Source organism: Chroicocephalus ridibundus, chromosome 19, assembly GCF_963924245.1.
Source record: "Chroicocephalus ridibundus chromosome 19, bChrRid1.1, whole genome shotgun sequence".
In the NCBI taxonomy this organism is placed as follows: Eukaryota; Metazoa; Chordata; class Aves; order Charadriiformes; family Laridae; genus Chroicocephalus; species Chroicocephalus ridibundus.
The window spans coordinates 5109201-5376250 of NC_086302.1; the positions used below are offsets into that span (position 1 = coordinate 5109201).

Genomic DNA, 267050 nt, shown 5'->3' on the forward strand with positions numbered 1-267050 from the left:
CGAGTGCCCCGGCCGCCGTTTTGGGCAACGTCTCTGCGGGTAAATCCTCATCCAGTGACTTCTGCAGTAGCTCCTGCAGGACATTACCAGTCCCCAGCCCACCCGGGCCCCCCAAAGCTGTGCTGTGGGGTGCAGCAAGCCCCGTCCCCGCACCACAGACACAGCTGTGCTGGCACCCTCACATCCACGTTCAAGCTCTGGATGGATAAGGTTGGTCCAGCCACTGGCCAGAGCCTCCCGCGACGCCAGCCAGAGTTTAGTTTTGTGGGTGATCTGGCCCACGACCCCCCCCCCGCCATACCCCATACAGCCTGTGCCACCCCCGGCTGCTCACGCACAACGGGGACAGCAGCAAAGTCCTGCTGGAGGGTCCTGGGCCTGTTTGGAGCAGGAATTTTGGGGAGAAACCCCCCACATCACGCCCAGCCACAAGGTCAGAGGGAAAACACAGAGCAGAAGCCTCATCCTTCGCTGCCTGCCTTCGGGAGCACCCCCTGCCCCGGCAGCGCAGGGCTTTACATAAGGCTCGCTCTTTCTCCCCTCCTGCCAGCAATAACGTTACGTAAATAGCACCGAACACTTGTTGGTTTTACGAGATTATTTTGTTACAGACCTTCTGGGAAAAAACAAAATTAATGATGTGGTGCGTTAATACCTAAGCCCAGCTTCTGCTTTTTCCTCTGTTAATTCCTTCGGGCTAGTCCCAGTGAGGTGCCAGGGAGGGTGGCAAGGGGTGCAGGCACCCGTGGGAAGGGCAGAAAATCCCCGGAGCTGAAATTCTGCCGAGAGGCTGGTGCGAGAGTGATGGAGGGGGGGACGGGGACGGCATGAGGGTGACGGAGAGGGGACAGGGACTGTGTGAGAGTGATGGAGAGGGGACGGGGACGGCGTGAGGGCGATGGAGGGGGTGAAAAAGGGCCGGGGTGAGGGCTATGGGGGGGACAGGGCTGTCTCCCTGCAGGTCCCAGGCCAGGTCCCAGGGGACGGGGAGGCCACCGAGGATGCTCAGAGCCTCTCCGGGCCGGCGTCGCCAGAGGGCACTGCAGGAGCCGCCTTGAGCAGGCGGCTCCGACATCCCGGCGGGACACCGGGCGCAGGGAATCCGGCTCCCCCCCCAGTGCCCCCCGGCACTGCGGTCCCCCAGTCACGCCTGGCCTCCCCCCGCAGCTTTCCCCCTTCCCCGCAGCTTTCCCCCTTCCCCTCAGCATCCCCCTTCCCCCCAGCATCCCCCCCCCTCCCAGCTCCCCCCTCCCCAGCCTTTCCCTGCGCAGAGGCTGTATTAGCACTTAAAAGACATTTCCCCCCAGCCCACCGCCTCCCCCTTAACCCTTTCCTCCTGGGACCCCCCCAGTCTCCACTCCATGCCTCCTCCCCCTCCAGCCTTTACTCCTTTAAGAGGCCGTTACGGCCCCAATTAGCCACAGAGGGTGGAAATTGGCCCCTGATTTGCCCTTTTTGGGCAGCCGAGGCCAACCTGGGCTCCCCCGAGGCTTTTGAGGGGTCGCGGCTGGAGGTCACCACACTGGGCTGGGGAACACACCTGGGCATGTTTTCGGCTCTTTTTGATCCCACGTGTATTTTTATCTCGCACCCCCCCCCCCCCCCCCCCCCCCCCCCCCACCCCCCCCCGCCCCGGCCCCCCATCCCGTGGCAATCAGCCCCCAGGACGGGGCACCCTTGTGCTTCAACCCTCATTTCAGCTGTGCTGAGAAATGCTGATAAACCCCTCTTTTCAGTTCAGTCACCCCATGTCTGCCCAGACACCCCCCCCCCACACACACTGACAGTCTGCAGCCCAAGGGAGGGGGTCAGCGTGGGATTTGCAGCCCCCCCATTCCCTGGATGAAGAGTGGTGGAGGTGCTGGATACTGCCCAGGGCCAGTCGGGGGACGAAAGCGGGCACCCCTGTCCCCACCACCCCCGTCTCCCCCTTCCTCAGCGCCCCCAGCCTGGCACAGCCCTGTCCCCATGTCCCCATCCAGGGTCTTGCCCTTGGCTCTGCTGGGCTTCCAGGTCTCGGGAGCCTGTTCCCGCTGTGCCGGCTGCCCTGCGCTCGCCTTACTGTGCTAAGCGCGTCTTGGTCCAGTTCTCTCTTCCCCGCTAAGCTCTTTAAGTCACTGATCTGGTTAAACCTTAGCAATCGGTTTTGTTTTTGCTCTGCAAGTTAATGTGCCTAATTCCTGCCCGGCTTACTCCTGACGCCCAGCCTGCGGAGTCCCCGTGCCCATGCGGGGACGGGCACCGTCACATCGCACGTCTCCCCCTGCTCTTGTCCCGGGTGATTTTGGCCGTGGCAGCCCCACGTAGAGTGAGGTCCTGGGCAAACACCCTGTCTCAGCCCCAGGGGGTCCAGTGGCAGCGTGTGGCACGGGCAGGACAGTGCCCAGCGTCCCCAGCTCAGCGCAGGCAGGAGCCGCCTTGGTACCCAGCGATGGCGATGCTGCAGAGCTGGGTGGCTCCGTAACGGGGTGCAAAGCCACACCATGGGGTTTATCCCAACCTGGTGTGTTCCCCGGGAGGAGGCTGCTGTGCCCCCTCTCTTGGGGTCCTGCCCCACGCACCCCACTCCCCGGCAGAGCTGGGACGAGCTCGGCTGTGGTGCCCCCCAGCTCCTTGGCACAGCGTCCCCGCGGTGTCCCCTCCACAGGCCTTCTGCTCTTGGGTTGGAGAAGAGCAGCAGAAAAGCGGCTTGTTCACCCTCATCCCCCTCCCCACAACCTTTCCAAAATTTTTTGGGTGGTGAGAAAGTTTTTCTCCAGACTCTTGGACCCTTTTTAAGGGAATCATTGAAGGTAAATGGAGTAATTAACCCTGCTACGTGCGAGCTCGGGGCTGTGGTTTCTCGCGGCCTTTCTCCTCCCAGGGAGGCTGGGCTGGAGGAGGCTGATGGGCAAACAGCCGGGACCGTCCACGCTGTGATTTTCCAGGGTTCAAATATCTCTGCATCTCTCACCTCCCACCCGGGCTTGGCCGAAGCGCTCTCATGAGCCTCCCCGTCGCAGGGCAGCCTCTCTATTTTCAGCCCCAGCTGCCCTAATCGGATCATACGCCTCCGCCTGCGCCACAGCCGGCTCCTTCCCAAAGCCCACAGGTGCTTTTTTGTCACCGGCTTTGGGGCAGGATCCGGCGTCTTCTCCATGGGCTGTGTCTGCAATGGAGAGGAGTTATCCCCCTGCTGGTCCCGAGCATCCAGGACCCTTCCCTACAGCACTGGGGTTTTCCTAACACCCACGGCAGCCAAATCCACGGAAAACCCTGGGAAGGGTGATGGAGAGAGAGGACCGCACCCCAAAATAGCTACGTAATGTGTACAGCGAAGGGCAAGGTGCGCGCGAGTGGTTTTGTCTTGCTCACTCTCCCGTCTCACGCACGGCAGGAATGGGGGAGGTGAGAACAGATCCCTGCTGCAAACCTTAATATATATATATAAAATTTAATATATATATTAATTTTACATATATATATATATATTAAAACCAACATCCCACCCCGAGGTAGGAAAGTACAGGGCAGAGACACTAAGGGAGACATCTTCCCTGCCGGCACGTTTTGTTCATCTGTCCCTGCTAATCCTCAGCAATCCGACGTGACGGGAGACCTGTAACCTGATCGCGGTTCATTAAAGGATTTAAAGAGATTAATTGCCAAAAGCACCAGTTATTGCTTGCAGGCACCTCCCTCCCCCCCCCCCCCGCCCCCCGCCTGCTGCCTCCCCCCAGGAGAACCCGGAGGTCCCTGGGCTGTGCGCACTGGGGTGTCCACGAAGGTGTGCTAAAATATTGCCGTTCCATAACCCCCAAAATCTCAGAATAATGAGTTTGAGGTTTTGGGGTTCCCCTGGCAGAGGTGGGGGAGCAGAGGCAGCTCCGGGTTGTCACCCGTGAGATGGTGGCACATCCCGGTTCCCACGTGTGGCTCTTGCCCCCCCCGTGCTGGCGCGTGTCTGTGAAACGGGTGGCCCCTGCCCTCGGCATCCCCCAGCCGGGGCTTGCACGCTGCCCTGACCCCGGGAAGTGGGGATTTAAGGCAAACCCCCCCCAGTTTTTTCCAACCCTCTGTTGTTTGAAGGTGGTTTCGTTCAACCACCTGAAGCTCATTTGGGCCAGAGCTAAAAATGGGGTGGTTTGGGGGCTCGAGCGACCCCAGCGCAGGGGCACAGGGTGCTGGTCCTGCTGCCCGCTCCTGAGAAGGACCCGGATCCTGGAGTCCCGTGATTGTGCGATGCGGAGCTGAGAGGCTTGGCCATGGCCTGAGCATGGAAGGGGAGGGAAGGGAGGAAGGGAGGAAGGGAGGAAGAAGAAGGAAGGAAAGGAGAAGGAGGAAGGAGGGAAGGAGGAAAGGGAAGGGGAAGGGAGGAAGGAGGAAGGGAGGAAGGGAGGAAGGAGGGAAGGGAGGAAGGAAGGGAGGAAGGAAGGAAGGAAGGGAGGGAGGGAGGAAGGAAGGAAGGAGGAAGGAGGGAAGGGAGGGAGGAAGGAAAGGAGGAAGGAAGGAAAGGAGGAAGGAGGGAAGGGAGGAAGGAAGGAAAGGAGGAAGGAAGGAAAGGAGGAAGGAGGGAAGGGAGGGAGGAAGGAAGGGAGGGAGGGAGGGAGGAAGGAAGGAAAGGAGGAAGGAAGGAAAGGAGGAAGGAGGGAAGGGAGGGAGGAAGGAAGGAAAGGAGGAAGGAGGGAAGGGAGGAAGGAAGAAAAGGAGGAAGGAGGGAAGGGAGGAAGGGAGGAAGGAAGGGAGGGAGGGAGGGAGGGAGGAAGGGAGGGAGGGAGGAAAGAGGGAAGGGAGGAAGGGAGGAAGGAAGGAAGGAAGGGAGGGAGGGAGGAAGGAAGGAAAGGAGGAAGGAGGGAAGGGAGGAAGGGAGGAAGGAAGGAAGGAAGGGAGGGAGGGAGGGAGGAAGGAAGGGAGGGAGGGAGGAAGGAAGGAAAGGAGGAAGGAAGGAAAGGAGGAAGGAGGGAAGGGAGGAAGGAAGGAAAGGAGGGAGGGAGGGAGGGCAGGAGGAGGGAGGGAAGGGAGGAAGGAGGGAAGGGAGGAAGAAAAGAAGGGAGGAAGGAAGGGAAAAGAAAAGCAACCCACATCCCTTCTTTCTCTTCCCTCTCCCTGCAGGGAAGGGTGGACCCGCAGCACCAGGGAGCTCATCCCTGTGCCGTGGGATGGCTGACACCAGGAGCCCCAGCCTCTTCGGATGGAAATACCCCCTGGGCAGGGTGCTGCGCCCACCGCCCCGCGCGGGACCCCCGGACACCACGAGGCATCGAGACCCAGCGACGTCCCCGGGGTGCGTCAGCCCAAGCCCTGCCTGCCGGCCCGGGCACTGCTGACGCGCGGCCAGGCTGACGCTGGGGACTATATCGGTCGGTGACAGGCAGGAAAGGAATCCCTGGAGGGAAGCCAAGCGCAGGCTCCTCTCGGCTTTCCCCATCACCTCGCCTCTTATGGAGAGGAGCAGGAGGGAAGAGGGGCCGGGAGCAGCTCCCGTTATGGAGAAGCCCTGGGGAAGCCCTGGCTCGCACGGGCGCCCGGCGGGGCCCCAGCAGCCTCCATCCACCCCGGCAGGACATGATGGGGGGACAAAGTGCTTGGGACATGCCGTAATCCATGGGGACAGCCCTGAGACACAGCTCGAAGCTGCCCGGCCACAATGGGACAGGGGAGGTGGGTTTCCCCTGGGAGATGCGCTGATTACCCCCAGGTTTTAGGCAGCGGCCAGGCACGCCGGGAGCTCCCCGTGGACGGGCGGAGGGACTTGTTGCGATAAAGCACGTTTAAAAGGATTTAAAAACCAGCAGAACCGCAGGCAGCGCTGACACCTTTCCATTATAGCCGATGCCTCCCGGAGAGGAGGAGGAGGAAGAGCTCCGACCAGGCGTTGGTGACTTGGCTGGAAGCAGCTGGGCCATTAACCTGGCCTCACCCCGGGGTTTTCCGTGCTCCTAATACCCAATTAGTGCTGACCCTTGATGCTCGGGGGTCAGCCGCCCTCTGCCAAGGCGTCAGCAGAAGGACACGGTGGGCAGTCACGGGGTGCTCGGTGCCGCCGGGTGCCCTGGTGGGTCGGGGCCGGTGCCAGTGCATCAGCTTTTACCTTTCGCATGGGCTTGTTCCCCGATTCCCACGTCGTTTCCAAGAAAAACTGGGCGGATGGGGAATGTGCCGCTCCCAGTGCCCGAGCCCGGGAAATAGCTGCGGTGAGGGAGCAGCATCTGGCCCGTGTCACTGCCCCGGCGGTGTCAGGGCAGGGGGGATTTTTGGTCCTCAGCTGCTGCCTGAGCACCGCAGGATGGTCTCGCTTTATAAACGATAGAAAATGATGCTTTAAGGTACCGCAGCCACAGGGAAAAGCCTGAAGCACCCTGGAGGGACAAAACGGTGGATGGGAACCAGCCAAGTGCAGCGTTGCCACCACGGGGGCGAGGGGCCAGGGGTGGTTTGGGGTGGGCTGTGTGGCACAGCCACATCGTGGCCGGTGGCACCAGCGAGGAAGAGTGTCCGGCGTCCGACTTGCAATGTCCCACTGTGACAGCTCGGTGCTGCCACCGCACAACCTTGCTCAGCTTCATACATGAGGGGTTTTGGGGTAGATTTGGGGTCCTTGGGGACAACAGGAGCTTTGAGCATCTTCGGCACAGGTGGCAGGGCAGAGCCTTGGTGGAACCAGGCACCGGTACAGCCAGTTCCACCCTGGAAAACTGGTGCCCAGCAGGGTTTTCCAGTGCCAGCCGAGAGCGATGCCCCTTTGCTGGGATGCAAATTAAAAGCCTCTTTGTGCAAACCCGCAGAGCATAAAGAGGTTTGCAACCTGGGCAGCTCAGCACGGCGACAGGTCAGGGCACAGCTGAATGCGCCCCCCCTCCCTTCCCGCCCCCGGACTGAGTCCGGCTCCCCGGGAACCTCCCCCCGGAGCCAGGGAAGCCAACGCTCCTGCTCGTTCCCACGTGTTATTGCGCTGTGCAAATATTTGCTTTGGAAAGTGCTGCCTTGCCACGAGCCCCGCAGCCAAGGCCGGCCCTGGCTGCTCGCACCAGGCACCAAGGACGGATCCTGCCCAGATGGAAAACCGGGCTCTATATTGAAGGGAAGCCACCATCCCGGAGCTGGAATCGTGCTCTGGAGATGCTCTGCAGGGACTCGGGACCTTTCTAGGAGTGTGATGGGGAGATGCTGTCGCAGCCTGTGGAGCTCGTGGGCTCCGGCAATGGACCCTCCTCCTCCAGCCCCTCCTCGGCCACCTCCAGCCCCTTCTTGGCCACCTCCAGCCCCTCCTCAGCCACCTTCAGCCCCTCCTCGGCCACCTTCAGCCCCTCCTCAGCCACCTCCAGTCCCTCCTCAGCCACGTCCAGCCCCTCCTTGGCCACCTCCAGCCCCTCCTTGGCTACCTCCACCCTGTCCTCGGCCACCTTCAGCCCCGTCTTGGCCACCTCCACCCTCTCCTCAGCCACTTCCAGTCCCTCCTTGGCCACCTCCAGCCCCTCCTCGGCTACATCCAGCCCTTCCTTGGCCACCTCCACAGCTGGGAAATCACCCAGGGAAGGGGGCAGCGGGGCCGGAGGGGAGGTCAGCACCCCGGGGTGCAGGGAGCGTGGGAGAGGCATGCAGGATGCTCAGGGTATTGGGTGTCCGCTCTGGGCTTGGAGCTCCCCAGAATCCTTGGAGATGGGCTGGGGATACACCTGCAGAGGGAAGAGCCCTGGGAAGGGCTGGGAAGCTGCTTGAAAGTCTCGGAGGGAAATCCCAGTCCTTTCGTTGCTCTTCTTCAACCCCTTCTTTGCTCCTAGAGATGCACTTTTGGCTGACAGGCAGCAGGAGAGGGGTTTGTGGTGGGAACTGGACACGGCTCGGGGGGCTTCAGGGCAGGAATTTGGGGCAGGGGCCCCGGCGGCGGCGGCATTCCTGGCTCTGCCCGCGCTCCCCAGCCCTGGCCTCCGCGCCGCCGGGAGCCAGACCAGCCCTCGGCGTCTGGGACACTGGCCTTTGTTTCGGAGAATAAAGTTAGCGCTGTTACTCAGCCTGTCGCTATTCCAGCAATTCCTGCCTCCACTTTTGCTCGGCAGCGGGGAAACATTCCTGCCCGGGGGGCTGCCAAGAGAAATACCCACCGGAGGGACACGCGGGGACGGGGACGGGCGGCACCATGGTGGTAGGGGATGGCTGTGGGACCGTGGCTCCCCTGGGATGAGCCGCGGAGTGGTGCCTCTTTTGCATCCCATGAAAGCCCATTCCCAGCACGGGATACCAATAACTCATCCTATTGATGTGACGGGTGGCTCGCGGTCCCTTGGGTGACCAGACAGCAACTGGAGGACACAGGGAAAAGGTCTGTCACCTCTGGTGAGTCCCAGAGGTGAAGCGCTATCGCTGAGTGCCGCCAGTTTCCATGGAAAATTTTGCTGATGCCAGCCACATGGAGACACGTTTTTTTTTTTTCCTGCCTACTCTCTGCCCTTTACCTTGTGATAGGCAAAACCAACAGCCCCGTCCCCAGGGTCCCTCTGTGCCCAGGAACCGGCTCATTCCTGGACCCTGGAACGTCCTCGTGCTGCTCCCCGGCTATCGCCCTGAGTGGAAAAAGGCGGCTGTGCCCGACAACCCCTCTCTGAGGGGGAAAACAACCTCCTCCGGCAAAAAATGTGGCCTCCACCAGCTCCTGTGTGCTGGCTACTGACCGGCGAGCCTGTGGCTGCAGGCAGCGGCTGCAGGCAGGGGATGTGGGCAGGGGACGCAGGCAGGGACTGTGGGCAGGGGATGGGGGCAGGGGATGGGGGCAGGGGACGCAGGCAGGGACTGTGGGCAGGGGATGGGGGCAGGGGACGCAGGCAGGGACTGTGGGCAGGGAATGTGGGCAGGGGATGGGGGCAGGGGACACGGGCAGGGGATGGAGGCAGGGGATGCAGGCAGGGACTGTGGGCAGGGGATAGAGGCAGGGGATGCAGGCAGGGACTTCAAGTAGGGGATGCGGGCAGGGGATAGGGGCAGGGGATGTGGGCAGGGACTGTGGGCAGGGGCTGGAGGCAGGGGATGGGGGCAGGGGATGGAGGCAGGGGATACGGGCAGGGGATGGAGGCAGGGACTGCAGGCAGGGGATGGAGGCAGGGGATGCGGGTAGTGGATGCGGGAAGGGGATGGAGGCAGGGACTGCAGGCAGGGAATGGAGGCAGGGGATGCGGGCAGGGGATGCAGGCAGGGGATGGGGGCAGGGGATACAGGCAGAGGATGCAGGCAGGGGCTCAGCTGGGCTGCAGATGACGCTGCGGCTGAGCTGTGGAGGTTGTGGTGAAATCGTAGCCCAGCTTTGCTGGGAAAGAGGATGCGGGAGCTCCGGGAGGCTGCCACCCGCCAGGGCTCGGCCGCAGGCGGATTTGCCATGGCTGAACACATCCAGCCTGTCTGCGGCAATTCCTCTTTCGCTTCTCGCTGGTGCTGGTGGGAGGACAGACGAACGGAGACTTGAAACTCACCAGCGGTGGGTGGCACCAGCACCTTCTTCCCGCACCCAGCCACGTGCATAGTCCTAAAAATCACTGAAAACCCCTTGTGGGCACCAAAACCTGACAGCTTTAATCCGGCCGACCAAGGACGAAGCAGAAAGCCCGGGGCAGCACACCCGCGGCTGGGGCTCCGCGCTACAATGCCCAACCTGGGAACAAAGGGAGGACCGGAGGCCGGGAACGTCCCTTGCCAGCCCCGGGGACATTAAACAAACCCCAAGAGACCATTCTCCCTTTGTCAGCCCCGCAGGTCACCCGAGGTTTGATCTACAGCCCAGCGCCGCAAATGGAAAAATTCCCGGCGTGGGTTTTGGATCAGGTCCCTGCCGTTTTCTTCTGGCCGGGGAGTCGTCGGCAAAGCTGCCGGGAGGCCGCTCGCTGCGGTTTGAACCCCAAAAATCCCTGCCTGTCCTTTCAAAGCCCCTCTGAATTGGATCGTAGGGTTGTATTTTCCCCACTCCCCCTCTTCCTAAAAGCTTTTAAGTCCTTCCTGCGTCTGAGAGTCAAAGTTTGAAGCCTGGCAGGTGAACCACAGACCTGCTCATCAGCTCAGAGCCTGGAAACATCCAAATTTAAGCCTGAGCTGCAGCGTGGGCTCCCGGGGTCACAATCTTCCGAGCCCCCATCACCAGCTCTGCTTTCAGCGCAGGATTTTGGCCCAAATTCACCCTCGCTGCCAAAATTTTGGCCAAGGCGAAGCTGTATTTCCACTGGAGAAGAGCTGCTGAGGGCTTTGGGGAGAAAACCTCCCAGCCTGCGGTGCCCGTGGGTCCGTCCCAGCTCGGGACCCATCTGGGCGAGAAAAAGCCACATTATTTTCCTCCTACCACCCCGGGTTGTTAAAGCGGATGGTAATAAGGCCAAAAAACAATTAAAAAGGTAAAAGGCTCACTTGGCTTCACGTGGCTATGAGGTTGGCCCATCCTGAGTGCGGCAGAGCAAAATATTCACCCTCACCGTAGCTTTAGACATCTGTCAATTTAGCCTTATTTATGTCGATTTAGCATTGTGACCCAAAGCTATTTTAATGCTGCTATCTCATTCTCCAAGGTTCTTACGATAACCCCGAAATTATGTCCATAAATAATGCTCGATGGCTGTAATCTCCCGTACCGCGGAGAAAGCGGCCGGGACACAAAGGTTGCCATAATCTTGAAATACCTGAAGAACAGGGCACGGCGAGGGGAATTTACCGTCTCGCTCTGCTCCGGCTGGGGCTGCCCGAGCCACAGAGTCACCGGGGAGAAATTCAAACAGTCCCACCTATAGAGTTGCCACCAAATAACCCGGCCCCGCTGCGGCTTTCCGGGTTTTGGGATTTTTTTGGCTGCTGTGTTGGCTGTGCAGATGATGCTGCTTCGCTGGGCTTGGGCTCAGAGAGGTGGGAAGGGGATTTTCTGGGCTCACCTCATCCCATCGGTCTCCGTGGGACAGAGCTGATGGTGGCGGCAGGGTCACCGGCGCTGGGGACATGCATGGCAGGACCTTTCCAACATCCACAACCCGGCGTGAGCCTCGCAACAGGTAGAGCCAGCACGGGGCCGTGCCATGCTGATGCGGCATCCCATGATGGACGCCTGGGGTGAGCGGACGGTGGGGACCCACATCTCCTCCTCGTCCCCCGCACCACGTGTGGCCAGTGGGCTTGCGCGGTCCCAGAGCCGCACGCAGCCAACATAGAATCATAGAATTGTCAGGGTTGGAAGGGACCTTAAAGATCATCTAGTTCCAACCCCCTGCGATGGGCAGAGACACCTCCCACTAGATCAGGTTGCTCAGAGCCCCATCCAGCCTGGCCTTGAACCCCTCCAGGGACGGGGCTTCCACCACCTCTCTGGGCAACCTGTTCCAGTGTCTCACCACCTTCACGATGAAGAACTTCCTAACGCCCCGTCTGAATCGACCCAGCTCTAGTTTTAATCCATTCCCTCTAGTCCTACCACTACCCGACATCCTAAAAAGTCCCTCCCCAGCTTTCCTGTAGCCCCCCTTAAGATCCTGGTAGGCCACTATAAGGTCTCCTCGGAGCCTTCTTTTCTCCAGACTGAACAACCCCAACTCTCTCAGTCTGTCCCCATAGGAGAGGTGCTCCAGCCCTCGGATCATCCTCATGGCCCTTCTCTGGCCACGCTCCAGCACGTCCATATCTCTCTCGTAGTAGGGGCTCCAGAACTGGACGCAGGACTCCGGGTGGGGTCTCACGAGAGTGGAGTAGAGGGGGAGAATCACCTCCCTCGCCCTGCTGGCCACGCTTCTCCCGATGCAGCCCAGGCTACGATTGGCTTTCTGGGCTGCAAGTGCGCGCTGACGGCTCACGTTGAGCCTCTCGTCCACCAGCCCCCCCAAGTCCTTTTCCTCAGGGCTGCTCTCAAGCCAGTCGCTGCCCAGCCCATATCGGCGCTTGGAATTGCCCCGACCCAGATGGAGGACCCTGCACTTGGTCTTGTTGAACTTCATGAGGTCGGCATGGGCCCACCTCTCCAGCCTGTCCAGGTCCCTCGGGATGGCATCCCTTCCCTCCGGCGTGTCAGCCGCCCCGCACTGCTTTGGTGTCGTCGGCAAACTTGCGGAGGGTGCGCTCTATGCCACTGTCCACGTCGCTGACGAAGATATTAAAAAAGACCAGTTAAACATGCGTGCCCCAGCACACGTGTGTGCGCCGGAGGGGGCTCGGTGAAGCTGGAAAACTCATCCCCCTTCCTGGGAGGGGAAAGGCTGGATTAGACCCCCCCCAGCCCGGGGCCAAGGGAGCGGGCTGGAGCGCAGCACAGGGCGCAGGGACAGCCATGTCCTTATCTCGGCTCTCCTTATCACAGCTGGGTACGCGTGCTGGCCGCCGCGCCGGGGACGGGCACACGCTGACTGCGCACAGCTCCGGCCCCAGCGGCCGGAGAGGAGGAGTCGGGCAGATGGGTATCACAAAGCACCGAGAGCCTCAGCAACTCCTTTTTTCCAGCCCGTGTCTCCTGCGAAGGGACAATTATAAGGTTTTCCCTGGGTGTGACACACGGCGTGGGGACTCCCCGAGCCGCCCCGGCCGGTTTGGGAGGGTGATGTTCCCCCCCACACCCCCAGCTGCCACTGGCACCCTGCTCCAGGCTTGCTGTCCTGCTCGCAGGGGTGGCCCTGCTCCTGCCCTGGCTGTGACAGCAGGCTGGTGGCAGACGTGTCCCCCGGCCCCTCTGGTATGGCTGAAATGACAGTTCCCACGGGGACGATGCAAGCCCTGGGCATGGGAGGGCAGGGGGCAGCATGGATGGAGCCATGGGTGGGTGCTGGGGGTGCTCAGCCCTGAGGCTGCGCCAGGCTCTGCTGGGCTCCGTGTCCCTTCCCGATGCCCAACACCTCGCGCTGGCACTTTGGCTCTGCCATACGGCACCTCCCGGCACCCCTTTACGCCACGAAGCGTGGCCGGCTGAAGGGGCTCCGACATTTCAGACACCCCCCAGAGCCATGGCTCAGGGCAGCCCTGCATCTTCCCGCCTGCTAAATACCTTCTCCGTCAATATTTCAGCTTGAAATAATTATCCGGCGCTCACACCGCTGCTCCTGCCTAAACGGACCTCCTCATCCTTCCCGATGGATCCGCCCGGGTGCAGAAACCCCAGGAGATCACCGCCACGCTGGTGTCCCCTGTCACCTCCTCCCGCAGCCAAGTCCTCCCTGGAAACGGCCCCGGCTGGAACGCCGGCCTAGCCCAGCCGTGCACGGCTTATCGAGCTGGCCCGGCTCCCAGCCGCCCGGCCAAGATCAGGCAGGGTCAGGCTCTGCTCCGCGCTGGAAGGGGTCTCCCCCTCCCAGCACACCCCGTCCCCGGCTCCCCCCCAGCCCGGCCGCTCTCTCTGCGCTGGCAGGGCTGCGTTGCAACATCTCTTTTCACCCCGTTAATCTGCTGAGCCGTGCCAGAACGGCTGTCGGGCAGCTCTAATTCATACCCACCCACCAGCCGGGCCTGGCCGCGGGCTGCAAAGGGGCAGGCGAGCCGCCGGCATGGGCGAAGGCGGTGGGTTTTCAGGCCACCCGAGCTCCTCAGGTGCCTCAGCATCCTCCTCTTCCTCTGCCTTCAGCGATGGAGCCAGCCCGGCAGCCGGCGCAGGGAGCATCCCTGCCTGGGGAGGTTTGCGTGTCCCGCAGGGCATGGCAGGAGCTGGGACAGACCACAGCGTGGGGCTGGGCTGTGGGGCAGAGCGACGGGGGCTCGGTGGTGCCCCCAGCCCAGCCCAGGGCGAGGGAAGCCGTGGGTCTGGGCGAGAGGCAGCCCCCCGGGAGCCCCCTCCTTGCAAAGGGCTGATTTAGCGAGGCGGGTCTGGCCGGTGGCACTGGCCACCGTGTGTCCTCCCAGGGCAGGGAGGACATGTCCAGCGCCACCACCATGTCTGGTGACAAACCACGGGCTGGCAGAGCTCACGGCTGGCCGGGCTCTTCCCCTTGCCGTGAGACAGGCAGCAGGAGGAGGCTCGGGATGCTGGAAGAAGCTGGCACGGTTTCCCGCGTAGGCAGATGTGCCACATCTGGAACTCGCTGGTGAAACTGGGCTTGGATCCGAGTCCTGTTACAGGCTCAGACTCCGGGGCAGCCGACGCTGGAGCACAGCTCTGCTCGCCGAGGGATGTCCCAGCACAGGGTGCAGGAGCCGGGGCGCAAAGGGACAGGCTTGGCAGCGACCACGCTCTTTTCAGGGGACGAAAAGCTCTTTTCCCTCTGCGGGGAGGAAGAGGCTCCTGTCGATACCTCCACCGAGGAGAAAACCTTGTGCAGACAATTAAGCTTTACCCCAAAGCAGCCCGGAGGCAAACGCAGGCAGCTGCCGGCCTGCAGTTAGAACAGAGAGAAGAAAAAAAACCCAACCCAACACCTTTGATCCCGCAGCCCTCGGTGGCACGAACTGGTAGCCGGGGGAAGCCCTGCGGCCACCTCGGCAGCTTGCTGAGCTCCCCAGCCCCCCGTGGGGCCGGTTCGGGGTGGCCAAGGTTGGGGGGTGAGGGGGAACGGTGGGCACCCCCGAGAAGATAGGAGGAAAGGGAACGAGGCGGCAGCCGCCGATGGGGCTAATGAGAGGGTGGATTTCCTCAATTATAGGATAACGCCAGTAATCCCAGCTTTCGAAGGTTTAGGTGAGTGACAACTGCTGTGGGATGAGCCTCCCTTCTTCCCTCCCTCCCACCCACGTGATGGCCAAGGAGCCCGGCACCTTCGCTGGGCCGTGAACCGGGGAGCGCAGCAGCTGCCCGCCGGCCGGCAAGCACAAGCCTCCAGCACCCAAACACCCGCCGGCACCCTCGTCCGTCAAAGGGTCTCCCCTTGGCATCGGCTAAAAACCACCGACTGCTCCCCCCAGCCCATCGTGGTGGCTCCTGGCCACTGGCACGCTCAAGCCGGGATCGTCTGCCGTCGCCTCTCCTGGAGGCAGGAGCCAGCAATTCCCGGCTGCCGGTGGGTCTTGCACTTACCTGGAGCTGCGAGGAGCCGCCAGAGGACGGCTGTGCCGGTGGGGAAGAGCAGTGAGCCCCGGGGGCCGGGTGCACCCGGTTTCTCTCAGCATCACTGCCCTGCAAGGGAGGAATTTCCTTTATTCCGGCCCAAAAGACGCCATCCCTATCGCTGGGGCAGCAGGATGGCGGTGAGGGGAGCGCTGGCGGAGCCAGGCCGGACCCACTGCTCTGCTCTCAGGGAATCTGGTTTCTTCTGCAGGGCAGGTTCCACGCAAGTGGGGAAAACCCCGATTTAAAACCTTGTTTTCCCCCACTGCCAGCCCCCCTGGTCCCCCGCAAAAGCCCTGATCATCTCTTTTATTCTCCCCATCCCAAGGAGCGAAGAAAGAGGTGCTCGCAGATGAGAAACTGGAGGGATGGCTGAGAGATGGGGCTCGGTTTTGGCACCGGCTAAACCCAGTTCATCCAGCCTGGAGCCGGTTGGAAGATGAAGCTTGTCCCTTTGGTCCCTCCTGGCTCCCCTGCGCAGCCCAAGGTGGCCTCGGGGCGGAGGGGTTGAGGTCGGACGTAACGCAGCCTGCCTGGATCAAACAAATCATCGCTGAAATAACCACCGGGTAATTATTGCTATTAGCAACGCCGGCCGTCTCCAATTCCCTGGGCATTAATGGGAGGCGGAGGGTACCCGGCCCCTCCCGGGGTTAGGTCAGCCGTGACGTGGGACGGTGGTGAGGATGCGCTTACTCACGGCGCTCTGCACCCTCCGTCACGGGCAGCACCCACCGAGCACGAGCCGGAATAGCAGCATCCAGCCCCAAATGAGCAGGTTGGGTTCAAAGGCCGCCTGCTTTGGGAGGGCATGTTCCAACCCCCCCCCGAGTTGCTTGGGGGTAGGAGCAACCCTGAAGGACACGCGTGTTCCGCAGTCCCTCGCAGGTGACGGTCACCGTAGGGAAGGGCTGCAGGGCCACGTCCCTCCTGCCTTCCCACCATCCACGATTAGGGAGGGAGTTTTTTAGCCTCCCTGGGATGGCAACGCTGCTCGCCATCTCAATAAAACACCCCCGACGCAGACGATCATCCTTTCAGGGGCCGATTCCTCCCCAACCCCATTGCGGCGGCGAGAAAACCCCTCTGGGAAGGGGGGGATGACCCCCATCTGCTCAGCCTTCGCCGTCATCGGAGAATGCAGGGACCATCCAGGGCTGCAGGGGAGGAGGAGCAGGGGAAGAAACTGGCTCAACTCGTTACACTGGTGATATTTGAAAAGGGTGGTTAGTAAGTGGCACGTTAACATTATGTCCAGCCTTTAAGGAATGCATCCAGGATTCATTAGGGGAGCAGTAGTTAGGTGAGTCACGCTGCGGACATGCGGATTTAACCGGGATTTCAAGCCCAAGCGACCTGTAATTGTGTATTAGTAGAAGGATGCTTAAAGTAATCAGCTGTTCCAGCCACGCCGGCCGGTGGCTACTGGTGGGGGGGGAAGGGAGGAGGGCTGGAGGGGTGTCGTGCATCCAGCGCTTCCTTGGATTACAAGGAGAAAATATAGGCCACACAAACACCCCGGGGAACGGGCTGCTTGGTGGCTTTTCCTTTGAAGACAGGGTGACACTGCTCTTGCTGCAACTGGGGTTTGATAGCGGCGAGATAAGCCGGGTAAATATGCCGTGGTGGCAGGAGAGGGCAACGATCAACCACCCCGGTGCCATCGGCTGAGCCCCGGCCGGCCCGGCGCGGAGCCACCCCAAGGAGAGACGTCTCCATTCGTCACCAAAGAGAAACCTCCTGGCCAGGGAGGAGAGGTGGGAACGGCTACGACGCTCTGGAACAACGATGTGAGCTCTTAGGAGTCAAAAATGCATGTTCTCGCTTGCACGGGGAGAGAGAGATAACACCTTACGCATCGCCCTGCGCCTCCCCTGGCACCGCTCCAGCTTAACGCCTGGCTCCGAAACCGCAGTCCCACCTATAAATCCTCTTCTCTCCTGGAAATGCCATTATTCCCCCTTGGCATCGCCGGGGAGATGTGCAAGGGGTTGGGGTAGGGGGGTACAAGGACACCCCGACCCATCTCACGGCTCGAGGCTGCGGATCGACCTTTTTTTTTTTTTTCCCCCCCTCCTTTCCTAAGAAAACGTGACTTGGCGACGGCCGTCAGTCATTCCCCTTCGTAACTTGGGATGCCAGCAGCTGATTTCGATCAAATTTGTCAGAGCCATCAAGTTTCTACAAGCTGAGACGGGTGGTGGGGCACAGGGATCCACCCAGCCGAGGGAGCAGCAGCCCGGCGCTGGGCACACGTGCGGCTGGCTCCGGCTCCGGCTCGTTCTTCCAAAGCCGGAGCTGCTAGAAGAGAAGGAGCAGGGAAGAGCCGGCACCCGGTGAAACGGTGTTAGCTTTCGCAGCAGCACACGGGGTTTTTCGGGGGGAAGCTGGGCTGTTGTCCTCGGTGGAGGAGGCGAGAGGCTCCGCACGAGCCGATCTCTTCTTGCCGTGGCGCGGGAGAGACGGGAACACCTGAGCTTCCCATTCGGGGCTGGATGAAGAAGCCGGAGGTGGGGGATGTTGGTTGACCAAGGGGATTCACGAAGCCTCCTCGCCCAAAGGTCTTGCAGCAAACCGCGGTCGGAGGCGACCAGCGCAAACGCCCCGGGCGCAGAACCAAAAAAAAGAAGGGGAAAAAATAAAAAAAAAAAAAAAAAAAGCCTTTTAAAAGCTCCTCCACCCCCATGCCAGCTGAAATCCGATTTGTAATACAAAAGCCTGAAGGAGAACCTCCGGCAGCTAGGGCCGGGAGATAAGACAGGAGGGTCCAATGACAGCGCACAAGTCGCACGCCACATTTCTCACTATCAGCCCCCCCCGCCCCCGAAGGCTCAGCTCCTCCCGGGGCTCAGGACCGCGGCAAAGGGGCCCGAGTCTGTGCCATCCTCCGGCAGCTCAGCTCCGTCCCCAACCCCGCTGCTGGGAGCAAACCGCCCTCCCCCGGTCCGTACGTATCAATGAAGCATTTGTCTCGTGCTTGGCACCGGGCGTCGGAGCACCAGGGTCCGTGCGCCGGATCGCCTGAGCACAGCTATAAATGGAAAGAGGAGCCGCACAGACAGACTGTTCTCTCTTTCTGCGCCATCTCAAACAGCAGATTTAACACCCGCGTTGCCCGAGCGGCTACCCAGGAGGAGGACGGGCGGGTAGAAGCGCCAGCACGCTCTACGAGAGGCTGATTAGAGAGATTGAGAGACAACTTGAACGCCACGCTGGGTCTAGCTACCCGCCTGCGTACACCCGGTGCCACCCTCGGCGCTGAGCCAGCAGATTAAGGACAGCCGAAAGCAGCAAGATGCTTCTTGCATTCTGGAGATTCGAGACAAATTCCTCCCCGTTTCAGTGATTTTTTTGGAGCTCGGCCAGGTGTCCTTCCAGGAGAAAAGCTGCCGCGGGCAGAGCTGCAGATGTAAAACCCGCATTGCAAACCCTGGGAAGGACCTAGCTGCCACGAGGCTGGGTATTTTTGGACGCGTCTCAAGGCACGGATCCCCCACCAGCCCTTTGCAGAGGTGCCGAGGGGCACGTGCCGTACTGCACCGCTCATGCGCAGACCGCCCCGGGGGCTTCTCCGCTCCAGATAACCAGCAGAACCCAGACCAGTCTGCCCCGGGCACACCACCAGTGATCTAAGTACAGGGAGTTGCCAGGGCAAAGCCACAGGCACCCCAAAAACACATCTTTCCGCGGAGCAAAGCTCTAGAGCCAAGGCTGAGAGATGCACTCGGGCACCCAGCGCCCACCGAGGCGCCCATCACCGGAGTCCAAATCTCCCCCCACCAGATATTCGGGCGCATCCTGACTTGTCCATCAGCCTGCGTTCAAAGGGAAAAAAAAATAATGACAGGCTACGGGCTGTGAGAAAAATATATGGGTGGGGTTTTTTTTTTTTTTTTATTCGACAATTAACAAAAGAGGGATCCAAATCTCAGTTGTAAACATTGGCAGCTCCTTTCTGATCACAACTAGTACTTTCCACCAGCATCCCTTTGTACAGTCTGATCCGCTCCAACAATGACAAGCCGACTCTGTCAGGGCTTTTGCCGCTCTGCTTCCAGGGTCACAAATCCAGAGGCAGCTTATTCACCAGAGCATCAACAGCCACCGGCCGGACCCACCGCTGGCACGGAGGAGACGGCTGACAAACTAAGCAGATATTTTAGAACCACTCCCATAGACAAGACGCTCGGGGAAAGGCAGGAGCCGGGTGCTGGGCTGCGTCCCACGGCCCCGCCAACAGGTTTAGAGAGAAACGGGCTCGGCAAGAGCAGAGTCCTACTCGCGCGGGTGATAGGGACAGCCTTATGCGGTGCCAGCCCAGCAAGAACCACCCACACCTGCTGTCAGAGGGAAATTTGGCTCCGGACTGTAACAATTCAGAGATGCGGAGCCAGCAAGTTTGTCCCAAAGAGGGACCGGCGCGTCACGGGCTCGATGGCTGCAGTGGAACCAGAACTGCCTGCAGCTTGACAAGGGGAAACGAAACTTCATCTTAGGCTGGAGGGCAGCCAGGGCTGGAGGAGCCTGCACCCAGCTACCGACAGCCAGCTTCTAGCCACAGCGTGGGAAATCCGGCCTAAACACCAGCACATTCAAGCTTTTTTTTGGGGGGAGGTAAACCTTTCAGAGCCTCTTGCCCTCCCCTTTGCAAGAGGAACCACTCTGCGGGTGGGTCAGCGACACAAAATAAGCAAGTCTTAGTTACGCAAGCAACCTTTGGCTGTTCAGGACCATCAGCAGACAAGAACGAAGTCGTGGAAAGCCAGCAGCGAGAGTCCCCCCGTACCGTCCCCCAAGACAAGGGACCTCAGGTCACCGCTGCCACTGGCGGGCCACCCTCCCCCACCAGCAACTTGAGGAGGCACCAGGAAAAGGGAAGGTGCCCAACACTAAAGAACAGTGTTATTAATAGAAACCTCCCTGGGCCGCCGGAATGACCTGCCAACAGCTACACGCTTCCCAGGCTCCCACAGCTGCTTCGGTTTGAGGGACGGAGCAGCTCGACGTACGAGGAGCATCAGGCCAGGTCCAGAACCAGCATCCCAGCTCGCTCCTCTCCACGCAACCAGTTGGTTCAGAGACTGGTTCTTGGTGGGAGCAGGGTCAGCCACCTCAACAGCACGCTACTCGGATGGACAAGCAAATAATAATAAATAATAAAAAAAATCCAACAAATTTGAATACACTGTATTTATTTGTAACAGATTCTAAAGAATCTAGTGAGTCTATGTCAAGCCCATCGCATGACAAGTGATACAGGTGTAGGAAAAAACAACATTTAAAACAAAATCAAGTGCCATTCAAGCTACTGGAATCTTCCAATTGCCCCCCCCTCACAGGAGGCAGCACAGTATCACTGCAAGGTCTAGAAAAAAAAAATATAATTCAGATTCAACCCATTCGCAAGAGTCCCACCACACACACTCCGTAAATCAAAAGTGCAATCTCAACGGAAGTTGCCCTGTCGAGCTGTTGGCCGTAGGGAATCTTTTTGACATCTTAAACGGGAAGGAGGGAATCTCAGTTTAGTGCGTCTATGTGTCTGTGGGCAGAGGGGAAGCAGCCCGTAAAAAAAAAAAAAGCACGCTACATGTCATCTACGTTCATCTGAAGTTTAAAACGCGAGAAAAAAACCACAAGCGAACAAATATCCTCCTTTGAAGCCGTGAAGGCGGCATGCTTAGGATCTCAAAAGCAGCCCTTACACCAATTTTTTACCTTGCACTGGGGAAAAAAAAAAAGTCTCAAACTCGCACCACAGGGATCAGGCTCTGGGCAGCAGGGAGTTACCGGGCTGGGGCAGAGTCTACACACCAGCCCTGGCCCTGAAGGCAAAGCTGTTCTACAGGAAGGCAGTTAAACCTGTAATAACTACATCGTTAGTGACATTTCTTCAGCTCTGACTGGATAGGAAGCGAAGCTGGACCAGTTTCAAATTGGTTAGTTCATGTTAAGTGCAAGAGCCCCCAGACTGCTTCCCCCTCCCCACCCCACATCGCCCCTACCCCAAAAAAGGTAGCAATCTGGCTATACACGTTCCAAGGTTCTAGTCTTTATTAAGAGTGTTCAGTCTGCCCAGCTATTACAGTTTCGTCACAAAAAAAAAAAAACAAACCCCACAAAAAAAAGTTAGTAAAGAGACTCAAGTATGTCAGCCTCGGAGGAAGCACCATGAAGCCACGGTGTTCCCAGAGCAGCATCTCTAGGGAGCGCCTGCTTGCTCGCCCACCTCTCCATCCGTGCATAGTTAAGTCTGAGATGATGTTTCATGAGAACGGGCACGGCAATCCAGGCACCTCAGTGAAAGACTGTTTGTGCTCTAGACACCCGACAACTTCAAAGCCAAACATTTGACTAAGAGAGCGTCAAACTCCCAAGACACAAAAGGGTTTGTTCGGAGAAGACATACTTTTTCCCCCCGCGTCTCCTCCCTCCTAAGGCCAACTGACTTCTGCACAACCTTCTGCCCCCTCCCCAAGCTCCATTTCTAGCTAGAGAATGAATTTCAAATGCTATCAGTGGCTCGCGTGTGGAATCACGTAACTGGAAATAAGCTGCTTTTGAAGATAGGACCTGCCTGAGGGCAGAGGGAAGATCTCCAGCCCGAGTCTGGAAGAGGTCTGCCTAGCTCCTAGAAGGACACGGGCTCCAGCCCCCATCACAGCAACAGCTGGGGATAACTGACTAGTTAACTAGTTGGTTTGTGCTTCAAAGGACAAGCCTCATCGTCCCAGATAAACCCAGCCGGCCTCTGGCTTTATGCATTAAAACCACACTTGCATGCCAAAAAAAAAAACCACCAAAAACCAACAACCACCCAAACAAAATAAGCAGCATTTCAAATTCCCCTAGAAAATACATGATTAGGTACGGTAGCCTGGGGCAGGCTCCTGGACAGATCGTCTGCCTCGTGGTTTACGTACACGATTACATTTTGGCACTGCAGACTCGGGAGCTTGAGTAAATTCATACGTAGGTCCCTGCTGCCTTTTCTCCACAAAGCTCCGCACAGCATTTTCCACCATGCACTCCCCACCCCCCCCACCCCCACTGCTGTCCCCAGTTTTAGGCATTTACACAAAAAAAAAAAAGTCATTCCAAGCCCACCCCTGTTTATGCAACTCCGCTTTGACAGCTATTTGCTACAGCTGGTCCTTCACAGGCAGCAAGCCATGCCAAAAAACCTCAGCGACATGTAACCTGCGATCCCATTCTTGCTTCAGCGAGGCTACTAGAAATGATCTTAACGACCCTCCCACCCCCAACAGAAACATGTTCTTCGTGGGACATCCCCACTCAAGCTCTTGGGATGTCAGCCCCTGCGAAAAAATAATAAGGTTTACAGTACAGTTGTGTTTATATTGTTACAGGCACTTAAACAGGATTCTTTGGTCCTTCAAAGGAATTAGCCACTCGGGCTTCTATCTTCAGAAACCACAAGTCTGCACACCCATAACACCTCCCGCACTAAGAAAAAAAAAAAAAAAGACAACCAAAACCAATTCAGATCCGTTTCAGGGCAGTGCAGCTCTACCTTAGCGTAATTCTACAGTCTCCCCTCACACAACCCCCACCCTCCCCCATTGCCTCCAGAATTCAATAAGCGATCGAGTCTTCCTGTAAACGTCCAACGTCAGCTACTTTCCGTAACACTGCACTTCCCATCACAGTGTACGGCAGACAGGCCTCGTTCCGACAACCCCAGGAACGAGACACTCAAGAAAAAGTCCAGGAAGTTTCCTTTTGTCGCAGTTCTAAGAAGGTTTGTTTGTTTTTGTTGTTTTGTGGTTTGTTTTTTGTTTGTTGGTTTTTTTTTTTTTTGCCCCCTCCCCACGGCAAGGAAATACCTTGGAGGACAGACAGACCCTGAAGTTCGTCCTGGCTCAGTTACAGGGAAGCCACGTTGGGTAGGACTGATTGCAAGGCAGGAAGGGCTGCACGTGGGTGACATAGTAGTTGAAGTTTATTTCACTGACGTAGGGAGCTGGCTGGTAGTAGCAGGTAACGTTTGTGACCGTGGGGATGATGTTCTGCTCAGCCAGGACTCTCACGGCCAGCATGGCAATGAGGTTCAGGGTCTGCCTCCTTTCGTGTCCCATAAGGCAGACTGTGCTCTCATTGACCACCCTGTGGAGGGTCATCAAATAGTCATATCTTTTGCTCTCCATGCCAACAAAGTGGCTCTGGAGGTAGCACTCCAGCTTCCTCTGCTGCTCACCGATGTCAGAGAAGTCTATGAAAAACCTGGAGCACATGTACCTCTGTAGTGCCTTCATATCCACTTCCGATTTGGGCTTAAAACCCCTCACCAAGAGGTTGCAGTATTTCAGAAGCCCCCCACCTCTGATCTCCTCCGGGTTCCTCGTGGCGATGACCCTGTTCCGCAGATGGTCCATTGCCTCCTCAAAGTCCCCGTACATGCTCTCCCCAGTGACCGTGGGGTGGAAGTTCTCAGCCATGGGGTTCTCTGAACACTCCCCAAACAGCAGAAGCGAATCCAGGATGATTTGGAAGGAGTCCACGCTGAACTCGAACTGCCGTCTGAGAGAGTCCACGAATTTGAGTTCCACGTTCTTCCCGCTGTTGTTGGAGAGCGATATGAGGCTCCAGCGGTCAGTTTCGTTGCACACCTTCACAAGCTTCTGCACATATGCTTCCTTCAGAGTCATGGGGGTGATCTTGTCTTTGTTGACACCTTCCGGGAGGAAGTCAAGAAGGCAGTCCATGACCACATCTTTAACAAGCTGGAAGACATCTTCGCTCTTCAGATCCACACCGAAGATGAGATCTAGGTCTTTGTAACCCAAACCACTGTCTTGATGCAGAACGTGACTAGCTGCCGAGCCGTTCAACCTTACATTATGGACTGTGATTCCTTTCTTCTCCAGGCGACTACGGACAACCTGAGATATAGAGAGAGTTGGTGAGAAGCAAGACAGCATTCTTGCAGCAGTCTACAGTAGCAGGATTCACTCCCTGTGCTTATATGGGTCACTCCAGTGCAAGACAGTGAAATAAAAAGCTAATCCATTAGAAATAGGTCACTTTGGAAAGAATCCAGAGCCTTGCCAGCAGATGGGGGTGGCTCTCCTTTCTTTATTCCCTTGCGTTAGAGGGCTCTTACTGCACTTGAAAAGCTGTTTCTGCTTCCAGTACAGCTGTTTGCCCTTCCCTTCCTTCCCCCCAGCAAAGCTGCGGGGTTATCCAAACCCGTTCTTTGGGGAGGTCTCTGCCCCCTTTGTCCCCCCATGGTTGCAACCAGCCTTCCCAGCCATCAAGCCAAGACCAGGCGATCCAAAAAGGACTCCAAATACGAGGCGGCAGCACAGTCTGCAGCAGTCCCTGTTGATTTAATCAGGGTGGCTCACTCCTTTCAGCCATCCCCTTTGCCTGTCAAGGCTCATTAAAGGCAAATCAAGATGCCAGAACTGCTCAAAAGCCCCAGCCAGGCGTATGCAAGTTCATGTCCTAACTAGTAAGTGTATCCTAACAATTTCCAGTGTGTCAGAGCTTCATGCTGAACTTGGCATGCTATCAAGCACAAGAGGCAGCTTTCATCTTACGGGTGTTACTCCGGTGATTTTAATGCTGCCTGCTCAGTCCTGGCTACACCCACCAGCACCTCCAAAGCTTTGTTCATTTAGAGCGAAACTGAATCACTTGCCCGATTACTTAATACAGGAGGCTGAAATAACCCCCAAGACCATAAAATAAACTAGCTGGACACCAGCTTATAATTTGAGTTTAACTGAGCTCAGAGATCCCAGGAAGATTAAGTTCACATCTTCCAGCAGAAGCTCTTCCCGTCCCTCACACTGCTTTCATGTCTCTCTCTCCAGCAATTACCCACTGTCCTGCGAGTCCCACCTAGCCAGTCTGCTCACCCGGGGCTCGAGGCAAGGCTAGAGCTTGAAAGAGCCAAAGCTTGGGATACAAATAGACAAGTCGTACCACTAGAAGCCCGTCTGACCGGGCTACTCGGCCTTGCGAGGTTGTCCTCGTTTGAGAGGCCCCACAAAAATTCAAAACCTTATCAGAGGGGCTGAAACCCCCACTCGGTTGACACGGCCCTGAGCAGACAGTTCTGCGTGGGGACACCAGAGCACCGTAGCTCTGGTGAGTCCCAGCAGCTGTAAAACTGTCCCCCTGCACGATTTTTCTTTAGAAGAAACAATACATAAAGGTGAAGGACTGCAGTATACAACCCACAGCACATCACGGCCCACTTGGGGACAACGCTCAGACACCACGCCAGCCAGCTTCTGCTGCCCCAAGGTGCCTCGCAAACGGAAGGTATCTCGGTACAAACCGATGAATGTTTTTAAACTTGTTAAATCAGAAGTTCAGGAGGTTGTTAAATCTCACAAAGCAGCCTCTCTGCTGGTGTTTCCCCTATTACTCCCTGACAAGACGTTAGAAATGTGCCCGGGCTCCTTGCCAACCCAATGGTGACAGTCACATGTCAGGCAACAGTTAAGCAGCGAGCTATTCACCATCGGAAGCCCCAAGTCCCCACCAGAACATCCAATCCAGCCAGGAAAGCAGTTGTTTTCAAAGGCAGATAGTGTGAAAACTGCATTTACTCCTAAGAGAGGCACGGGGTTATTCCCCTGTATAGAATAAATATCAGGCAGTCGATCCAAGGGAGTTCCTGGCGCGCAGTTGTTGCCAACTGCCACTGGAGTCACTCACCCGAGGCACGGCTCCAGCGCTACTTGTGGAGTTGAGTTTTGTGCTATTAGGGTCAGACGGAGACAAGATATAGGTCACAAAAGCGTTAGAGGCAGAGCTAGGACCAGTGCTTGGAGAAAAATCTCATTCCGGATTAATTTTCTAGCCCCGATGAATGTCTGCTTAACCCCTTCCTGGGCACTACTCGGGACCTGCAGCGTTTCAGACCCATTAAGCTTTAGGCTTACTGGAGCTTCCTGCGTTTCCAGGTCCGCCCATGTGAGATGTAGTGAGAAAAGTGTGGGGGGGGGGAAATAATCTAACTGCTCAAAGTGAGTCTTGTCCCAAATCATCCAAAAAAGCTTCAACGCGCAGAGAGCCTTGCCGCTTCCCCGAGGACAGGAGGCTTCAGCCTACCAGTCTCAACCTGAAGCACATCAGCCCAGCTGCAGGCAGTGGGTTCAGGAATGCGTTTTCCCCAGAGGGTTGGATATTTAAAGGGTTAGGCAGCTGCTGACCTGCTTCCCAAAACAGCACCTCACGTTACGTGTGGTTCAGATAATTGACTCTGACAGCCAGGCACGAGCAAACCCTGCCTGCGTCCTGACCTGCCGCTTCCCACCTCCCACAACAACAAGAGCATGTGCAATAAATAACTGCCTTTTAGGTTACTTGTTTCAGATTAGTCAGCCCTAAATACAGGGTCTGCCAGCGCGGTTGGTCAGAATTACAGCCCTCAGTTATTTAGTGTTTGAAGTTGCTAGTGGCAACATCCTTTTCAGCAGCTCCGGCACCAAATTGCTTCAGTTTTGTGGAACTAAACAGTAATAAGTGGTGGAACATTTGATGCTGCACCGCGCCGGGCTTTTAACAGCGCCGAGCTCCGCTGGCCTTGCACAACCCAAGGGCAGTGCCCTGACAGTAGCTCTCGTCTGTCATTTGGTTTAAAGCTCCAGCAGCCAAGATTTAGCACTTCTGCCCCCAGCAGATGCAGCAGGAACTCAAGGAATTTGAAATCAGCTGAGGCTTGCTTTCTTTCATACAGCCAAGTGTCTTTCAAATGTCACCTTTCCTTTTTCCAGGCTTAAGCAGAAATATTTCTCAAGCAGCTGAGGCTTCAAAATCCCTGCGATTAGTTTATTGTGAAAGCCAGTCTGGTTTTAGCTTTGTGAATAGCCTTTTTAATTAGAAGCTAACATGCCTGATTTTTACATTTGATGAGTCATTACTGAGGAATGAAGTTGCCTCCCCAACATGAATATGCATCAGCTTATTTGAACTACATTGTTAGTTTAATATTAAACACAGTTATTACTTTATAGTTAAACTAACAGGAACTCTCAAGCAAGATGAAGAGTTAGGCAGGCTCTGGAGGATACGGTCAGTGTGACAAGAATCAAAGGACACTGACATTCGATCCGGCATTTAAATTAACAACGGCCTCTTACAAACGTCCACCAGCACGAAGCCATTTGGTGGCAGCAGCTCCAAAAAGCCACTTTCCCTCACCCACCCGCATTCTGTAGGGCGCCAAACGCGCACAGGAGGAGGTGGGGGGGGACACACACAGGACGGGATGAAGCAAAGCAGGATCCATGGGATCATGCATCAATTTTCAACCCGTGTCATTTTTCCAAAGAAGGCTCTTTCCAAGAGGGTTCTCCCAGCTTTATACGTTCCTGCTACCTTTTAAACACCCCCACCCCGGGGGAGAATCCCCGGCCCCCCTCGGGCGACCCAGGCCGGCCGCTCTGTCCTCAGCCCGGCATGGGGGGAGGCGGAGGGTGCCCGGGGAGAGTTGGCCCGGGGCCCGGCGGGCCGGTTACCGCCGCCTCAGCACTTTTATTTTCTCCCTGACCCTCACGGGAACGGGGCAGAGTCCAACGGGGCGGCGGAGCGCGGCCCGTACCCCCCCGCCTCCACCACCCCAGCCACCCCCCAGGGCCTCAACCGCGGCCTACCCGCCCCCGGCCTCACCTGGACGATGGTGCGAGGCCGCACCGAGAGCGTGGGGAAGTTCCCGCGGCCGTGGATGGGCACGGCCTCCCCCAGGATCTGGTCCAGCCGCTGCAGCTGCTCCCACGACAGGACGCTGAAGCGGCCTCCGCCTTGCTCCGAGGCGCCCGCAGCGGGCCCCCCCGCCGCCGCCGCCGCCAGCATCGCCGAAACGCCACCGGAAGAGAAGCCCGAGTCACCCGGAAACAGCCCGGAAACCAGCCGGAAGTGCCCCGGGATTTGAGGGAAAAAAATTTAAAAAAAAAAAAAAAAGCCGTTTGCGAGAGGAGGGCTACGGCGGGGCGGAGGCGGGGAGGCGCGGTCGGGGCCCGAGGGGACGCTGCGACGAACCGGGCCGGGCCGGGCCGCGCTGCTCCCCGCCCGCCACCGGCTCCGCTGAGCGCTGCGTTCGCCCGCGCCCCGCGCCGCTTTATATAGGGCCCCGCGGCCGCGCCCCCATTGGCCCGGCCCCGCCGCCAATCCCTGCCCGAGCCCGCCACCCGTCCCGCGATCTCATAGGCTCAGGGTGAAGGTTGGGGCTGGGCTAGGCACCAATCAGAGGAGAGGGTAGGGAAAGAGGCGGGGTGAAGGGTGGAGGGGGCGGGACAAGAGCGGTGGAGCCCCGCCCCTCTGGCGCGGCACGCTGCGTGCCGGGAATCCCGGCGGTGATTGGTTGGGACGGAGCGCGGGTTAAAGGGACGCCCCATTGATAGCCCGTGGATGCCCCATTGATGCCCTGTGCCCTGGTGCCCCATTGGTGCCCAACATCCCTGTACCCCACTGACGCCCCATGGCCTGATGCTCCGTTGATACTCAATGACCTGATACCTCACTGATCCCCATGATCTGGTACCCCATGGATGCCTCATGGCCTCATGACCCACTGATGCCCCACGGCCTGGTACCCCATTGATACCCCATGGCCTGCTGCCCCACTGATAGTCACTGATCTGATACCCCACTGATCCCCACAGTCTGGTACCCCATGGATGCTCCATGGCCTGATGCCCCATGAATACCCCATTGCCTGGTACCCTATTGATACTCCATCTCCATGGCCTGAAGCCCCACTGATGCCCCATGGCTGCAATACCCCATTGATACACCATGGTCTGGCGCCCCACAGCCCAATGTTCCCCAGCCTGATACCCCCCACCCCCGGGCCCTCTCTCCCTGTCCAGTAGTGTCCCCAGGGACCCGCCACACGCACCAGCTGCGGGAACCTCTGGCACCCAGGAGACCCAGGGTGACACCCCGAGGTGATGGACCCCACCAGGAGGCTGATGCCGGGGGCTCCCAGCCCTGGGATTTCAACCCCAGCCCCTAAATCCACCACGTGGCCCCGCTGCCGGCCGAGCCACCGCCTCCTCCCCAGGCCAGCCGTGTTCCCAGCCGCCGGCTGCCCATTTCCTTTCATCCCAACAATTCCCATCACTTTAAAGAGCTCATTTCTCTGCGGCATTTAACCCTGCAGACATTTCCAGGAGACGCCTCCCTGCCGAGCCGGTGCCCGATGCCTCGCAGTCCTGCGGATGGACAGGCACGACTCCAGGCTCCGCATCTGCAGCCGTCCCTCCCATTTCCCCCGTTCCTGCTGGGAGCTGGGATCCATCCTCAAAAGCCACGAGCCCTGTCGGGGAACAAGTCAGCGCTGATTTATTTTTATACCCTCACAGGGTTTTTTTTTTTCGCAAAAACACCCCTGAAAAACACCAAACCCCCATTCTGGGGCATTTTGCCTTGGGGAGGCTGTTGCAGAGCTCTTCCAACTGCAAAGTCCATCTCTGAAGCCAAGGTTTGATGGTTGCAGATTGTCCTCTCCCATGTCCCAGGGCTCTGGCACCGGAAGCTGGAGCTGGCTGCGGAAAGAGTAACATAGTGATGGGAGGATTTGGGTTTTTTGGGGAAATGGGGTGTTTAGGAGCATTGACAGCTGGGCTGGAGGGAGAGGAGGCAAAGGGGAGCCCTGGTCCCCTCTGAAATCCTCCCACCCCGTGATGTACCAACAACCTGACGCGTCCCATGGGGCGATGGAGTCCCCTCTGCCGGGGTCCCCATGTGGGGATGTTCCTCGTGTTGTGGGTTTTGTTCTCCAGACTAATTGCACGGCTCCATCAGGCATCTCCGCCGGGATTAAACGCTGTTCCTGGTTACGCCACATGGGGCTCCGAACTGGGGCGCAGGAGGGGGGGAGCCCTGCCAGAAAGTCATTTTCCACGGAACTTGATAAAAAATCAGGTATCCACCTCCCATTGCAAAATCCCTTTGATCCTGTTGGCCAAAGAACCGCATCAGGAAGAGTTTCCCAAGAGGCCGAGAGAGGCCAAATGGCTTTAGGGATCGGGATCCGCCCTGTTCACCCATCCTGGGGGTCTGGCTGGGGAATATCAGGCATGGGAGGAAGAGCTGGCCGGGTGCTGAGCACCCTCTGGGCAGGGCGGTTTGGGGGTCCCCACCATCTGTGACACCCCTGGGGGGTGGGACAGAAAGGGGCCGTGGAGCTGATGGGATGAAGGAGGTGCTGCAGATCCTTGGGGGGGTGAGCCAGTGGCCTGGTGATGAGTCGGGAGATCCACGTTGGCGCTGCCCGGGCTGAGAGGGCCAGGCGTGCCGACGGCTCCGGAGAAAACACCAGCTCATTAAAAAGAGCTGACGTGCTCCGGCCGGACTGGCTGAGCCGCTCGTTAACATCCATCACCAAACGATTATCCCAAAGAGCCGCCGGCAGCGAACCCGGGACCAGGAATGGCACTGAGGCCGTTTCCTTCCAGCTCAGCAAGGGCCAGCCCGGGCTTTATTCGTTTGTTTTGTTAGCAATTAAGGAATAATCATCGTCTTGGGGTGAAACGCGGGCGGATCCTGCCTCCCGGGTGATGGCACGAGAGTTGCAAAGCCCCTTTGGGGGTGCGAGGGTGGGTCAGGGGCTGGGCAGGGGGATGGGGGCTCGGGGATGCCGTGGCCCCACTCACCCCATGGATCTGGGATTGGCAGCATCCCAGTTCTTCTCAGGGACACCGGCTTTGCCCTGCCGGGAAATCACCCAGGGAGGAGCCGGGACGTGTCCCTGCGTGTTTGGGGAGGAACAGGGCACCCCGCTGCCAGGGGGGATGGAGAGATGGAGAGGGGCAGGGGCTGCAGGGAGGGCGGCCGGGGGATGGAGGTAGAGATCTCCCCATCCAAGCGGCGTCCCCCAGGGCTTTGGGGACCTTGTCCAGCCCCGAGCACCCATCGTGGGCTGCTCAGTGGGGGAGTTGGGGGGAAAAGGGCTGGAGGAGCCAGGGTGTGGGGCTGGGACGGGCTGAGGGAGGGGGGTGAGGGGTGAAAGCCCAACCTAGAGGTGAAGAGAGATCCTGGGGACTCCCTGACCCGCGTGGGACCGGCTCCGTCCCACCCACATTAAGCAGGGTGTGTGCCAACTCCCTGAGCAAGCAGGAGGGACCAAGCCCTTCTCCCGGAGCCACCAACGTCACCCAGCGTCGCCCCGGGGGAGCAGCAACGCTCCCTTGTCAGGGTGGGGGCATTCCTCCTGCCCCGCTCCCACGACAGCCGCCCCCGGCATTGCCACCCTGCACAGGCCAGCCGTGTCCCATGCTGTCCCCGTGCACATACTGGCTGTCCCCGTGCCCACGGCCAGCTGTCCCTGTGCACGCACCCGCTGTCCCGTGCAGGCACCGGCCATCTCTGTGCACGTCTGGCGTGCCCCATGCACACGCACCAGCCGTCCCCACGCAGGCACGAGCTATCCCCATGCAGACACGAGCTGTCCCCACGCAGACACGAGCTGTCCCCATGCAGACACGAGCTGTCCCCATGCATTTTCCTGCCATCCCCATGCACTTTCCTGCCATCGCCATGCACACTTGCTGCCATCTCCATGCAAACGCCCACCGTCCCATGCACACGCGCTGCTGTCCCCCGCCACGTGCCACTGTCCCCATGCACATGCTGCCTCCCCGCACTCGCTGTGGGTTCAGGAGGTGGGGACCTTCTCATCGGCCGTGTCCGAAGCCTCCCTTGGCAAACACCACTCCCGGACACCTCCCCGTCACTCACAACCCCGTCCAGCCCCGCTCGCTCCTGCACAGTCCGTCCCAGAAGTGCCACCGCTGCTTGCTGCCCCCAGACCCTCACTACTGGGACACCCACGTCCCCAGGGGCTGTGTCACCAGCTGCCTCCGTGGTCCCGAGTGGCCACGGCAAGGCCAAATTTGGCACTGTAGGCCAGCGCAGCTGTGTGTTGAGCACCCACGTTCACCGCCTGGCATGAAGGGTGTCGCAGCTCTGCTCTTAGCCTGGGGTCCCCGTGTCACCGGACAGGACCCCCAGACCCTGCCACATTCCCAGCTGCCTCCTGGAATTAATGATAAGTGACGACACTGGGACACCCTCGCCCTGGAGAGGGCCACCTTGAAGGCCCTGAGATGAAAGGGACCGCAGGGTGTTATTACAGCAGGTGACACAGAGTTGGGGAATGGCACCCGTCACCTCCCCTGGCTGCTGGAAAATGCTGCCTGGGGAGCGCGGGGGGGACACGGCATCGCCAGGGCATGGGGAGGGGGACACGGCACCAACATGCCCCAGCGAGGGGCTGGGACCCAGCTGCCTCCTCGAAGCTGCCTGTGGTGTCAGCGGCCGGGAAGGTTCCCATCCTGGTGTCCCCCCGCAGCACGAACAGCAACCTGTACGTCCCAGCCTTGGTGGCTTCCCTGTGACACTACGTGCTGTGACTTTTAAAGCCGTGGCAAGGGACAACCCAGCTTAATGCCACTGATTCGAGCCAGGTAGAGAACGCAGCCGGCCCCTTCGCTGTGTGTTTTTGGGCCCCGGGTGATGTCCGGGTACGGCTGCAGGTGGTGGCAGCTCCAGACCACGCAGAGGGAAACTGAGGCACGGGGGAGCCCAGCCACCCCGGCCGGCGCAGATCCCTGCAGCTGCAGAGGCAGCAGCTCTAATCCCCGTGGATGGGGGTTATGGAAAAGGCCATAAACGCCTCGGCACACGTGTGTGCAGGGACAAGGTTGCCCCGCTCAGGATCCCTCCGTTCTCCCTGTCCTTGGCACCACTGCCACGCTTTGGGAAGGAGCGGGGGGCACTGGGGCTTGGGGAGGGGGTGTGGGGCACAGGGGGGATGCACACGGGAAAAGGGCGTCACCGCCAGGACCACGGGGTTGGGGACACGCACCGGGGCCCATCCACCCCCCGGCCTCGGCGCTGCGTGTGCTTTGGCAGTTGCTCAGCGGTGACAGCCCATCCCTGGAGGGATCATTAGGCCTTCCTCATTAACAAAAGTTACTCACCCTTTAAGACAGAAACAAGAATATCCTGGAAATGCCTTGGTTTGGTGAGTTCTCGCCTGAAAGGTATGACTGAAATCAAGAGGGCGGCCGCACGTGACGCCCTCTGGCACGTGGGACGGGTGAGATGCTCGGCCACCTTCCTGCTGTCCCCTCCGTGCCCGGGATGGGTGGCCACCACCCGGCCTCTGGGCTGCGGCCAGCACCTCTCCGTGCTCCCACCCTTTGGGATGGGACGGCAAAACCTCAGCTCTCCCCCAGCGAGGATGGAGCCAAGGGCCCGGCTTTGCCCATTCCTGCCAACCCCTCCTGCTTTCGGGGTCCCGCCATCAGCTCTGCCGCCCCGCGGATGAGGCACCCCGAACCCTGCACGGGGTCCAAGGATGGCACCCCCCCAAACCAGCACTGCCACGGACCCCACGGCATCGCCTGCCCCACGTCCCCACCTGCCTCGTCCCGCCCAGGGACCCCTCGGCAAAGCCGGGGGGAAGCCCTGGCGTGCGTCGGCCGGGCCGTGTCCCAGCCCAGGGCCACGGGGGATCCTGGGCTTTAGGTATTTTAAGCACATGAGCAACGCCAGCGATGATGCGCTCGCTGGATGGCGAGGGGGTGACTCACGGCCTCCTTGAATCAGAGCTTTAATTTGCAGCCATGAAACACGCTCCCATTGCAATTGCCCAAAAGCGAGGAGCTCCGGCCGCCCCGGGGCACCCGTGGCCCTGGGGGGGGTTCCTTGAGGGGGGATGGACGACAAGGTGCCAGCGCTGCTGGGGCTGGGAAGGTCTTTCCCGGGGGGGGGGGGTTTGGGTCTTTCCTGGGGGATTTTCGGGTCGGGATGGAGCCCCTCGCCCAGGCACCGCCTTGAGCCTTTTCCCTCTCTCCGCTCGTGGGATGCTGATGGGAAGGAACCGGCTGCTCTTTGAGAGCTCGGCTTCAGCCCTGGCTCCTGGGGAAAGCCAGGAAAAAAGTCGCAGGGGTCAAATGTCCCCAGGCCCCCTTCCCTGGGGACGGAGCCAGCCCAAAACCCCACCGCAATGGAAGCAGGGACCTGGGACAGGCGGGTGCTCCCAGCAGTGGGACGTTGGCCCTTTCCTCCCCGTGGGGACCGCACCGGGCTCGGGGCTGGCAGAGCTGCCCTGGGATGCCCCACCGGCACCTCGGGGCCGTGACGGGGACATCCACGTCCCTCAAAAGGATCTGCCTTTTGCCTTCTTCCCCCTGCAAAGTGAGAAAACCAGCCCTTCCCCTCCCAACACCCCCTCACACCAGCATCCCGCAGCCCCGGGGAGGGACGCGGGAGCCCAAGGGACAAGATCTCACAGCCACCTCCGCCATCTGGGACGGCCGGGACGCTGTGACAGGGGCGGAAGGCCTGAACAGCTCAAAAAACCCACTAAAAATTAACATTAATTTATTATTAATGATAAAAACCAAGATTCTCTTTACACGTGGTTTGGTTTTTTTGGTTTGTTTTTTTTTGTTTGTTTTTTGTTTTTTTTTCCTTTTTATACAAGAGAAATTTTCATTGCTTTTTTTTTTTTTTTTTCCCTCCCCCCTCCTGGAGGCGAGAGCAGGGCGGGCAGGCAGGCGCAGGCAGCGACGTGGGCTCTCCCTGGCCCCCCCGGCGTGAGCGACGGAGCCGCGCGGACGCCGGTCCCCCCGGGGGTCCCGGTTGGGCCGCGGAGGGACGGGTGCCCGCCAAGGCAGCGGGGCAGAGAGGACGCGTGGCAAGGCACGGCGTGGGGAAGGCGTGGGGCAGGGGGGGAAGCAGTCCCCAGGGTTGGGGGGGGGTGGGGGCGACGAGCACCCCGCGGCACGGGGGAGGCAGCACCCACGGCGAAGGGTGGCACGCGGTGAGAGCCGGGTGGCACGTGAGGGACAGAGTGACAGGCTGGGGCACGACGTAGGACACCCTGAGCCTGGGGAGGGCTGGAAGTCACCGGAACACCCCAGCGCTCCCTCCCAGCCGAGCCTTGGGGAAAGACCGGTCCTGCCAAGCTCAGGAACACCCCCGCCACCCCCAGCCGTCCCCCCTGGGGGGTGACTGTCCCCTTCCTGCCAACCTCCCGGCCCCAACACGTCCCCACGCCGGGTGAGCCACCCCCGGGCTCTTCCCCGGCTCCTCTTGGTTGCAGGGAGAGAAAAATAACGTCCCCCCGCCACGTCGCAAATGGACCCCCCGGCGTGCCCCATCCCCGTGCCCCGGCAGCCCGGACGCCGTCTTTGGTTAAGGAGCAGCCGGTGCCGCGGCCGCGCTGCCAGACAGGCACGGGACGAGGGGCCGAGGCTGGCACAGGGTCCCCGTGGCGACGGGGGACAGGTAGCGGGTTCCAGGAGGGACAGAGAGGCCCGGGCTTGTGGGGCCGCTCAAAGCGAGGGGGGACCCAGCTCCCCCCTTGCATGGCTATAGGATATTTATTTAACAAGACCTGGCGTGAAATGCAGGGCCGGGGGAGAGGTTCCCGGGTGGCCACCAGCCCCGCCGGGGAAGTGGCCGAGGCAGGGAGAAGTGGCATGAGCCCGAGGTCCCTGGGTGGGTGCAGGGTGAGGTGGTGGGTGCCCCCAACCCCGAAGCAGAGTCTGGCTCCCATCTGCCCATCCCTCCGCTCCGGAGCAAGCCGAGGAGAGGCGAAGCTGTGCCGTGGGGCAGCCCCTGCGGACCCCCAACCCCGGCCAGGGCCCACCCCGTGCTGGCCGCAGCCGCCCCGAGGAGCCGCTCACGGGTCCTGAGTGGGTGGGCAACCTCCGGGAAAGCCCCGCCGGGGCTCCAGGGCACCTGCAAATCCCGGTCCCGGGCGGTAAATCGTCTGTCACCCCCAGGCCACGGCAGCCATGGAGCCCGGTGCATCCCGGGGGCTCCTTCCCCGCTCCTCGGGACCAGCCCAGGGTTTGCCGGGCAGAGCTGTCCTGACAATCCCAGTCCATCCAGGACGTTCTCCCCTTCCTGAACCCGGTGTGTAGTGACAGAAGAAACCGAAAAAAAAAGGAGAGCAAAGGAAGAAGATCAAACGAAGAGAGAGAAACTGTACGAAGCATCGTGCGAGGCTTCGCCTGTCAGCTGCTACTGCCCCTTGGGGATGAAGGGTTCCCCCTCCTCCGGCTCCGGCCGAGGCCCCGGGTCGCTCAGGCACCGCAGCATCCGCTGGTTGCTGGGGCTGTCGCTGGTCCCCGGGGTGAAGACATCGTCGGTACCCGGGGAGGAAGGCTCCTTCACCCGCATCACCAGCCCCTCCTCGTCCTCCTCGGGCGAGGGCGGCAGGCCGCCGCAGCCCTTGGGCTCCTCGTTCATCAGGTCCACGGACTCCGGGGACTGGGGGGAGGCCGGGTCGATGGTGATGATGGGCAGGTTCTCCGAGTCCGCCTTGGGTTCGTAGGCCAGCGGGTCTGGGGAGGCAGAGAGGGGTCAGGCAGGGCCCGTCTCATGAGATCATGAACAACCGGGTCAGGATAACCTGGGGAAGGGAAAGGCCTCAAGGACCCCCAGCTAACGTCCCCCCCCCTCCAAGATGTTTGGGGCTGGGATGCCCGGGCTGCCTCAGTGATTTCCAAGCCTGCTGTTTAATTGCTTTTCCTGATTTCCGCATCCCATCTGGAGCCGATCCAGCCAGCCCAGCCCAGCCCAGCGCCGTTTCCAAGGGGCGAAGCTGCCCTCTGCCGATTAACCGCCGGCTCCGCAAGCGCCAGCACCAGCGTCACACCCCGTCACACGCTGTCCCGCTGTCCCCAAGGCCGGAAAGGACACATAGGACGGAAGGAACGAAAAACGGCAAAGCAAACGCGTGATGGAGGAGACAGGAGTCCAGGGACGCGTCTTGGGGCTTGAGCACTCCTGGTTGTCACCCCTGCAGAGGGCGGGGAGAGGGATCTCCAGAAATGTGGGTGCGTGGACGGAGCGAGCTGAGCTCCGGAGAGATCTACCGACCCGCCAAGCTGACTTCCTGGTGGGAATTGTGCTGGGAAGCGAGCAGGGGGCTTCTGCTCAGGTAGAAGCCCCAACCCCCGGGGCTTGGCTGCATCGCAGGCAGGGGAGCGGGACGGGGACGATCGGGGCTGGAGAACGGCGGAGGAGCTGATGGGGTGCGGGATGACACAACCACCGAGTGTTTCAGCAGCCAAACACCGGCGATGCCCAGCGAGGTGCCGGCAGCGGCGCTCCCCCGGCAGCTCGGTCCCACCTACCTGAGCCGATGCGAGCCCGGGACATGGTGGGTGAATCCAGCTTGTGAGCCGGCACCGTCAGGTAGTTGTTCATCTGGAATCGGAACACAGGGACCATTTCCGTCGGAGTGGCCAGGATAAATGGGGAAGGGGAGGCAGGGAATTGACCCCAGGCCGCGGGGATGCGTGAGAAGCAGCAGCGGGATGCAGAGGACGTGTGTGTGCATCCTCCCAGCTGTGCTGCCAGGACTTGCTCAGTCTGGAGCAATCACAAGGCCCCCCAAGGCCGTCCCCTGCTGCCATCTGAACCTCAGCCCCCTCCCCATCTAGGACACTGATGCCCTTCCCAGGCTGGGAAGCCCCCCTCGGCCCCCCGTCCTTCCCAGTCCGTGGAAGCATCCCTGCTCCACCGTCTCCTTGATACCTTTTGTTCCAGCTGCCGGGCCTTCTGCCTCCGCAGGAGCATCTGGTTCCAGGCTTCCTCGTAGGGGTCGGCCACAAGCGTGTGCCGGTTGTAGGATCGCAACTGGGAAAAGGCCCCAAGAAAAGGAGAGGGGTTAAACCCCCCACACACACACAGAAAGGCAAAGGAAGGTCACAGCACCATTTCCCTCGGAGATGGCTGAAACAGCCACCAGCTGGTGGCTTGTCCCTTGTGTCCCTTGTGATGCCCGATCTGGACCCACCTTAGCCCAGTGAGGGTTTAAACGCTGGGCTCAGCCACCAGCCAAGCTCAGCACTAGCCCAGCACAATCCCAGGAGGAAAAAGACCAGGAACACGAGGGGCAGGAGGGCAGGGACACCAGGGGTGAATGGCACAGCTGGCCTCGAGGGCTTCTGGTAGGAAGGGGTCCTGGCCACCCCCAGGAAACACAGCGGGGACACACGGTGCCAGGGGACACCTTACCCTCTGCCTGGTTTTCTGCAGGTTGTTGCGAAGGATTTTCCGGATCTCCTCCTCCTTGTCCTTGGACAGGGCGGGAAGGATGCGCTCCACGGGGAGGGTCTTGGGGTTGATGTTCCTGCGTGGACAGACAGGATTCAGGCAGGGCCGAACGGCTGCTTGCCCTGCGGCCACTAGCAGGGAGCGTGCTCAGCCTACGCCAGGGGCCCATTGGAGGCAGAGGGTGGCCAGGGCTGGGGAACTCACTGGATGGAGACGGTGGAGACAGCGGAGGGGATCTTGCCTATGCCCCCGCTCTCCACCAGCTCGATTGCCTGCTTCATCTCCATCTTGTGATAGAAAGCGATGAGCTGGGGCTCCTTGGACCGCTCCCCCGCGATCAGGCACTTCTTCACGTACTTCTTGTTGAAGCGATTCAGCCTTCCCGAGGATGTGGGGAAAGGAGGAGCAGCGATAGATCAGACCCCCCCCCCGCCCCGGCACCCAGTCCCCGCTCCCCACCCCTGGCCCAGGCCAGCAGAAGATGGTTCCATTCCCACCAGTGCAGGTCAGGCCAGGCTTCCCTGACTCCCTCCCGAGCCAGGCAGCCTCCCAAACACCCAGCAGCTGCTGGACCACAACGGATGGTCCTGAGCTCCTGCAGGGACCGGCCACCGGCAGCTCCCACGCTGCTGTGGGTGACGTGGCCAAGGGGTGCAGCCCTGCAGCCCCACTCCCACCAACCCAGGGCCATAATTCATCAAGGGGAGTGGGTGTGTGGATGTTACAGCCTGGGGAAAAATCCAGCACAGGGCTGGAAAACCTACCAGGTGGCGATTCAAACCCTTCCCCACCTCCCCCACGGCTCCGCCGCGTCCCCAGACCTCCACACTCACTTGTCCTTCCAGTGGTGATGCCCGTAGTGACCACAGATGTCCTCGATCCCTGTCAGAAGGTGATCTAAGAACTGGAAGAGAAGGTCCAAGGTGTAGGCAGCTCGCAGGGCTGTCACCCACCCTCTCCCCACCCCGACACCCACGCTGACACAGGGGTGAGGGCACTCAGGGGGTGCAAAATCAGGGCTGTGGGTCCAGGATGGGCCTCAGGAGGGCAGCACGGTCCTACGCAAGCGGGCTGCTGCTCTACCAGGCACAGGGGAGGTCTGGGTCGGAGCGGGCACTGGACGACACAGATGGAGGAGAGCCCTCGCTCTGTCCCCCCTTACCTTGGGCACCGATTTAGGGGCAGCTCCCGCTCTGTAAACCCGCCTGGTTACAGCGGTGGAGGTGGCAGAAGCAGAGAGAGAAGAGGGCTAAGGCGGCGAAGAGAAGCGCGCGGGAAGGGCTGGCCGGGCGGAGCGGGTTACCTGCGTGTGGATCTCTTCGTTGATGGAGCGTTTTGTCTCTTGCTTCTTCTTCACGGCCAGCAGGTCCACCAAAGGCCGGATGGTCATGCCCTAGGGAACGGGGAAGGTGGGTTAGAGCTGTCGCCAAGGCATACCGGCTGGCTTCAGCACAGCTGAACCACGGGGTGGTGGTTCCGGTGTCACTTGGCAGCCTCAAGAGCTTCTGGAGAAGGGGGACAGTGACAGGGTCAGGGATGTAGGCTGGGGACGTGCTGCCCACCCTCCACAAACACACGCGGCTCACCGAATAACCCCCTTTCCTTCTGAAATTGCACCGTGACCACCAACCTGCACGAAGACTGTGAAGAAGATGACTGTGATGATGGCTGTGAGGAACATGTCCCTCATGCCGAAATGCTTATAGTCCAGGAGGTAGCAGAGGGAGAAGGCGATGGCTCCCCGCAGGCCCCCATAGGCGATGATGAACTGGTCTTTGGGCGTCAGCTTCACAATTCGGAACTTGTTGATGAACCAGGTGAGGACCAGGACGCCTGGGGGAGCGGGCCGGGGTCTCGTGTGAGCGGATGGTGAAGGACGCCCTCCCGCCCCAAAGAGATCCCCCCGGGAGCCCAGCTTGCAGCCCAGCGCAGCATCACCCCCTCGAGGCCATGGGTGCAGGTGGGTACTGTCCTGCTGGCTCATCCCAACACTCGTCACAGGCTTCAACCCCATGTCGAGCACAAACTCGGCCTCAACCCCACCTCCTCACAAAGCCAACCACCAGCAAGGCTGACGCCCACAGTGGACCAGTGCCACCCAGTCACCTCCATCTCCCCAGCAAGGCAAACTTGGGCCTCGTGGCCGTGAGAGTCACCCATCACCCAGGACGGTCCCCAAGGCCTTTGCCACCACACTAACACCTCACCTAAAACTCTCGCGATGAGGCAGAAGAGCAGCGTGCTGATGACGAAGGTCCAGTTCCAGTAGTGGTGGCCAGCCACGGTGGAGACGCCCAGGAAGATGAAGATGAGGGTCTCGCTCACGCTGCTCCACATCTTAAGGAAATACTTGATGGTGGTGTGGGATTTGTGGGAGATGTTGGCTTCCACATAGGGTCGCATGACCACGCCGGAGGCGATGAGCCTAGGGGTAAGGTTGGGGCACTCAGCAGCCATGGGGACGTGGGGACAGCCCCAACCACTGGCCCTGCAGCAGTGTTTTGTGCTCTTCTACCAAACCCCAGAGCAGGACAGGGCTTGAGAGACATAAGCAATTATTCAAGGCCTCCAGAGAAGGCAATACGAGGTTTCTTCTTCCTCCTGGCAGGGCAGGAGTGAGCATTGGAGCCAGGCGGCACAAAACCACGTCATCTTGCCCAGGTGAACGGGCAATGGGCTGCCAGCACCCCAGGATCTGTGCGACAACTCGAAAGAGTCGCTTCCCTGCACAGCCCAGCCCAAACACACCTCTGGCCCTCACTGGGCATGTACTGGCCACGCTGGGCCAGCCAGAGAGATGTGGTTACACCAGAGGAAATCCTCCAAACGGTACTGGGAACAGGAAGGCTTCTTCTCCCACCCGTGCCCAACTCACGCCATGATGCCGGAGAGGTGGAAGAGCTCAGCAGAGAGATACGCCATGTAGCTGTAGAGGAAGACGAAGAGGGGCTCGATGACTCGGATGTGGGAGGTGAAGCGGGACGTGAAGGCAGCGATCACCCCATAAATGACGCCCACGAAGACACCGCCCAGCGACACCACGAAGAAGCTGAGGAAGCCGAGGATGATATCGATAATGGTCACCTGCTCGAAGTTGGCAAACTCTTCAAAGAGGTGGTAGAGGACCTGGGAGGGAGAAGGGAGAGGGAGGTTCAAACTGTCCTGCTGGCAAGAGACAGCACCTCGGGGAGACCTGCTCAGGGACCTTCCTTGGAGAGGAGCAGCAAAGGGAGCCAGGCAGGTACCCAGCACGAGACAAAGTGTGCCAGTGCTTGGTGACCCTGAGCTGGGTCCTGCGTTTGACCAAGCCTCGTGTCAAAAAAAGCTGCTGATGCGAGACACAGACCCATAGGGACCAGGTCCCTGTCCTCCATGGCTCCCAGGGACATGGTGTCATCAGACATGTGCCTGGGACAGCTCTGCTCTCCAACACAAACCCAACCGCTGTCCCAGGAGGGCCTTCGGTCAAGGGTTGAACCAGCCAGAGACTGTTCCTGCATCCCAACAAGCAGGACAGATCCAGGCTGGGGGACAACCGACAGCCACGTGGAGAGAAAAGCCACCACCTGCCCTGCTCAGCCCAGGGACCAGCCCAGACCTCCCTGTAGCTAAACGGGCAACCTCGCGGGAGGAGCTCACCCCCGGCTCCAGCGCCTTCGCCCACCCCCAGACGCATTTACTGGAGCGATTTTCAAGCAGAAGCTGACGCAGGTGTTGTCAGGGTGGGAAACGGGCTTCGGAGCATCCTGCAGGGATGGCAGCGCTCAGGAGCAGTGAGAGGGCGAGGTGCCAGCTGCAGGGACACGGGCAGGGACAGACAAGACAGCAGAAGGCGAAAGCATTCCCCAGGGACGGGAGCGGGGACACAGACCCTGGAGGGAGCCCCTCAGGTCGAAAGCTGGGGGAAGAAGTGCCTGGGAAAAGCCCTGTGATGGGACAGCGCGTTCCTCGTCACCGGGAACGTCGTCACCACTGTGCCGAGCAGCCAGCTCCAAAGGGGACAGCTGGGATACGGGAGAAGAGCCAGGAAAAAGCAGTGGGTTAGAAGCAAATTTAGAGGTCGGCTCTGCAGAGGAGGACGCCGCGCTAACGGCCAAGCCAGCACCTGGACGCAGATGTCCGCAGCGGGGGTGGTCTGGCCCCTGAACCTCCCAAAGGTCCCTGCAAAGCTGCTCACAAAGACTGGGGCTGAGGGGTGACCCAGGTGGGATGCCAGCTTGGATGCAGCCCCCACGGCTCCCCCCTTGCCATGGCTGACCGTGTCCTGCCCTCGGTGCTGCGGCTGGGGGACAGACAGCAAGGAAGGCCAGAGGAGGAAGGAGAAGCAGCTACATGACCCAGCGCCAGCTCCCGCTCGCCTTCCCTGGCAGGATGGGCACGGGCAGGGCAGCAGGCAGCAATTTCACCCCGCAGAGCAGATTCCCAGGAGACCAAGGCACGGTCCTGCTCTCCACCGAGAGGCGGTGGCCGGCTGGGCACGTGCTCTCGGTCTCCCCAAACCGCCAAGTAAAACGTTTCACCTTAATCCGCCTCTGCGGTGTTTTACGCTGCTATATTTAGCTTTGCACCTGCAAAAGGTCAGGAGCAAGCGGGGCTGCGGCAGCTCAGCCGGCAGGAGGGACCCAGTCTACGGTTCTGATTGATTTGATCGATACTGCGTCCAGTAGGAGTACTGGATCCAGTACCTTGTCCAGTTTTGGGCCCCTCACCATAAAAAAAAGATACCGAGGGGCTGGAGTGGGTCCAGAGAAGGGCAACGGAGCTGGTGAGGGGTCTGGAGCACAAGTCTGGTGAGGAGCGGCTGAGGGAGCTGGGGGCTGAGGGGAGACCTTCTTGCTCTCTATAGCTCCCTGAAAGGAGGGGGCAGCCAGGGCGGGTCGGGCTCTTCTCCCAGGGGACAGGACATGGGACAAGAGGAAACAGCCTCAAGTTGCACCAGGGGAGGTTTGGGATGGGTATTGGGAAAAATTTTTACACTGAAAGGGTTGTCAAGCGTTGGAACAGGCTGCCCAGGGAAGTGGTTGAGGCACCATCCCCGGAGGGATTTAAAAGCCGGGTGAACATAGTGCTTAGAGATACGGTTTAGTCGTTGGTTTTGGTCAGTTAGGTTGATGGTTGGACTCGATGATCTGAAAGGTCCCTTTCAACCTGGGCAATTCTATGATTCTGTGATTCTGTGATAGCTGCCAGTCCTGGTGCCACCACCCAGAGACATTCCACCAAAGCGAACCCCTCGGCCGATCCCCCTCATCCACTTACGACCGTGACGGCGTCGTTCAGCAGGGACTCCCCGAAGACCAAGATGTGGAGCAGCTCGTTGATGTGGATCTCCTCAAAGACGGCCAGCACGGCCACCGGGTCCACGGCCGAGATGATGCTGCCGAAGAGCAGGTTGGCCAGGAGGCCGATGTGGTTCAGGCCGGGGCCGCCGAGCTGGCACACGGCGTACATCAGGCCACCCAAGAAGAAGGCATTCCAGAGCGTCCCCACCACGGCGAAGATGAGGATGGTGCCCAGGTTCTCGGTGAATTGGCGCAAGGGGAGGAAATAGCCGGCATCCAAGATGATGGGTGGGAGGAGGAAGAGGAAGAAGATGTTCGACTTGAGGATGGGGGGCTTTTCACCCACCCCTTTGATGAGTCCCCCAACCAAAAGGCCCACCACGATGAGCAGGCAGCTCTCGGGAACAATGTTGGATACCGAAGGGATCACGTGGAAGCCTGGAGAGGAGGGGGAGAGAGCAAGACACAGGTTGGCTACATGACTGGAGGATGCTCTCTGCAGGAGGAGACCCCAGCGGGAGCCCAGAACCAGTTCCCAGCCCTCCCTGCACTCTTGGGGATCATTTGCTCTTGGCGTGCCTCAGTTTCCCCTTCTAACCCCCTTCTTCCCCGCGCTCCCAAGCTGTAAAGTGGAAAGTGCAGCTTCCCCAGGCCCATGTACCCTGGCATTGCTTGACCTCAGGCCAGAAAATACCAGCGAGTCCCAGTTCAACAGGCGGCAGTCGCCCTCTGGGCACCCCGGGGTGTCTCGGGGGACCCCCAGGCCCCGGTGACAGCTGCCTGCGGCACAGGCAGTTCTCCCAACACAAGCTGTCACTGGCTCCGGCTCTTCCCATCACAGCTACGCATTCCGGGCGCACGTAGGCACTGGCGTTTCCCTCCCGTCAGACGGCAGCCTGCCCACCCGGGCGCCGGCACCCCCAGCCTGACAGGCGCTGGCAGGAGGTGGCAGCGCGGTGGCCGTCCCCGGGGTGTCCCCGAGGCAGGGGACAGGGAGCGGAGCTGGCGCTGAGCGGCTTTGAGGATGAAATTGGGGTGGCTCCTTCTTCCCCCTCCTGCAGCTTCAGGAGCGAGACGGGAGGTTTTATACGGCCGGTTTAACAGGCTGCCCCACGGAAGGGGTTGAGGCACCAGCCCTGGAGGGCTTTAAAAGACTTTGTGTGCTGAGAGAGACGGTTTAGTGCTGGTTTTTGTCAGAGTTCGGCTGACGGTTGGACTCGATGATCTGAAAGGTCCCTTCCAACCTCTAGGCGATTCTGTAATTCGATGGTCGCCGCAACCCCTGCATTCCCGACCGGCAGGGCTGCTCCCGGGCACGGAGCAGGGACAGGACATACCCTTACAGTGCATTCCTTGGGGTTCAAGGTAAGAGGGACCTCATTTTCCCCTTTTTCCGTCACAGCACGGCCCCAAACGCAGGTCTCTGAGCCAGCCAGGACCCGCTGGGATGGTCCCCATCCACCAAACACAGCCGCGGCAACGCGGGCATCTGCCTGCGGGGCCGGGCAAGCGGCACGATGCCAACCAAAGCAACGCTTCAGCCAACGCGCCCAGACCCACAGAAGGATTTTGGGTTCCCTGGATCCTCTCCCAGGCTTTATAATTATTATTTTGAAGTGCGGCACATTTGTTCCCTGGCAAGGGAAGCGGTTTAAAATAAGGAACCCTGCTTTGGCATCCCGTGTTCCTCCGTTCCTTCCGGCCGGGCGGCTGTGCCATCTGCACATCGTTTCACAACAGATTAAAAAAAAAACAACAACCCACCCCTCCCTAACGAGCCACCATCCCGCTGATGATTGGAGCCGCTCGGCGCCGCGGTGAGCCCCCCCGAACCCCCCCGTTGAGCCTGCAGGGACCACATCTGCGGCACCGTGCCGGCTCATCCCTCCTCCACCTGCGCAGCCGAGCGGGGAAGGCGCCGCACGAATCCGGCTCCGATGGGAAAAGTGGCCGCTTCCACAATCCCTCCCTAAGGATGGGGAATGAGTCAGCCACTGGCCACCGGCCACGGCCACACGCAGCCCCCCAAGGGCAGGATTAGACCTCAAATTGCTACCTGAGCTGCAAGCGCTGCCTCCGGTGTGGGTGTGATGAATCCTCTGGCAGCACTGCAGAGGCCGGAGGATTCATCATACCCAAGGCTCCACGCGGATCTGTCCGCGCCATTTCGGCAGCACCCAGGTGGCTCCGGTGGGTCTCGGGTGCCGGAGCAATGGGGGAAGGAGTCTGGTTTCGCCGTCGGTTTTACCGCAGCAGCACCGATCCCTGAGCAAACCGCCCCATGGCCCTCGGGTTCGGGCACAAGGGGAAGCCGGGAGGAGCCGGGAAGCATCCGAGCTTTCTCCCAGTGCTCTCCCAATGTCCGGCCACCTGCACTCAGGGACCTCCCGGGCTGGATGTGGTTCCTGATTTACCTCCATGGGATTTTTCTTCTGTCTCCAACCTCCCTACAGCCCACACGAGCGCCCCAAGGCAGCCCTGGCAGGGAGCTCCCCATCGGAGTGGAGGCGATAATCCTTTTCCCTAGCACAGCTCATGGAAACACTGGGAATAATCAGCCCTTCCAGCACACGGGGCAATGGCCCATCTCAGCACGCGCCAGCCCTGGCCGGAATAAGGTTTAAAGCCACACGAGCAGCGAGAAGCCCACAGCAAATCAGTTTTCGTTTGCTAAGGACGTTCAGTCATGAATAAAACACAAACACCGACAATTAAGCATCTCGCACTTCTTCCCCACAGGCCCCAGGATCCCATTAAACCGGAACATTTGCGTGCTGATGTGAATTCAGTGTTTTCGACCCTTTTTGTAGGGCCCTAAAAATACACTCACAGGGGCTGCGTGATAATTACGCCTTTGATTTCGCTGAATCTCAGCCATTTTTTTCGCTCCCCGCTTTCTCCGCTCAGTATTTTTAGAGCGTTCGAAAGCACACGGGTACCAATCTGTTGCTGGGATCCTGCTGGGATCCTGCTCCCAGCGCCGGGCCGGTATCCCGCTTCGGGGCGGGGGTGATTAATGGGAAGAAACGCGATGCCAGGCAGGGGCGAACCGGCCCCATCCCAGTTCTGCGCCTCCATTTCTCTCCTGGGGGAGGCTGAGCGATGAGGCCGGCCGGCCACGGGCACATCCAGGGGCAGCAGGAAAGGGAATAAATCTTGATAATAGCCTTAATAATAATAATAAAGCTTAATAATAATAATAAGCCTTAATAATCCCCAGGGTTCCCATTCCTGGCTGCTTTAGTAAAAGGTTATTTGCATAGCAGGTAGCCGTGCTGCTCGCTTGCTCGGGTACCTACTGTTGCCACCCGCTTGTCCCCAAATGTGGTGGCCCTGCCGTGAACTGGGACCCCGCGAGCGAGCCGCGATCCCCAAATCACCAGCCCAAGGCACCCGCAGTCGCCCAAGTTTCTTCCTTTGGAAAACAAACCTCCATGGGTGCGGTTCCCCTACCACCGGCATCGAACACCACCCAAACTATTAAAAACAAGAACAGCGGAGTGAACACCAACCCCGCGAGCCTGAGCAAACAAGGAAAAGGAAATCCAGAAGTTCATCGTTCCTATTAAAATGGTTCCTTGCCCACATGGCGCTTGCGTGTGCCCAGGAAAGCGAACGCGGGCACCGCTCTCGCTGGCGGCCAAGTCCTCCTCGGGTTAGGGCAGAGCGGAGCTGGGGACGGGTTTTCCAGTTTTTAATCGCCATCTAAGCCCTTGAAGGACAGGAGGAAATCACCGTCCTTCAAATTGAAGAGATTTGGGGCAAGGAGAGCTGTTGCACGGCGAGGCCCGTGCTGCAAAACTTGGCTCTGCGGCTCCCGACCACCAGTTGTCTTCATCTCAGCGTCAGCAGATTCGCAGGGGGCCGTTTCTACCCGAGTGCAGGCGATGGAGGGCAACACCGGGAATTTTCCTTCCCTAACTTCAGCGGTGGCAAGAACCACCGGAGTCTGTTGGACTGCGCGGCAAGGCAGATTATTTTTCCCCACAATGCATAAAGCCGGCTTGTATTTTGGAGGCCGTGGAAGCCGAAGGAAGAGGGCGGCAAGCCACTTTCCGTCTCCAGACTTTGCAAGGGTCGGTTCTCGCCCCAGTAAACACCAGGGCTCCCATTTCAGCTGCTAAAGCTTCATCCTCATCCTACCAAGGGGGACCTGGGCTGCTTTTCCCAAGGCGCTGGCTGCTGGCGGATGCAGTGCCGTGTCGATATTTACTCCCGACCAAACAGCTTGGGGAGAGACTCCGACCTCCCGTGTGTTTTTTTTTTTTTTCCTTCCCGGGCTGTATCTGGGTTACCGCAGCCCGGGCTGGATGCTGCTGCGCCTTGGCGTTACGTAAAGCTCCATCCAGCAGCGTCTGCTCCTTCGTTGCTTAATGACTCAAAACCCGCTGTATCTGCTCTGCCTCCGTCCTCAGCCTGGCCAGGAAGAGCCTGAAGGGCTATGGAGGGAAGGGATACGGAGGGAAGGGTGCTGGGCACCCAACCCAGCCCCAGCATCCCCACATTTGGGGAGAGCTGGTGTCAAAACGAGCCAGATCCCGCATGAGTCTTTGCCCGAGGCGATGCTTCTCGCACTGCAGGTAGAGTAGAGGCCACCTCCGTGCCCTGAGCTGCTCACGGCAATTTGGGAACCCTCTCTCAAGGCCAGAAGGGGATGATTTGCAGCTCACGGGGCGGCTGCGGCGCTAAGAACCTACTGCAAAAGGGAGCGGGGAGGATCCCCCCCTTCGCTCAGCCCAGCCTCACCCCACAGCAGAAAGCCCCCGGGACCATGGGCGCCGTGTCCTACAGCATCTATAAGGTCCCCTCCCTCCCCACCTGATGGCATTTCCCTCTCCCACCCACGCAGGGTGGCTCCATATGGCACGGGACCCAAGGTCAGGCTTCCTCAGAGCTCGGGCAGCGCTCCCCTCCTTTTAAAGCCCTCTCTCGAAGCACTGCGGAAAGAACATTTTAGTAACCTTTTAATCAAACGCTTCACAAGAACGCTTTAAAGGAGGCAAAGCCTTCACGCACTTCCCTGCTCCGAGTCTCCCACCCCGGCGACATTGCTGGAGCTGGATCGTGATGGCCCTAGGGAATACTGGCGTTTAGAGGTGATAAATAAGAAATAAAATAGTATATATAGGTATATAAAATTATATATCTATATATAATGCTGATACTGGAAGCAGCCTGCGCCACGAGACAGTGTGCCAGGGCCGGGGGACCGGCATTTATGGGGTCCCCCCCAGTTCCCAGAGCCACCGCGCGCCCGTCCCCAGTGCCCGCAGCTGGGATTGCCATCGGCCACCACATCCCCCTCCAGCTGCAGGGCGAGTTTGGCTGGGGTTAACGGCCCCTCCTTCCACCGCAGGAGAAGAAACCTGAAGGAGGAGGGAAGAAAATCCACGGGGTCGGCGTTTGGGTCGGAGCAGGGTAAGGAGAGGGAGGAAGGAGGGCCGGGAGCGGGCGGCGTGGCGGGGAGGGCTTGGCACGTTGATGGTTAAGCGGGATGCTCCTGCGGCTTCACCCCGGCTTCCCAAGCGCCCACGCACTTGGGAGCATTGCGGGAAAGCCGGCTTGCTTCCAGGAAGATGCCTGTTAGCTAAGAGGAGGCAGAAGAAAGGGGAACGGTTACAAAAAAACCCCGTCTTCCCAGGCTTCAGAAGTTGAGGAGTGCGGCTGCAGGCTCCAGCAGGCAGGAGGCAGCCCCGGGAGGGGAATTACACAATTATTAACCAGGGATTACACAGCTTTTCCACCCCCTGGATGATTTTTTTTTGCCGAAAGGAGGTAGATGAAGGGTTAGCCTGAGCGAGGGGGTGGTGAAGCCCCGCTGGGCGATGCTCGTAGCAGCCCCAGGGGGACCCATGGGTGCTTGTTTGGGCTGCGGGATGGGACCGAGCGGCAGCATGGCTTGGGTACGGAGGGTGCTGCGGTGCTGGAAAAGCCCCGGGAGAAGGCACGGAGGCCGGGAAGGAGGGAGCGAGGGGGAGCAGGCATGCTCAGAAGGGCTGCCCTTCTGAAGGACACTGCAGAGAGCACCGGCTGGAGGGGACACACGTGGCTCAGCAGCACCAGGGTCCCTCTAAGGCCACTTTAACCCTTCAGGACACCAGGCTGGCAGGGTCCGGGTGGGCCACACAGAGATGCAGCAGCCCCGTGTCTTCACCAAACCCATCGACCCGGCGGCGAGGGATGCGGGAACACCTTCCCATGCTCCTGTGGGACATGGGGACCACGGAGAGCCCTGACACGCGGACACTTTGCCGGACGAGCCACAAAGTCACTGATGTGTCACCAGCCATGGGGACTAGCCATCTGCAAAGCCATTGCCCAGCACCATCCCCTTCTTTTTTCCTCTGCTTAGAAGAAACGCTGGGGCAGGGAGGAGGGCTGGGGCTGCGCTCCAGGGTCTGCAAAGCACCGAGACCACCTTGACCTGGCTTTCACGCTCTGTATTTTCGGGTGGTAAAGGGGCAAGGATGTGGGGCTAAGCCCCAGGCAGGGTGGAACCGAATGTTTTGCAACCGGCTCCCAGGGGAAAACCCATCTCAGGCTCTCAGCTTCTCTCCATTTATCCCTTTTCCTCCCCCAAAAAAGGCGCTGGATTCCTCTCTTCCCCCACCCGACCATCGGCCACTGCTGCAGTTGCCCAAAGATCAGCCAGGCTTTGCTGATTGCTGGTGGCCTCCGGCACAAGCCTCGTGGGATGACTCGTAGCCGCTGAGAGCGTGTCTCAGCCCCGCTGGGCACCCTCCCTGGTAAAATGGAGCCGGATCCATCACTCTCCCTGCAAAGAGAGGGAGCGAGGAGCCTGGGGAAGGGCACGGAGAGAGAGCCACGTGTGCCCGGCACCGGCACGGGTACCAGACGTAATGGGGAAGTCTCCAGGGAAGGGGCTGAAAATTGAACTTGCTGGAAAGGAATTAAATAGGTGGTGATTTACACCTAAAAATAGAGCGAAGCCACGGCTCGTGTCACCCCGCAAGGGGAGGTGGTAAAACCATGATCCTGAAATTACAGCCGTTGCGTCTCGCAAGCTCTGACGGCACCATCTGCCCTGAAGCTCCAGCCCCACCGAGCATCATCCCGGCTCGCTCCGGCACCCGCTCCGACGGGATGGCACCCGCGCGGGGCTCTGCCGCAGGTGGCTGGGAAACAAACCGCCCCTTGATTTTGCCAAATCCTTTTCCGCCTCACCACGGAGCAGGGGTTTAATGCAGGGCCAGGTCTCCCCGGTGCTCTCCTGCAGCTCTCTTTGGGCTGGTTTCAGCAATTTGGGTTGCGTGGGGCAACCTTTAAGGGAAGCATCCAGCGGCCTCAATGTCCAAAACGGAAAAGCTTGAATTTTTCCACCCCAAAATGACATTTCCTGGTTAGAAGTTGACTTTTTTTTTTTGTTTTAAAGATAAAGCTACAGAAAGAGCTCCTACACAAAACAGTTTCCTCCAGATCCAACCTAATGTTTCATTCAAGCCTCATTATTTTCTTGTCGCTAATTACGAAGAAAAGCCAAGAAGCAGGATGGTAATTAATTTATACTGCTTTTTGTGACTCGGGGAGTTAATGCCGATCCCACGCAGGGGCCACACAGCCGGCACCCACCCGGACAGGGAACAGGGAGAGAAGGGAAAAGCAAGGCACGTCGCCCTAATTTTGGGGATCACTCTTCCGCAGCCCAGCCAGGCGCGGGCAGGGGGCTGCGAGCAGCCTGTGATGCTCCGTGCTCGGGTTCAAATCCACGAGCATTCAGCACGGCGTTAGAGCTTGCCGAGATTTTCAGTCTGCAAGAAGTGGGGATCACTTTAAGCTTTTTAAGCGGGGCGCATCCGCGCGGGATGCGGGATCCGCACGGGATCCTCGCAGGCTCCGTCCACCCCAACAAAAGGTGCCCAGCACAGCCCGGCCATGAGCGTGACCAATTCCCAGACCTCAGTTCCCAGCTGGATCGCACACAACGTCCCTACGAGTCGCGTCACTGCAGTAAATAGCTGTTCAGACCCGTTGCCATTTGCCCAAGGTTTTATTTTCTCTTGGCGTGACGTTAACATCCCCCTTACCTACCGACCTCGCTCAAACGGCCGGCTCCCACCTCGCGGCCGCTGAATTGCCCCTTGTTTTCCCTTCTTTTCCTCCCAGACTGCAAACAAACTGGGGGCAAACGGAAATTTTCCGGCGATAGGAGAGCGAGAGCCGCCTGGTACAGCCTCCGGCTCGCTCCATCTCCTGTATTCAGCCCTAACGCCCACGGCAAGGCAAGCGTGCATGAGAAGGTGACCCTGCCTGGACCCTGCCTGCTTTGCGGAAGATAAGAACAGCCTTGATAGCATCAGGCCAGCCCACGAATGAGTCAAAACCTGAAAGCCAGAGAACAAAAAGCAGACGTTGTCAGGTACCAGGAGCCTTGCCGCAGCTTAGTGAGCCAGCCGCGGCGACCGATAATTCAGGCTGGCCTGGCCCTTCCCGACCGTGCAAGGACCGATGCAAAGCGGCGTGGTCAAACCCTTAAGGTACAGCCACGTTAGCAAAAGCAGAGGATGCCGCCAGCGCAGCATCACCGCCCCGGGGGGGAAGAGCCCTTCATCCCAGGCAAAGGGCAGACGGATTCTCCGCGCCTTCGTCGCCAGGAGGGGCTGCAGGGGGGGGGTCTGCAGCAGGGCTGAGGGTTTCCCAGTTGCACCATGCTCCCTCCGCAGCGGTTTGCAGCCAGTTCCTGCTGCTGAGGCCTGAATAAATCCTCCGACGGGAGAGGAGACGAGTCTACACACCCTGCACCCCCGAGGCTGCTGGAGAGAGCAGGCACTTGCCTTGCCCACATCTCCCGGTCCCCTGGGCACCTTCGGGGAGCCGATCCCACGCCCCAGAATAGGGTAAACAGAGAAAAAAGCTGCAGCCAGAGCCTTCCTCCTGGGGAGGATGCTGAGAGCTGCCCCGGGCACGTCGGGGATGGATGCCAGGGCATCAGCAGGAGCGATGCTGGCCTGGCACTCTGCGAGGGGCAGGGGGAGGACAGCTCGGAGCTGGTCGGGGATCCGAGGCTGTGCCGTTTCATGCCTGGAGCCTTTCAGAGAGCAGTTATTTAAAGCCATTTCATGCATTTTAGCTGCTAGGACAAGCAACGGCGGTGGGGACTGGCGATAACGGGAACGGGTCCGGCGTGCTCTCAAACCAGCCGTTACGGCAGGGCCCGGCGGGGAGGGTGGGCAGGCGGCTACCGCTCCTCCCCACCCCGCACCGGCCCCTGGCACCACACGGCTGGGGAGCACAGAGGGCGAGGAGCTGAGCTACGCCACCCACGAGCCCCCCTGCAGCAGCACCATGTAGGAAAGTGCCTCTAATCCCCACCATCGTGCCTTGCCTTCCCCCGGGAGCGCCTGCTCAGCCCCCTCCAGGGGTGCTCGCTCCGCCGAGGGATGGACCAGGCACCGCCTGGCTCCGAAGGGCTGCAGGGGTGCCAGACTTCACCCCCTGCCCATGCAGCCCCCTCCCAGCCCTGGGCAACGTCAGCAGAGAAATACCCAAGGATGCTGACGGCACCCCCGGGGAAACCACAGCGTTGTCCCTTTAGTGCAGGGCTGGATGTGGAGACCCAGAAGCATCCCAAAAAGACGAGCAGCCCGGGGAACGCAACCAGCGGCGTCACTGCAGCAGCGGGAGTCACGAGCCGCATGCAGATGAGCCCAGCTCCCTACCTGCCCCAACAACCCCCCCTCCAGAAGCACAACGCTCCCCTTGGCAAGGGAAATCTTGTTTTCTCTGCCCAGAGCCCTGCTGGAAGGTCACCGGGGAGGAGGAGGAGGAGGAGGAGGAGGAGGAGGAGGAGGAGGAGGATGCTGCGCTGCAGCCAAGGGAAAGGCGGGTGTCGCGGGACCTCGATGGCAACGCTGCAGTGCTGCAAAGCGGGAGGAGGACGCAACGCTCCCCGGCGCGCAGGAGAGCTGTGAATCATCTGCAGGCACCCTGGATATCAGCCTGCCAGGATGGGCGGACCCCCCCCTTGCAGAATGCCGCTGTGTACGCTTATAAACAAGCTGTTTACGCCGACCAAGAGAACTTCAACGATAACAAGGAGAGATCCTTGGGGCCCAACGCAGGCTCAGCCCCGACTCGCCCCCCCCGGCACAAAGCCAGGGATGGGGGACTGATGATTTGCGGTTTGCCCGCTCGGCGCTTCCCCGCTCCGAAGGGGCTGTGTCCCTCTGTCCCTCTCTTTTCCCAAGCCTGGGGCAGCGCAGGGAAGCTGACCATGCCGAGACCTTTGCATGGTCCAACGCCCGGCGTTCCCTGCAGCTCTGCGAACCAGACGGCGAATGTTTGGGCCCGCGACTTCGCACAGAAGCGCCAAACAGCCGGCAGCAATTCCTCCCAATTAAACCTCGCCGCCCTGACCCAGAAGGTCTGGTCAGGCAGGCGAGCCAGCGACAGCCTGGGCTCTCCCTAATCCTCCCCCCTCCTCCAACTCTAAAAGATACACTAATTAATTAAGATCAACCCAAACTAAACAGTTGGCTCCGCGGCGCTGCGTGGAGCAGCCTGCAGCAAGCCCTAATTGTGGCGCTGGTGGACGGCAGCGGGAAAGGGATCCATCCTGCTCCCACGCACCCTCTCTGCCCCGCTTCTCCCTCTGCTTTCCCTCCGCTCGGCCCGAGGTTTGGGTGAGACTTGGCTGAGGAACCAGCCTGCCCAGGGTCCCAGCCCTGCCAGCACCTCCCGGCAGAGCTGGCCCTGTCCTGGGGCACCCGCTTCCAAGAGCCGGATTCGGGGGAGATCCGCGTCCAGGAAAATCTCCCCAAACCAGGCAGGGAAGTGCCAGGCTGCCCTCGAAGGCAGGGCAGGGCAGGGAGGAGCGATCGCTGCCTCCCTGACTCACCCACCGCTGATTCAGCTGCCAACTCCCAGGCAAGCCCTAAAAAGCCCTTTTTTTTCTTCCCCCCCCCACCTCACGTACTCCACACCGGGATGCCCGCACGGCCCCACGCATACCGGGAAGCGGCAGCAGAGCCGGCAGCCCACCGGCAGGCTCCTGCCAGCTCGCAGGGAGCATCCCTGCAGGGAGACGTCCCCAAGGGCTCACGTTGCGGGAGGTGATGAGCACGACAGCGGCCTTTTGGGACCAACATCCCCCTCCGACCAGCCTGGGACAGTCCCCAGCCTGCCACTCGCCCAACGGCACCGTGGCTGGGAGGGGTGGCTGACACAGCAGAAGGCTGTGTACAGAGAGACCTGGCCAGGCTGGAGAGTTGGGAGGAGAGAAACCTCCTGAAATTCAACAAGGGCAAGTGTAGGGTGCTGTGCCTGGGCAGGAATAACCCCCCGCAGCAGGACAGGTTGGGGGTGACCTCCTGGAGAGCAGCTCTGTGGAAAGAGACCCGGGAGTCCTGGTGGACAACGGGATGACCATGAGCCAGCAATGGGCCCTGGTGGCCAAGGCGGCCAATGGCATCCTGGGGGGCATCAAGAAGAGCGTGGCCAGCAGGTGGAGGGAGGTCATCCTCCCCCTCTGCTCTGCCCTGGGGAGGCCACACCTGGAGCGCTGGGGCCAGTTCTGAGCTCCCTGGGTCAAGGAGGACAGGGACCTGCTGGAAAGGGGACAGCAGAGGGCTGCCAAGATCATTAGGGATCAGAATATCTCTCTTATGAAGGAAGGCTGGGGGATTTGAGTCTTTTTAGTCTGGAGAAGATAAGACCGAGGGGGGATCTCATCAATGCTGATAAATACTTAAAGGGTGGGTGTCAGGAGGATGGGGCCAGGCTCTTCTCAGTGGTGCCCGGGGACAGGACAAGGGGTAACGGGCACAAACTGGAACATGGGAAGTTCCACCTCAACACGAGGAGGAACTTCTTTGCTGTGAGGGTGGCAGAGCCCTGGCACAGGCTGCCCAGAGAGGTGGGGGAGTCTCCGTCTCTGGAGACATTCCCAAGCCGCCTGGAGGCGTTCCTGTGCCACCTGCTGTGGGTGACCCTGCTCTGGCCGGGGGTTGGACGGGATGATCTCCAGAGGGCCCTTCCAACCCCTGCCAGTCCAGGATTCTGGGATTCTGTGAAAGAGCCCTTGGGAACGCAGTGGGGAGGACAGGGAGGCCACCATCACCCTCCTGGGAGGAGAAAGTGCCCGGGCACTGCCATAACGCACCGTGATGGCAATCCACAGACAGAGGCGTTTAGTGGAAACACTTGAATATTCTTTTTTTTGAGAGCAGGGAGAACCGATGCAGCAAAGGCACGTACCCTCATTTTATCTCCGAAGCACTCAGAAGAAATTAACAGATCAATTGGGAGTCTTTTATAGAGCTGGTATTAATTTCCTCCCAGCTGTAAAAAGGAAATGAGAGACAAAAGACATTAAATGGACTTGCCCAAGTCCCCAAGTGAATGGCGTGAGAGCTGGTGTGAGAACCCGGCAGCTCCCAATTTCCAGTCCTATGTTTAGATAATGCTTCTCCTTCAAATCAGAAGAAAAGCCAAGGACACTCTGCAAGAAAAGCAGATATTAAGAAAGACCTAATTGCTATTAAAGACTGAGAAACCCACGGCGCCCTGGCCTGTCACCCAACAGCTACAGCATTTTAAACAGGGAGGAAAACCCGGAGCCAGCTGGAGACGCTGCTGGAGCAAGCGGTGATGGCTTGGGAGGCTTCAAGGCTCCCATCGCGTCTTGAAGAAGCTTCTTCCCGTTCCAGCTGTGCCCAGCGTGAGCAGAGCCGCTCTCCTCCCCCTCTCCCCAGCTCCAGACGAGGTGCTGCAAAACCCAACGTTCTCCCCCAAGAGAAGCTTTGAGAAGCCGGTGGAGGGCTTGGCGCTACGTGCCAAGCTGGCTATTAAAAATCTCCGTTGACTTCAGGGTGCTCCGATAACCCCAATCCCCACTGACTCGGTGACTACATTCCTCTAACGGGCACGTTCCAAGGCCGCTCCCAAACCGCAGGCTGAGATTAGCAAACCTGTTTGAAGCCTTCAGGCTCCTCCACACGGGGTTTTTTCTAAGGCGGGACCCTACGAATCTTTACCAGCCTGTGGCACCCATCCAGCAGGAGCTGGGCAGGCAGGGACGGAGGCGCACGGGGACAAACTACCAGGCAAATCGCTTCTGCTCTTGCTCCCAAGACTCATTTTGAGTCTTCTCCACCATCTCTGGACGGGTGCATGGCGCAGCCAAGTCAGAATGGCTGGGCTCTGCCTGGCACACGTGGCTTACCCCGGAAAACTGAGTTTTCTACAGGGCAACGGCATCCTTGTTTGGGTTTAAACCCTTCGAAAGCAGAACAGCGACGGCAGCTGGATTTGAGCGTTTTGAGGAGGCCTAATAGAAGAAGGTCTAGAAGAACTGTTTATGCTCCGGGGAAAGGGGCCAGGAGCTAAACATAACCGCTCAGCGGCCACGCTCTTCCCAGATGGCTTCAGCTGTCGCAAGAGGCGCTGGATGCCACGAATAGCTGGGCTAGGAGAGGTCAGCGCAGCACGGCGGCCTCAAGCTGGGGGATTTCTGCAATAAAACCATCTGAATTAGTTTTTGCAGGGTGCAGAGCCAAACTTCACGCTGTTTAGTGCGGCTATTGAATTGCTCCGGAGCAGAAGGTACTCAAGGAGACGTGAAGAGACGGTACCCGGTCACCTAAAATAAGGCTACGGTCGTTCTCCCAGCTCCTCATCCTCAACCACATGGCGCAGCGTTTAATCCACGGTTCCTGCTGGCCCTCGAAGCCTTGGGAAGAGTTAAAGCCGAGCCAGCCCGAGGTGACCACGGACAAACTCCCCAGGCAGAGCAATGCCAATCGCCCTTCCCAGGAAGGGCAGATTTCCTACCGGGAACACGGGCAGGAAAGACAAACAAAAGCTTTTCAGGAAATAACCTGTTGGTCTCCACTCCGACGGGAGGGAGGAGGTAACTGCAATTATCACTGATTACTACCGGCCTTTGCAAACCCAGACAAAGCAACACCGCTCGCAGCACACGCCAGTGGCGAGATGGGAGCCAAGGCGAGCGCACCCAGACACCTTCACCTCTTCCCTGGCCTTCGGCACGCGGAGATATTAGAATCATAGAATGGTTTGGGTTGGAAGGGACCTTAAAGCCCACCCAGTGCCACCCCCTGCCCTGGGCAGGGACACCTCCCACCAGCCCAGGTTGCTCCAAGCCCCGGCCAACCTGGCCTTGAACCCCTCCAGGGATGGGGCAGCCACAGCTGCTCTGGGCAACCTGGGCCAGGGGCTCACCACCCTCACAGCCAAGAATTTCTTCCCAATATCTCATCTAAATCTCCCCTCTTCCAGCTTAAAACTGTTCCCCCTCGTCCCATGGCTCCCCTCCCTGCTCCAGAGTCCCTCCCCAGCTTTCCTGGAGCCCCTTTAGGGACTGGAAGGGGCTGGAAGGTCTCCCCGGAGCCTTCTCTTCTCCAGGCTGACCCCCCCCAGCTCTCTCAGCCTGTCCTCCCAGCAGAGGGGCTCCAGCCCTCCCAGCATCTCTGGGGCCTCCTCTGGCCCCGCTCCAACAGCTCCGAGTCCTTCTTGTGCTGAGGGCTCCAGCGCTGGAGGCAGGACTCCAGGTGGGGTCTCCCCAGAGCGGAGCAGAGGGGCAGAATCCCCCCCCTCGCCCTGCTGCCCACGCTGCTTTCGATGCAGCCCAGGATCCCACCTGCTGAGCCCACGCTGGTGAGATCCGGGGGCTGGAGAACCGTCACACGCCATTTCAGCCTTCCAGCATCCCTCCCGCACCGAGCTGGGACGCAGGCGATGCTATTTCACACCCAGCCAAGCTAACAGCAGCGCTCCCGGGAGCAGATGCTCTCCCCTCTACGCGGCATTCACAGCCAGGAGAGGAGCCCCTGCGTTGCAAAAACGCACCCTCCAGGGACCGGGGCCGCCGTGGGAAAAGCACTCCCAAGGGAAACTGAGGCACTAGCAGGGCTGGATACACCAGCTCTTCGTTTTAAAGGCCTGCGCGTGCTTTTAAGTCTGCGCCTGCGGCATTTGCGCCGTTAAAACCCTCAGCAGCAGGGTGGGAAGCTGCCGTCTCACCAAACACATCATTTAAGCTTTAGCGCGTCGTGACTGTGATGTGCAGAATAATTCCAGGCACTGAAAAAAACCCCGCGGTAAATCGGCAAAAGGCAGTCTGCTTCTGCATATGTGCGTCCTGCAGGCTCGATAAAGAGAATTATTTCCCTACCAGCACCCTCTATTAAGCAGAATTGAAGAGTGGTCCCTCGAGGTTGATTGTATTGCGACTTTCTGGAGACAAAGACCATTGATGCTCTGATGTTTATGAGTCACTTCTGGGCAACCCAAGGAAACGCATTTGTTCCCTTCCGATTACAAAAAGTACTTTGCATCCTCTAACTTTCCGCTCAGGCTTCTCAAAACAGCACCTCGACTTCAAACAAGTCCTTACCCCATCCCTGTCAAATCCGGCACGCAGGTGGGTCAAGCTCTCCTGGGAAGGAGACCCACCCAAGCCGTGGGGTGACGTCCCCCCAAAAGGTGACACGCCACCAGAGGTGACAGACCACCAAATTTATTCTCCACTCCAAGCAATGATCAATCTTGGCTCTCGCCTCTTCTGACCAACACGCAGCAACGTGTGCGCGCCTGCCCGTCTGCAGAGCTTCGAATTCCGTTTCTTCCTTCCCAAGCCGAAATACACGCCTTCTTCCGCCCGAGGAAAGAGCAGAAGAACAAAACACGACGAGATAGCCATCTCTCAATTAACACACAACTGGAAGATGTTGGGAAATTAGAGAGATAAGCGAGATACCAAACACCATACAGAACAGATGGCGATCGCACAGCTTGCCTAAGGCGGTGTGTCGGCCGGCACCGTGAAGCGAGAGGACCAAGCATCGATTCTTGGTCCGAGCCAAACCATCACCACAACTTCCCTGCTCCTCTGACGTTCCCTTTGAAGCTGCCGGCCCGCATTTCAAAACACCGAGGCTGTTAGCAAACCTACGCCAGCAGCCTTGTGCCCCGACGGGCGAGAAGAATCCGCCGACGACCCCGGGCAGCCCAGCGAAGCCAGCGCAGGGGAGAGGCGGAACCCAGCTCCGTCGCCGCTCGGCAAGGCTGTGTTTTCACAGAGTATTCCGGCTGGATTTCAGTTTTTATTTGAACAAATTAAGCCTCGGGGACTCAAAAGAGAGGGGGGAAAAAAAAAGCAAAGAAATGTTTACGAGGCAGCTGCAGTAATTCATCCTCATTATTGCTTACTTTTAAAGTTTCCTCTCTCAGTACCCAACGATGCTCTAGCAAAGGACCGACTCCTGCCTGACCCTGGGACAGTCTCTACAGCCTCCACCAGCTCCACAGTCTACAGCCAAACCCCAGGACTTGCAGGAGGGAAACGGGAAAGGATTACATTAAGGAAATACTCTTTTGCAAGCCCAATGAGCCTCTGGTCTACACAAGTGCCATTGAGATGTCTGTCTCTCCCGCAGAAGAGGGGCTCCAGTCCCGCGGTGCCCCAGGTTTATACTCTCGTAACCCAGAGAACGACGCTCTCCCCTTCCCTCCACCACCGCCCGGTTTCCCCTTCTCCTGCGTGTAACTCTCCAACCCCAAAGGACTCTATTTAGCCATGCTAATCGCAGGCAAAAGACTCGTTCTCCACCCTGCTAATTCCCAAGCACCTCTGGGTATCGTGGCTAAGCCGCGGTTGGGTGCCTGGGCACGTGAACCAAACCGGCCAAATATCGCCATGTTCTGCTTCTACCCCATAAACCACCCCAGGAGGGGTTGTTGGAGGTCTCAGGGGAGGGACAACTTCCCAACGTCTCCCTGCAAGCCGGGCCAGCACCCACTTAGGGCTATGGGTGTTGCAGGAGGCGGTGAGTCAACGCTCACATCCCCGATCCCCCCTGCAGACTGTGCGGGAACCAGCCCTGCCCCCCCGGCAGGAGGCGTCCAAGCCTTCGTTAATAAATGGGATGAAAGACCACCTTCGGCTCCTTAAGGTCCAGAAAGCAGAGCGGTGAACGGGGCATCGCTGCGGGCGACAGGGTCCCTGCAGGGGGGCAAAGCCGTGGCTGCAAACCCAGCGTAATTCTGCTTTAATGGACGTTAGGGCTGGGATTACAGACAGGTTCAGCTTTTCCCACTCCATCACCATCCCGTATTTCACAGCGGGAACCTTTCACTCTTCCAGCCCTAATTAATCTAATGGTTTTTCTCAGAGCCGAGGAGGGAACAGTTTGGATGGGTTTGGGTTTTTTCGCTCAAACACCAGCAACGGGTAGATCAGGGAGGGAAAATAATGCGGTGGCTGTTCTTTCCGAGATGGCAAAGCAGAGAGAAAGGGAAACCACCGCTTGCGTTTGCATCATTCCCCGCCAAGGAAGCAGGAATGCAACAGGTCTGCATTAGAAGAGGCTGTTTAAATTCATTATCGTGACAATTTACACTTTTGTGGCACCAGCTGCGGGAGTATTTCAAAATTCTTTCCTGGCAGTTATCTGTCAAGCCCCCATTCCCCTGCAAGAACGGCCACCAGCTCACCGATACAAACGGGGAAACGTCGGGGGTGCCCTCAGACCACACGCCACTTCGGTATCTGCAGCCCACACATGGAATAAGCCGGTGGCAAGCGGGGCAGGTTGGAAGACAAACATCTCCCTCCGGCTCAGCGAGGGAATCCACATCAACCAGTCCCACGGATCCAGAAGAACCAGCCCACAAAACCTCCGGCAGCCCTTCCCACCAGCCAAGCATTGCCCACGGCTGTCCCCAGAAGAATCCTGCCTGGCACAGCCCCACCCGGCGCCCGGCAGAAGGGGAACAGAGATAATCTCCTGCACGGTCATCCCGTACGTCAGACCCACGGATTTCCAATGCGATGACGAAGGCTGGGGTGACGCACGTTTTCCAACGCTTCTTTGCTATCCCCTTTCCCCTCTGCCTTGCAGGTGGCACCGGTGTCCCCAGGCCGGTGGCTTTGCTCTGGGGTGTTTCTGTGGCGTCTGGTTTCAAGATCCAGTTCCTGCATCCCATGCCACCACCGCAACAGGTTTCTTACCCCCCTTATCACGCCTCGCCCAAACAAATCATGGAATGGTTTGGGTTGGAAGGGACCTTAAAGACCATCCAGTGCCACCCCCTGCCCTGGGCAGGGACACCTCCCACCAGCCCAGGTTGCTCCAAGCCCCGTCCAACCTGGCCTTGAACCCCTCCAGGGATGGGGCAGCCACAGCTTCTCTGGGCAACCTGGGCCAGGGCTCACCGCCCTCACAGCAAACAATTTCTTCCTCAGCTCTCATCTAAATCTCCCCTTTTCCAGTTTGAAGCCATTACCCCTCGTCCTGTCACTACCTGCCCTTGTAAAAAGTCCCTCTCCAGCTCTCAGTCCTCAAGTCCCTGACTCCCAGGTCTCCATCGGACCTCCGGGGTGGCCCCTCCAAAAGCCCCAGTTTCAGGGGAGGGATGCGAGCTGCTAAAAGCACCCAAGTGTTTTAGCACCCAAATCTCGCTGCCAGCCAGCAGAAGTGTTTCCGCTGGTAGTTTTGAAACCCGTCCCTGCTCCTTCAAGCGCAGGAGCCACCCCGCTGTGCCCACAGCCTCTGCCGGGCTCCACCACCCCACTCGCATCCGTCACGATTTGCTCTTCTTTTCCCGGCTCCTATCACCAGCTCGCAGGCACCGGGAACTTCCTTCATCTTGCTCCTCCCCAGACACCAGCAGCGATGGGGATGGTCGGCACTGGCCAAAGGCAACTGCTTGCTGCAGGAGCGGCAACTGACGCCGGGATGCCCCGTGCCCGGTAAACCGGGCCGCCACGTGTCACCAAACAACCCCCCAAAGCAGCAGCGTGTCCCCACGTTAACGCCTGGCTGCCCACGGCTTCGGGTTGCCCTTTCTGCTCGCTTGGCACAGACCCCGTCCCCGGCTCGCTTCACGCCAGCCCGATGATCACACCGCGGTGATTCTGCTGCAAGCGCGGGGTTGGCGCTGGCTGCCATCAGACGGTCTGGAGGGAGGGGGAACCCCCCCCCCCCCCCCCCCCCCCCCCCAGACAACAGCCCCGACCCGGAGACACGAGAAAGCTGAGCATCCGGCGAATTTGGGGAGAAGAGACGGAGCAATGACTCGGTGATTTCTACAGGCTCCAACCCCGACCGGAGTCCCACCATCAGGCAGCGAGCGAGCGTCTAGCGCGCACCGGCGAGCAAAAGCAAGGCGGAGAGCCTTGTGGGGACCCTCCGCAGCCGTCTCCAGAATCCGGAGTCCCTCCAGACTCTGGAAATCAAGTCCCTACTACGGATTTGAGCTGCGAGGTGGAATGGCCAGGATGCTCCGAAGAGGCTGGGCAGCTCTTAGATGCCGAAGAGTCGTTTGGTGCCGACAGACGGCCCCGCAGACAGACAGCAGTGCATGTCTCCATCGGAGCTGGCTCCTCACGCAGGATGGAAACATGACCCCCGTGCTTTTCTGCTTTAGAAGGCAGGGCCTGAGACACGCTTTGGAGACTCAAGTAATCCCGACTCTTCTCCAAGGTGGGCAGGAGCTGGTGGTTTGCAATAAAGCTCTGGCCACCAGGCCCCAGCCCGTGGCGGCACAGCCAGCGAAGGCACTGCTAGCCACAATCTGGTATTTACATTCCTGACTCACTCCTTCCCTTTCCCCTGAAATGGAAAAATATTTACAGTCGCACTCGAATTCCCCTGAATGTCTCCTGGAGCCCTGGGAGCTGAAAGGTCAGTCCTGAGCCAGGAAACCAGGTTCTTGTGCCGCAAGACCCCCCCCCAGCCCTCCCCTGCCACTCCTTGGGCACGGCGCGACGGAAACCTTTACAATATCCTCGCAAAACCTTGGAGTCGGGCACAGAGGGCTTCCGACTTGGATGTTTTACAAAGGTCTGACCTTCCGCTGCAATGCAACAGGTTGAGTCCAAGCCTGGCTGCGACCCTCGGCAGCGAAGGCTTCTCCAGTTTTACTGGCAAAGCCAAGCCGTGGTCTGCAAGGTGGGTGGTGGGGCTTTGGAAAGGCACGGCTGTAGCTGTCCCTCACCCCCCTCTCCTCCTCCACAGTCCTAAAATACCGCGTGAGTATTAAGTAAAGCAGCCAGCACTGGCCTTCCGCTTCTCTACTGGGATTAGCAAAGCAGAAACAGCCCACGCCGGCAGGACACGCTGGGGTGACATGTCCCTCTGTCCCACAAAGCCACCGGTGAGTCCTCCAGGAACCGACCTCCTTTGCGTCACTTTACGCAAACTGCATGAAGAGGGGAAGGGCTCAGCTCACACCTTTGACTCCTCAAACAAAGCGGCAGTTAGGGCTGCCGGAGAGGGGATAAGTCACCTGGAAGGGACAACGCCGGGACTCGTTTAAGCCCAAACAGCTGTCTGAAGCGTCAAGTGCGATGAGGAGAAACAGAGCAAGAGGACAAGGGCCAAGTTGCATCTCCTGGCCCAAGGAAGAGCCTTGTAAGCACTTCTGAGCTCCTCTCCGTGGTCACCCTGTGCTACGCCAGCGGAGGACGCCCAGAAACCATTTGTAGGGTTGAAAGACTCTCAATTTTGCAGCGAGACGTGGCTCCATCACCAGCCCTAACCCAGCCAAGGGGCAGGCTGAGCCGGAGGAGAAGGTCCCAAGCCCAACCGCACCAATTCCCCCTCTTGGAGAAAAGAGGGGAAACCTCGGGGTTTTCGCGGGGTTACACCAACGCAACAATACACGTGCACTAACGGGACGGGGGGGAGAGAGGAAGCGCTGCAAATTCCTGCTCTGCTCATCCTCCTCCTTCCCCTCTCCGTGCAAACTGGACGTTCCAAACCCTGTCGGATTTAGGGAGCCTGGAGATGTGTGTGCCTCCTCCTGCCACCAGAGACTGACTGCACGGGCGTGCAGCAGCGCCCGGTTGTGTAAGAGCTACCCCTGGGTGAAGAAAAAAATAAAAATCCTATTTTGCTGCTCCTGCATAACCTCTTCTGACCCAGGGTGGCATCGACGGGGGCCGGGACTTCAGACACTGAGCAGGGAGAGATTTTTGCAGGTCGTTGAGCCTGAATATTCACCTGTACCAGCCACTTGGGAACTACGTGCCAAGACAACGAACAAGCGACGTTACCCTCTTCAAAACCCCGGGGAGGTGGCCAAGGAAAAGGATGCCCCAGGGCCAAGCCCCTCTTAGAGGCGTAGGTATGATTTTGGCATAATCAGCATCCCCGGAGCTCTGCAGGATCACCTGCCACCTCCGAAGGACCCTTGCCAAACTTGCCCGGCGGCTCCTCCTAAAATATACCCCCTTACACACGCAGTCTTGCATAATACTTTTAAGACGTAAGAACCGCCGGGGCTCAGCTCACCGCCAGAAATAACTTTTCCTGCAGCACAAGCGAGCCCTTCACTTCAGGCAAGGGCGGAAGAAGCAGCTTCACGCAGTGCCTCAGCGCGGCGCCCGCCACGGAGGGTGCCCATGGGGAGGTGGGGGGGGAACATCGGGCAGCCATGCCCCCCGCGTCCCCCACCACGTACGTCCCCGGGGAGCGGCTTTTCGCTGGCCCCATTCTGGTGGTTTCCAGCGGTGGTTTCTCAAAGCAAGCTCGGAGCAGGGCCGCAGGCCGGCGTGCCGTTGGCCCCTCCTTTCTCCACCAGCTTCCGCACAGATATTTCTGATTTCATCGCGCCGGGAGGCAGGAGGACTGAAAATGCAGTGCAATAGCCCCGAACAGCTAGCAGAGGTCGCTTAACATGCGCCGGGTGAGCCCTGAGAAAGGAGATTTCACGGCTGCGTCTCCTATGGAGAGGCACCTTTGTCGCTAAACGTGCCTTAAATCATTTTTGGGCAAAGCCGGGAAGGGATAAACGCCACGGATCCCGCCTGGTTCCCCTCCGCCCCGACCGCTTGTCTCCCAGACAGGCAGGAAGCCTCCGGGTCTGAAGTGTTTGCACTCCTGCGCCTACATGTAAATAAAACAGCCAGGAGGGACTGTGAAAATGGGGCTTTACCTGCCTACGCGCGCTCACGGCAGGCTGGGAAGGGGATGAGGTATTTTGAGAAGCTGGGCAGGGAGGATCTGAGCTCCTGGGGGGTCTCTCGGATCCCTCCGGACCAGTACAGGGCACGGTTTCCAACAGGCACCAGCTTAAAAAAATAGCTCCCAACGCAAGATTTCAATCGGCAAGCTGGAGCGCTCCAGAAGGAGCGCTGCCGTTAGCGTTATTAAATCGCTGATGGTAATTGAGGCGCAAAATGAAGGAAAGGCAGGGCTCCTCTCCCTCCCGTCACCTGCTCCGAGGCAGGAAGAGGCAAACAGTTCACCTGCCCTCTTGGCTTCGTCGCCACCGACGGGACCGGGGCCAGCTCGACCTCTGCGCTGCCAGAGGCCGGGTCCCGCGCGCCAGTGCCAGCGAGCGCGGAGCAAGTTACATCACGTCACACGCTTTTTGGGGTAATTCGGTTGGTATCGATCCAGCTGCAGAAGTTTGGAAAACACTTTGTCAACAACCCCCGCCCTGGCAGAGGGATGCTTTCCCAGAGCGGGTCATGGTAGCGGGTGACTTTTCCCAACCCTCTGGCCCCCGATGCTCGTTATCTTTAACGCAGGAATCATCCGGACGCTTTGCAGTGGAGGCAGCTGCCCACCCTGCTTTGCTGCGGAGGGGGAGGAAGGGGAGGCTGAAGCACTGGGAGATTTTTAAGTGACTTCTCCAAGGTTACAAAAGGCATCTGTGGTTGAGAAAAGGAAGCAAAGAGACAAATTGGATGCTTCCTCCCCGCTGCTGTCAGCGACAAAGGGAGGAAGGGAAACCTGGTCCAAGCAGGGAATGGTCAGGGGTTGGGGAGCATCTTCGGCCCCGCTCCCGGACAGCCAGACGAGCAAGAAGGGACTGGGGTGCCGCTGCCCTGGCTGCCAGGCCTCCGGCAGAGACCCAAGGTCGTGGGAGAGAGGTGCTCACCCCTGCCCTGGGGTGCGTGGGGGGGTTTGCATAGGCTGTGCAGGGCAATTCGCCCTGGGATGCTGGGGGTCCCACCCTGGGATGCTCTGTGAGGTCTGTCCTTGGGATGCTCAGGGGGTCCATCCTACGGATGCTCCAGGGGTCCATCCTTGGGATGCTCCAGGGGGGGTCTCTTCTTGGGATGCTTGGGAGTGCCCGTCCCATTCAGCCGGGGGGTCCCACCCCGGGATGCTCAGGGGGTCCCTGCTTGGGATGCCCAGGGCGCCTGCCCCATGAAGCCGGGGGTCCCTCCCCGGGGGTGCTGGGGGCAGGGGGGGGGGGATGTCCCTCCTTGCCTGCCTTCCCCGGGACCCCCGCCGCGCCGCCGCCGACCTACCCAGCTTCATGAGACAGGCCAGCAGGATCCAGAGGGAGATCTCGAAGGGGATGCGGACGTGCTCGTAGTCGATGCCCAGGACCGGGAAGGCTTTGCGGGGCTTGGCGTGCCCCTCGCCCGAGCCGTTGGCCGGCTGCTTGTTCAGCGGTTGGATCTCCTGGGCGGAGGCGGGGGGCGCGGGGGTGAAACCCCCCATCTCCGGCAGCGGGGCCGGTTCTCCCTGGGGGGGCTCGGAGGCCAGCATGGCCTGCAAGCCCTGGCCGGGCAGCAGCGGCCCCAGCAGCAGCAGGGCCCAGGGCAGGGCGCGCAGGGCCGCGGCGCCCATGGCGGCGGAGGAGAGGGGAGCGGGGGTTGGGGGGGCGGCGGGGGGCTCGGGCGGGCGGCGGGGGCCCGCCGGCGGCGTGGGGCAGGAGCCGCCCCGCCGACAGCCGGAGCGCTGCTGGGGCGGCCGCGGCGCCGGGGCTCATCCCACCCAGCGGCCGGGGCGGCCCCGGGGAGGAGGCAGGGGCGGAGGCAGCGCCGGCGGCGGCGGCGGCGGCGGGAGGAGGGCGGTGGGGACGGGGGGGGGGGCGGGAGAATGGGGAGGGAGGGGGGAGCTGGGGGTGCGGGGATGGGGGGGCAGGGAGGATGGAGGGGGCTGGGGAGCTGGGGGGGGTCTGGGGGGCGGAGAGGATGGGGGGAGCTGGGGGGGGTCTGGGGGTGCGGGGAGTAGGGGGATCTGGTGGTGCGGGGAAGGGGGGGCTGGGAGGATGGGGGGAGCTGGGGGGGGTCTGGGGGTGCGGGGAGTAGGGGGGATCTGGGGGTGCGGGGAAGGGGGGGCTGGACAGGATGGGGGGAGCTGGGGGGGTCTGGGGGTGCGGGGAAGGGGGGAGCTGGGGAGGATGGGGGGAGCTGGGGGGAGTCTGGGGGTGCGGGAAGGGGGCGGCCAGGGAGGTTGGGGGGGGCTGGGGAGGATGGGGGGGGCTGGGGGGGGTCTGGGGTGCGGGGAGTAGGGGGGATCTGGTGGTGCGGGGAAGGGGGGGCTGGACACGATCTGGGGGGGGATCTGGGGGTGCGGGAAGGGGGGCAGAGAGGATGGGGGGTCTGGGGAGCTGGGGGGAGTCTGGCAGTGCGGGGAAGGGGGGAGGTGCTGAGGATGGGGGGAGCTGGGGGGGAGTCTGGGGGTGCGGGAAGGGGGCGGCCAGGGAGGATGGGGGGGTCTGGGGAGCCGGGGGGGGCTGGAGAGGATGGGGAGAGCTGGGGAGGATGGGAGGAGCTGGGAGGGGATCTGTGGGTGCGGGGGGGGCGGAGAGGATGGGGGGGTGTTGCATGAAAAGGGGCCAAGCAGTTTTCTGGCCAAAAAGAAGCCAGAGCTGGGGGGCGGTCTGGGGGTGCGGGGAAGGGGCGGGTTGGAGAGAATGGGGGGAGCTGGGGGGACTCTGGGGAGCGGGGGGGGGTCTGGGGGTGCGGGGTGGGGGGAGGCCGGGGAGGATGAGGAGGGCTGGGGAGGATGGGGGGGGTCTGGGGAGCTGGGGGGGGCTGGGGATGCGGGGAGGATGGGGTACTTGGGGTGGGCTGGGGGTGCAGGAAGTGGGGGGGCAAAGGGGGGAGAACAGGAGTGGGGGGTGCTAGTGGAAAACGGGGTGCCCTGCAGAGCTGCGGGCTGCTGGTGGTGGGGGGGGAAACTGGGGGTGCTAGTGCAAGAGGGGTGCAAGGCAGAGGGGGTGTGGGGAGGGGAGGTGCAATGGGGGGAGCACGGGAGCAGGGGGGTGCTAGTGGAAGATGGGGTGCCCTGCAAAGCCGGGTGCTGCTGCAGAGGGGGGCGGGCAGGAAGAGGGGAGCGTGGGAGCTGGGGGTGCACATGCAAAAGGGGGTGCAGGGCAAAAGGGGTGCGGGGGGGGGGGTGCGATGCAAGGAGGGGCGCAAAGAGGGGAGGAAGGAACAAGGCCAGGCAGGTGCTATGGCAAAGGGGGTGCCAGTGTAAAGTGGGGTGTGGCGCAAAGGGGGGAGCAGAGATATGGGAGGGTGCTAAGGCAAGGTGGGATCCGGCTGAAGAGGGGGTGTGAGCCTCAGAGGGGGGTGCAGTGAAAGGCGGGGTGCAAGGAGTCAAGGGGGGGCAATGCAAAGGGGAGGTGCGTAGAGGCAGGGCTGCAAGGTTGGACACAGAGGCACGGGGGGGGCAAGTGCAAGGAGGGGTGCACAGAGGTGGGGGGGGGTGCAAGGAGTCAAAGGAGCCCTAATTCAAGGGCAGGAGGGCACAAAAGAAAAGGAGGGAAATGGGTTTTGGAGACTGTCCTGGAGGGTGCCTGCTGCTGGGGGGGGGGGGGTGCAGTGGGGTGACGCAACACTACACCATGCCCAGCAGCGTGGGGGTGGCAGGAAGACTGCGGGTGCACGGCCCAGGCACCCTGCAGGGGGACAACGGGGGCTCAGGGGGCCAGCAGAGCACCCTGGGCCCGGTGGGGAGAGCAGAGAAGCCACCTGCCTCCTCCGTGTTGGCTGCTTGCGGGGTGGGGGGGACACAGCCACGGCCGGCTCGGCCTCAGCACGGAGGCACTGCTCCGGGGAGAGCTCTGGGGCGGTGGGATTTCCCGAGCGGGGAAGGCTGCTATTCTGGCCCACCATGGCGCTGTAACCCCATCTGTGCTCGCTGGTACAGCCGTGCCCTTCGCCCCGGTCACCAGCATAGTCTGAGTCACCGGGAAATCTGATAAGGCTCTAATAAAACCACTGGAGTTGTGTAGGGGGGGTTGCTCGTCACCCTGCGACTGGGCTCAGCTGCCCTGATTTCTTGGCTCTGCTACCGACTTTCCCGAGCGTCACGTGCGTGTGTGACTGCAGCCATCAAAACCGGTGGGAGTTTTGAACCGATTTATTAGCTAAACTTGAGGGGCAAATGGGTGTTTTCGTAAAGACGCAGTCCCTAATCCTTGGGGGCACTCAGTGTGGGGAAGGCATGGGCCCTTGCCATGATGCATGGCCGCTAAAACTCGAGCTTTGAAGGTTAACGCTTGCTGGTTGGCGCCGGTTACGTTCTTGTTTTAAGACGGCATCAACTCCCAAAGCGCCGGCCATCGGATGCGCTCGGGGAAGGCTGCCCTTCACCTTCCCGGCAGACAGGAGGGGAGCACTGCAGCCTTGCTGCAGCTGCTTGGTGGAAATCATCAACAACAAACGTGACCCATCAATTAAAGTGAATCATCAGCCGGAGCAGGAACCAGCGAGGTGTGTCAATTCCTCTCTTCCGCTTGGTTATGTTCTGGATAGTCAAATTAACCTGTTTTAGCAATTAAGCAAGAACTCGTGAGCGTTTCACGTTTTGAAAGGGCTTCGTCGTATCTGGGTGAGAAGCCTGGTTCTAGACGACAGCAGTTCGGACGCGTTTCGGTTGAAGCAGGAGCGTGCGCTGGCAGCACCGCAGACAACGAGGGACTTGTTCAGGAGAAAACACTGGGGCTCGTTTTCTTTCAGAAACGCTTCCTAGAAGCTAAAACCAGTACAACGCTCCCGTGAAATAACTGGGTCAGATTTTTCCACCTCCTCCTGCCTGGATCGATCGGCAGCCGTGGTGGGTAGCTCTGGACCGTCTGGTACCTGGCTAGCGTACGTTTGCCAATGGGGGACGCAGCAGCAAATTAACTTCTTGCTTCTTTGGTAACGAACGTTCCCAACCTGCTTGGCTGAATGATCCTGGCTGGCCAAGGGCCTTTTGGCCTGTTGAATTCCGTGAAGGATTTTGGTCGCTGCAAATTCTTGACAAAGTGGAAAGATATTCCTGCTTCACGGAACCCTGGAGACAATCCAATTAACTCTGTGTTCCCGAGTGAATCCATCAGCACTGCAGCGCTCTGACAGTGGCCAGTATCCCCATCAGGGCCTTGGGCCTTGAGCTGCCTTGGGGCTTTTTTCGGTTATTTGTGTCCCCTGTGGTAGGAGGGTAGTCCGGCCTCCTCCAGCTTTTCATGGCCCAGCTGAGGCGTTGGCGGTGATTCTTAGAACTTGCACCATCCTCGCACCGGGAGGGAGCGTAATTAGGATTAAGCTTCTTAGTCTGCAAAGGGAGAGCAATACAACCGCATGAACAGGCAGAGGGAGCTTTAAAAATGTCCCATCAAGCAAATTACAGAAGTTATAATACACCAGAGCTTATCCCGCTCTATCTTGGAGAGCAAAATCAGATGCTGTGTATATACCTAAGTTCATAATTGTCTTCCTTGGCTACTGGAAATGCTTCACACCTCCTGCCTTTGAGCTGCCACGCACCTGGGCACCTTCTCGCACCCAGGCACCGGCGTTTCCCCCACTCCTCCGGGCCACGCGAGTGCACGGAGCTCCATAACACGCTAATACAGTACCCAGCGAACGCCCAGAGTTGTGTTCACATGTAAATCATGCAGAACTCAGCCCTCACATTGAGAGAATCTTCCGCGAAGCTTTGCTATTCTATAGTAGCTTTGATCACAGGGGCTAAATATTTTTCAACGGATGTTAATTGTCAAAAGGTAAACACCATTTACCTCGCACGGGGAGGCGAACCCAGGTAAACGCCAAAAGGGAAGCGTTTTCTGAAGTCGTGCAAGGAATTGGCAGCAGATTTGCTCAAAGAAACCAGGAGTGCAGACCTTGTACATCCTGGCTGCAGCCCATGCTGGCTACAAGAATGTTTCTATCCATTTATAGTCCATTTTTATATTAGACACATCTCTTTCTTTCTCATCCTCTGCATTTATGTGCTAAAGATGAACTCAGGTCCGCTATGTCTCTCTCTGTTTACAACTTGCCTCTGTTCCTCCATCCCCGCTTGCAAAAATTGCCTGAGCAAAGAGGGTGCCGGTCAGGCTTTCTCTCCCACTCAAAGGATTTTTTTTTCTCTGATCTGCCCCAATAAACAGCACAGGGAAGTGGAAAGTAAAGGATGCATGACTCTAAATTTTATTGCAACAGCTCTAGCCTAACCATTTCAACCTGCAAACAAAACCCAGTCCAGCTCCAGCGCTCGCTGGCCAGGTGTCTGCAGGACAAACCGTGTTGCTTCTCTCTCACAGACTAAGGTCTACGACTACGAGCCTATGTGTTGTGGCTTCCTAACTATGGCCCAGGGTGTAAAATTTAAATTTCTCCTTCGTTTTCTAAGGTTTTACACTGAATTTTCTTTTTTTTTGTGCACACCACGTAGATTGAAGACAGAATAAGAGACAGGTATTTACTGAAACCATTAAAAAACGCCTTCTGTATGACTTAGATTGTTTTCCCTCAACTATTGTAAGAAGAGCAAGTCCAGCTCTCAGGCAGCTTTATTCCTTGCTCCCTGTACCTTTCTATGGCCTGAAAACCCCGCAGCTCTGTTGTCGCGAGGATACCCTCCAAGGAGGTGTTTATACTGCAGGAGGTTGGGCGCTGGCAGGAGAACGCCTTGTTTACATTCCCCAAGATGCCTCCAGTTCCCTTTGAGACTGCAGCGGGAAACTTCAGCTCGGACAGTCAGGACCAGCAAGTAGCCCCGCTCCTCCTCGGCTTCAGCCGCTGTTATGTCTCTCCGTCACCAGTGTGGAAAAAAAATCAAGCTCCTGTGCCCCAATTTTCTCTCCGTCAGCAAGTAAAACTTCCATGTCAAGGGCATCTGAAGCCTGCCTGATTTCTGCGTGGAGCTTTAGATCCCCATGAGGATGGCATCTGAGAAAAGAAGATAAAACCCTGTTGTAAGGATGATAGTGATGGATCCTGATTATTATTTGTTTAATTAAAAGAGTCTGGACAGATGCAGAGGCAACAATTAACAATTATCTTCTGCCAAGAACTTTGACAACAGCTGAATAAGTTAATGGGTTATGAGATGAAGACAAATCATTAGAGCTAATGGTTGGTCTGTCATTTATGGGTCTGGAGGTGTACAGGAGAGTCCTCACACTTCCATGTAACGTCTGATTTAAAGGGCTTTTTCCTCCTTCTGTTCACACAGAATAGGCAAGTAGCAATTTTCTTCTGTTGTGCAGCTGGGATTATCTAGGAGCCATGGAATTAAGTTCTAAATGAAAATTTAAACTATTCATTACACTTTATTAATAGACTTCGGCGTGTTTAATTGTGGAGATAAATTAGAGATGAATTCATAACTTTTGATTTATTTTACACACACATACCCCTTTTTGGGAGGGTGCGTTCAGATAATTAGGCCTAGTGGAGATGCCAGCCTTGCCTTCGCCCCAAGGTCTTTTGGCAGTGTCCCCAGGGCCAGCGGCGGCTGGAAGGACAAGGCAAAGGGAAGGTTTTTGCAAACACTGCCACCTCCTGGCTCTTTCCACAGAGTTATTCCCCCCCCCCCCCCCCCAAAAAAAAAAAACCACAAAACAACCCAACCCTTAACTTTGTGCTGCCTGGGGGAGCCTTGCACTTCACTTCTACGAATTGCTGGTGGAAAGATCAACCACTGGCGGGCAGGGATGAGTTTTTGCGCCGGGAGCCAGTCACAACCTGCTGCCTGTGGGGAGGTCACGCCATGAGCTGCCTGCGGAGGCACCGGCCTGGTGGCCTCCTCTGCGGCAGGGTGAGCTGTGCAGGATGGCTGCCGGCCGCAGGGCCAGGAGAAAGGAGCCAGGAAGCCCAAGGCCCCCACCGAGCCCGTGTTTGAGGGCCGGTGTGTGAGGCAGCTGAGGCCTAGGCCCCACTACGGCCTGCGCACTGAGGGGATCAGGGCCCAGCGAGGGCTGGCTTTAAGCAGCCCCCGAGTTGGGGTAAGGGGTAAGGAAGAAGGGGAGCGGCAGAAAGGCCTGGCGGGAGGGGCAGAGGGATATGGCCGGGCCCTGAGGCGCCATCGCCGCGGGCCGAGGCCCCCAAGGCATTCAGCCATCGCTCCCTCCGCCGACTACACCTCCCAACATTCCCTTCGCGGCGCCGCGCTCCCGCCTCCCCCTCCGCGCCGATTGGCCGAAACTCCCCCACGAAGGGCTCCTCCCTCTCCCGTTGACTCGGTGAGCTGTCAATCACGGGGTGGTGGCGGCCGGCAGGGGGAAGTATTCTGGAAAGCGACTTACGCCGTTTGCGCGGGGCCGGGGTGGCGGCGGGTGCGAAGGGGGTGGTGGCGCAGTTGGCGTGGCGCATGCGCAGAGGCTGCGCGGGGCGAGCGGCGGCGGGGGGTGCTGCTGAGCCCCGGACAGCTGGAGGGGGTAAACAGGGGAGGGGGCGGGGGGGCACGGCCGGGGCCTAGGCCGGGCCGCGCCTGAGGGCCCTGCCCGCGGCCCGGGGACGGTGCTTGCCGCCTGCGAAGGCCTTTTGGTTCTTCAGCGCCCCCCCCCTCTCCTCGGTACCGTTCTTCTTGGTCCGCTCTCCCTCCCCACCTCGCATGGATGGAGCCTCGCAACTTCCAGCGCCCGCTGCGTCCGCACCCGGGAGGCCTGACAGGTAACGGGCCCGTCCGGACCCGCCGCCTCCGCAGCCCCTCCTCCCTGTCAGCTATCCCCCCCGTACCCCTTCCCTGTCAGCTATCCCCCCCGTACCCCTTCCCTGTTAGCTGTCACCCCCCCCGCCCCCCTTCCCTGTCAGCTATCCCTCCTCATACCCCTTCCTTCTCAGCTCTCCCCGCCATACCCCTTCCCTATCAGCTGTCCCCCTCCTGTACCCCTTCCTTCTTAGCTGTTTCCCCCCCATACCCCTTCCTTCTCAGCTGTCTCCCCCCCATACCCCTTCCCTGTCAGCTGTTCCCCCCCATACCCCTTCCTTCTCAGCTATCCCCCCCCCAGCCCTTCCCTGTCAGCTGTCCTCCTCCCCACCCTGCCCCTTACCTCCCTTTCTTGTCAGTTTTTCTCCCCACACCCCTTGCTCTCCCCCTCGTTCCTGTCAGGTCTCCCCCTGCCAGGTTTCCCCTTCTTTCCTGTTACCCCCACCCCAGGCCCTGCCATGTGCTTCCCCCCCATCTCCCTGCTGGGCTCCCCCCCTGCTTTGCCAAGAGCCTGACCTCATCCCTCTGAAGAATCCCTCCTTTATCCATCCCCCCTGTCCCAGTCCCTCATTCCCATTTTCCCCAACCCTTCTCCTTGCCCTCCCTCTCTTACCAAGCACCTCTTTCTGCCCAGCCCTGTCCATACCTGTATTCCCTGGCTGGTACCTGCCCCCCTGCCAGGTTCAGCCCCTGCCTTTTGACTTCTCTTTCCCCCACCTGCAGCTGGCACTGCCTTCTCCTCGCTTTCTTCTCCCCTTTCCTAAAGGCTGACTCTTCCCTGCTCACCTTTCCCTCACTAAAGCCTTCACATGAAACTCTCCACTGTGCTGGTGGGTGTCCTGCAGCCCCTTTCCTTAGAGAGATCAGCCTTTCCTTCTCTGTCAGCGTCTGCTGGTTGAACTCCTTCCTGGAGCTGCTGGGCCATGTGCGTCTTGGCATCGGGTTGTCACTTGTGCTGGGCTGAGGTCTAGCGTCTTCCTTTTTTTCCTGTGGATGGCTGCGTCAGCTGGAGGATGAAAGGTAGAGGTAGGATGCCAGCTTAGAGGGCTGCTGCCTGAGCTCTAACCGCATGTGGGCCAGCGTCTCTGGGCATATCAAAGTTTCCCTCACGCTCTTGTGCTGGGTCTGTCAGGTCTCAGATTCTACCTCTTCTCCTGTCCACCTCTGTTGTGAGCAACTACTTCTTCTGTTGTTGGCTGGTTCCGTGTTCTGAGCCATCTGTCCTGCTCCTGGCAACTCCTTCAGCCCTTCTTTATATGAGGTGTCTGCTGCTAACCAGGTCATTTCCTCTTGTTTCTCTAGGTTTGTTAAAAAAAAAAATATAAATCTACCTATCTATATGTATATATTTTAATTTGATCTGTGACCTCTTGGAAAGTCAAGGTAAAGAGGATAGGGAAAATAAGTTGTGAGGCTAGACAAGTCTGCTGAGTTGGGTCCTGGGTGGTGTTTGAATGGGTGAAGTAATTTATAGATGCTTAAGGGAAGGGCCATAGGAATCTTCCTTTGGGATGCGTCGCGTATCCGCAAGGTTTGTAGTGTGCAGAGTGCTGCTTTTCTTCAATGACCTTGAGTTTGGAGACTGAGAAACTTGGGAACATCCAAACAGTTAGGACGTGGATTGCTTATTTAAGATTGCGGATTTAAGAATGGGTCTGGCTGCTTTGTGGAGTTTCTTAGGGTTGACGGAGCTTTTTCTGAAGGGTGGTGGTCCCCGGATTTGAACTTTGAAGCCCATATCTGCAGGGCACTTCTCTGCGTCAGTGCGTTGCTGCGTGTGTCGGTGAAGTAGGGGTGTGTGTATAGGAGATTCTGTGCGGGGAAAACACGTTCAAGCAAAAGAGCAACCCCCCAAATCATAGCTGCGTTGGGACCCTTCAATATTAAAGTGACTGAATTGTTTGCATTATCGATGTCGAGCCTTTCTTTCCAGACTTAGAGCAAGTGTTTCAGGAAAATTAGAATAGCCAGCTGGGGAAAGCCAGAGAATTTTGTTACTCCCCATACCCCAAAGCACCCTTTGAAAGCATACTTTTCCAGGAGCTTACGGGGGTCTTAAGTTACTGTCAGTGTAAATACAGCCTCGCAGATTTTGAGCCCACAGCCTGCAGAAATCTGTGGCTTGTTAATTTTTGACTGCAGATTTAAAGGCCAAGTGTTGCGAAAGTTCTTTTTCTGCCTCTGGAGCTTTTATGTTGCAGGAGCAGAAGAGTCCACGAGTGAACCGCAGCAAACTGCAGGTGGGATGGTCCTCTTTATGCTTCAGGGGGTAGTTTGAGAAGAGTCCGTCACTGTGGATGAGGCGATGTCTTTAACTGCGTCCCAGGTTTTTAGTCCTGTCTGGGGTATTCCATGCAGGTTTGGAACAGCGATGGACAAGGGAAGGTTGTCCTTGCGCAGAATTGAGCGCAGAGACGCTTTTGAAGGTTGAGGGAGAAACGTGCTCCAGTAACATCTAATAAGTGACCAAAAAAGGTCACGATGATCTCTTAGGTGTGGGCAAAGTGAAGCTGCTTGTGGGGGTCATCGCTGGTAGCAATAGTGCAGATTTACCTGAAATTGTTCCTTGTTGCTGGGACTTAAGTTGGTTGTAGAGGTTTAATTAAAAGCCAGAGAACTGCATGAAGGGTTTAGGAAACAATGTAGCTAAAAGCGAACAGAACATGGTTTTGCAGAAACAAAAAACCAGAGGTTTTGCTGAAAGGGAAACATCCTATACCAATTTACATGCCTTGAGTGGTAACAAATGGACAGACCCTTTGAAGGGGATCCATAATGGGAAGTCTTTACGTGTCTAAAAAATTGGAAGCACCATTTATTCTTCTCTGATTGTATATATTTTCCAGGAGACCTACAAATCTTAGGGGGTTTTATGCTTTATGTCAGGGTCAATTTCTGACGTAATTGGAGACCGTTGATCTACACGTACAATGGTGTGGTCGATATAATCTTCTGTTTCATAGTAGGCACTCTACACATTTTAACTCGAGAACTAGGTAACTATCACGTTCATGGCGAATGTGAGTCTGGGATTACGACCATTGCGGCTAATGGACAAAGTCTGAACTGGAATGAGAATTTAGAACTTCTTCATGAGTTTTCTGTGATTCCACGATAATTTAAGGTTGCCAAAGCCCTTTCAGTGCCTGTTGAGCAACAAAAAATGACATCGTGAAAGCAAGAAAGAGTCTTCTTGGCCAAGCATGCATGCGTATTCTGGGAGACCTTTAAGCGTTTTACAGTATTCAGTCGCCAAACCAAGCCCTGTCTAGGCAAGAGAGACACCTTAGGCTCATGCATTCCTGTTTGACCGTTTTTTTCCAAGCTTGTCCTTTTTTTTTTTTTTTTTTTTTAATGATCAAATGCTCAAAAGTATGCATCAGCATCTCAGGTATACTAGACACTGAACAATTTGCTAGTATAGCCTTGGGTGCTGGTATTAGTATGTTTAAAGTCAGTTTTGCATTGGATGTTTTGTTTTAAACTCTGGCTTATTCCATTTTGTCAACCAAAGGGCTGATTTAATGGATGATTTTCTTGACCTGTGTCTTTTAAGAAATAAAGGTAAGATGTGTTGATCTCTTTTGAGACCCTGATGAACGATGCTCTGTTGAGAACACCTCTGAGTTACTGCAGCTGACAGTGACCTGTCCGGAGTGTTGGGAAGCTCCACAACACACCTGTAATCCTAAAAACACTCGCAGAGATAGTAAGCTCCTGTGTATTGCAGCACTCCCTTGGCCAGTGTGTGTTTCAGAGTTCCAGAAAGGTGTAAAATGCCGTGGCGGAGGAGACTTCATTGGAGAGCAAGAGAATTTGAGTTTCTCTTAAGGATTGGTAGGTTTTGGGGAGGGGCTGGATGTTCGTTCCCTCTGAGCATCCTATTTGTACAGTCAAAGAGTGGATTTATAGTGTATTAGTGGTTTTGAAGTAACTTATTTAGCAGTAAACTGGCTTCTTGGTGTGGGTTATTTATGCCTGTAGAGTATGAGAGATCTGTCTTTCCATGAACGTGTATTTCTCCATGTGTGTCCTTCAGGTCATTTGGTGCCGTTTCTTGCTAGATAGGAGCTGCATAAAAAGGAGCTGTTTAGAAAATAGCTGTGACTAGAGGTAAGGAAATCTGACAAAAATACTTCCAGGGATCTTAAGAGAGCAGTGGGGCATTTGTCAGTCAGGGTGTGACTGCCTGCTTGGCTCTGGCATGGCATTAGGCCTCTCTGGGGTCCTAAGATGAAAAGAAAACTAAACTGCTTTTAAAGAGGAAGACGAACAGTCCCTGCCTGGCAGGGAAGAGGAAGGGTTAGCCAGATGCCGCTTGGAGAGGGGGGATTGCGGAGAGAGTCTGGGAACGTTGTAGGGAAGCAGTAAGAGGAGTGGAAAGCTGCAGACAAGGCCGAGGCATTGAGATCTGCTGGAATATTGTCCCTCGTCTCTCTTTATGATGTACTTTGGGTTAATGGATTATTCACTTCTCTGGAAAAAGTGTTTAACTGTCGTCAGTCACTGGTCACAGGTTCCTGCAGAAAAGTGCAGTGCGAGGTCGGGTGGCTGGTGTGTTTCATAGGGCTAGACGGAGGAGGAGGAGGAGGAAGGGAGCCTCGGGATATAACCTTAGAGGTGAGAAGATCTTGGGTTTTGTACAGTGAGTACCAGCGTCCCTCGCCTGCGGGGTGAGCTGCCGAGGCGTTGCAGAGCGGTGGAAGGGCTCTCTGCCCTGTTGCAGCTACGGATGGAGAAAACACTTGTGTATCCCAGAGGGTTTGGTTAAAGGAGGCCAGTCTGTGGGGATCCAGCCTAGGAGAAGGGCAGGTGGAGGCTTGTTAGCTGGAAAGGGTGTCTGGAGAAACTGGAAGAGAGAGATCACAGATACCATTCATCCCTGCACGTTTAGTCTATCCAAACTTGAAGCTGCTTTTTGAGTCAGCAGCCCTCTTCTCTCTCTTGCAGAGCTTAGCAGAAAAGCGTGTCTGAAAACCACCTCCTTATGGCACAATGTCTTCCGCAACGTAGCTTATTAGCCCAGCTGGCACGTTTATGTCGAGCTGGCCTTGGGCACCAGGGGCGATGGGTCTGTCCTGGTTTCCCGTGTTTACCTCTGAGCTGCAGAGTCAGCAGGATCCACCTGCCCTTGTGCCGAGGCGCTTTGCTGCAGGTTCCTGCTTCCTCTCCATCCCATGCCTGTGAGCTGCTCGTAAGGGCAGTTGTTGTTGTCTGCTTAGAGACGCCATCTCCATAAACAGGCAAAACAATACCTACGCTAAGCTCATGTGGAAAGCCAGAGGTTAGGTATCAAAATCCGATAGCTAAATCATCCTACTACGAGAATTAGTGTGAAATATTGATGATGGAATGCAGTCACAGTGCTGCCTCTTGCTATTAAGCCTGAGAGTGAAGCAACTATTACTTAACACGTGAGTAAATGAGGTTTAAAGATGCTTAAAACATGAGGTGTCTTCCTGGGCATGCGTGCTAGCTTTCCCCATGCTAGTTCTGGAGTAAAAGGAATGTGGATTAAAAAATATATACATGATGGACAAATATGTACACGCTAGCTCAGTTTCAGGCTGGCCAGTGGGTTCTAGGGAAGCCCCAATTTATGCACTAGAACAGATGGTGGGGTCCAAAAAATCTCAGCTGATTGCTCCAACGTTGGGGGGTGAGTTGAACTTCTTCCGTCACGCTGAACTTGAGGCGTGTGGCAGTTGGCTTACCGGTCACATCAGCTGCAGAAACTGGGCTTGGACGGTGGTGATTTGGGCTGGTATGGGTACATCTGGGCTGTGAACTGGTCCCGGGGAAAGTACGGCCTCGTTAGTCCTCGCTGGGCACGGACTGGGAGCAGGTTTGCCGTGCAAAGTCCTCCCATCGTCCTGACTCGCGTTCAAGGCCTGCGCTCTCGCTGTGGGAGTTTTATCAATTTTTTTCTCATCATAAATACAAAATAAGACTGAAATACAAACCGGGAGGGCTGCTTGTCTTCTGCTGTCTGCAGTAGGGACGTTCATCTTCAGAGACCTACAAACTACTGGGCCTTTTCTCTCTGTGTTGTAGCGTAGACATGCCATGACTACCCTAAAAATCCTGCTTTTCTGCTGCAAGAAAATCCAATTTTCGGTCTGTCTGTATGGCTTTGCTACCTATCTGTAGGTCTAATGACGTTGCTGTGCTCACCGCGGAGCTGCGTAGAGGAGCCAGCTGCGTTAGGAAAGCAATCCAAACTTCCACTTTGTCCAGGCTCTGCTTTCTGTGAGGAAACATAAATTCTTGGTACTTCCTACCCATGGGGACGCTAACAATTTTTTGAAAGCAGGTTGAAGCCGAAGCCCAGGGCTTTGGGGATCCTGAGGTGCAGGAGCCTCGTGGTTTTGCCCATGCAGTGGAAGCTCCTGTGCGACCCCGAAGTCGCTGAAGGTGGAAATCCTCGCTTTGCAGCAGCCTGAGAGATGAACCGGCAGAGAATCAGGCAGGGTTTGTCAGAGCTTCTGCCCTGACCTCAACGGCGTTATTTGTTGCTGCGTTTCTGCAAAATGTTCTTGTTTCAATGAATCAGCATTTCCTCATTCAAAAGGGGACTCGCTTGAAAATTTTGGCTTGTTCTGCTTGTGAATGCTTTGAAAAGAGAATTTAAAACTGTTGGGTTATGTAGGACAAAATAGATGTTTAATGTTTTATTTTATTTTATTTATTTTTTAAGAGAACTGTAGAAAATATCAAAATGGGACAGCGCAGGGCCTGCGGTATGTAAATGTAGTGAATTACATCAGTTCTCACAGACTGGCTGGTCCTTTGCTAGGCAGCCTGTCTGGAGCAGGGTTGTGACAATCACTCTGCAATTTGAATGTTTTCTAGTAGATGTAGCTGATTTTATGGGGTTTAAATTATTTAGGTTGGTGCATTAAGTACGTAACTCCATTAAGAGTAGGAGGGGAAACTCTAATTTCTCCTGGAAATACAGCTTTAAATGATTGCCCGTTTTCTCTTGCTAATGTAATTGGGTGTTCAGATGATAGTGTAACCTGTTGTGATTTCTAAGGAAATGCTTTTTTGGGTTTTGTTTTTGGGTTGGTTTCTTTTTTTGGCTGATGATCAAATGTAGTAAATGAGAGAGAAGAGGTGGCCAAGAATATCGATGCCTTGTTTATTCACAATATAATAAGTCTTTGTTGGTTGTGGAGTTTGGGGAAAGTGGCCTTGGACATGAGTGGACACGGAATGGTGAAAGGCAAGCTGTGACACAGGATGCCACCCTGGACTTGCAGGGTCTCTGTTGGCATAGAAACGTGGCTTTTCTAGGCCGATGTAGTCCTGCTCGTTGTGATTTCTCCCTAAAATGAGGATGGCCTCTTAAGTCAGGCGTTCTTCAGTCTTACATTGTTCCTTCCCATCCTCGAATTTCTTCAAGGAGCCTTTATACAAAACTTTTCAGTTCTTAGCCACTGCTATTTTTAGAAAAAAAAAATAATGACATAATATTGTACATAAATGACCTAATATGTTTGTGTGCCTGCCTTTGTTCCCTCCCTCTCCTGTCCTGCAGGTAATTAAATGCCCTTGGTGTGGATCTTTGCTCTGTTGGCATGCTTGGATGCACAGCAGCTCTTCCAATAGCTTCTTTTCGTCTGCCCCATTGCAAGAAGATGGCAAAAGCAAACATTACCAGAGACATCATCCACAGACAGATCAAGGTATGTGTTAGCCAAGCGGTCACTTGTGTTGGGTGGAGAGATGGAGGATCAGTGTTCATGCTGGATTGGGAAATACTCATGTTGTTGCCTTTACTTCTGAAAAGGTCTCTGCTCTTTAGGTATTGATAAGCTGTATAAGTAGCTTAAGAGAAGAAACACATAGGACCTGTTGCTGTCCTTAATGAAGAGCTGGGATGAAGTATGGCATAACAGGAATACAGTCCTTCTCCATAGCAGGAGCGCACCGTGATAGTTTGACATCAGCTGGTCTGTTCCCTTTGAGTACGATGTTGAAGAGAGAAATCAGGCTGGTTGTGTTTGGGCACCATAAAGGACCCTTAGCTAGCTTCCCTCGTGAGTTTTCTGTCTGCTGCTTTATGTGTTCTTATCGTATGATCTTGCCATCAAAGGTGTTTTTTGACTGTAGTGAAGCTAATGATCTCTGTCTCAGTCTCTTTCTGTCTCCTTTTCTTTAAAGAGTGGTGTGTTGCTTCCTTTGTGTAGGGAAAAACTTCCTCGGTGGTCGGATCAGTCATCTGATGGCTGCATTTGTGAAATATCTCTTAACGTGAAAGGACAGACATAGCAGACACAATAGGCAATTATTACTTGGACTCGGAGGCCTTAAATCATTTGCAGCTTTGCTGGTGATCAGCATTCACGAAAGTGGTCTGTTAGTGGCCAGAATAAGGAATGAAGAGCTTGAACGCTCGCTTCACTTTGCAGTTGGGTAGCAAACTTTGTATTATAAGCTTGTAATTTAATCCATGTGCAAAGATTTATTTTACTGCTCTAACAAGGAAGGGATGGTTCTGTGGTTAGAGCGTTAGCCTGGGACTTTTTCACACTGTCTGCTCTGTTAGACTTTCGTGTGTGACCTTGGGAAGGTTGCTAAGGCTGACAGTTCCTTGTAGGAAAAGCAATATCCTACTGCACAGACCTCACAAAGCCACTGAGGTTGCAATTGCAAGGCAATTATAACTGCAGCACCTTCCACTGGACCGAGCAGTGTTTTGGGAGTGCTATCCATAAAAAATATGTCAAGGGGTCTGAAGTTTGTAATGGAAGTTAGTACAAAAAAGCCTGGTTTTGTTTTGGTTTTGCTCCAGTCCCTTATATCCCAGAATCATAGAATGTGTTGGGTTGGAAGGGACCTCTAAAGGCCATCTAGTCCAACCCCCCTGCAGTGAGCAGGGACATCTTTAACTAGATCAGATTGCTCAGAGCCTCATAAAGCCTGGCCTTGAATGGATATGTGTCTCCATTTTGTTTTCAAATAGCTTTTGTTGTGTGGAGTTCCTTACTTAACGTTGGTCTGCAGAGCTGTGATGTAGTACTAGTTCTTTGTGTCTGCTCTGTGGCTGCTAACACGTCCCTAGTACCATCAGTGCCATTTTTGACATCAGGGGTTCTCATCTATAAATGGTGATAACGAAGGCTTACGTTGTCTTTGCCTGACAATAGCATGGCATGGGACAGGAGCGGGGCTGGATCAGGTCCTAGGAAGGAATCTCCTTGGACATTAGATGTTCCATCCAGAATATGACTTGCAGTCCCTTTTCCTCATGCCTGCCTCTGCAGTTGGCCTTCTTTCACTGAAGCCATCTGCTAACGCATCTGTGAACCCTGTGAGATCACAGGGGAAACAACTGTCCTGCTTTTCTTCACCTTCATTTGTACCGCTGCGGTTCTGTGGCAGCTGTTCCCTTCCCTGTAGAACAGGCTGTGCTGTGGTACTGCAGCTACATGCCCCTACTCCATTTCTGATCAAATAAGCCATCTCTAAAGGATGCTGCTGCCCAGTTACGTTCCCCAGTGCTTTGCCCCGTGGTGGTGGTCCTTCAGGACAGATCCTGTGTAACGGCAGACTTCTCCTGAGCAGCTGTGGTCTAGGACTGCCGGCCTCAGGAGTGAGTTGCTTCTGAAATCCTCACCAAGGGATAACGACAGGCATTCCCAAGCTTTTCCTGTATCTCCTGTTTCTGGCCCAAAGTAGGCAACTTATTCTGTCTTAGTGTGGGCCTCTCAAACCTTCTCTTGGCTACCCAGCTGGAGCCTGACAGATTAACATCACTTAAAACCAATTCAGGGGCAAGGATTACAAACTGCCTGCCTGGGGAAGATGCAAATAACGTCTCCCTGCTATGGGACAGGTACCTGGTGCTATGGACACCCCGATACCTGGCAAGGTCCCTGCTTGATTTGTGAAGTTCTGAAATCTTCTCTTGGAAGGGCAAAAGGAGTGTTTTGTCTGCTGTAGTCAGTGTGGCGCTTGTTTGCTTTGTGCAGGAGAGGGGTGCGCTGGGCTTCGAACGACACTATCACGTCACCGATCCATTCATTCGACGCCTGGGCCTAGAAGCAGAATTGCAGGTAAGTGAGCGGTGTTTTAACGAGCAAACCGAGCTGCTGCGTGTACAACTTAGTGCAGAAAGGACAGCGTGCGGGAGTGTGTGGCGTTCTCTCTCTTGTATGGGATAGACAGCGATTACTTAGTCCCCTAAACTGCATTAGAGCCAGGAATAGCTCAGTGAGATCCTGCGGGAGCTTTCTGCATTACCTAATGCACCTACGAGACAGACCTTAACGGGTGTGTATCAGCTAATCCTAACAGCAGCGCCTGAAAAAGGCAACTGTCAACTGTTCAAGATATTCATCTCGGATGCTGAAGAGTGTAATGTTGCCTAAAAAATAGGTTGTTGTATTGCAGTCTGACACAGCTTTAAAAGATCGTAAGATTGTCTTGGTTTGGGGGAGGAAAGGATTCTTTTGTCCCCCTTTTCAGTCGCATCTCCCCTATCAAACGCTACTCAGTGCTCTCCTGGTACAGTTGTTAGTTAATTTGGATGAAGATGGATGATACAGTCACCCAGCAGCAAGGTGCTTCTAAAAGAGTTATCAAAAGTGCATTTTCCCTGCGTTCCCGGAGAACCTGTACATGTAATTTGTCAGCCTAGCCAAGGGCTTTTGAAGCAAAGTCACCTTTCCGTGTGTACAGCAGGATTTCATCTGTAGCCTCTGAGACTAAACTGCCATTTTATTCAACACTACATTTTTCTTTATTTGTTTCATTTTGCCTTTTCTACCCCAGCTGCTAGAGCATGTCTCTCTCTTTTCTGGAGGTGCTTATCTGCCATGTGGGTGGTTGTGGTTTTTTATTTATTTTTTTTATTTTTCACAGGGTTGGAATGAAAAAACCTGCTTGTATTGGAACACGTTGTTATGTGTGGGGAGCTTGCTGTGTCCTTGTCTTAGAACAGCTCTGTTTGATAAGTCTGAAGTTTGTATAATACTGTTTTCTCTTTTTTTTTCTTTTTTTTTTTTTTTTCTTTTCCTCAGGGTCACTCTGGGTGTGTCAACTGTCTCGAATGGAATGAAAAAGGAGAGTAAGTACGTGGCTTGATTTGGGGGATCAACAAACGGATAACCCCAGGTTCTGCCAAGAGTAGGACGTAGGTCATCTTATCCTAAGCAGCTGCTTCTCATTCCCGGCAAAAGGGAGCTCAGGCTCAAAGTTTTGAACTGTAGAGGAGCTCACGCTTCAAAAGAAGCTTCATTTTGTTAAATATATCTGGATGGTATGAGGAATGCCCCTTTGGTAGAGTTCAGAAGGGAAATGGTCAGACTAAGAAGTAGAGATTGAAGGCTGCTTCTCCTCTCTTAAGTGGTATTATGGATTATAATGGATCTTCAGGATTTGCCCAGCTGGTAGTGACATTTCCCCACCCCCTGCACCATGCTGTTAAAAGCGTCTGCTGGGGGACAAATATATAAGGGAGGAAGGTAGAGCATTTACCCTTCCCTGCAATTTTAGGGGGAAACTAAACAGAAGAGCATTTCTGTTATCCAAATGGAATAAAGAATATCTGCATGAGAAATTACTGGATGGAAGGAAGAGCGTGTATTTCTTGACAGGCCTCTTAAAAGATCCAAAGTCTGCTGTCTGATACTCCTCAGAATTATTTACCAGTGAAAATTTCACGTACTTGAAAGAGATCTGGCTACAAGGAAATAAGTTTAAAACAGCTGATGGTTGCAGATGTCAAATTCTTTTGCTTCGAATGAAGATGGGTGTACAAGGCAAACACCGCCTTGCAATACCGCTGCCACACCCTACGCTTAAAAAGCAGTTTGTGAATCACTAAATGGGGCCTGGCTCGGGACTGCTCGGGCACATCCAAAGTCCAGGAATGAATGCCTTGGCTTGGATTCGGGGATGATGTGGAGCAGTTAATGCAGCCGGGCTAAAAAGGCAAATGGAGGCCCTGCATTTTGTTGTTGACCGAATGCTCCTATTGTTTTCCCCGGTGCCATCTGAATCTGCGGTGAGCTGGTCCGATGGGCTAAACCAATGAAAAACACTGGCTTTATTTTCTCTGGAGTTGATGTTTGGCTGCTTTAGCTCCCTGAACTGGCTGAATGGATTGGCGCGTGGGGAGCAACAAGAACACATGGCTGAGAAAAGAGAGAGGAAGTAGGCTTTTTAGAGCTGAATTAACTTAATGGCTGTCTGTGGTCAAACCACTCTAAGAAATTGGTCACAGCTTAGAACAGAAGAATACATGCTGCATATTTCTCTTCTCTTTCTTTTAGCTTGTTGGCCTCTGGCTCTGATGACCAGCATACCATTGTCTGGGATCCTCTGCACCACAAGAAACTCCTTTCGATGCACACAGGACATACTGCAAACATCTTCTCTGTCAAGGTATGGGATTGGAAGGGATAAACGGCTGACAAAATCAGCAACCGAAGCTGGGAAACATTTTCCTACAAGTGGTTTCCCTCCTGAAATAATTTAATATTTCTAATGTTGAGGAAAAAAATGGCATTAAATCTAATACCTGTTCCCAGGCTTATCTCATTCCCTCTGTAAAGTCAAAGGAAGTGGTTGTGGCACACTGGGATGTGTGACGAAGAGACCGTTTTGTGTGCTGCTGTAGTTGGTGACTCTTGAGTGTGCACGTTGGCATGTGTGCGATGTAGGTAATAACGTGGATCATCCTGCGTTCCTAAAGCCAACTGCTCTGTGACCCATCACGACAGCTCGGCGATGTCTGTGTGACCAGCCTCGGCGCTTCTCAAATTTGAATCAAATCTCTCTCCCGCAGTTCTTGCCGCATTCAGGGGATCGGATCCTCATCACGGGAGCTGCAGATTCCAAGGTGCATGTCCATGACTTGACTGTCAAGGAGACCATCCACATGTTTGGAGATCACACCAACAGAGTTAAGCGGATTGCCACAGCTCCCATGTGGCCTAACACCTTCTGGAGTGCAGCAGAAGACGGGCTAATCAGGTACAGAACTCTAGTTGTTCTGCCCCAAAATTAATTGGATTAGCATCTACTCTGGTGTGTACTATGCACGGATCTGAAGAGAGACTGCCTCCCTACTAAAGAGCTTAAGCTAATCTTTCCCTTTCCTGAAACTGGAAGGATTCGTCTTGAAAAGACTCCTCTGATGCACTTTACTCAGCTCCTCTGTTTTCCCCCCACTGAAAAGGGAGGGCAAGAAAGAAACAGCCGTGTCAAATGGGAGGGAGATACAACACCAAGCGACATTTCCCTCCAGAGTCATTGAGACTCTTAAACGAGTAATGTTACTCTGAGGGTCTGGTACACTTTTCATACGAGCTACTGTTTGTGAGATATGACTGGGAGTTTAATTTGGAACTTGATTAAATCTGTGCGCGTTATAGAGCTGCTTTTAATGGTTATCCTGATATTGAGGCCTAGCGTATATTGAACTGAGATGCTTCCAGTAACTCGTGGCACAAATGACTGTTAATGTTTATGGTGCAAATGACTGTTAACATCTCTTCATAGGTGACAGATAATTAAGTGTAGGTCACTACTGAGCAGTATAAACATGCTGCTTTGAGTGGACTTCGGTTTGGTCCCCATGGAAAGCTAACCTCTCTCCGCTTGCTGCTTCTGTTAGCTGGTGATGTGGGTTGCCCGACTCTTTCTTCCCTTTGCAGACAGTACGATCTGCGAGAGAACAGCAAACGTTCCGAAGTCCTCATAGACCTGACAGAGTACTGCGGGCAGCTGGTGGAGGCCAAATGCCTGACGGTCAACCCCCAAGATAACAACTACTTAGCAGTAGGGGCAAGCGGACCCTTTGTGCGGCTCTACGACATACGCATGATCCACAACCACAGGTAATGGCAGCTGCTTTTTCTGGGTCTTCTGAGCCCTCATGAAGTTCAACCAGGCCAAGTGCAAGGTCCTGCACCAGGGTCATGGCAATCCCAGGCACAAATACAGGTTGGGTGCAGAATGGCTTGAGAGCAGCCCGGAGGAGAAGGACTTGGGGGTGCTGGTAGACGAGAAGCTCAACATGAGCAGGGAATGCGCACTTGCAGCCCAGAAAGCCAACCACATCCTGGGCTGCATCAAAAGCAGTGTGGCCATCAGGTTGAGGGAGGTGATTCTGCCCCTCTGCTCCGTTCTGGGGAGACCCCACCTGGAGTCCTGCGTCCAGCTCTGGAGTCCTCAACACAAAAAGGACATGGACCTGCTGGAGCGGGTCCAGAGGAGGCCATAAAGATGATCAAAGGGCTGGAGCCCCTCTGCTGTGAGGACAGGCTGAGAGAGTTGGGGTTGTTCAGTTTGGACAAGAGAAGGCTTCAAGGAGACCTTAGAGCCCCTTCCAGTCCCTAAAGGGGCCTACAGGAAGGATGGGGAGGGACTGTTTATCAGGGAGTCTAATGATAGGACACAGGGTAATGGCCTCAAACTGAAAGAGGGGAGATTTAGATTGGATATCAGGAAGAAATTCTGTACGGTAAGGGTGGTGAGGCACTGGAACAGGTTTCCCAGGGAAGTTGTCAATGCCCCATCCCTGGAGGGGTTCAAGGCCGGGCCAGATGAGGCTTGGAGCAACCTGGGCTGGTGGGAGGTGTCCCTGCCCAGGGCAGGCGGTGGCACTGGATGGGCTTTAAGGTCCCTTCCAACCCAAACCGTTCTGTGATTCCATGAGAAATCTCTTCAAGGCTCTGGTGGGAAGGGGGCTTGCAATGATCCGGCACTCGCCCGTCTCACCGTGCAGTTTTACTCAGTCTTTTATATCACCCAGAGTCTTTTCGAACTGCGTGAGTACAATGGGGTGGTGCGAGGCAGGCTTGTGACTGCACAGTTGTATAGGTACGAGGCCTTCCCCTTGTGTGCAAACAAGAAGTGTCGGCATAGATCAGGCTTCCAGAAGTTGAATGCTGTGGTTATAAGACTGTTCTTCTTTCTCATTAGAAAAAGCATGAAGCAGAGTCCTTCAGCTGGAGTACACACGTTCTGCGACCGGCAGAAACCCCTCCCGGACGGTGCGGCACAGTACTACGTGGCAGGTATTGGGACCTGTGCTGGGGGTGACTGATGGGACTTTAAGTTAATGCCCGAAGAAGCAGAGTTCTACCAGTCACACAAGAAACTACTGCTTGGAAGAGTTCTTCCCTGATACAGGGATGTTCCATGGAATTGCAAATTGCAGATTATTAACTTCAATGCTGTGAATTCTTGCTTGTGTTACCTGCCCACTTTCCCTGGTTTGGCGGTGTTGTGTGGTCGTGAGCCGGCCTTACTTTTTCTTGTCTAGCGTAAATGTCTTTTTGTCACTTTTATTGGAAAGCCAAGGATTGGATAACCTGGGTGCTATAGGCTCCTGGAACTGGTCCCAGCCAGGCTGCTGTTAAAAATCTTTTTGGCACAGAAGTGTTTTATCCTCATCCTGCAGATGAAGAATCAGCGATGCAGTATCTGGGCAACCTAGATGACATTCTTCTTCACTGCTTGTTGTTTACTATCTTATTTTTCCCCCAAATGTTTGGGTTTTTTTAAAGTATCTTAGACCACCACGTTCAGCAGACCGGTTTTGACAGTCTTGCTTCTGATGAGTCCCGCTAGAGGATTTCTCAGGTCCCCTGAATTGGTCATGCAACACATCTGCTGTCTGAAGCAAAAGAACCTGCGCGTGAGCTGAATACTTAGGAGCCTTGGTTTGGTTGTGCTAAGGGCTTTATTAAGGCAATCTGATTAGAGGGTTGAAGATGGTGGTGTTTGTTTGCAGATGGCCACAAATCGCAGAAGCCAAATGCGCAGTGAATCCCTAAAACTGCGATTTGCTGGGTTCTGCAGACTTCATTGTTAGCAAGCTGGTCATAATCCGGTCTTCTCTTCATACGGAGATGGCCCTGCGGAACTGATACCTAGAACTTGTGAAAAGGCAGCTACGCGCATCTGGGTGTTTCGATGGCTGATGGAAGGATTCAATAAACAGCAGTAGGAAATGGAAAATCCCTTAGGTGCATGCGCTTCGTGGCATTGCTTTCCTAACGACCCCTTGTGAAAGGGAGCACCTGGGGTAGGACAAAGACAACTGGTTACGCTAATACATATGAAACTTTTCTCTCCACAGGGCACCTCCCGGTGAAGCTTCCAGACTACAACAATCGGCTGAGAGTTCTGGTGGCCACGTACGTCACCTTCAGTCCTGATGGCACTGAGCTCTTAGTCAACATGGGAGGGGAGCAGGTAAGACGACAGCTAAAGTTTGGCAGAAAGCTTCACATTGGGTTGTGTTTGTTGGGTCACTCTGCGTTATTGGGCGTTCTTGAAAACGGGTATAGCAACTTCTCCGTGGGTAATATGGTTGATTTTAAACTGCTTTCTGATTCGTTCAGACTAAATGCTTGGTATTAGGGATTTATTTGTTATGCTACCACTGATCAAACTTGAACCACGTTCTATTCTGGTTTTCCAATTCACGTTTTGCTCTCTGGAAGAGGAAAAAAAACCGAGAGTTCTGGAACTGACCTTTGCTGACCTAGAAAAGATTTCCTAACTCATTCTTGAAACATCAAACTGCTTCTGTAATAGAATCTAGTGAATAAGGAACTTAGAGAAGCAAAGGCCTTCACCTGAAACATTGATTGCTTTAATTTTAAGTGCTGGGTGATATTCACGGATCTTTTGTAAAGCCTATCAGTGAAATGAGAAAATCCTCCTGACAGCATTAATCAGCATGGATTAAGCAGGAACTTTGCTTGTGGGCAGGTTACTCTGTGGTTGTCCTCTACAGATCTTTCTCACACTTGTGCTCGTTCCCTTTAAGAGAAGGTGCTGGGTTAGGTGAATTGTCGGTCTGATCGGGGCTGTCAGTCCCTATACCAGTACTGATTTAAATTAGGGCTTCACAGGGCTGCTTTCGAAGTTTCTCAGGAAATCCTGGCTTCAGCTTAGAGAGACTTTTGCCTTGGTATAGCGTACCACCTCTTCTCTGCCAATTATGTTTGATTTGTTTACCATCACTGTGTTAATGAAGTAGTTAAAACATCTTGGAGTTGAAGCTTTCTGAACAGGTCAGTTTGAACAGGTCAGTTTGTGGTCAGGTCATCTTTTAAGTTCTGTAGGCGTGCAGAGGGCTTCCTTACCTCATTTCTCAGCGTTACTCTTTCTGAACCCAGTACTGGTATGGAACGTGCCACTGGTGCTGCCGTCATCCTGTGTGTACATGTCTATAACCAAGATTCCTGGTTAGAAAATTGGCAACAGCAAAACACAAATGTGATACCGTGTACCTGTCTAGCCCTGTTTTATTTCTGTTCTATTTCACTGACACTTTTTTTGTCTCATTCTCTGTCTTCATTCCTCAGGTCTATTTGTTTGATCTAACATACAAACAGCGACCATACACTTTTCTTCTCCCAAAGAAGTGCCATACTTCAGGGGGTAAGTATGATGCTGTCATGAAAGTGAGTGGGAGGCAGAGTGGGATCACGTACGACACAACTATTTTTCAGGGTGCAGCCCAATCTGGGCAGGAGCAAGGGAAATGAAGCAGGGCATGGTTGTTGCTGGGCTGTTTCTGCAGTGCGCTTCAGACCCTGAGTTCTAAAACTCTTGTACAGAGTGACAAAATGTGTGTCTCGAGGGGAGAAGGGAGCTGTTGAGAGGTGTCTGCCTGTCTGAGCTAAGGAGAATGTGTAAAGCTGTGCACGAAGGATAAATTAGGCTTCATAGAGAGGTTGAGGTCCTGGTATCCTGCCTTCAACTAAGGGGGAAAACTTTTTGAACAGGCATGGAAATGGTATATGGTTTTTACTTTTTTTTTTTTTTAAACTTATTAGTAAAATGTAGAATACATCTATTATCCCCGTATACACCCATTAGGAAGGAGACAGAATAATCTCTTCCCTAGTCTAAGAATCTGGCCTGGCACTAATATCCCTTCTGGTGATGAGATAGTTGAATCAAAAAGGCATTTATTTGATGAGTAAGTAAATCCAAAAGCCTTTTTATTCCTGGCCCTGTTTCTTACGGGGCCTGTTCGTACACAGATACTGCAGGCGGTATGATGGCTGCAGCATTATTCCCCGGGCAGAGGCTGGCTCTTATCAGGGAGTGTTCCCTGCTCGGCCCGGTCTCTGGTCTCCGAGTGTTCTGGCAGAGTTTGATCTGTGTACTCAGCGTGCCTTAGGCCTTAATCTAACACTCATATCCTGGTAGCAAATCTATGCCCTGCCTGCCTTTCTCTTCTGTCTCGAAGGTATGTGGGTGATCTGTGCTGCGGTATCTGGTGAGGGCAGGCTTTGAATGGCAGGACGGCATTTGAACAGGCTCACGGCGGTGCGGTTGCAGCAAACGCTCCACCCTGTTGGGCACAGAAAGTTCAGGCAAAGGCTGCGGAAAGGCGGTAGCGGTGCAAAGGTTGAACTTCGTGTGCGTGCACGTCTCTGCACACTGACATCCCCGAGCGGTTCGGTGGACTGGTTGGGCAGTGTCCCCGGTTTCCCAAGCTGGGAAGTGGCCGCAGGAACACTTCCAGCTGCAACATAAATGCAGTTTGCAAAGCTTGAAGCTGAATATTTTCTATAGAAACGGCAGATGATGCGCCTGCGTGACCTTCCCAGGATTGTAAGCGCTCTTTGAGCAGTAGGGTAAGAAAAGAAAGAAAGGAAAAAAAGCATCCGGAATTCCTTTGCTGGACTCCTCCAGTGGTTCCCCTCCTCACCCTTGTTCTTTCAAATGTTCAACAACTTCGCTCTTTATCTGAGATACTTATTCTTTATCTGAGTGAATCTAAAATACAAAGTTATTAATGTTACTAAATGCTTCTGCAGTTTTAAATGTCAGGCGTCCGGTGATCAGTCAGATACTCGGATTATGGCCTAGACTCGGTCTGAAGGCAGTTCAAGCGCCCTCTCTTTTTGTGTGTATACTTGGTTCTGTGTGTATCTGGTTTTCTGTTCTAGAATTGTATTGCAAAGGGTACTGCAGAGACTTCATAGTAAGTGTAAGAAGGCAAATCAAATCCAGGTGGCTGGAGAAGGGGGGGTGCATGGAATCACGGAAGTTTTATTTCTGCTCTGAATGGGTCTGTGGCGTTGGCTTGGCTCTGCTGTAAAATAAAACCCTGAAGCTTCAGATATTGGTTTGTGTAATCTACATTGGTACTTAGCATGGCTGTATTTTTTTTTTTTTCTTTTTTTTCTGACCTTCAGAAGTGCAGAATGGAAAAACCTCTACCAATGGAGTGTCGAATGGCATCCATCTCCACAGCAATGGCTTCCGCTTGTCTGAAGGAAGAGCACATGTGAGGTAAGGGGACCAGTCTACCTACATGAAAGCCCTACGGCTTTGTTCATGTCCTCTTCCTCTTGCTAGGGTTAGATGCTGCTAAACAAGGTGTGAAGTGCGAAGCCATTTGGTGTATTGACTTCATTGTCAAGCAGCCTCTGGCCTAGGAGCTGTGTTCGCTTCTGATAAGCGGGCTATGAGCAGGAGTCAGATCAGGCAAGAGCGTCCTGGGAGAAATGCTGTCCGTGAGGATTTTTGCCCTCTTATGATGAATTACTGCAGGCAAAACTAAAAAAATGACTTTTCAGGTTGGGAAGCAACGTGTTCTGAGTTGTCCTGACTGGTTGTTACTTCCTGGCCCGCAGGAACTGTGTCTTGGTAAATGGGAGAGGCTGTCAGGTCGAAAGAGCCTTGCTTCCCTTTGTCATTTTTTTGGGCACCTGCCTGCTGCAAACTGAACTGAAGCGACCAAAATTGCATTACGACAGTGACTGGAGCCATTGCTCCTGCAGTCTGCACGTGAGCTAGGAACGGATGGAGAGCCCTCTTCCGTGGTTCCTGCTGCTTGCTTTCTTTAGGAGCAAAATGCAGTTGGGGCGAAGCAGAAGCAGGCTCGAAGCACATCTTGCTGACTGTTTTTCTTCCAGCTGATGACACATGGTTAAAAGTCAAGGCACAGTTGCTTAATACCATATATGGGTAGTCTAGGTTCCACCAAAGTCACTTTGTTGAATGTTTTCAGCTTGTTTCCTCTAGATGGCCCCTCCACCACAGCAGCGGAGACGTGGCTGGAATTTTGGGTTGCCTGAGCATGGGCCTTGGGCAGCCCTCTGAACTCCCCGACGCGTGGTTTCCTTCTGAATTTGCATTTGGTTATACATTGCTAAAGGAGGACTGGAAATGTTTTTTTTTTTTATGCAGTCAAAGCAAAGATGTGTTTGTGAAGTCTGAGGCATTAGATGCTTAAAATACACGCTGGTCAATTTTAGGTGGGTGTCTGTATATAAAGAAAAAATGGAAACAAACAAATGATAGTCAAAAAGAAACCTTCCTCCTAAATTCAGGTTCTTCAGGTACATGGTCTCTTCTGCCTTTTTTTTTTTTTTTTGGAACTTTTGGTTTGCTGTGACTTGCTAAGATAGGACAAAACACTGCAGACGTTTAACTGGAGTTAACAGAGCATGTGAGACTTAACTTGTGCTCCTTTCTTCTTTCCCTTCAGTCCCCAAGTGGAGTTACCTCCATATCTGGAGAGAATCAAGCAGCAAGCCAACGAGGCCTTTGCTTGCCAGCTGTGGACTCAAGCCATCCAGCTATACAGCAAAGCAGTCCAGAAAGCCCCCAACAATGCCATGCTGTATGGAAACAGAGCTGCTGCCTACATGAAGCGCAAGTGGTAAGGAAGCAGAGAGTATCAAAGAGTTTAGTGTCACAGGTGCCTGACCTCTGAGAACCACGTTGTCCTTGTTGTCCACTGCGAAGCACCTGGGCTCCCTCTGCGTGGAGCAGGGTTGGGGTTATTGGATCAAGCAGTAAAGTGCGTCACCTCTGGCACAGAACACGGGGAAATTAACAGCCACAGGTCCTGCACAGGCAAGCACAGCTGGTAGTAGCTCATCTTTTTGACTACTGGCATGCTGAGTAATGTTCTGTTCCTTTCCTGTCTAAAAAGAAACTAAAAATCCACTTCTGAGTAACAGCATTATGAGTGTCTCCAAGGCTGTTTGTGTTTCGTTGGATAGTTCTGATCTGCATTAGAGTACGGCTCTAAATTTGCTGTCAACAGATGAGGTAATGGTTACTATGCTTTATAACTTCCTATCTCATGGTATGAGGCTGTTGCAGGACTGCCCGGAGTTGCTTTGGTTGCTGCTTTAGCCAAGCAACTAGTCCTGCAGATAGTCAGACGCGTGACCTGGCGGTTCCCGTGCTGCCCCAGCTACCCCACACTCTCCCGGACTGGAAACAAACCTCTCCGAGGGATCCGGGGAGGTGGCGGCTGGTGCCTCGGCATCTGCGGGAGGTTCTGTCTTGGTTGTTGCAAAATATGCTGTTAGCCTCTGCAGTAGGTAACGTCTTCTCTGACCAATAGCCAGGGCTGCAGCTGCAAGATACAGCTCAGTTATTTTGGTATCCGTCCCCTTGAGCAGAGTGCGACTGAGTAGCATGACTTGCCATTAACATATTTAAAATAGCTGTGGTCCTTCATCTACATTTGCTTTTGTGAGGATATCCTTCTCCTCTCCCTGCTGGAATCCACAGGATGAATTCTCCCATCTTCTTGCCAAGATAAAGAGCAGCCAGCAGTTGTTGTGACTGTTGGTAACTGGCCTACTGGCTGTTTTGCAATAGGAGAGATTTGGGAACTGCCTCAAAAAGACCTCAGTGTTCAGAGGGAGAAGAACAATAGTTTGCGATTAAGGAATGGAAGGCAGAAGCTGAGGGCTGATCTCATGAATGGCATTTTTCTTATAGGAAACGTTTTTCCCAAAGGATGTTGGCAAATCTCAACCTTTCTGTGTGTCAGCTAGTGCTTTGCTACAGTTTTCGGTAGCAGGAAGACGTGAAAATATATGCACCATGGGTTTCTGTGGCATGCAATGATTAGAATTTAAATAGTTCGGAGCCGCTACCTTCTCAGGTGCCGAAAAGACAGGGCACTTTACTGCTAGGAACTGGCGTATGGCAGAAGGTGGCTGGGATGTCACTGAGGAGGAGGGTGAAGTCGTTGGACGGTGACCCACGCTGAACCACTGTGCGGCTCTAAGATGTCCTTGGCGTTTGGAGCAGCACCAGCTGTAGGCCACCCCGCAGGGCTTGCTTTGGTCTCGTTCTCTGAGTAACAGAGAGATCTAGAAAAAAAGGAAGGTCTGTAATTTCCTAACCTCTCCTTGCTCATCTCCCTTCAGAGGCTACTCGTACTCTGCAGCGCTTCTGGGGCTGTCCTGTTAAAGTTTGCTCATAAGAGCCAACTGCATCACTCCGCAGGTTGCTTTTAGCAGCCTGTGTTGACAGTGCTTAGCTGGTTTCTAGTTAGAGGATTTTTGCACAAGCTGAGTCAAACCTGTAACAGTGGGAGAAGTCAGTGCCTGCTTTACAGCTCCACGTGTCCATTTTCACACCGCTCTTTTGGGCTGTCTGACACTGGTAGTTGAGGCTGAAGGATTTTTGAGGGTGAAGGATTTTTGAGGGTGGCAAAGCAGCTAATAGCCCAGTCAGCCCTGAAAATGTGAGACACCCGTCTGTCGTCGTAACAGGTAACTTGCATTCCCTCTTTCTTTCAATACAAGTGGCCTGATGCTGTGCATCCAGCCTCCGAGATTAACACAGACACGGTGCTGCAAAGATATCCAGCCTCCGGGATTAACACAGACACAGTGCTGCGAAGATAGCCCTCCAGAACCGTGGTGGTTATGCTCTGCCACGGATCTTGTGGACAAGGCATTCCAGCTTCTGTGTGCGAGTAAGGTGTAGTACGTGGCCAATATCCACCTAGACAGGAGGCAGGATTAGGCTGAACGGTTTGCAGAACACTCTTGTGGCACTGAAGAAGCGCTGCTTAGCCTGTAACCCAAAGACCTGGAGCTCCCTTTAATGAGTAGAGACACAGGAGCCCCCTGACAAAGGTTCCATGTGATCTCAAATGAAAATTGTCGTCTCGTGGGAGGTACAGGGCAACTCACCCCCTTCCTTACTTTGGTCGGTGCAGTGCACATAGGTTACAGGTGTGAAATGTTGTTGTTGTTATTATTAGCCATCATATGGAGACTTGGCACTCTCTTAAGACAGATTGTGGGGTGTCTGAAGAGTTTAGGCTCGATGCTGGTACACCAGGAGTATCGGCCCTGGCTGACTTCTCAGCCTCTCTCAGTCTGAACTGAATACCAGCATGCGAAGCTTGTCACATTTCTCCTGCTTCCAGGAGAAGCTCCCACAGCCATGGAGCTTAGGGAAATCAAGCGTAGTCTCCAGTAACTGTAAATAGGATATAAATATCCATTGTGATACCAGTTTGCTATACCACTTATTTCTAAAACTTCAAGGTTTTTCCTATAAAGGTGAGAAAAGACTGCTGCTTTAGGCATACATCCATCGGGGCTATGAAGCGTGGTGGTTCTGTAGCTCCTTCTTGAGGGCTACAAGTGGCTGTGACTGTGGACAGGGAAACGTGCTGCCACGCTGCGCGTCCACAAAGGGGCACGCGTGAGCTGCCGTGCTCTGCCGAGGCCCTGCTCGCCTTCCAGGAGAGGCCTTGTGTCTGCTTGGCCAGAGGGCTTGTGCATCCTCCATCTTCAAAGGACTTCCCTAAATGTGTTCTATCAGTGAGCTCTGCTCCGGCGGATTTAAAATGGCAGGTCAAGACTTGCTGGGCTTCCCTGCATGGTCGCATTACAGGGCTGCCTGCGCGCGTGTGGAGGTGGATTCGAGAAGCTGGGCTTGGTCAGATGGTGCCCCTGGGAAACAGCAAATGCTGTTAGTACGTGAGCTTGTGGGGTGTCTGCTTGCAGAGAGAGAGCTGGAAACAGCGAGCTTTGGAGGAAAATGGGGGCTGGGAAACGGCAGTGGAAAATGTAAGCTGTTTCTGCTTGCGCTATCTAATCCAAACCTCCCTTTTCTTCAGGGATGGGGACCATTATGATGCTTTAAGAGACTGCTTGAAGGCCATATCCTTGAATCCATGCCACCTGAAGGCCCATTTCCGTCTTGCCCGCTGTCTCTTTGAACTCAAGTACGTGGCAGAAGCACTGGAGTGTCTGGATGACTTTAAAGGGAAGTTCCCAGAACAAGCACATAGCAGTGCCTGCGATGCACTAGACAGGGACATCAATGCCGCCCTCTTCTCCAAGAGCGATAACGGTGAGTGCCAGTGTTCAGTGGGGTTCTTCAAGGTTATTCTAAAATCTAATGATCGGACAAGGGTTTTTCTCCTTAAACTGCCCCTCTGAAGTAAAGCTCCAACTTCTGAGAGAGATTGATTGTTACTGTGCACCAAAACTGGCCTGAGCCTGTTCTTTCCTTGCGCCTGGTCCTGGTTTGCTCTTGAGCGAGAGTATGATAAAGGGAGTCTGATGTACCCAGGAGATAATCTGGAAGGAAGCTTGTGCTCTAAGCCCCGCTCCCTACTGGAATTGTCCTTAGTTCTTCTCTAAAGCTAAGGGTTGGGATCTCCTAGGCTGCTGTTTGCTTAGAACGTGTTCCTCCCCGAATTGTGACGAGGGAAATCTGTTGTCCTTCCAGCTGAAGACAAGAAAGGAGGTGGCCCCATCCGACTGCGAGCCACAGGCCGCAAGGATTCCATCTCAGAGGATGAGATGGTGCTGAGGGAGCGCAGCTACGACTACAAATTCCGATATTGTGGCCACTGTAACACTACCACAGACATCAAAGAGGCCAATTTCTTTGGCAGGTATGTTGGCAGAGCGTAATAGGGATGCAGGACAGGAGTGTGAGCAACAGCAGAATGCTCTCTTCCATCGGATAAAGCCTCACGTGTAGCCCCGTGTGACTGTTCATAAAATGACGCTGACAATGGTTTGCAGGGTTGAAAAAGATGACAGAAACCTTCCTCCTTGTGTGGCTGCATGAATAGCAGGTTCAGTAGCAGATCCACAGAGGACCCGGTTGGGCTAGCATTTCAGAAAAGCCATTTGGGATTGAAAACATGAATCCTGGGGCTGGAGGGAACCAACACAGAAAGCTTTATCTGGATCCCTAAGCGTGAGGGGTGGCAGCCTGCTGATTATAGACGCCAACTGAGATTCTCGTATCTGCTAGAGACTAGCTTTGGCTCTGAGCTGTGATCTCCAGTCTCTGCTCCTCTCACCCTAGCAATGCACAGTACATAGTCAGTGGGTCTGATGACGGCTCCTTCTTCATCTGGGAGAAAGAAACCACCAACCTTGTTAGAGTGCTGCAGGGAGATGAGTCGATCGTGAATTGTCTCCAGCCTCATCCCAGTTACTGCTTCCTGGCCACCAGCGGCATTGACCCAGTTGTACGACTGTGGAACCCTAGGCCAGAGGTAAGACCCACACTAAAAGACCGTCTTGTTGTCAGGAGGTGTGACACACACCAGTCTTTCCTACTGGGATGTCTTGAGAGTAGCAGCAGTGGTAACAGCCCCTCTTTGGTCCTGGTGCTGTCTTGCTGAGTCCTCTCCCTTCTTTGTCTTGCAGAGTGAAACCCTCAATGGCCGCGTGGTAGTAGACATGGAAGGTGCTTCCCAAGCCAACCAGAGACGAATGAATGCAGACCCGCTGGAGGTGATGTTGCTGAACATGGGGTACCGGATTACAGGACTGACCAGTGGTGGGGCTGGAGGCTCAGATGATGAAGACAGCTCAGAGGGGCAAGTCCAGTGCCGGCCCAGCTAAAACAGAACTGCCTCTCCTTCCTCTAATTGTTTGGCTGAAAGGGAACCTAGTTTCCTTGGTCCTGGACTTTCTCTGATGAATGACTGCACTGTTTCGCACTATGCACAGAGTAGGACAAGCTGGCAGGGGCAGGAGCGGCCGTCTCTTTAAACCATCGCCACCACCTCCTCCTCCTCCTCCCATCACGCTACTGAGCAGCATGGCAGTGCAGTCCGGGGTTTGCCTTTAGTGGAATTTAGTCCCAACCAGGGGTCTTTGAATTGTCTGTAAGCAGTGTGAGCTGGTGATTTATTCCCGGAGCTGCTGAGTGATCTGGTACAGAGGATGTTGCCTGCATTCATGCATTTGCAGAGGGGATGTTAAATTCCTGAATAAAATACAAACCTAGGGCAGGGGTTATGGAATGAATTTACTGCAGTGATCTTGGTCTTGAAAGCTTGACTCTGCTTTTGTGCTACCAGCCTGTCTAGAGGCCCCTGGTTTAGAGTTGTTGGCCTTGAAACACCTGGTTTGTCCCATAACATCTTTCTTCTGGCTTCCATCTCTAACGCGTTGTCACCAGACGTGGCTGTGTTGTATTAAGGACGGGATATTGCCTGTCTTGTCCCTGGGCATGTCTTAGTTGATGGATCGGTGAAGGCACTGAGTATGTGCAGCTCAACAGGGCAGGATGCGCTTGCCCAGCTCTGACACTTTCTTCTGTGGTCTGTGGACCCGTGGAGAAAGGTGACAGCAATGGAGCAGGTTTGATCAGAGGCCTAGGACTCGGGTAGCTAAAGCTACTGAGGAAGGGGGCTGGTAACAGCACTCTTTCAGACCTTCTCTCTCCGTTGCCCAAAATGTGTGTGGCTGTATTCACCTTCTCCTCTCCGTGCCACCTGTGTTGGAGCTGAGAACGTTGCCACCACGTATATGTTGCATCTAATGTTTTGAGCTTTTAAACAGCAGCATTTTTGTGCAGTCAGCTGCTCTGTCTCAGCCAAGGTGGGCCTTCTCCGCCTCGTTGGTGTAACATCTGATGGATTCGTGGTCCTCTCAGGAACCCTCCTTCCTCTTCCCGTTCTCCGCACACTGACTCTGGCTGCACGGCCAGGAGCACACCTAGAAATGCAGCACTGTACTTCCATTCCTCCCCCTCTCGTGTAACATGCAGTCCTGTTCTCCCCTCTTGCAGTTGCCAAACACTAAATATCAAATAGATCTTACACAGCTGTGCAACAACCGAATCCGAAGAGGTTGGTTTGGTTTTTTTTCTAGGACTATCAACTAAGACCAAAGAGCCCCTGGAGATCTTAACTGCTCTGCGCTGTCTCGTATCTCTTACCGCTGAAGGTCTGAACATGCTAGCCTTGGTCCCAGGGGTGTGCGATGTGTGTCTGGGAGTGTGTGCGCATGTGTGTCTGCTGCATTAGGGCTGTTCTTCCATGTGGTGCAATCCCTGGTCTTCCTGTTCCTGCTGTGGAAAGATGAGAGGCCTCCCTTTCCTTCGCTGGCTGCTTCTGGCTGCCAGGCGTTGATGAGAGAGACTGCGCAGTGCTGGCTGATCAAGGTAACCGGCTTCCTCTCCCTTCCAGAACAGTCTCTACGAGATGAGTGAGCCTTGTGCAGGAGGGAGAGAGGTCACAGAGGCTCAGAGCTGGCAGCGTCTCTCCAAGGACACTGTTCCCTGCATAGCGAGATCCCCCGCGCCCCCCTTGCAATCGCAGTGGAGCTCGCTGGGACCCGATCTCTGCCCCTCAGACAAAGATGTCCATCTGCTCTTTCACGCGTGGGTGAAAAGGAGCCTTAGCGACCCCCGCTTTTGTGGGGGCATGCCCCTCGGCAGCCAGAAAGGATGGGCTACCCTCGTGCTCTGCTGAGCCGTGATGGCAGACTCGCCCTCCCTCTTCTCCTCCTGAAGCAGAGCTCTCCTGGGACAGATTGTCACTTGGCTGCCGAGGGCACGTTTGCTTGTTTTCCTGCAGTGCCAGCTTGGTAGATGGGACTATTTGCTGAGTTTACCTGTTTGGATGTGTACAAGCTCCCCCACCCCAGGTGTACTCTGGCACTCAACGCTCTTCAAAACCCAGAGGCAACTGAAAATTCGTCTCACTTGGGTGGCTTTTTGACATGGTCTGGCCTTTTCTTTTTTTGCTTAAGGCTTTTCTACTAGACGCATCCTCTTTTTTGTTGGGGTTTTTTTTTTTTTCCCCCCCCTTCTCCTCCCACTCAAACTTTTTTTTTTTCCAGCTTTCAGTAGACAATGTCTGCAGACTTTGATTTTTAAACTGAGAGACTGAGATGGAAAGCTCTGAAAAGAACAGACCTCTCCTTCCCCATTCACCTTTTGCTGTGGCAGCTATTTTTTGTTGTTTTTACCCTTGTGAGACAGTGCAGCTCTTTTACCTGCCAGTTGCAGTGTGAAAGCTACAAGATTCCCTGCCTCTGCAGTGGATTGCTTTTTTTTTTTACTGGATGCTTTGGTTAAAAAAAGATAAATAATAATGGGAGAGAAGGGGAGAGAAAAAAAAAATATCTTTCCGCCTCTAGCCCCTTTTCCCCTTGTCGTGGGCAGATAACCTGCTTTGTCGCTTGTTAATGAGGAATTTGTATTTATTGGTGAAGGAAAAAAACATGCTGGGGAAGTAGGGAGAAGATGTTGCTTTATTGACCTCTGCTGTTTACTTCAACCCCCTCTTTGGGAAAGCTTCTTCCTGCTCTTTCTGGTTAACTCTTTCTAGCCTGGGATGTGCAGGGATGCCTCCTTTATTTTTGTATTCTAGCAATGGGCTCTCCGTTAGGAGACTCTAGGATTCTCTTAGTGTTGCGATGACCGTTGCTTCTCGCTTTTTTTCAAGTACTAAAGATGATCATCTCGTAAACTTTGCCCCTGCGGTTGTAGAGGTAACACACAAGCCTTACTGCCCTCATTAGAAGGAGCAGAAAACTTGTTTCTCTGGTCCCTGGAGGAGAAAGGGTTAAGCAATTAAACAATTCTTTGTTCTAGTTCTTTCTTGGTGTCATTTTGTTTGGGGGGATTGTCCTGGCTTTGTTCTACCTTTCTCCTCTGTGGAGGTGGGTGGAGGGTGGCCTGGTTGGGCTGGATGTTGTCTGTTCAACAGTGCTGCTTCCTGGAGAACGGAGGTCCCAGTAAACCTGAGTGGGAAGGGGACTGGGCAGCCGGGAACGCGGCTCTAAGCTGTGGTGGCCACTGGGTTAGGGCTGATGGTGGTTCCTCCAGGCATGGGAGCTCGGATCTGTCGGTGGAGCAGCGTCCACCTCCGGCTTGGTTTAGAGCTAAAGCTGCAGACGTTGGGGTGGGGATGAGAACGGCTGCCTGGGGCTCGCTGGGGAAGGGAGAAGCACGGAAAAAAAGATGAATGGTGCTGTAATGGAGTTAGTTTCTCTGAATGGTGTTTTGTCAGGGTGGGGGAGAAAACTGAAAAAATCCTCTTTAAGTCCCTGCTGAATCCAAGAGTTACAGTTGAGCGAGGGGATGGTGGGAGAAAGCTGAGTAGGGAAAATGAGCCCATCCTTGCCTTTTAGCTCTTCCTAAATAGCCTCTTGCCCTGAGAAAGCAGAGCCCTGGTGGCTTTGGCTGTGGGGCAGGTCACCTGCCTGAGTCACCATGTTACTGGCTCATCTTCAGAGATGTTTCTGCTGTCGGAAACAGCGCACTTATTGCCTTAAAGTGTCTCGCACTCAGTGCGGTGTGTAGGACATCAACGTTCAGACCCAGAGACGAGCCCTTGCTAAAGGATATTGCGAACTCGCTTTCTCCTCTGGGCTCCTGCTGCAAAACCTCCCAAATACTTTCCTGCCCTCCAAGCTGCAGAATGTCAGGCCTTAAAAGTTAGAAAACCAGTCTGCAATTTTCAGAATCCGTTTGAACTCGTCTCTTAAAAAATTCCCGTTGGACACCTTTCAGCTGAAGGCCTTTTGAGGCCTCTTCATTTTGAATCCTGTCTGATAGAAATTACTGCTTTAAAACACAGCTCTGCTCCAACAAAGCAATGTGCATCCACAGCTGGAATTGGTAATCAACTAATTAGGTCAGATCTTGAACTTGAATGGTTGGACAAAGAGGAAGCGTGGAAAGGGAAGCCGAGGGATTGAATCGTGGGTGGAAATGGCTGGAAGGACCCAGAAAATGAGTTTTATTTGTAATTTGGGTAAGGGAATTGGGTTGAGGAGGGAGAGGAGCGATGTGCTCTGGGCTGCGGGGAGAGGAACGGTCGCAGCCCTACTCATGAGTTCACTTTTCTCTGATGTCGCCATTCGCAGTGCCAGGAACAAGTCTGCAAAGGGCTCAAGATGGCTTCTGTCTCTGAGCAAAACGGGAGCAGGATGTCAGAAAACCGCCCGCTGTTGCTGCAGCGAGGAATTCGGTCCTCTGCGTGTTGTGCTCCTCGTAGCTTGTTCAGGCCTTGCTGCTGCAGGAGGTGAGACTGATCGGGAAGCCCTCCGGGGCTGGGGAGGAGGCGAGGTGGGTCTTTTTGGGGATTTTGTAGCTGAGAAATCATCCTGACCTGCACTTGGCTCTTTGAGCTCTTCCACCTTGTGCCCCGCTTCCCTGAGAAACCGGTGGCTTTCCCTTTAAAGATAAAAGTTGCCCTGTGGATTGACTCTGTCAATTGGAGGGGGAGAGAGAAGGAAATGTGGCTTTCAAGCGACAGGGAAGCAGAAAAGACCTGAAGGTTAAAGCTGAGGGGTGAGATGGCTTAGGGGCACGCTTTATGGGGTGGGTGGCTGAGCCTGCGTATGATCTTGCGCTCGTGAGTAGCACCATCATCAGTACAGATGCGAGTGACGTTTCTGGTTCACGCGGAGCGATTAGAGGCTGTCAGATTGCAGCAGGCACAGACCACAGGAAAGGAACAACAAAAACGCAAAGCAACCCACCCCAGCATCACCTCCAGGGCGGGGGAAGGACGCCTTGGTGTCCTCCATCAGCCTGTGCCTCGGTGACATTTTAAATAGACTCCTGCACGCGGTGTTGCCTGCTGCTGCCTCGGTTGTCAATGTCAGAAGGGGGAGGGGATCTCTTCCTTGTTGAGTGGTTTGGTTCTGGCAGTCCCTGTAATGTTTGAGCTGTCACAACAGGGAAGGTTCCCAAGGAAGCCGCTTACTGAACAAGAGCTGGCTGGGTGCCTGCTTCTTTCAGACTCAGAGATGAGCCGGGGTAGAAAGGGGAGGTAACCGAATCCCTTCCGGGCTGAGCTCCAGCTATAGCCATGGTGGCGTACGCTTGGACAAACCCAAACCAGTGCGTGGTCTGGGCTGCTTCTTCCCGGAGCGGACAGGCTCGGACAGGCTCTCCTCTGGGAAGGGCTTTGCATCTCCAGGGTGCGAGTGATGCACCGGCACCTGCAGCGAGTAGGCAAAGATGGTTGTCCTGAGGATGATTTGGGCCGATGGGAGGTAGAGCTGCTTCCTTGCTGACAACGGGAGAGAGGAGCCATGGGTGGCAAGGCACCGGCAGAAGTGGGAGTGAAACCTTTTGTTTCTTGTCAAATGAGAGCTCGCAAAAACAATGATGGCAGTATTCCTGCTCTGTACATCGATCCAGTATTGTAGTCAGGCAAGATAGCTGCAATAAAAAGCCCGTCCTTTAATTTTATGCATGGAGAACTTCTTACCTGCTCTCCCCCCCTCCCCGGCCCTGGTTCCACCCCCCCACCCCCCCCCCGCAGTTTCTTTTCCAACTGCAGCTATTTTTCCCTGCTGACTTCAGGTGTTTTGTATTCTGCTTAGATCAATAGCAGTAGAACAGCAGCCGCTTTCCAGTTGTCACTAGGAAGACCCTGCTGTCAGCTACAGCTCACCCGTTTTCTGCCAGTGCGGTACCGGGGATGAAGAGCCCTTCTGCTTGCCTGACAAACACAAAGGAAAGCTGTGCGGTACAGGAGTGCTCTATTGATTTTTATTTTTTTTTTATTTTTTTTTTTTTTTTAAATCCAGCCTGTGGAAAACAGTGTTCTTCCCCTGTTCCAGAAGCTGGGTTTGCCTTTCTGCACTGGGTTTAAGAAGGAATAAACTGGGCTGTCTAAAATGCCTCCTGCCCAGGCGGGGAGGGGAGGGTGTGTGGTGGCACTGCAGGGAGATGCGTCCTGCTGAGGCTGTCGGCGTCATCCTTGCTGCGTGGCTTTGCCAAGGGAGCTGGTCCCTGGTGATATGCTGCTTAGCAGCCTCCGAGTCACAAGCAGGAAGAGCAAATCCATTGCCTAATCCGACAAATGCGCCAGGACCACATTAGCTGATGTGAACATTGGCCCCTATTCATAGATTTTTTAACAATCTCTGATATTTATGTTAGCCTGGAGCAAATCAATGCAAGTATTTTTCTTCATCGAACAAAAAGTGTTCGCTGAAACACACACAACCTTTGTGCGCATCTTCCTTCCGAAGTGCCAAAATAGGAAGCGTCTGTTAGAAACCAAAGCACCAGGCATAGGCTTTGCTCTCAAGGGTGTCTGTATTTCCTCGGCATTCTCTTTTCTGGAACCGGACTGTTTTGTGAAATCCCTCACCGTGGGATCCCGAGGAGCACGGTCTCAGGCTCTTGATCAGCTCCGCCGCAGTGACGGGTCATGCTGAGACGATGCCCACGCTACAGCTGGAGGTGAGCTGCTGGGTGGAAGGCTCTGCTTCCATCCAGATGCCTCCGAAGCAGCCCTCCCTCTCGGAGGGGCTGCCCTAAAACATGCTCTAGACTAGGAAATAAGGTGGGATAGTAGATGATATCTTGAGGGCGAGGAAATGTAGTCTGCAGTGCATTAATAAGCTAGTTGAGTTGAAGCCTGACTACTCATATGATGAGTTAGCACGTATCGAGGGCGGGTAGGCCACCTCTAAACTAGACTGTTAGCCAATGCTTTCTACTGCCGTAGCGGCAACTCCAAACTGGTGTCCCCTCTGATGTGCCTCTGCTGTGGGCGGAGGTTACCCGTCTCCTGGGCTTTCAAGCTGGAAGCTTCACTCGTCTAAAATTCAGCGAGTGTGTAAGTGCCGTTCTGTCCCCAGAACGGGGAGTACATTTGATAAGTGTGGAAGGCCGGACTTTGCTCAATAATTAAGCTAAGTCAGGCAATGGAAAGCAGAACGCATAAAGTAGAGGTAAGAAGGGTCTTTGATGAAGGAGAGAAATTTCAGTAAAAAGTGAGGCCATTATGTGGAAGCTGTAAGTGATGCGATGTTGGGAATGTGGCTCTGGCAATTAACAGGGTTTGCTAATAACAAAAGCCAGCACCTGCTTGCTCTGCCTTGCCTCTGCTGGAGCTACGAGGGAGGAGGAACCCAACCACATGCAGGAAGGGGCCAAGACTGTTTAATTAGCAAAACCCCTTGGCATTGTGCTGTGTGACACCGCAAACTGTGCTGGAGAACTCTGCTCACTCCGGGCCTTGAAGGGAAATGCAGCTCCAGGTCTCTGGGAGGAGGAAACGAGCAGCTTCCAAGGAAAGCAGGGAAGGATGTGAAGAGGAGAGTGGGGTCTGGATGCTCGGCTGGGCAGAACGTACCCGTCCTGGGTCTCCTGGGCTGGGGTAAGCGATGTCCTCCCTCTTCTTCCCTCTAGTTCAGCGAGTTGTCACTCTGTACTTTGCCAAGTGTTGCGGTGGGTGGAAATCTGGAATAAACATCTTTCTTCTTCAGCTTTCTCGTGTAGTTTGAATTAAACTTCCTAATAAAGCAATTGTTATTTTTCTAATCCGATTCTCTATTTGTAAATGCTGTTCCTCCCCTCACAGTTCCTTTACCGCCTGCTCTTTTGCAGGAGGCTTCCTGTGTGATAAATATTTCTGCTTTTACACTTTTCTGAGGGCGTGGGGGGTGGGGGGTGTTCTACCTGGCAGCTCCTGGGGATGACTCTTCCAGGGATGAAGATGGGACGGGGATGACGGGGAGAAGTTTTGCTGCCCAGGTTGGTGTGGGCGGATCTGCACAAGGTAGGTGTGTGTGTAAGGGGGAAGGTACCTTCCTAGAGGAGCTTTACCAGAGGAGTTCCATGGTGGGTGAGGCCTGCGACCCTTCCCGCCCGGCTCCCGGGGCCCTTCCACCCTTTGCCCCCGAGGTTTTTCCAGCCCGGCCCCCGGGGCCTTTCCTGCCTGGGGCCCTTCCAGCCCGGTCCCCGAGGTCCTTACCGCCTGGGAGCCCTTCCCTCCCGTGCCCCTTCCAGCCCGCTCCCCATAGCGGGCAGGGCCCGTCGGAGGAGGCGCAGGGCCCGGGCCCAGGCTGCGGGGAACCCTCCGGCTCCCGCTTCCTGGTTACCGGCCGTGCCCGGAAGCGAAGCGCGGTCTCCAGGAAGTGACGCAAAGGCGTCGGGCACGGCTTGTGTGTGGAAGCCGGGAGGGTGGGGGGGGGGCGGGCCCCGGTGATGGCGGAAGCAGAGGCCAAGATGAAGCAGTTCAATGGCGGCGGGGCCGGGCTGGACGCCGAGCGCGGCCGCTTCCCCTACTGCGTGGTGTGGACCCCCATCCCCGTCCTGACGTGAGTGCGGGCCCCGGCGCTGCCGGCCCCTGCTCGGCGAGGCCTGGGCCTGCGCCTCCATACCGGGGGAAGGCCCAGGGCCGGGGCACCCCCACCGCCTCTCCCGGGGTGTTCGTCCTGCTGCGGGGCTGGCGGGAGCCCGGCTCTGGGGCTGGCAGACCGCGGTAACCGGCTCCCTGCCCTGCCCCGGGGCAGGTGGGGTGCAAGGGCCGCCTCGGGATGCTCGGCCTGCTTCGGGGTGACCGGGTGCCAGGCCGCTTCGGAGGCCATGGAGGACTCAGTCCTTGGGATAAGGCTCTCCTCTCCCCGCAGGGAGGGCGTGTGTGGGGAAAGCTTCGGAACGAGCGGGCTTGTCTCAGCAGGAGCGGGAGTGGAGGGGATCCAAGGAAACGTGGGAAGTCTTTAATGGTTTTGCCGCCAAGGTTTGGCCACGGGGAGCTTGGGCCACCTTATGCCTCGAGGAGAGCCTTGGTGCTTGGCTTTTAATAAATTAGAAGTTGATTTGCTTTCCCAGTCTTGTCGGCCAAGTGTAAGCAGGCTCCAGGGAGAACTTCGGAGTTTTTTGTTGGTCGTGGGAAAATGAAAAGCTGTAAAATGTGGCTTTTGGGGTAGTCTGGGAACTCAAAGGCTTATTTTTATCCCTTCCTCTTCCCCTCCCGTTCAAATCAGGTGATAATGTTTACTGAGCCAGAGCTGAGAGTCAGGTAGAAGACGTGGGCTGGTCTGTGCCAGGATTGGGAATGGCAGCGCAACTCTCCTCGGCGAGGAGAAGCCAGAACTTTCTTGTTGCTGTCTCGCATACAGCTACAAACCACCACTGGGTTTTACTTCTTCTCTTTTTTGCTTAGAGTTTCCACCTTAGTCTTTTTCTGGAGGATTTTCCAAGGCTTTTAACCTTCTTATGTCCCGCTAGGACTGATGAAGAGAGCTGTTTTGCTGCCAAAGTCACTGGGCATCCTTATTTGTTTGTGGGTTCATTCCTCGATGAGCAGTGGCATTGCCCCGTTGATTTTGTTTTGTAGCAGAAACTTTGGTGGTGTTATTTGGCAAAATGTCTCGTTAGCTTGCATAATAGCTCCATTTTCTCCCTCTGACGTTTCCTGTCATCCTTGGATTTGGAGACTTGAAAGCTAGTCAGTGCTGAGAGGAGAATTAAAGAAAGGAAGAAGTGCCTAGACCTTTGAAGGTGGCAACGCTGTGACAGCGTTATATTCAGCTGTACCTTCTGGCTGATAAAGCCTTGCACAGATAGCGAAAGCGTCTGGCTGCTTTGTGTCGCACCAGATAGGGACGTGCAGGGGGTAAGTGATGCAGGCACAGAACATCAAACTTTGCAGAGCCCTTCCTCTGCGTCGTAGGGTTGTGTTACCAACAGGAGCTATATGTTATTTATAACCTCAGCTGCGCTTATCGGCGCGTATGGATTGTCTTTCCTCGTAGCATCCAACCGCCTCATTCCCTTTATATTTTTGATAGTTTTAGGATCTCTAATTGAGCAGTGGCTTGTGAATCTGTTTCTGTTTGGCGTTGCTGTAAACTCTTCTGAAATATTAGTTGCTGCGCGCAGTTCCTCAGGGAGAGAGGGGTGAGAAATCGGAGAGAGGTCAGCAAACTTGAGAATGGCGGAGGATGTGGGAGAGAGCTGTAACTTGGCCTGAAGTATTTACTTCTAAGAGATGATGATGGAAGGAGGTTGGGATATAGATCTGCTCCCTGGGGCTGTAAACATCCAGCGGGGAGGAGAGGGTCTCTGAAGCATTGGGACCGATTAGGGAAGGGAATATTCTTCCTGGAGCCAGGAGCCCCGTTTTCTGTCTGGGGTGCTTAAATCTAGTTTGCCGTGGAAAGTTGCAGCGTGGACGGGAAGATGGGTAGGGTGACCTTATTTTCAGTTGTTGAGGTAGAAAGTACAATTAAATCTCAAGGCAGTTTCTCCTGGATTTGACCTTTTTACTTGGGTACGCAAATGGGTTTGTTCTAGGAGACTGGGGCTCGCTGTACCCTGGCCAGGGCCGCATGTAGTGCCGGCCTTTGGAGTCTTGCGCTCTCCGTAACTGCAGCCTCTCACGCTAAAATCCCCCATCTTGGCTACCTCACAGATGAGCTAACTCTAGACGTGCTTGTCGACACAGCTTTGGGTATTCCCTGCCTGTTTTTCTTTTGCTTGTACCTCTTTTGTGTCTTAACCGCTCTTTGCCTGGCTTTGGCTCACCTGCTTTCGTCTCTCAGCTGCGTATCACACGTTAACTGTGCCTGTCTGTCCCATGCTATGCAGTAGGTTGCACGGCCGCTCCAGCAGTCTCCTGGCAGCATGTTGCACGCACTCGGTGTGATCGGGGGGCAAATATCTCAGCCTGACGGTTCGCTTGTTGCCTCGGTAGATGGCTCTTCCCCATTATTGGCCACATGGGAATCTGCACGTCGACTGGAGTCATTCGGGACTTCGCGGGGCCGTACTTTGTCTCAGTAAGTAGATGATGGATCCAGGATCCAGATCCAGAATCTGTGCTTGGTCTGCTTCTCACCTTCGTTGGTGACTTTGAAGCCAACTGTCTTTTGCAGCTCAAAATTCTGCAAAATAATGGCTTTAGATGTTTCTGAAGCTCACGAATCTTTGCTGTTACTCTGTGGGCTGCTGTCCAGCGGAGGTCATTTGGGAGATATGGTAAATAGTGGCTAGTTTGGTGAGCAGAAGGGGAAAAAAAGTATAGTTTAGGCTCTGAATTGGGAATTTTGGACCTAAATTCTCTTGATTCTGAGTAACAGAAGCTGCCTTCCAGCTTCCTCAGCATACCTGTTACGATCATGCTGCTTAGCATCAGGTATGTGCCAGTCTTCTAAACTGCTTTATAGTCCGGTGGATTTCTAAAGTAAGGGAGTTTTAATTTGGGATAATTACTACTCTTAATGGATTGGGACATTTACAACCTTGAATTAACAAAGTATAAACAGTGGGGGAAAAAAAACAAATGCAAAAACCAGGGAACGAGGTACATATACCGTGGATGTCACCACGTATAGAGTATAAATATACTCGTGCCCAGAACAGGAGTATGAAAACAATTGGAATCTAAATCCGGACACACAAATAAGATTGGTGTCTTGAGACTGCTGAGGCAGTGTGACAGTTTTATCACTAAGCGATCGCGGGCTGTGAGGCCTTCCAGCAAGAGGCATGTCATGAATATTGCGCGGGGTTATCCTCTTGAGACGTTTTTCCTTTTTTGTAGGAAGACAACATGGCATTTGGGAAGCCAGTGAAGTAAGTGCTCTTGTTAGTTTTTATTAAACTAACCAACTGACCTGCAGATGTCCTTTAATTCATGGAGACAGATGTGCTATAATATTGCTTTTCTTGTTGTTCGGAAGCCCTAATTCAAGTGGATGGCTACTGTGTCTCTGCTTTTCAAGAAACCACGTTAAATTAAATCTATTTAGAAGCGTGACAGCAATGTAATGGTATTAATAACTGGAGCTCTATGGAGCCTTTATTTAAAAAAGAAAAAAGGAAAACAAAAGGCTAAAACGTTTTAAGATAATGTTAACAACAAGTGCTCCAAATAAATACTGTCTGTGCTGTACTAATGAACTGTCATCACTCACATCCTGTTAATGATTTTCTGGGGGGAGGAGGAGAGGTGCCTGGGTTTTGTGTATCTGTCACATCAGGTTTACGTTTTGAATGGCCTGAAGGTTTCACATCACGGGACACGAAAGCAGTTCAGAATTTTGTCTGTGCCCCTGAGCTCTGCGGTTTCTCTCTGGGGCGCTCTGGGGCTGAGGGTGCTCAGCGGTAGTTTCTGCTGCCGTCTGCACCGTACGCTTGTTGTGAAGAGCTCGGCTCTGTGGAATCCAGAGGTAGTGGCTTTCTCCAAGTCTTTTAAGCAGCTTCCAGCTGGGAAGAGCAAGAAGTTGTAAAGATGCAGCAGTAATGCAAAAGGATCTGTTTTCATCCTTCTAGGTACTGGAAATTGGATCCCAGCAAAGTATACTCCACCAGTCCCAACGCGTGGGACACGGCCGTACACGATGCCTCGGAGGAGTACAAGCACCGCATGGTACGGCTCCGATGCTGGTGTCCTGTCTGTGTGTGGAGGAACGTCCCCCCAGGGTCTGGGTCCTTGCTGGGTCTGCACCAGCACAAGGTGCAGAACTGGGGAGCCTCCAGGACAAGATTTCTAATCCCTTGCCGCTTTTTCTGTTCCAGCACAACCTTTGCTGTGATAACTGCCATTCTCATGTGGCTCTGGCCTTAAACCTGATGAGATACGATAACAGCACCTCCTGGAACATGGTGAAACTCTGCTTCTTCTCACTCCTGTATGGGAAATATGTAAGGTGAGCTGAGGAGCAGTCTAGATTCAGCAGGCAAAAGGGCTCTGTCTGTTCCTTTTGTTCTTCTGCACCCTCCAAAGCTTCAAACTGTCCCATGGAGAAGGGAGAAACATCTCTCCCCCCACAACATGTGGGTGTTTGGTGCTGGTAGGTGGTACTGGCGCTGCGCGTTGCCTCTTAGGAAAAGAACCAAGGGTGATTTCTGGGTTGCACTGGACGCTGCTCCCAAAATACCGTATCTGGCAGCTAATTTAGGGTGCCTGGAATTTGGGAAATGCTAGCTAAAGCGAATCTCGCTCTCTCTTGTCTTTTGGCTGGGTTAGGTCAGAACATAAGGTCACAGAATGGCTTGTCTCCAAGGATTGCTGGTTTCTGTTCCCTCTCTTGAATCTTGTTTACATAAAAACTAGTCAGATTTCCAGCTGGCCTGGAGCTTCCAACTTGAGTGGAGAGGGGAAACCCCAAGTTTTCCGTACTAGAAAGGGCACTTAATCTCCATTTCAGCTCCTTGTGCCTGAAGAGGAGATTCTGCGATGACTGCCTTGCGCAAAGCTTTTGAGTTGCTCCGCTTCTGTTGGGTCTTCCCTGTTGCGGAAGAGCTTCTCTACCAGCTTTCAGGCAAGCGTGGGCCCTGCTGTCTCAGTTAAATCCACCAGCAGTCTGAATAACGAGGCCTGCAGTAACAGGATTTCATTTTTTGTGGTCTCCTGTCACCCCTCCTGTCTGTGCAGGTACGAAACGTGCTCGTCTTCAACCTGAATTTAAGCTGGGAGGAGAGTCCAGCCCTATTGTCGATGATACAGTTATTTGTGGACCTGATTTAGTCTAAATTTTTGATGCAGACTGAATCTCTAGGATGTGATGTGTGGCAGCACCAGCAATGGATACGGAAGTCAGAAGGGCATCTGTCTCCCTCTGATTTCTCCAGTTATTCTCGCATCTTTCTCTCCCTCTTGTCTTTCTCTGCTGGTTTCTTAGATTTAAACCCTCGTCCTTTTTTCCATCTTGCAGCATAGGGGGATTTGTGAAGACCTGGCTTCCCTTTATCCTCTTCTTGGGGGTGATCGTGACCATTGTTCTGACGCTTCATTTGCGGTGATGGCAGCTGTGAACTCCCCATTCCATGGGCACACGAAGGAAGAAACTGTGACTGATCCATCGAGACGGAGGCGTGGGACTCTGGGAGGCGTTTTCTGGGGAAGGTGGCAACTCCGCTCCATTGTAACAGCTCATCTTTGTTTCCTGGAACTGGCTTCTTTTCCTTCTGTTTTTGTTCTGTCGATGGTGTCTCCCAGTGTCAGGGCTCCGGAAGCCTCCTGCTCTCTCCCTGAATGTGCTCCCTTTCTGCAATTGGGTAGGTAGAAACGCAATCAGGAAAGGAGAGGTGTGGGCACCTTCGCTTTCGTTGCGAAGTAAAGCCGCAAGGCAAACCCTGCCCGCTGGTTCAGGAGCACAAGCAGATACACCTTGTAAGGTTCTCTCTGATCACCCGGTTTCTTCCTCTTGGCAGACTTCATCAGGTGCTTCCTCAGATTTCCTGAGCCTGCAGGAAGGAGTTGTTGTTTCCCTGTTGCACGACTCTCCTGTAGCACGGGTTTCAAAGCGGAGGTGCGGGGTTCCTCCTGGGGATGCGGAGTGCCGCAGCACTCACTGATGGTTCCCCCCCAGTAGTGACAGAAAGGTGTTGACGGCAGGACACTCCTCTGAGGAGACACGCAGAGGAACGCTCTGTAGCAGGGCAAATTCATCTGGTCCTGCTGGTGAGCCCAGAAAGGCAGGAAAGTTGATCGACTGGCTTGGGTACGGCTCTTCAATAGCCTCTTGCAGAGTTGGGAGTCTGCTGCTCAGTCCCTTTTAGCTTGTGCCAGAAAAAATACAGCTTCCCTGCTCCTGCCTGTGCTCTGAATATCTAAAATTGTCGTCGCACATCTCACAAGCCACTTACTTTCCTTTGATCCCCAGTACGTTGTGTGTCGTGGCATATCTGAGCCTGCGGAGGTGGCAGCAGCGGCAGGTGCAGGTTTCTGGGGCAGAAAGCTTAGCGTAGAGTTGTGAAAACATCCGTGAGAGCAGCACCTGAGACCTGAGCTTAGTGGGGCCATCAGAGATTAAAAGAAAAAGTGATGGGGCTGGAGAGCATCCATATTCTGGTTGGGCTTTGCAGCAGCAAACTGGGGCACCGGTTTTCTTGCGGCTGGTTCCAGGATGGTGGAGGAGAAGGTCTGTTTACTTCTTTGGCGTGCTTTGAAGAGCACACCTGGGGTAAAAGTGCTTTGCAGGACTGGCTTTGATGTGAGAAATGCCGGTCTGGCAGCGTCGGCGGGCTGGTGGGCCCTTTTGAGCCCCGGATCGGGCAGGAGGGGTAGCAGGGGGGGTAGGTTGTTCTTGAGCGCTAGGCAGGAAGTGAATTTGGATGTGACCCAGAGCCTCTTCCAGGACGAGAAGTCCCGGTCTGTGTCTGCTGAGGCTCTGGCCTGCAGATGCTGCTTTCTGTGGGGCTCTGAGCCAGGTGGCTTTTTAAAAAAAAAAAACTTGTGGCCGAAGGGTTATGTGCAGTTGAGCAGATCCCCCCTGACTGCAGGGGAAGGAGAATAGCTTTTCCACTCACGCTTTGAAAGGCCAGCTCTTCACTTCCGTATGGATTTCCACCTCAAGGAGTGCTCGTGGCTAGCAAGAAAGCTCTTCTCCGCTACCTGCCATCCCTGCGGCTTCCTCTGGCTGGGAAGCCCCTTCAGCGTCACCACTGGCTCTCAGATGTGTCCCTGTGCGCCTTCCCGTCCGCTTCCGTCTCTCCAACTCCTCTAGCCATATGGGAGGCTTGGGGGCTCCTCTTGGGCCTCTTGATTTCTGCATTTCCTCTTTTTCCTCAGTCACTTTTAAATAGCCCCTTAAAGCTCTCCCTTCTCCCTAGCATCCCATTGTCTCTCTGTCCCCTGGTGCTGGCCTTTCTGGGGTGGGTGGAGGTGTGCAGACCTCGGCGCCCTTCCCCGTCTGCCTGGAACTGAAATAGTCGTTGGTGTCTGCTCTGTACAGTCGTTTCAAGCCTGCGTGGAGAGCGGGCTGGAGGGTGCCGGGCCTGGGGCTGGTTAGAAAGCCAAGATCTTGATCAAAGAGAACCTTACGATGAAAGGACGGTGTCTTACCGAGCTACCCTGTGTTGCTGTGCTCTCCACCCGCCGCGCCTGCCGGCTAACGCGCCCCAGGAGCAGCCAGTTGAACAGGAGAGATTAGTCCTTTGCCTCTGTTTTTAATTTGAGTGTGATTTCGCAGAGTGACTAGCCAAGGATGCGCTCAGAGTCCCTGGCCCCAGGGCCGAAGCCAACCTGTCTTACGCAGTAGCAATAATCTAGAGACTCTTAGGCCTGTCTCACACGTTGATTCAGTGTGTTATCGATAAGCTATACAAGCGTTGCCAAAGCTGAGACTTTGAGTTGTCAGGGGAGGCCGGGAGCGGAGCTGCTGGCCACAGTTCCCGCTCCTGGGACTCCTGAAAACGTGTCGAGTGCCATTCCCCACCGTGAAAATCCTTGTTGTTTGCTCCTGATGCTTTTTACCCGATCTGGGTTTGAAATGGAGACCTGTGGCGAGCAGCAAATGGGCCTTGTGCTCGGTTGGCGTGCTGGCCGCCGGGGAAGGGCGGCAGCGCTTCGCCCAAGTCCTGGTTGAACGGCCCACCTGCTTCCACCGGCAGCGATGGAGGATGGCTCCGGGCGTCTGAAGGAAACGCAGCTAATGGGAGAGCCAGGCCCAAAGCTGAGGTACTGCGGAGCCAGCCCGTGCATCTGTGCCGGACACGCAAAGCCGTGCTCGCGCAGTGAAGGATGGTGCCCGCGGAGGTCGGATGCTGGGAGAGGCGGGTGGGCTGCTTGGATTTATGGTCTTCCTACGCTGCGGTAGTGTCAGCCCAGCGCTGCGGGAGTGCGGAGGGACCCCGGTGCGGCTTGCCAGCGGCGCTGCAGCCACCAGCGGCGGTCGTGTGGGGAGTGGGCTGCTTCCTCTTGGCGTGGGAGGTGGCAGAAAGGGAGGAGGGGGGGGATTAAGGAATGTCCTCTCCTTGCAGCTTCCTTCATCTCACCGCCGGCTTCTTCGCAGTGCCCCTTTCGACTAGCCACATTAAAGGCTGACTGTGTCCTTCACCTTCCAGATGCCCGTGTTATGCTCCGCTCCTTTCCCCTTTGCACGTGCTTGTGCTGCAGAGCTCCGTGGCTTTGCCGTTGCTCTCCGGCGAGGGCGAGCCCTCCGTACCCTCATCCTTTGTTCTCTTGATCTCTGTGGGGCGCTGGATTACTCTGTAAATATTTAAACTCTGCTTCTGTGGTTTCAGAATCCTGACGGTAGGGGAAATAAACTTATTTCTCTGGATGTCTCCGAGTGCCACATCTCTTATTGTCGAGAGGCTTTCCTCCTTCCAGCTGGGAGCAGGGTTGGTGTTTCCCGCTGCCCCACTGAGCTCTGGCCCCTCTCCTGCCCCAAGGCAGCCCCCAGGAGCCGGACCCCGAAGCTCCCACCCCTTTTCCTTGATGAACTTGCCCTTTGTTCTGCTCCAGGGCAAAACTCCCGGCCCTGTTTTCAGACCTGCCTGTTGGGAAGGGGGGGTTGGTGGGGGGGCGGGGGGGGGGGCAAGAGGAACCCAGTTGCCGCAGCATGGGAAGAGTTTGCAGGATTTAATGCTGGGTCTTGAAGCTGGGGACCTGCTGAGGGTCTCTCTTGTGTTTGGGAGGAGGAGGGGCTCTGCTTTTGCTCTTTGCTGCTCTGCCTGGCCCTGGGCAGGGGGCTGCTGAGCCTTTTGGGGAGGGGGATGCTTTTTTAGAAGATAAACCCCCTCTTGCAGCCTGATCCCGGTGAGCCGTTCCCTTTCCATAGTCCTAAATCTCTGGCATCTCTCTCTTCTTGGAGGCTGGGCTCCTTTCCCCTGCCATCTTCCATTTCCCTGCAAGCTGTTGGGGAGGGAACGCGTGTGCCGGGGCCAGGGCTGCCAGGAGCAATGGAGGAGCGGGAAGCAGAGCGGGATGCAAAGAACCGGCCTCCTTTTTCCCCTCTCCCAGCAGGATACCACTGCCTGAACTGGGAGCGAGGGAAGCTGGGCCTCCGAGTGCCGTAGCGATTGCTAATGCGGCAGCCGATTTTCCGTTAACATCTGATATCCAGAGGCCAAAGCTGCGCGGTGGGGGGAAGTAGATCAGCCTTAAAATTAGGTTGTGTACGAGGCTGGGGGATTTAACGGCGCAGCCATCTTACAAAACGCCACCTGGATCCTCTCCTGCTCGGCCCCTCCATCCAAACCCCGCTGCGGCTGCGTTAACTCCAGGCCCTGCTTTGGCTCCCGGGCTGCCAAACGGCAGCGGGGGGGTGTGGGAGGGGGGAGGCAAAACGGCAGGCAGCCTCGGAGGGGTTTATCCCGCACACGGCTGTCGCTGGAGCATGAGGTGAGGATGCGAAACCCCCCCCCCCGGCAGGTGCTCTGCCCCGGCGTGCGTGGCTCCGTACTGCGGTCGCCGTCCTGCTGGCTCCCTGCTCACCTCCGCAGCGTGGCGGGATTTTTTTCTAACCCCCTTCTGCTGCCCCGGGGGAGAATCCAGCTGGAGGTGCGTGGGAGCCGAGCTGCACGGTTCGGGTCATGGTTTTGGGGGATTAGAGGGAAGCAGCCAGGCTGGATGTGCCAAGACAGTCACACTCGGGTGCCCCGGGGTGCTCACAGCTCTCTAGCGGCGGCAGGAGCCTGGTCCCTGCCAGCCTTCCTCCTCTCATTTCTCTCTTCTACCTCTCAGCGGGGCCAGCCCAGCCCCGGGAGGGACGGAGGCTGCTGAAAGCCTGGGAGGCTGCAAAACGGAGTGGCAGGATCCGTCCCGACCTGCCGAATGGCCTGAACCGGATTATCGGAGGGCCCTCGCTGCCTCCTGCCCCTCTGCCCTCGCGCGGGATGGCCAAGTGTGACCGACCCACCCTGGTAACCACGGTGCGGGGGCTTCATCAGCGCAGGGAGAGGGGCTGCGGGTCCCCGGCCTCCCCGCGGGGATGGGGGAGCAGACACCCCATCGCTGGCCGTGCCACCGCCACGGGGCTGGCGTGGAGCCGCCTTTGAAGGGGGGGGTCACTTTGCTGCAGCTGGCGGGAGCCGGAGCTGGGGGGGACCCGTTTCTCATCCCCGTAGCGAGGGGGGGGCATCAAAGGGCTGCCTGGGGAGCAAAATCAAATTGCACTTAAGCTTTTGCACGGTGGAAGCTTTTGAAGACGCCGGTGGCGGCCGTGGCTGGGCTGCCTGTGGCCGTGGTGCCTCCGAGGCTGCAGCTCCCTCCTCATCCTCAGCCCCCATATCGTCCCCGGTCTTTAAGGGGGTGCAAGACCCACCACTGCGGCTTTTGATACCCGCGTCTTCCCGGACAGGCCTTGCGTGTTACCCCCAGCCAGAGCCGAAGGTGGAAACGCCACGAGGTCCCTGCTGGATTGTGGGGATTAAAAATTAAGAGGGGGCTACAAGCAAGCAGCCTCCCCGCCCGCACGAACTGGGGTTCATCCCGGTGGGAGCTGGGATCCGTCCCAGTGGGATCTGGGATCCGTCCCAGTTGGATCTGGGGTCCATCCCAGTGGGAGCTGGGGTCCAACCCAGTGGGAATGGGGATCCATCCCAGTGGGATCTGGGATCCGTCCCAGTGGGAGCTGGGGTCCAACCCAGTGGGAATGGGGATCCATCCCAGTGGGATCTGGGATCCGTCCCGGTGGGAGCTGGGGTCCGTCCCAGTGGGAATGGGGATCCATCCCAGTGGGATCTGGGATACATCCCAGTGGGAGCTGGGGTCTGTCCCCACGTTGCTCAGGGAGCGCTGGAGCAGCACATCAGAGGCAGTGGGAGGGCAGGGGGGAGCCGCGTCCCTGGGAGGGTGACAGGAGCCGATGGCCCCATTGCTGGGGGGGACGGGGGGACGTGGCGGTGTAAAAGGGATGGCAGAAAGCGAAAAAGGCGTTTGGGGCTGGGGGAGGCTGCTGAGCGGGTGTGACCCAGGTCTGCAGAGGTGTTTGTGTCCTGCATCTCCTACATCTGCTGCCCACGTGGGCTCCATGTGTCGGGACAAACCCTGCCGTCCCCTCCAGTGTCCCCCGGGGAGGGACCCCCATCCCTCCCGGCCTTCTCCCCACCACCGTGTGGGATCAGCACCTCCTGGTTGGGGGGATGTGGGTTGGGGACGCTCCAGGGCCCCCATCCCTCCGGAGATGCTCTCGGCGGCTGGTGGCCGCGGAGCTCAGCTCCCTCAGGAGCCTTCAAAGCCTCCGTTTCCCTCGATGCCCCCCCCAGCCTCGCACCCCGGGTGCTCTCGGCCGGTGTCGCACAGGTGCTGCCCGCCCTCCCCCCCGAGCCAGGCTGCTGATGCCCCACCTGCAAACCCACCGGCGGGCGAGACGCTGCCGATGCTCCGGCGCGTGCTCCCTGCCTCAGTTTCCCCCCCCCCCAGAAGAGCCGGGCTTGCCCGTGCCTCGCCGCCCCGAAGAACGAGTCCCGGGGGGCCGGGGGGGGGGGGAACGAGGGCTGGGGAGCAGGACGGGACTTGCTCCTCGCCCCCGCTGCCCGAACACCCAGCCCAGAAATGAGGCAGAACCTGTTCTGCGCACCCCTGGGGGTGCTGCCAGCACCCGGCACCCAAGGGGCAGGAGGAGGGTTTGCTCCCTCGGATGCTGCTTCGGGATGTGGCCGGAGCCGGGCTACGCACCTATCCGGGGGCTCCCCAAGGAAAACCATCCCTGAGGGCTGGCCTGGCACCTGGCTCGCCTTGTGCTGGTGGCCAGGGCGTTCCTGGGTGTCACCGGGCTGACGCAGCCCCCGGCCGTGGCCACCCCGGGCGGAGGGAGGCACCGAGGGAGGCTCAGCTCCACCGGCACCGCAGCAGCTGAGACCCGGCAAACTCACTACCCCTCTGGGTCACTGGGGACAGAGTGGGGACACAGCGTGGGGTGTGACCCACTGCTCCCCCACAGCTCGTGGTTGCCCCGAGCCACCCGCCCGTGGCCCCGAGGAGGGGCACTGCCCCACTGAGCAAGCCCATCACCGGGGTGTCGGGTACCGTCTGTCCGTCCATCCGTCTGTCCATCCTGGAGATCCAGGAGCAGTGGATGGATCCTGCCACATCCTTTCCCATCCCAGCCTCAGCCAATAAACCTTTCTCTCCCTGGATGTTGCTGCTCCGGAATGCCCGGAAAGGGCTCGGTGCCCACCCTGGGTGACCCGGAGCTGAGCCACCAGCCCACGATCACCCCTCTGGGGCCACCACGGTCCCCGAGCCGCTGCCACCCTGCAGAGACCTGGCTGCACTCCCTGCGTTTCCAGAGTGCCCATAGCAGGGACCTCGTCCGTCTGGGGCCTCTCCCCACCGGGGACGAGCAGCGGACGCCCCGCGAGGGGAGGAAGAGGAGGGCGGCCGATAGACCGCGCCGTCGCTGAAGTCTCATTTCCTTAGAAACCACGCTAAAAATAATCCCCTTTTCTTGCGGTCCTGTGCTCGGCGTGTGCTGCCGCTGCACCCCGCCGCGATTCCTCCCCCATAAAGCTGGCTGGGGGATGGCTGGAGCCTGGCAAGGAGCCTGACATCCGCCCCCCTCCAGCCCCCAGCCAGCCGCCCTCCCCCTGTGATGGGGGGAAACTGAGGCACGGCCCCCTGCTGTGCCGGGGAAGGATGCTCTTGTCCTGGGTGCGGGATTTGCCACTGCCAGGCGTTGCTGGCCTGATCCTGCGTGGGGCTGAGCACCCAGGTTTGTCCTGGGTGGGCGGGAGCCCCAGCCCTTTGGAGAAATATGGGATTGTGCCAGGCAGGATGGGAGCTGTGGGGCTGGGGATAACCCGTGGGATGGGGGATGTGGGGGCTGGGAGCCGTGGGGCTGGGGTTACTCCATGGGGTGGGGGATGTGGGGCTGAGGCTGGCCTATGGGACGGGGGATATGGGGCTTGGGGTACCCATGGGCTGGGAGCTGTGGGGCTGGGAGCCATGGGGCTGGGGAATACTCCATGGGATGGGAGACCTTTAAAGCCCCGAGCCATGGGGCTGGGGAATACTCCATGGGATGGGAGACCTTTAAAGCCCCAGGGACCCTGCATTGCCCCACTGGGGGCTTTCGGGGGGATGGGGGGGGGGCTGCAGGGAGGGTAGATTTGCTCCCAGAGCTGCTCCGGACCGGGCACCCCGAGGTCGCATCCTGCCCCATGCGCCCCCCAGGACCCCCCCCAGCTGCGGACGGGGGATGTGTGTGTGTGTGTCTCCCACCCCATCCCCGCACCCACACGCTCGACTTCCATCCTCCTCCGGCTTCGCGGGAGGCGGGGGGGGGGGGCTGTCCCCTGACGCCTCCCAGTTCAGCCCAGTTCAACCCAGTTCAGTCCCGTCCGGCGGGCGCTGCTGGCTCCAGTCCCTGCTTTCGTGCCGCCGGGGCGAGGAGGCGCTTGCTCTCGCCTGCGGTTGACTCAGCTCTGGGCCACCAGCACCCTGACGAGGGTGGGGACCCGGGGAGGAGGCGCTGGGGGGGACACCCACCACCAGGAGGGTCCCCCGTGGGGTGCTGGGGGGGGGGGGGGACACACACACGAGCCACCGTGACCCTGGGCAGGTAAGGGCGGCCGTGGGGCTGACCCCACTGCTTGCCCCATGGCGGGGCTGCAGCAGCACCCTGGGGTTTGTGTGTGTGTGTGTGTGGGGGGGTGTGTGTGTGTGTGTGTGTGTCTGGCTCCTCTCGCCCTTCTTTTGGGGGGGGGGGGCCCCTTTCCTTGCTCCCGAGGAGGGGTGGGATGGGGGCTCTGGGACCCGAATTTCTGCGGCGGCTTTAATCCTGCCCGCGCTGTGCTGGAGGCCAGGCCCCGGGGGGGGGGCCGGGGAGGGGTGGGGGGTGTTGGAGGGGGTCTGAGGCCACGGTAATGGGCTGCAGGGCCCCTGGTGCGGGGGCGAGGAGGTGGGAAGGTGATGGGGGGGGGGTGCAGCTGTGGGGGGCAGTCGGGGCCTGCCAGTCCCGAGGGGGATGGGGGGGGGTGGTGACAAGAGGGGCTGAGTATTTTGGGGGGGTGGGGGTGGGGGGGCGCGTTTCACGCTATCGATGGCCCCCCCTCCGTCGTGGGTTGCTTGCAAAGAAAAAAGGGGGATGTGCACACTCACCCCCCCCACCACCCCCCCAAACTATGGCTTACTGGGGAGGTTTAACTGGTTTGACTGGTCCCTCGTGCAGGGTGGGGGGGGGACAGGTGCCAGCACCCCTCTGCACGCCGGCGGGTGCGGGAGGTGGGTGCTTCTTTATTTCCCCCCCCCAGCCCCGGCTGCGCCCACCCACCGCGGGAAACCGAGGCAGCGCCGGGGACAAAACGCAGGTGACACTTTTTGGGTGCCGTCTCTGTTCCGGGGTTTGGGGTTTGGGGGGGGGGGGGGTGGGACACCCCCGTGTGCCGCCAGTAAACAGGATACGAGCGGGCTGCGGTGGGGAGGCAGCGGCAGCAGCGTCCCAGCCCCCGGTGACAACCGGTACGTGCGTGTGTGTGTCCCCCCCCCCCAGACCCCCCCCACTGGGTGCAGGGTGCTGCGGGGGGTGTCGCAAGATCCCCCTCCCCAGTGTGGGGAGCGGGGTGCTGGGAGCCGGAGGGGGGGTGTCCAGGTGGTGTGTGGGGTCCCCAGTGTGTGATGTGGGGGGGGGCGGTGGGGGGGGGTGTGTGTGGTGTGTCCCTGGTGTTGGCTTGGTGTGGGGGGGGCTGTGGGGGGGGGGGTGGCACCCAGCCCACCCGCTGTCACCAGTGTGCTGGGGGCTGTCTGTGACATCCCCCCCGCCCCGCCGCCCCAGGGTTGGGGCAGGGGCAGCCGTGGGGCAGGACAGGGCGACCCACAGGGCTGGGATAGGGGCACCTGTGGGGCTGGGACGGGACCCGCCCGTGGGGCTGGGGACAGGGCCACCTGTGGGGCAGGCACAGAGTCACTGTCAGGGCTGGGGACAAGGGCCACTGGGGTCCGAGCCCCACCGTGGAGGTGAGAGCCCCACGGCCGCGCCGGGGTGCAGCCGTGCCGTTGCTCACGTGCCAGTGGGGTGCCGGGGGGGGGGGGACAGGGGACCGATCCCATCCCACCGCTGCTGCAATTTCCTGCCCTGGCATCCCACGCCGGGCAACGCTTTCCCAACGCCGGGGGCCAGGAAGGGCAGCGGTGAGGCAACGCCGGGCCGTGGGGCAAGAGCCCCTGCCGCACCCTCTGCCCTGGCAGCTGCGATGAGCTGAGTACGGTCTCAGCCCGGTTCGGTCTCAGCCCATCGTGGGCGGGGGTGGGGGTGGGGGGGCAGCCGAGCCCCCTTTCGCCACCCGTCTCGGGGCCGCGGCACCTGATGAAACCCGTGGGAAAGCAGGCAGGGGCAGAGCTGGCCCTGGGCAAACACCCTTGGCAAACACGGGCCGCGGGCAGGACGCCGGCGGCGGGGCAGGGTTGGCCCTGGCACGGGGCCGGCAGTGGGGCCTGGCAGCAGGAGGAGCGACAGAGCTTCCCTGAGCTGGCCCGGGGGATCGCCCCGTCCCTTCTCTCCCCACCTTCGGCATCGTCCCACCCCTCGGCTTGTCCCCATTGGGGGGGGTCCCGGGGGTGGTTTTGGGGTGCAATGTGTGTGTGTGTGGGGGTGTTACGCTGAGCTTCCGCTCCATCTCTTCGCAGAGGGTGAGGATGATTCCCACCCCAACGCGGCCCCGAGAGCCCTCTCCAGATGCTGGCGTCGCTGGTGCATGCCCGGCACGCTGAGCCCCCCCGGCTGCAGCCCCCCGTTTCTCGGCACCCAGCACCCCGGGGTGCCCCCGCCGTGTCCCCCCGCCCCGCCATGGCGCTGGAGCTGGGGGCCGAGGCGCTGCTGGACCTGAGCTTCCTGACGGAGGAGGAGCGGCGCGCCATCGGCGAGGTGCTGCGCCGCGACTGGCAGCTCCGCCGGCGCGAGGAGGGGCGCATCAGGTGAGGTGGGGGGGTCCCCTCTTCAGCATCACCCTTGGGGACAGCGTGAACCCCCCCAAGAAGAGCCAGCCTGGGGTCCGTCACCCTTGGGGACGGTGTGAAGCCCCCCTGGAGCAGCCAGCCTGGGGTCCGTCACCCTTGGGGATGGTGTGAAGCCCCCCAAGAACAGCCTGGGGTCCATCACCCTTGGGGATGGCGTGAAGCCCCCCAAGAACAGCCTGGGGTCTGTCACCCTTGGGGACGGTGTGAACTTCCCCACCCCCCCCTACACCCCCCAAGAGCAGTCAGCCTGAGGTCCGTCACCCTTGGGGATGGTGTGAAGCCCCCCCCAAGAACAGCCTGGGGTCCGTCACCCTTGGGGATCACGTTGAAGCCCCCCAGGAGCAGCCAGCGTGGGGCCTATCACCCTTGGGGACAGCGTGAACCCCCCCAAGAACAACCACCCCGGGGTCCGTCACCCTTGGGGATAGTGTGAAGCCCCCCAAGAACAGCCTGGTACCCGTCACCCCTGGGGATGGTGTGACCCCCCCCCACCCCCCCCACCCCCCCCAAGAGCAGTCAGCCTGGGGTCCGTCACCCTTGGGGATGGTGTGAAGCCCCCCAAGAACAGCCTGGGGTCTGTCACCCTTGGGGACGGTGTGAACTTCCCCACCTCCCCCACACCCCCCAAGAGCAGTCAGCCTGAGGTCCGTCACCCTTGGGGATGGTGTGAAGCCCCCCCCAGGAACAGCCTGGGGTCCGTCACCCTTGGGGATCACGTTAAAGCCCCCCAGGAGCAGCCAGCGTGGGGCCTGTCACCCTTGGGGACAGCATGAACCCCCCCAAGAACAACCACCCCGGGGTCCGTCACCCTTGGGGATAGTGTGAAGCCCCCCAAGAACAGCCTGGTACCCGTCACCCCTGGGGACGGTGTGAACCCCCCACCCCCCTCACCCCCCCCAAGAGCAGTCAGCCTGGGGTACGTCACCCTTGGGGACAGCGTGAAGCCCCCCAGGAGCAGCCAGCCTGGCATCCGTCACCCCTGGGGACAGATCAGCCAGGCTGGGGGGTCCCCTGGGGACGGGGGCACCCATTGAGCCCAGCCAGGCTGAAGCCCCGCGGTGGGTGACGCTGGCATCGGGGAGGTCCCAAACCCTCTGGGAGACGGTGGCTGCTGTCCCCAGGGCTACTTGTGGTGGCTCCATCAGCCCATCATCAGTCCCCCAGGGTGATGGGGGACGGTGGCACAGGGGTCGATGGCAGCAGCCGGGGTTGGGGGGTGGGGGGACGGGACGGGGACACCCAACGCTGCCCTCCTGCCGCCAGCAAGCTCCGCAAGTCGGTGTCGGACCCGGTGCGGCTGAGGACCCTCACCGGGGACTGGTTCTGCGACGCCCGCGCCCAGCGCCACCGCCACCACCTGGGCTCCGACCTCGTCCGAGCCTCCATCCGCCGCAGGAGGCGGCCCCGGGGTAGGCGAGGGATGGGGGGGGACGCCGAGGCGGTGGGGGGGGGACACCGGGGGCCAGGGCTCAGCCCGCTCAGGTCCCCGCCGTGTCCCCAGGAGCGGGGGACCCGGAGTGTGGCCCCAGCCTGGGCGAGCTGGAAGCCATCAGCGAACCGCTGGCGGAGGAGAAGGAGGATGAGGATGGTGTGGCGGAGCCGGAGGAGAGGTGAGGGGGGTGGTGGGGGGGTGTCTCTCACCCCACGGGTGCCCCAGGGGTGGTGGCATCTCTTGTCGGTACCCTGCTGCGGGTGGCCCGGCCCTGGGGTGGCCGGGGGGGAGCTGGAGGTGGGGAAGTGGGAGCAGAGCCCGTGGTGAAGGGGATGGTGCAGCCAGAGCTGCATGTCCCAGTGTCTGTCCGCCGTCCTGCTGCCTGTCTGTCTGTCCATCAACCCGCTGCCTGTCTGTCTGTCCACCATCCTACTGTCTGTCTGTCTGTCCATCATCCCACTCTCTGTCTGTCTCTCCATCGTCCCGCTGTCTGTCCACCATCCTGCTGTCTGTCTGTCTGTCCATCATCCCGCTGTCTGTCTCTCTGTTGTCCTACTGTCTCTGTCCACTGTCCCACTGTCTGCCTGTCCACCATCCCGTTGTCTGTCTGTCCAGTGTCCTGCTGTCTGTCTGTCCATCATCCTGCTGTCTGTCTCTGTCTGTCTACCATCCCGCTGTCTGTCTGTCCAGCATCCTGCTGTCTCTGTCTCTCCATCGTCCTGCTGTCTGTCTGTCCACTGTCCTGCTGTCTGTCTCTCCATCACCCTGCTGGCTGGCTGTCCATCATCCCACTGTCTGTCTGTCCACTGTCCCGCTCTGTCTCTCCATCACCCTGCTGTCTGTCTGTCCATTGTCCCACTGTCTGTCTGTCTGTCCATTCATCCCCCTATCTGTCCATCGTCCCACTGTCTGTCTGTCTGTCCATCATCCCACTGTCTGTCTGTCTGTCCATCGTCCCACTGTCTGTCTGTCTCTCCATCGTCCCACTGTCTGTCTGTCCACTGTCCCGCTCTCTGTCTCTCCATCACCCTGCTGTCTGTCTGTCTGTCTGTCTGTCTGTCTGTCCGTCCACTGCTGGTGGAGGGGGGGGAAGGACAGAAAGCGCTCGTTAACCTGATGCCTTGTGGAGAGAGACTAATTATCCTCTCTTCTCGCAGCCCCCCTACGGAGGAGGCGCCGGCGGCCGCGGAGCCCCAGGTTGGTGCCTGGCTGGGGCCGGGGGGGATGTGGAGGGGTGTGGGGCAGGTGAACCTGCAGCCGGTACCCGATGCCCCGGTGATGGGCTCGCTCAGCGGGTCACCCCCGAGCCGCAGCGTCACCCCGGGACATTGTCGTGGGGGCCAGCCTTGTGCGTGCCCTCGCAAAGCGTGGTCCTGAGCCCCGCGGGGTGGGGAGCGATGGGGGGGGGGGGGGAAGTCCCATGGGATGGCCCCCACCCCATCCCCGGGGACCCAGAGGGGCTGGACCGAGGGGTGCAGGGCGGGGGATGACAGGAGGGTGCCCATTCTCACCCTCTCCCCTGTGTCCCACCTCACAGCCCAGCCCCACGGCCCCGGCTCCGGAGGGGACGGCGGTGTCACAGCGGCAGGGTGACATCCCGACGAGGGAGCAGGACACCCCAGCCCAGCCAGGTAACCGTGATGGGGGGGGGGGGACGGACGGACAGTGAGATCTGGGGGGGGGTTGGAGCCCCCCCAGCACTGCTTACCAGCCTCCTACCTCCTCCCAGCCCTCCCCAACCCGGCCCCCCCATCCCTCTCTTGCCTGGCTGAAAAAAGGGGACACCCCCTCCTCCCCCCCATCCATCCCTGCCACGTCGGGACCCCCCCACCCACCCACACGGTGGCCTTGCAGGTGACACGGGGGGTGGGAACCCCTTCGGCACGTCCAGCGCGGAGGAAGACGAGGAGGAGCCCGACTCCCCACACAGCGGCCCCGATGCTGGGCAGGTGGGCTGGGGGGGGCTGTATGGGGCTGGGGGGCTGTATAGGGCTGGGGGGGCTGTATGGCATTGGAGGGGGCTGAATGGGGCTCAGTGTGGGGCTGTATGGCATTAGGGGGGTCTGTATGGGGCCATATGGGGTTGGAAGGGGCTGTATGGGGTTGGGGGGTCTGTATGGGGTTGGAGGGGGCTGTATGGGGCTGGGGAGGGCTGTATGGGGTTGGGGGGGGCTGTATGGGGTTGGAGGGGGCTGTGTGGGGCTGGGGGGCTGTATAGGGCTGGGGGGGCTGTATGGCATTGGAGGGGGCTGAATGGGGCTGGGGGGGGGGCCTGTATGGCATTAGGGGGGGTCTGTATGGGGTTATATGGGGTTGGAGGGGGCTGTGTGGGGCTGGGGAGGGCTGTGTGGGGTTGGAGAGGGCTGTATGGGGCTGGGGAGGGCTGTTTGGGGTTGGGGGGGTCTGTATGGGGCCATATGGGGTTGGAGGGGGCTGTATGGGGCTGGGGAGGGCTGTATGGGGTTGGAGGGGGCTGTGTGGGGCTGGGGAGGGCTGTATGGAGCTGTTGGGGGGGGCCTGTATGGCATTAGGGGGTCCGTATGGGGCTGTATGGGGTTGGAGGGAGCTGTGTGGGGCTGGGGAGGGCTGTATGGGGCTTGTGGGGGCTGTATGGGGCTTGTGGGGGCTGTATGGGGTTGGAAGGAGCTGGAGGGGCCTGTATGGGGCTCGGGGGGAGCTGTATGGGGTTGGAGGGGGCCGTAGGGGGTTTGGGAGGGCTGTACGGGGCTGGAGGGGGCTCTGTGGGGCTGTATGTGTCTGGGGAGGGCTGTATGGGGCTGTATGGGCTCGGGGGGGCTGGAGGGGGCTGGAGGGGGCTGTATGGGGGTGGAGGGGGCTGTATGGTGCTCTATGGGGCAGGGGGGGCTGTCTGGGCCACGAAAGCCAGCACGGCACAGGCTGTGCCCGAGCACCAGCCACTTGCCGGGAGCTGGGTGCCCTCGGGAGCCCGCCCTGGGGCTGGGGGGGGGGCGACGGGGGGGGGGGTGTCTGCTGACCCCGCTTTGCTTTACATTGCCAGGGGTCCAGGACCCCCCGCATGGCTCAGGCGTCCCCGGGCCGGGGGTCCCCGCAGAACGGCCACGCGCCCCCGCGCAGCCTCTTGACCACCAGCTCCTCCGTGTCCAGCCTCAGCTCCTCCACGGTAGGGGGTTGGGGGAGCTGGGGGGGGGCTGGAAGGCGGTGTGTGTGGGGGGGAAGTCACCTCTCCAGCTCCCCCCCCCACCCCTTAACCCTGTCCCCGCAGCTGAGCGGCAGCCTGATGAGCCTGTACAGCGAGGGGGAGCTGGGCAGCGTGGCCGTGCGGGGCTGCGTCCAGTTCTCCCTCCGCTACGACCCGGCCAAGAAGGAGCTGCAGGTCCACGTGCTGCGGTGCCGGGAGTTGGCCGAGGCCAAGAAGCAGCGCTCGGACCCGTGAGTCCCCCGTCCCCATCCCCCCCCCGCCCTCACCTCCCCGAGCCGTAACGCCCATGGCTGGTAGCCGTGCCCGCCCCCCACACTTCAATTTTTTGGCTCCAGGTACATCAAGACGTACCTGCTGCCGGATAAGTCCAACCGCAGCAAGCGCAAGACCACGGTGCGGAAGAGGAGCTTGGATCCCATCTTCAATGAGACCCTCAAGGTTTCTAACTCTGCTTTGGGGTGGTTTTTGGGGGGTGGTCCCCCTGGTTCAAGGGGGGATCATAGAATCATTTAGGTTGGAAAAGACCCTTGGGATCATCGAGTCCAACCATCAACGCCACTCTACACAGTTCTCCCCTACACCATATCCCCCAACCCCACATCCAAACGACTCTTAAACACATCCAGGGATGGTGACTCCACCACCTCCCTGGGCAGCCTGTTCCAGTGTCCGACCACTCTTTCTGGGAAGAATTTTCTCCTAATGTCCAGCCTAAACCTCCCCTGCTGCAGCTTGAAGCCATTCCCTCTTGTTCTATCGCTAATGACCTGTGAGAAGAGACCAGCACCAACCTCTCTACAATGTCCTGTCAAGTAGTTGTAGAGAGCGATGAGGTCTCCCCTCAGCCTCCTCTTCCTCAAACTGAACAGACCCAGCTCCTTCAATCGCTCCTCGTAAGATTTATTCCCCAGGCCCTTCACCAGCTTCGTTGCCCTCCTCTGCGCTCGCTCCAGCACCTCGAGATCTCTCTCGTATTGAGGTGCCCAGAACTGGACGCAAGACTCAAGGGGTGGCCTCGCCGGCGCTGAGCACAGGGGCACAATCACCTCCCTCCTTCTGCCGGTCTCACTATTTCTACTACAAGCCAGGATGCCATTGGCCCTCTTGGCCACCTGGGCACACTGCTGGCTCACGTTCCGCCGCTTGGCAATTAGAACCCCCAGGTCCTTTTCTGCTGCCCCCAGCCTGTGGCGCTGCGTGGGGTTGTTGTGGCCCAAGCGCAGGACCCGGCACTTGGCCTTGTTGAAGCTCATTCCGCCCATCGAGCCAATCTATCCAAGTCTCTCTGTAGAGCCTAAAGGTAACCTCGCCCTGTGGGTGTCCCCTCCCCACCAGTACAAGCTGGAGAAGAGGGACCTGCAGGGCCGGACCCTGAACCTCTCGGTGTGGCACCACGACAGCCTGGGCAGGAACCTCTTCCTAGGGGAGGTGGAAATCGCACTGGGCACCTGGGACTGGGCCAACACGAGTCCCGAGTGGTTCAGCCTCCAGCCCCGGGTGAGTCCTCAGCACCCCCCAGCTCTCCTCCCCACCCCACCCCACCGCATCCCCCCATAACCCACCCCGTCCGTCCTCCTCAGATGCCCATCTCCTCGGATGGCCTCACCAGCCGGGGCAACCTCAACTTGGCACTGAAGTTCATCCCCGCGGGCTCGGAAGGTGAGGGGTGCCCGTGGGGTGGGGAGGGTCCAGCGTGGCGGAGTGCCCCTGACAACCCCCCCCTTCTCCTGCAGGCGGGGGGATGCCACCCACGGGCGAGCTGCACATCTGGGTGAAGGACGCTCAGAGCCTCATCCCCCTGCAGAGCGGCACCGTGGACGCCTTCGTGCAGTGGTAAGGGGGGAGGGTGGCACCCGTGGGGGCACCCAGAGGGGCTGGGGGGGGTGCGTGTCACCCTCACCCCGCTGTCACCCCCACCCCCACCTCAGCTACGTGCTGCCGGACGACAGCAAGGCGAGCCGGCAGAAGACGCGGGTGGTGAAGAGGAGCCTCAACCCTCTCTTTAACCACACCATGGTGTACGACGGCTTCCAGGCCAAGGACCTGGCCGAGGCGTGCGCCGAGTTCACCCTCTGGCACCACGAAGCCTTTGCCAAGCGCCAGCTGGGGGGCATCCGGCTCAGCCTGGGCACAGGTAGGGAGTGTGTGTGTGTGTTGTGGGGGGAACCCGGGCACCCCAGGGGGCGGTGGGGGTGGCAGTGGCACGGCCTGGGGGGGTGACGGCGGCGGTGTCTCCGCAGGGAGCAGCTACGGGTTGCCGGTGGGCTGGATGGACTCGACGGCGGAGGAGCGGGGGGTGTGGGGGCGGCTGCTCCAGCAGCCCGGACAGTGGGTGGAAGCGCTGCTGCCCCTGAGGACCAACCTGGTCCCCCGGGCATAGCCCCCCCGACCCCCCCATGGACAACCCGGTGCCAGTGAGACTGTGGGACACGGGAGGGGGGACAGAGCTGAGCCCGGAGCATCGCCGTGCGGGGCTGGGGTGTGTGGCCCCCCCGCACCCTTCCAGCAATGAAGCGGCACCGGAGGGCACATTGGGTGGCTCTTTATTGCCCTGTGGACCCCGACTTCTCCCTCCGGAGCGGGGCTGGAGACGCTGCCTCTGCCTGCTCCCGCTGTGGGGGTGTCCCTTCTGTCACCATCCTGCCAGCCCTCCTGGCCGGGTCCCCCAAGGACGTGTCACAGCCCAGGGGGGGCTCACTCCCCTTCGCCTGGGCGAGGGTCCAGCGATGCTCCAGGATGGCTGCCCAGAGGCGGTACGCCGGCCCCCGCCTGCAGGGACACGGGGGACGTTGGAGGGAGGGGACCACCGCGTGTCTGTCCCTCCCCCAGCGCTGCCCCCCAGCTTTCCCCACCTCGTCCAGGCCCCCCCGGGAGGGACAACAGGGGCTGGGGGTACCTGATGCCCACGTAGAAGATGTCGTCACGGGTGGCACAGCCCAGCAGGTCCCGCAGGGTGAAGCCATGGGAGAGGAGCTGCGGGAGGTGGCGGGGGGCTTTGATGGGTGCGGGGGGGTTCCCCTGCTCATGCTGGGGAGCCCCAACCCCCAGCCCCCCCCCCAGCTCTGTGTGCCAAGGGGCCGCGGGCCTCACCGTGGCCGTGGTGGCCAAGTCCGTGCCGTGCTGCTGCAGCCACTCGAGGAGCAGGGGGTCAGCCTGGCCCTGGGGGGGCTGGGGGTCTGGGGGGGAGCGATCCTGCCCCAGGGTGAAGCACCCCATGGGGCCCTCCCCACTGCGCTGTGGCCGTCTGGGGACGGCGATGTCATCGTTCCCGGAGCGAAGCACCCGCTGCATCAGCCGCTGCCACTCTTGCTCCTTCTCGGCCAGCTCCTGGAGGAGCCTGGGGGAGAGCGGAGCAGGGACTGACACCCGGGGGCGGGGGGGGGACACGGTGTGGCAGCCAGGGAGAGAGAAGCACAGGGACCAGCGAAGCCCTACCTGCCCGTCTCCGTGCGGAGGCGGCAGAGCTGTGCCACCAGTGCCGAGGGTGGCTGCAGGGAGGGCAGGGGGGCCACCTGGGTGCTGGGGTCGGTGCTGAGCCCCAAATTGGTGCTGTCCTGCTGGGGTTGGCTCCTGGGGATGGCCAGCCTTGGTGGCACGGCGTCGTCCTCGTCACTCGTGTCCTTGGTGCCGTCCCCCCGCAGGCAGCTGGCCTTCAGTCCCAGGTCTGCGGTGGCAGAGGCAGTGGCGGGCACAGAGAGGTGACCGATGGCCTCGGACCCCGAAGCACCGGGGAGAAAACGGGGAGCTGGGCCCAGCCAAGGCTGCCCCAGTGGTAGCCTCCCCCCCACCTCCCTTTCCCAGCACCCCAAAATCCCCCAGCCCACCCTGGGCCAGCCACCCTCTTCCTGCACCCACCCGGCCACGATGGTGGGACCCAGACCCACATGCCAGCCGTCCCCCAGTGCCACCCACCTCTTGCCAGCACGGTGAAAGCCGCCTGCACCGCCTGGCTCACGGCATCATCCAGCGCAAACATCCAGTGGGGTTTGATGTGGTGCTGGCGCAGCACCCGTCTCACCTGGAAGGGGCAGAGCTGTGCCGGGGCATCACCCCCTTTGGGGCATCACTGTGCCAGGGGCATCACCATGCCAGGAGCAGCACCTACGCCAGGGCATCACCCTCACCAGGGCATTACCTGCACCAGGGCATTGCCATGCCAGGGGCATCACCTGAACCAGGGCATCATTTGCACCACGGCATCACCCTCACCAGGGCATGGCCGTGCCAGGGGCATCACTTGCACCAGGGCATCACTGTTCTGGGGGCATCACCCGCACCAGGGGCATCATGCACACCGGGGCGTTGCCGTGCCAGGGGCATCACCTGCACCAGGGCATCACCCTCACCAGGGGCATCACCGTGCCAGGGGCATCACCTGAACCAGGGCATCACTTGCACCACGGCATCACCCATTCCATGGCATCACTGTGCCAGGGCATCACCAACACCAGCACATCACCCTCACCAGGGTATCGCCGTGCCAGGGGCATCACTTGCACTGGGGCATCACTGTTCTAGGGGTATCACCCCCACCAGGGCATCACCTGCGCCAGGGCATTGCTAAGCCAGGGGCATCACCTGAACCAGGACATCACTTGCATCACGGCATCACCCACTCCAGGGCATCACTGTGCCAGGGCATCACCAGCACCAGCGCATCACCCTCACCAGGGCATCGCTGTGCCAGGGGCATCACCTGCACCAAGGACATCACCTCACCAGGGCATTGCCGTGCCAGGGGCTTCACTTGCACTGGGGCATCACTGTTCTGGGGGCATCACCTGCACCAGGGTATCACTGTGCTGGGAGCATCACCCTCACCAGGGGCATCAGACGCGCCAGGGCATTGCCGTGCCAGGGGCATCACCCTCACCAGGGCATCGCCATGCCGGGGGCATCACTCTCACCAGGGCACCACCTGCGCCAGGGCGTTGCCGTGCCAGGTCCATCACCCTCACCAGGACATCACCGTGCCGGGGGCATCACCCACTCAGCACCCTACCACCCCAGCCCGGGCACTCACCGCCGCCTGGAAGCCGAAGAGGGGAGCCTGGAGGTGGGGGAGGCTCAGCCCCTCTGCCCGCAGCCGGCTCTGCAGTGCCAGGAGGTCCTGGCACAGCTGGTGCTGGCTGGGGCGCTGGATGTAGCTCCGCAGGCAGCTCAGCAGCCGAGCGAGATGCTCCGAGCCCAACCTCGCACCCACCGTGCCCTGGGTGGGCAAAGGAGATGCTCGGGGGCTGCCGTCATGCCCCACCCCATACCCCGGGCACCCAGCACCCACCTGGCTCTCCTCCAAGGCGGTGACGATGGCGGGTGCCTCGGCGGTGAGGACGCGGTGCAGGGTGGCCCGGCGCTTGCTGTCCTTCCGCAGGAGGAACCCGTCCCCGCTCTCTTCGGGGGAGGACGAGCGCAGGCTGCGGTCGGAGCCGGCCGAGCCCTGGGCAGTGCTGGGGGCAGGCGGGCAGGGTTGGCACTGTGTGTGTGTGTGTGTGTATGTGTCCCCCCCCCGCCCCACCCTCACGCATTTAGGATGACGTTATTGGGCGTGGGAGAGGGCATGGGGGACCCCCTGCCCGCCCCCTAAGCTGTGACGGGGAGGGATGGGATGCTCTGGCACAAGACGGGGGGCATCGCGGGGCACAGTGCTGGCACACGGCAGGGGGCGCGGCTGTCACGGGAGGCTGAAAGCCAACCCCCCCACCTCCCCCCCCCCGGGGTCCCTCCACCCCACCATGCCCAGGATGCCCTACCCTGAGTAGCTGCGGCTGGAGGCTGCCTCGCCGGGGTGGCACGGGAGCAGGGGGCTGCCCGCTGTGCCCCTCACCGCGGTATCCTGCCTGGCCGAGGAACATCCCCTGCTCCCATCGCTGCCCTCCACACCCCCGTCCCGCTGCCCAAAGTCGGGGGGATCACCTGCCGGGGAGGTGATAGACATGGAGATGGTTATTAGCAGCTCATGCCAGCGCCCCCCCCTGCCCCCCGCCTATTTTGCCCCCCCCTCCCCCAGACTCACCCCCCGCCGGGGGCAGGGGCCGGCTGCGGGCCCTCCTGGCATGGGCGAGGAAGGGGTCCCGCAGCAGCACGGCGGCCGTGGCCCGCTCAGCTGGGTCGGCCTGGAAGCAGCGCAGGAGGAACCTCTTGGCTTTATCCGACATGGACTCGGGCACCTCCGGGTGCATCTTGAACATCCCCACCTGGAGGGAGGGGAGGCTGCAAAGGGCCCGGCCAACCCCGGGGAGGGGGGGCAATTTCAAGGCTGGGGAATCCCCCGCCACCCCCTCCCCAACCCCATGGGTACCTTGAACAAGGCAGCCTGGGGGCTACCCAGCTCGTAGAAGGGGGGTTTGCCCGTGGCCATCTCGATGACGGTGCAGCCCAAGGACCAGATATCTGCTGGCTTCCCATAGCCCCATGGCCCCTGGTCGATGATTTCTGGGGCCATGTACTGCAGGGTGCCTGGGGGGAGGATGAGGAGGGGGCGAGAGGAGCCTGTATCCATCACCCAACACCCGCCCCGGGTGGGTTCTCCTCTCCTCCTCCTCTTCTCCTCCTCCCCGCGGCAGGTACAAGGCTGCAGACCCCATCATCTCCTGGTCCTCAGCATCCCACCATCCCCACCTTGGGGGAACGCCGTCCCCAGCCCCGGGCTACCTTACCCGTGAAGGTCTCAGCGCTGGGGCTGATGCCCGCCAGCCTCTTGGAGGTACCGAAGTCGGAGATCTTCAGCACCCCACTGTACGTGTTGATGAGGACGTTGTCTCCCTGGCGCGAGAAGGGCGCCCCAAAATAAAACCAAAGCCACAAAAAGCTCCTGGAGCTCGAGCATCACCATTGGGCATCACCCCAGGGGCTTTGGGCATGGAGGGGCAGCTCCTGGCTGCCCAATGACCTTCGAGATGGTCAGGCCTCCTGCCCCCAGGAGGGGTGATGCCTCCCACACCCTCACCTTGATGTCGCGGTGCACGATGTGGTTATCGTGGAGGTAGCTGAGCCCGGCGAGGATCTGGCGGGTGTAGAAGATGATGGTGGGTTCGTTGTCCTTCAGGGGTCCCCACTTGGAGCGCAGCAGGGACGAGAGGCTGCCTGGAGGCGGAGGGATGGGGGGGGGGACACAGAGTGGGGCAGCACCCCCAATTTAGACCCTACATACAGCCACGTGTCCCCATTTGACCCCCAAATCCCGTCCCCAGCGCCACCCACCTCCCGGCACCTCCTCCATGAAGATCTTGATGAAGCCGTCCTGGCTGACGGAGCCCAGGTACCGCACGATGTTCCTGTGCCGCAGGTGCTTGTGCAAGGCGATCTCCTCGTGCAAGGGCTGCGAGTACCTGCGCAGCGGGACGGGGTGGTGAGGGGGTGCCCAGGCTCCCCTGGGACCGCCCCCCCGCCCCCGTCATGGCACCCACCGGCTGTCCCGCTCCGGGATCTCCTTGATAGCGATGCGCACTTGGTTGCTGAGGCAGCGCCCGGCGTAGACGACCCCGAACGTCCCCCTGCCCAGGACCACCCGCTCGCCTGCCTCCGAGTACTCGTAGCTGTACTGTGAGCAGAGATGCGGGGTGCCAGCCTGCGCCACCCGGTGCCCCATGTGTCCCCCCCCGCCCCGTGTCCCCATCTCACCTCCAGGATGGGCTGCGTGGGGCTGGGCACCTCCTCGCCGCCCGCCGCCTGCTCGGCCAGGAGGGACTGGATCTGGTGGCAGAACCTGCCGGTGGGAAGGCGACGGTCCCGAGCCCCCGTGAGGATGTTGGCGACGTGGCCACCGACCCCCTGCCACACAGGGGCTCCTGGTCCCCATCCCAGTCTGTCCCCCACCAGTGGCATGACCCAGCTGCAGGGGTTGGGTCCCTAGGACACCTCTCCCCCCCCCGCAAAATTAAGATAGGGAAGAAATTGCATAATTGCATGCTCCCATCCCTCCCTGCCCACCAGGGCAGTGACTGGGGGTCCCCTGTGCCCCCACCAGCAATGTGGGGCTCCCCGTGCCCCCCCAAGCCCCCCGGCTCACCACTGGCAGTGCTGCTGGGAGGGGAAGTAGAGCTGGAAATCCTCCTCCGCCTGCACCACGTAGAGGAAGCAGCCGCGTTCGTCGTGTTTGCAGATGCTGGAGGGACAGGACCCACCCCCCCCACCCCCCCCGCCCCATCAGCGGTGGGGCTGATGCTGCCCATGGGGCAGGTGGAGGGGCTGCAGGCCCGTGGCGGGGGGGCATCTTCGGTCCTGCCGGTGAGGGGACAGGGGACATGCTCACCTGACGCCTCGGATGGCCGTGGCCGCGAAGGTCCAGCTTGATGCTGCTTTCTGCAGGAGAACGGGCAGATGAGGAGGGGTTCAGTGGGGACAACCCCCCCCAGGCCCCCCAGCCCCATCCCTACCTCCTCCGTGGGGCAGACGAGGGCGAGTGTCAGGGTGGGATCCTCCGTGCCGCTGCGCAGTGCCAACCGAGCCGGCCGCAGGACCTTGCTGAGCTCCAGGACCAGGACCTGTGGCAGAAGGCGACAGGGTGGGGGGCTGCGGAATGAGCCCCCCGCACCCACCGGGTCCCCTGCCACATCCCTGCACCCCCGTCCTCCCACCAGGGTTGGCACCGGTGGGCTGCTGGCTGCCTCCCCGTCACCCTGGTGAGCCCGGATGACCGGGTGGTCCCCAGGGAGGTTCCGGGGGTGTGGGTGGGGGGGTGGGCTCCGCGTGGCCCCTCACCGGGCAGTGTGGCGCGGCGGCGAAGGGTTGGCACGCCTCAAGGAGGAAGCCCAGCCAGAAATCAGCCAGCTCCTGCCGGGACGAGGGGACCCGCGGGCTCCTCTGGAAGTGTTTGTAGAGCAGGAAGGTCTCCATGACCGAGACCAGGTACCTGCGGGGACGTGAGGGACAAGAGAGGAGAGAGAGACGTCCCCAGCGTCTCCTAAACCCCCCCCAAAACCCCCTCCTGGGCACAGCCACCAGGGACTGGAGACCCAGAGGTTTGCCCAGGTGGGCACACGCCGTGCCGTGCCGTGCCATACCAGCCCGGTGCATTGAGCTTGTAGAGCTTCTCAGAGGCTTGGATGACTTTGCCGAGGTCGTTGGCCAGGATGCCAGCTCCCAGGCAAAATCCCACATCCCAGTAGTAGTGCAGCTCCTCCAGGCTGCCCTTGCGACCCTGCAGGCAGCTCAGCTTCACCCCTGGATGCGGGAGCCAGACCCCATCACCCCTCTGCCGCCAACCCCGCACCCGGCCACGGCCGCTCGGGGGGTGCCCCGATGCCGACGGACCCCCGTCCCCAGTGGGTCCTTGTCCCCGACCTGCGGGTGGGCACCCACCGATTTGCTGCAGCTGCGCGGAGGTTTCGAACCGGTGCCCGGCGGCCATGAGGAGGACGGCGGCGTTGATGCCCGCGTGGAGGCTCGGCTCCACCTCGAAGGCTTTGCTGTACCTGGGCAGAGATGCCGGGTGGAGGGTACGGCCTCTGCCACCCCCCGCTTCCCCCAGCCAAAACACTGCTGCGTTGGCATCCCAGAGCCGCCCCCCCATGATGGGGAAGCACTCCCAAACCAGAAAAAAAAACAGAAAAGAAGTCAAAATACAAAAGCCCAGCAGGAATTAGCATCCTCTGCCTCAGCATTGCTGCTGAGGGGGGTTGAATGTGGGGCTGCGCCGCCCAGAGACCCCCCCCCCAAGCCCCTTCAAAACCCCCTGGATGGGGAGACGGGCAGGCAGGCGGCTCCCAGCCCCGTCCCCAGCCTCACCAGTAGAAAGCCCGGTCCCTCGTCTCGGTGTGGGTGAAGCCGGAGTCGATGAACATGTCCTTGTAGACGCGGCCGCACAAGCAGAGGAGGTCGGGGGCAGCCCCCTCCCCGCGCTCCGCCACCGGCAGCAGCACCGACAGGGCCTTCTCCCGGTCCCCGACGCCGTTACGCCTGCGCATACGCCGCCGGCGCTGGGTGACCAGCACCACCGGCATGGCCCCTCGTTCCCCCCGACCCCCCGGCTCCGTGCCATCGGGATACCGGGGGTGCGTGTCACCCCCCTCCCCGCCACCGCTCACCGGCTGAGGGCGAAGGCGTAGTGGAAGCGGACGTTGTGCTGCTCGGCCACGGTGCAGGTCGGCAGCGCCTGGAGGGTCTCCACCAGCGAGATGATGGCATTGTAATCCTGCGGGGACAACGGCGGGGCTGAGCCGGTGGCCCCCAGGCCGCCCGTCCCCAGCTCCGTGGGGTGATGCTCTTCCCGGACCAAGCTCCACCGAGCAAGGACAGGCTGTGGAGCATCCCCCCCAGCCGGCCCCTGGGATGCCGACACGGTCCCCGGGATGTTTCAGTCCCTTCACCTGCACGTCGCGGTAGGAGAGGAGGAGGTTCACCACGATGTCCAGGCTGAGCAGCTCCATGCTGTCCAGGCGCTGCTGGATACGGGCCAGCTCCCGGCTCAGCTGCTCCCCTCGGTACCTCTCCCGTGCCCTCCGGATATCCCGCCGGATCGTCTCCCGAAAATACCCACTGGGGATGGGGAGGGGGGAAGAGATGTGGGGCTTTTCGGGTGGTAGCAATTCTCCGCCAAGCCCTGCCAGCCTACGGGGGCTCGCCCGCAGCCGGAGCAGGGGGGTGGCAGTACCAGGAGTTGGTGGGGATCCCCTCCAGCAGCTGGACGAGCCGGGCTGACAGCGGGGTGAAGGCGGCCTCTGGCTCGAAGCCGGGCTGGAAAAGCTCCGTCAGGCATTTCACGGCCCCGGTGTTGCAGCAGACGACCTTGTTGTGGGGTGTCACCACGTAGGGGATGAAGGTGTAGCTGCTGCAGAGGTCCTGAGGGAGGGGAGAAGAGGTGAGCGGCTGTGCCAGCCAAGCTGAGAACTCCTCTACTCGTGTCATGGACCAGTCTCCTCTCCCCAAACCTGCCCAGGCCACGCTAATAGAACCACCTTCCATAACTCATTAGCAGGGAAAGACAAACCAGCTTTATCTCTGACTGCCATCATTACACTCCAGAGTGAACATTCCTGGTTCTTTTCAAAACCAGGTACCCCTCTCCGTCCTGCTGCTCCTGGCAATTGCTCTGGGTAAGTGATACGCCCCCCCCCCGGCCCTGCATCATCTCAGATGTGGGGAGAGGTCTCGCTCCCTGACTGCAATGTCCACCCTCCGAGGCTGCGCAGAAGCTGCTTGGTGGGGGGAGAGAGGGGCTCAAACCCCCCAGCACCGCAGCAGCGAGCGTGGACACAAGAGACGCACCGAGTTCTTCTGGCAGATGTCCTCCTGGGGAGAGAGAAAGGGAGGGAGGAGGAATTTAACGAGCATCCCCCCCCCCGCCCCGGCAAAAGAAATGAGCTGATTTCAGGCTCAGGGATCGGAGTGACCTGGAAAACAGCCAGGGACAGCGAGGGACGGTGGGGCAAGGGACAAGGGACACGGGTGATGTGTGTGTCGTCCCCCCAACCCCGGGCAGGGCTGCAAACGCAGCCGGCTTCTCCTCCAAACCCGGCACAGGGAAGGGGTCTCCAAATGGGTGCTTCCCCGGATCAGGGTGACATCTGGGGACGATTTGAACGTGCTCCCATCCACATTTCCCCCGCCCCCGAGCAGCGAGAATCCCTCCCACCAGCCCCTTCCCTGCGGAGGGTTTCGCTTCCAAGGAATCGGCTTTTCCCACAGAAAAGCACCTGTTCCCAAATTCCCACCCAGCTGGGGCCAGGGGAGCACCCAGCACCCGGCCCCGGGGCTCACCGGGGTCCCCAGCCACCCCCTCCTCATCCCATGCAGGGAATTCTCTGCCAGAGCAGGATGCGGCTGTGGGAACTCGGCCGAGCTCAGGGGAAGGATGGAGATCCCCCCTCCTGCCGACACGGATGCCCCAGGCTATTCCCACCCTGGAGAAGCAGCACCCGAGGGGCTGGGGTGTCCGTGTCCCCGTCCCCGCTGACCTGCAGGGCCTGGAGCGGGGGCAGGTCATCCTGGCAGCAGAGCAGGACGTTGTGCGACATGTTGAAGCTCTCGCGGACGCCCAGGTGGTAGAAGAGGGAGGGCTGGCAGACGGAGTCGCTCAGCTCCACCACGGCCACGTCTGCGGGCAGCACAGGGGGGATGCTCACCGGAGCGACGCCGGACCCCGGATTCATGGGGCAGGGGAACCAGCCACCCCCAGGTTGGCGGGGAGGAGGTGGGGCGGTCGCATCCCCAAAGAGAGGGGGTGGCCCCGGCCATCACAGTGCCCGACGCCACGATGAGGGGCACCCGCTTGCCCCCAGGCACAGGGTGAAACCCTCCACACAAAAAAAACACCCTTTCTGAAATCACCCCCCCCCCGTGTTAACGCCGGGGAGGAAGATATCCCGGCAAATGTCCAACCAACCTGAAAAGTAAACAGGAGGAAGGCAGAAAAGCAAACAGCGAACCGCCGGGAATTGCGCAGCGGCTAGGGGAAAAGTCTTGGCCCAGATATTCCCGGATAGCTGGGATAAGCCGGTAGAAGAGCAGGGAAAGGAGGGTGACGGAAACCCCACGCCGAGGGAGCGGGTCACATCCTCACCTGCGTTGTAGAAGCGGTCGAGGGTGGCGGTGTCGCCCAGTGCCAGGGTGTCGAAGGGCAGGGCGTGCAGGCGTGCCCGCAGGTCGCGGCAGGCGTCGCGCAGGCTGCGCAGCGCGGGGCAGGCAGCCGGCTCCCGGCCCAGCACGAAGACGACGCTCAGCGCCCGCCGCCCGCTCGCCCGTCCCCGGGTCCCGCACACTGGTCGGCCCGTGGTACCCGCCACCACCAGCGGGTCCTGCCAGCAGCTCCCGGCGACCGGGGGGGTCCCTGGCACCTCCATGGCTGGGGCAGCCCAGACCCACCGGGGGGGCTCGCACCGACCGAGCCCTTACGTTGCACCGAGTTGCCCCATTCCTCACCGGGAGAACCCTCGCCTTGCACCGGGCTGCCCTGTTCCTTACCGGGAGAGCCCTCGCCTCGCACCGGGCTGCCCTGTTCCTTACCGGGAGAGCCCTTGCCTCGCACCGGGCTGCCCTGTTCCTTACCGGGAGAGCCCTCGCCTCGCACCGGGCTGCCCTGTTCCTTACCGGGAGAACCCTCGCCTCGCACCGGGCTGCCCCGCACCACGGTGCCCTATTCCCCCCCTGGGGAGAGCCACCGGGGTCTGCACCGGGCTGCCCTAATTCCCCCCTGGGGAAGCCTGTACCCTGTACCGGGCTGTTCCTCACCGGGATGACCCGTTCGCCATTGGGAAACCCCACACCGGGCTGCCCCGTTTCCCAGTGGGAGAGCTCGCACCGGGCTGTCCCGTTCCCACCAGAGACTCTGCACCGGCCCTGACCCGTTTACCCCCGGGATACTCCACCCTGGGCTGCTCCGTTCCCACCGGGAGACCCCGCACTGGCCTGACCCGGTCCTTAGCGGGACACCCCGCAATGGGCTGCTCCGTTCCCACCGGGAGACCCTGGACCGGGATGCCCTGTTCCCCCCGGGAGACCCCGCACCAGCCTGACCCGTTCCTTACCGGGATACCCCGCACCGACCTGCCCCGTTCCCCACCGGGAGAGCTCCCTACCGGACCGCCTCGTCCCAGGAGGGCCCGCCCCGCTCCCCGGGCTCCTTCCCGGGCTCCTCCGCACCGGGGCCGCCCCGCACCGGGCTCCGCTCCGCCCTGCCCCGCCCCGGGCACCGGGCGCCGCTTCCGCCTGTCCCGGCCGTGAGTCAACGGCGGCACCGCCTCCCCCCCCCCGCCCCCGCCTCATTCCCCCCCCCCCACCCCGGGACGGGATGGACCCCCCCGGCCGGATCCTGATCCCCCGACGGGCACCGGTTGCGAAGGGCCGGTTGCGAAACGGGAGCGAGGGGAAGGGACAGGGAACTGCTGGAAAGGGTGCAGCGGAGGGCTACGAGGATGATTAGGGGACTGGAACACCTCTCTTATGAGGAAAGGCTGAGGGATTTGGGTCTCTTCAGTCTGGAAAAAAGACGTCTGAGGGGTGACCTTATCAACACTTATAAATACTTAAAGGGTGGGTGTCAGGACGATGGGGCGAGGCTCTTTTCAGTGGTGCCCGGGGACAGGACAAGAGGCAATGGGCACAAACTGGAACATAGGAAGTTCCACCTAAACATGAGGAGGAACTTCTTTACCCTGAGGGTGGCAGAGCACTGGAACAGGCTGCCCAGAGAGGTGGTGGAGTCTCCATCTCTGGAGACATTCAAAACCCACCTGGACATGTTCCTGTGTAACCTGCTCTAGGTGACCCTGCTCTGGCAGGGGGGTTGGACTAGATGATCTCCAGAGGTCCCTTCCAACCCTATGATTCTATGATTCTATGATTCTATGAAGGGGAAGTTGGGGGGGGGTTGAACGACACCGCGGGGCGGGGGGGGACACACACCGGGGCCGGTTCCCCCTCCCTGCACGTGTTGCAGCCGAAATAACGGCCCCAAAGCGGCCGGGGAGGGGGGAGCCGGGCGGGCAGAGCTGGCACCCGCGGCTCTGAGGTGCGGCGGTCCCTGCCGGGAAAGCCACCGTCCGGGCTGGGATGCGGGGGACAGGGTGGCACAGAGCCCTGGGGGGGCTGCCGGGCAGGCAGAGAAGCCACTGTGAAGGCAGACAAGCCACCATACGGACAGAGAAGCCGCCACGCAGGCAGAGAAGCCACTGTGCAGGCAGACAGGCAAGTAAAGGCAAGCCACTGCACAGGCAGACAAGCCACCACGCAGGCAGAGAAGCCACCATGTGTGCAGAGAAGCCACCGCGCAGGCAGACAAGCCACCGCGCAGGCAGACAAGCCACTGTAAAGGCAAGCTACCGCACGGGCAGACAAGTCACTGTAAAGGCAAGCTACCGCACAGGCAGAGAAGCCACAACGCAGGCAGACAAGCCACTGCACGGGCAGACAAGCCACCGTGCAGGCGGACAAGCCATCATGCAGGCAGGCAAGCCACCGCGCAGGCAGAGAAGCCACCATGCAGACAGACAAACCACTGTGCAGGCAGAGAAGCCACTGTGCAGGCAGACAAGCCACCGCGCAGGCAGAGAAGCCACCACGCAGGCAGACAAGCCACTGTGCAGGTAGAGAAGCCACCATGCAGGCAGACAAGCCACTGTGCAGGTAGAGAAGCCACTGTAAAGGCAAGCCACCACACAGGCAGACAAGCCACTGTGCAGGTAGAGAAGCCACCACACAGGCAGACAAGCCACCATGCAGGCAGAGAAGCCACTGTAAAGGCAAGCCACTGTGCAGACAGACAAGCCACCACGCAGACAGACAAGCCACGGCACAGACAAACAAGCCACCACGCAGACAGACAAGCCATGGCACAGACAGACAAGCCACCGTGCAGACAGAGAAGCCACTGTATAGGCAAACCACCACGCAGGCAGAGAAGCCACCGCGCTGGCGGACAAGCCATCCCAGCCTTGTTCCCACGGCAGGGCCGGGCCAGCCTGGGGCAGGAGGGAGGAGCGGGGACAGTGGGTGCCCGGGGACGTCGGGACACGGAGCCCTGCCTGCCTGGGCCTGCTGCTCAGCCCCGCCGCCGTCTCCGGGAAGGCAGAGCCGGGGTGCGGTGGCTGCGGCACACACCCTGCCCGGCCTCCTCCTCTGCCACCTTGGGGAGGAAGGCGTCCCTCCTCCCCATCGCCATCCCCGGGGCGCCCAGCATTAGCGGGGCTGGATGCGGCCGCAGAGGTTCCCCCCACCGCGGAGCCCCGGCTCAGCCTGGCCACGCTCCTCTGCAGCTGGGGAGCCCAGCCCAGCAGTTCCCCCAGTTCACCCAGTTCCTCCAGCCTCAGCCCACAGTCACCCCTGCCCGACACAGCCCCCCCAGCCAGGCAAGGGGATGCGCCCCATGGAGGGGGACACCACAGGGTGACATCCCCAGGACAGGAGGGGACGATGTCCTGTTGCTTCATCCTCCAGCGTGGCATCACCCCTCCCCATACTGGTTCCCCTCCTTTCGTTGCTGGGAGGACTGGAGTCGCTTCATCCTCCAACATGGCACCTCCCATACCCATACTGGTTCCCCTCCCCTGGTCACTGGGAAGACTGGAGCCACTCTGTCCTCCAGTATGGCACCTCCCATACCCATACTGGTTCCCCTCCCCTGGTCACTGGGAAGACTGGAGCCACTCTGTCCTCCAGTATGGCACCTCCCATACCCATACTGGTTCCCCTCCCCTGGTCACTGGGAGGACTGGTTTCATTTGAGGCACCCGCCAACGCCAACCCGTGGGCAGGACGCAGCCGCGTCCCCAGCTGCGGGTACGGGGTTTGCAACCAAAAATCTCCCGGGGCAGCACCCGCTGCTCGGGCTCTGGGGGTGACGGGTGACAGGTGACAATGACAGGGACACCAGAAATAGAAGGAAAATCCTTTATTGGGTCTCCGGCGCAGGCTCGGCCCAGCGTGGGGCTGGGGGCTTGGCCAGCAAAGGGCCACCCCGCTGCCAGCCGCGGCCACGTGTCCCTGATGCCCTGTGTCCCCTGGGCTCCTGGCAAGCATGGCAGCGGGGAGCCCAAGGCTGGCATTCAGGGCTGGATGGGACCCCCACGCCCAACTTGCCCCCTCCACCCTGCTCTGCCCCTCCCCGGGGAGCAACCGGAGGGTGCAACTGTGGCCACACTGGGTGCGAACCCCCCCGGCACATCCCCGGGGGTGCTGGGGCCAGGGGTGGGTGACGTGTCCCACCCTGGTCCCCCCGGGGGCAGAGAGGGCGGCCCCGGGGCAGAGCCACCTTTGCATAGTTGTGGTGTGGGCAGGGGTCCTGCAGCCGGGGGAGGACAGTCTGGCAGCGGGCAGGGACGCCGGCAGCGCTGGCCTCTTCTCTGCCTTCCCGGGGGGGGGGACACACACACACGAGGGCAGCATCTCCCCAGCCCCGGGGCGCGCGGTGGCCTCAGATCCTGGTGCAGAGGACAGAGAAGAGGCAGTAGCAGAAAGGGCCCGGGTGGCTTTGCCCTGGGGGGGGGGTCCAGGACCCCCACAGCCCCCAGGGAGGATGGGATGATGGTAGGGGGCAGGGGGGGGGGGGTCACAGTGCCCACCCTACTGCACCCATGTGGGTGGCAATGCCCTGGGGGACGGTTGGCATTCCCGCGCCTGGGAATTATGGGGGAGCTCCCACAGGGGAGGGATAGGGGGGGCACAGGCTTTCTGGACGCCCCCCCCCCACCCTGCACTCCCACCCCAGCTACACGAACCTCCCCGTCCGCCCCCGGACACGAGACAGACACCACCTCGCAGAGTTTAATTGGGGACACCCGAGCTACAAGTCTCACCCCACGACACACAGCACGCACACACCACCCCCCCCCCCCCCCCCCCAAAACAACACACAGAAAGGTTGGAGGGGGGACTGGGGACCCCCCACAGCCCCCCGCCCCCCCCCCAGCAACACAAAGGCACAGCAAAAGCACACAGCAAGGCCCTGGCTCTGCTCCTCCGGCGGGCACGGAGGGGCTGGCGGAAGGGGGGAACATGGCGGGGGGGGTCAGAGCAGGGGGCTGGGGGCTCCAGCCAAAACGCTGAAGGGAAAAGCACCTGAGAGCTCGCTGGGGAAAGAGAAGACCCCCAGCACCCTCCCCACACCCCCCCCACCCGGCGAGCCCCAAGGCTGTGGGGAGGCAATGGGGTGTGGGGGGGTGGGTATGAGGGGGGCGCCCAGGGTGGGGAGGGGGGCTGCTGGGTGCTCTCTAACTGGGGCCAAACTGGGCCCCGCAGCTCCCGTCCTGCCGAGGGTGCTCAGGGGGAAGGGGTGGGGGGCTGCACCCTACCACCGTGGGGCCCGGGGAGGTGGGGGGGGGCTGTGCATCAGTGCATCCCGCCCGGGGCTCCATGCATGGAAATGGGGGGGGGGGGGGGGGGGGCAGGGGGGACACCCCCTTCCCTTCCATCGTTAAAGACTCCCAGGAAAACAGCAAACCAGCCGGGACGTCCCCTTCGTGCAAACCAGGAGAGAGGGACCACGCCATCCGCACCCCCCCCCCCCCACCCCCGGCCACGGGGAGGGGGCGAGGGGAGGGTGAAGCTCTGGGGGTGCAGAGGGGCAGCCCCCTCCCCATCGCCGCCAGCACCCAGCACCTACTGGTTGTCCTCTCTGGCAGCGTGCAAGGAAAGAGAGACGGGGCACGGCCCCCCCCCACCACGTTAGACACGGCGAGCCCCACGGCACCAGGCGAGGGGGGAGAAGAGCAACGGGCCCCCCCCACCCCCCTTGGCTCAGCTCAGGGGGATGGATTTGGGGACCCCGTGTCGTCCCCCCCACACCCTAGGGCTGGGAGCCAGGATCCGGACGGGCAGTAACAGACAGAGGAGGTGACAGCCAGACAGCGAGGGGACACACAGGGGAGGACGAGCCCCCTCCATCTCCCAAATGCCCCCCCCGCCGGGTGACGATGGACCGGCACAAACAGCCACGGGAGACAACACTCAGCTGCGAGACAGGACACGGCCAAGACAGGCCACGGAGCCCCACACACCGGGGGCTGACCCCCATTTTTGGCTTCTTTGGTGGCACGAGCCCGTGCGGGTGTCCCCCCCGCCAACACCCCCCGCCCTCCTCCTCCATCCCGGCTTGCGGGGGGGGCGGCACGGGAGCCTTACAGTGTTTGGTAGGTGCTGTCCTTCGACTTGATGAACTTGATGATGAAGAAGACGACGGCTTGGACGCTCAGCACCAGCACGATGCCGCCGATGAAGCTGGCCGTGTCGAAGCCGGGAGGGTGAAATTCGGGGCTGCCCGTCAACGGGGCGCTGGTGGTGGTGGTCTCTAACGGCAGGGAAAACCAGGGTGGGGGGGTTACGGGTGCTGTAGGCATCCCTGGAGCACTGGTGCCCGCGCCAAGGAGAGGGGTTTTGGGGTCCTCACAGACCCCAGCATCTGCACGGGGCTGGAATTTCCCCATAGAGATGTGGATGCAGGGATGGGGTCGGCCCCTTCCCGTGCCGGAGCAGCCGGCACCGCGCGGGAGAGGAGCCAGCGGTGAAAGGATCCCAGTGGGATCAATAATTCAGAGGGCTCCGGGCTCCGGTTACGTGCCGTAATTAGCCCGATGCTCTCCAGTTCCCGCTTCCTGGAAGAGGCTCCTTCTCTGCTCCCAGCCCTGGCTCCAACCCGGCCGGAGATGGCACCTCCTGGCAAGGATGGCAGCAGGGCTGGTTCCTGGGGGGGAGCTGCAGGGATTTTGTGACCTCCCCCAGCCCCGCTGCAGCCCGCAGCAGCATGGCTCGGAGCCGAGATGGGGGACAAGGGACCGAGCTGTGACCTCGGGGATGGCTCTGGCACCTCCTGGGGCACAGCCAAGGTTGAAACTCCGTTGACGCAACCAAGAGGCTTGTCCCATCCCACTGGCCACTGTCCCCTGGGGCACCCGGACACCCCCCACCCCATCCCACCACCTCCCCGCCGCCCCCCCCAGACCCGCTCACTTGGGGAGTGCGTCACCGGCTCCTTGCTATGGGACCGTGGAGGTTCTTCAGTGGGGGACTTCAGCGCCGCTGGAGGGAGTGACAGGGGGAAGGGGGGGAAAAAGGGTTGTCAAGGGACACAGCCGTGCACCCCCAGCCTCATGTCCCTGTCCCAGGGGTGGCATTTCATCCCCACAGCTCCGGCATCCGCGGCAGCACCTCCATCCCGAAGGCTGCTGAGTCTGGGGACAACGCGGGGTCTGGGGGGGACCCGCTCTCGCGGGGACAGGGGGGTTACCTCGACACAGAGTGCTGGTGTTGTAGAGCGCGCAGGTCTCCCGCTCTGCCGCCCCTCTCGGCACGCAGCTCCCTGGCTCTGCGGGAAGAGGGAGTCAGGTTCTCCCAAGGGACACCCCCCCGCCCCAGCAAACCAGCCCGTGGGGGCACCCGGTGCAAGGGTTTGGGATGGCGAGGACTCGTTCCCGGGGCTGGGCATCCATCCGAGGGGCTGCAAGCTGGGGCTCGCATCTGCACCCCGGCGGGGAAGAGCCCCAGACAAAGGGCTTTACAACCAGCCGGCTTTCTCCCACCTCCATCGCCTGGTGCTGCTCCAGCCGCACCTCCATGGAGGGGGGAGGCGGGGGGTTCCCAGCGTTACCCCAAACCCAGAACACGCTGAAATCCCACACCCCTGCCCGCTCGGCTGGCACGGATCCCCTGCCTCCACCCGGGATGGGTCGGGTGAGGTGGACCTCGACCGTGGAAAGCAGCCGGGATGAGGCACCCAAGGGTGCTGAGCTGCCAGAACCATCCCGGCACGGCCCCAGCCCAGCGGCAGGGGAAGCCCGGTGGGAGATCAGAGGCCCAGGATAACACTTGGCTGCGAACACTGGGGGCCGTGGGAGCCCCTCACTCTCCCCCCACAAGGCTGAGCCCCCTCCGGATTTGGCCCTGCCCCACTGACCCCCTCACCTGGCTCCTCGGGGGTCCCGCAGCCCACCCAGACGCAGCCGGTGCCTTTGTGCGCAGTGGTGCCGGCCGTGCATGTCTCGCAGGACCTCAGCTCGCCACACTCGCCTGCCAAACCTGGGATGGGGGGAAGAAGGGTGAGGTTCAGGCCGACATCCGTCCCTGCGTCAGCCGGGGTCGGGGCTGGACCCTCTTTCTCCATGGAGGGGGATTTCTCACGACGCAGCGGGAGGGAACGAAGGCACCTCTTGCAGCACCAAACCCACTCCCAGACCCGTCCCGACAGGCTGCAGGTGTGTTTGTAGCATCACCAACTCTCCGGGGAGGGGACATCCCGCACCCCACAGCCACCCCGGGACGCACAGGGCTGACCCCATCGCCCGCAGCAACGGCGGGACGCAGCGCAGGGCAAGCCCCCCCTACCCCAGCCCCGGAGCTTTTGGTGGGGGTCTAGAAGAGAGGAGGCGGCGGCAGCAGCCCATGTTGGGGTTCCCTGAGCAGCATCGCCCCTCTGTCCCCCCCAGACCGTCCCGCAGGACCCCCCGCTCCCCATCGCCCCAGCAATGGCAGTGAGTCACTTGGGCGTTCGCGGAGCTGCTCTGCCATGAGCTCTTCCCCCCCCCTCCCCCCCCCCCACCCGCTCATCATTAATTTACAGCGATGACTGTCAGCGAGGGAGGCTGCAATGGGGAGCCGTGGCCGGGCCCCTGCACCTCGCCGCGTCCCACGCCCACGTTTGCACCATCCCGGGAAGGAGCCGGGAGCCATTCCCCACCCTGGACACGCTTCCAGGCTCTCGGGGGACAAACCACCCCCCGCCCCAGGGCTTGCAGGAGGAGGATGGGTGATGGCGGGGGGCTGGCTCCCCGGGGGGTCTCTGTCCCGCAGGGACCAACCTGGCCTGGCGTGTGGCTTTGCCACAGCAGCTGCACCCCACCCCCGGCGGCAGCGCTTTGCGGAGGGCTCCCCACCACACCACCTCCCTTTGGGGTGGGCAGCTCCAGCGCCCCCCTCCCCTCCCAAGCTTTTAGGGTCTTCCCGGCCTCCCGGGCCATGCCTGCCTGAATCCAGAGGCCCCTTCCTTCTCCCAACGCGCCCCCACCCCCGGCAAAAGCAAAGGGGGCAACTGGTGGCGGAAGGCACCAAGTGGGATGCTGCGGACCCATTGCCATGGCTACGGCGTGGTGGGCACGCCGCCGGCCCCCCCCCCCCCCCCCCCGCCACTCCAGCATTTAGAGACCTGCCGGGAACCAATGGGAAAGTGGGACTTTGTTCGCAAGGGTTTCAGGCAGGTTTATAATTTAAGTTATTTTTATCGCGGCAGGCACAGGAACAGACGTTTGAGCCCAACGTTGTCAACTCCCGCTCCTGCCGTCAGGTGTGGGGAGGGAGAGGAAAATAAAGCGGGGCGAGGCGGGGGGGGGGGGGGGGGCAGCGGGGCCGGCTGAGGGCAGCCCCATCCCGATGGGTGCTCCGGGAACACGCGTGGGTCCCGGTGGGACAAGTCAGGGTGGAAATATGTCCCGGGAGCAGCGGGGGGGAGGGGGGGGGGATGGGAGAAGGGGAGCAGAAGCAAGGCTGGGGTTTGCATAATTGATGCCCGGAGTTGCAGGCACCCCGGGAAGGAGGGTGACGCCTCCTCCCCCCCCCGCCACGGAAACCGCCACGAGATCCCCCCGCTCTCCCGAGAGGAGGCCGGACCCTGCACCCCGCCTGTCCTGCAACGACCCAGCTCACCCCTCCTGGCCCTGGGGGTCCCAGCCCCCCCTTGGGGAGCAGGAGACGGAGCCCCTCTCCCCCCAAACCGGGGCCAACCGAGGGAACGGGGCTCTCCCGGTCCCACCAGGGACGAGGGGGTCCCGCGGGGGGCGAGGGGAACCCTCGGAAAAAAACAAACCAACCCCAAACCCCAAAAAGTTCAGCTGCCCCAAAGCTTCAAACTCCCCTCGCCCCCCATCCCCGGGTCTCCCCCCGCGCCCCCCCCCCCCCCCCCCCGGGCCGTACCTGCGCGGGTGGGAGCGGGCCCTTGCGCGCAGAGGAGCGCGCAGAGGAGCGCGCAGCGCAACGCCCCGGCGCACGGCGGGGCCATGGCCCGGCCCGGTACGGCTCGGTTTAGCCAGGCTCGGCTCGGCCCGGTCCCGGCGGGAGGTGTCGGCTGCCACGCCGCGGAACTCCCGGGAGAACGGAGCGGAGCGGCGGGGACATGCGCGCCCGCGGGAGGCGGCCCCGGCGGCGGAGGGGGGCGGGCAGGGGCGGCCCCGCCTCGTCCCGCCCCGCCCCGGGGGGGGCATGGCCCCTGGCGGGGTGCGGGGGGGCCGATCCGGGGATGCATCCCACCCACCCCCACCCGCCGCCTGCACGCTGCTGTGGGAAAGGTGGGGATGGCCCGGTCGCGGGGGGCGCTCGGGGGCGCCGGGAACTGCACCCCCCGGTACGCACTGCTCCGCGGGACACGCCGCACTGCACACACTGCACACATTGCACTGCACGCACTGCACACACTGCACACCGTTCACACACTGCACGCACTGCAGGGCACACACTGCACGCACTGCCTGCACGCACTGCACACACTGCACGCCATTCACACACTGCACACACTGCACTTCACACACTGCACACCGTTCACACACTGCACACGCTGCACTGCACACGCTGCACACACTACACTGCACACGCTGCGTGCACTGCCTGCACACGCTGCACACACTGCACACCATTCACACACTGCACACACTGCACTGCACACACTGCACACACTGCACACCATTCACACACTGCACACACTGCACACCCTGCACACACTGCACACACTGCACACCCTGGACACGCTGCACACGCTGCACACACTGCCTGCACACACTGCACACACTGCCTGCGCACACTGCACACACTGCCTGCGCACTGCACACCCTGCACTCGCCGCGCACACTCTGTACACTTTACTCACTGCACACCGCCTGTGTGCTGTACACCCTCTACACCGCACACACTGCACACTGTGTGTGCCCTGCACTCCCTGCAGATGCTGCCGGAGCACGGCACGCTGCATGCGCGGCGCATTGCGTGGGCACTGCACACCCTGTGGGCTGCACGCACAACGCGCTGCCTGAGCGCTGCACATCTTACACACCGCACACACTGCACACCCTGTACTCACTGCGTACGATGTGCTCACTGCCCACACTGCAAATCCCTTACTCACTGCGCATGTACGATGTGCTCACTGCCCACGCTGCACATCCCTTACTCACTGCACGCACTGCACACCCTGCACACATTGCCTGCGACTGCATGCCCTCTACACTGCACATGCTGTGCACTGTGTGCACTGCACACTGTCTGCGCACTGCACCCACTGCACACCCTGCCCATCCTGCATGCTGCACACCCCGCACACCCTACTCTCCCTGAACACACTGCACTCCCTGCACACTGCACACACTGCACTCCCTGCACACTCTACTCTCCCTGCACTCACTGCACACCCTGTACACCCTACTCTCCCTGCACACAGCGCACACACTGCACTCACTGCACACCCTGCCCAACCTGCACGCCCTGAACTCTCTTTACTCACTGCACACCCTGCACTCACCGCACACATTGCACACCCCACACACCCTACTCTCCCTGCACACCCTGCACACACTGCAATCCCTGCACACTGCGCACACTGCACTCCCTGCACACCCTACACTTCCTGCACACTCTGCACACCCTGCACTCACTGCACACGCTGCGGTCACGGCACACCCATCCCGTGTGCTGCACGCTCTCCCCGCACCCCCAACGCGCACTTGCGCACTCACACCCCCCAAAAACCCTCCAACCCCCTCACTAACCCCCCTTCAACCCCCCCTAAGCCCCCTCCCTGGGTCACCGTCACCCTCCCGGGGGGCTACAGGGGATCCCTCCGCCGGCCCCTGTCGTCCCCCCCCGCCACCACCGTTCAGCACCGCGGACAGCTCCCGCCGGGCCGGGCCGGGCCGGGCCGGGCCGGGCTACCGAAGGGGCGACCGCGGCGCTGGCGAGAACCCCGGGGGGGTCGGGAGCCCCGCTAGCACCGCCGCGCCCCCCCCCACGCTTTAGCAGCGGGGCCAGGAATGACCAACACCCCCAAACCCCCGCGCCCCGTCTGTTGCCGAGAAAGGCTTGAAAGGAAGAACCGGGGCAGGGGGGGAGAGTCCCGGGGCGGGGGGGGGCGGTTCACGCCTCCTCCTCCTCCCCCGGGGAGGAAGGCTCCCTGCCACCCACCCTTCCCGGAGCCCCCCCCAACCTCCAGGCCTTCCCGGTTCTCCCGGTGATAAATTATTAAGAACCACGCGGGGAAGAGGAGGATGGGGGGAGGGCACTGCGCACCCCCGGGTGTGCGGGAGAGGAGCTGGCTTCGTCGCCCCCCCGCCATCCTTCTCCCCCCAGGGCCGCCCCCTCCGCACCCCACGCTCAGCGTGCAAAGCGGAGCCCTCAAACCTCTGCAATGGTGGCGGGGGGGGGGGAAAGCCGGCGCCCCCCCTCCTCTGCAGCACGGCCCTGCAAGGGCTTTGAAAGGACGTGGCGGGGGGACCCGGGCCGGGGAGGGGGTCCCGGGGGCGGCGTGGGTGTGTGTGGGGGGGCGGGTGGAGGCGAGCGGGCGTGGGCCGGGGCGTGGGGGGGCTGTTTTTCATGAATGGGCTGCTCCATCCCCGGCGTGATTACTATGCGGCGCGCGCGCCTCGCGGGGCGCTGATTGGCTCCGGCGCGCCATTGACGTCACAGCGGGGCGAACGGGGCTGGGGGGGGAGCGGGAGTGAGGCGGGGGGGGGGGGGTGGGGAGGGGGGCGGCGGGGGGGCTGGCGGTGAGTCACCCCCACACACACCAAATTCCCCCCACCCCCCCGCTCCCCCCCGGCGGGGCTCGGTCACTATAACTCGGAGGCGCCCATGGCAGCGGACCCCCAGCCCGGGCCGAGCATCCCGGCAGGTGAGTGCTGGGTACCGGGGGGGGGGACACACACCGGCACGGGGTGGGGGGAACACGGGCACCGGGGGGGGGGTGCACCGGGAGGGGGTGTGAGCCCGCTTGGGCAAAGGGAAAGGGGGCCGAGGGGCTGTGCTGCCTGCCCGGGTGCCCCGGCGAGGGGCAGACCCCCAAGGTAAGTGGGGATTCCCCCGGTTGGGGGGTGAATGATGGGGACGTCGCGGGGGTGAGACGGGGCTCCTTTCCCACCCCCGCGGTTCCCGGTCTCCGCTAAGCGGGGCCGCCCCCTTCACCTGCTGCTTGGGACCCCCGAAGACCTGGGGGTGGGTGTGGGGGGGCCGGTCCTGCTCCCCTCTATTTACCCACCAAAATCGTGCAATGCACACACCCCCCCCGCAGCTAATGCAGGCAGGGGTGGGCTGAGTTCCCCCCCCACCACCACCTTCTATTCACATATTTATTTTTCTTTTCTTGGAAAACAATTAAACCCAAACCACCTTGTCCAGAAAAATCCCCTGGGAGCAAACAGCGAGCGACACCCCCCCCCCCCGTCCCAAACACACCCCGCTCTGCCCCCCCCTCCCGGAGACAACTTTTGGGGGGAGGCAGGGCTGTCCCTGGGGCTGGGGGGCACAGGGATGGTGCAGGTGGGTCCCCGCCGTGGGCAGCGGGTGCTGAGGGGGCTGTTCTCGCTTTCGGCTCCGGCAGCATGATGGAAGAAGGGCCCCCCAACTCCAGCGAGGGCCAGCAAGGCTGGTTCGCGGCCAGGAATGGCAGCGGCAGCTCCTTGGACCTGGAGTCGGTGGTGCAACCCCTGCCCTTGAACCCCTGGGACGTCATCCTCTGCATCTCCGGGACCATCATCTCCTGCGAGAACGCCATCGTGGTGGTGGTCATCTTCTACACCCCGGCTTTCCGGGCTCCGATGTTTCTCCTCATCGGTAGTTTGGCCACGGCCGACCTTCTGGCAGGTTTGGGGTTGATCCTGCATTTCGCCTTTGTCTACTTCATCCCGTCGGAGGCCGTCAGCCTGGTCACGGTGGGGCTCCTGGTCACCTCCTTCACGGCCAGCGTCAGCAGCTTGTTGACCATCACCATCGACCGCTACCTGTCCCTCTACAACGCCCTGACCTACTACTCGGAGAGGACGGTCACCAGGACTTATATCATGTTGATCCTCACCTGGGGAGCCTCCATCTGCTACGGGCTCCTGCCCGTCGTGGGCTGGAACTGCCTGAAGGAGCCCTCCACCTGCAGCATCGTCAAGCCCCTGACCAAGAACCACCTCATCATCCTCTCCGTCTCCTTCTTCATGGTCTTCGCCGTGATGCTCCAGCTCTACGTGCAGATCTGTAAGATCATTTGCCGGCACGCCCACCAGATCGCCGTCCAGAGACATTTCCTGGCCAGTTCCCACTACGTCACCACCCGAAAAGGCATCGCCACCTTGGCCGTCATCCTGGGCACCTTCGCGTCCTGCTGGCTGCCCTTCGCCATTTACTGCCTGCTGGGGGACTCCAGCTCCCCGGCGCTCTACACCTACGTCACCCTCCTCCCCGCCACCTACAACTCCATGATCAACCCCGTCATTTACGCCTTCAGGAACCAGGAGATCCAGAAAGTGCTGTGGACCGTGTGCTGCGGCTGCTTCTCCTCCACCATGCCTTTCCGCTCCCGCTCCCCCAGTGACGTCTGACACGGGTCTGTGTCCCCCCCCCCACCATGTGTGTTCCCCCCCCCAGCCTCTCTGCACCTTTCACTTACCCGATCGCGGTTGGGGGATTTTCCTTTTTTTTTTTTTTTCTCCCTTTTTTTTTTTTCATTCCCAAAGATGGGAATGAAGACCGTCACAGGAGCTCTTGGAATCAAGCTGCTCTTCCCAGCCCCATTCTTTTAGGCGTAGCCCCCCCCCCCTCTATTTTTGCACTTTTTGAACTTACAGGAGAGAAAAACATATTTTTTATCCATAATATAATCTATATTTATGCGTGTACACGCACAGGGGCGGGGGGGAGAGCCTCATATTTTCTTTAAAACTGTTTATGATGCTTTATTTTTTTAAGCGGGGGGGGGGGGGGGAGGATGGGAGGGGGGGCGACACCTGGAATGTTTGCTCCCCCCTTGCTTATTTTTTTCACAGCCTCGTTATTTACCTCCGATTCTTAAAATATATTTCGTACGTTTGGGGAAGGAAGGGGGGCGGAGGGGGGGGAGACTCCTTTGCCGGAGGAGGAGGGACTCAAACCACCACCACCCCCCCCACACACACCTTCTCCCAGCCGTCCGTCCCTTTATTTATTTTTTTTTTTTAATTATTATTTAATAGGATTTTCACGCCGGCCCAGCCCTGGGACTTGCTGCCCTCTAGTGCTCGTTGCCTTCGGGCGGAGGGTGCTGCCGGAGGCTCCGCACCCCCAAACCCAGCAGTTTCGGGGACCCCCGAGTGCTGTGCCCCCCCCCAATGGCACCCAAAGCTGCCACCCCCCCCCCCCCCCCCGCCAAAGCCTTTCTTTGCACTGGGATTGCATTTCCACATTTTTGGGGGTGGAGATGGATGTGGAGAGGCCCCTTGGGAAGGGGAGCCCTCGGCGGGGTGCTGCAGAGCCGGGGGCGGCGGGGGGGGGGTGTGTGGGTTGTGGGGGTGGTTGGGGGGGGGGGCTGCTTCTTGTTTACAAGCGTGGGAGGGAGGGAATAAAAGTAATTTGTGATACGAGGTGGGGCTGTTTGATGCCGGGGCGGGGAGGGGACGGCATCTCCCATGGGGGGGGGAGCGGATTGAGGCCCCCGCGCCGTCGCCCCCCGGTCCGGGCAGGGCTCCGTTTCCCTGCATCCAGCTAAGAAATCCCAACTGACAGCTCTTCCCACCCCCCCACCCCATCGCATCCTGTTAGCAGGAGCCAGCCCCGGGGAGCAGCACCCAGGGCCATGGCCATCCTCATCCTCCTCATCCTCCTCATCCTCCTCATCCTCCTCATCCTCCTCATCCTCCCGGCGCCCGGCAGGCGGAGGGGCTGCATCCAGCCTTGTGCCGTTATCGCCGCCTCCATCCCGGCAAGGTCACGGGCAGCTGCCTGCACCCCGGCGAGGGAGGGCGGGGGGGGGGGGGACACAGGAGGGCTCGAGGCTCTGCCCAGGCCCCCCCCCGGCCCACCCCCAGCAGCGAAATGCCCGTGCTGCGAGAGCCACCGCTCAAATAGCATCTGGGCATTGCTGCCCCACGCTCTTTGCACGCAGGGAAAGCAGGGTTAATGACAGCAAAGCTAATTAGGGCAGCTCGTCCCCTCCGGGAGCAGGGCTCTGCGCCCCGAGAGAGCCCCCCCACCACCACCACCCCGCCGCCTTCTCCCCCCCCACCTCCCCCCGCATCGTGCCCCTGCCCACCCCGCTCGGGGAGCAGCAGGTTTCTTACAGGCATTTGTGCATCCGCAGACGCGCCGGGATGTGGCAGAGCCCAAGGCTGAGGAGCAGCCGGAGCCCGGCTGGGTGCTGGGGTGCAGGATGCGTGCCGGTCCCATCCCTCATTCCACCCCCCCCCAGGCTCGGCTTCACCTTGGGCTCAGGGACCCGGTGGCAGCCCGGAGGGTTGGTGCTGTTTATTGCAAAGAAAATAAAGATTTCCTTCCCGCTTCTGGAGCGAACCGAGCGCTGGAAAGGGGTTACGGCAGCAGGAGATGGGGCTGAGGGACCCACGGAGCAACTGCCCCTGCTTTCCGGGGGCTGGGATCAGCGCTGGGGACGGGGTTGAGGAATTTGGGGCTCCGCCGAGGTTAAGCCAAGCGGAAAGGAGCAAAGCTCAGGGGTTGGAGACGCTCGTTGTGGCCCGAAGCTGAGCTGAGGCCCCTCCATCCCTCAGCCAGGGGATAATTCCCGAGCCCCGGCAGTGAAAAATCCTGTAATTCCCAGCCCCACTTTATTCACAGGGCAGTTTTAGACCTGGTTGTTCTTATGTCAACATCGTGCGGCAGCTTAAATAGCTTTTCTGCCCCTCGCGCTTCCCCTGCTGATGCCTTCAGAGGGAGCAGCCCCAGCCCCTCCGCTTCTCCGAGCAATCCTGGCCGCTCCCTCCTGCTCCCGGGGGTCCCTGTGACCTCCCCTGGGGACAGGGGGACGCGCCAGGGGTGTGTAAGCAGGTAGCGTAAAGGCAGCACCGCGCAGGTCTGCTGGGCCCCCACCCCAGGCTCCCCCCAACCCTGGCCGGCGTGGGGCGGGCAGAGGGCTGCAGCTCCCGGCAGGGTTGTGCCGAAGCCGGTGGTGTCCCTAAATTCATCTTGGGTGGGGGGAGCAATCACAGCACTCAGGAGCTGGGGGTGAGCCCGCAGGGACAGCCCGGCGTCAAAAGCCACCAGGAAGCAGCCACGTGGCACTACGTCAAGCCAAGGGGCTGCCGATCCCTGTTTTCCCACCCCCGCCAGGAATTCGGGAGCCCTCGTACCCACCACTATGGGTCCCTTGAGGATGTCACCCCTCGCAGCCCCGTCCCCTGCTGCCACCAGACACCACGGTGGCCGTGGCTCAGTGTGTGGCTGCCCCACTTGCCACTTCCCGGCTGGAAAACTCACTCTTTGGCTCCTACCTGTGTCCGATTCCCTCCTGCTGGGATGGATGCGGGAAGCCGAGGCTGAACATGGGGCTGGAGGAATCCAGGACCCCGACACCGCCGTGGGGCTGGAGGAATCCGGGACCCCGACGCCGCTGTGGGGCTGGAGGAATCCAGGACCCCAACACCGCCGTGGGGCTGGAGGAATCCGGGACCCCGACGCCGCTGTGGGGCTGGCTGCTCTCCCAGCACACAGCCAGCAAGTCCGGAGACATTCCCGGCTGCTCCAGGCCTTGGGGGGGATGGAGCAGGCAGCACCGAGCTGGGAGATAACCAGCCCGCTCCCTTTTTTTTTGGTGGAGAAAGATGCAGAAAAAGGAGTTGTAAAAAACAGCCAAATCCATCCGAGAAGGCGCCCGAGTGCCGAGCTGCCACCCCCACGCCCCCGATGTGCCGGAGAGGCTCAGGGGGAGACCGACAGCCCAGTTTTGGGGTTAAAATACGGAGTTAAGAGGCTGCGAGCGGGATAAAGGCATGCCATCACCCCCCAGCTGTGCACGCACATCTGGCAGGCCCAGCCCTCCCCCCCCCCCAGCACCGGGGCTTCCAGCAGATGCCTCCGAACCCGTGGGGAAGGCACCGGGCTCCGGGCAGGTTTTGCTCCTTTTCTCCGCCATGGGCAGCCCCGTTGGCATCGGCTCCGGCTCCGAGCGCCTGCCCTTTGCCACCTTGCCGGGAGCGGGGACACCGGACACGAGCGCTGGGGTTAACCATGGCAAAGGCAGAGCTGGTTCCTGCCGGGCGAGAGCCCTCGCTCCCCCCGGTGCCAAAAAAAAAAAAAAGGGGGGATTTGCCAGCTTGGAGGATGGAGGGAGGTCAGCGGTGCCCCAAAACGGCCCTCGACCCCGACTGACCTGCCTGGGGCAGGGGCGAGAGCTGCCCACGCCGCGTCCCAGGGATGGTCTCTGCTCCCAGGGATTTACTGGGGGGCCCACGATGGGTGCGTCCCGGCAGGGAGCACGAGCCCCGACATCCCCCCCCTGCACCCCGGCGGGCGGCCGGGCTGGGAATGCCGGGCCCCGGGAAGGGCCGAGCAGCTCCGGTTATTGGCCCGGGTTAGGTTTAAATGAGAAACCTCAGCCCTGGCTTGGGGGATTTTTGTTTCCTTGGAAGCGGGAGCAGGCAGGAAATGAAGAAAACGCGGCCCCGCTTGTAAGCGTTTTACCAAATGCCGAAGGCAGCGGGAGGCATTTCCCGGCGGGGCGCGGGCTGCGGAGCATCGTCCCCATCGGAACCGTGGCCCCGGGGGAGGCGTCGGATGGTGTTTCTTAGGGAGGAGAGCCCGTCCCAAAGCGCTGCTCCGGGCGGGAGATAGCAAAGGGCAGGGTGGGAAGCGGGGCGGTGGGAAGCGGGGCGGTGGGAAGCGGGTCGGTCTTCGGCGCCCTCCCCTTTTATTCCTGCAAAAAGCAGCTTCGTGCCACCAGCCCTTGGCTGCCCGGCCGGGGCGCGGGGAGGCAGGGGGGGTGGCAGCACCCTCCGCCCCCCCACCTCATGGAGGACCCACGAGGCTTCGTCTAACTCGCCCCGGCCTGGAGACGGCGATGGGGAGGGGGAAATTTGGCCCCCGGCCGCGTTCAAACTCTCCGAGGTACAGGCGCTGGCCTTTGCGGGAGCGGGCGAGGGCGGCGCGGAGCCGCTGCCCTGCCAGCCTGCAGAAACTTGAGCTCCAAATCCATAATTCCTCTGGCACCCCGTGGTTATTTGCGAGCTGCTGTGAGCAGATGGAAGAGTTACAGATAAAGCCATCCGCAGCACGGGAGCCGATTTGCCTTCCCCACACAACCGCGTAGGCAACAGCAAAGGCAGGGAGGAGGGAGGGGAAAAAAGGGAAGGGAAAAAAAAAAAAAAAGAGGCAGAAAGAGCGAGAGAGAAGGAGTCAGCCATTTCTACAGGGGCCGAGCTGCCATCTCAGCACACCTACGTGCAAGAAACGGGGACTCTCTGCTGGCAGCGGGCCCTCGCCGGGGTGTTGGAAGAGGGTAGTGCTCTCCCACCACCCGTGGCTGCTTGGCGAGGGAAGGCGGCGCGAGTCGGGGGTGACATTGGCACGGCGGAGCGCTGCCACACACTGGGAGAGCAGGCTGTTAACGCTGATCGGAGCTGGCAGCGCCTGCACTCGCTTCGGTCCCAGAGGGGGAATTAAGGGAGAGAAGCTGACGTCAGTGGTGGAAAGGACACGCAGCCCACTCGTCCAAGGCAGCCGGCAGCATCTTCTGGGTGTTGCTAACACCACCTTGAAGGAGAAAATTAAATAGGTCTTTGGAGACGGGGGGCTCCTGTGAAGCCGGAGCCCGGCCAGCTGTGATGCTGAGCCCCGTGGAGGAGGCAGCCGGGCAAAGGCATCAAAGGCTGGGGCTGAGGCCAGCGTCCTGCGGCACCGCGGAGCCCGAGAGACTCTGCCCCGGCTGCAGCAGCTCCGCCGTAGGAACGGGCGGCTCAGGGAAAGGGCTCGGGCTCCAAGAGCAGCGGCACACGCTTTTGGCCTCGCTGTTGGGCTTCTCCTCCGGCTCCAGAGCTCGCCCCCGGCTCCATGGGTCGGTGGTGGAGGTGGAGGGCGAAGCCTGCGAGCTCCTCGCTGCGGGCAAACGGCACCAAAATTCCCCCATTTGTCTTTTAACGGGGGTAAACCAGCACGACACTCACTGCTACGCACCCCAAGGATGACTTTTAAGGGTTGGTGGCCCAAAAGCGAAGGCTGGGTGTTAGCGTGGACCCCAAAAAAAGCAGCGTCACCAATGGCCACCACCGCTCCCATCCAGAGAAGGGAGCCGGAGCTCCGGCCGCTCCTTCCCGGCTTCGAGATGGAGCCAGGACACGCAGCAGCAGGGAGGGTGGAAGCCCAAGAGATCCCTCCTTCCCCTGCCCTCCGCGCCCCAGCACGACTAAAGGGCTTGCTTGTTCAGAAGCTGGCAAGGCCAATTAATCTAATGAGGTTTTGCAGCCAGGGACTATTGTCAGCCAAGAAAGGCACAGCGCTGCAGAACGAGCGCACGGGTGTCTCCGAGAAGCCAAGGGAATTTGGCAGAGGGAAGCTGAGGGTAAAAGCAGGGACGAGGAGCAACGGGGACGGATCCTTTTGTTGCTCTCCACCGCCCGGCGAGAAAAAAAAAAAAAAAAACAAAACCAAAAAAACCCAACCCAAAAAATCCACACAACAGGCTCAGGCACCGAACCCGGACAAGGCACCTGAAAACCAGGGCCAGGAGCCACGGTGGCGGATGAAGTGCAGAAGGGACCTTGAGCAGCTGAAATGGAGGCAGGGAGAAAAAAAAAATAAAAAAAGAAAAAAAAAAAAGAAAAAAAAGCAAAGCAAAGCAAAGCAAAGCAAAGCAGCAGCAAGAGCCCCCCCGGCAGCCCCAGCTGCAGCGGCTCCGCTCCGGCAAGATGGAGCCCGGGCTCATTTTGTATGGCAGGGAGCACAGGCGGGAGGCTGGGAGCTCCTCTTGGATCCCGCTTCCTTGGCTCCTCTCCCCACCCTGGATAATCCTCTCCCCGCCGCGGCAGGGCTGCCTTTGGGGACTGGAAGAGGCCGACGGCGTTTGCAGCGGAGCTTGGGACCCTCTCTCCGCCCGGGCTCCCGGGGAGGGGACGCAGCCCCTCCACGAAACGCCGAAGGCAGCCGGGCTCCCCAAATCACAGCCCTGCGGGACGCGCTACGGGACACTCGGGTGGGGGGGACGGAGAGGGTGGCCCAGCACCTCCCCGTGCCCCCCGGGGCAGGAGAAGTCCCCCCACCCCACCGAGGGGTCAACAGCCACCCCTCTGCCCCCAACCAGCCCCTTCCCAGGTGCTACGGGGCCGCACACCGCAGCTCCCGCACACGCGCCCGGAGTAACACACGCAGGCACCCGTCGGATAGAAAGGTTTTTATCAAGTTGACAAGTTTTAAAAAAGGATCAAAAAAAAAAAAAAAAATTATCATCTCTTTTTTTTTTTTTTTTTTAAACATGTAAATTACAAAATCATTCGCAATGGGGATCTTCAACCAGGGGTTACTGAGCTGATTATAAAAAAAAAAAAAATATATATATAAAATAAAATAAAAGCAGCAGGAAAGGCTGGCTTAGGCAGCAGCCGACGGGGAGAAGCAGAGACAGAGGGTACCGGCGGGGAGCAGGAGGCAGCGCCGGGAGGCTCCGGGTGGGACACGGCCCGCGCTCGGCTCCCAGGGCAGCTTTAACCTGCTGCCTCCCCCCACGCCGGGGGGGGGGGAGCAGACCCCCGCCATCATCTCGCAGGGGTAAGAAAACCAAACAAATCTACAGTATTTCGCTCCTGAGGTTGGGTTTGGTTTTGGTTGTGGTTTTTGTTGTTCTTGTTTGTTTTTTTTTGTTTTGTTTTTGTTTTCTAAGCAGAGTTTCACTGCTGAAACTCCTTTGGTCTGAAGCAACGCCACCCCCACCCCCCCCCACGCACACCCCCACCCACCCCCCCCAACCCCGGCACCCTGAGAGTATCCCTCAAACATCGCCCTGGGTCCTGCGAGGGCAATTCCCATCTCTCCTCCCACCAACATCTTCTGCTCAGCGATAAACCCCTAAGATACGAGTGGAATAATTACTCTTATAAATATATTTATACCATGTAGGAAAAATAAGGCACTTCAGGAGGGTTACAGCTTGTCTAATTCTATGACATTCTAATCAAGAAGAAAAATGGGTTAGTTTCTGAAATGAATTAAAATGAATGTTAATACAGTAATAAAAACATCGGATCCGCTTCCCCACTTCAAGGCTTTGTTTTAAAAAGAAAAGAAGAAAGCGCGCACGCACACACGCAACCCCCCCCCCCCCGCCGCCCCCCGAAATCCAACAGCAACGAAACCTGACCTGGGGAAGGGGGGGGGGGAGCCGCATCTGCCCATCACGGCAGGTACTTTCGGAAGAGGCACGTTAAATAAGTTCACGGATTGGAAAAAAAAAAAAAAAATATATATATATATATCTATCTCTATCTCTCCTTTCCCTGAAACGGCACTCCGCACAGTTTCTCGGCCATCTGGGACCTCCGAGAGCCCCCTTCCCTCAATCTGGTCTGGTGCTTTGGGTCTGATAAGGAGAGGAGAAAGCGGTGAAGGTCACCGGCTGCGGCTCCAGGCTGAGCCCGGGGAGCCGGGACTGAGGGTTTGTTTTTTTTTCTTTTTTCCTTTTCCCTGCGAAGGGGGCGGCGGGGAGGGGGGAAAAAAGCTGCCGGGAGCAGCAGCCAAGCACTGCGGGCGAGGACACCGGGAGAATGTTTAACCAGGAGCACGGCGGCCTGCCCAAACTCGCCGTGTGCGGGGAAGGAGCGAGCCCGCCCCGAGAGAACGGCTCCCAGGATGGGAGAAACGGGCCGCCGCGGCTCCGCGGCTCCATACGGACAGGGATCGGGCTGAAATGGAAAGACGGGGAGGACCCCAGCTGCCAACATTTCGCTTTTGGCTTTGTGAAATGCTTGAGGTTCGCCCGCCGGGCCGTTCAACCCAGCCTTACGCGGGGGGTGGGGGGGAAAGGGGAGGAAGGAGTAAGTTAACATCAAATGACAAAGATGGCAGGGGAATCCGGCACAGACCCTCGGTCCACGCTGGGCAGCGGCTCTGAAGCTTCAGCACAGCTGCTCTGTCTTGCAAAGGTTGTTTTTGGCACCTCTCCTCTTCCCCTACTGGTTTAGAGAAATATTAAGCCTACTTGGTGGCCCAGCGCTCTGCGATTTTGCAACGATACTCAAAAGACGGTCGCTTTACGCCAGTCATTTCTCAGGGATCTCCGCGCCGAGCTCATCTAAAGGGAGATTTTAAGAAAAACGACGCAACCAAACCTTCCCTACCTGTCCCGCAACCCTTCTGTTTAGCATCCAGCAGTTTCGATTCTCACCTCGGCACGGGAGTTGGAAAGCAGAGGGTGGTTCCAGCAGGCTTGCAGGGACAAAGCAGCGTCCCTGCCGCTTGCCAGGAGGGCCCGGCGAGCAGGCGAGGCAGCCGGAGGAGCCGACTCCACCCGCGGCCATGCCGCATCGCCCACACAAGCATCCCTTGTGCAACAGGCGGCGCATGGGGCAAGGCTGTCCCCAACGCCCCGAGGCAGGGCCCTGCCTGACAGACCATCCATCTGGGGCGCGGAGAATATGGCACTTTTCTGTATTTCACCCGACAGGGATACACGGTTCCCCTTTTCCCCCAGCAGGGGCCAAGTCTCGTTAAGGCAATTTAAAATTAACCCAGGTTTGGCATTTGCGAGCTCCTCGTTTCCCTGTGTGATAATGCTGTCAGGCCGGGTTAGCTTAAAGGTCCGTTTTCCCCGGGAACCTGTCTCCGAGAGAAGCCAGAGGAGGATGCTTACAGAAAGAGCAGGAAAACAAGAGGCAGTCCTTCTCCTCTAACCCCCCCTCACCCAGCTCGCAGCAACAATCACTTTGCATTTCCAAGTCCCTCCACTGCACGATGGCTCTCGCTGGCACTCGAGGGGTTCGTTCCCTCTTCCAGAACCTGGAATTAGCGCTGCTCAGATGTTCCCGGCCCATCGGGATGCCTCACCATCTACGCCCTTCGCATCCTGCCTAGCAGCCGATTTGCAGACAAAAATCTGATGGTGCAGCAGCCCGGTAAATCTCTCCCGATTGTGCTCAGGGTCGCGCTGGATCTCGGCTTGATCCGTACCCCAGAAAAAGCCTGTCCTCCAAGCCCTTATCTGCTCTGTCAAAGATTAAAAATGCGCAAGCACACACCACACACACACCCCAAATCGGTAAGAACTCAATGGCACAAACCGAAGCCATCAATCAAACCCCGAGATGGATTTTCAGCAACGTGGCAGCCTTGGGCTGGGCCTGGCGTTCCAGGTATCAGCAACAGCACGAACGGAGGCAAGGCAGGGAAGGAAGAACAGGCACAGGCTGGCAAAATACTTTACAATAGGAAAGGCAAAGAGGTTGGAGAGTTGGTCTTAATGGGACACGAAGCCGGTCCCACCCCACGACAGCTGGACCCACGATCTCCAAAAAGCTTTGGAATCGTTTTCTTGCGTGACCCCGAGAGAGTCACGTCCAAATTAAAATACAGGTTCGTAGCATTGGGGGGGTATTTGCTTCTGGATTTCCAAGATACGCTTATATTCTATGTAAGGTAATATAAAACAGCCATAAAACCTAAGTCAGCTAGTTCAAGTTTGCCATTTTCTCCCCCTGCCAGTACTGTATCTGTAGTGAGCGGCCTGGGAACTCCTAGGGTTAGTGAGGAGAAGAAACGTTTCCTTAAAATTAACTAATGAATTATAATAATAAAATTAGGGGAAACAACGTAGGTTAGGTCTGATGTAGCTGACGGGCTACTCCGTTCACACACTAGATGTTTTTAGGCACGCAAACTCCCCTCTTTCGGCAGAAGGGAGGAGGAAGCAAAGGTAATACCAGCGTTTTCTGCTGCTCAAGTCCCCGTGGAAAAAGTATGGTCACCCCGCTAGAAAAAGCGCCTCTCCAAACTGACCACGGCATCGTCCTGGACAGGCCAAAGATCACCAAAGTGCCTGGTGTTCAGAGAACCCTTCCCCACACACCATCTCCCCACTCTGGGCACTTTTTTTTTTTTTTTTTTTTTTTTTTTTTTAAAAAGCACATTCTCAGCGAATTGGAGAAATTGGCGCAGCGGAGTTTCACCGCTGCCCAGGCAGCTGGGTCTCAGCGGGGCAGCGGCTCTGCTCTCCCAAGAGCGGGAAGCCCCAATAACATTCTGCCCCGGTTTTGCATCCCTTTGGGCAAATCTCCTTCGGCAGACCGGGCGAAAAAAAGTCCGGGAGATTTGAGGAAGGTAAAAGGCAGCTTTTTCAGATAAAATTAAAAAAAGTCCCTCCTCACATTGCACCCAACGCATTCCCACAGCCCTAGAGCCAGGAAGCGCACCCCACGCAGGGTAGGTCTGGAAATAATACTAGGGGGTCAGAGGGGAAAGAATTGTGCACTATTGCCAAAAACCGATTATTTGACAGTGGGATGCAGCAGAGAACAGACATTTAAAGCCCATTTTCTTGCAGCACTGCCAGTATTCACTGGAAAGGAAGAGCCATCAGATCAACTGTCTGCTGTTGCAATGAGAAAACTAGCTGAAAATGTCCTTCATCTAAAAGGCCACGCGGCCGCAACAGGATCATCCATCTTTACTTTAAAAATCCCTCAGGATGGAGGCTTTATATGTGCTCTGCCTGGTGGCATCAAGAATCTGGAGGTTTAGCTCTCTTTTAAATAAGCAACCGTTACACCCCCTCCAGCTAAATCCCGACACCGCATCCTCAGTGTCCGTGAGGAGACCTTTTGGAGAGGCAGAGCACGAAGTCCTGCCAAAGCCGGAGGGGGAGGGAGAGGGGAGATATGCTGCTGGTTGTCTGAAAACCCTTGGCACATCTTTGGTTACGGGATGAAAAAGGAAGTGGTGGAAGATTTGGCCACCTGATTCTTTAAGATGATGTTAACCCAGGAGAGAAAGGGAGGAAGGGGACGGGACCATGGTTAATCCGACCATTCGTCCTCATCGAACTCCGAAGAGTCGTCCTCAGAGTCGCTGTACTCCACAGCGATGCGGCGCGACAGGATGGTTGCCACATCATTGCCCACAACGTCCCGCTTCTCCTGTTCCCGCTGCTCCTCCACCTTGCGGAGCTGGAAGCCTGTTGGGAAGAAGGCAACGGAGGGGATCATGCAAAGGCTTTGGTCACACTGAGATCTCCAAAGCAGCCATCCCTTTGACACAATCCTCCGAGCAAGGCAGCCTGTCCTCTGCCAGAGAGTATTGGACACGCTGTGGGATAACACTGGTGGTGAATGACAGCCAAGACAGGCTGGGTGGGCAGCAGGAATGGGAAGCGGATCATTTCCCTGCTCCTCTGAGGGGTTAAACCACTCGCAAACTTGGACCACACCAAATCCAGCACTCCAAAGGCGCAGGTGGGGGCATAAAACCTAGCGAGGTTGTCATCAGGGTGGGCAGACAAGGAGGGACCGCAAGGGACAGGTCTCAAGTGGCGAGGCAGTCACACCACTGCTCACGAGACGGCTCCCAAGTGCTCGCACTTGGATACCGTGGGGTTTTTTTCCAGCGGAAAAGGAGAAGGTTGGAATCGAAAGAAAACCTTACCTTGACGAATAGCTGAAAGCAGATCACTCCTGGCATCGCTAACCGCAGGCAAGGATGACTTGGGCTTGGAGGAGGAGGTGTCTGAGGGTGGAGGAGGTGGCGGGGGACCATCCAGGCCACTGGAAGACAGAGGCGGTGGGCCAGGAGGCGGTGGTGGTGGAGGGGGAGGCGGCGCGCTCCCACTGCCCGGCTGTGGCAGCGGAGGTGGGAGCACGCTGGCATATTCGACTGCTGGAGGGGGCGGCGGCGGCGGCGGGGCAGCAAACTCGGGGTGAGGAGGGAAAGAAGGGGGCGAGGGTGGTGGTGGGGTTCCTGGGGACGGGAAGCCCATGGGAGGGGGTGGAGGGGGAGTGTTTCCCATCAGTGGTGGTGGTGGAGGTGGTGCCGGAGGGGGAGCAAAGCCCGGCCTTGCTGCTGAGGGGGATCCGATCGGAGGAGCTGGTGGCGGATGACTCGGGCTAACCAGGCTGGATCGTTTGGTCCCTCCAGAACCAGAACCTCTTTGGTTGTCTACAGGATAGCTGTTGCAAGAGAACGAGAGAGAGTGAGAGAAATAAAGCTATTAGCTGTGAGGCCACATTAGACTCTACAGTCTCAGTGTTAACGCAAATCATGTGTGTTTGTTGCAGCCCAGACGAAAAAAAAAAAAAAAAAAAAAAAAAAATCTAAGTTCCAGCTTTAAGTGGTGTTTCCATGAGAGCTCACTCCTCGGTTTTAGTTCCCTCGCAGTGTTTCTTTTGGCCTACAGCACCAGAACAACGGAAAGCTTCTGGGGACTGGCAGAAATGCTATCACCCGCCCCATCTCCCGGGCTGACAAGAACATGAGCCATCTCACCTCTCCACCAGAGGCCAGGCGTCACGTCTGAGCTCAGAGCAGCCTCCTGGCTTAAGAGCTCCTGCAGCAACGCAAGCCACTACCCCTCCACGCTGAGGTCAGGCTTGTGACACGCCACGCAGGGACGTCTACCATGATAAATCGCACAAGGACTGGTGGGTGTGCCAGGAAAGCATATGCTCTGAACACCTGCTAGGAACAGATCTCTTCACCGGATTCCACGGCTCGGAGCTGGAGTGTGGCAGCCATGTCTCATAGCTCGCCGTGGGGAGTGAAGAGGAAGACACGGAAACCCAACGTGCTTTTAAGGAAAGCACCGATTCAGGAGTGACCAAATCTCCCATTTATGGAAGCTGGGTTTATACCAGAAAACACTACTGCCCATAAGATACCGTAATACCTTATGCACGTGTAAGGGAAGTCCTAAACTGACGCCTCCTTCCATGGTAAGACAGAAAAATAAGTTACACTTGCCACAAAAACATCGCATTTTTTAACAGTGCACAGTGCTGATCCAAGACAGACTACTGGAGATCAAACCTAGCTCCCAGGGTTCTTTAAAAACAACCACCAAAACAAAACCAGAGAGGGGGGGATCTCTGTGGCTAGGCAGAGATCTAAGCAACCGCGTAAGGCTGCATAAGCTCCATCTGAAAGCTCGTTTCTGCTCTGCCCTAGAGGAACATGCTGCAGAGTGGAGTGCTTGGTCTCTCTGACACATCAGAAGAGCCTTTTCTGCAGCATTGCTGCCTTTGGATAAGATGGAGACAAGCTAACGCAGTCCTGTCTATCAGACGTACTTCCTCCTGTTACTCTTGACTCTGTTTTACTGCCTTTAAAAAAAAAAGAAGCTACTCTTTTGTTTCACCTTTTATGTCTTGAGCCACTGCTGGACCATAACTCTCATCTCCAGGGGTGACTGGAAGTCACCATTTCATCTGATACAAAGCAGCTGCCCTGAACTTGCACTGAAGTCTCTGGGAAGAAGTCAGCTGGCGTGCTCAAGTCCTTTAAATTTAACTACATCTACATCTTCAGCGCCCACGTTGTGCATTTGTCGAAGATCCCAGGGCAAACGGCGACAAAAAACACAGGCAAAAGAGCTGTGCAAAGAACCACTTCTATCAGGAAGGTACATGCTCTGGAACAACTGCGTCGGAGCCAGATCATTAATGAGGACACCACTCTTCTAGAAAAAGGGAAATAAGTCTGCTCTAGGTCTCGCCCAAGCCCATTCTCCTGTTCCACACGGGAACAACGCCGGTGGCTGGGATTTCTGGAGAGCTGTGCTGCCTGTGCCTCTGTCCCTGCCTGCAGTTGCACTTCCCCTCCAGACAGGAGCATTCTGATTCCCATACAACACCCGTTAGGAAGTTATGCTGAACTATCTCAGCCTGTCTCATGTCATCCTTTTACACCACCTACTACTCCTTGGTGACAGAAGGGATCCCGTAGGCTTACCTAAATTCCACCGGGGGTGGAGGCAGGCTGTCATCTGGGAATGAAGGAGGTGGTGGCACAATAGAGTCAGTCTGCGGCGGTGGCGGGTAGCAGTTCACGTCCATGCTTTCGTTTGAACCGATGCTGCCATTCTGATACACCATGTTAGAGGGGTACCTGCAGGAAAGCAAGACGAGCCATTTATTTAAAGAGTTCAAAGCGATGTCTAAAGCTCATTTATCCCCTCACCCACAGGAGCTTTGCCTCCTGGAAGGGTTACAACAAACAACCGTGCAGCAGTTCAACCACCGAACGCCAGCGATATTAACCCAGTGGATGGATCAACCTGCGGGATTTAGAAATGAGGTTTTTCTAGCAGGAATGGCTTTGCCCAGCACAGTGGGACCCGCCTTCAGGTGGGACCTCATCAACCACCACAACAGGATACACAAAACAAAACCCTAAAGCAACATTCAAGAAAAAAAAGTCTCTCTTTCTCAAAGCATCCCATACGAAGAAGCAGGTACAGCTGTACTGCTTTGCTCTGCCTAATTCTTTGGCTAGAATTTGCCCAGATGCTCCCAATGTTTGTTTATTGCTACCACACAGCAGAACAGTACGAGTATCTATTTTAGTGAATAAGAAAACACCAAAATATGTTTCTTAGAGGAAAAAAAAAAACCCCAACCACATTTATAAGAGTGTGTTTTGGCCCATTTGGATGTGAAGGACTCCCAATTACACTGGGTGTCAGCAGCAGCAAAAGAGAAGAGGTACTCAAAGATGCCAAAAAATAAGCTTGAGAACAGAACATCGAGAAGAACCCAAGAAACAGCGATGCCATTAAAAGCAAGTATCCAGAGCTGAAATAGCACCGAAGGAAGAGCCCACTCTCCCAATCAACTTTCAATGAGCTCATTTCACTGTGGGGTGGTAGAACCACCCCGTTCTTGGGGGACTCTGGACCTCCACTGAATTCAAAGGCACGAACACGCTTACACGAGAAATCAGAGGAGCAAGGAAAGGGTGCTGTTGTGCCGCTCGATTCCTCTGCTAGAAACCAAACCCGTTCTCCTATTAAACTAAAAGCAAGTTTTATTTTTAGCCGGAGAGTGTGATTTAAAGAGAGATTTTTCTTATATGAAAGGAAGCTGCAAGGAGCGAGCGAGCAGTGCATTGTGGGGAGTTCGGTCCGCTTCCAGCCTTGCTGGTGTCAAAAGTTAAATGAATTCCCAAACCAGAAGCGCCAAAGAGAGATCTCTAGCTTGAAATACTTGGACGGGGACAGCCCCCGCTTCAACTTTCGGGTGTGAAGAGCCATTTGTGAAAGGTAACAAAAGCAATGGCACAATACCACCGCGATGCCACCCCGCTCCTCAGCGGAAGGCCCAGAGGCTGGGTACGATGGGAAGGGCATCGCGATGGGGTAGGGAGCCGAAGCTCTCAACACTCCTGTGCCCACAAAGACAGGCAGCCGAGAGCAGACTCGCTACCGAAGCTGTTCCTGCCACCTCGTTCAAACCGTGCAGCTCCCTGATTTATTTAGCAAATTTTAAATCAGCAGACGGATTTACTTTGGAGAATCTGATTAGTGGCAGTATCGATCGGCGCTGTGCAGCGGATCTGGAGAAGCTGCAGAGCACGGTGAACTGCATTATAATCAACAACGCCTGCCTGCTCCCCCTCGCTGGGGAGCCGAGCAGAGCCCCAGACTTGCTTACCCAGCAGGACCGTGTTTGTCCTTTGACTCAACAAATTCTTGTCCCATTTTCAGCTTCTCCCACTCTTCTTTCCGGGTCTTGATTTTCCGCGGATTCACGTTTCCTCGGTTCGGATTCTCCTTTTTCTCTTTCTACGGGAGGAGGAATCAAAACAGAAACCTTATTTTGCTTTAAACTCACTGGGAATAGGGAGGGACAGGACAGCCCTGTAGCAGTTTCAAGAAGATACGTTCTCAAAGAGGGCCAGGGTTTTTAATTTACTTTTCAGATTGCTGCAAGCTCCAAAGATCTCCCATACGAAGAAGTCGGGGCACAGATAGCATAAAAAGAAAGAGACAGGCAACATCAGATTTCCCCAGTGCAGCCCAGACACGATGCCATCGTTACTCCCCGGCACGACCACCTTGAAGGCAGAGCGGAAGCTCAGTTTCCCCACATCGATTCAGTTTTTAGCCTCTGCCAAATCTCACCGTCACTTTGCTGGTGTTAAGTGCTTTGGGTGTGCAATACGGACACTTGCCCAAACTGGGCTTTAACTAGCCTCATTCTCTGTATTCTGACATGCCCGAACTCTCTCCTTCGTTATCTTGACTGAAAAATCATTATGTGTTGTGATATTTAATACACCAGTTGCTCAAACGCTAAATAAAGTATACTCAAACCAAATCTTTCGCGGTGTAAGTTTCAGTGTTGGTAAACATGGGTCCAAATCCCCAAGCAACCAAACCAGGACCTTTACCTGGCATTTTCAGCTTAATTGGGTTTGTTAAGCCTCCCGCTTGCCCCTAATTTAACATTAAGGCCTGGTTTTGCACTCGTGAAGGGACGTTTTCTCCTTCCTTCATTCTTCCACAGTAGAATTTATTACAGCACTCAACGCTCAGCGGTGCCGGGGCAGTGGGATTTGCACTGCTTCAACACTGAACAGACCCCTATGGAACATCAGAAGGGCAGAAAAAGACCCCAAGACAACTTTCTCCCCTGCTGACTGCACCAGCGCTATGTTTGAGGACTACAAATTAAGCCATTATAACCACACCAAGACAGTGGCATTTGGAAAAAACAGATTAAGGGTATCTTTGTTTTCTTTTTTCAATTAACGAGGATGAGGTACGCCAGATAAAAACTTCAGTGAACTGATCCCTAAAGAGTTTAAGAGAGCAAACGTGAATTTTTGGATAGCAACTTTGGAGTCCGAGATTCATTAACACTTCCCACCTCCTGTTCTTCCCCGACATGCCTCTGTTGGCAGAGATCTCCCATTTCCTCACCCTATGTTTCCGCTTCTCTTTCATAATATCCTTGGTGTCCTGAAGCATTTTCTCTTTCCAAAGGTCAAAGAAATATGAAGGATCTGTGTAGAATTTAAGTGCCTCTTTGCCATCATCCCTAGAACAGGGAGGGGGGAAAAAAAAAATAAAAAAACCACACAAACAAGGACGAAGTCATGCATTTATTCGAAGCCCAAAGAAAACACAAGCCACAACGCCAGATGACAGTTTAAAAGTCTGCAGAGAGAAGGTCAAACATGCTGCTCTCGCCTCTGTCCTCCATTTCGGAACAGGCAGCGGACCCACAGCCTCGTGTGTCCCAACTCTCCCACTTGCCCTCGCTTTTGCCCTCTCGCAAACTCTCCATTCCTCAGCACCTGAAGAGCCGAACTGCTCTGAACAACCACCAAGAGAGAAGCAGGTCTCTCACTTCAACTCCCACTTGTTTGTGTTGTATTTTTGGTGCGGAAAAAAAACCTTCTGCAGCCCTGGAACCCTAAATCAGACCAGCAGCGTCCTTGAAACTCATGAGTGAGCACACACGCACACACGACTCTCCTCCTACTTTGCAGTGCAGCCGCGTCTGGCAGAAGACAGCTGCCTCCAGCTATCTGTAATTACTTTTTACCTGTTCAAAAGATATTTATGGATGTGGGCTAACTCTCTGTATTCTGACCCCCTTTACTTCTACTACCAACAAGATGAAATCAGAGCGGGACTGCTCAGGAGAACTGGTTACACAGCCAGTCTAGGTCACATCAGATGTCTCAGACCGGGCACAGAAGGCCACAGAAAGCATCTCCAGATCTACAGGAGTCTGCTGCACCCACCTGGGTGAGAGCCACTTACAGATGTATGCTCTGCAGTTTGCACTGCGGCTTTCTGGAAAGAAGCCACAGGGCTACAGAGAAGCAGAAGAAAAATGCATCATCTGCACAACACCTAGCATCTTTATGCAGTGCCAGCCAAGCCTTGCCCCAAGGCAGTCAACAAAAGTGACAGCAGGTAACCAAATATATAATTTTCTAGCTACGCTCATTTGTACAGCCCCAAAAGCAGAGTTTCACGTAATCCAGAAGATGGAGATTTCCTGGTGGATCTCAGTTTAGCAACTCCATTTCCCACTGGAAACGGCTACTTCAATACAGCACGGGATAGGAAACGACCTCCTCAGCGGGTTGGGAGGAAGAGGTCCTCCTCTGTGAGGGAACAAGGGGACAAGGTCGTGTCGCATCCATACCTGTACGGTGAGAGAATGTTGAGAGGTGGAGGATTATTGCAGGTCCTATAGGTTTCAAGGACAGGCACGGGGAGAGAATCTCTGTCGAAGAGCTTCTGGTCCTGAGTAGTGGAGCTTTTGAAGGCCTTCCTGGTGTTAATGCCTTGCAGGGAGACTGTAAGAAAGAGGAGAGAGCAAGTGAAGAACAGCTTGACCCAGGCCAACGACACTGAAGATCAAGTAGCAAACATCTGATTTCAGTTGGAGTTCTTGGCATGCTTAGCACTTCTTAAGGTCAGGTTCCTTTTCCCACAGATCTCTTGGGAAACCCAGCAAATCTCAGATCACGCCGTGCCAAGATCCGCTGTTATATAGACACGGCTCTCTTGAGAGTTGCCAATGTGGTTTCAAACCCCTGCGACCAAGACTCAAGAAGTGCACCGCTATCAAACCGCTGAAAAGCGAGTTTCCACATGGGGACTTGCTAACGAGCAAACCTAGACTCGGCCAGAAAGGGTATCCACGGTGCTTTTTCAGGAGGGGAGGAAACGGTCCCTCTTAGTCCAAGAGAAGAACGTTCCAACACCCATTGCAGCGTCATGCTCATTTTATGGCTGTGAACCAACCACGCTGATTCAATGAGAATCTTTACTGTGCTTGGTCTGCAAGGACCGCGCTCCACTCCATTACCTTCTTCCTCTTTGGGATCCAGCTGAGTGACTTTGACTTGCAAGCGGTCAACTCTCTCGACTAGAACGCTCACCCGAGAGGCAAAGGTGTTGGCTTGAGTAAACAACTCTCCAAATATGTCTTCTGCAAATTTACCTGGAATATTAAAGTGTCCACATTACCCTCCTGAGCCACATCAGACCATATTCAGTCTCCCAGCTTGTTTTCTTGAAGAATGAAGAAAGAAAGAACGAACAAACCGGGCTTTTTTTTCCAAGTTTGTCAGGGTTGAGTTTAACATCCAGGAAGAAAAAAGCTCTGGTTCCACCAGAACCTGACAGTTTCAAGGGATCTTCAAGCAATAAAGAAACAACTGAGACATACTTTCAAGCCATTACTAAAGTAACAAAGCGAGGAGGGTTGACAACACCATACTGGTCTGAATCTGCATGGGTCTGTAGGTCCTTTAAGATTCTCTGCTGTTCTGTTTATTAGACAAGGAAATACAGTTAGATTTTTATTGCTCTGGAGAATCTCAAAGGCTCCCAGTCTCCAGCAGGCCTGCCTCCAGGGTAACTGGCACATATTTACAAGCTCAAAGTACTCTGGGACTCGAGAGCAGACCCAGTCCTTGATCCTAAAGCCTGAGCTATAACCGCAGACGAAAGCACTGACCCTTTTGTTCCTTCAGGTGGCAGTGTCTGAAAAATTGATGCATTCACGTTTATTCTAAATCAAAACCAAAGGGGAACTTCTCAAACAGGGATGTTCTCTCGGTAACAGCTTGGATTGCCCAGTGGGCTGTTACAACAAACATCATCCATTGTTTGGACTACGAGAGCGCCTAGGGGCTTGGATCAGGAGCTCGCCGCGCCACTTAGAAGCATAACAAAAAGATGTCTCCTCTCCTTAAGAGTTTAAAATCTACGCGTGCAACAAGAGATCGCCACAGGTAGACAGAGATGGGAGGACTGGGAGAAAACCCAAGAACTTACAGTAAGTACTGGCTTTTCGTTCTGCTCTCAGGCATGACCCAAGCCAGGGAGCCCAAACCACGCCGAGGACAAGGCTGATCAGAGCAGACTTGGCACTGACAGCAGACACAGGCCCATGGAGTTCCCACTGATGGGAAACATTTCCAGCCACGGCTGTCGAGTCGAAGGCTGCTCCCAATAAGCAGTCTGGTTTTGAAGTGCATCATCATATGGTCAACAGTTTGTTCTGGAATCTGTTACTCCTAAAGATCCTCTCCGACATTCAGGAAAGGATAACCAGTTGGAAGCCTAACTCTAACAGCACTTTCGGAAAAATCTGGTTGCCTGCAATGAGTCACAGCAGAAAGACAAGCGCCCCTTCCACGAGGCAACGGGAGGGCATCCCCCAAAGCCCAGCTGCACAAATACTTTCAGCTATCTAAACTGACATATCAGCTACTTGTGCACACTCCCGTGCAGTTCTCCTTACACTGCCAAGCACGGGGAACCAGCCAGGTTAAAAATCAACCTCCTCCACCCCTTTTGGTGGCAACGCCAGCTTGAAGTGTTTATAGGAAGCAAACGCTGGACGTTAACTTCAACTGACCTCCTCCTTCCACTCTCCTAGGCAATACATTCTCCACATACGGTCCATTAACGAGCCCAACCAGCTTTCCTCAAATTCACGTGAAGGATTTTATTTCTGGAGCCCTAAGGGCCAGGTAGCTCTTGCTATAGCCAGGTTTCGTGAAGCGCTCTCCCTGTTTGACATCAGCACAAGACCAGCTCTCCTATTTGACCAAAGAGAGTGGACCTTTATCTATGGGATAATTTAACGCCTCCTAGCAACAGTTCAAAAAAAAAAGAAAATAATTGTTAAAGTAGAAACCAAATAACAAGAACTGAAAATCACTTCTGAATTTCAAAAGGAACTGCAACAAGCACTAAGGAAAAAGAATAAAGTTTTTGGTTTGCAATGCTTAGTGGTATGTTTGAAGCATAAAATAACATACGAACAGCATTGAATGTATCGGTCTTGACCCCGGGGGGAGAAGAAGGGATGGTCTGTATCCCCTTGCCCACGTAAGTGCACCTGTACAGAGCTATCATCCAGCATCTCACATGCTCTTCTGTGTTTCACGTATATCTTCAGCTGGGGTAAGGCAGAGATTAATTTTTTGGTTTAGTTACTTTGACTGCAAAAGTGCAGCTTACAATCAGAATTATCTTTGTCATGCACTGGCAGGAAGACAGACGGCATGATTTAATAGGTCTTTCCATCTTTAGCTTGTGGATTCTATAAAGTCGCACAGAAACGCACAGTCGACTTATACAAAGTGCTACCAGCTGTGATAGTAACGAAGGGTAAACTCACTGGAATATGAAAGTTTGACAAGATTTATGTTTGCATCTTTGTATAGAGACTGTGGTGCACTAGGCATGGCTGATTATTCACTTGACAGGGCTGTCACAGCCTACTGAACCTGCTTTACGTTCCTGTAATAGTCAACGTACGAGGAAGGAGCGCAATTCTTTTTCAGAAATAAGAGAGAGAAAAGGAGGGGAGAAGGCAGGAGTTTTGGTCATTTGGGTGCGAGCGTTCTGTAAGCGGTTAGTTAAATAGTGCTTCATTTAAGATACTGCTAACCCCGGGGAAGAGAGGGTGGCTCGGCGTTTCCTCCCCACCTGCCTCGCTGCCCTCTTGCGCAGACAAGCACGCAAGCGGCAGCAAGAGCCACCTCTCCCGAGCTTTCCCTCCAGCGCTCTCCGGGAGGTACCTGCGATTGGTCCAGCAGCACGCACCTCCCTCCCCACGCCGCCCAGCAAAGCTCCCCGGGTACCTTCCCGAGAAAGAAACCAGGCTGCGATTTGGCTTCCAGCGCTTCACCCCTCTCTGACGAGGTAGAAGCAGAGAAGCTTGGAATATCCAAGCTGCGCAAAGGAGGTCTAAACCTGAAGGATCTTGCCACGGCTCTGTCACACTAACCCGCCGCGTGCCTTTGGACTGGGATTAGCTTTCTCTGCAGCTGAGATTTGCGCAGCTTTACTGCCTTCTTCCTCATCATTTCACATGCACGAGATGGATTTTGCCCACACTCCACAACCATCTTGGCTACAAGACCTAACAAATGAACAACGAGGGCCAGTTGAACGCGAGCGGAGAGACTGGTCTTGCCTGTGCAGTGACATTTCTGCAACCCAACAGAATGCCATACCGACTGGCAGCAAACGCAGGCCCAGATTTTAGCGACAGCCATGGTTTTCACTGCTGGAAAGGGACTGCACCCAAACTTTCCCTGCCACATTCACGCCATGGCAGAAGACAAGGGGCTTGCTTTGCAGAGCAAGCAGAAGTGCTTGCAGACACCACGAGGAAGCTAAACAATATATTAATTTGATTATCAAAGTCTTGCTTCAAGGGCAGAGGTGGCTAATCAGAATCCAGAGCATTTCAACAGACTAAGGAGTCATCCCTGAGAGACCTCAATTAACTCTTCCTTTCTCCTATGGCACGTAGGCCCACGTTTTCCCTCCAGCCTTTACAAGGCTACTGGTCAGCCCACTGGAGAGCTGAGCTAGGCATCGCTTCGGCTCATGCTGCCGTTGGAGCCAGCGGCCCCAAACCCCCAATACTCCAGAGGGGACGCTTGGCTCAGACTGGGGACTTTGGGTCTTGCAACGCAACAAACAGCAGGGGCAAACAGGCAGCTTCCGCGTGCGCGCTTTAATTATCTTTCATTAAAAATAAGACTACTGACACAGCGTAGATTCAACACAGTCAAGCTCCATTTAGTAGCGCGTGCAATTACAGGCACATTCCCCGACACAAGATCCTGGCTGCTCCGAGAGCCTCCCATTTTACAAGCCTGAGTTGTGCTCCATCCTTCCATCTGCAGTTTCACTGCAGCCTCTCGCACACGCACGCACACACACACGCACACCCCCCTTCCCCATTCTCTCTCAGATAGGAAGGCAGTGGGACCAGGGATATGAAATTAGCATCAGATTTCTTTAGGAAAACATTTTAGCATTACCCAGGGAAGGCAGATGGGGGAGAAATAGGAACATGAGAGTAGAAAGGGAGCTAAATAAAGAGCACTAGCGACTCCTGAGGGCAACGCGCAGGCTCGCCATGGTACTCACTCAGGCTGCCCAGCTGTCGAATGACATTTGCCAGGGTGATGTTGGTCATGCATTCCAGCTCGCTTCGAACGCTAGGCAACGTCTGACGGCACAGGTGCCTTGGCTCAATGTTCCTCGTTACTAACGGCATGGTGGACCTGCTTCAGGCACTGTTCTGAAAGATGAAAAACAACCCAAAAAAGAAACAGGAAAGGATTACTCAACCGCAAATTCCAGGCACACCAGAGCCATGGTGTTCGTTTTTCCTGCTCTCAAATGGCTTTATTTATAAGCCTTCTTTCCCCCCTCCCCACCCTTATAAAACTGGTTCATCAGAAATAAAGCTCCCGCTGTTCTATGACTTGCGGTGACAGCAAAGCCCCACCAGCTCAGGTACGGAGGCAGAGAGGGAAAACTACACATCTTCGCCCACGCGCAAGGTGCTGCTGGCATTACCGCAGCCGCTGTTCCCTTCCTACCCATCCGCCGCCCCTGAGCGGGCTCCTTCCTCCCGCGCTCACGCACAGCGTCTTTGGCGAGTCCTACAAGCTCTTCTTCAGAAAGAGTTTAAACTCGCCATCAATACTTTTGCTTAAACTGAGAGGATGAGGAGGGGAGATGCCAAAAAAAACCAAAAAAAAAAAAACCAAACCCAAACACCAGTTTTTTTCCAGCAGACCAAAGCATACTTGGTGCCTCTCTGCGGCAGCAGCAGAGACAGGGCTCTCCTGAAACAACAGGAAGCGCTTGCAGCTGACCAGGAAACTTTCTGGTGACTGTTCCTTATCCTGCAGGCTGCACCCCTCTTCCCTTGGGAAATCCCCCGGGGACCAGGTTTACACTGGACTATTGTTTTCGTGCTCCAGCAGTTTAACGTTGCGGGAACTCTAATCAGGATGCAGGACTAGAGCGTGCTCAGAAAGAAGTCAAGATTGATTGTACAACACTCAGGACAAACTTCCAGTTCTTTCTTTTTTTAAAAAAAAATAAAATAAAATAATAAAAAAAAAAAAAGAAGAAAACATAAGTGTCCGGAAGTTATGCTTTGGACAGAAAACGCTTTTATCCACGGGTCAGTGCCTTGAACTAACAAAAATCTCCTTTGCTAACAGGCTGAAACACTGAAGCAACAAACAGCTTCGTCTCAAATCGTCTGCCTCCAAGAGAGAGGAGGAAACTTGGGTAAACAGCTCAGGAGAAGGAGCATGATACACACCTGAAATCTTTCAGACTAAGTGAAAGCAAATACATCCCAACTTCTTGATTAATTTAGAAGGGGAAAGAATCACTTTTCTAGGTCAGCTGAGGAACAACCCCAGAGGAGCAGCCAGCTCCCATGTGATAGGCACGCTGATCTGCTCGGCCTGGGTGTAAAAATAAAACAGGAAGCTAACAGCTTGGGGAACATGGCTTCCTGTCACCAACAGCAAAAACCCAAGAACCATAAAAAATCAGCTGTTTGCTCTTGACTTTGAGCCACCCTTTGATAGTCTCTGTGGCAGCTGGCAGCTTATCTTTGAGGTCCAGGAGTCCTTCCTGGATGCTTTTCTATCAGGGTGTTAAGAGGAAGAAGTGGGCATTATCCCTCCTAATTACCTCACAAGCCAGATTTTGAATTGCTAAATTTGACCCATTAAGGCAGAGGAGTTCAAGAGCGGCAGCACACCGGGCACACGGATATCTCCCAGACAAGCAGATGTAGGTTGCCATTTTGCAACGCCTCTACGCGAGAGATTCCGCCTGCTTGTCCCTACGTAGGGAAACGGTCCCCCAAACCATCCACCTTCTAGAAGAAGGGAGCGAGATCCGCCTCCAAATAAATAAAAGCAGAGACTCTCCGAGGACTGAAGTCCGTGTTGTTCTTCACCGCGTCCGAGCACTGCAGCAGCCATCAGTAACTGCTGGGATATTTAAAGAACAGGGTGAACTAAGGAAGGACCCTGACCTTCGCTTCTAAATACCCCGTGTTTTATCGATTAACAGCCGAAGCCCTACAATCTTTTGTCAGCTTTAGCGCTTTGCGCCAGACAAACTTTCCCAGCTCCCCCCAGGACTGCAGTCTGCACCAACGAGCAGCTCTCATAAACAAGGCAGCATTTGCAGGCTGCCGGCATCGAGCTTTTTCTCTCCCCCTCATTCCCAGCGCTTCCCCGGGGCTCGGCCAGGGAGCACCCGCGGTGGGATCTGCCGAGCCGGAGTGGCCAGTCCATCGCCCAGCCCGGCTGGAAACCTTCCAAGGTGCAGGACAGACAGCAGGAAAACGGCCAGAGGAAAAATAAGCCTGTAAGTGGGAAGAGATGTGAGCACGCATGTATATAAAGAGACAAAAACACCCCCCCCCCCCAAAAACGACAGGTATGCTAGGTCAGATAGACGCAGGTAGCACTGATCTCTGCAAGTGTGGGGAGAAGAGGGCAGAAAACGGATTTGACGGATATTTAGTGCCCCAAATACCCACAAATAAACAAAGGCTCAGAATATGTTGTCTATATACAGCCCTCCACAAAAAAAAGTGTTTGCCTTCAAAGCATGTTTTGAAACTAAAAGCAAAGAGGAGTGGTGAAAGTTAAATATTTATTTATTTATTTATTTAGAAAATTAACAATGGTATAGCACACGTACGTTATGAATTTGCACCGGTGCAAGACAGCAGCGATAAGGGCTAAGAAAAACGCTCCCTTTATAGCCTGGCTCATCCCGCCAGCCACCCCCACCCTCCCAGCGCAGCCTGCCACACTCCACTGCAGAATCCAGAGTTTCGCCCTCGTGATGCCTCTGCCAGCCCTCCTCGCAAAGAGGACGGCAGCACCGCTTCTTCCCACTGCCCTGCCGGTGCTCCTAACACCAGTGAGGATCCAGCAAGGGATCAAAGTAAAAGAGGAGATTAACCCCGTGGAGCAGCGGAGACGAGCAAGGCAGGGAGGACAGGATGGGCTGCGGACAGCCACCCTTCTTCTCTCCCAGCCGCCTCTGGGATAAGAAGCGTTTTAAAGCAAAATTTCCTCTCCTCTGAGCGGAAGGACAAGGAGCTTCAAGGTTTCAGATGTTTTTGTAGGGTGGAGGCGGGCAGATAGGAAATCTGGGACCTACAACCAGAGCTTGGTGCCAACGTTAGCGAAAAGCACAGTCGACGTCCCCCCAAGAAGGCACGTCACAGTTAGACCTCGGTTTTCCCCGTGAGTCTGCGGAGGGTAGCTATAGAGATAACAGCTAATGGGCTCCTGTAAAACCTTCATGCCTCATGAGTAGGTGGGACAAAGATTAATAGTCTGGATTGGAAAATAAGCGGTGGATTTCGAAAGCAGCAGTCAGGAGGGGCAGAAAATCACGTGCGGTGAAGGGACAAGGTATGAGAGCAGAGGGAGGAGGAGGAAGCAAAACACTGGAGACAGCACAAGCCCGGCAGGGAAGAGACACAGTAAATGAAACAAGGAAGGGACAAACTTAAAAAAAAAAAAAAAAAGCTTTCCAGGAGGTTCTTGATTTTATTCTTTAAGAGAGTCATTAAGAAGCCGATCGACAGCATGCTACCAGCAAGGGCCACCCAGATCCGCTTTACTTTCAGTGGCCAGGGCATGACAGCACAGCAGTTCTGCACCCCAGCTAGCCAGACTGGTCATCGGGCATTACTCACTGTCACCTAACTACCACAGGCCATATATTATAACTAAATCCTACCATTCGGAAGCAAGTTAAATGGATTGCAAGGCCAAAACGCCTTATCTTTCAGGCAAAGATAAGCGTTTCCGCTTGCTTATTAACATTGAAGATTAGATTTGTTTTCAGCCCTAGAATTTGGGGTGCATATCCCATGTTTTAAGAAGCTGCAAGAGAGGACCTGCCCCGATCCTGCTGTAACGGGACAAGAGAGGGAGGATGTTAAAAGTAAAAGGAAATTGCCTCTAAGAAACAGAAAACTGTCTGCAACAGATTTCTAATGAATATGCAGGGAAAAAAAAAAAAAAGGCAGGCAGCAAATTGAAACACAGCGCTAGCGATGTGAGGAGAGAAGTTAAGTGATCTTTGCTGGTTGCAGAGCACCGCTGGTTGGGAGAGCCGTAAGGAAATGGGCCAACACCGAAACCGGTCCTGTGCCAAATCCACACGCACTGCTGCATCAATCACCGTTCAAAACAGTCATCCTCCCAACCACCGTGCTTCACACCTTCTTAAAAACAAGTAGTAAGGGCTTTTCTTATGGTAACGAATGATTTTTCTCTCTTACTTGAATCAGAACCTTCCTACCTGCTCAGGGCAAGCATTTCCTCTGAAGTCTCCAAGTCACGGCTTGAAAAAAAGAAGGCTCCCAGCCTTGTTATGATGGCGGTGACTAAAAGCCAAACCATCCGAAAAGCCCAGCTTCGCCCCGTAGCTCTTTTCCCCTCGCCTCCCCGCAGCTGTACGCTGCCCCACCTCCAGCCGGGCATTGCCAGAATTCCTCATAATTTCCCCTCTCCCAAAATGCTTACGCAGGCGTTGCCGAGCCCTGGCCCGCTCCGCAGCCCTGCGTCGGCCCAGAAAAAGTTTGCTGAGCGCGACAAAAGCCCTGGAAGCTGAGCTCACCGCTCCTACATTCCTACCGATCTTCCAGCCGCAACCGGCACCTCGTTTCCAGACTTCACCAGGTTTTTGCTCCCCATCATCCTTCCCCGTCCTGGGCTCGCTCACCGCATGTACGGTGGTCTCGGGTGCCTCGTATTTCTCCAAGAAAGCAGGATCCACGCGTAGCGGTTCTTCACGTGGCTGCCGATCTGACACGCCGCTCCCTCTAAGATAAGCTCTCACCTCGAATGCCTTGCTCACCAGTTTTTAGGTGAATTCTGACTTTGGCGATTATTTCTGTAAATACTCTCGGGGCACTGAGGAACAAGCATGGCGCAACACAGGCCCATAAAGGGGAAAAAAAACCCACGCGCCTTGCAATTTTTGCCTTTCCGAATCCAGCGCTTTGAGCAAAGCACGAGGTAAATTCAAGAAGAGCGTGCCGCTCTGAGATTTCTTATCAGCAAGTCATCGACCGCTCTCCCCATGAGCTCTGCTGCAGCAGATCGCTCAGGAATCCCAGTTCTGGATTAGAATCAAGTACAATTGGTTCGTTTCAAACAAGAACTGCCAGTCTATAAACCCCGCGCGCAAAGCTGCGTCTTATTGACTATTTTTAATAAATAGGGCTGGCACAGTAAAATTGGACAATTGTTACGAACAATAAAGGAGACAGCCTTTGATTACAAGTATTGAGAAGCAATACAGGGACATTCTAGGATTGAGTATTTGCTTTCCAACGCCGAGTTCTGTCAACTGAAAACAGCAACTCGGAGCAAATACTCCTTAACAAGCAGTTTGGAGCAGAGCAGAAAACAGCACTGCACAGCAAGAGAGGAACCAGCCTCTTTTTTTTTTTTTTTAAATTATTTTCGTAGAGCAGGCAGATAGCAGAGTCAACACCATGGTGCAGAGGAGAAGGCAGGCAGGACTACAAGGTGAGACGCGCGTACGCGACGCACACAAAGAGCTGTAAATAACAGGCAAGTTGGAGGGAGAGATCTGGCAAGGTTCTTCTCGCTGGTATTTGACCAGTTAGCATAGCATTACTGGGAGTCACCTGGGTAATTCCCCACTCAATGTGACACACAACCTCTTAGATCAGGGACCATCTGCAAATAAATCTGGACCCCAGCAGTGATATCATCTGTCATAGTGTCTGGTGTAGCACAAAGCACCTAAGGAGGACAGAGCGCATTTTGGGGGAAGGGGAGGGAAATTAGGCTTGATTTTCAAGTACGTCGGGGTGACCAATCACCCTGCCCTCAGCAAGGCTTCGAAAATCCTCTGCCCGGACACAAACAAGCAGCATAGCCAAGGAGACCAAGCCTTCAGCTAAGCGCCTTGGAGAGCAGCCTTTAGGAGTACCCATCGGGGGATTAGACACACCAGCAGGTTTGGGAATGAGGGAGGAAGGAGATAATCAGATCTGAAATTCCCATCAGTATGAAATGAGACTTAACTCAGTAGCTTGCCAACGCAGACTGACTGTTCTTTCTAATGTCTGTGACAACTCTGCTTCAAATTTCAAGCTTCTCTCAGCAGTAACTACTCCCCCATGTAGCTGTAATGGCCAGAAAGAGACTGGCTTTTATGTAACCCCAAAAGACTAGCAGAAAGGGAAGCAGCAGCCACACACGCACACACGGAGAACTGAGAAAAAAAAAAAAAAAATTCAGCAGAAGGCTCTGCTGAGTGCTCAGGGCTATATCCAAGCTCACAATGCAGCCACGGAGAAGTGGGATGCAGCAATCAGAAATGCTACAGTTCCCCACTCGGAGAGAGACCTAGCAATCAGTGCTGCATCCGAGCAATAGGGAGTGAAATTATAGAGCAAACTGCCATGTGATGCCACAAACTACTCCATCCCGCCAGCTGTAACAAGTATTCATTCCCAAAAACGCGTCACAGGCTCATCTGTCATTAACAGCCCAGCCTGCCAGCAGCTGAGCAGGAGTCAGCAGTGAAGGGCAGCTGCAGGGCTGCTTCCTTTCACAGTGGTCTATTCTCCCCCAAAAGCCACAGGGGAGGGAGATGCACTGGTAAAAAAAAAAAAAAACCCAGGCACCGGGGAAAACGTTGCCCACCATCTCTTACCAGCAGCTAAGATGGAAAAGCGCAGGCTGCGTTTTCACCCACCAGCGCACAAAAGCTTTCCTGAAGCAGGATCTACCGAAAACACGGGGCCTTCAGGAGACCACAGTTAGCCAACCGCAAAAAAAAAAAAAAACCAAAAAAAACCCCACCATACATAACCCCTCTGTATATTAATAATCCATTTCAATCACCAACTCGGGAACTTCGCAGATACGATCTGCCGGCGTTACGAAAGAGGTGTTTCGGTAATAGCGTGGGGCAAGAGCAGCGCTGCACATTTCCACAGCGATGTTCTGACACTAGGAAACGTCAGCCCTGATCTCGCAGAATAACGAAGCATTGTACAGCGCGCTGTGGAGTCCTTGAGACAACAAACACCCAGCCCGCTCAGTTCCCAGAGTAAAAATACTCTTTTTTTTTTTTTTTCCTCCTCTCCTCCCCTGTTCACCCCCCCTCCCTCCAGTCTGCTGGCTCTGAAAAATGCAAAAGAGGCTCAGAAAGCCATTTTCTGCCTTTTTTTTTTTTCTTTTTTTTTTTTTGTCTGGCTCACACATTATCGTCATCATTTACTGCCCTCAAGGGGATTGCACAGGTGTGACTGAAAATTTGGCTCTTCCTTTCAAACTTTTGTTATCAGCTTTGCTGAAGACGATCTTGCTGGAACAAATGCCAGCCTGCTCTCCTGGAGAGGGACTCGCTCGAAGCTGCTGGCAGAAATCAAGCTGGGGGTGGAAGGATGGGGGCGTCACTCACAGGGAACATGCAGATCCTCCCGGCTTCTGTTGGAGTGCAAATACAGCCAGCAGTTTGACCTAGACTCCTTTTTTTTTTTTTTTTATTCCTAAAAAACACACCATTGCCCTAATTAATGTTTCCATTCATTTAGCTGAAAAACAAGTTAAACAAAGAGGGTCACCTGGTGTTCCTATCAATGCCTGACGAGGATACAGGCAGAACAAACGCATTTAAATAAAACTCTAGAAGAGCTGTGACAAGAGAAAGGCAGTTTAGCTCAATTAAAGAGAGCTGTCACAGGGATTTGATTCTCAGAATACAGAACTATTGATTAAACAGGAATTAAAGCTCCGAAACAGAAAGGTTTCAAGGTCTTTGCCGTGAGGATATACATCAGGAGAGAGGCAGGGCTCCTTCAGCGCCAGAGGAGCTCTGGCTTTGTTGCTTCCTAGGAAACGGGAGCAGCAAAGGGAGCAGAACGCTTTCTGTTCAACCTAGGGACAGTTTTGGCAAGGATTGACAAGGTCAGTGATAATACGTACTGTCACAAGCTTCGATCAACAGGTAGGTTTGGCGTACTCAAGTACAGGAAACCCACTATCGACTCTCAAATGTTTTAGGAGTATGCGAGGAGAGGCCTGGTCCATGGGCAGGTTTCAGTCCACGGGCAGGAGGTCTCCAACATCACCGAGCCCAAACCATTGTCCAAGTCAATGAGACTATTCAAGGAATCAGCCTCAACCTGTCCCAGGAGACGGGTCCCCTGAGCAGTAACAGCCACCAGGGTGAGCAGTGACAGCGACCCGAGAGAGAGATGCCTACTAAAACGGGGTTGCCATTTTGTCCCAAAAGCCAGTCCTTAAAGGTCAAGGCTGAGGAGCTTTCCTTGGCAGAATCATCCGTTTGCTTCTGTCCCAGTCCAGGCAAAACGAGCTCTGGATATAAGTCACAAGATTTCATTTTCCAAGCCCCAAAGTCCGTAACAGCATTGAATTCACCGTAAAGGTTTTGACTAGAAGAGATGCAATTTAGGTGGCAACCCAAGCAGCGTCGCTCCCAACAGCTTCATCTGGAGGGAGTTGGGTTCCGAGCCTCACGCCGTCGCTGCGGAATTCCTGCGCAGAACCACAGCCCGACTTCTGCAAATGGTGCGCGGCTGCTAAAGCAAACACCGCTGAATCGCTCATTGCCGGGCTGAATTACTGCTAATGAGGATAGCGTGTTTTCTTCCTCTCCTTCACACCAGCCTCCTCCAGCAAGAGGAAAGGCTTGTGCCTGTTAGCGCTAACAAAGCGCGCGGTGCAAAGCACAACTCTCACAATACATCAGCACATTTTCATTCTAGGGCAGCGCTCGGTAATTAATACGGAAAGCGAGGGTGTGGTTTTTCTTCTAAATGACTTATTCCTGAAGTCTGAACATATTTTAACCTTCCTTTTCAGCAGATAAACTCTGTCTCATTTGCAGCAAAGCTCGGCCTCCCCTCCTTTAACACACACTAAACTATTTTGATTAATGAAAGAGTAGGAACAAACCAGTTCCAAGTGTTTTCTATACAGCTCAACTGCTCTTTCAGTTTCAACTCACGCCTAGATAATTATATCACAGCTCCGAGTGCCCCCACCCTTCTGCTCCACTTGGGGAATGCTGGAAAGATAAGTCTTTTCTTAATTATTAAATGTAAATAGCTCATTAAATATAATCCAATTACTTTAATTGTAAGAAAAAGGAAGTAATTACAATATGTACATGTATTCTTGCCTGAACAGTTTTAATATCTTAAATGAATCTTTGCAACATTAATATTTTAAGTTAACCTTTGACACAAGGAGGGGAAAAAAAAAAAGACACCGACTCCCTGATATTTTCCAGAAGTGTTATATCTGCTGGGATTTGTGTCACAAAAAAACCAAGAGAACAGCCTTGAGCATCTAAATTAAAATGGTTTATGAACAGCGTCTTTATAATAAAGTCAAAATAACACATGGGTTTTCTATTGCAGAGGGGGGAAAATTAAAAAAAAAAAAAAAAAAGAAAGAGATATACATGATGCCACATTAAGACCCTGAATATGCTTTTTTGATCTCAGGAGTCAAGTGAGATGGGTACTACTATAAGCTCGGGTGAACAGGCAGGTCCCAACCCCACCAATACCAAAAGCCACCAAGTATCTGGGGTTTTCCAGACAGTTCTCCTCCCCCACGCCTACGGTTTGTCCTGTCCGAGGGTGGGAAGAGGAACCAGGGCTGGGGGAGAAGGATCCTATCCCATATCTGGGACTACACAGTTCTTCCGTAGAGGTGCCCAGCCAGGAGACCCCACAGGAACACCCAATCTGGTTTTCGTGTGCACACAAGCCATCTGTGCAACGTACGGGCACGGCGCATGATCCCAGGCTGCCGTTTGGGATTTGCAGGCAGAGCTGCAGGAAGCCGCGAGTAGCGGTCTTCTGGTTTTGCTCAACAGCATGACAATCCTTGGAGTCACTTTCTCCATCCCGGCAGCCAGCGGGACCGAACAACCTTCCAGGCAGACTTCAGCAAGGCCCCACTGTTTCATTCAGCCCCCCGGTCTGACAGAGCAGGGTCAAATTTCAGCTTGGACGGGGTGACAGATGCCTGTGTAATCTCCTTGGGACAGTCAGAAAAATATTCTTTTCGAGCTGTAGTTGTTTCCATTTCGCATGTTCTGAGCCCAGGAGTGATCTCACCTTATGTAATCTGCAGCGCAAACTCCAGGCTCTGGCCCATCCAAAACTATTTCGGAGGGTTTGAAACCATCACTTCATTGAACCAATCTTTTCGGGAGGAGAGAGATTAGACCGTATTAGGGATGCTAAAGATGCAAGTCGTTCTATCAAAGCTCACCACAAGGTCTATAATAAGCTGCTTTATGGAAACCTCTCATGTGAAGCCAGACCCTAGATGTAACCTCCTTGATACAATATTGAATTCTCAATAGCAACCAAAAGGCTATTTTGTATAAGTTAATTACACGCGTCTTTAATTTAGCCTCCAAAAGGGAAGCGGCCAGTTATTTCATGCTGCCCTAGACAGAAGGTAAAGGTTTTACACAAGCTGTGTTTATAGCTATATGCCTTCCTCCAGCAAAGGATGGGCTCGGCAGCTGTTGGTATTGAAAGAACAGGATCTGGGTGTGTGCACCGTTCTCTCTCACTTTTTTTTTTTTTTTTTTTTTTTTTTTTGCAGCTGCAAGGCCAAAACCATAAGAGTGTGTGCTTTTTCTTACGGCGCACAAAAGCAGGGTGCCTGAAAGGGAACTCGCTTCCGCTCTGGCGAGCACTCAACGAACTATTTGCCGGGCTAAGGGGTGGTCGGGGAACTTTCACCCATCCATTCAGCCAGGGCCGCTATTCCCCCTCCCTCCCAATTAAATCCCATTTTTTGCACTCCATGCATGAACCGCAGCTACACCAATACATCAGATATTGTGGCTGATAGCCTTCTCTGAATGCCACTTAAAGCCCTCCAGTGCGGAGCTGCCTGAAAGCAAAGCATCATTCATTCTTTGAGCGGCAGAAAAAGACTTTTGCTACACAGAGACTTGAAGTAAGACTCTAAGAAGTAGGAAAAGGGCATCCAGTGAAAAGAGGAAACGAGAAATTAAAACCACATTCAATCTTATTAGTGGTAATACAATAGGTCAACAAAGTACTTCGCAAAACTCCACAGCATGTGAACAATTTATGCAGAACTCGCTCCTACGCGATCAGTGACAGCAGCCAGTTTGGCTAGTACGGAAAAAAGCAGAGATTGTCAGGGGCTATTTTAAATAGCCCAGCTGGGAGAGGAGATGGCTGGAGATACCACCTCCACGCCTTGCGGGAGAGTACACTTACGAGATGAGAACGGGAGGAATATTCCCCCCTCCTCCTTTTCCATCTGAAACATTTTCTCTCTCTAGGGATTTCCAGCATCTTATAAGCGAAGCCTCTTTGAAGTAGCGCAAAGTGGCATTGCTCATCATTTCAGTAATGATAGTAAATAAGCCCCAGTATTTTGTTGATCCTTTTCCTTTTGCTTTACAAACAAAAGGTCAGAGTCATTAGCCCAGTTTTATGAGCGGGGGGGAAAATGGAGGCTGGGAAGAGGCAGGTTGCTCTGCAACATCATCGGCAACGTCAGCGAACAAACAAGAGAAGAAACTCTAAGCCGCAGGACTTAAGAATAGCCACGCTAGGTCATGCAGCCTCCAGGTAAACCAGCATCCTCCGTCCATCGGTAGCCAGATATCAGATGCATAAAGAAAAGCGCATGAAACAAGGCAAGCACAGAGCAACAGTTCTCCCTGCTGTCCTTTTCCACGTTGCAGCGTCCCACCGCACCTTAAGGCCATGCGGAAACAAACATTATCATTTAATTGACCTTTATGGATTTCACTTCCATAAACTGGTCTCATCCGTTTCTGAACTCAACTAAACAGTCAGCATCCACGAGATCCCGGGGCAGCAAGTCCCACATTTATCATAGGCTAGGTGAAAAGACGCTTCCTTTTATGCCCTTCACCTTACAATTAGGAGATTTTAATCTCCAATCTATGTGTGTCTTTGCTTCATAAAGGAGTTGTTTGAATAAATGCATCACCATTCATACTAAACAAGCACCTTCCGAGAAGGTTATCTGCCTGCATCAGACAACGCAAAGGAAGCTCTCAATTCTTATTGAGCACTTTCAGCAGAAACCAAAATAATAAACTCATGGGTTAGGTTTGATTCGCGGCAGCGGTAAGAACAAATTATTTTTAGAGGGCAGCTCTTTGTGTGTCGTCCGTTCCATTTTGGACTGTGCACCTTTTCCAACAGTAACGCAGGAGAACCAAAACCCCCCAGGACAACAGGTGATCTCAGAGCAGCTCTTCTGAAGCGGTGGAGCTTCCCATGCAGAAATTTAAGCCCTCAAGAACAACTGCTAACTGCTGCTGCTCCACAGGCATCTCCCTCCTTCCCCTCTTAGCATCACAGCGTCCTTTAAACCACCACTTCTCCCCAAAACAGGTCTGGGAAACTGCTCTATAAGAAGAGACAACACAGAAGGCGTCGAAGGAACAGAGCAGGTCACCACTGACCCCATTCCTGGGAGACCAGCTGAGATTCCTGGTCCTTTAAATTTTCTTCATCAAAGTCCCTGGCAGATGCATACTTGAGATATGCCTGCGCTCCGCCACTTCTCCAGCAGCAACGTAATACCAGAAAGCTTTACTGCGATTTCAAGAATTAGGGTAGGATCTAGAGGAACTATTTCCCAGGCCCATTACTGCAGCGAAGGCGAGCTCGGGATGGAGAATGCGATTAACGCTCTGCACTGCCGCTGTGCCGCTTGCTCGACAAAATAACACAGAAATTCACGTTTCAGTTCTTCTGGGAGGGGACCTGCCTGCTACAGCCTCCCCGGCAGGGGGAAAAAAAAAAAAAAAAAAAAAAAAAAAGTCCTGTAAACCTCCAGATGGAAAAACAAATGCTATATAAATCAGAATCAGGTCTGAATCTGATAACCTTCTGCAGAAGCTCCTGTCAGCAAGCACACCCTTCGCAGCGGAGCCCCATCGGCAGCACCGGTAGCCTCCCCTCCTCAAAAAGAAAACACAAGGTCTTTTTATTACACAGAGTTGCAAAAATACAAAGGAAGTAAATGTCACCAGGGTAGTTCTGTTCTGAGCAGTCATTTGCTTATTACCCAGAAGCCATTTCCACATGCCTTTTTTTAAATCCAGTGTTTATAAATACCTAAAATATTTAAATAAATGTTAATCGGTGGTAACCAAGGGCCCGATCTCACAAATATTTATCCTTGCACAGTGAGAATAAATATTCAAATACACTATTTCTTACTACAGATCCCATCAGAAGCAAGAGTGCTGCTGAAAACAGTAACACACCATAAGACAGGCTGGGAAAATAGCTGCGTTTTGCTTTCCTAGATTTCTGCACAGTGAAAGTGTCACTTTTCGTTTGCCTCCTGTGCATTTTGCGCAGTATTACTTTAGAAACTAGATAAAGGAGCAAGCCCAGCGCTAAGCCATAAGACGGTGGCCTGTTCTGGCTATTTTAATCCTCAGAAGAAGTTTTTGGCAGTGCTTTTGCTGGGTGCTGGTGTGCCACCCTGTATGAGGACAGCGGGAACTTTATACACATGCAAATACAATTGCTATTCAGTCCTTTTCCTGGTTTGTGACCGACTCGTGCAGCACACGCAGCAAGGTATTTTGCTCAGCTGAATGACCAAGGGCTAAGTATTATCATCAAACCTAGCAGAGACAAAACACAAACCTTACATTTAAAGTTATTAAACATTTGAATCCAGAAAGCCCACAGAGAGAAACCATCTAGAAGGATTAAAGCCCAGTCTTACACTTGTTCAAATCTTCCCTATTACAGTCTGTCAAAGAAAACTAACTTGATTTTGTGGAAACATTAATCCTAACAACCTTCTTTTTGTTCTTCTATCACCACAAAAAATACTAAAAAAAGAAACCCAAACCAAAAACCAGGAGATGGATTTGCTGCTGTAACTATATGCATATGAGGCAATCACTGAAGTTTTAACCCCTCCACCCACACTACGTGATTATCTAAGCTTTGTGAATGAAATCAACTTTTCCTAGACCAGCCCTGAAGAATGAGATATATTCAAAGCATGCTGAGAAACTGGGTTGGTAGTTATCATAAAGGTTGTATTCTTTTTAATGAATCACTGCTCACAAATACCTTCTGAGCTGTAACTTAAAAATACACCATTTCTGTTCGGTGTGTCACATTATTCACAGGGAAACCAGTTTTATACTCCGCTTAAAAGAACCTCACTGTTAACTCATCACTTCAAACCCCAGCAGTGATATCTCTAAAGACACGAGGGCTGCAGCTCCAGCCTCGACCCTTCTTCAGGAAGCCATTCACTTCACGACACATTTCAAACAGGACTCGTACAAAATAAAGTAGCCAGAAACACACTGTATTTCCTTCTTTCCTCCCCCCCGCCCCCCGCAACCTTAGCCTGCATCCTCCTACCCACCCCCCTAGCATAGTTTTGTAAAACCAGAGCTTGAAAGATTTGTTAGGAATGTAGACCGGAGAGAAGCTGAAGTGAGAACTGGGGGGCGAGCCCCAGCCTGGGATCAGGCAGTGGCATCACACTGCTGCACCACTGATTTTTTTTTTTTTTTGGAGGGGGGGCTGGGGACAGAGGTGTGGGAACAGTGAAATGAAGCAGGGGTCTTGCTAATGTCCCTGTGCAGCCGCTTGGAAAAACCAGATCAGCAGCAGACAGCTCGGAAAGGCTTTATCTTCACAGCTGCGAAGAGGAAGGAGTCTGACAGGCATGAGCCATCAGAGGGTGATTGATTTTTATTTTTTTTTAAATAAAAAAAATGGAAATTGTGGCATTTACTTTTTGAACTTGTTACCGGACGAATAAAAAAAAATAGCATATTTCTTTTTAAAAGTAGTGAAAATAAGCAGTTTAGGGAAAAGTTTACATTCAGTTCACCCCTGAAAGTGTATCCTCTTACAACCCATACTTAGAAAGTACAGCAAAGTACCTTGCCTCAGCGGGGCTACACGGAGAGCTGGTAAACCTGCTCCTCACCCCCAAAATAATGAGGCTTTTAACCAAGTAGAGATCAATGCTTTGGAAGCTGGAAGTCCTGGGTTTGACCCCCACCATCACCAGCCCACCCAGGGACGATACTGACAACCGTAGCTTGACCAAGGATCGGCATTAGGTGGGTCTTGAAAGCTTGGGTCAAGCTCTCTCACTTAAACTTCATGTTTTCAAGCACAATACTTTAATATATATATACATATATATATATATAAAAATAAATAACTGGAGTTCCCGGCCTGCTCCACCCCACTTCCTGGATAAAGCTTGTCCTTGGCTGTGAATGCAAGTGGATTTTCAAAGTCACTCTATCAACATGCTGTCTGTGTTTTCAGTGGGTAGATGTTAGCTTTGGTTTGTTTTTAACTAGGTTTTAGATTAAACTCTGTATCGGTTTCTATGACAAAAACCCACCCAAGGTCAATAAGGGGCAAGTCAGAATGAAAAGTGTCGCAACGCAGCATTTTAAATTCCTGCAGCCTTTAACAACCGATTCTGCAGATGTTTAAAATGGGTGGAAAATGTAACTATTTCCCTTCCTCATGTGACCAGGCATACAGACTTTAGCACTTCCCATAAAGTAACATTTTGCATCAGCTTTGTCACAGGGAAGCACACACACCCTGCTGGCTTCTCATCTTTTACTTTCAATTTTTCAATCTCACAAGTCTTTGGGAAGGACGTGGAAGTGCGAGGATTACAGAGAGGTCCATCAATCATGACCCTGTCTTCAGCAGGTGTACTTAATACAAGGGGTTTTTACCATTATTAATATAATCTCACATCCACCAACATCTGCAGTGCTGAAAGACTTAGACTTTCAGTGTTTTCTAGTGTCTTATCAAACAGGCCTACTCCTGGCATTGACACATCACGCAGTCCCACCAGTGGTCTGATCTATGTAGAGGTGCCCAATTCTGATGTTGCTACTAAAGAAAGTAAAAGAGTAATGCCAAACGTGAAACTTTTGGCAGGAAAAAAAAAAAATCCCACCATGGGAAAGTCCTTGAGGTCAAATAATAGCTAACAGGAAGAAGCTGCAATCTCTTACCTTTCTCCAAAGGACATATGCTATTTGTATGCCAAAGGAGTACCCCAACACAAACCTAAATGCTGGTGAGGTACAACCCCAAGGACATTCCCTAACAACTTATTTCTTCTCTGGAAGATATATGGTCTGAGGTCACTGGCAGGTCAGTGCGTTTGACCAAACTACCCAACCATATTCCATTATGCCTTTCAAAGCCTCCTTTCACAGAGAGCCTAGGGACTTAATACTCAGGAAAACATTTTCCAAAGCATGCTACAGCACCCACAGAGTCTCACCCGAACTAGTTTTACATTTTGTGTGCCCACAGTTAACAGTCAAGGGGCTCACACACAACCTTAAAGTGTAGCCGGACACACTAAAGGGTACACCCAATTGTGGGGCAGGGAGAGAGCCAGGAGGGAGAAGTCGCTTTCACAGCAACGCTCCATGAGTGCAATCACCAGAACTTGCACCAACGAGAGCAGCCAGCTCACACCCAGACAGGCAGACTTTGGACACGGACACGCACACGTTTGTACAAGCACTGATAGCAAAGCCACACACCAGAGGCTGCAACCAGCCTGGAAAGGGAGGGACCCCTCTCCCCCAGCCCAGCACCACTGCCTCTCCCTTAGAGGGGACCCTGCAGCACCCCCCCTTCTCCCCAGCTCCCCCAGGCCATTCCACACTAAGTCAGACCTCTGTAACAGCCCCAGGACAGCAGACACCGGCGAGGCCTCGGGAGAGCCCAGAGGACCGGCATTTCTTTGACCCAACACAGGGCTCTGGGACACCCAGGCCTCCAGGCCAGCCCTCCCCCACTACACCCCAGCCCCTCCGGCCAGCCCGGCCACGGCTCAGGGCACACACCCTGCACTGAGCCATGGCCCTTGGGAGGGGTTGGGTAAATGTCAGTCCAGGGATGAAGCCATTTCCTTCTCCCCGTCCCGAGGCCGGGGCCAGGTCGGCCCCACACCTTCCAGCCCGGGGTACCGGGGCCCACACCACCTGGAGACTCACTATGTGGCAGGAAACAGTACCCGGCTCAACCAAATAGCTCACTATTTGGCAAGGGCCTAGCAGCCCACCCCAGCGCCTCCGCCTCTCTCCCCCGGGAATGGACGGCCCGGGAGGCCCGAGGAGTCGCCGCTCGGCCCTCTCGTACTCACCCCTCTCCGCGGCTGTCCCCTCCGGCCCCCTCGGCTCGTTACCACCAGGGCGGGCCAGCCCGGCCGTCCGCCATTCCACAGCTCCCCCTCCCTGCCCTGACTGAGCCTCGCCCCGCCTCCTCCCGGCCGCCGGTCCGCTGTTCCATTGGCTCGCCGGCCAAAGATGCTGCCACGCTATTGGCTTTCCCTAATGTCTATCAAAGCCGCCCTACGCCACTTGCGTACGAAACTGGAGCAGGAGAAGAACCCCACCCAAGCCGGCCGCGCAAAAAGAGTAAACAGAGTGGAACTTACCATCGGGGGGACTAGATGGGGGGATCCCCGCGCGGCTTTGGGACAAATTCCCGGGGCTGAGAGGAGAATCGCGACACCACGCACATCCACGACATTTCTAAAATGGCAGTCTGTGTCTGCGAGCGCCAGATCTCGATATCCTTCCGGTGGCTTTGGAGGAGAGGGGGGCTCTGTCTCTTCCGTGTCCCCCCCTCCCCGCTCCGGAGAGCTCCCCTTTGGTGTCGCCTTTCGCCTCTATGGTCTCACGCCCTGCGAGGAAAGTTCCACCTGGGGGAGTGGGGGTGTCACTCCATGGCGGGTGGGGCGCAGCTGTGGGGCAGGCTGTGGGGCAGGGATCGGGGGCCAGGAATGTGGGGTGGGGCTTAGGGGACAGGGCTGGAGGAGGAAGGGGTGGGGGGGCGCAGGTGACAGGGTCAATGCTGGGCTGGCGAGTGGGAGCGGGGCCTGTCCCCCTGCTGCAAACCCCGAGGGGCTCCATCCGCCTCCAGCACCAAAACCGGGGGGGTCCCCAGCCCCCCCAACCACCTCCAGCCCCAAAGCGGGGGGGGTCCCCACCCCAGCCCCCCAACCACCTCCAGCCCTGGATCAGGGGGGCGTCTTCAGTGCCCCCATCTGCTTCCAGCTCCTAAATAAGGGGGTGTCCCCAGCCCCCCCCAACCGCCTCCAGCCCCTGAACAAGGGTGGGGGTGTCCCCAGACCCCCGTCTGCCTCCAGCCCCCAAACAAGGTGGGGGGGACCCCAGCCCCCCACCCACCTCCAGTCTCCAAATCAGGGTGGGGGTCCCCAGCCTCCCATCCGTCTCCAGCCCCGCAACCGTCTCCAACCCCAAACCAAGGTGGGGGGGTCCCCAGCCCCCTCCATCCACCTCCAGTCCCCAAACCAGGGCAGGGGGGCGTCCCCAGCCACCTCCCACCCCCAAAACAGGGTAGGGTTCCCCAGCACAGGGGTACGCGGAGCTGGGGGGCACGGGGCCAGCCAGCCGCCCTCCTCGCTGGCTGTGCAGGGGCGGTGGCTGCTGGAAGCAGGCGGGTGACGCCGATTTTGGCTCCCGCCTGGGTTTCTCCCCACGGCCTGACAAGGCGGGGAGTCACCGCGTTAACGAGCCTGGTTTAACGAAAGGGGCTGGCAGCGTGTGCATGGGGGGGACACGGGGCTGGGACCCGCTGAGTGGGTACCGCCATGCATCCCGGTCCCACAAGGACATCGCGCCGTGGTCGCAGCAAGCGGGGGTCACGCAGGGATGGGCAGCACGGCTGGGGCTCGGAAAAGCCCCGGCTGAGTGTGCCAGGGCTCGGAAAAGCCCCATCCTCGAACCCGGGTGACCTCGGCAGCATCCTTCGGCTGAGGCCAGCCCTTGGCAGAGCCGGAGCAATGCTCGTGGCCCCCTCAGAAACCGCGGGAGCAAAGACTTGATCAAAAATTACCAGCACGCAGCCCTGCCTGCACACCTGGCTATTAAATCTTTCCTCCCCTGCCTGATTATTAACATTAAGCTCCGGGTTCGTTTATGCCTCCAGAAGGGGGAAGAAGGAACGGGACGAAGGGCGGCGGGCGCAGCCATCTATCTCTGCGGTGCTCCCGGCGCTCCCGCTCTAAACCCAACCGCAGGGAGTAAATCACCGGCTCTTCCCCCGACGGGAAGCAAACAAATCCATGTCAGCGCTGCGGTAGCCGGGGAATGGCAGCCCGGCCACAGGCATCGCCGACGGGCAGAGCCGCTGGCCCCGACTTAGAGCCCGGGGCGGGGGGTGTCTGGTGTGTGCCGTCCCTGCCCGTTTTGCCCACGACTCCTGCCCACCCTGCCCCATGGCACAGCTTTTCGCCGCTCATGGGGTGTCTCTGCCGCCGCTGCCGTCTCCTTCGGCTCCTCCTGGGCGAGACGGGCGCGTTCACGTGTTGCAAACAGCCATTTTTTGCCCATTTTGCGTCTCTCCCCCCTCCACGCGCCGTCGCCTTGGGTGCAACGCTCAGCATCTCCTGCTGCCCCCAGCACCCGCCGGCCGCCCCGTGATGCCCCAGCACCCCCCGAACCCCCCCCTCCGTGGGGGCAAGGCAAGGGTCGAGGTGCTGCCGGAGGCCGCTCGGCTCCAGGTTTTCCAGGCTGCCAGCCAGCCGTTCCCTTGAAGAAGATCTTGCTTCTATCTCAAGGTGTCACAGCCTCAAGGGAACCACCTAATCTGTATCTGCACTGCAACCTTTATCTCTCCCCGGCTGTGTGAGAGGCTCTGTTTATAGCTGCCGAATAATACCTGCTAAATTGCAGGATCCAACCCCCCTCCTCCCCCCCCCCCCCCCCCCCGCCGCCTTCGCCGCGGTACCCCCTGACACTTGTTTCTCTGCAAGAGGGATGCTCTCGCCTGCCAGGTGCCTCCCTGCGTTTTGCTGGAGGTAAATGATGCTCCCGGGGATGGGGAAGGGCAGCTGGGCTGCTCCTGCCTCCCGCCTCCCTCTCAGCTGGGCTCCAAGCCCCTGATAACCCCAGGCAGACCCTGGCACAAACTGCTGCCCCCGCCTCCGGCTTCATCCCAACCCAGCTTCCCTCAGCCTGGGCTTGGCTTCTGCCAAAAATGAGGTGGGATGCAGCAGGTCCAGCCTCAGCCTTCCTCTGCGTGAGGAAGAGGGGGAGAGGGGTCATCCTGCACGGGAGAGAGGAGGTGGCAGCTTATCGCAGCCTGTGTGCTGCCCCAAGGCCACGTCCTTGCCCAGGGATGGTGACCAAGCGATCCTGGAGTCACCCACTGGGGAGCCTCGGGTGTCCCCTCCCCGTCCGACTGCTGCTGTCCCAGCCCCGCCATCCCATCCCTGCATGTCACAAAATGGCTGAGGAGCCCCCGCAGCGTACGGCAGCGTGGCATGAGGGCAGAGCAGCTCCAGCTGCATCCCTGCTCCCTGCGGGAAAGGAGCCAGGGCCATCCAGGGAAAGGAGCTGGAGCTGTTGGCGCCGGAGCTGTGAGGATGCTCTGGAAATGTGCACCTAACGGCGTGTTCCAGGCTTCTCCTGCGTCCCTGGTTCCCATGGACCACGACACCCTGGCATCAGTCTGGGCCCCAGCCATGAGCTGGGGTGCCTGGGTGCATGGGGCACCAGGATGTGCCCCATGGATGTGTGGGGCACGTGGGATGCCCAGGGTACAGGGGGTACCCAGGTGCATGGGATGCATGGTGCACAGAGGATGCAATGGGGCACATGGGATGGAACGGGGTGCACAGGGTGCCCGGGATGCAGAGGACACATGGGGTGCCTGGATTATGTGGGATGCTCAGGGTGCTCAGGGTACTTGGGGTGTGTGGGATGCATGGGGTACCCGGGGGGCATGGGGCATGTTGGGGTGCAATGGGGCACGTGGGATGGATGGGGCGCACGGGACACATGGAGTGCATGGCATACCTGGGATGCAATGGGGCACACGGGATGGCCGGGGTGCACAGGGTGCCCGGGATGCAGAGGACACACGGAGTGCATGGGATGAACAGGGTACCCGGGATGCAGTGGGGCACACGGGTTGGACAGGATGCAGAGGACACATGGAGCGCGTGGGATGCAGGTGGTACCCAAGATACACAGGACACACGGGGTGCATGGGATGCATGGGGTACTCGGGATGCAATGGGGCACACGGGATGGACGAGGTGCACAGGGTGCCCGGGATGCAGAGGACACATGGAGCACATGGGATGCAGGTGGTACCCAAGATGCAGAGGACACATGGGGTGTGTGGGATACACAGGGTACCCGGGATGCAAAGGGGCACACGGGATGGATGGAGTGCACAGGCCACATAGAGTGCATGGGATGCATGGGGTGCCCAGGATGCAATGGAGCACATGGAATGGATGGGGCACAGAGGGTGCCGGGGATGCAGAGGACACACGGAGCACATGGGATGCAGGTGGCACCCAAGATGCAGAGGACACATGCGGTGCGTGGGATGCACAGGGTACCCGGGATGAAATGGAGCAGATGGGATGGACGGGGTGCACAGGGTGCATGGGATGCAGAGGACACATGGAGCGCATGGAATGCAGGTGGTACCCAAGATGCGGAGGACACATGGAGTGCATGGGATGAACGGGGTACCTGGGATGCAATGGAGCACATGGGATGGACGGGGTGCACAGGGTGCATGGGATGCAGAGGACACATGGAGCGCATGGGATGCAGGTGGTACCCAAGATGCGGAGGACACAGAGGGTGCATGGGATGGACGGGTTGTCTGGAATGCAGCGGGGCTTACAGGAGGGACGGGTTGCGCAGGGTGCCCGGGTTGCACACGAGGTACCCAGGGGTGCGTGGGGTGCCCGGGGCACCCGCTGCCCGCCGGGTCCCCGAGCCAGCGTGGCGGCGGGCAGTTGCTGCGCCGCTGACATTTACTAATCAGCTCTAACCTCAGCTGCACACCCGCTCCGTCTCGCTTGCTGTCTTGTCTCCATGGAGACTCCGCAACCTTTGCTCACTCGTTAATGGTATCTCAGCAAACGAAACTCCAACGCCACCCAGCCTTCCCCTCCCGGCCCCGGGAGAAATCCTCGCCTCTCACCTCCATCCCCGTCCCCTCCCGCCGATGGGGATGAAAGGGACGAGTCCTTGTTAATGAAGGACCCAGCCACGCTGGGCCGAGCCGGGGGCAAGTTCTGAGGGTTGCGGCGGGGAGGAGAGAGAGACGCCATCCTCCTCGCCGCCAAAAAAACAAGGCCAGGGGGATTTTATTGCTGTGGCAGCAAGGACGGGCTCTGGCCATGCGGGATGCCGGCCAGCAACCCCTTCCCGGCTGATTTATCGAGCCGCGAGGCTCGGCACAAGCTGTTGTGCTCAGGGTTGCGTGTGTCCCCATCCCAAAACCCACCCTTGCCCGGCGGCCAGCACCCACCGAAGCCACCGGCACCCAAAAATCATGCGAAGGCAGCGGCGGCTGCCGGGAACGTGCTCCGTCCCCGGTGTCCTGCTCTCGCCGATTCTGTTTTCAAATTAACATGGGAAAGATGCCCATTACCTGCTTCCAGATAATGACTATGATTAGGCAGAGCTCTGCTGCCAGCCGAGATCTGAAGGATTTCTGTGCACTCCAGCAGCGCTTGCCGGTGCAAAAACAAGAGCAATAAAGTGTAAATAAAAGACTAAAGAAAATAGCGCGGTCCATCAGCGGAAAGGGTGCGCGGAAGCAGCTCTAATGACGGGCTTTCTGCGGCGGCGGCCGTGGCGGCGGCGGCTTCGGCCTCGCTACAGGCAAGGCAAAATCGCAGAGGGGTTTGTCCCATGCCCGCGCCCCACGTTTGAACCTGCCTCGGCCTCCGCTTGCTGGAAACTGGGGGTTTTGAAGGAAAAAAAAAAAAAAAAAAAATCGAGACGTGCACTTGGGAGCTGCAGCGTAATGAGTGAGGATGGCCTTGGGGGACTCCCGGCCCAGCAGACAGAGCTGGGGGCTTAAAGAGGGGGGGAAAAAACCAACCTGATCTCCTGAGATGGCCACACTGGCTCCTGGAGAGGCCCCACACGTCCTCTGCCCCACGGTGTGACCCATGGAGCTGGCGGGGAGCAGGGCAGGGGTGGCCCCTCTGTGCCGGGTGCCCCAGGGCACCTCCATCTCCATCCCCAGCCCACCGGAGCCCATCGGGCAGGGGATGCTCACCAGGGGAGGCTCACAATGCTTGGGAATCCCAAAATTTTGACGTTCATGGGGACCTGGCTCAGCTGGAGCCTCCTCATCCTCCTGCTCCCCTGCCAGCCCTTACGGGGGGCAGGCGTGGGGCTGGCAGAGCCCACGCTGACTTGCCGAGTCTCCCCTACGTCCTCGCGTGCCAGCGTGCCCCCAAGCACCCCGTCTCAGCCCAGCCTCCATCCCCTGCACCCCCGGGGATGCCCCACGGCACGTCACCCCATGGCATGCCATCCCATGGTTTGTCACCCCATGGTTCATCACCCCATGGCATATCACTCCATGGTTTGTCACCCCATGGCACATCACCCCATGGCACATCACCCCATGGTTCATCACCCCATGGCACATCACCCCATGGCACATCACCCCATGGCATGCCACCCCATGGCATATCACCCTATGGCATGTCACCCCATGGTTTGTCACCCCATGGCATATCACCCTATGGCATATCACCCCGTGGCACATCACCCCATGGTTTGTCACCCCATGGCACATCACCCCATGGCTTGTCACCCCACTGAGCCACCCATCTTTCCCAGCAGCCTGGCAGTGGCATCCCTCACCGCCCACCACGCAGCGGCTGCGAGAGGAAGGCGAAGGTGGCTGAAAATGGGGAGGAAGGGCCACCAACACGTCCCAGCGCTGCGGCGGGGAGAGATTCACCCGTTGGGAGCCCCGGGGTTGCCCGGGCACCCATCTTGGCTCCTCCCGGGGCTCAATTCTCACCCTGCGGCTCAGGGCTGGGAGCCAGTTACCTGGGGGGTGCAGGACGGGGGGACCGCAGCCAAATTTGTCCTCATCCTCCGGGGATGCTGGGGTGTCGCTGGGGGCACTCGCCCTCGTCCCGATGCCAGGGGAGGCACAAACCCCCTGAGCTGCTGCTCCCCCCCAGACCTGTCAGGATCCCCCCGCCACGGCCAGAGGAGATGGAAAACCACGGCCGTGGCCACGAGCTCGCCCTCGCCGGCAGCCTTCGAGGCGGCTCTCGCCCTCCCTGGGACAGAGCATCACTCCTGCCTTGTCCTGCACCAAACCATGGGGATGGTCCCTCCCCTCCCAGGGCTGGGGTGCCACCGCGCCTGGCCGAGGGTGACGGTCCCCGCGGTCCCGGGGTGATGCTGGAAGAGGAGCCGCCATTTCTTCCGCCAACTGCTTCGGGCAGTAACCATCGCCTTCAAAATCCGGTCCCGCATGTGGCTCGCAGGCGAGGCGGCTCCCGGGGACCCACTGGCCCCATGCCACCCCGCTGCCGGCAGGACAGGCGCAGGGCAGCCCCCCCCGGACTCCCCCATCCCAGGCAGCCCCGGTGCCTGTGGGACCCGTCCCAGCCCGGCCGGGGGGAGGCAGGGGGCTAATCTCTGCTCCGATTAGGCCGAGTCCACAGCGATGGAGGTTTCTTCTTTTTTTTTCTTTTTTTTTTTTTTTTCCCTTCCTTCTCCCCCCTCAGTGATAACAAATAATAATATAATCCCCCTAATCCCTCCCCGAGGAGCCGGCGTGCACACCCGGCCGGGAAGCACCGCGCTTCTGCCGCCGCTGATAACTCCGCACCGCCGGGGCCCCCGCAAAAACAAACGCTCGGGCTCACGCTTTGCCCCCCCAAAACCCCCCGTGCTGCCCCCTGGTTCCCCCCTCCCCCCCAGCACCCACAAATCCCCCCCCCCCAGCCAGCCTAGGGGGAACCGGCACCGGTCCTGGCTCCTTTGGCCACCACGGCCCCGCAGAGCCCCCAGACCCACCTGGGGGGTCCCAGCTGCCCCCTCCACAGCAGGGGGGGTCCCATCCAGGACCCCCATGGGGGCTCTGCTTCCCCAGGCTCCTGCTCCCTTTGCAGCGGGGACGTGGTGAAGCACCTGCAGGCTGACCCCCGTGGGTGCCCTCCCCTCGCACCCTTCTGACCCCCAAGGGGGACATCCCCTGGGTGCCCCCACCCCTAAGGGGGGTCCTGCCCCCTGCCCCCCCCGACACGCTCCGGCTGTGCCCCAAGGCTTTGGTTTAGGGGTGTCGGTGCGGAAAGCATCGCCTCGCGCCCCAGCCGGGGCCCCGCAGCACCCGGGAGTGCTGGCACGGCTCCTGCATCCCCCCCCCAACCCCCCCCACCCCCCCACCCCCCCCCACCCCATCCCCGGGTGCCGGGAAGGAACCCAGCGGGGTCCAGCTGCCAAATCCCCCTCCCTCCATGGGGAGCCTGCCTTTTCCCCATGGGGCGGGCGCGTAGCCTACACCCCCACCCCCCCCACTCCCACCCCCCCACCCCCTCCGCCGCCTCCAGCCATCATCAGCCAGCAAATATTAATAACAACCCCTGCAATAGCCTTTGCTTTTATTCCCCGGCTTTCCTGGCCCCCGCTCTGCTGATCTCAGCTCCTCCGGCTCCAAAACGCCTTTTAAAATTACTGGAGAGCGGAGACCTCTGCAAAACGCTCTGCCCCCGGCCGCCCCCTGCCTTCTCCCCCCCACCCACCCGCCTCCTTCCACCGGGGACGGCAGCACCCATGTGCCGTGCAGGGGTGCAACCCACCCACCCCCCCCCCGGTTATTTAAAAGGCGCCAGGCTGGGCTTGATTAAAACGGAGTAAAAGCCAGAGCTAGGGCAGAGAGGGGGATTAGATCGCTCGGGGGAATGTTAATGGACTCCAGAGCTTTCTGCTCAGGCCGGCGGCTGGGATGAATCCAGCCTGCGGGGTGGCTGGGGACGGGCAGGCGGGTGCAATGAGTGCGCCAGGGCTCAGCTGGACCCGGGAGCGGGGTGGGGGGGGGGGGGCGCGTACGGGGCCCCGAGCTGCTGCTGGCGGAGCGGAAGGAGGATGGGATGGGACACACACACACACACACACACACACACACGGTGGGGGGGGTGGGGGGGTGGAAATAGCTTCCAAGGGCCTGGCCCTTCCTCTGGGAAAAGCAGGGGTGGTCTGGTCGTCCAGCTGGGTTCCGCGCCGCCCCCGCTGCCGGCGCAGGAGGCTGATCCGATGGCGGGGACGTGGCACGGGCTGCCTGCGGCGGGACGGCCCCGGGGACCACCGCCATCACCGCCCCGCGCCCCCTCCCCGGCTGTCCCGCAGCGGGGGACAAGGACAGCATGGGGTGACGCCAGCCATGGGGTGCGTGTGTGTGGGGAGGGGGGCTTCGACAGGGCTAAAGGGGCTGTTTGCCCGGGGGGCTGGCGGCGGGAAGGGCCGGTGGGGCAGCAGGGGTGCCGGCGGTGGGGCGGGGGGTGCCGGTGACCCCCAATCACGAAATGCTCGCCACCCCGGGCTGCCAGATGCACTGGATTGCGGGTCTGACGTGGGAAATCGCCTCCCTTCCTCGTTAGCTTGTGATTAGCATGTCAAGTGGTTGAAGTTGGTGGGTATAAAGGATGCGAGCTAAGAATAATGGCTTCAATTTTCTTCACGGCACAGCCATTAATTTGAAGGAGAAGGGGGTGTCCAAACCTCCTGGGCAGCTCCAGGCGGCTCCGGTCCCGCGGGGTGAAAGCAGGGTCCCCGCCGCTGTCCCCCCGCCCCTCCCCGGGGTCAGACCCCAGGGCTGGGGTGGGCGACGTGGTCCTGGCCCCGGCTCCGGGTGCCGGGTGCTTGGACCGGCGTGAGCTTGGCACAGGGATGGGCATCCCGGGTGTTTCCCGGTGCCGGGGCTGGGCGCGCAACACGTGTGAATCCATGAAAACCGTCCTCACCCCTCGCCTCCCCGGGAACGCGGGGGGCATTTCCCCAGCCTTTTTCCGCCCTCCCGGGATCCATCCCCATGCGATGGGCAGGGGGAGGAGGGCAAATTCCTGCCTTGTTTCCAAGGGGATGGAAAAAGTCGAAATGGCGGCAAAGCTGCCTTCCCTCCCCACCCCGGCACATGCCGGATCCCCACCGTGGCACAACGAGCCACGTTCCCCACGGCACACGCGGGCGAAGCTCCGGCTGGCCGTTGGTACCCCTCTACTGGTACCCAGGACACGGAGCATCCCTTGTTCCCATCGTCCTGCAGCGTCACCGGGCCCCGAGCACCGGCACCGGCATCGTTAGCATGAAGAGAGGCCAGAAACCTCCTTCCCAGCAGAGCCGCTTAATTAAAATAATCATTTCCATCCCGGGGAGGTGGCGTGACAGGTACAGCCAGGCGCCCGGGGACCCACCTTTCCTTTCCCACTTCATCCCACATCACCCTGGGGCACCGCGTGGCACCGCGGCCGTGCCGGCATCCCCCCGCGTGTCCCCGCGAGCGTCATCCAGAAACCTCCGATAAACCCGTATTGCGCAAATAATAAGTAGGAAAATGACCATTTCCCCACCAAATTTTGAAGTCTTTTCTCCTTTCACCCCCCACCCCCCCACCCCACCCCACCCCGACGCTGGCAAAAGCCGGGCGAGAGCCGGGCACGGCGGCGACGCTGGGCTGCGCTGATAAACCCCCCAGCAATCAGCCCAATCACGAGGCTTTTCAGCCTCAGAAACGGCGCACGCTGCTTGATAGATTTAATTGAGTCTTTAAAAAAAAAAAAAAAAAAAGAAAGAAAAAAAAGAAAAAAGAAAAGAAAAGGAGAAAAAAAAAAAAAAAAGAAAATAAATAAAATCAAGCTGTGCTCCGAGCAGCCAGCCGTGCCCGGCGAGGCCGTGGCCGTGCCAGGAGATGCTTCCCAGAGGGATTTACCTCCCCGGGGCCGGGGGGGGGTGTCTCTCCCAGCTCGCCCCAGTGCCACCAGCGGGCTTGCGTTCGTTTGCACCCGCTTTGCCGGGGGGGGGGGTGTTTCATCAGGCCACGGCGGGTTTCGTCCTCCTTTGCCGCTGCTTTTGGCGACCTGAAAGGAAAGAGGGCCGGGGGGGGGGGTGTGTGTGGTGTGGAAATCAGGGGAAAAGAGCGAATTTGATGCTGGTGGGAAGCATGGCGATGGAGCCAAGGTGGGAACAGTCCCCAAAAGACCCCCCCCCTCCAGGAACGGCGGTGGGGGAGATGGCCGGAGGGGGGGGTCCGGCATCCGCAGGATGGGTGCAGGATGCAGGCAGAGCCGTGGCGTGGGCAGGGATGACCCCGTTCCCCTCCCCTCCTCCCGTGCCTCAGTTTCCCCATTGAGCAACGTCACCCTCGGGGGTGTTTGGTGACAGCATAGCAATGGGGTGCCCCCCCACCCCCACCTTTCTCCCTGGCCACAGCACCCTGCCTACACCCTGCGCGAGGACCGCGGGAAGGGGTGCTCCAGCCTCCATCGCCTCCCCACCAGCAGCCTCCCAGTGCTGCAGCCACCCTGGGGGGGTGGGGGGAGCACCCAGGGGTGGTGGGGGGGCACCCACCAGCTGTGCCAGCACCCCCAAGGTCATCCTGGCACGGCCCAACCTGGATGAGGCCACCGGGAGCCCAGCGGGAACCAGCCCACGGGGAGCAGATGGGGGTCCCTGGGTGAAGCTCCAGTGTGGGGCACTCGGGGTGCAAGTGACCCCCCCCCCCCAAAAAAAAAACCTACCCAGCACCAGGGTGCTCACAGTGAGCGTGGCACCCATGGGACCCCGGGGCGGGGAGGCAGCGTCCTCTGCAGGGTCCCCCCTGCGCCAACAGAGCCCCCCAGCCCTCACCGTCACCTCCCCCAGCTCACCCACCTTGGGGGGGGTACAAAGGAGCAATGTGTGTCCCCCCCCCCAAGTTTGTCCCCTGCGGAGTTGTGGTTGCGTTGTGGGACCCGTCTCGTCCCCAGCGGGGACACCCCATGCACACACGCAGCCGCCCAACACCCCCAAGCGCTGGGGAGGGTCCGTGACCCACCAGCACCCAGAGCACCCCCCACCCCCACCCCCCCCCCGAGCCCCCCCATTGCAACGCTCAGGGGCACTTGCAGGGCCCTGGGGGGGTGGGGGGGTGGAAATACAGCCCCCTCCAAACACCCAACCACCTTCACCTGGGGCACAGGGACCGGCACCCGCCCCGTCTCCCTCCCGGCACCCCCGGGGTGCGGGGTGGGGGAGTGGGGGGGGTCCCATGAGCCCGGCTGGGTGCTCTGGGTGCCCCTCGCACCCTGTAACGCTGCGGGGGGGGGGGGCGTGGGGGGGTTTGAACCCTGCGTTGAACCCTTGGTGCCACCCAGCTGCATGTCCCGGGGGGGGGCAGGGGGGCTTTACTGGTCCCCCAGCCCAGCAAGGAGGGGGTCCCCCAGCATCCCCCCCCCCCCCCCCCCCCCCCGGGCTCTCCCCGCACAACACCGGCATCTTCCCAGGCTGCGGCGGCGCTGGCAGCCCCGCTCCCCCCCCGCCCCCCCCCCCTCAACTCCCCCTCCACACCACCCCCCCCCGCCCCCCCGGCCATCAGTATGCACCGTGTGTTCTTCTCCATAGCAACCTCCTGCCTCCCCCCCAACCTCCTCCCCCCCCCCCGCCGCCCCCCCACCGTCCCCCCCCCCCAGCGCTGCACAAGCTCTTCGCTGCAGCAGCCCTGACCCCGCCGGGATCGCCAACCTCTCCCACCCACAGGTAGCCGGTCCCCCCCCCTCCCCGTCCCCGTCTCCCCCCCCCACGGCTCCCCGCCACCTCCTCCTCCTCGCCCGGAGGATGCTGCAAGCCTTCGCCTTCCCAGTCCTGGAAAAGTTGGGGGGGGGGGGGATTTTTTGATTTTTTTTTTTAAATTATTTTTTTTAATAGTATTTTGATTATTTTTTTTTTAATTATTTTTTTTTTCAAATTATTTTTTTTTTCTCCCTTTTGCTTCTTTATGGCGTTGCCGCTTTCCCCCATCCATCGCCACAAAGCTGCCTTGCGGCCCTGTGTCTGTCTGCCTGTGTGTGTGTCCCCCCCGCCCCCGCCGCCCCGGCTGCGACACGGGGACCCCCATAGGTGCCAGGGAGGGGGTGGGCACCCATTCTGCCTGGTGGCAGAACCCGCCCCCCCCAGCAATAACTCCTGCACCCACAGCCCTGAGCAGGAGGTGACTGGGGAGGGCAGGGGGTCCCCAACACGCTCCAGGCGCCACTGGCCACTCTGGCAATGTCCCCCGGGACCCCCCTGGGTGCCGGGGGGGGTGAGCACCCATCCAGCCTAGCAGAGGAACCCCCCCCCCAGCAATAACTCCTGCGCTCACAGCCCTGAGCAGGAGGTGACTGGGAGGGCAGCGAGTCCCCAGTGTGCTCCAGGTGCCACCGGCCACGCTGGCAATGTCCCATGGGACCCCTATGGGTGCCAGGGGGGTGGGCAGGGGGGTGGGCACCCATCCTGCCTGGTGGTGGAAACCCCCCCAGCCATAATTCCTGCACCCGCAGCCCTGAGCAGGAGGTGAACGGAGACGGCGGATTCCCTGGCGTGCTCCAGGTGCCACCGGCCACCCTGGCAATGTCCCCCAGGACCCCCATGGGTGCCGGGGGGGGGGGATGGGCACCCACCCTGCCTAGCAGAGGAAACCCCCCCAGCAATAATTCCTGCACCCACAGCCCTGAGCAGGAGGTGAATGGGGACGGCGGAGTCCCCGGCGTGCTCCAGGTGCCACCGGCCACCCTGGCAATGTCCCCCAGGACCCCCATGGGTGCTGGGGGGGTGGGCACTCGGGGGGGTAGCACCCATCCCACCTGGTAAAAGAAAGACACCCCCCCCCCCCCCAGCAATACCTCCTGCACCCACAGCCCTGAGCAGGGTGACCGGGGAGGGCAGCGAGTCCCCAACATGCTCCAGGTGCCACCGGCCACCCCGGCAATGTCCCTGGTGATGCCCATGGGTGCCGGGGGGGGGGTGGTGCCCACCCCCCCTGCCCGTCGGAAGAAACCCCCCCCCCAGGCACAACTCCTGCACCCACAGCCCCAAGCAGGGGGACCGGGGAGGGCGGCAAATCCCTGGTGTGCTCCAGGTGCCACCCAGGCCATGTCCCCCAGGAGCCGCGTTGGCACCCCATCCTGGGGGGGGGCGGGGGGGGGGGGAGCAGCAGCGGGACCCCCCCAAGTGCCACGCCGCACCCCGAAATGCACCAAAATTCACCTTTCTGGCTGCAATTCCCACCTTAGGCCGGATCCTGGCATCCCCCCCAAATCCAAGGGCCGGGGGGGGGGGACGGGGACGTGTGTCGGCCTCCCTCCAGTGTCGTGTCCCGTGTCCCCCCCCCCCGCCCCCCCTCGGCACAGCCAAAGAGAAGCAAGAAAGCAGCGGCCATGGCTCAATATATAGGGTTTTGGGTTTGTTTTGTTTTTTTTTTAATATAAAAAAAGTGCCTATTAAAAATTCCTTCCTAAATAACACAAAAAGACCCGTCGAGGGGAAGAGCGGGGGCCGGGGGGGGGCTCACCTTGACGGGGGGAGGGGGGGGGGGGGCCGCTCAAGCACCGCGCAGGTCAGCTGGGGACGGGCAGCACGGGATGGCGATGGGGGGCAAACGGGGGGGGGGGGGGCTATTTTATCCAGGTGGGGTGTTTTTCCCACCACCCCCCCCCTTTTCTTCCCCCCCCCCTCCCCCCGTTTCAGGGTGGGTTTTGCATTTTTTTTTTTCTCTTTTTTTTTGGGGGGGGGTTGTCGTTGTTGGTTTTTTTTTGCACAATCCCCAAAGCTGTACAGAAGTTGCCAAACCCCGGGGGAGGGGGAAAACACACGAGGAGGAAGGGGGGGGGGGAAGGAGAGTCCCCCCCTCCCCCTCCCCTTCCCCACTCCATCCCCCCCCCCCCCCGCCCCCGGCCCCCACATGTGCACCCACACCCTGAGCTTATCGCCGCCGCCGCCTTGGGGGCCACAGGAAAACCGGTGACCCCCCCCCCAAACTTTGCCCCAGACCATGCCCCGGCCCCCCCCCCCCCCCCCCCCCCCGAGAGGGTGTGTGATTGATTTCTCTTTCTTTCATTTTTTTTTTTTTAATTTTTTTTGTCGTTTTTTTTTTTTCTTTTTTAAACTCTTTTTTTTTTCTTTTTGCTGTTGTTGTTGTGGGTTTTTTTGTTTGTTTTTTTTTTTTGTTTTTTTTTTTTTGTTTTTTTTAATACAAATTTGGATCTTTGGGTGTGGACTGCCAAAACCAAAAACGAACCGGAAAAAAAAAAACCAAAAACCCGAGCGGGAAAAAACCAAACCAAACCAAACCAAACCCCCCAAATCCCCCCTCAAACCCGCCTCGTTCTTCTTCTCGATAATAATAATAATAATTAATAATAATAATAATAATTAATAATAAAAAATAAAACTCAAATCGGCGGCGGCGTTTTAAAAAAAGGCAACGGAAACCCACGGAGCCCATGCGGAAGTTGCACACCACAAAACCACAGCAGATGTACAGAATGCAATATACAAGACACGATTTATAATAAAACATTATATACAATAAATAGGGTTATTGTTCCTTTTTTTTTTTTTTTGACTTTTTTTTTTTTCCCCCCGTCGCTCGACCTGTAAATAAATTTTTTTTTTTTTATTCTTTTTTTTATTTTTTTTTTTTTTTTCTCAGTGCATACTGGTGGGTTTTTGCTCTTCTCTCCCGCGTATTCGCCTCTCCGGCACTTTGGGTCCGTCAGCTGTCACTTTTGCGATTCTCCCTCCGGTGCGCGGCTCTCTCTCTCTCCCTCTTTAATTTTTCTTTTTTTCCGTGAATTTTCAGCTTTTTAAATTTTTTTTTTTTTTGTCCTTAAACATTATTTTTTTCCCCCCCCCTCCTTTTCTTTTTTTTTTTTTTTTTTTGCTTTTCCTTCTTTTCTTCAAAAGTTATTTACAATTGCTGGTTTTGTGCAGAAAATGAAAAATTCGGCAAATAAAAAAAAACAAAAAAACCAAAAAAACCTCAAATCAAAGAAAATAAAATAAAATTTCAAAGAGAGTCCCCCCCACCCCACCCAGTGTCCCCCCCCCCCACCGCCTCTGCTTCTGGTCGGGAGGAGAGAGAACGCGGCGCCGGCGCCACGGCCGAAGTGGGGGGCCGGCGGGCGAAGCTGGGGGGGCGACGGGGGTCGGGGTACCCCGCCGGCGGTGACCCCCTCCTCTCCTCTCTGCGCCGGTGGCCGGGACGGGTGGGGGGCGCGGGGCCGAGGGTGCTGTGGCTGGCGGGCAGGCTGGTGGAGGTCGGGGTGTCGGGGTGGGGGGGAGAGGTGAGAGAAGGGTGAGTGGCCCACCGCCGTGGCCCCCCCGGGCCTGGCTGGGGGGGCCGGGGGTGAGGTTGGGGGTCCCGGGGCACCCGCTCGGTGGAAAATGGGTGGTGGGAGCCCCCCGCGGTGGAGGGATGGAGACCCACAGGCGGGGGTCCTGCTCAGCCCCCATCCGGCACCCAGGTACCCAGGGGTCTGGGGTCCTGCTCACCCCCCCACACGGCACCCACCTACCCGGGGGTCTGGGGTCCTGCTCACCCCCCATATACCCGTGGGTCTGGGGTCCTTATCACCCCCCAAGTGGCACCCAAATACCCAGGGGTCTGGCGTCCTCCTCACCCCCCACATGGCACCCACATTCCCAGGGGTCTGGGGTCCTGCTCACCCCACAGCCAGCACCCACACACCCAGGGGTCTGGGGTCCTGCTCACCCCCCACATGGCACCCACCTACCTGGGGGTCTGGGGTCCTGATCACCCCCGTCTAGCACCCATATATCCAGGGGTTTGGGGTCCCGACCACCCCCCATCTGTCACCCACCTACCCGGGGGTCTGGGGTCCTGCTCACCCCCCATATACCCATGGGTCTGGGGTCCTTATCACCCCCCAAGTGGCACCCAAATACCCAGGGGTCTGGCGTCCTCTTCACCCCCCACATGGCACCCACATTCCCAGGGGTCTGGCGTCCTCTTCACCCCCCACATGGCACCCACATTCCCAGGGGTCTGGGGTCCTGCTCCCCCCCATCTGACACCCATATATCCAGGGGTCTGGGGTCCTGATCACCCCCAGTCTGGCACCCATGTACCCAGGGGTCTGGGGTCCTGCTCACCCCCCACATGGCACCCACCTACCCGGGGGTCTGGGGTCCTGCTCACCCCCCATCTGTCACCCACGTTCCCAGGGGTCTGGGGTCCTGCTCACCCCCCACCTGGCACCCACCTACCCGGGGGTCTGGTACCCACATACCCAGGGGCCTGGGGTCCTGCCCACCCCCCACATGTCACCCACATACCCAGAACTCCGGGGCACCCACCTCCCACCCCCCCCCGCCCGCCCCGAGCTGTGGCACACCCGGCCTTCAGCACCCAGCACCCCACCACCCCGGGGTCCATCACGCAGCGCACCCTGGGCTCCGGCACCCCACCACCCCAGCCTCTGCCCCCCCAGACCCTGGGGCAGAGGGGGCCCCCCAGCCTGATGCTCGTAGGGGCTGGGGGCACCCGGTGGGCGAACCTCACTGGGTGCCATTTGGGTTAGAAACCCCACCGGAGGGCACAGCGCACCCCCGCTGCCCCCCGGCGTTCCCCCCACCCCACACCGCCCCTCCCAGGGGGACGAGCATCGGGTGGGGACTTGGGTGGCACTTACCGGGTGACGGGTGGCATCTCCGAGCCCCGCTGGCGAAGCCGCCAGAGCCTGCTGGGGGTCAGCTCTCCCAAACACCCCTCGGCGTCCATCCGGCAAGAAAAAACACCCCCGGCAAGCGAGCGGACGGGAGGGAAAAGAAAAAAAAAAAAAATACCCCAACCAGACCCCCCCACCCCCCCCAAACCCCGGGGTGGGGGTGGGGGTTGGTGGCCAAGGGGGCTGCCTTGGCCCCCCGGCCAGGCTACGGGCAGGGGGCACCCAGCCGCTGACCCCCAGGCCCCGCGTCGCCTCCTGCCCCCCTGCCAGCGCCCCTGCCCTGCGCTGGGGGGATTTTGGGGGGGTGGGGTGGTGGGGGGGGTGTGTGTGCGGGCGGGGGGTGTCGGTGCCGTCCATCTGTCCATCCATGCGTCCATCCGTCCGATTGTCCTGCTGCGGGGCGGGAGGCGGGGGGGCGGCAGTCCGGAAAGCAGAGCCAAGGCAGGCGGAGCGGGTTTGAGCGCGGAGGTGTTGGGAGGGGGGGGGAAAAAAACGGGTGGGTTTTTTTTTTTTTTTTCTCTCTTCGTCCGTTATTATATTTTTTTTTTCCTTTCGTTTTTTAACTTTTTTTTTTTACTTTTTTTTTTCCTTTTTTTTTCCTTTTTTTTTTTTTTTTTTTTTTTTTTTTTTAGAAAACAAACAAACGGTTCCAATCCCAGTTAAATACAGAACTTGAAAAGTGTTCCAGAAAAAAAGTGCTGGCTAAATTACCTCTGCAAGAGAAACACAACACGGAGAAAGGGGAAAAAGGGGGGGGGGGGGGGGAGGGGGATGGGAAGGGAAACACACGATGAGAAGGGCCCGGGGAGGGGGGGCGGGGGGGGGGGGGGGTGCGCCCCATTTCCCCCCCCCACCCCACCCCGGACCCCCCTACCCCTCGCCCCGAGGGCTTTCCCCCACCTACCCTGTAACAAAACCTCGTTGTCCGGTTGGCACGTCAGCAGACACTACAATGAGGTGACCGTAAAAGTGTCCTCGGGGTGCTGTTGCTCTACCATGGGGCCCAAAAACCCGCTCTTCTGGGGGGGGGCCATGACGGGGTGCCCTTGGGGTGCAAAACTGGGGTACCTGTAGTTGTCCTGCAGCTGCAGCATTGAGTCTCTCGGGACGGGGGAGATGTTCAAGTCATTGATCAAGGGACAAGCGTAGGGTCCTCGGTGGTGCGCCCGGGCCATCTCCAAGGGCTCCTTCTCGCCCTTGGAGGGGTGGGCGCCGCTCGGGCTGCTCAAGTGGGGGTTGAGACACGGGGGGTCCGTCCTACCCATGAAGTCCACCAGCATACCGGCCCCCCCTTTGCCGTCGTACGAGGGGCTGCGGGTGCTGGCGTTGGGGGAATACCAGTAAGGTGGGTTTTTGCAACTGGGGGAATCGTAGTGGGGTTGAGGCATGGGGAGATCGCGGCAAGCCAGGTGGGGGGCGTGGGGCAGGGCCCCCCCCTGCATGCTGTGTTTGAGCGAGTCGCAGGCGGGCAGCTTGCGGAGGTCGCCCGCCCGGAGGTCCTCCTTGAAGGCCAAGGTCGGGGAGCAGTTGGGTGAGAAGGCTTTCTGCAAGCCGGCCTCGAAGACAGTCTGCTGGCCGGGGGGGGCGGCCAGCTGGTGCGGGAGGGCAGGGAAGTGCTTGCTCTCCAAATCCGGCTGCCCCAAACCGGGGGAGTCGCTCTGAAAACCTTGGACGAAGGTCCCGTCCGAAGGGGTGGAAGGGTTCATGGAGTAAGGGCCGGCGTAGTCGCAGGGGTCCCGCTCGCCCACCCCGAAGCCCCGGGACTGGGAGGGCAGGGGGGACATGCTGCTGTCCCCGCTGTAGTAGTCCAAGCCCAGGTCCGTGCTCTCCTGGAAGAGGGGGTTGACCGCCTGCGACTTGGTGGGGAACTTGGCCTTGCCCGTCCCCCTCTCCTTCTTGGAGGCACAAGCCCCCCTGGAACCCCGGGGCTGCCGGGGTCCCGTGCTCCTCTTGGAGGGATACACGGAGGAGGAGGAGGAAGAGGAGGAGAAGTTCAGGTGGGAGGTGTCGAACATGTCCACCTTCTTCCGTCGGCCCCGACCGGGTTTGGAGTTACTCTGGAAGAGGACGCTCTGGTTCCAGTTGTAGCCCGGGGCGGAGGACGCCTCGTTCCAGTCCATCATCAGCTTCTCCAGGCTGGAGAGACTGGACTGGCCCTCGCTGGAGGAGGCCTCGCTGTTGGCGCGCCGGTAGCCGGCCGGCTGGTTGAACTGGGTGCTGTCGGAAGAGGATTCGGAGAAGGTCTCCGAGACCGTCTGCTGCTTGGCTTTCTGCGGGGTGTAGTTGGAGATGTCCAGGATGACGTTGGGCTCGTTGAGGTGGCACTCGAAGCCCGGGTTGTAGAGTTGGCTGAAGGCCTCCGAGCTCCAGTCCAACCCACCGTAGCCTTGCCGGAAAGCCCACGGCGCGGCGCCGGGGAACTGCCGGCAATTTTCGGGCGAGGGTTGGAAAGAAGCCGACCCTTTGGGCACCATGTAGCCGCCGGGCGAGACGGTGCTGGCCCGGCTATCGCAGCGTAAGGGGGTGTGCGCCGCGCTGGAGAATTGTCCCCCTTGCTCGGCGCTGTTGAAGAAGGCGGCTTTGCCCAGTGGCAAACTGGGGCCGGCCGTCTGCGGCGCGTAGCCGGCGCTGTGGGCGCTGCTGGGGGAGGACGGGAGGCTGCTGCCGCTGCCGTAGGCGAAGCTGCAGTCCTTGCTGTTGGGACAGTCCTGCGCCGACGGGTATTGCTTCCCCGCCGGGAAGACGCTGGCGGGCGCCACGCTTTGCCCGGCGCCGTAGCTGCCGTACGGGGAGTAGCCGGGGGTGCCGCTGGCCGCCGGGTGAGCCGTGGGCGACCGGGAGACGGCTGAAGGTGGTGCCAGTTTAGGGAAGGACTCGGCACCCCGGCATTCCGAGGAGGTTTGGGCCACACCGTAGCCGGCGGCAGCGGCGGCGGCGGCGGCGCGGCCGGGCGGGAATGCCGGCCGGCCTTGCATCGCCGCGTGGAAGGCGGCCTCGGCTCCGGGGGTTGCGGCCGCCACCTTGCCCCCCCGGGACGGGTAGGCGGCCAGGCCCCGCTGGCCCGGCAGGGCGGCCGGCGGGGCCGTGTAGGCAGCCGCCGACTTGCGGGATTCGGAGCGGGAGGCCGAGAGGGCGAAGTCCAAGAGGTCGGAGGAGTCGTCCGAGTCCAGCAAGGAGCGAAAGTAGCCGGTGAAGAGGCTGTGCCTCTCCGGGCCGGCCTCCGTCTGCGAGGACGGCGCGCTCCCGGCGTAGAAGCCGGCCCGGCCGGAGGAGCCCGACTCCATGCCGGCGGCGTGGAAAGGCCTGGCCTCGGCACCTTGGTAGCCGCCATTGCGGCCGGCCTGGCCACCGGGGTGGCCGTGGTGGGGGGCCCAGGGGCTGCCCTTCTCCCCGCTGGCCCACTCGGCGGGGCCGTCGCCGAAGCTCTGCCCGGGGTTGGGCTCGGGGAAGAGGGCCCCGTTCTTGCGGGCCCGTCGCTTTCGCTTGGGTTTGCCCACGGGGTCGGGCTCCGGCCGGCCCCGCTTGCGAGGGTGCACGGCGTCGGCGTGGAGGGCGGCGGGGGCTTTCTTCTTCTTCCCGATGCCTTCGAAGAAATCGCTGAAGGAGCAACGGGCGGCGCGGGCGGCGTGCCCCCCCCCGCGCCCGCCGAAGCCCCCCGCCTTGCCGCCGCGCCGGCGGAAGCCCTGGACGCGGTGCAAGAAGTGGGAGATGCTCTGGGTGTCGGGGGCTTGGTGGATGGACTCGGGCTCGCTGGGGGTCCAGCAGCGTGGCGGCGAGCAGCGGCCCGAGCACTGGCTCTGCCGGTTGAGGAAGGCCAGCTTGGCCAGCACGTCCGAGTAGTCGGCTTTGCTGTCGTTGGTGTCGGCGATGTAGGAGGGTTGGGGCGAGGCCAGCTTCTGCTTCCTCCTCCTCCTCTTCTTCACCTCCGGGGCCGGCTCCTTGGGCTTGGCTTGGCCCAGCAGCAGGTTCTTGGGTGGCCTGCCCCGCTTACGCTTCAGAATGATGGGCATCTCGCCGGGGGGGAAGACCACCACCACGTTGCGCCCGTTGTTCTTCATCTTGAGCAGCGGCGTGGGCTCCATGGAGCTGCTGGCCGCCAGCTCCTTGCCCTCCAGGTTGAGGTTGCTGCTGAGCGACGACACCTTGTAGGTGGTCTTGTTCCTCCTCCCCAGGGACACGGGGATCTTGGCCATCTTCACCACCATCTTCCTCACCCCCCGGCACTTGGTCTTCTTCCCCGGCGCGGGGACCTTGGGCGCCTCGTCGGGGTCCAGGGTGGTAGGGGGTGGCGGCGGCGGGGGGGCCAGCAGCGCGGCGCCGGGCTCCTCGGGCCCGGGGGGCACCTCGGCAGGCAGGGCGAGGGGGGACAGGACGCGGCTCTCGGGGGTGATGTCCACCCGGCGCCCTCGCCCTGCCCTCCTCCGGCGGCACAGCATCTTTGGCTTGTCTGTCCGGCGCAGGGCGTACTTGCGGTGGTCCTCGCCGCACCGCCCGGCCCCCCGACCCCCGCAGGGTCCCCGCTTCACCACGCTGCCCAGGGGACAACCCCCCAGCCGGGGTTGCAGCCCGTGGGGCCGCAGCGGGTCCCCGGCGCCCGGCTGAGCCTCCAGCAGCTCCGACACGGTCCCCAGCGGCTGCGTCTCCAGCAGCGAGGGCTCGGCGGGCAGCAGTGGGGTCCGGGCGTCCAGCAGCGGCGGCTCCAGCGTCCCCGGCAGCGGTTCCAGCGTCTGCAGCCCCAGCGGCTCCGCCAGCGGCTCCAGCGACTGCAGCTCCAGCGACTCGGATAACGGCTCCAGCGACTGCAGCTCCAGTGATTCGGAGAGCGGCTCCAGCGACTGCAATCCCAACGGCTCCAGGTTTTGCAGCTCCAGCGATTCCGGTAGCGGTTCTAAGCTCTGCGAATCCAGCAGCTGGGGCTGCGACTCCAGGGACTGAGAATCCAGCAGCCGGGACTGGGAGTCCAGCTCTTGGGCTGGCAGCAACTGGGGCTGCGGCTCCATCGCCTGCGACTCCAGCAGCTGCGTCCCCGGGCACGCCAGGGAGGCCAGTTCGTTGAGGATATCCGCCTCGGCCAGGTCCGAATAATCGCCGGCATCGGGCTGGGAGCAACCGGCTTCCTCCGCCGGCGCTTTGGAGGCCCCCCCCACGCCCCCGCTGTGGCCGGGGGGCTGCGGGGCGCTCCCCCCGCCACCCTCGGCTTCTCCATCGCGAGCCGGGGGCCGGGGATGCCGCGGCGGCTCGGTTTTGCAGAGCACCCCCCGTTCCTCGGGGCTGCGGATGCTGTTGGCCAGGGAGGGCGAGGAGAAGAAGCTGTACTGGAGATCGCGGTCGGCGGGCAAGAGGCGGCTGTCCTCGTGGCCACCGCCGCCGCCGCGGAGGTTGCCGCAGTCCAGGTGCACCCCGCTGCTCTTGAGGTCCTCGGAGAGGCGGTTGAGGTCCTTCATGATGTCGATGAGCTGCACCACAGGGTGGAGGTTGATGTGCCCGTTGCCGCACTTGCTGCGGAGCAAGGCGAGGATGCTGTCGACGTTACAGCGGCCCGAGGCCAGCGTCGCGTTGGGGAAGGTTTTAGGCGCCCGGTCGCGGGCGGTTGCTTCCTCCCCGCTGCCCCCCAGGATCCGGGGCTCGCCGGCGCAGCCCAGCAAGTCCTCCGCCGCCTTGGTGCCCCCGTGCACGCTCTGGCACCGGTCGGCCGGATCGCCGTGCAGCAGCGAGCCTGCCTGGTGCTCCCGGCCGAGCGCGGGGCACGAGCCCTCAGGGAAGCTCAGCACGCTGCAGGATAAGGCCTTTTCCGCCGGGCAGGCTGGGGGCCGCTGCACCGGGTGCCCCGGCGGGTAGAATTTGGGCTCTCGGACGTAGTCGGGCGAGCCACGCACAACGCTGGTCGTTACCACTGGGCCCGGGGGCTTCACGCGCATCCTGACCTCCTCCTCCCCCGCGTGCCACTTGGCCGAGCAGTTGCTGACATGGGGGTCGGGGAAGGTGACACCGGGACCTGCGTGGGGCAGAGAGAAGCGGGGGGCGGGGGGGGGGAGGGACAGTGAGGCTCCGAGGGCACCGCTGGCCGAAAGCAGCCGGCAGCGCCTCGCTCCATCCCTGCGGCCCACCCGGCTCATCCCCTGCCCCCTCACCAGCGAGGACCCGGCTGCCACCGCGGGAACCTGCCCCCGCCACCCCCAGCCCGCAGCGGTGGGGAAATGGGGTCCGACCCCCTCCCCTGCTCGGGGGGGGGGGGGGCTGGATGCCCTCCCCACATCAGGACCACCCATGCCAGCCCCATGGCTTGCCACCCGGACGCAGAGTCACCTGCACGGGGAAGCGGGGTGGCTCTGCCCATGGGGGTCCGGGGTGGCTCTGCCCATGGGGGTCTGGGCTGCCCCGTCCCCCGCCATGAGGCAGGGCTGGCGGAGGGGTCCGGGGCCATGGCGGGGCCGGGGCTGGGACTTACCCTCGGCTTTGCTGCTGCTCCTGCTGTTGCACTTGAGCTCTCTGCAAAGGAAGGGGTGCGGAGGGTTAGCCCCGAGCCGGGGAGGGGGGGGGACACGCGGGAGGCGGGTGCCCACGGCTTCGTCTCGGTGCCAGTCCCTGCAAGGGACATACCAGGGGCCGATCCTCCCGAGCTCCCACAGCCGAGAGGGCAGCGCCCGCCCATCACCCTGGCGTCGGGGCTGCCAGCGGGGCGGGGAGACGGGGCAAGGGGGGGGAAGCTGCCTCCGATCTGGGGGACAGAGGGGTGACAGGTTTACCCCCTTCCCCCCCCCCCCGCCCCCTACTCCCTCCCTCCCTCCCTCCCAACCACCACCACCAACAACAACAACCCCTTCCACGGGGCCGGGGGGCGCTGGGGGGGGGGGGGGGGGGGGTCGGGGGTGGCGGAGGCGGGGGGGGGGGGGTCGAGGCGGGGGCCCTACGGCCGTGTCGCCGCTAGGTGTCCCCGGCGAGCCGTGCTCCGCCCGCCGCCCCGGCCCGGCCCCCGCCGCCCCCCTCCGCCGCCCCCCGCCCCCAGCGCCCCGGCCCGGCCGACGGACGGAGGGACAGACAGACAGACCAAGAGGAAGGGGCTGGGGGGGGGGGAAGGAGTTCTGTGACCGAGGAGGGGGCTCAGCATGTTCCGCCCCCCCCCCCCCTCCCCACCTCCTTCCCACCCACCCGAGGTGACGCTGCAGCCCCTGGGGACACACACCCCGCCCCGCCCCGCCCCGCGCCTGCCTCAGTTTCCCCTCCCTGGCAATGCGAGGGCTTGCGGGGGGGGGCGCGTTGCACAGGCACCCACGGGGCCCATGCACCCACTGCACAGCCCACCCTGCACCCCACGGGGGGGGGGGGGGGGGGGGGGGCTGCAGGGCATCCCTCTTTGCCCCCCCCACCCTCCCACCCCAGCCAAGGCAAAGCAGCAGAGCACCCCCCCCCACTCCCTCCCCGCCATCCCCAGGGATGCTTCGCAGCCCCCCCCCCCCCCATCCCTACTCCCGCCAAGGCAGGGCCGGGCAGAGCAGAGGCAAGATTTCCTGCCACCCCCTCCTCCCCTTTCCCTCCCGGTGCAGCCCCCGTTCCCCGTTCCCGGGGCGAGGGCCCCCCCGGGTTACCTGGGCCGGGGGTGTTTGCAATGGAGGTTCACTTTGAAGCTCCTGCCGTCGCCGTCGCTGCCGGGCTGGCGGGGGCCGGAGCCCTGGGCGCGGGGGAACCACTCGGCTGGCGGGCTGGCACCGTTCTCCAGTGCGACGGGCTGGCAGGCGACCGAGCTCCCATCTGCTCGAGCAAGCACAGAGACACCCCCACCCCCCCCCCAACACACACACACGCGTCAGCCCGGCGGACCCCCCCTCCCCACGGAGCACCCCCTGCCCCGGGGCTGGCAGGGTGGGTGACCGCAGGGCTGGGCACGCTGGGTGCCCCCCGCCCTCCTCCGTCCCCCCCCAACCCCGGTTCACGCCGCCCCATGGAAGCCAGCGCCCACGGGGACACCCAGGGACCCACGCCGTCCCCTCCACCCCGCAGGATGGGGTGCCAGGGCACGGGGTGACGTTTTGGGGCAGGACACCCCTTTCCTCCCCACCGTGGCCGTGCCTTGAGCCCCATCCCGAGCAGGGCACCTCCCCAGCGGGCTGCGGTGCCGAGGCGTGTGCACGTCGACACGCTCGTGCTGTGTTGCACACGCGTGTGCGTGCGGGGCACCCTGCTCTCCCGCGTGATCCCGGCGTGCTGGGGGGCCAGGCACCCAAAGCAGCTGCCCATCCGGCACAGGGGTGCATGGCGAGAGCCCCCCAACCCCATCACGGTCCCCCTTGTGCCAGCGTGTCCGCCTGTTTCCCCCCTGCCACCCCCGGCGTGTGAATCCCTGCCTGTTGGCTCCCTCCCCCAGCGCACACCCGCAGACACACACACACACACGCAGCCGCTCGGCGTGATCCAGGCTCTTCCCGGTGTCTGGATTAGCGTGACAACTTATCAACAAGGCAGGGAAAGAGAATTCAAACCTGTCAGTCCATCCGCATCCCAACCACCACCCCCTTCTCCCAGTGTGTGTTCCTCGTCCCCCCCAACACCGCCCCGAGCCTTGGGGCGCAGCGCTGGGCACGGGGGCGATGCGGGCACCTCTCCGGCAAACGCCGCAGCCCCCCGTCTTGCCTCCCCGGTGTAGAGTTACACCAAGGGCAATGTGGAAGCAGGAAAATATGCGCTAGAAAGACCGGTCTAGTCTCTGATGGAGCTGCTGATGTGCCCGGAGAGCTGTTGGAAAGGGGAGGGCAAGCAGGAAGGAAGCAAACGGGAGGTTTTCCAGAACAGCCGCTGGGAGCCGGTCCCCGCCGCACAGGCTGCGCACGGCTCGACGGGGAGGATGGGGGCATCGCGGGGCACAGGCCCCCGCCACCTCTGCCCCGGCGGCGGCGTCTTACCCCCCCCCCCGCCACGCGTCCGTGGAGCTGTGGATGCATTGGCAAACCCTGCGGGATGCCCAGGGGCTCCCCAATGGGGTGTGTGGCACCCACCGGCGTGCACCCATGGCTGCAGGGGCCACGAGCGTGTCCCCTCTGCCCGTCCAGCCACCTCGTACCCCACACTGGCCGGCGTCAGGCTCCTGCCCTCGAACCCCCCCCACCACCACCACCACCCAGCCCAGCAGGGCCACGTGTCCGGTGACAAGGCGGGGGATGCTCCCCGTGCCATGCCAGCGCTCCTCCCAAACCCCCGCTGCCCCCCACGGCGGGGACCACCTGCGCCCAGCGGGCAGCACCCGCCAACCCCCAACCCCGCCACGGCCCGGGGCGCGGGACGGGGAGGCGGGGAGGGGGCTGCGGGGGGGTGCCGGCCGCGCCGGGATGCTCTGGCCGCGCCGCCGCGCTCACTTTCACCTCCCTGCTCAGCCCCAGGCAGCCGCCACATGTTTCGCATTAGGCTCTCCGGACTTCACCATTCCTGGCTCGCTCGCCAGGGGTAGGGCCTTTTTCCTTCTTGGTTGGGGTTTTTTTTTTTTTCCCCTTTTTTTTTTTTTTTTTTTAATTTTTTTTTTTAATTTTTTTTTTTTTTTTCCCCTCCTCGCTGGTTACAAAACACCAGCCCAGACCACACAAGCGAGGAGGGACGGAGGGAAGGAAAGGCGAAGGGGAGATAGATGGGCGCCGCGGGTGGGGGGGGGGGGGGAAGAGGCGGCGAAGCTGGGTGCTGCGGCGAGGGGGGGTCGGGGAGGTGGTGGGGGGCGGGGGGGGGGGGGGAGTGGAAAGCGGGCGAGATTGCAGTCACCTCCGCTTCCCACCTCCTGACCCCGCAGCCCTGCAAAGATAACAGCCCCCGAAGACTGCTGACTCGCCTCGCAGAAATCCAATATCCTCGCCTGGTGAACTAATCGACTACCTGGGCTCGCCACCTCCCCTGCCCGGGCTTAATCCTGCTGCTGCAAAGCTTTAATTAGTTTAACGGTTTCAGGCTTGACAGAGGTTGGCGGCGAGCGCCATGGTCCCCCCCCACCACCACCCCCCCCACCACCACCCTCCTCCTCGCCCCCGGTCGGGCTCCCGCTTGGGTGGCAGGGTGGGAGATGTGGCACCGCGAGGGCGTAAGGGGCTGCTGTGTGTGTGCGTGTGTGTGTGTGTGTGTCCCCTCCTCCACGCAGGTCCCCTGAGGGTGCTGGCGCCCAGCCCTGACCCCCAGCGCTGTTGGTTGGTTGGGGGGTGGGGGTGGGGGGGCACGGAAGGGCTCGCTTGGCACCGGCGTGGCGGCAGCTTGCGGCGGAGAGGGATGGCCCCGCAAGACACGGACGTGGTTTGGTGCCCGGCTCCGAGGCCACCCAGACGTCAGGGTGGGGCCGGAGATGCCACCGGGAGACAGGCGGGCGGCGGGGGACCCAGCCGCCACACAGATGGGGACACGCCGACACGACGCCTCCCACCCCGCCGGGGCACCGTGCCCAGCTGCCCGCGGCGGCAGCGCCGGGGACGGGGGGTCCTGCCCGTCGCCCCGACATCTCCCGCGTCCCGGGGCACCGCGGTGGCCCTAAATACCCCCATATGGGTGTGTGTGTGGGGGCTGTCTCTGGACACCCCCATCGCCCTTGTTGTGCTGGGAGTCACAGCTGTCCATTGCGTGTGCGCGCACACATCTGGGGCGCTGCAGAGGTGCCCCCCCCTCGCACACACACACGATGGGGGTGTCCCCACGCCTTGCACAAGCCTGGGGACACTGTGGCGGTGCCTCTCCCTCGCACACTGGGGCACGGCGGAGGTTTTCCTCCCTTGCAAACCCCCCCACCCCCCCACCCCGATTTGCTGCTGTCCCCTCTGTGCCCTGCCCCTTGCGCTCCCCCCTTTCCTCGCTGACACGCACCCGGCCCCCCCTCCCCGTGAGTCCCCCGGAGCCCGTCCTGCGCCTGCTGACACCAATGGAAAATCCCCTCCAGTGACAGCTTCCTGGCAGGCGCTTTCCGAGGGTTTCCGTGTTCCCCAGCCAGCCCCCCGCCACGGCCACCTCCTCCCTGCGCCGTGCGGGGGGTCGGGCAGGCAGGAGGACCCCCCGCCTTCGCCCCCCCCTCCCGCCACCCCGTCCTCCGTGTCCCCCTCGCCTCGGCACCCCAAAGCACACGGGTCCTGCTCCCTCCTCTTCCTCCTCGCACCTCGTCACCCTGCCTGCGCCCCCACGCACCGGGAGTCCCCTGCCACCACCCTGCCCGCCTCCGGCACGGGGGCACCCATCAGCACCAGGGGTGCTTTGGGATCCCACCTAAAAACCCTCCTGGGCACCCACCCGCCTTGGGGACCCACCACCCTGCGATGCCACCAGCGCACGGGTTGGGAGCAGGGCAAGAGGCGGGGGTCCGGAGGGGTGGGCACGGGTGGGTGCTGGGGCACAGGGTGCTTGCAGGCAGCCCTGAGCCCTCCGTCGGGTGTCACCCCGCTCCCACTGCGGTTGGAAGCTGGCTGTCACCACGTCCCCCCGCCGCCCTGCCCTCTCTGCCACGCTGGTAATTAGGAGACGGAGCAGATGGCGCCTGGGTTTCATCTTAGGTAACGGGTCCAGATGAGCTGCTCGGCCGCTGGTTGCCTTGGCGGGGCCGTCGGTTGCCAGAGGAGAGGGTTTTTTGGGGGTTCTCCCCCTAAGGAGGGAGCTGGTGGGGGGACACGGCCCCCCAGACGCGATGCTGCTGTGGGAGATGGTGCTGGGAAGGGCTTGGCTGGCACCTGGGGCAAATGTACCCGGGAGACGTGGCCCCAAGGGAGAGTGGGGCTGGGAGCCACCCTCCCACGGCACCCCGGGGTGCCACGTCCCCGGGGCAGGCTCAGGCACCCCCCCAGCACCGGGGAGGGAGCTCTGGGAGCACCGGCAGATAAGCAGGGGGTGGCTGCAGGTCTTGGCATCCCCCCAACCACCCAGCGCCGCATCAAGGCAGGGTGGGAAACTCCTTTCCCAAACAGCTCCCAAATCCCGGCTGGCTCTGGAAACGGGGACCCCAGGGACGCCGATGACCCCACGCTGCTGGGGACGATGTGGACTGGGGGGACACAGCCCTTCTCTCCGGCCTGGCCCCAGGCGTCCTGCAGCACAGTCCCCAGCCTGGCTGGTGGCAATCCCAGGGCCTGGTGGTCCTGGAGCCGGTGGGACCCTTGATGGGTTCAGCCCTCAGCTCCGTAACGTGTCACGGTGCCCTCGAGGCAGGCAGGGATGGGGCAGCCTGGACAGGCTCCTGTTCCCCCTGTTGCAAGGAACCATCTCCCCTGCAACAACCATCTCCTCCATGAGAAACATCTCCCCTGCAACAACCATCTCCTCCATGAGAAACCATCTCCCCTGCACCGACCCTCTCCCCCACAAGAAACCATTTTCCCCGCAACAACCATCTCCCCTGCAATGACTGTGTCCCCCCCAGGGAAACCGTCTCCTCTGCAATAACCACCTCCCCTGCAACAACCATCTCCCCAGGAAACCATCTCCCCTGCAATGACCGTCTGCCCTGCAACGACCATCTCCCCCCAAGAAACCATCTCCCCTGCAGCGATCATCTCCTCTGCACCGACAATCTCCCTGACAGGAAACCATTTCCCCTGCAACAACCATCTCCCCTGCAACAACTATCTCCCCAAGAAACCACCTCCCCTGCAATGACCATCTCCCCCGCAATGACCATCTCCCCTGCAACAACTATCTCCCCAAGAAACCACCTCCCCTGCAATGACCATCTCCCCCGCAATGACCATCTCCCCCCAAGAAACCATCTCCCCCCAAGAAACCACCTGCCCTGCAACAACCATCTGCCCTGCAACGACCATCTCCCCCCAAGAAACCGTCTCCTCTGCAACGACCATCTCCCCTGCAATGACCATCTCCCCACCAAGGAACCATCTCCCCTGCAACGACCACCTTCCTGCAATGACCATCTCCCCCCCAAGAAAACATCTCCCCTGCAACGACCATCTCCCCTGCAAGGACCGTCTGCCCCCCAAGAAACCATCTCCTCTGCAATGACCATCTCCCCTGCAGTGACCATCTCCCCCGCCAAGAAACCATCTCCCCTGTAACGACCATCTGCCCTGCAACGACCATCTGCCCTGCAATAACCATCTCCCCTGCAACGACCATCTCCCCACCAAGGAACCGTCTCCTCTGCAACGACCATCTCCCCGCAATGACCATCTGCCCCCCAAGGAACCACCTCCCCTGCAACAACCATCTCCTCTGCAATGACCATCTCCCCTGCAAGGACCGTCTCCCCCCCAGGAAATCATCTCCTCTGCAATGACCATCTCCCCGCAATGACCATCTGCCCCCCAAGGAACCACCTCCCCTGCAACAACCATCTCCTCTGCAATGACCATCTCCCCTGCAAGGACCGTCTCCCCCCCAGGAAATCATCTCCTCTGCAACGACCACCTCCCCGCAATGACCATATCCCCCCCAAGAAACCATCTCCCCTACAACAACCATCTCCCCCACAAACAAAAACCCTCCCCTGCAACAACCACCTCCCCTGCAAGAGCCATCCCTCCCCCAACAACCACGTCCCCTGCAATCATCTCCCCCTGCAAGAACCCATTTCGCCGGGGAAGGACCCTCTCCCCCTACCCCACAGCCTCGGGTGGCCTCAGCCACCCCGGGGACACGGTCCCCTCCATGCCCAGGCGCCCCCAGCCCCAGCGGCACCACCCAGCGTGGCCGCAGCCCCCTCTCCCACCCCGACCCCCAGAGGGGTCTGACCCCCATCGCCGGCTGGGTAGGAAGAGGGGGGCAGGAGGCGGCGATGGGGCTGAAGCCAGGGGGGGGGACCGGGGGCGGCGAAACGGCTCGACAGATGGACTGCAGAGATGGTGGCACCTCGGCCGGCTGGAGCCCAGAGCCGCAGTTCAGAGCGAGCAGGGAAACGGGCTAAATTTAGCCGCTTTCTTCGGTGCCAGCTTTGTTCCCCCGCCCCGCCGAGCCGGCGCGGGAGGCGAGCAGCCGGCCTGGCCCCCTCCCCTGCCCTCTCCCCGCTTTAGGGCCGGGTGGTGGTGGTGGGGGGGGCGTTGGGGAACACACAGGACACCCCATCACCCAGCCCTCAGGGTGCCGAGTCGGGGTGCCGGGGGGCTCCTCGGGGCGCCGGGTATTTTTTACGCACGTCTCCGTGCCACGGCCGGTGGGGTGCTTTGCCCCGGCGTGGTGACCGTGCCCCAGGGTGTCGTGTCCACACACACCACACCCCCCCGCCCCAAAAAAAACACACTGGCAGGCCTGAGGCTGCACAGACGGCCGTGACCCCCCTCCTCTCCGAGCTCCCTGTTATAGCCACAGCATGAGTCACAGCCCCGGTGTGTCCCTGCCCAGCGCCGGCCATGCCGGGTCATGTAACACCCGCGGCCGCCCCGGCGTGGAGGGGGGCTCCGTCCCCTGCTCACCCTACCGCTTGCGGCACCCAGCGCCCCCCCAACACCCTGCTGGGGGTCTTGTGGGGGGGTCGCAGAGGCGACACTCAGCTCCCTCCCGCCGCCACCCTCCCCGTCCCCAGCCGCCTGCGAGGCCGCGGTGAGCTGCGGGTTAACGCCAAGCGGGGCCGGGATCCTGCGAGGCCAGTAACATTTGGAAGGCGCCAGATGGACGCGTGCCCGTGCCGAAGGCTCGCTCGGCACCGCCATGCTCCCCCCCGGCTAAACGCACCCCCCGCCCCCCAACAACAACCCCAGGCGCTGGGGCTGAGGGGCTGCCCAAGGCACCAAAGGGGCGCCCAGCGGGATGCGGGGATGCTGAGCGTGCGCCCACCGGGGGCCTGGACCACCACCCCCCCCCACCATCACCACCACACACACACACCGGGCACCGCCGCGGTTCCCCTCGCAGCGTGGCGGGGTCCAGGTTGCACCCACCGAGCCGGGCGGCACGGCCGCTGCACCCCGTGGGTGCCCACACCACCCCGGGGGCGGCCAGGTGGGGATCAGGGGAGGTGGCAGGGGGGTGCGTGGGGGGGGGGTGGTGACAGGAGGGGGGTACAAGCAGGGGGAGCGCAGCCAGTTGCCTCCTCCCTCGGCCAATTTTAGAAACTGGCTCGACAAGAAAAGCAGAATGGGCCGGGCAGGATTTACGGCCGGGCTGGTGTCGGGGTAGGTTGGCGGTTTTATTTTTTTTTAATTTTTCTTTTTTTTTTTTTCTTTTTTTTTTTTTTTGTTGCGGGAGAGGCGCGCGCGCGCGCACACACAGACACACAACCAGAGTTGAGCGGAAACTCCTGGCTGCGGATCCTGTTTCCTGGGAGATGCTGGGGCCGAGCTGGGGTGTGGGAGCCACTGGGGACGATGCCAGCGCCGACGTGCCGGGGCAGGGGTGCGGGGAAGGGGTGCGGGGGGGGGGCTGCTGCCCCCCCCCCGCCCCCCTTCCCCGCACCCCTGCCCCGGCACGTCGGCGGCAGCCTGGCATCCCGCGTACAGGTGGGGATGGAGGGGATGCACCCACCCATGGGTGCTGGGGGGGCTGCAGGTGCACGGGGTGGTTGCGCGCACGCAGGTGCGGGCACGGGTACGGGCACGGGGGTGGGGGGAACGCGCACCCAGGGGCGCACCCACGGCGGGAGGATTGTGCAGGTGCGGGTGCACACGCGGGGAGGAGGATCGTGCACCCAGGGATGCACCCGCAGGGGAAGGATTGCCCACCCAGGGGCGCGCAATGGGTCCACAGGGAGGACTGGGCGCACGTGGGTGCACCCACGGGGAGGATCGTGCACCCAAGGGTGCACCCACGGAGGGAGGATTGTGCACACGCGGGTGTGCCCACGATGGGAGGAGGATTGTGCACCCACGGGAGCACCCCGGCGGGGAGAACTGTGCACACGTGGGTGCACCCACAGTGGGAGGATTGTGCACGCGTGGCGGCACCCGATGGGGGGAGGATTGTGCACGCGTGGGTGCACCCACGGGGAGGATTGTGCACACGCGGGTGTACCCAACGAAGGGAGGATTGTGCACACATGGCAGCACCCATGGGGGGAAGGTTGCGCACATGTGGGTGCACCCACAGGGGGGAGGATTGTGCACCCAGGGGTGCACCCATGGGGGAAGGATTGTGTACGTGTGGGTGCATCCCTGGAGGAAGGCTTGTGCACCCAGGGGTGCATGCGCACAGACAAGCGCGGGTACAGGTGCACACCTACGCGTGTGCGGGGGCACCCGGAGGTACAGAACACGGCCAGGCCGCGGCGTGCACACCGACACCCGGGGGCACACAGCTGCACCCCCCCAGGAGGGGTGACGGCACAGGCGTGTGCAGCACCCACCTCCCGTCCACACGCAGGATCGCGCCCCCGCGGGGGGCACAACGCACCGACGAGCGCCGCTGTGCCCCCGCACCCTCCCGGCCACGCGGCGCCGGCGGCCCCAGCCAGGCACCCAGGCAGCACCCATGGGTCCCCTTAGCCCCCCCCAGTACGGCCAGGCTGGCAACTGTGGACCCCCATCCCGCACCCAGGGGGCCATCGCCGGTGCGAGCGCAGGGGAAGCGCCCGGGGTCCGGCAGCGACACGCAGCCGGGGGGATGAGTATATATGGGGAAACTGAGGCAGGGAGCGGGGCGGATGGAAACAGGGATGTGGCCCGGCTGCGGATGGAAACAGGGAGCCGCAGCCAACACTCCCAGAGGAGCCGGGTGTCCTGCGCCACCCCAGCCCCCCGGCTCCGCTCCCCCCACCCAGCTGCCCTCCCGGCTCCGGTTACAGCCGCGCCTGGGCCAGGCTGTGGCACGGCGTGTTCCGGGGCGGGGTGGGGGGGCCAAGCTCCCCAGGGACGGGGGATCAGGGCACCCAACTCTCCCCGCACCCACCCACCACCCACCGGCATCACTGATCCAGCCACGTAGGAGCCTCAGAGCACACACACCTATAGATACGCCTATTTTTTCCGTTTCCCCCCCCCCGCCGCCTCCTCGCCCCTGCTCCTCGCTGGGGAGCTTTCCATTAAAATTGGAAGAACGCAACTTGCCGGCAGAGCCCCGGCGCGGATCGTACACAGCCTGTCACTCACACATCACTTTGTAGATGCCCATAAATTGCTTCATTACCTCTTCTAATTGAGGAGAACGCAGCTGCTGTGGGGCGGTGACAGAGCGCCTTCCCTTTGAAGGATGCCTCGCTCTCCAAAGACGGGTCCGGCAGAGCCGCAGAGCCCCCCCCAGCATCCCAATAATAATAATAATAATAGTAATAATAGCGATAATAACAGTATCCAAGCAGAATCCCTCGGCAAAGGGCAGCGGGGCTCACGTGTACCCGCTTGCGGCAGGGGGACGAGGTGCTTGGGGCAGGGGGGGGGGCCTGCGCCGGTGGGGAAACTGAGGCACGGGGCAGGTTGCGCCATGCCCGGGGAGAGGGCGGGGATGCAAACCCCCACCTCGCACCGGCACTCTGGGGGGGTACGACGACGACGACGACGACACCCCACGGTGGTGACAGCCTTTAGGGACAACCCCACGCTCAGGGTGGCGGGGGTGCGGAGGACGGAGCATCCCCCCGTCCCGCGGTGCAGGGGTGCGAGGAGGGGGGTGGTGGTGGGTGGGGTGGGGTGGGGTATGGGGGGAGAATCCACAGCGCTGCCAAAACTCCTGGGGGGTGTGGGGGGGGGGAACTTCCCACCCCGCTCGGGGAAAGGGGGTGTGTGGGGTGTGTGTGTGTGTGTGTTTTCCATCCTCCCAGCTTCGGCCGCACGACGCCGAGGCTCCCCGCCACCCGCTTGCAGCCCTGTCCCCGTGCGGCGTCCCCCCCCCCCACCGCCCCGCTCCCACACCCCGTTTCTCCCCGAAACCAACTCCCCCCCCCCCCCCCAACCCCGGCTTTGTCTGGCAGGCGGCGAGCGGCTGCGGCTGGGCTCGGTCCCCTTGCAGGATACTGCAGAAGGATTTACTGTATTGCAGCTTGTGCTGGCTGCAGCCCAGCGCACAATAGATTAGCTGTAGCCCAGGGCAGCACGTTGCGGGGGAAGGAAAGGTGGGATTCGTTGGGATGCAGATTGCAGGGCATTTGCTGCAGTATACTGCAGGATGCGGCCCGCTCGCTTGGGACACCCCCCCCCCCCCCGACGCCCCACTCCCCGCCAACCTCCCTTTAGCATCATCCCCCTCCAAGCCCCCTGGCAGAGGGGCTTTCGAGGGGGTTCACGCGGCCCGGTCCCCGCGTCGTCACCGCCGCCAAATTTGACGGCGTGGGAGTTCGCCGATGGCGGCGGGTGCCCGGGCGGGCTGGGGGACGCTCTGCTTGTGCCCCCCCCCCCCCCCCCTCCCCACCATCGCCACGGCGGGGGCGGGGTGCGGAGGGGCTGCGGTCCCCGATGGCGCCCGGCTGCTGGTGGGGGACGCCGGGGCCCCCCCTCACTGGGTGCGACGGCACAAAGCTGGTGCAGGGAGGAGGCCGGGGACTGCAAGCAGCACTAATTGATGGCGATTAATTCAGCTCCTACCTCCCCGGGTGGCGGGGAGAGATGCTGAGACACAAACCCAACCCCCCCCCTCCCCGAGAGCTTCCCAAATACCTCCCTCCTCTCCCCCCAGCGCGGGCACCCCGGCCCTGGGGGAGCCACACTGCCTGTCCCTGGGGACGTGGGGGGCTCTGGGGGGTGCCCGGCTCCCGCTGCTGCCCCAGAGGTGCTGGGTGCCCATGGACGCGGTTTGGGGATGGGTCCTTGGGGTGGACCCACCTCCCCAGGGTGCTTTTGGCTGCTGGTTGGGGGTGTGTGGGGGGGTCCTGCTGGCACCACCACACCTCTCCCCACCCCTCCGGGACGCAGGGATGGCGGCACACGGGGAGGCGATGCTCAGGGGAGCAGAGGGGCCAGGGGTCAGTGATGGCCTCCTGGTGACACCGCGGCACCTTTGGCAGTGTCACCAGCCGGTGGGTGCCAACCAGGGGACCCGGGAGCGCTGCTGCCACCTCCTCCAGCACCCAGCCACCATCGGGCACCGCGGGCAGGGGGGGTGGCATGGCAGGCAGGGGACGGACAGACGGATGGAGGGACGGACAGATACCCCAGTGGGCTGTCTGGATTTTCCAGGGGAGTTCGGAGCCTGCGGATTCAGGCTCCATAATCCTACGTGGGATGCAGTTTCCACAGCAACAGCGGGTCAGAGGGCAGCGAGGGGAGCCGGCTGCTCCGCTTGGGATTGCGATTGTGCTGCCAGTGCCGAAAAAGGCGCCGGGGCGAGGTGCCGGGGCGAGGTGCCGGGATGGACGGCGGGGCCGAAGGCAGGCAGTGGCGATGCGGGGGCCGCTCGGGGCGCGGGGGCGGCCAGGCTGGTGCTGCCGGGGGAGGCGGTGGCGGGCGGGCAAGCAGGGCTCAGTGTGGCGTTGTCAGCAAAGATGTCACTAATTGTCTGCAGGAGCAGCAAACTCTCGTTAACCCTTGGGCAGCCAGCGGCGGGCGCGCTGCCAAGCCCCGGGGGGGGCACCCAGGGACCTGCTGCCGAGCACCCTGGGGCTGGCCCACCTCTGCCACCGCCCCGCTTGCATAGCCCTGGGCAAGGCACCTTAATGGGCCCATGCCCCGCCTTCTCCCAGGGTGGCTACTGGGACCCCAGTGCCTCCCAGTTGGTGGCCACGGCCAGCGGGGTCACCCTGGGCAGCCCCTCTCCTTGCCCTGTGGGCTCTGGCTTTGCCCCCGCTGCCGGCGGTTGTGCCAGCCCTTGGCCAAGCAGGAGCATGGAGGCGAACGCCGGCAGTGCCAGGGCTGCCAGGGCAGGGCCACCTCCATCCCATGTCACCTCCATCCTCTGCCACCCTCATCCCCAGCCACTGGCCCCACGGGCACCCCTGGCTAGCGCAGCAGGCTGCGGGGCACAGGCGGAGGGGGCCAACAGCACCCACGCCGTGGCCACCACCCAACCCATGCCACACTCCGCACCTTCGCCGTGGCTCCATCGCGTGGGAAAAAGGTGCGTGGCCCCGCGGTGGCCCCGCGGTGACGCTTGGGGACGTGGCACGAGCCCCCACCCTGCCCCAGGAGGCTTCGGCATGGCTGGCGGAGCCGTAAGTGCCGGGGTTGAGGCAGAAATGGCTTTTCCACCTCCCGGCCGGCTCCTCTACCTGGGAGCGCTGCCGGGAAGCGCTGACGTCGACAGGAGCGGGTGTGGGGGGGGCCAGGGGGCCGGGACAGCCGGAGCAGGGTCAGCAGAAAGCCTCCGGCGCTGCTCGCCCCTTCCAGCCGCCCCACGCACCTTTTGTTCCCGCTCAGCACCTTTCCCAGCACCTCCCGGCTCCCCCAGATCCTCTCCAGGGGGGCCAAGGCAGGGCCCCCCCACCGGTACCGGGGGTTTTGGCTAGCAGATGCCTCCTGGGCAAGGCAGGAGGTGGCCAGCGTGGCTCACGCCACGTCCCCATGCGGTGATGGGGACGTGGGCGCATCCTGCCCCAAGGTGGGGTGACCGGGGAGAGCTGGCGGCTGCTCTGCGGGGGGGGATTTGAACCCAAACCCGAAAACCGGACCCCCCCGCCCCGATAGCACTGGGGTGCGGCGGAGGGAGGGGGCGAGGGGAGGAAGGCAGCATGGCTCCCTATCCCCATGTCCCTGAGCATCACCCCGGTCCCCAGCTGCTGCCCCAATGCGCAGCCAGCCCCGAGGCCGGGGGGGGACGGATCCTGCACTGGGGAATGGGTACAAAACCAGCGCTCCCAGTGCGGGCAGCCGCAGGGACTGGGAGGACGCAGAGCACAGCCCGCTGCCCCCACCCTCAGCGTCCCAGCAGCACGGTGGGGACACCGAACCGCCACCCCCGGTAAAGCCCATCCCGCAGGGTGACAGCACCCCGGGAGAGCCACGGTGGGTGCAGCTCTCCTGTCGTCCCCCCCCCACCCCCTGGTGCCCGGGAAGGAGCCGGGGCAGGGCAGGTCTGTACACGGCCGGGGACTCTCCCAGCCTCCAAGGACTCTCAGCCGGGATTTCCTGAGCGGGACGCGGGTTTGCGGATGTCGCAACACTCCGTGATTTCTGCCCCGTGAGCTCCTCGGACCCACGCATGCAGCTGGCGGCCCCACGGGTACCCATGGGCGAGGGGTCCCGTGGGACGCCGCCGGTGGCCACTAAACCTCCTCCCTTTGCCGAATGCCTTGCCCAGCACGCCACCGGCGCTTGGCATGAACCCGCCCTGAGCTCCCCGGGCAGCACTGCGGCAGCTACACCCTGCCCAGTATGGCTTACTGGTCATACTGGGGTCATCCTGCAGCTGGCACCGTCCCTAAGGAGCTTCCTGAGTTTCAGCGCTGCCTGGGGACCTCCCGTCCCCCGGCGTCCCACCATGAGCCCTCCAGCTGGGGTGCAAACACACCCCTGGGTGCAAATTCAGCCCTGGGTATAAATTAATCCTCGGGTACAAATTCAGCCCTGGGTGCAAACCCATCCCTGGGTGCAAATTAAGCCCTGGGTATAAATTAATCCCCGGGTGCAAATTCAGCCCTGGGTGCGCACCCACCCCTGGGTGCAAACCCACCCCTGGGTGCAAACCCGGCCGCAGGGCTCTGCACCCCGTTATTTCGCCTTCCAGCCAAGCCCCAGCGCCCCTCTCCTTCCCCCGCTGCCCCATCGCACCCCAGTGCCACCCCGTTCCCCCCGCAAAGTGCCGCAGGTCCGTTCCCCCCCCACCTCCCGCTGCCAGCCTCGCCCTCCGGATGCAGCAGACAGGTCTCTTCCCCCCCCCCAGGCTCCCTTGCTCGGCGTCTGGCTGAGCTAAGCGTATTTAGCGCTTTTAATTGTTCTTAATAAATCAATCCCGCCAGCCCCTTAAATCATTTTTGTGGCTTCCCTCTCAGCCGTCCCCGCGGCCGCGCTGGTGTGGAGCCTGCTGTCTGCAGCGCTGCCGGGGTGTGCTGGGGGGGGACCAAGCTGGCGCAGGGGTTGTGGTGGTGGTGGTGGGGGGAGCGGTCAGGACGCACCCTGCCCACGCCAGCACCCACCTCGCTGCTCCTCGCCCACGGGTGCAGCCCAGGGACGGCTGCGAGACCCCCGGCAAGCGGAGCACCCACCCGGGAGCTGGGTGATGGGGTGCTCCGCCTGCCCGGAGGGTGCCTCAGTTTCCCCCCACCCTCACCCTTCCGGTATGGGTGGCTTTAGGGATGCGCCTCTCCCTGCTCTGCGGATTCGGTCACCCCAATATCACTGTGTTTTGGGGGACATTAAGGGGGCTCAAGTCCCTTCTCGTGCTGTGGCTACGGCTCTGCAGAGGGATGCAGAGGGAACAGCACCCTGCTGGCCCCATGCCCCGTGTGCCTCAGTTTCCCCAAGGCACAGCCCTGCCTGGACAAGCGCTGGGTCTGAGCAGGGGCTGGGGGGGGGAATGCAGTGTGGGGGGACCCCAGTGGGTCCCTCGCCGAAGCTGAGCCTGTTCCCGCAGGTGGTGACAGCAGATGACACCGATGTGGCACTTCTGTCCCAAGCTGGTGCATGGCAGTGCCAGGGTTCCACCAGCATGGACGGACGCGTGCCTCCCCCCGCGAGCCCCCCCGGTGCCACCACCGAGCCCAGGGACACGCGCTGTCCCCTGGCCCATGCCCAGCCATGGCAGCACCCAGCGCTGAGCCGCCGAGGGTGCAGGCTGAGGCCGGCCGCGCTCGTCACACCCCAGGCAGGACCAGCCCGCAGCCACCTCCGGGTGACTTCTTGGTGCTCGGCGCTGCGCGGGGGCGACGCTGACACCCAGCCAGACCAGGTGCCCACCCCGCACTGGGGTGGGATGGGGCAGCGGGGGAAGGAGAGGGGCGCTGGGGCTTGGCTGGAAGGTGAAATAACGGGGTGCAGAGCCCTGCGGCCGGGTCTGCACCTAGGGGTGGGTTCGGACCGATGGATGAATTTGCACCCAGGGCTGAATTTGGACCTGGGGATGGGTTTGCACCAATGGATGGGTTTGCACCAATGGATGGGTTTGCACCCAGGGGTGAGTTTGCACCCAGGGATGGGTTTGCACCCAGGGATGGGTTTGCACCAATGGATGGGTTTGCACCCAGGGATGGGTTTGCACCCAGGGATGGATTTGCACCAATGGATGGGTTTGCACCAATGGATGGGTTTGCACCCAGGGATGGATTTGCACCCAGGGCTGAATTTGCATCCCCCGGTGCTCCCGACCCGCATCCCCCTCCATCCCAACCGCCCAACCCCGCATCCCCAGCCATCACCCCACCGACCCCGCCGTGCCAGAGATGAGCGTCCCAAGACCCCAGCCGGCTGCCCGCCGGAGGGGGGAAGATGCCGTGTCACCCAACGGCCCCCGCTGGCTGGCTTGGGGCGAAAAACAAACCCGGCAGGGCTTGGAGGGAGAGAGCTAACCTTGACACAGTTGCAGCAGTCACTAATAGCAGGCAATATGCCTGTTCTTGGGGGACTGTTGCAGTTGCTAAGATACTGGCAGCCGTGTGAATGGAAATGGGTCAGTAAACCTGTGGAGAGATAGTGTGACACTGTAACCGGCACAGCTGTTGCAGCCTACATCGAAATCCCACCCTTTCAATATTTATCACTCTCCGCCTTCGGTTCCTTCCTCCCAGCAATTTTCCACGTTGGGGTTTTTTTTTTTTGGTGGTGTTTTTTTTTTTTTTTTTCTTTCCCGGGGTTTGGGGAAAACGCCACCCCGTCCCCGCGCCCCGCGCCCCGCGAAGAATCGAACGGGGGGAAAGAGAGGTGGCGGAGACGGGAGGCGGGATGGGGCGGGAAAAGCGAGTTGGGGGGAGATGGGGAGGGAAATCAAAGCATACACACACACACACACCCCGCGCCCCCCACGCATATTTTGGGTGGGTGTCTCCCCCCCCCCCCCCCAGCCAGCTCCATGAGCAGGATGGAGCCAGTTCTTGGAGAGATTTAACAGGAAACAGGCTATAATCCCCCTGGTAGGAAAACGGGTTAAAAGGTCAATTTACTTCTGTCCCTCGTTTAGGCACTGTGGTGAAATTACACACTCGCCGGAGCTGCCGCGCACGGCTGCGAGAGGAGGCAGCGGGTGGCCGTGGCCATCCCCATCCATCCATCCATCCATCCATCCATCCATCCGTCCGGGCCTGCCGCGCTCCCCGTTGCCTTCCCGAGATGCCCCTGGAGCACGTGGCCGGGATGGCGTTCCCGTTCCCATCCCCGCCGTCCCACCAGCAGCGGCCCCGCCTTATCCCGCCCCGCGTCGCTCGGCGCCACACGCGTGTTGGCACGTGCACACGCAGCCGCGAGGAACACGCGCGCCCACGCGCGCCCCGGCCACGACGCCGCACGGGAATTCGGCTCCGCTGCCCGCCCTGGCGCTGGGGCAGGGGTAAACCAGTGAAGAGCACTCTGTGTCCCCCCAAATCTCCAGTGTCAACCCCCACGGTGCCCCAGCACCCCCACCTCAAGTGCTCCAGCACCTCCCTAAACGCTCTGGCAGCCCCCGCGATGCTCCAGCATCTCCCCAAATCCTCCAGCATCTCCTCTAATGCCCCAGCACCCCCATCCCAAATGCTCCAGCATCCCCCCGAGTACTCCAGTATCCCCATAATGCTCCAGCAACCCCCTCTGTGCTCCAGCACCCCCACCCCAAACGCTCCAGCATCCCTTAAATATTCCACTATCCCCATAATGCTCCAGCATCCCCCCCTCAAATGCTCCAGCATCCCCCCAAATACTCCGGTATCCCCATAATGCCCCGGCACCCCCATCCCAAATACTCCAGCACCTCCCTAAACGCTCCAGCATCCCTCCAATGTTCCAGCATCCCCCCCCAGTGCTCCAGCACCCCCACCCCAAACACTCCAGCATCCCCCCTAATGCCCCAGCATCCCCCTTAAATGCTCCGGCATCCCCCAAAATACTCCAGCACCCGCCCAAAATGCTCCAGCATTCCTCCAGTATTCCAGAATTCCCATCTAATGCTCCAGCATCTCCCCAAAATGCTCCAGCATCCCTCCAATGTTCCAGCATCCCTCTCAAAGTGTTCCAGTATTCCTCCAATGTTCCAGTATCCCCCCAAATGCTCCAGTGTCCCCCCAAAATGCTCCAGTATCCCCCCAAATGTTCCAGCATCCCCCTCAAAATGCTCCAGCATCCCACCCAAAATGCTCCAGCATTCCCCCAAAATACTCCAGCGTCCCTCCAATACTCCAGGATCCCCATCTAATGCTCCAGCATCTCCTCAAAATGCTCCAGCGTCCCTCCAACATTCCAGCACCCCCCCCAAAATGCTCCAGCATTCCCCCCAAATACTCCAGCATCCCTCCAATATTCCAGGATTGCCATCTAATGCTCCAGCATCTCTCCAAAATGCTCCAGCGTCCCTCCAATACTCCATGATCCCCATCTAATGCTCCAGCATCTCCTCAAAATGCTCCAGCGTCCCTCCAACGTTCCAGCATTCCCCCCCCAAAATCCTCCAGCATCCCCCTAAAATGCCCCAGCACCCCCCAAATCCTCCAGCATCCCCCCAGATCCAAAGCCCCGGTGCTGCAATCCCATCCCTGACGCGCACACGGGACCGAGGAGCCCCGACCGGGCTCAGCTCCCCGATGCGTTTGGGGTTGTCACAGCCCGACTGGGGCGAGATGGAGTGATACTGGGGAGCACTGGGAGCCAGGACACGGCCACACGGGAGGACGCCACTAGCTGTCCCTCGTCCCCGACCGCCATCCAGGTGCGGGGCAGGAGGAGGGATGCCGGCAGGCGGTGTCCGTCCCGGAGCGGCCACGGGGAGCTGGATCTGGCCGGGACCCCGTTGGGAGAAGGAGGAGGAGGAGGAGGAGAACATCTGGTCGCAGGGAAGAGGGACAGTCCGGGGAAATGTGCAGAGCTGTTGGAAGAGGCCCTGGCCACCCAGGCTGGGGTGGAGCGAGCCCCAACGCCCCTCCTGCGCCGCAGCTGCACCGGGGATGGGAGGCACCGGCCCAGGTAGGGGCTCGCTGCGTCCCTGGGAGGGGAAACTGAGGCACGGCGGAGCCAGACGATGCAATTTGGAGCCGCCAGCTCCGGGGTCACCCCCCCCCCCACCACCACCACCACCTCCACGGTCTCCCAAGCACATCCCAGGTGGCCGGAGGAGCATCGCTGTGCGCCTCCGCCACGATTTATAGTCCGGGGCCTCGCAGCCCGGGGTGGAGGGGCGAGAAGGGAGAAGGAAGGGAGGCTGCGGCGAGCAGGCGAGCGGGGAGGTGAGCTCTCCTCCTCCCCAAAGGCGCTCCCTGCCACCCCCCCACCCCCCGCACCCCCCCGCAGGTGGCTGGAGCAGAACGGTTGATATGGAGACAGGGAAGCACAGACTGTCTGGGTAAGGTGACATTCGACAGATGCCAGGTTCAGACTTGCTCCAGCCAGTATCTCCCCCCCCCCACCCCCGCACCGGCTCCCCGCCATCGCCTGCCTCCGGCCCCCACGGCCAGCGGCCACCCCACCAGCGAGCCCCCCACCAAGCAAAGGCATGTGCAGGCAGCGAGGGGCCGGCGGTGGGGGGGGGTGGGGGGTGGGTCAGGGGGAGTTGGGGACATCAGGGCACCCTTGGTGGGGTTTTGCACGGTGAAATCCCACCTTGTCCCCATCCCAAAGGCAGGTACCGGCACCCTGTTTGCGTTGTCGCCTGCCCCCCCCCCCAGCCAAAGGGGTGGTGGAGGAGCGTGCCCTGATGCCACGGTACCAGCCAAGGTGCCACGTCCCCTGTGGGCACCCCACGGGGCATTTACGCCAGGCACCCACCCAAAATGATGGGGGACCCTGCCGGGATGGGGCAGATCTGGGGGGGAGGCACCTGGGAAAAAGGACACACACACACCCCCACACACACACACCCCTCCCATTGCACAACTTTGCAGAGGGGCCAATTAGGAGCTGATACCTAACGAGAAACACCCCAACCTTGGGGTGAGCACAGGCTTAGGGTCTCCTGCCCAGGCAGGGTGACACCAGGTATGTCCCCAGGTTTGTTAACCCGGGGCGGGGGGGATGTTCTGAGCTGCCTGAGCCCCCCCCCCAACACCACCTGCAGCCCCATCTTTCTGCACCCCTCTTGCCCCTGGCAGTGCTGGAGATCAAGCTCAGTGAGCTTGGATTCCTGGCATGCTGGGACCCCCCCCCCCGCCCCGGGGGGTGACGGGGTCCCCCTCACCCCCCCCCCCAGCACCCCGATCAAGAGCTCGTGGTCTGCAACGAAGGAAACTGGGTGCTTTGGGAGGGGTGCGGGGTGGGGGGAGGAAAAACCACATCAGGGTGTAGCGCTGGGTGGGGGGACCCATCCTGCTTAGACCCCCATGGGTGACACCGCAACCCCCAAGCCTTGGGGACAAGCATGGCAGGAGCCGGGATGACTCCCCTGGGGGGGCGGCGGTTTGGCGAGCGGGATGGCGGGGGCCAGCAGCCCACACAAAGCGCCTGCAGCCGCGCTCCCCCCGCCCCGGGCTGCTGCTCCCTGACCCCCGGCGCTGGGGAGGCTGGAGCCTGTTAATGAGCTCAGCATCATTTCTCAGCATCCCCGGGCCCCTGCGGGGGGGGGGTGGGGTGGGGGGGAGCTGCAGGTGTGGGTCACCGCTGGCCCCGGGATGGGGGGGACGCCGCGGCCTGGAATCGGTGGGAAAACGGGAGGAATTTGGCGAGGGGGCTGCGAAAGCCTTCGGCACTCGCTCGGGGGCGGGGGCGGGGGGGGGCTGCTGCCTCCTCTTCATCGCCCTTCGGTCCCAGCCCCCCCCCCCCCCCCCCCAAACCGGTTCGCTGCGCTGCTCGGCGGAGCCAACATCCAGGGCGCGGCATCCACCTGGGGACACCCAGCCCCCCAAAATGGGGGGGGGGGGACACACACGCAGCCCCTTTCCCTCCTGCTCCCTTCACCGCATCCTTCTCCCTCCTCCTCCTCTCCACCCTCAAGCAAAGACGGGATTTTCACCGCTCTGCTGAGCTCCAAACTCCACTTCCAGATTTTCAGTGCGACCTTCTGGCTACCTGGAGCCGGCACTGCAAGATGCCCCCTCTGATCTCCCCTCCCCTCCGGCCCCCCAGCATCCCCGGGGGAGCCGGAGCTGGATGCAGCCAGGAGCTGGATGCAGGGAGGCGGGGAGGGGGGGAGCCGGGGGTGGCCGAGGAGGAGGAGGAGGAGGAGGAGGAGGGAGAGGTCGGGCTGCACCTGGATGCAACGGCCGGTCTCGGGGCGGGGAGTCGGGGGGCTGGGGGGGGAGCTCGCCGCCCGCCTGGGGATTTTGGGGTGGTTGTGTTTAACCCAGCCCGGCCCGGGGAGAAGCAGGAGCGGGGCCAACAGGGCGCCTGGCAAACTCATTGCACGTGTGGGAGGCGCTGCCATGGCTCCTCGGGCAGCCTTTGCCCTCCCTCCCTGCCTGCACGGCGGGTCGTGTGTCCCTCCCTCCCTCCGTCCCTCCGTCCGTCCCCACGCCCACGATGGGTCCCCGCTCTCCCGGGACACCCTCCCGCAGGGATGCGCCCCTTCTCCGGGCTCCCCGAGCCCGGATCCGACCCCACGGCAGGGGTCTGCGGGACCCCGCGCCCCGCCGTCACCGACCCCCGTGTCCCCCGGCACCGTGCCAGAGAACCGGGGGTGGGGCAGAGAAGGGAGGAAAGACGTAAAAACCCCCCCAAAATACCCCAAAACCACCACAGACACACACACACCCCCACACCCCCCTCCCCGCTCGGGCAGGAGGGAGAGGGGCCTGCGGGCACAGGCAGCACCGCGGGGTGTTCAAAAAACCCAGCAATAAAAATAAAGGCAAAGAGACGGAAAAAGCCCCAAAGCGCCAGGTTTCCCCCACTCCCCCCCGTCCCCGAAACCCCGCTGCCCCCTGCCCTCGCTGCTCTCCCCGCCGGTTATTTCAAGCCCTCCACATCCCCCCCCCCCCCCCATCTCCTCCTCCTCCTCCTCATTCCCTCCCCGGCACCCTGCTCTCCTCCGCTCGCTCTTGCATTCTGGTATTTGGTGTGTTCCTCAGCTGCAGGAAATTCCTGATGCTCTCCATCATTGCAGCCTGCTCTCGCATCCCCCGCCCTGCCCGCGGCTCCCCTCCAAAGGACAAGCCATGTGCTTTGGACAGCCAGTGTCCCCCCCCCCGTTCCTCGCACCCCCGCCGCCAGCATCGCTCCCCTCCCCACCCGGGGTATGTGTGTGTGTGTGTGTGGGGGGGGGGGGATTCGCTTCTCCTTCTTCGCCTTCTCTTTTCCTCCATCAGCCTTTTTCATTTTAAACTCCAACCCTTTGCAAAACAAGCTCTTGCCCTGCCAAGGAGTGCGGGGAGAAGGCGGCGGCGGCGTTGAGGCAGAGTGGGGGGGGGAATCCGAAGCCGCCCAGCCCCGGCCGATCCCCCCTTTTTGCCTGCCTTTCCCCTCTTCGCCTTCCTCTCTCTCTCTCTCTCTCTCTCTTCGCGAGGACCGCTCCTGATCTTATTTTAATTCGTCTCAGACGGTGTTGGAGTGTTATTTTAAGAGAGAGGATATGCACAGACATTGTGTTTTCTGCTTTTTTCCTGGCCCCAAGCCAGGCTCTCTGGGCTGTCAGCTACCCACTGTGTTGCAGTCACGTGTGGGAAGAGGCAGCCAGCGCCAGCCTCGCAACTCCTGGTAGCAACATGGAAATCAAGTGTGCACTTTTCTTCCCTCTGTATGTGTCTGTATTATTAATAGCGTCTCTCCCTCTCGCGCGGCGAGTTATCCATAATGTATCTTAATACCTGTCCGTCTGCAAATGATGTATTACGGCTGCGCGCCCGCGCGCAATGGCGGCGGGGCCCGCGTGCCGCGACGGAGAGGGGATGAAAAGGCGTCGCCACGCTGCCGTCATCGCCCCCACCCCAGGAGCGAGGGATGGGTACCGGGATCCGGTAGCCGTGAGCGGCTCCGGCTGTGCCCCGGCCCGCTGGGGTGGAATCGGCTTGTGGGATGCTGTGGGGAAGGATGGCGAAGACGGCGCTGGGACGGCGCTGAGCGATGCCGGGATGTGCCGGGGGACACCGAGGTGCCACCCCATGGATGCCGGCTCCTACGAGGTCGTGCGGGAACGCAACGTGCTGCCGCACACGGGAGGGATGGCGGGGTGAGGCGCGCACACGCGTGTGCGAGGCGGGCACAGGCGTGCAGGAGGTCGGCGGACGGCGGAGAAAGCGCAGGCTGGACGCGCATGGCACGATGGGACGCAAACATGGCCCTACTTGGGCTACCCGGCAGCAGTCTGGGGGCTCCCAGCCCCGGGGGGGCCCGAGCAGGGCGTCCCCCCACCGCCACACGCCTGGTTTGGTGCAGCACCCAGCTCCCCATGCGCAGGGATGGCTGGTGCTGCCCCTCTCCGGGCTCCCGGTGTCCCCCGTCCCCTCCGCGTCCTGGGGACGGGGACGTCAGGGCAGGGAGGGGACCGGGAAACACCGCAGGACTGGGGTCCTCCCAGTGCGCACCAGTAACACGGAACCCCCAGACCAGACATTTACCGATACATACTGTGCCCGCACCCTCCCCCCGCCAACACCGACACCGTGCGTGTGCCCCTGCCCGGGCGCAGCGACACGCACGTCGCACACCCGCCCTCGCGCACCGCCGAAGACGCACAGACGCGCGCAGGTGTTGTCCCAACTGGCCCGCAATACCCCCTGCCGACCTCCTGCACGCGCGCGCTCGCCTCGCACACGCGTGTGCACCGCCTTGCCCCGCCGTCCCTCCCGTCTGCGGCGGCACGTTGCGTTCCCGCACGAGCTCCTAGGAGCTGGCACCCATGGGGTGGCACCTCGGTGTCCCCCCTGCCCACGGTACATGCTGCCCGTGGTATCCCCTGTCCCCAGGACCCCCTGCCTGCGGTACCCCCTGCCTGTGGTACCCCCATCCCGCGGTACCCCCCGCCTGCTGTGCCTCCCTGCCGTGCACACACCGCGCACATCGCCGTACGCCGGGGCACCCTGCATGGGTGCGAGGACACGGGTGCACCCCAACCCCGGGGGAGGGGGGGGCAGCCCTTCACCCCGACGCGGTGGGAGCAGCCTGGGTGCCCCGTGGCCGGCACCCAGCCGGAGTCCCGGGGCCGCGGGGAGCGGGAATCCAGGAAGGCGAACGGGGAACCGGAGGCTTCGCATTTCTGGATTCTGGTTCCCCGTTTCTGCTCCCGGCTGTTTCCATGGAAACTGGCGTCGGACCTGGGAAAATAAGGTTAGGGTTTGCAGAGGAGGCCCTTCACCAGCGCCCACCCGTCTCCGCGCCCCGCCGGGGGCACATGCCCAGCCACCCCCCCACTTGGGTCCGGGGGCTGAGCGGCACCGGCACCCTCCGTCATCTTCCATCCTTCCGCTTGGTGACCCCTGGGAGCACGGCACACGCTGGGTAATTCGGCGACCGGCACCGCCGTGACACTCCCTGGCACCCCGGCGAGGGGCACTGCTCTTCCCGGGTGCAGCCGGCGGCGGCACCCACCGGACCCATGCCCCCTCCCCACCATCCCGCTCTCCTCCCTGGTGCTCCGAACCCAGCCTTGGCGGGAACTTCCCAACGACGCCCACGTGCCCGCGACGCCCCACCAGCCCCCACCGGGATGGGGGATGCCGGGAAGGTCTCCAAAAACCCCGCTGCCGCGTCCTCGGCTTCTACAAAGACCGGACGTCTGCCATCAGCGTCACCCTCCCCGTTCCCAGTTCAGGATCCCCAGTTGCTCCGGGGAAGGTGGGGAGTCGGAGAAGGGGAGAGAACCAGGCCACGACACCTCGGGGGAGCCGTGAAGACTAATGAATGGAGGCTTTTAAAAAGCACTTTGAGTGAGAAGTGCTATAGTAGGAACTAATTATTCCTCCCGCCTGTGCGCACACCCGTACGCACACGCGCGCACACGCGCGTCCCGCTCTCCCTCCCGGCCTCACGCCTGCGAAATCCCAGCCCACCCCGGCACCCGGCACCGCGGCACCCGCCCCCTCGCCCATCGGCACCGCCGCAGCCGGGGAAGATTTCCTCCAAAGCTCTGGTTTTCCTCCTGCCCCCCATGTTTCGGTCCTTCTCGGTGCATCTCTGCACCCCCCCTTTGCTGCCGTCACTCCCCCGTCCCCCTGCCCCGGCAAAGCCAGCGTCCCCAGGCTGGGGACATGGGGTGGCGGGGGGGGATGCTCGCCCTCCTCCTTATGCTGGGATTTTTTTGGGAGGGTTTCCTTTTTTCTTAAAAAGCCGCCATTTTACAGCGCTGGAAGGCCGGGCGGATGGTCCCCATGGGCCGCTCGGGGATGGACGGCACCTGGCATGGCGGGGCGGGCGGCGCAGACGGCGCGGTCCCTGTGTGTCCCGTCCCCCGTCCCCCCCATTCCCGGCCCCCTCGCAGGTGCGACCCCGAGCCCCGGCACAGCCCGGCCAGCGGGACCGGCCATTAGAGGTGCAATTAGGGGCTGGCTTGGAGCGCAGCCCAGCTGCCGGCCGCGGGCAGCGAGGCAGGGGTGGGGGGCTGAACCCGCTTCCCCATCACCACCCCAAACCCTCTGCCGACCCACGGAACCCCCGGAGCTCCTCGGGCGCCGCTCGGCCTGAGTCCGTCCTGCCGTCCCGGCTCTACCCGTCGCACCATTTTGCATTCTGGTGCTGGCCGGCCCCGCTGCCCTCCCCACTCCCACCCCCACCCCGGGCTGCGTTTCAGCTGTTCTTGAAATCTGTCCAGGCTGGATTCATCACAAGAGCCCTCAAGCGGCTGCAAACAAACAGAAAAAAAAAAAAAAAAAAAAAAGCAAAAAAAAAAAAAAAGCAGCGAGCGGGAGCGAGCAAGAGCGATCGATCGGCGCTGGGAGAGGAGGGGGGAGCCTCCCCGAGTCCCTTCGGCGACGCCAAAACCAGCCCTAAATTCGCCACCCCGAAGAAGAAAGGGGTTGGAGGTGGATGGGCAGGGAGAGGGGGGATGGAGAGAGCGCCAGTTGCCAGCGCCTCCCGGGCCGTACCGGCGAAGCCCGCGGTGGCGGTGCCGCGGTGCTGGGCGGCAGCGTGGCGGCGGCTCTCCCTTCCCAGCGGAGCCCAGCTCCTACCGCTCCGAAACTTCCCTCTTGTGGTTACTGCAGTTCAAAAAAAAAAAGCAAACAGGAGGTTCGGGCGCATTAAGAAAGAAATAGGAAATGGTTTGGGGTGGATGGGATGGGAGGGTGGGGGTGCCCGCGGGGATGGGGTTTGCCGGTGGCAGCGGGGCCGGGGATGGGTGCGGGGTCAGGGTGCCCATTCCCGGAGCCGGGGGAAGGAGCGAGCCCACGTCCCGGCGGAGCAGAGGGGAAGGCGAGGGGGTCACCTCGCCTGGGACCAGGCGGTGGGGACGTGGTGACGCGTGAAGGGCGGCTGTGTCCCCATATCCCAGCCTGGGGACGGACGGGTAACGGCGGCGGGGGAAGCAAACTCCGACGCCGCTCCGGTGGGAATGGCCGCCACTGGAGCCCGCGGCGTCGAGTTGCTGTGCCTGGGTTTTTAAGAGAGGCTGGATAATTTTTACCAGCGCTAACGATCCCATCTGTGCCTGACACGCTCCAGCCCCGAGCCCGGCGCTCCGGCGGGGCTCTCCCACCTCCCTGCCTCCATCGCTGCCGGATCGGGGCAGGGATACGGCCCTCGCGCGGTACCGGCGGCGGGTCCGTGGCACCGGTACGGAGACGTGCCGGGTGCCGGGCGGTCGCAAAGGTGCCTTCAAACAGCGTCCTCCCCACCGGCGGTGCCAAGCCCGGCTGACGAGCGGAGATTCACTGCTAATTAGCTGCACGGCGGCTGTGCGCGCAGGCCTGGGCAGGATCAGGGCATGGCGGGGCTGGGGGTGGCACAAGGGGCGGCCGAGCCCCCCAGCCAGGCACGCCGTGGTTCTGACATCTGCTGGTGCCACCGCCATGCCCACCTGCGGCGCCTCCACGGGGGGCGGGGGACAGCAGGAATCCGTGGGGTGGCCGCGAGGTGCGCAGTGACGGGGGATGCTGCACAGCTTGGGGACACCGGGGGACATCTCTGGGTTGCACATGGCGGGGGTTTTTTGGTGGTGGCCCCTTGCAGGGGTCTGCAAGCCACTGCCCCGGCCAGGCAAAGGGCTACTCAGGGACTGATCCTGCCCCCCTCCCACGGTACCCGGGTGCCACCAGCCGTCCTCCCTACCCCTTGGGGACGGGGGGACCGGGATGCGCTGGCGCTGGCTGCCCTCTCCCCGCTCCGAACAAAGACCTGCCGGAGGATGCTGCTCTTTTTGGGGAAGGGGGTTTGCAGCATCCCGCATCCCATCCTCCCCGCGGGACCCCCGTCCCCCCAGGCAGCCGGGCAGGAGCAGAGAGGGAGTGGGGGGGGGGGGGGCGGGGGGGCGGTGGCCTGCGGCGCGGGGCTCCTCTCCCTGCAATGTCAACCTGCCACTCCGCATCCGCCAAGGCTGCCCTTGGAAAAGCTGTCGGCTGCGGTTTGCCAAGCCCAGGACAAGCTCTTTAGCTCGACTCTGCCAGAACAGATGCCTGGGCGACTGTAATTCTTCCTAGCGGGGATGGGGAGGGTGGAAAAAAAAAACCCAAAAAACCCCCAAACAAACCCCCACCAAACCACCACCCCAACCTCATTTAAGCATTGCAGCGGCCGCTCCTCCAAACCCTCCCCGCTGCAGCATCGCGGTCCCCCAAAAGCCGGGGTGGGGAGGGAGGGAGAAAGGGGGGGATGCCGGGAGGGGAGGCGATGCGCGGCGGGGAGGACGGCGGGCACCGGAGCCGAACGTGGCTCTGCCGCCAGCTGGGGAGGAGAGAGCGACCCGCTGCAAGGACACGCGGGAACCGCAAGCCTCGTGTGTGCCACCGGTGTCCTTGCAGCTGCCCGCCGGCTTGGCGGCCACGCTCCCCGCAAAACAACCGGCCCCTTCTCGGGGCAACGTCCTCTGCGAAGAGCACGGCGCGGGGAGGAGAGCGCGGCGGCCGGTGGCCACGCTCCTTCTCACGCCTTCCGCAAGTTTCTCCCTACGCTAAAAAGTCTCCCCAAAATCCCCCGAAGCCGCCCGGCCGCAGGGGTAGGAGCTCCCAGCCCGGCCGGCCCCGAAACAGCCGTTGCGCAGCGCGGAGGAGGCCGGCAGCGTTTCCACACAGATATTTTCTTCCACTGGCTGCAGTCTGGGGCTGCCAAAAGCCAAAACAAGAATGGAAACATCCCATTTTTTTGGCAAAAATTCAAGGCAGGGTTGGTTGGTTGTTTTTTTTTTTTTTTTTTTGGTTTTGGTTTTTTTTTTTTCTTCTTTTTTTTTTTTTTTTTTTTCCTCTCTTGTCTTTGGTTAGGAACGGAAATTCCCTGCCATGAAAACATGACGAAACCCCAAACCAAAACACAGCTCAGACCGAAACCATCACCCGATTCCCCCGGGGATCCTGTGCGGGGCTGGGGCTCACCCCAACACGGTCCTGGGACACGGGACCGAGCCCGGACCCCAACACCGGCACCGGCCACGTGCGAGGCGAGGGGACGACGTGCTTTGGGGATCTCTCTCTGGTGAGCCAAAGCGCTTCCCATCTCGGGATGCACCACTTCCAGCCCCGCTCGGCCTCGACTATGGCATGCGGGAACCAGCAACGGGCCCGGCAAGGCGCTGGTTTGCCCCTGGGGAAGCCGGTCCCTACGCACGGGGCCATATAGAGACCGGGCTCACCGTGCCGACGGCTCCGAGCGCGGCGTTATGGCAGCGTTCAGCCGTGTTACTCCCGGGAATGTGCCAGTGTCCGGCTGCACTAAGCTCCCTGTGGGTCCTGGAGACCTCCCTGCTCTTCCAGCCCACCCCAGGAGTCCGGATCCAGCCGAACCCCAGGACTCATCCCTGCGGCACCCCCGGCGTCCCCCCTTCCCCAGCCCTGCTTTCCACCAGATGTTGGGGCTGGAGGATGAAACGGCTCTTCCCCACCCCAGTCCCCGCCGTGTCTCTGTCTCTCTCTCTCTCTCTCTCTCCGGCTCCCGTTCCGGAGGCTGGATCCGGCCACGCAGGCTGAATAAGGCTCTGCCTTTGTCCGGCTCCCCCCGCCGCGCTTCCCCTTATCTAGCCCAGCCGCCTTGCCAAGAGCAGGCAGCAGGACGGCGGCGAGGGAGAGGCCGTTAACTCTTCTCCTGCTCCGGCTCCAAAGCCCCCGGGGCCGCCCTTACCCCTTACGAAGCGCTGCCAGCACCTCTCCTCCACCCCCTCCTGCTCCCCAAAACCAGGGGACCACACCCCCCCTCATTGCTCGGTGCTGCGCCCCAAACCGCCCGCCTGGGCATCACGGCATCCCCTCGGCATCCCCCATCTGCTCCTCTACCCCGGGACGGGGACCCGAGCATCCCTGGGGTGGGGGTCCGAGCATCGCTGGGGTGGGGGTCCGAGCATCTGTGCGGGGTCCGAGCATCCCTGGGGGGGGGAGGTGGGGGGTGGTGGTGTGTCTGAGCATCTTGCAGGGGGCCCGAGCATTCCTGGGGAGGGTCCCAGCATCCCTGGGGGGGGGGGGGGTGTCTGAGCATCTGCGGGGGGTCTGAGCATCCCTGGGGGGCTGCAGGCGAGGCAGGGGCTGGGCGAGGCGGGCGTCCCGGGGGCAGCGCGGTGCCGGGCTCTCTGTCTGCAGAGCTCCGCGCGCAGCAATTAACCTCGAGAGAGCAGCCGCGGCTCCTGCCAAGAACCACATTAGGTGTGTGTGGCAGCGTCTAGACATGCGAGAGACCAGAGGCCTTGATCTGGAGGAAGGCGGCTCCCTCCCTTCCCCCCCCCCTTCCCCCCCCGCCTTCCAAACCCTTGCCCATCTCCCCCCAGGGACCCCCTCGCAGGGGTCCGAACATCAGTCCGGAGCATGGAGCAGCGGGGCTGGGGGGGGGTGTGGGATGCAGGGATGGGAGCGGGAGGTTGAGCTCGGCCCCGCATCCCTCTGCGTGGGTGTGGGGCGAAACAGCTCCGTGCTGGGCTTTGAAATCGGGGCTCTGCCCCTTGGCACGGCACAGCGTGGCACGGCACGGCATGGTACGGCAGGCTGCATCCCTAGAGATGCCAGACCCCCAGGTCCCCCGCCATCAGTGGGAGGAGGAGGAGGAAGGCGGCTGCAAGCGGTACCCGAGCGGGGAGATGCAACGACCACCAGCAAACCCTGGGATGAGCCCTGGAGCTGGGGACGGAGTTGGGAAAAAACCCAGCTCGCCGCCTCCCTGTTTGCCCAGGCAGGTGGGCGCAGGTGCGGCAGAGCCGGGTGGGCACCGTGGGGGCCGGGCACCCTCCCCGCCGCTGCCCCTCGCGCCCCCGACACCCCCCTTGCTCTCACCTCCTGGGGTGGAGCCACCCCAGACGGCTGCAGGATGCTGGGGAGAAGAGAATTTTCCCGACGTTAATTAATTAAAATAAACAGCAAATTAAATACAGCAAAATTAAAATAGCTCCGGAAATTAATTTTCAACAAAACCCACCTGGAAAGGCTGGATATTTAAAGAATTAATGGAGCCCTTTGAGACCATAAAGAACCGCCGAGCTCCCGGCATCCACCGAGCCCCCCTCCGAGCCCCCTCCCTGGGGGACTTGGGGCTGTGGGGAAGCCGGGATGGGACCCCCCGATCAGAGCCCGTGTCCCCACGCCAGACACCTCCTCCTCTGTGCCGCCTGCGTGTCCCCGCTCGCGGCCGCCTCGCCTCAACGCTGCCCGCACGTGCCTGCACGCCGCCGGGCCGGCGCGCCGCGGGAAGCAGGGATGCCGGCGACGGATGCAGCCACGCTCGCCGCCGTCCCACCGGAGGGAAGCACCGACCCCAGCCCCGGCAGGGCTCGGCGCAGGGAAGTTCCGCAGGGACGCCGGGCTCCCGCCTGCTTTGCCCCACGGCCGGGCAAGCCGGCAGCGAACGCCAGTGGTCCCCAGTTGGCAGGACCCACTCCAACACGAGGATGTCCCCGGCCAAAACCCGTGGTGACGAGGGAAATCTCGATCCCCAAAAGCTGGCTGCCAGCCCCTGGGCGCTCCAGGCCCCCCACGGCTCTCCCCACGCATAATCCCCCCGAACCAAAGTGGGATTACCGTGCAAACAGGCTGTGGGCAAAGCTCCTTACCAAGCACGACGGGCACATCGACGGGCTGCCGAGGGGCCCGGCGGGGCGCGGGCAGAGCCCCGGGTGGGCAGAGGACGGGGCGAGGTGCCGAGGAGCATCCCTGCGCCCGGCCGAGCTCCGGCTCGAGACCAGGCACAGCTCGTCACACGGTTGGGACGCAGCGAAGCCACCGTGGCGGGAAGTCCCGGTCCGGCGCACGCCGGCCCTCCCACGGCACCGGCGGCGTTTCCTCTCCCCGCGCACGGGCGTGTGCACAGGCGCAGCGACAGAGACACCGGCGAGCGAAAAAAGGCTCCGGAAGGAAATGGAGAAAGCGAGAAGAAGCCGGGCAGGTGGAGAGCAGGAGGGGGCCGCGGCCGCCCCTACCCCGGCGCTGGGTGCGAAGGGGCACCCGGGGCTCCCCACCTCGCCAGGGTGCCCGGCTGTGCTGCCGCCTTGCGATTCCCCACCTGGGGAAACTGAGGCACGGTGGCAGGCGGGGTGCAGCTCGGCATACCGTCATGCGTGCGGAGACCCCCCCCACACCCTCCCGGGGAGGGAAACGCTCTTCCCCCCCCCCACCAGCCGTGGCCGGGATGACACCAGCTCCCCGGCCTCCTCCCGCTCCACCCTGTTCCTGCAGGAACCCAGGAGCCCGGGCTCCGGGCAGGCAGCCAGCGCCTCCCTCCTGCCTGCGCCTCCCGCCCTGCCTGCACCGCGGCCGCCCAGGGACGGCTCCGGCCCTGGGCACCCGCATCCCCAACCCGGCTCCCGACGGCCTCCCTTCCCCTGGGCGCGCACCTTCCCGCGGCGTGTCAGGGCGACCTTGGAGCCGTGCCGCGGCCGCTCCGTGCCAAACCTCCCAGCGCTGGGCGGCGATGCCCACGGCAGAGCGAGGGCTGACGGAAGGGGTGGGCAGGGGGGATGTTTTCCCCCATTGATTTAATCGTAGGGTGGGTTATTTTCGTTTGGTTTGTGTTTTTTTTTTTGGTTTTTTTTTCCCCTTTGCAGGAGACAAAGGCAGCCGGCGTGCCCGGTTGTGGGGTTCGGAGGGTGCCGGCGGTGCCGGGACCCGGCGGCGGTGCCGGAGCCAGCCGCGCCGGGGGCTCTGGGTGGCCGGTTTCCTCCGCACACAGATGGCTGTTTCGACTCAGTCGAGCGCTTGACCTAAATCTCCTCCTGATCCACGGGAGCTGCAGTCCCTCGGCAGCACAGCTCAAGGCGAGGAGGAGGAGGAGGAGGATGAAGAGGAGAGGCAGCGGAAGAGGGGGGGGGGGACGACACCGTGGCCAGCTGCGGACGGGCGGGAGGGTGGCGTTGAAGGGTCCCCCCCACCCCAGGCTTGGCAGCGGGGCCGGCGGAGGCGGTGGTGGAGGGAAGGAGGAAAGGCAAGGGGGGGGGGTGGGGTGGGGTTGGGGTGGTGGTGGGGGGGGGGGGGAGAAATAAAAATCTCCCACGCTTCAACCTCCAGCGCCGGCTGCCCGCGCCTGCGTGCTGCACCCGCCGAGGCCGGGGCAACCGCCCCACCGGGCTCGACGCCCCGGCAGACCACTTCCTCGGAGAGGGGCCCCGGGCAGAGGAAGCTCCAACGGCTCGAAAGTTTCAGCTGTGACTCAACCGCTGGCTGGGGTGACCGAGCCGGCCCCGGCGAAAAGAGAAAAAAAAAAACAAAAAAACCCAAACACAAAAAAAAAAAACCAAAAAAACCCACCCCAAAAAACCAACAAAAAAAGAGGGGGCCCACGGAGGGTTCGGGGCGTCGAGGTGGGGGCGCTTTTTTTTTTTTTTTAATTTTTTTTTTAATTTTTTTTTTGGGTTGCCCAGACGAGGGTTGTCTGCGAGGCATCGCGCTCCACCCCCAGCGTCGGAGCAGCCCAAACCGGCTTCCCAGCGACAGCAGAAAGCTTTTAAAATCCCCTACGCGCGGCATGACTCACTCCAGAGCCAGTGCCCAAAACAAGCTCCGACACGGAGAGGAATGGCGAGAGCAGAGATGCTGGGGGCGGGCAGGAGGGGCTGGGGAGGGCCGGGGAGGGGGGGAAAAAGGGGGAGACAGAAGGAGGGAGAGAAAAGAGAAGAGGCAGAAATAACAGCATCTGAAACTCTGCCTGCTGGAGGCTAATTGGTTCCGGCACAGCCTGGTTTGTTTGGCAATGTTTCCTCTAATCCTTCAGGCTCCCAAGCTCCCAGCCCCAGGGACACGGGGGACATCTCGCTGCCCGGCACCGACACCCAGCCAGCGCCTCTGCGGCACTCTCGGATGGGGTCTTCCCCCCCCGCCGCCTCCTCCCTGCTCCCCTAAAACACCCTGGGATGCTGCGGGGGTGGGGGGATACCGGCTCTGCCCACCCTGGGGCTGTACCCCGCCATGGGGACATCCCGGGGATGGATGGCGTCCCCTCCGTGCGGCGGCGCCGGGTGCGAGGATGCTCGGAGGAGCGGGGATGGCTGGGGCGGCGGAGGGAAGGGAAGGGAGGGGAAGGGACGGGAAGGGAAGGGGGGGCCCCCCCAGCCCAGCATGGCCGAGCCAGAGCACTAGCCAAGAGTCGGCAGCTTTGTTCCAGGTGCCGGCTCCCTTTTTTTCATTAGGCTAATGGGATGCGGATGCATTATTCCATTCCACATGCTGCTAATGAACCACTCAGGCCAGTGCATTTGCATTAATGTGCAAAGCACTGGAGGAGGGTGGAGTGGCTGCATCTGGCCAAGGCTGACCTTCCCCGCGCCGCCCCGCAGCCCCCCGAAGCCACGCCGCGCTCCCGACCCTTCATCTCTCCGGGACGGCTCCGACGCACATTCCAGGACACATGAACCAGCCCCGAGCAAGCCCCAGCCCCGACACCTCGCGCTCTTCTCCGCCGCCTCCCCCCCAGCACGGATCCCACCCGACGCCCCGCTGCCAGCACCCCACTCCGCACCCCAGCCCCGACACCCCAGGAGCAGGGGGGACCGCAGCATCCCTCCCGCGCCCCCCAAGAAAACCATCGCTCCCGCGCTCAGCGTGTCCCTCCTCCCCGGTTATTTTTTACTGGGACCTCGCAGCACCATCCTAAACCCCCTCTCCGCACCCCAGGGGAGTGTGTGTGTGTGGGGGGGCCTGTCTCCCAGGTCCTGTCCCCCCCCCTCTCCACCCTCGGTGCTGGCAGGCAGCGCCGGGCGCGGGCGTCATCGGAGCCCTTGGGTTGTTTGTTACGGCTCCCAACTGCCTCCGTCCCCGGAGAGGTTTCGAAGGCGAGTGACCCACGAACTGGAATGCGCAAAGCCTCCAGCAAACAGAGCCAGCTGCCCGCGCCCGTGCAAGGGGGGGCGGCGAGGGGAGAGCAGCCGGCCCCACGGCACGGCACGGCACGGCACGGCACGGCTCCGTGCACGCGGATGCACGGCCCCGACACGACGGATGCACGGCCCCCATGCGTTCTCCCAGGGCGGGCAGCTGCTCACCGAGAGGAGAGCCGTCCGCTGGCCTCGGCGTGTCCCCAGCACCGCCAGCGTCCCCCAACCTCCATGTCCCCCCTTCCCACCTTGCTCCCATCCCATTTTTTTGGACCGGGGCTGCAGGTGAGCTGTACCGGGAGGATGCTTCACACCTCACCCGGCCGCACGACCTGCATCCTCAGGTGGCCGAAGGACCTCTAGGACAGGGGACAGCACGGTGGCAGCGCCAGGCCCCTGCCTTGCCCGGTGCCACCCTCCCCCCGTGTCGGGAGGGCAGCAGTGGGGACAGGCGCGGCCCCGGGGGGCACGGCGGGTTCTCGGGCGGCCCCGTGCCCGGCGAGCGTGCGAAGCCCCCGCGCCCCAGCGCCTGCACACGGGTGTCTGGGTTTGTCACAGCCTGGTGAGCAAGTTAATCTCAGGCTCCCTGACACGTGGAATAAAATCGCGATCCCGTAATGGAATTCATTCGTCTTCCTGTCCAGGCGGAGAACGAGCCCCCCACCGCCCGCTGGGGCCGGGGCCAGGGCAAGGTAGCACCCAGCCCGGGCCGGGGGGGGGGGACACACACCTTGCCTGCACCCACCCTCCTCCCTGCAATGGGACCCGAGCGGCGCAGGAAGGATGTTCCCAAGACCACCTGCCCAGGGATGTGCAAAATACCAGGTGCTACAATGTGTCCCCTTCCCAGGGGACCTCGGCCACATCCACGGTGGCAGCCGGGGTCACCGACACGGTTTGAACCCGTCCCCCCCCCAGAGCGATCTGGGGTCCCGCCATGCCGGAGGGCAGCCACAGCGCTCACAAGGGGGTGAAGGGAAACTGAGGCAGGCGGCGGCGCTGGGGAAAGGGCAATCATGGTGGCATGAAGAGGACGGGGGAAAATGTCCTTCTGTCCCCGTGCTGTCCCTCTGTCCCCACAGCTCCCGGAGCCTTGGTCAGCCCCAGCCAGGGACAATCCACCCCACAGACCCTGCAGGGATGTCACCGCTTGGGGCACCCATGGGGGAGCCCAGCACGTCCCCGGGGATGAGTTCACCCGCAACGTGTGGCCCCTGACGATGCCAGGGGTGTAAGCGACGGAGAAAAGCCCTTGCGGGACCCCAAGCAGGACAGCAGGCCACGGGGCTGCCGTGCTGCCCCGTGCCTCAGTTTCCCTCCGGCACCCATGGCGAGGCCACCCCCGGGCGGGAAAGCGGCCCCATGGCCAGGGAGGAGGAGGAGGAGGAGAAAAAGGAGGAGGGCTGCTCCTTCCCGGGCACACAAAGCCCCTTTCATAGGGGCCGAGTTTGGATTTCCTCCGCCAGCCCAGCACCTCGCTGCCTCCTGCCCTGCCAGAAACGCTGCGGTCGGAGCCGGGGGGCTGGCGGGTCGGACGCTTGGGGGGTGGTGGTGGGGGGGGAGACACGGGGACCTTCGGGTGGCTTCATCCCTCGCCCTGACCGTCCCCGTGATTTTCCCCTCCCGTCAGCTTTTAATTATACCCCTAATAAAAGTCGCTTTGCAGGGAAACGGGAGCTTTGTTGCTCGGGAGCTCATCTGCTCCCGCTGCTCCTTCCCCGCTTTAAACCGTAATCCTCAGCTGGGGACACTGCAATTAGCCACCGCGGAGCCGGGCACCGTGTCACGGAGGATTAGGGCTCCCTTCGGCAGGGAGTTGGGGGACCCGGCCCCGGAGCGGGTCCACGGTCCTGTGCGGGATGGGCTGTCCCCCCCCTGCAGCCCCCGGAGGACGGGGACAAGCCTAAGGGCCCCCCCCTCCCAGCCAGGCAGCCCCCAGCCCGCCTCCTCTGGGGTGCCCACAGACCTGCACCCCCGCACTGCGCCAGTGCCACTGGGTTTTTTTTGGGGTGCACAGGAGCCACGGACCCTCAACCAACCCCCCCTGGAGCCCCCCACGCAGACAGAGCCCAGGGTGGCTTCCCAGGGGTCGGGTGGCTTTGCACGATGTGACTATGGGGACAAAAATGGGGCTGGGGGGACAACCATGAGCCTCAACCCACGTCCTCGCCCAGCCCCAGCACCAGCCCCCCGGGGCCCTGTGTCCCCCAGGAGGGGAAACTGAGGCACGGGGCAGCAGGTGCCCGTGACGCACATCCCGCAGCAGCTCTGCGCCGGGGAGAGACGCGGCACTGCCACCTCGGCGCACGCCTGCAAGGACGGTGACAGCCCTCGGCCCTCTCCCCAGGTACGGTGCTCTGCCGCAAAAACAGGCAGGCTGCAGGCAGGCTGCAGGCAGGGAGCCGCCGGGCTGTCGGCCCCCCCCTTCTCGGGCTGATAGCCAACGGGGCCACGAGGGCTGCCACAGCCATCGCCGCTCCCTGGCACCTGGTGGGGACCGCGGACCATCCGGCTCCGGCACGGTGACGGTGACGTGGGACCCTCGCGCACGGTGCAAAGGCCACCTCCGCGACATGGCAAAGTGGCAGCGGACGTGGGGGTCACTCGACCCCTTAAACCCCCCGAAAGGAGCCCGTGCATCGCTCCCGGGTGCCTTCTCGCCAATCAGCCTCTTCCCGGGGCTGGGGAGGCGAGCGGGGAGCGCAGGCGCTCGTTAGCAGCCGCTCATTAAGAGCCCTCCGGGAGGAGGAAGGTACCCGGGGCACCTGCACCTCCGTTTAATGAGCTGCAGCGCCATTAAACCAGCCACGGAGGGGGCCTTGGGCACGGCGGGGTTGCTGGCGTGGAGGGCTGACCCCCACCCTGACCCCCACCCTGACCCCCACCCAAGCCGTGGCGGGGGGTGGGGGGTCGTGTGTCTCCATGCTGGCGCGGCCAGGGGAAAGGGAGGGACGCGGCGAGTTGAGTCGTGGTGACAACTGCAGCAGCGGCGGTGGCAGGGCTGGGTGGCAGCTGCTGCCAGGAACGCCCTGAGCCCCCCCGCCGCCCCCGGGGTGGGGGGTGGGGGGGCACCCGGCCGCCGCCGCATCGCCCCCACCGCGCCTACGCCCATGGGTGCTGCACCGAGAGGGGTGATGGCACCGGCGCTGGCTAGCACCATGCACCGCACCGGCGTCCGTGGGGCGCGGGGACGGGACCCCAAGGACCCTCAGGGTCGGGACCTTCCCACCATGGGTGCCCCCACGCCGGACAGGGGACGCCCCCGCCCCATGCCCTGCGCTTTCCCAGCACCCAGAACTCCCAGTCTGGCCATTAAACCCCAGCTTCAAACAGCGCCTAAAGGGGGGTCAGGCTCCTGGGTGCACCCTAAGACACACGGAGGGGCTCGTGACCCCCACCCCAGCACCCCGTCCCGCAGGACGCCTGGGTGCCCAGGCCCGAGCGCCGACGGCCCCCCACCCCGCGTGGGGCTCTCCCTCGTTAATGTTTACTCGGGTTCGTTAGCGCCGGCACATCGCCATGGCAACGGTGCAAGCTGCGCGCCGCCATGGGCGCCACCGCCACGAGGCGCGCGGGGACGTCCCCGCGCGTGGGGTCACCGTGGGCACCCGCCACCGCCCACCCCGGGCGTGTGGGGCTGGAGGTGGGGAGGGAGGGGGAAACGGCGTGGGGAGCACGAGGGTGCGGGGACGCCGGCGTTTGCCTTCTCCCTGCCGGGGTGGTGGCGGGGCTTGGTGTCACCCAGACGGGGTGACAGCACCCGCCGTTCGCCCCCCGAAGTGCCCGCCGCCGTGCCGGGGCTGCAGGGGTGTGCGCGGCGCTGCCAACGCGCCTCGCTGCTGCATTATTTATAAACCGAAGGAGCAGAGGGCTCGGCAGCAGCTGCAGAGCCCTCGCGGGCCACCCTGCCCGGTGTCACGCAGCCACCGAGCCCCGCTGGCGCGGTGGCACCCGGCGGCCAGGAGGGACAATGGGGACAAAGCTGCCCGTGGGGCTGGCAGAGCCACGGGGCGCCCAGATGCCACCCTGGCACCCCCTCGGAGGTGGCGCGCGGCTGCTGTGGGGACGTCCAGCGCGTCCCCGCGTCCCCTGCGCCGGCGTGGCACCCTCCTGCCACCGCGGCACCCTCCTGCCGCCCCATGAGCCCGCTGCAGATGGCTTTGGGTGATGGCGGCAAAGGGCTGCCCTCACCCAAAACCCAGCCAACCCCCCCCCCCCCCCCGCCACGGTGGCACGGGGCAGAGCCCCGGCACCGTTCACCAAGAGCAGGATGCGGCCCCAGCGTTTTCTCACCCCACAAACAGGTTTTCCTTAAGCTTTGCAGAATCCTCCCTCCTCCTCCTCCTCCTCCTCTACGAGTCCCACCTCCGGGCTGGGGAAGGGGAAGGCGGCGGGGAGGTGGGGGGTGGAAAAGCTGAGTTGGGGCTTTTAATTTTTCATTATTAATTTCCCATCGACGCCGAGAGGCGCCGGGGCTCGCTCAGCCGCCCCCCAGCATCGCCCCCCGCGCTCCCTCGCGCTCTCCTGGAGCTCTGCACCGGCTGAAGCCGAGCCAGGCTGCCGATAGGATTAATTCTGCATGACTGCCCATCTCCGCGGGGGGATCTAAGACCCTCAGGCCTGCAGCAATCTTTAAAATTCCTCCAGCCCAACTTAATTCCCTCTTCCTGCAGAGCTGGCGCATCTGCTGCAGTCAGGCACGGAAAAAAAGGGAGATGGAGGGGAGAGGGAAAGGAGGCGGGGGGGACACACACACGGAACGCCGGCACCCAGGCCCACCGTCGGCTCCGGCGTCAGGCGGTGGTCCCGCTACGGTGGTCGCGGTGCTGCGTCGGCCACCGTGGGGTCAGCTAAAGGCACGCTGGTCACCCATGCCGGCCCCCCGGGTGGTGGCACGGGGAGAGGGTTTGCGGTGGGGATGGGGGAAACTGAGTCACGCCGGGGCAGCCACGGGGGTGGTGGCCGGATTGAGCCCCCTGCACCGCGGTGCCACCCCCCTGCCACGGCTGGGACACCCCCATAGCAGGAGGATGACTCAAAAACGGGGTTTTTCAAACAGCTACAGGCTCTGTCTGCCCGGGGTGGGGGGGGGCGTTATTCAGACACCCCCCCACTCTGCTCTCACCCTCTGCAGCCCCAAGGGACAGAACCTCAGGGTCGAACATCGTGCAGGTGGGGGGCAACGGGTGTGCGGGATCCCCGGATTTTGGGATGGCTCATGGAAACGCTGCTTGTGAAACAGCCCCGCAGCCCTGAGCGCAGCCCGGGGGGAGGCAGAGCCGTGTGTCCCCCCCGGCCCCTCTCCCAGGGGACACATCCCCCAGCGTCACCCCGGGGGGCTGCGCAACACCCAGCGCCAGCACCGCAGGGACCCTCCCCCCCCCGACTTCTCCTTGCCCACGCGAGCCCCCACCAAACAGCGCCAGGGCGAGGAGCCCGGCCAAGCCGGGGGGGTGCTCCCCCCCAAACCCCCGCCATGCACCGCGGCAGCCCGGGGATGCCGGCGTGTCCCCACGCTTTGAAGGCTCAGCCGCCGCCACGCCGGGGTTGGCAGCCGGCGGGCAAAGCTAACCTTCGGGGGGCGGCGGGGGGGGGGGGGGGGGTGTTGGTGGGGGTGGCAGCAAAAAGAAGGGGGGGGGACGCACGACACGCCACGCTCCAACCCCTGCCAGCACCCACCCTCCGGCAGCACGGCCACCCTCCCCAGGCGTCGGAGCCAGGAAAGCCATCCCTTCGCCTCCTTGCCCGCAACTTGCCCGGCTCGCCGAGGCAGCGGGGAGGAAGGCGAGGAAGAGCGCGGCCCCAGCCCAGCTGCCGGCGGAGCCGCGGATACACGCATTTAAATCACTTATATCTTTACTTTCTCTCCGCGCTGGCTGTGAGATGGGCTTGCTTGCTTTTTTTTTTTTTTGCTTTTTTTTTTTTTTGCCTTTTTTTTTCCCCCCCCCCCCTTCTTCTTCTTTTTTTTTTTGCATGCGTAATTAGGGGGTGGAACAGATGGCGGAGGGTTCGTTTAAAGTAATGCATCCATTAAAATAACCTTCGCTGTCGGGGACTGCGCTCCGACAGGGGCCTGTTTCACCGGGGGCGGCGGGGAGGGAGTTGAAAGGGGGGGGGGGGGGCTTTGTTCTGTAAGGAGTGGTGGTGGTGGTGGGGGGTGTCAGGAGTTTGGGAAGGCAGCCGGAGCGCAGGTTCCCTTTGGGATGCATCACCCTGGGATGAAAGCTGGCGGGGGGGGGGGGGGTGGGTGGTGGTGGTGGTGGTGGCGGGGCAGGGGGGGGGAAGCTGGTCAGGCTTAGAGGAGATGGATGGTGCTTGAGAGCCGGGATCAAACTGGGGGCCAAACTGGGGGTTTGAAACCGGTCCTCTCCTGGGCTCCGTTTCCATAGCAATATGATGGCAGCGAGATGGCGGGGACGCGAAAAAGCCAGCCAAGGGCCAGCGGCCAGCCCTCCGGCATCTCCCAGCTTGGGGAAGGATGCCACGGGGCGGGCACGGTCCCCGCCGTCCCCCACAGGGGGGGCAGCTCCGGCCGGGACCCCCGGCCGGAGCTGCCCCCCCTGTGGGGGACGGCGGGGACCGTGCCCGCTTACGCGTGTGTCATCCCCCCCTCCGCCCCGCCACCCCGAACCCTAAAACCTCCCCAAAAATAGGCCGGAGGAGGACATTTCGTTTTGCCACGCAGCCGCCTTTCCCGTTTCAAATCCCGGGTTCCCGGGAGAGGCAGGAGGGCTTTGTTCAGGCACCGGAGGAGCGGAGGCCAGAGAAAGCAGGAATGCCCTGCCAGCTCTTGTGTTTCACTCCCGAGGAATGCCGGGGAGGGAGAGAAAGAGAGAGAGAGGAGAGGGGGGGGAAAACGCTTTTTCTCCCCCCCTACACCAGCCCCGATGGGCGCCCAGCCCGGCCGCAGGGTGCCGAGGTTCCGGGAGGAAGAGGAGAAGGGATGAAGGACGGGGAGGATGCAGGACGTCGGGCGGATGCGGCGGTACCACCATGCGCGTAGCCGGGGCTGGCAGCGGGGTGGGCTGGGGGTGGTGATGGGGGACACGCACACACACACACACATGACAACACACGATGGCACCCCCCCCACACACACACACCCCCCACTCCCGGGGTGGCACGGTGACGCCGAGCACCGCGCCGGCTGGGTCGGAGCAGCCGGAATAATTCAGAGCGGGAGCAAAATATGACGCCCTTGTCCTGGAGGAGAGGAGAAGCGCCCCCCCACCCCACCCCCCCACCACCCCCCAAGGGGTACCTCCCCCCGCCACCCCCCATCCCAAATCTGGGGGGGGCTCCAGAGCGGTAGCCACCGGGGAAGAGGCCGGGGAAAGGCGAGAGCAGCAGCGAAGCCGAAGCCGCCCATGTGCATTCGAATATTTAGTGTGCGCTTGCCGAGGTGCTTCTGCTGCGCCGCGTTTGAAACACCAGAGAGGTGGGAACTGGGGGAGGAGGGGGGAGGGAAAGGGGGGGAATGGGGTGAAAATGCCAGGGCTGCACTTGGTGGGGGGGGTTCTCTCCTTTTCCAGCTTGGGGGGGCAAGGTTGTCCCCCCGGCCGCAGCACAGGGAGGGCCGGGACACGCTCAGCTTCGCCCAGAGCCCTGCGAAAGCTGGGTCCCGCCTCGCCGCCCCCTCCCCGGCCACAGCCCCCAGGCCCCGCGGAGCTGCGCGTCTCTCCCTCCTCTTCCTCCTCCTCTTCCTCCTCCAGCCCCTATGCACCTCGCCGGTCCCCTGCCCTCCTCCCGCTCTCGGGCACCCTGAGGTGTCCCCAAGCACCGCTTGCGGCCCAGGGGACGGTTGATGCCAGCAGCGGGACAGGGCCACTGTTCTCGCCAACGCCTCCGTGCCCGGTGCCGGGGGCAGAGAGCGAGACGCCGACGGCAGCGGCGGCGTGCCAAGGGCGGCAATGGGCGAGGGACCGAGGGGACGACACGCGGGATGGCGGCTGCCGGAGAGATGCCAACAGCCAAGAGGGGATGGCAGCAGGACCCGGACCGCGGGGTGACAGGGGTCCCTAGGCCACCAAGCCCCTCCGGTTCGCCCTCCCCGGCCCCACGCCCGCGTCCAGGAGCAGCCGCCGTGCCTGCCCGCCGAGGGACACCGGGCTTTGCCCCACAGCCCCGTCCCCCAGTCACCGAGCCCCCCGCTCCGCCGCCCCCACCTTCCCGCTTGCCGATCCCAAACTCCCCCGGCTCATCCCTGTCCTCTCACCTGCCATCAGCCTCCCCCCAACGCACCCCTTCGCTTAACCCCCCCCCCCCAGCGTTTCGGCCGGTCCCTTTGGCGCACCTCAACACCCTCAGCTCATCCCGCTTCCCCGGCCGGCGATCCGCCCTGGGCTGGCCGGGGGGAGCGGGTGGAAAACTGGTCCCAAAAAAACCTTCCGCGCCGACTCCGCCAGGCTCTGCGGGTCTGGGGGGGCCGCGGGCTGGCCCCCCGCTCGCCAAGAACAATAGCGCCTTGTTCCAGCCCGGCTCCGTCCTCTCCTGCCGGGCTGCAAACACCTCCCTGGGCAATGTGCTGGCCACTCTCACCTCTACGTCTCTCTCGCTGTTTCCCAGCTCCCTCCTGACAAATCCCCGTTCCCGATCGCTTCTCCTCCCCGCGGGTCCATATTAAGCTACATTCTCCTTTCAGCTGGGTGGAAAACAGCAGTAATAACCATGTGGAGAGAGCCGTGCCCCCCACCTCCACTTCCCTCCCACTTTGGGGTTCAAATTTCATTTCAGCAAAAAAGCTTCCCCCGCCTCCAATTTCTTCCCCCAAACCGAGTTCGCTGTCGTCTCGTCTGATCTCGGCAGGGGCCGTATGGATGCTCAGCTCCTCCTGGTTCAGGATCTGCTGCCAATCTGGACCTCGCAAACTGGTTCTCACACGGCTCCCGCCTAGCGCCTCCCTCTCCGCATTTATTGTCCCTCCTCAGCCACCCAGCCCCAGCTTGCTCCCCGCCACCCCGCGCTCATGCCACCCCGCTCCCCGCCACCGTGCTCCCCGTGCCGCTCTGCCACCCGGCTCCTTGCTCCTTTGCTCCCTGCCACCCCACGCCTGCCACCCCACTCTCCTGCCACCCGTCCCTCAGGCCACCCTGCTCCCCATGCCACCCCGCTCTCCAGCCATCCCGCTCCCCATGCCACCCTGTCACCGTTCCCCACGCCATGCCACCCTGCTCACTGCCGTCCTGCTCCCCATGCCACTCTGCCACCCGGCTCCTTGCTCCCTTGCTCCGTACCGCCCCACGCCTGACACCCTGCTCCCCATGTCACCCAGCTCTCCTGCCACCCCTCCCTCATGCCACCCTGTTCCCCATGCCACCACACTCTCCTGCCACCCGTCCCTCATGCCACCCTGTTCCCCATGCCACCACACTCTTCTGCCACCCGTCCCTCATGCCACCCTGTTCCCCATGCCACCACACTCTCCTGCCACCCCTCCCTCATGCCACCCTGTTCCCCATGCCACCACACTCTCCTGCCACCCGTCCCTCATGCCACCCTGTCAACCTGTTCCCAGGCCATGCCACCCTCCTCACTGCCGTCCTGCTCCCATGCCACCCTGCTCCCTGCCATCCTGCTCCCCCTGCCACTCGGCCACCCAGCTCCTTGCTCCCTTGCTCTGTACCACCCCACTCGCCTGCCACTCATCCCTCATGCCACCTGCTCCCCATGCCACCCTGTCACCGTTCCCCAAGCCATGCCACCCTGCTCACTGCCGTCCTGCTCCCTGTGACACTCTGTCACCCCTGCTCCCTTGCTCCACCCCACCCTGCCACTCTGCTCTCCTGTCACCCATCCCTCATGCCACCCCGCTCTCCAGCCATCCCACTCCCCATGCCACCCTGTCACCGTTCCCCACACCATTGCCACCCTGCTCACTGCCATCCTGCTCCCATGCCACCCCGCTCCCTGCCACCATGCTCCCCGTGCCACTCTGCCACCTGGCTCCTTGCTCCGTACCACCCCATGCCTGCCACCCCACTCTCCTGCCACCCGTCCCTCAGGCCACCCCACTCTCCAGCCATCCCGCTCCCCATGCCACCCTGTCACCGTTCCCCATGCCACCCTGTCACCGTTCCCCATGCCATGCTACCCTGCTCACTGCCATCCTGCCTCCCCGTGCCACTCTGCCACCCTGCTCCCCTGCTTCATGCCACCCTGCCACTCTGCCTTCCCACTCTCCGGCCATCCCACTCCCCGTGCCATGCCATCCTCCTCACTGCCATCCTGCTCCCATGTCACCCTGCTCCCTGCCATCCTGCTCCCCCTGCCACTCGGCCACCCAGCTCCTTGCTCCCTTGCTCCGTACCACCCCACTTGCCTGCCACTCATCCCTCATGCCATCCTGCTCCCCGTGCCACTCTGTCACCCTGCTCCCCTGCTTCATGCCACCCTGCCACTCTGCCATCCCACTCTCCGGCCATCCCGCTCCCCATGCCACCCTGTCACCCTGTTCCCCATGCCATGCCATCCTCCTCACTGCCATCCTGCTCCATGCCACCCCGCTCCCTGCCATCCTGCTTCCCGTGCCACTCTGTCACCCTGCTCCCTTGCTCCATGCCACCCTGCCACTCCGCCACCTCACTCTCCTGCCACCCGTCTCTCCTGCCACCCTGCTCCCCGTGCCACCTGCTCCCCGTGCCACCCCTGCTTCCTGCCACCCTGTCCCCCATACCATGCCACCCTGCTCCCCATGTCACTCTGTCGCCCTGCTCCCTTGCTCCATGCCACCCTGCCACTCTGCCACCCGTCTCTCCTGCCACCCTGCTCCCCGTGCCACTCTGTCGCCCTGCTCCCTTGCTCCATGCCACCCTGCCGCCCATCTCTCATGCCGCCCTGCTCCCCATGCCACCCGGCTCCCTGCCACCCCGCTCCCCCCGCCACCCTGTCCCCCTCGCCATGCCACCCTGCTCCCTGCCATCCTGCTCCTGTGCCGCCCATGCCCCGCACCATGCCACCACGCTCCCGCGCCCCCCGCTCCCTGTCACCCCGCTCCCCGCCACCCCGCATCCGGCGACACACAGCCTGGCGGGGGGGGGCCGCGCTCCCCTGCTTCTGCCGGGGCGCATCCATCCCCAACCCAACCGCCGAGTTTGCCGGGCGAGATTTATTCCCGGCGAATTCCCGGGGAGGGGGATGCAGCGGGGAGCGGGGCGGCCCCTCCATCGCCTCCGGGCCGAGCAGCCTCTCGCATTCCCGCAGCTGAAGAGCTCGTCTCCCTCGCCCGAGGCGCTCCGGCCTCCTCCAGATATTTTAGGCCCAGGTTTTGGGAGGAATGTTACAGGCGCCGAGCCCAAGCCCAGCGCTGAAGTCAGCAGGAGGCGAAGAGCCTGCGCGGGGCTCGGGGCCCCGGGGGCGGCGGCGGCCATGGGATGGGATTGGGATGGGATGGGGTTGGGATGGGATGCTGCTCCCTCCGCCTGGAGCTCGTTTAGCGGCGGGAAGGGCAGAGGTTGGAGCCGGCGGATGCCAGCACGGCTTCGCTCTCCCTCCGAGAGGATCAATACCACATTTCGACGCTCCCCCCCCCCCCTTCCCCGGCTCCCCGCACCGCGCCGGTACGGGCTCCGTCGGCGCTCGCCCGCGTCCATGCCTGGCGGGGGGTGGGCTTCGGCACGGGGAAGGGGGTCCCTGCCACTGTGCGTCCCCGGGAGGGATGGTCCCCACCACTTCTGTCCCCGTCCCCTTCACCGAAGGAGGTATTTTCGCCACGGTGGCGTGTCCCCTGCCAGCACCTGCACAGACCCACCTTCATCACACCCCCCCAGCTCCATCCCCACACACCAAACCCTACCTGCGCACGTGCCAACACCTCCCGCGGACCCCCCCTCTGCCTTCCCACCCCCTCGCAGCCCCCTCCCTGCCCCTCTGTCCCCCGTCCCCACACCCCCGGCCACCCTCCCTGTGCCGTGGCAGCTCATCACACCTCCCAGCCCAGCTGGGTGTCCCCGGGGAGGGTGGGGGGGGGACACAGGCACGCACTTGGCCTTGCCGCAGAGGGAGTCCCCGCCGTCGGCCCGCCCTTGTCACGGCCCCGCTGGCACGACGGCGCCCTGCGTGCTCCGACAGGTGAGCCCGCGGGCAGCGTTCCTGCCTGGGCCGGGAAATGTCCCCACCGGGCAGCCG

The 267050-nt window shown here is 59.6% G+C and overlaps 11 protein-coding genes across 21 annotated transcripts in view; 4 read left to right on the top strand and 7 right to left on the bottom strand.

Annotated features, from left to right (window-relative positions):
* Window positions 1-10865: 10865 nt before the first annotated feature.
* LOC134525382 (uncharacterized) lies at window positions 10866-13059 on the bottom strand. The gene is made up of 2 exons (XM_063356216.1): window positions 12965-13059; window positions 10866-12070 (listed from the first exon to the last, which is right to left on the bottom strand). The coding sequence occupies exon 2, from the start codon at window positions 11925-11927 to the stop codon at window positions 11232-11234; it is 696 nt and encodes a 231-aa protein (XP_063212286.1). The 5' UTR covers window positions 11928-12070; window positions 12965-13059; the 3' UTR covers window positions 10866-11231.
* A 5872-nt stretch (window positions 13060-18931) lies between these two features.
* Window positions 18932-27981, bottom strand: TENT5B (terminal nucleotidyltransferase 5B). Its single transcript, XM_063356033.1, has 2 exons — window positions 27599-27981; window positions 18932-23853 (listed from the first exon to the last, which is right to left on the bottom strand). Exons 1-2 carry the CDS (start codon window positions 27779-27781, stop codon window positions 22834-22836), a joined length of 1203 nt encoding a protein of 400 aa, XP_063212103.1. The 5' UTR covers window positions 27782-27981; the 3' UTR covers window positions 18932-22833.
* A 6323-nt stretch (window positions 27982-34304) lies between these two features.
* Window positions 34305-66914, bottom strand: SLC9A1 (solute carrier family 9 member A1). Its single transcript, XM_063355881.1, has 12 exons — window positions 66542-66914; window positions 43274-43734; window positions 40890-41140; window positions 40222-40439; window positions 39645-39847; window positions 39318-39407; window positions 38848-38918; window positions 38219-38392; window positions 37976-38090; window positions 37493-37594; window positions 37090-37162; window positions 34305-36294 (listed from the first exon to the last, which is right to left on the bottom strand). Exons 1-12 carry the CDS (start codon window positions 66864-66866, stop codon window positions 35972-35974), a joined length of 2406 nt encoding a protein of 801 aa, XP_063211951.1. The 5' UTR covers window positions 66867-66914; the 3' UTR covers window positions 34305-35971.
* A 6680-nt stretch (window positions 66915-73594) lies between these two features.
* Window positions 73595-116752, top strand: LOC134525334 (WD and tetratricopeptide repeats protein 1). 2 transcript variants are annotated; one of them, XM_063356118.1, is made up of 21 exons: window positions 73595-73918; window positions 81496-81643; window positions 83933-84016; window positions 84983-85029; window positions 86237-86348; window positions 86752-86939; window positions 87623-87805; window positions 88893-88987; window positions 90055-90170; window positions 91292-91367; window positions 93140-93236; window positions 94438-94611; window positions 97837-98072; window positions 98454-98622; window positions 99045-99237; window positions 99392-99564; window positions 110437-110521; window positions 111286-111317; window positions 112017-112113; window positions 112263-112393; window positions 113402-116752. In XM_063356118.1, the coding sequence occupies exons 2-21, from the start codon at window positions 81536-81538 to the stop codon at window positions 113487-113489; spliced, it is 2484 nt and encodes an 827-aa protein (XP_063212188.1). In that variant the 5' UTR covers window positions 73595-73918; window positions 81496-81535; the 3' UTR covers window positions 113490-116752. The 2 variants fall into 2 exon arrangements, with proteins under 2 accessions (XP_063212188.1, XP_063212187.1); XM_063356117.1 differs by lacking the exons at window positions 73595-73918; window positions 81496-81643; window positions 83933-84016; ... (11 more) ...; window positions 99045-99237; window positions 99392-99564 and adding an exon at window positions 107902-108055.
* A 5066-nt stretch (window positions 116753-121818) lies between these two features.
* SYTL1 (synaptotagmin like 1) lies at window positions 121819-131498 on the top strand. 3 transcript variants are annotated; one of them, XM_063356054.1, is made up of 15 exons: window positions 121819-121978; window positions 124042-124329; window positions 125635-125780; window positions 125873-125981; window positions 126961-127000; window positions 127341-127434; window positions 127658-127752; window positions 128823-128945; window positions 129048-129214; window positions 129320-129422; window positions 130320-130481; window positions 130565-130643; window positions 130718-130817; window positions 130913-131118; window positions 131225-131498. In XM_063356054.1, the coding sequence occupies exons 2-15, from the start codon at window positions 124091-124093 to the stop codon at window positions 131362-131364; spliced, it is 1803 nt and encodes a 600-aa protein (XP_063212124.1). In that variant the 5' UTR covers window positions 121819-121978; window positions 124042-124090; the 3' UTR covers window positions 131365-131498. The 3 variants fall into 3 exon arrangements, with proteins under 3 accessions (XP_063212124.1, XP_063212123.1, XP_063212125.1); XM_063356053.1 differs by lacking the exon at window positions 121819-121978 and adding an exon at window positions 122515-122877; XM_063356055.1 differs by lacking the exon at window positions 121819-121978 and adding an exon at window positions 122515-122877 and having other exon boundaries at window positions 131019-131118; window positions 131225-131451.
* Window positions 131499-131527: 29 nt separating this feature from the next.
* Window positions 131528-142382, bottom strand: MAP3K6 (mitogen-activated protein kinase kinase kinase 6). The gene is made up of 28 exons (XM_063356052.1): window positions 141484-142382; window positions 140879-141018; window positions 140190-140213; window positions 139576-139763; window positions 139292-139460; window positions 139010-139116; window positions 138711-138881; window positions 138285-138397; window positions 137987-138146; window positions 137685-137835; window positions 137360-137467; window positions 137236-137285; window positions 136993-137088; window positions 136605-136689; window positions 136391-136524; window positions 136185-136312; window positions 135931-136067; window positions 135641-135746; window positions 135283-135440; window positions 134998-135178; window positions 134735-134897; window positions 134266-134431; window positions 134008-134193; window positions 132897-133002; window positions 132420-132648; window positions 132075-132321; window positions 131881-131957; window positions 131528-131753 (listed from the first exon to the last, which is right to left on the bottom strand). The coding sequence occupies exons 1-28, from the start codon at window positions 141761-141763 to the stop codon at window positions 131528-131530; spliced, it is 4086 nt and encodes a 1361-aa protein (XP_063212122.1). The 5' UTR covers window positions 141764-142382.
* A 2911-nt stretch (window positions 142383-145293) lies between these two features.
* Window positions 145294-149777, bottom strand: CD164L2 (CD164 molecule like 2). Of its 2 annotated transcripts, none has more exons than XM_063356181.1 (5): window positions 149313-149772; window positions 148639-148716; window positions 148362-148430; window positions 147537-147702; window positions 145294-145837 (listed from the first exon to the last, which is right to left on the bottom strand). In XM_063356181.1, the coding sequence occupies exons 1-5, from the start codon at window positions 149509-149511 to the stop codon at window positions 145831-145833; spliced, it is 519 nt and encodes a 172-aa protein (XP_063212251.1). In that variant the 5' UTR covers window positions 149512-149772; the 3' UTR covers window positions 145294-145830. The 2 variants fall into 2 exon arrangements, with proteins under 2 accessions (XP_063212251.1, XP_063212250.1); XM_063356180.1 differs by lacking the exon at window positions 145294-145837 and adding an exon at window positions 146274-147030 and having other exon boundaries at window positions 149313-149777.
* A 4421-nt stretch (window positions 149778-154198) lies between these two features.
* GPR3 (G protein-coupled receptor 3) lies at window positions 154199-156722 on the top strand. 2 transcript variants are annotated; one of them, XM_063355863.1, is made up of 2 exons: window positions 154199-154272; window positions 154978-156016. In XM_063355863.1, exon 2 carries the CDS (start codon window positions 154979-154981, stop codon window positions 155963-155965), a length of 987 nt encoding a protein of 328 aa, XP_063211933.1. In that variant the 5' UTR covers window positions 154199-154272; window position 154978; the 3' UTR covers window positions 155966-156016. The 2 variants fall into 2 exon arrangements, with proteins under 2 accessions (XP_063211933.1, XP_063211934.1); XM_063355864.1 differs by lacking the exon at window positions 154199-154272 and adding an exon at window positions 156596-156722 and having other exon boundaries at window positions 154776-155970.
* Window positions 156723-163423: 6701 nt separating this feature from the next.
* On the bottom strand, window positions 163424-196532 carry WASF2 (WASP family member 2). Its single transcript, XM_063355848.1, has 9 exons — window positions 196410-196532; window positions 179242-179395; window positions 175145-175279; window positions 174476-174629; window positions 173236-173353; window positions 171965-172095; window positions 170265-170420; window positions 167967-168487; window positions 163424-167499 (listed from the first exon to the last, which is right to left on the bottom strand). Exons 2-9 carry the CDS (start codon window positions 179369-179371, stop codon window positions 167342-167344), a joined length of 1503 nt encoding a protein of 500 aa, XP_063211918.1. The 5' UTR covers window positions 179372-179395; window positions 196410-196532; the 3' UTR covers window positions 163424-167341.
* Window positions 196533-214353: 17821 nt separating this feature from the next.
* The window catches only part of AHDC1 (AT-hook DNA binding motif containing 1), a 57972-nt gene continuing 5275 nt past the window's right edge, over window positions 214354-267050 (bottom strand). For 3 of the 6 annotated variants that reach the window (XM_063356064.1, XM_063356062.1, XM_063356060.1), the window contains 4 exons: window positions 221372-221534; window positions 220234-220274; window positions 214690-219780; window positions 214354-214498 (listed from right to left, as the gene is read on the bottom strand). In XM_063356064.1, the coding sequence (XP_063212134.1) occupies window positions 214733-219703 (4971 nt within the window). In that variant the 5' untranslated portion in view covers window positions 219704-219780; window positions 220234-220274; window positions 221372-221534 and the 3' untranslated portion in view covers window positions 214354-214498; window positions 214690-214732. Of the gene's footprint in view, window positions 214499-214689; window positions 219781-220233; window positions 220275-220385; window positions 220504-221371; window positions 221535-237031; window positions 238141-251675; window positions 251786-263465; window positions 264089-267050 lie in introns of those variants that run through there. The other 3 variants (XM_063356063.1, XM_063356061.1, XM_063356065.1) reach the window with 3 other exon arrangements.
* LOC134525310 (basic proline-rich protein-like) overlaps window positions 265610-267050 on the top strand; it is a 2058-nt gene continuing 617 nt past the window's right edge. The window contains exon 1 of the mRNA XM_063356068.1: window positions 265610-266993. Coding sequence (XP_063212138.1) covers window positions 265770-266993 — 1224 coding nt within the window. The 5' untranslated portion in view covers window positions 265610-265769. The remainder of the gene's footprint in view (window positions 266994-267050) is intronic.

Excerpts from the sequence above, each read along its gene's own strand:
- SYTL1 (XM_063356054.1), top strand. The coding sequence starts at position 124,091 with ATGCTGGCGTCGCTGGTGCATGCCCGGCACGCTGAGCCCCCCCGGCTG. Across the intron at positions 129,215-129,319 it reads AAGAAGCAGCGCTCGGACCC|GTACATCAAGACGTACCTGC; the intron begins GTGAGTCCCCCG and ends TTTTGGCTCCAG. Across the intron at positions 131,119-131,224 it reads CCGGCTCAGCCTGGGCACAG|GGAGCAGCTACGGGTTGCCG; the intron begins GTAGGGAGTGTG and ends GTGTCTCCGCAG.
- CD164L2 (XM_063356180.1), bottom strand. The coding sequence starts at position 149,511 with ATGGAGAAAGAGGGTCCAGCCCCGACCCCGGCTGACGCAGGGACGGAT. Across the intron at positions 148,717-149,312 it reads CGGGACCCCCGAGGAGCCAG|AGCCAGGGAGCTGCGTGCCG; the intron begins GTGAGGGGGTCA and ends CTCTTCCCGCAG. Across the intron at positions 147,703-148,361 it reads GCCGGTGACGCACTCCCCAA|AGACCACCACCACCAGCGCC; the intron begins GTGAGCGGGTCT and ends CCCTGCCGTTAG.
- LOC134525334 (XM_063356118.1), top strand. The coding sequence starts at position 81,536 with ATGCTTGGATGCACAGCAGCTCTTCCAATAGCTTCTTTTCGTCTGCCC. Across the intron at positions 85,030-86,236 it reads GAATGGAATGAAAAAGGAGA|CTTGTTGGCCTCTGGCTCTG; the intron begins GTAAGTACGTGG and ends TCTTTCTTTTAG. Across the intron at positions 112,394-113,401 it reads CTGTATGGGAAATATGTAAG|CATAGGGGGATTTGTGAAGA; the intron begins GTGAGCTGAGGA and ends TCCATCTTGCAG.
- MAP3K6 (XM_063356052.1), bottom strand. The coding sequence starts at position 141,763 with ATGGAGGTGCCAGGGACCCCCCCGGTCGCCGGGAGCTGCTGGCAGGAC. Across the intron at positions 139,117-139,291 it reads TCTCCTACCGCGACGTGCAG|GATTACAATGCCATCATCTC; the intron begins GTGAAGGGACTG and ends TTGTCCCCGCAG. Across the intron at positions 138,882-139,009 it reads TACGCCTTCGCCCTCAGCCG|GCGTAACGGCGTCGGGGACC; the intron begins GTGAGCGGTGGC and ends GCGTATGCGCAG.
- LOC134525382 (XM_063356216.1), bottom strand. The coding sequence starts at position 11,927 with ATGAAGTTCAACAAGACCAAGTGCAGGGTCCTCCATCTGGGTCGGGGC.
- GPR3 (XM_063355863.1), top strand. The coding sequence starts at position 154,979 with ATGATGGAAGAAGGGCCCCCCAACTCCAGCGAGGGCCAGCAAGGCTGG.
- TENT5B (XM_063356033.1), bottom strand. The coding sequence starts at position 27,781 with ATGCTGGCGGCGGCGGCGGCGGGGGGGCCCGCTGCGGGCGCCTCGGAG. Across the intron at positions 23,854-27,598 it reads GGCCTCGCACCATCGTCCAG|GTTGTCCGTAGTCGCCTGGA; the intron begins GTGAGGCCGGGG and ends TCTATATCTCAG.
- WASF2 (XM_063355848.1), bottom strand. The coding sequence starts at position 179,371 with ATGCCGTTAGTAACGAGGAACATTGAGCCAAGGCACCTGTGCCGTCAG. Across the intron at positions 175,280-179,241 it reads TCGACAGCTGGGCAGCCTGA|GTAAATTTGCAGAAGACATA; the intron begins GTGAGTACCATG and ends TTAATATTCCAG. Across the intron at positions 170,421-171,964 it reads GACAAACACGGTCCTGCTGG|GTACCCCTCTAACATGGTGT; the intron begins GTAAGCAAGTCT and ends GCTTTCCTGCAG.
- SLC9A1 (XM_063355881.1), bottom strand. The coding sequence starts at position 66,866 with ATGGGCGCCGCGGCCCTGCGCGCCCTGCCCTGGGCCCTGCTGCTGCTG. Across the intron at positions 38,393-38,847 it reads CATCACCACTGGAAGGACAA|GCTGAATCGCTTCAACAAGA; the intron begins GTGAGTGTGGAG and ends ATCCTCGGGAAG. Across the intron at positions 36,295-37,089 it reads CCGGGCTCGCATCGGCTCAG|ACCCGCTGGCCTACGAACCC; the intron begins GTAGGTGGGACC and ends CTGCCTCCCCAG.